The sequence below is a fragment of the Micromys minutus genome (genome assembly GCF_963924665.1).
Source record: "Micromys minutus genome assembly, chromosome: 13".
Taxonomy (NCBI): Eukaryota; Metazoa; Chordata; class Mammalia; order Rodentia; family Muridae; genus Micromys; species Micromys minutus.
Genome location: NC_137982.1, coordinates 5,704,512 through 5,952,694, shown reverse-complemented (window position 1 = coordinate 5,952,694; position 248,183 = coordinate 5,704,512). Strand labels below are relative to the sequence as shown.

The 248,183-nt window shown below is 48.9% G+C and overlaps 6 protein-coding genes across 27 annotated transcripts; 2 read left to right on the top strand and 4 right to left on the bottom strand.

Annotated features, from left to right (window-relative positions):
* Positions 1–21,013: 21,013 nt before the first annotated feature.
* Positions 21,014–36,467, bottom strand: URM1 (ubiquitin related modifier 1). Its single transcript, XM_080927830.1, has 6 exons — positions 36,390–36,467; positions 31,421–31,491; positions 24,280–24,361; positions 22,336–22,384; positions 21,923–22,001; positions 21,014–21,605 (listed from the first exon to the last, which is right to left on the bottom strand). Exons 1-5 carry the CDS (start codon positions 36,422–36,424, stop codon positions 21,933–21,935), a joined length of 306 nt encoding a protein of 101 aa, XP_080783956.1. The 5' UTR covers positions 36,425–36,467; the 3' UTR covers positions 21,014–21,605; positions 21,923–21,932.
* Positions 36,468–47,352: 10,885 nt separating this feature from the next.
* SLC27A4 (solute carrier family 27 member 4) lies at positions 47,353–59,730 on the bottom strand. 3 transcript variants are annotated; one of them, XM_080928274.1, is made up of 13 exons: positions 59,491–59,730; positions 58,120–58,286; positions 56,425–56,819; positions 54,959–55,117; positions 53,420–53,531; positions 53,220–53,311; positions 52,307–52,416; positions 51,867–52,076; positions 51,572–51,698; positions 50,889–51,026; positions 50,549–50,713; positions 50,331–50,477; positions 47,353–48,152 (listed from the first exon to the last, which is right to left on the bottom strand). In XM_080928274.1, exons 2-13 carry the CDS (start codon positions 58,278–58,280, stop codon positions 47,995–47,997), a joined length of 1,974 nt encoding a protein of 657 aa, XP_080784400.1. In that variant the 5' UTR covers positions 58,281–58,286; positions 59,491–59,730; the 3' UTR covers positions 47,353–47,994. The 3 variants fall into 3 exon arrangements, with proteins under 3 accessions (XP_080784400.1, XP_080784402.1, XP_080784401.1); XM_080928276.1 differs by having other exon boundaries at positions 53,420–53,489; XM_080928275.1 differs by lacking the exon at positions 59,491–59,730 and adding an exon at positions 58,930–59,050.
* A 6,140-nt stretch (positions 59,731–65,870) lies between these two features.
* On the bottom strand, positions 65,871–74,355 carry COQ4 (coenzyme Q4). 2 transcript variants are annotated; one of them, XM_080927548.1, is made up of 7 exons: positions 73,773–74,355; positions 73,561–73,692; positions 72,467–72,563; positions 71,886–71,988; positions 67,333–67,462; positions 66,806–66,899; positions 65,871–66,446 (listed from the first exon to the last, which is right to left on the bottom strand). In XM_080927548.1, the coding sequence occupies exons 1-7, from the start codon at positions 73,840–73,842 to the stop codon at positions 66,275–66,277; spliced, it is 798 nt and encodes a 265-aa protein (XP_080783674.1). In that variant the 5' UTR covers positions 73,843–74,355; the 3' UTR covers positions 65,871–66,274. The 2 variants fall into 2 exon arrangements, with proteins under 2 accessions (XP_080783674.1, XP_080783675.1); XM_080927549.1 differs by having other exon boundaries at positions 67,333–67,458; positions 71,915–71,988.
* A 136-nt stretch (positions 74,356–74,491) lies between these two features.
* Positions 74,492–85,496, top strand: TRUB2 (TruB pseudouridine synthase family member 2). 3 transcript variants are annotated; one of them, XM_080927196.1, is made up of 8 exons: positions 74,492–74,652; positions 75,535–75,666; positions 76,905–76,979; positions 78,428–78,489; positions 79,640–79,721; positions 82,429–82,501; positions 83,475–83,611; positions 84,203–85,496. In XM_080927196.1, exons 1-8 carry the CDS (start codon positions 74,544–74,546, stop codon positions 84,544–84,546), a joined length of 1,014 nt encoding a protein of 337 aa, XP_080783322.1. In that variant the 5' UTR covers positions 74,492–74,543; the 3' UTR covers positions 84,547–85,496. The 3 variants fall into 3 exon arrangements, with proteins under 3 accessions (XP_080783322.1, XP_080783323.1, XP_080783324.1); XM_080927197.1 differs by lacking the exons at positions 78,428–78,489; positions 79,640–79,721; XM_080927198.1 differs by lacking the exons at positions 74,492–74,652; positions 75,535–75,666; positions 76,905–76,979 and adding an exon at positions 77,752–77,815.
* Positions 85,497–105,432: 19,936 nt separating this feature from the next.
* On the top strand, positions 105,433–111,488 carry PRRT1B (proline rich transmembrane protein 1B; the record flags this gene model as incomplete). Its single annotated transcript, XM_080927379.1, has 4 exons — positions 105,433–105,442; positions 109,037–109,479; positions 110,087–110,230; positions 111,339–111,488. The coding sequence occupies 4 exons, from the start codon at positions 105,433–105,435 to the stop codon at positions 111,486–111,488; spliced, it is 747 nt and encodes a 248-aa protein (XP_080783505.1).
* Positions 111,489–115,598: 4,110 nt separating this feature from the next.
* Positions 115,599–221,601, bottom strand: RAPGEF1 (Rap guanine nucleotide exchange factor 1). Of its 17 annotated transcripts, none has more exons than XM_080927107.1 (28): positions 221,287–221,601; positions 193,258–193,289; positions 169,327–169,463; positions 168,741–168,854; positions 164,534–164,712; positions 161,200–161,356; positions 153,468–153,556; positions 152,784–152,933; positions 152,259–152,379; positions 151,690–151,873; positions 150,312–150,788; positions 145,529–145,731; positions 143,490–143,645; positions 133,577–133,834; positions 132,754–132,849; positions 131,103–131,188; positions 129,165–129,276; positions 127,675–127,750; positions 124,310–124,394; positions 122,979–123,071; positions 122,109–122,294; positions 121,580–121,664; positions 121,348–121,442; positions 120,077–120,155; positions 119,878–119,979; positions 119,362–119,459; positions 118,589–118,717; positions 115,599–118,034 (listed from the first exon to the last, which is right to left on the bottom strand). In XM_080927107.1, exons 2-28 carry the CDS (start codon positions 193,283–193,285, stop codon positions 117,884–117,886), a joined length of 3,726 nt encoding a protein of 1,241 aa, XP_080783233.1. In that variant the 5' UTR covers positions 193,286–193,289; positions 221,287–221,601; the 3' UTR covers positions 115,599–117,883. The 17 variants fall into 17 exon arrangements, with proteins under 17 accessions (XP_080783233.1, XP_080783234.1, XP_080783230.1 ...); XM_080927108.1 differs by lacking the exon at positions 221,287–221,601 and adding an exon at positions 199,283–199,393; XM_080927104.1 differs by lacking the exon at positions 193,258–193,289.
* Between the last annotated feature and the right edge of the window lie 26,582 nt (positions 221,602–248,183).

Here is a 248,183-nt window from a genome sequence, read left to right as displayed (position 1 = left end):
AGACTGGAGAGACGGCTTAGGGGTTAAGAACACTAGCTGCTCCTACAAAGGACCAATTCCCAGAACCCATTTGTCAACTAACAACCATCTGTAATTCTAGTTCCAGGGGATCCAAAGGCTTCTGGCTTCCTCATGCACCAGGCATGCTCATAGTGCAGAACCACATGAAGGCAAAACAGTTATACACATAAAAAAAAGTATGAGAATTAAAATGTTTAAAGAAGAGGGAGACACTGAGCCTGGTGGATCACAACTGTAATTCCAGCACTCATACGGAGGCTCACAACCATATGTAACTTCATCTCCAGGGGTCCGACTGCATCTTCTGGTCCTGCAGGCACCAGACACTTGGACGGTGCATATACATACAAGCAGGCAAAATAGTCAGACACATAAAAGACATCTTTGCTTGTTTGAAGATATGGTTTCCCTGGCTGTCCTGCAACTACTATCCTCCCTCTCCCTCCCCCGCCCCAAGGTAAAAATATAAAAATAAAAGAGACCTGAGACAGGTCCTCAAAACACAAGATGCCATCTGTAAGGAACAGGTTTTCACCAGACAACAGATCTTCTGGATCCTGGGCTGGAGAGATGGCTCAGCAGTTAGAGCACTGGCTGCTCTTCCAGAGGTCCTGAGTTCAATTCCCACCAACCACATGGTGGCTCACAGCCATCTGTAATGAGATCTGATGCCCTTTTGTGGTGTGTCTGAAGACAGCGACAGTGTACTCATATACATAAAATAAATAAATCTTTAAAAAAAAAACCTCGGATCTCCCTGCCTCTGGCTACCCAGTGCACTGTGGCACAGATGTACACACATACTCATGAACCTGTGTGTGCACATGCACAAACCTTTGAACACACAAATATAAAACCTAAAAATAAAGTGAAGTGGGAGGTGATGGAGCGTACCTTTAATCCCAGCACTCAGGAAGTTGAGGTAAGTGGATCTCTGTGAGTTCGAGAACAGCATGGTCTACAAAGCAAGTTAAAAGTAGCCAGGGCTACACAGAGAAACCCTGTCTCAAAATAGCCACTACAATAATGTAGACAGAAACCAAGGAAGACACAAATATATACATTTCTCTCTCTGTCTCTCTCTCTCTCTCTCTCTCTCTCTCTCTCTCTCTCTCTCACACACACACACACACACACACACAAACACAAATACACACACACTCACACACACATTCTATATCTTTATCTATATAGACAGATACAAAAAAAAAAGAGAAGAAGACAGAGGAAGAAAGAAAAAAGGAAGACCCCCCCCCCCAAGAAAAGTAAAGAAATCGAAGTTTAAATTTTTGCTGCTCAGCAGCCGAAACAGACTAAGATAGCTCTTCTCTTGCCTTCAGTTTTCCCTGGCACACGGACAAGTCTGACAATTCCCTCTGCTTCCTCCCTCCCCAGGGCCACCCACCCTCCAGTCTGTCAGTGCTCCTGTTCCCCACAGTCCTGCCTAGAGAGCTTAAAAAAAAATTATTTATATGTGTGTACACTGTAGTTGTCTTCAGACACCAGAAGAGGGCATCGGATCCCATTACAGATGGTTGTGAGCCACCATGTGGTGGCTGGGAATTGAACTCAGGACCTCTGGAAGAGCAGTCGGTGCTCTAACTGCTGAGCCATCTCTCCAGCTCCCCTGCCTAGAGAACCCGTAGAGCCCAAAAAACATCCAGGCTGCACCCAACCCTGTAACCCTGTTTCCTGGCTCCTGCCCTCGGTATCATTTCAAATGTCCTCATCTCTGTCCCTGACCAAGGAGTTCCAAGGTGTGTTTTGGAGAAAAGAGATGGCTAGGGCCCAGCAGCCCCCTTTCTCCAAGCCAGCTTCTGTGGTCTTTTACAATGAAAGAGGTACCCTTCCTCCCAACTGCAGAGCCCCCATTGCATCCCTTTCCTGTACCCACAACCTCTTCTCCTTCCAAATCCCAAAGGACTTTCCTCTGCCCCAGCTTAAAATGAGAAAGCAGCGAGATGTCTGTGAGGTCTGTGCAGCAACTCTGCCTCTCTCCCTCTAAGCTTCTAGAATGGAAAAGCCGTTCATTTCTCTCCGCTGCTTGACCCATACAATAAGGCTGCCCCCGAGACCAGCGTTCTCCAGCTACTCCCCCAAATGGATTCCTCCTCTTCCAAAAGAGCTGACAGAGAGCCACACCCTCTTTCTGAACCCCCAGCTTGTACGACTCCCCACTAGTCTACAAACTCCACATTTCAAAATAGAACCCAGTCTTCTGCAAAATCTAATGTTCCCGCCCTTCTAGGGAAGGGCAGGGCTGTGCACCTAGTCCCTGGAAGAGGAGACCCGAGTGTTTGTCCCTGCACACAGCTACCCTCCTTCTACAGACACTGGGATCGCTGACATGGACACTGTGCCTCTCAATGCCACCATGACTGGGCTTTCTCTCTGGCACATACCCTGTTCACAGCCCTTTCTAAAATGCCAGTTGGTGTGACTGTGAACACCTGTAACTCAGCTCTTGGGAGGCAAGATCGGGCAGGAAGCAGGAGTTCAAAGCCAGCCTGAACCACAGTGGAGCAAGATCTTGTCTCAAAAAAAAAAAAAAAAAAAAAAAAAAAAAAAAAATCCCAAACCTAGGGCTCTGCCTTGTCTAGCTTCAGAATCTTATTTTGTTCGAAACTTTGGAAGCTAAAAGGTCTAATTTGGTGTCTGGCAAGGGCCTGTTCGTCAGGGATGGCTCTGGCTGTTGAGATGGCTGAATGGGTAAAGGTGTTTGTCACCAAGCGTGACAACCTGGGTTTGATCCCCAGGAGCCAAATGGTGAAAGGACAGAGTCAAAGATATGCATGTACCCACACAAAATCAATCAATAAAGGTAATAAAAAATACATTAAAACAAACAAACAGGGCTGGAGAGATGGCTCAGCAGTTAAGAAGACCGACTGTTCTTCCAGAGGTCCTGAGTTCAATTCCCAGCAACCACATGGTGGCTCACAACCATCTGTAATGAGACCTGATGCCCTCTTCTGGTGTGTCTGAAGACAGCGACAGTGTACCCATAAGCATGAAATAAATAAATAAATCTTTAAAAAACAAACAAACAAGCAAAAAGCCAGGCAGTGGTGACGCAGACCTTTGATCTCAGCACTCAGGAGGCAGAGGCTGGTGGATCTCCATGAGTTTGAGGCCAGCCTGGTCTACAGAGCAAGTTCTAGGACAGCCAGGGCTACACAGAGAAACCTTGTCTCAAAGAAACAAACAAGCAAACAAACAAACAAACACAATGGCTGGACAAAGAGTTTTTCTATCTTCTGAGGCTCTGGGTTTAAGGGCTTTGGAAAATCAAACAAATTCGCTGGCATTGCTCTCAGCAGAGGTGGCAGGCCCTGTGTTGTCTGCCTGTGACTTTAACACCTCTGCTTTCAACCTGCTCCCAAACTTCCTCCCCATCCAAACTGGACACTTTAGAGTTCCCACAAAGCTCCATGCTTTGGGACTTTTGCACTTGGGTTTCCTCCTTGCTTTTCTGGTCCCTCCACCTGGGTTCATCTCCTCTTCCTGAAGAGCTGATATCTTAGTTTGGGTTCCCTTCCTCTGAAAACTGTTTCTGATGTCCTTATCTGGGGGGCACAGCTCTGCTCAGTATCCTATGAGAGCCCGTCCAGTCAGCGGAGATTTAGCCAGCACAGGCTCTTGAGGCACTCTAGGGCTGGAGGATAAATGGAAGAAAGCAGGAACATCCATGAATGTGTGATTTCAAGGCATGGCGAATGCTTGAAACAAAGGATGCCAATTAAGGTCAACAAAGGATGCCAATTAAGGTCAGCAATGGGTGGGCAAAAGGTCCTGAAATAAGACATGCAAGAGGGCCAGTGTGGTCTAAGCAAAGGGAGGAAGCTTTGTGGAAAGATGGGGAGGTGAGACTCAGATAGTCTTCTCAGCCAGAGCAGGGACCTCTCACTATACCTGGAACTTACCCTGTGGACTAGCTGACCTTGAACTCAGAGATCTGCCTGCTCCTGTCTCCCCAGTGCTAGGACCAAAGATGTGTGATACTATGCCAGTTTTTCTTTTTAAACTTATTGTCACCGCTGCTGCAGTTGCGTGTGCACACAGGAGCACACACACCACAGTACCCATTTGCAGACCAAAGGGCAGCTTTCAGAGATAAGTCTCTCCCTCCACTATGGCTTCTGGGTTGGGACCCAGGTTCTCAGGCTTACAAGGAAAATGATTTTATCTACTATGAAACTGTTTTCAGTGGGTCCAGCCAGATTGATTGCTCTGGGTCTGGACAGACAATTCAATGGTCAGAGAACTTGCTGCTCTTGAAGAGAACCTGGGTTTGGTTTTACCATCCATGTGCCACTCACAATTGCCCTCAGTGCCAGGGCTACCTCTTGCCATCTTGTGGCTGCACACAGCACTCTACATACACTGTACACAACTATACAAGTAGGTAGAATACTTATATACATAAAATAAAAATAAACAATCTAAAAATGAAAATCACCGAGACAGACAACCTTACAACCCTAAAGTCTCAAGCCTACAACCCTAAAATCCGGAGGCTGAGACAAGAGGATTGTTTTGAGTGTGAAGCTAGTTTGGGATACTTAATAAGTTCCAGGAAGGCCTACGCTATAGTGCAGCCTGAGCTACAGTGAGACTGTATCAAAAGAAGGAAGGCGGGAAGGGACAGAGGGAGGAGGAGATGGAGACTGACCTGTCGGGACTCAGTGGTAGCATGATTGCACAAGACCCTGGGTTCAGTCTCCAGTCTAGGTGTGAGCAGACATGTCAAGAGACATTAGGATTAGTCAGGAGTTCAGGGCCATCCTCGATAACAGAAGGAGTTCCAAGTCAGCCTAAACTACATGAGACCTTGTCTTTAAAAAAAGAAAATAAACCATTTGTGGTACCATTTGTATTTTAGCAGCTGACTTGGGAGGCAGAGGCAGGATAACCCATCTCAGCAGGTAAAGACCTACATCGTCAATCCTGATGACCTAAATTGGATTCCCAGGATCCATGTGACAGAAATAAAGGAGTGACAGGCACAAACTGTCCTTTGATCACCACATCACTGTATACACACACACACACACACACACACACACACACACACACACAGAAATTTTAAAAAAATAACTGAAACAAATTGGGCAGTGGTGTGCATGCCTTTAATCCCAGTATTTGGGAGGCAAATCTCTCTGAGTATGAGGCCAGCCTGGTCTGCCTAGTGATTTCTAAGATAGCCAGGGCATGGTGAGATCCTGTCTCAAAACAAAACAAAACAAAACAAAAACTTATCCTGGCTAAGCATGGTAGTGCACTACTTTAATCCCAGCACTCAGAAGACAGAGGCAGGCAGATCTCTATGAGTTTGAGGCCAGCTTGGTCTATGTTGAGTCTCAGGACAGCCAGGGTCCATAATGAGACCCCATCTCAAAAAAAAAAAAAAAATGGTGTGTGTGTATGTTTGCATTCTGGTCAGGGGCTATACAGTGAGACCCTATCTCAAAAAAAAATAACAATAACACAATTTTGTTATTCTAACCATAACTTTGGGGTTCCCTGCACAGGGAGAAACAAATCTGCTGAGCAGTGGTAAGGTCAGGGAACCCCATGGGCCTTGTAGGTTAGATGTAGGCGACTGAGGACAAAGATGGCTTCGCAGTGGAATTAGAGAGGGCAGACTAAGTACTGAGTAGGGACGATAGAAGAAATATCAGGCCAAATAAAAAAACCTTATTCCTCTAACCATGTCTAGAGCTGCCTTTTAGACCTGCCAGTAAAAAAGCATGCAGGAGATACTTCTGCCCTGACTTCCACCACAGGGACCCATTTTCCCATCCACCTTTCTAGTCCCAGGTTAGGCAGAGTCTAAGGACTGTGTGGCCTCTCCACAGGTGCATGTGGTGTCTCTAATAAGGAGAGATCACCAAGTGGCAATTCACCTACTTGCAGTCTTTTGGCCCTTACAATGATCATGATCTTCTGGAGAAGGGGAAGTTAAGGCAGAGTCTTATGTAACTCTGGCTATTCTGAAATATATATATATATATGCAAACATCACCCCTAGTCTCCTGCCTAGGAAGTCTGAAACTCTGGGAGTGGGATAAAACAATTTTTTTTCCTTTCAGAAATCAGTCTTTTTTGGAAACAGTCTCACCATGTAGTATAAAATGAATAGGAACCCCGGACCCTTCTACCTCAGACTCAAGAGTTCTGGAGTTACAGGTTTTACCTCAGGTCAGAGATCCATGCTGGACCAGATCAAGGTTTTTGCCTCTCCGCATTTTTGTGCTCCTAGGCTACTGTAATTCTGCACAAAACCATGTGGTGGCGCTAGTACCCCAGGGCTTGCTTCAGTTGGATATCCTGAACTGGAGACCCTGGGAGAACTGTCCCCCTTCCCACTGGGAAGTGGAACTTTAAGCATTGGTGCCAATGGGCAGGTCCTTTGCCAGGAAGAAAAGCTGATACCAGAAAAGTGTACCAGCCAGAAGCTGATACACTCAAATTGGAAGGGGGTAACTCTGGAGCAGTAAGCAGGTGAACCGGAGGATACCCCCTTGGTCACAGAAGAGGTAGGGGTGCCAGGCATCTGGGACTTGGAGGTAAAAGCTCAGATGGGTAACTCTGGCCTAATGGAGCCTTGTCATATGCCACTTTAACCTTCTGCCTATCCTGTTCAGCCTGTCTATACTGGTTCTAAGTCCTGCTTCCCTGCCAAGGGTAGAGGCAGCTTGGTAGCCCAGGGCTTTAGAGGTTGAGGCTGGAAGTTCTCACAGCCTAACAGCCAGGTAGGCTGGAAATGGGGACTCAGAGCAGGAAGAATCCTTGGATGGAGCTCTTACCAGCTGTCAGCTTCCCGTCTCTTGGGTCGGAGGTTCTCTGGGCCCCTGTCCTGCTCTGTGGTCACGGAAGCCCACGATCCTGGCCAGAGGATGAGCCTTCACCCTGCTCTGAGTGCAGTTCAACAGAGACCAGGAGACCAGCCTGGACAACATCCTCATCTCTGGTTCCAAGCCCATTTCCAAGAACACCCGGGGGGAAAAGCAGAGACTTGTCCACCCTAGTCCCCCTTGTCCTACATCTGTCCTCTTTAGGGAAGACTGAGACCTCAGATCCCAACTGGAGATACTCTTGCCCGGTCTGTTTAAACTTAGCATACTCTGGCTTCTGTTCTAGAAATTAGCCCACACCCCTCCTGTCTCCTGGGTACCCACCCAACACCCACACACTCAGAAGAACCACCCTCTCCCTCTTGACTATGCCTTCCTCTTTGAGGACCCCAGATGTGGTGTTGTCCTCTGAGGTTCTGCCTCTGCTCTTGGGAGGCTGGGACTAGGCCAGCTGTTTTTCCTGAGTGGCCAGCTGTTTTGCCCATCGGAAAGTATCTCTGGCTCCTCTGCTAAAGTCGTTTCTAGGTTGCAGCGTGGCAGCCCTACTGGGCCAGGGCCTGGGAGTGGTTAACTCCTCTGGTCCAGGCAGCTGCTTTTGTCTTCCAGCTTCCAGTGCTCCCTAGACTCAGTAGGGACTGACTTCTAGAGACCTCCAAGAAGGCTAAGTATGGCTATCCTCAAACCCTCAACAACTGCCCTCCCCCTCCGTACAGAGCTTTGTCCCCATGTGAATCTAAGTGAGGTCCAAAGGGATAAATGTTACCAGCCCCTGTTGGGAATCATTATACCAATGGTAGCTGTCCTCAACTGTTAGCCTTAAAGCCACCAGGAATTTAACTAGATGCCCTGATAACTCATTTGACAACTTCATTTTGGTAACTCTGTAGCAGGGCAAGTATTATTTACTGACTAGAAAAACAGGAAGCCCAAAGTGTGAATGGTCTCAGCCCCAGCAGCTCTGGAATGGCCTCTGGGATACCATTTACATTTCCCCCCAGCCCTCTTTCCGAGGTCTGGGCTCAGGAGCCCCATCTGTAAAATGGAGAACCTGATAGAGTTAACACCACTAGCCCTGGACTGAGAATTGGGCCAAGACACCTTCCAAGGATTTATTAGTGATCACTCCTCCTGGTGGCTGCGGTTGGCCTGGGCGAAGATCCCAGCTTCACTGCCTCCTGGCTGCCAGCACTAGGGTTAGTGACTGCCTCCCAGCCTCTCTGTCTCCACAGCTGGAAAACGGAGACAAAAATAACTGCCCTTGCTTTTGATGACACAGGTATAATGCTCTGCCCACAACCCAACTAAGGATTGGTGTGAAATGTCCTATCTTGCCAGTCTGACTACTGACCACAATGAGCAAGGGACAGAGAAGGCCACTGTGGGTGCCTCCAGGCTCAAAGTGGAACTGGTTAGGTAGAAGAGCTACTGGCTCAGGAGTTCCTAGGCAAAGAAAGCAGGCTGGGTAGGGGGTGGAGGGGGGTCTGCTTGTCTCTGGATCCCCCAAGGCCTCCTGTTTTAACCCTGCATCCCTCTACCTTTTCTCCAGAGATGGGAACCTGGCCTGGGGAAGGAGCCAAGGAATAGAGACAATCCCAAGGCTAACATGGCTCAGAAGGTGACTTGGCTGAGGCTGGGTGGGATCTCAGGGTCTGGGAATGACCTCTCAGGATGCAGTGACCCGTGTTCTTCCCTATTGTCCCATCCTCCCTGCCCACCATGGGTCAGGTCCCTGGTCCCAGCCTAGACATCTGGAACTGGGGCAGACAAAGGGCTTCGGGAAGGGACAATAACCTTCTGTCCGTTTTCAGAGGCTGGGCCAGGCCTGGCCAGGGCTGGGGGCCGGAGCCCCGGCGAGGCGGTGCCAGGCCCCCCGCAGGCAGCGGACAATGTTGGCAGTGATGGAGAGGAGCATTTCAAAGCGTTTTGTTCCTCCTGACCCCCTCCCCTCCATACATCTCGCCCCAGCTCGGGGTGAGGCCTCAGCCCCACCCCCAGCCACCCAGGCCTTGCTCTGGGCTGCTGAGGGACTGGCCACATTCTTGACCTCAGGGGAAAAGTTTAGACTCTTTTCGCCCTGGGGGACAATAACAGTGTCACAGACCTGATTTAGGAGCAGCACTTACCATCACAAAGCCACAGACAAAGGGCCGAGGCTCAGAGCGCATGCTGGCCTCAGAGCCTACTCCACTAGCAGGCTCTGAACTTCTCTCCCAGGTTCTGCCGGGGCCCACTCAGGGCCAGGCCTGACACACCTGGAAGGGCATGAGGCAGAGGGAGGGAAGAGACAGCGTCCAACTAGGAATGAAGGAGTTTGGAGAGTCATTTCTTACTTAAGTGACCCTGGATAGGTCCTTCCCCTCTCCAGGCCTCAGTTTCCCTATCTGTAATAGATGCTATCTATATGAAGTAGAATATTGAGAGCAGGGGCTCTCTGTGCGTGTGGCAGGCGGGTTTCAGTAATGATGGTGGCCAGGTCGGGGATGTACACCAGGAGGAGGCCCAGCCACTGGAAAGGCTGAGGCTATGGAATCTCCCGGACAACCCAGAGAGATGCAGTCTGCAGAGATGTGCTGGAGAGGGGGAGCCTGCTCCTGCTGCACTCTGGCACTACCCAGGTGCTGGCTTCCGAAGCCCTGGCTGGATTTTACCCGCTTCGATCATGTAAATCCCTATCAACCTTACAAATTGGGGGTATCATTAATTCTCCTTTAGAGTTGATAAACTGAGGCTTAGTGAAATGGGGTGGCTGCCCAGGGCCAGGATGCTTTGCTCCTGACTGCCCCTGTGGGAAGGAGTAAGGAGGCAGCTGGCCCAGGCTGAGCTGGGGTGGAAGGGCCTTCCCTCCCAACAGAAGGCCATGAATAAATAAATATTTGATTATCCCCAGGGGGAATTCCATCCCCAGAGCAGGTGCCTTTAAAAATCTAGATTGATTCTTCTCTATGAGCAAGGTTAGCCTGGGTGGACACCCAGGTGCAGGAAACTGGACACAATGACACACACCCCCTCTACCCCCACCAGGAATCAGAGGCAAGACAAAAGGTCATTTAAAGGTTTGTGGCACCCTCTTTAGGTTATGTGTCTGTGCAGTGCCCATTCGGTGAACTTCATTGAAGGCCCAAGAACAGTGCCTGAATCCGTGAAGGGGGTCCTCCTGGCCAGGACCCATGGCCGGCTCATCGCACCTCACAGTGGGCACCACCCGGAAAGCATGACATTAGCTTTTCTTTCCATGAAGCAGTTGGGTTTATAATACAACCTGAGGGGTTATCTGTTCTCTAGGACCGGTTACAAAAGGCCAACTATGACACTTTGGGGAGAGTTGGGAGACTGTAGTGACCCCAATACCAGCAGGGGTTATCTTGAGCTCTGACATAAAGGGAAGAGGCCCAGGGTGTTGTTCAGACCCCTTACCTGACTCTTACATCCAAAGGAAGCAAGCTACATAGGTACACAGGCAAAGAGAGCAGTGACCTCAGCAGCACTGTCCCCTCAGGGCTGAACTCCAGTCCAACCAACTGCCATTCACTTGGGCTGAGCAGCTGAACTCACAGCACAAATCATTCATTCATTCATTCATTCATTCATTCAATCAGCAGGGTCTCAAGTAGTCAGTTTAGCATTAAGCATCTTATACAGCCCAGGCTGGCCTTGAACTTTGAACCTCTTCCTGTCTGGGATCACAGACATAGGCCACTTTATCCCAACTACTTTTCAAAGGTTAAATGTGATTCTGTTATGCTCGTCAAATAAAACACTGGGCTGGGTGTGGCACAGTATTCCTTAATCCTAACACGAGGAAGGCAAAGGATTTCTGCACGTTCCAGGCCTTCTGCAAGTTTGGACTACATGGCAAACTCTAGACAAGCCAGGCTCACATCGTGGAACTTTGTCTCAAAAAGTGGCTTTGGGAAGTTTGAAGGCTTGTACCTAAGACTGAGTTTGAGGCTAGCCTGGGCAACATGACAGTATTTGTCTCAAAAAAAAAAAAAAAAAAAAAAAAGATTGGCTTGGCATCTGAGCTCCACCAATCACCAACTTCCCCCTACCTTCCCCCCTTTAGTGCAGTCCCAGAACAGTTTCTCTAACTCCTGCAACTACTCTCCTGTCCTTTCAACATCTCTCCCCAGAGGAACGCTGACACACATCAGTCACAGACAGTGGGTGAGACCATCCAAATAGAAACTGCCACAACTCATGGGGGAGGCACAGTTCATGGAGCCCTAAGGAGCCTTCCCCTCCCTCCCTTGCCTGGCTTCAGAATACAGGAGCACTCACCCGGCAGAACATCTTGGGGTCCCCCGCAGCCCAGAGGTGGATGGCACTGCCAGGTGTTTAGGTATAAGGTGACTGCCTGTGCGGCTCTTATTTTGGATGGTTGATCAGACAGCCCAGCCCAGGCACAGACTTTCCTGGCATCTCTGGGCAGGAAGGGCATTGCTTGGGGGTTGGGAAGAGCAAAGAAAGACTTCATAAGCAAAGGTGTCTCCCAGCCAGCTCAACCCAACCCTCAGTTCGCTGTCCTCTGGACATTGTGGAATGAGGGTCCAGAAGAGCCAGCAAAGACTAATAGAGAAGTTGATCTGACCCAGACCCCTGCCCCACCCCACCCCCACCCCAAGGCCAGGGAGGCCCACATCGAGGTGTTTGCTTTTCCTGTCTCCACACTGGTTTCATTCAGAGTGGCCCATCCCATCCCAGGCCAGCAGCCAAGGACCAGGAGGTGAGATCACGGCCCAGCCTCCCTTCCATCCTTGTTGCGTGAACATGAACGTGGCATAGCAGCCACACCGGCCTCTCGGTTCCATGGGGCATTGGGAAGAAAGGCAAGGTAGAAGAGGGTTGAAGAGCATATGGAAGAGGTTGAAGAAGAGGAAATGCAGAGAGTGATGGGAAACAGAGTCTCTGAGGAGGCCCTGGCCATACAGAGATGAGATGAGGAGCCACTGGGCAGAGGGCTGGTCCAGAACCTCACTGCCTTGTTTTGTGCTTAGACACTGATGCTGGGATACCCACTTGAAAATGAGCTTCCTCCTCATCCCTGGACCAGGGGTCCAGGAGGGGTTGAGACCTGGTCTGGGGCTAGAAGAAAGAGGGTGAAAAGTTTCCCCAAGTCAGAAGGCTATGGGGGAGGCATCTCAAGGGGTCCTGCTCTTTGCTCTGTCTGACTGTCACATTGGTACATAAAGGGGGTAGAAAGGTCAAATGTGCCCTTTCAGGCCCGTGAGAAAAACTCTGCCTATTTCCCTAATCCATATTTATTGGTGTGAGACACTGGGGTGGGAGAAAGCCCCTGCCCCCACCCACTGCCCCGGCCAGGCCAGGTTAGTACTAAGAACGGGCTCCATGTCACCCACCCAAATCCTACTCTTTGTCTCTAGATTGGCTCCAGAGTGCCCCCCCTCCAATTCCCCGTTGGAGTTGCCAAGCAACCATAGAAGGGTAGCTGAGATATTTTCTTTATTACAAGCAAAGGAAAGACAGAACTGTGGTCCCAGAGAGGGGGCATTAGGGTGCTGAGGAAAGAGGGCACCCTGTGCTCTGGAAGGGTAGACTGTCCCCAGGTACCCTGAGCATTGGCAGTAGGAGGCAGGACCCCAGAGTCCATGTGAAGCAGGAAGACAGTCAGAGGGGTGGGAGGTGGAAGGGGCTGACAGACACCGTTTCCAGACTGCACAGTGCTACATGACAAGGCCTCCAAGAGACCCAGGCCTTCCTGTTACCACCAGCTGTGCTATCTGCATTAAGTCATTTTCTTTCCTTGGTCCTGTGTTTTCTCCTTGATAAAATGGGAGTGTATTATCTCATTTAACCCTCATGAAAATGCAATGGAACATCATCCCCCCACCCCCTTTTACTGGTTAGGGGACAGAGGCTTCAAGATATGATACCAGGCCTTAGCTAATAAGGCCAAGGTGCAATTCTTCAGCCCCAGCTAGTTTTAAATAACAGCTTTACTGAGATTTACACAGTAAACAATGTGCTTGCTCAAAGTGTACATTTCAACATTTATATCTTCAGTCCTGTTCCATAATACTATAACCTATTTTATTCTTGTTTTTGTTTTGAGGGTTTTGATTTTTATTTGTTTGTCTTTTGAGACAGGGTTTCATTGCGTAACCCTGGCTGTCCTGGATGGAATTTGGACCAGGCTGGCCTTGAACTTAGAGATCTGACTGCCTCTGCCTCCCAAGTGCTGGGACTGAAGATGTGTGCCTTCACTGCCTGGTTTATTTTATTTTTATATCATTCTAAAAAGATTTCCTTCCTCTCACCCTATTCTTAAGATGTGTGTATAACATCGTAGTACAATCAGCATTCTACCTATGTAAGCCTGTTGTAATCCCTAGTCACACATATGCATGTTTAGAAAGCGTAAAGGGCCAGGAAGTGGTGGCATATGGGTTTAATCCCAGCTCTGGGGAGGCAGAGGCAGGCAGATCTCTATGAGGCTAGCCTGGTCTACAGAGGGAGTTCCAGAACAGCCAGGGCTACACAGAACCGCCACCGCCACCCAACAAACAAATGTTAATAAAGCTGGGCACGGTGGCTCCTCTTTTTAATCCCAGCATTAGGGAGAATGAGGCAAGAGGCCTGCTATGAGTCTGGGGTGAGCTTGAGTGATACAGTGAGTTCTAGGCCAGCCTGGGCTACAAAGTGAGACCTTGCCCCATAAAGAAAAGGAAGGGAAGGGAAGGGGAGAAGGGAGGGAAGGAAGGTTCAGAGGCCAGTGTGTCCACAGCCATCACTGGCTAGAGTGTCTCCCCATTACCTTCCCCCTTCCCCAGCCTTCACCACCACATGTCTACTTTGTATCTATAGATTTTCCCATTGTGAATACTTCCTGTACATGTAATCAGACAGTATGTCCCAATCCTAGTACCTTGCAACAGCTCCAACCTCCAGAGGGGGTGGGGGTCACAGAAGTGTTGGGGCAGGTAGAACAGTTAAGGATATGATACCACCCAGATCTGAAGAGGTCCTGAGTTCAAATCCCAGCAACCACATGGTGGCTCACAACCATCTATAATGGGATCTGATGCCCTCTTCTGATGTGTCTGAAGACAGACAGCTACAGTGTGCTCATATAAATAAATAAATCTTAAAGGGGGGCTTACTCTCTGCCAGCCTTGTGATCTTGGTCTGTAAAATGGAGAGACAGCCTTTCTCTCCCAGGGAGAGAAGGGAGCTGCAGAGAGGAGCCCAGGGCTTTGCACATGATAAGCAAGTGCTCTATGACTTGGTTACCTCCCCAGACCTATCACTGATTTTTTTGAAACAGGCTTCTCTTAAGTGGCCTAGGCTGTGTTCAAACTTGGGATTTTTAAATTTTTCTTTTTCTTTTTTTTGTCTTGGCCACATGAGTAACTGAGATTGCAGGCGTGCAGCCCCATGTCTGGCTATCACAATGGCTATTTTGAACCGAAAGGCTTGCTTATACCTCCCCACAGAGGATGATATCTTCTGCAAACTGCAACAGGAAATACAGAGGGAAGGGCTCTCAGATCCCAAGTGGGGGCAGGGGACTTAGCATCTATGACTTCATGTGTTGGGTTATCGGTTTCTTTCTAAAGTTGGGCCACCTGGCCAGCCCCATCACTAGAGAGCACTCTGTGGAGTCCCTGAAGCTCAGAGCGAGCCAGCTTTGGCCTAAGAGGGTGCAGTGAGGAGCAAGAAGACTTTCTTGTGTTCCGAACTGGCTTCCAGCCAGGTCAGAATGAAACTTGGATTGACAGGAGACAAGACCACAGAGTTTAAATGCCCAACAGAGATGTGGGTTCTGATGAGCCTGGAGCCACAGCTGCTCTTGGGTGCATGCCATTCATGCTCTGAGCTCTGGGCCTGCCTGTGAAGCTCAGCATGGAGTCCTTCCAGCCTTCTTAGGCTCCCTACGGCTGCAACGCCTCCATTCCACCCTCAGCTGGTTTGCTGTGAACCTTCACATACTCACTCTCTACCGTTTCTACTTCGTTTATGCTTAACTTTTATGACATTTACTTATTCTCTGTGGATGGCTGGGGAGAAGAATGCCAAGGCAGATGCGTGTAGAAGACAGCATCTAAGAGTCAGCTCCCTCTTTCCACCATGCAACTCCTGGGAAACAAACTCAGGGGTCGGTCTTAGTAACAAACAGTTTTACAGACTGAGCCATCTCACCTGTTTCCTGGTTTTTAAAAAACTCAGCACGGAGTTAAGTTAGGCAAGTGCTAAACGTCCTACTATTGTGCTACATTCCCTCTCCACGCTGTTTTCTTTTCCTTTATTCGGTTTTCTAAGACCAGCTTTCTCTGTGTAGCCCTGGCTGTCCTGGTACTAGATCTGTAGCCCAGGCTGGCCTCAGACTCAGAGACTCACCAGCCTCTGCCTCCTGAGTGCTGACAACAAAGCTATGCACCACTGCCATCCAGCTGCAGTATGCGCTCTTCTTAACTGCTGAGCCATCTCTCCTGTTCAAGCTTTTTAATCCTCCTGCCTCAGTTTCCCAAGTGCTAGTATCTCAGGCATGTGCCACCACACCTGGCTTTTTGCCCATTCTTGATCTTTAGGACCCAACTGTCCTAAAGTTGGTTTCTTTTTCATCTACTCATTTATTTATTACATTAATAAAACATCATTTATGCACTTTATCTGTCATTCATTCAACAAATGTTTCCTGAGCATGTCCTTTGTACTGGGCAGTGCTTGGTCCAGTCCTTGGTAAAATGCCAGTCTCGTGGGAAGTGTGCAAGTGTGTATACTGCTGTTTTCTTTCTAAGAACTGATTTCTCTACTCTCTCCCCTCCCCTCCCCTCCCCTCTCCTCTTCTCCCCTCCCCTCCCCCTTCCTCTTCTTCTTCTTCTTCTTCTTCTCTCTCTCTCTCTCTCTCTCTCTCTCTCTCTCTCTCTCTCTCTCTCTCTCTCTCTCTCTCTCTCCTTTCTGGAACTTGCTCTGTAGAGCAGTCTGACCTCAAACTCAGAGATCTCCCTGCCTCTGCCTGGGATTAAAGGTGTGCTCTGTTGGGTCTGGATTGTGAATAGAAAACTGATTTCCATAAAGGCTGCGTGGGCTGAATGCACACTGAAGCCCAGACATGTATGAGTATAGCTGCATGCATACGTATGTTGGAAGTGTGATAAAGCCTTCCTCACTAAAAGCAAGTGCCATGGTTTGGGTTTTCCCAACACCGCAGAGGGCAGGTATAAGGAACCCTCACACAAGCTGTAACCAAGGTTCAGCCCCTATAAATTCTCTTGACCTAAAAGCCCATGGTAACACTGCTTCTTCAGGGAGCTTCCTTCTTTCTTCCTGTTGGAATGAATCTCTGCCTACTCTAATCCCAGAGAAAGTTGCCAACAGTTCAGAGCATCCCCTGGCTCTGCTCCTTCCAGTGGGGTTGGTTAGAAAGCTAGATGCCTGTCTACCTGTCCACTGGTTAGGCACTTCTGGGGAGATGACTGCACTGCTAATCCCTCTCCTCCCTTAGCTGTGGTGCTCATTAGATGATGCTAACTATGGTGCTCAGAGAAGACTGGAAAGGACACAATAGAACCTACCTGCTACCCAGCTCTCTCCAGCAAACCAGTAGTAGCTTACTCGGCCTGGTTTGGATCATTCAACTTCTCTGCTCCCTCCGCACTCCATCCCCAGCAGTCTTTAAACACATAAACACGCACTTGCCCAGGGCCTTTCAGATTCCTAAAGCATTTATGGTAAAACCCTCCCAAAGCCTTGCTAGGAACTCACCATGATCTTGCTTGCTTGCTGGTTTGGGAGCCACTGGAATCCCTGCCTGTTGCAGTGTCCAGTGTCCATTGATCTCTTTCTCTGGACTTTCACTCTCTATGATCTGCTTCAGATGTAGCTGGGGTTACTTCCTTTGGGGATGCTGTCCTGACTACCACAGGGTAGACACTCCATAAATGTGAGGATTCTCACTAGCTCCTCATTCTTGGAGGGTAACGGGCAAGGGTGAGGGCAGCTTTAGCTCAGACATCAGTCTGTGGATGATCACTTGCTTCAGGCTCTTGGTTAGCACAAACAAAACCAAGGCTGCAGTAGTGACTTGGGGGAAGATGGCAGGAGGGGAAAGCCTTTTTCATGCTCTTGGTTCCTGCAGTCTCATGCCCAACCCACCGAGGCTGTGTTCACACCAGACTGCAGTGGGATATGATTTATACAGTCTCCTAGTAGCCACTGCCTGGAGCACACTTAGGCCGGCTCCTCTGTAGTTGTTCATGAAAGACTAGAAAAATAGTTTGCGATAGGTTGGACAGTCTTAGGTCTTGACCCTGCTTCCATCACCTCCTAGCCCTGGGCTGTCTCTTTATCTGTAACATGGAACTGATACCATACCTACTCCGAAGGTTGTTGCCAGAATCCAGCAAGTTGCTGCCTTTCCTAATCACTTACTACGTGAGATGGGGTTTGCCATATTACCCAGGTTGGTCTGAAGCTCTTGGTTTCAAGTGATTCTCCTGCCTCAGTTGCCCGAGTAGCCAGAGACTACAGGTAACTTGATGCCTGGCACACAGCACCCTTACTGTCAGCATCAAGGAACTTGAGGTTTTAGCTATCAGGGATCCTGCTCTTATAAACCCAGAAACTTATGTTTTGTCAACGTTGGTTAAGAAAAACTCCAAAAAGTGTGTGTAGTTCATTTTTAAGTTGCAGGACTTGCAGATATCTCCACGAATTTACTGAACAACTGAGGGAATGAGGCAGGTTCCAGAGACACAAAGATCCACCCAGTCCGCCTCCTGTGCCAGTAAGGAGAAACATAACAGACAAATCTGCAACCACGGTGCAGCTAGGTGCACGCCAGGGTTGCCCATAGGGTGAGAACAGGGCGGGGCAGGAATACAGGGTGTACCATGAAGAGGCAGAATGCTTGAGGAAGCCTGGGTCCATGAAGACCACCACTCACTCCCCTCTGGGAGGTGACACTCTCTGGAGTGACAATCTCCAGGCTGATGTCTAGGGCAGACCAGATCTCTTCTGTATTAGACTTGTTCAGGGTACACATTAGACCTTCCACAGAGTTCCTGAACCTCTGGATGGGTGGGCCATCCAAGGAAGATACAGGAGACAAGCATTAACCGATTGCCCACCCTTTCACACACACCTGCTTCCCTCATCCATTGGTGTTGCAGCTAAAAGGGTCCAGGAGCCTGGGAACCGAGCCCTTGTCTTTGGGGAGGGGAGGGGTAGCCTCCAGATCCCTCTTGGGGGTGTGGTCTCTGGAGACTGCATCTTCAGCCTGTTGGTTAGGACCAAATGATTCCCCCTTATTCTTCGAATAAGCATTTTAAGGGAGGGTGACTCTCCGACCTCTAGACTGTTACCCCCTCACACTCCGGAGAAACCCTGGGAAGGAGCTTTAAGAAGCGAGGACTCAGAGATAAAGATGTAACTGGAAGGAAGTTTGGGCCTTAAAGATCCTGGGGTTCCCTGGTTACTCTTGGGGAACTCAGCCAACCTCAGAGGCCTCATTCAGGTCCAGAGTCCAGGACCGAGATGTGGGTGCCTGGCCCTGGAGGGAGGGGGCCACCGGCAAAGGGGTCAAGCTGAGGGAGCAGGCGGGGCATTGGGAGTGGAGGGTGCTGAGTAGGGTGGGAGGGCGCAGGGTCCTGCCGGAGCAGAGTGGGGGGAGCGGCCCCCAGGGAGGGGCATGCTATGTCTTTAAGAGCTGCCTGAGCGCAGGTTGCAGCTGCCCGGCCAGCCCGAGAGACAGCGGAGATTCATTACCCGTCGACACAATGACCATTGATGGCCCCGTGGCGTTATTCAAATCCAGTACCAATTGCAGCCGAGCCCCTTTCTCCGCGCCAGGCCCGTATTGTTGGAGCGGCCCACTAAAAGCCCGCCCCGGCCCCAAGCCGCCAGAGGCGCCCGCTCTGGTTCAGCCCTGCACCTCGCCAGCACGCCGGCTCCCAGTCCGGCTCCCTGGGCGCTGCAGGTGACCCGGCGGCACATTCCGGCGCTCCCCGCTGCCCGGGCTACCACCACTCGCGACCCAGCCACAAGGAAGCAGAGAGCGCCCGAGCCGGTGCGTGCGCGGGGCCAGGCTGGGGAGGGGTCCAGCATCCCAGACCAGGGGCTCAAGAGATCCACTGGCCTCGGGCCCCAGTTTTCTGGATTCCCAGAGCCCAGCCTGGGGGCGGGGAGAGGGGAGTGGGGTTCCCTGGGCCTGACAGGATATTCCTCCAAACTGGGGTACCCCAGAGACACAAGCGGGTTACTCTAGGGACCTTTTGCCACAGTGGAAGGAAACACGCCGGGGGGCGATGGGGATGCCCTAGCAGGGCCGGGATCTGGATACCGGCTTGTCCACCTTACCGCGGGACGGGCTGCGATTGCTGAGCTTCTGCGAGGTATTCAGATACGCAGCTCCTGAGATCTGGTGTGCGCTTTTAAGGAGCCAGGCAGAACCCCGAAGGGGACCGGGGCCCTGAACTCAGGGGCTTCGCCACTGATTGTCCAAACGCAATTCTTGTACGAGTCTGCGGCCAACCGAGAATTGTGGCTGGACATCTGTGGTTGAGCTCCGGTCTCAACAGAGACGGGGGCCGCAGAGGAGGTCCACTCTGGGAGACCCCCCACCCCGGCAGTCGGCAGGTCCCAGACCGAGCATAGTGGCCCCAGACTGGCACGCAAAGAGGGGACAAAAGTCCTTGCCACCGGCGCCGCCATCCTCATCCTCTCCTCTTTCCTTCTCCTCTGTGGGTGACCCGTGTCGGCTGGCAGGGTGCTCCAGTCGATCGCGCCTGGTTTCCCAGCTTTCCAATTTCGGCCGGAACGAAGCTGGCACACAGCAGCAGGACCCGAATGCGGTTCATGCGGCTGGTCCTTGGTCAGAACCGCAGTTAGTGGGGGGTGAAGGTAGACGCCAGCAAAATTCTTTTGCTAACTCGTTTTGAATTTGTTTCAACCTGTCCCCTGATCGGTAGCCCCAAACAACATACAAACAAACAAACAAACCCGAAACCAACCCGCATATCCCAAACCAGCCAACCAATCCCTCCCACAAGCTCCTCTGGACCGACTGGATGGGCTGTGCCTCCCGCTGCTGCCAGAAACTGAGAAGCTGGGGAATGATGCGCTCCAGCCGGGCAATCGCCACGCCACGGCTTTGGAAATAAGAACTTGGACAAATCAAACCTTTTCATTAAAAAACAAAATCGGAGGCAGTGGGACTTGTTTATTTCCTCAAAAGCAAGGGCCACGAGTTGCATGGGAGGGGGGCTGTTGGGCACTGATGGGACTTAGTGAGTCACCTGTCTCTGACCCCTTTCTGCTAGAAACTAAGACCTGAGCAAATTAGGGTGAATGGGCTCTGGCCAATTTGCACAACGCCATTGGCACCCCATAGAGGAAGCTGATTTGATTTCCTTAGCCCATCCTCCTAAATGCTAAGCATTAACTGGGGTACCATAAAAGCAAGAAAGTCCCTACCCCACAATCTTCCACCCAGCAGCTACAGAAGGCATCCCAGCACTTATGTCCAGTATCTGAATAGGAACCAGGACAGGCTGACCATCTAAAAATGTCATAGTGAGAAAACTATGACACGGCTTGACCTCAGCACACCCTCAACTGCACTTGGACTCAGCACTGGCTGGCTGTTCCTGCCCACATAAGCTCAAGGGTCTGCTGTGCCTGGGAACAGCTAACCAAGCAGGGGCCATTCTCCATGAGTCTGCTGTTCTCCACGCCTCAACACTGACCCACACTGTTAGACACTCTCACCTACATGCAAGGTGAAGGACTACCTTACTGACATTTAGTGAAAAGCAACATTTGGGTCAGATGAAGCTTTTTCTGTGTGTTGCGGAAGTCATGAGGCTCAGTAGTCTTACTTAGGCCACCCCTCTTCTGGGTTCTGGGACTGCTGACTGCAGTTGGCAGAACAAAGCCTAACTGAACTGGTTGATGAGAATATCTGGCTTAGGTTCTGGGCTGACCATTATGGGTTTACACTTCCTTCCCCACCCAGATGGTCCTACTGATCCACCCTCTCTTTGGAACAGTTCATGTTTTTACCTTTTAGGTGAAGGCCATCTCTGAGCCCTTGGCTCAGAACAGGGTGGGAATTTGTATTAGAGACGATAGATCTGAAGAATACAGGGTACCACCAGTTTCTAAGGATGAAGCAAGGCTAGTAAACAAACTAGTCTTTTATTTGCCCAAGGCCAGCTGTTGCAGGCACAAAGTCTACAGAGTTCCAGAAGGGATGGGGGGGGGGGGTGCACAGCCTTCCGTTTACTAGGTGTTGCACACCCAAATTCTGCTTGTTTCAGGAAGCCTGGAGTTATACATGCTGAGGCCCCGCCCCCTCTGCCTAAGGTTAGGCTACTTCCCTCCATTCTCCACCAGCAACAGAATGAGTTGTAGGCAGCCTGGAGAGTGTCTCAGGAGCCCATCTGGTGGCCTATGTGGTGGGGGGGAGGCCAGCCAGGGTCAAGGGCTGGGGATGGGGAACAGGAGGAGGGGTATGACTAGGAGAGCAGCTGCTGGGTGGAGGGGAGGGAGGGGGGCACTGAATAGGGGACCCCAGCTGGGGTTCTATAATGACATCAGTGGGGGACAAGCAGAGCTCTCTGTGTCCAGATGGGGAAACTGAGGCGGAGGCCCCTCTAATCTTTGGCAAGGGAGGAGCTTCTCATCAGTTACTCCAGTCCATCCATCTTCCCACGAAAATGTCTCAGGAACTGGAGTGCCTTCCAGGCAACCTCTCGGTGCTTAGATACACTAAGACACAGGAGTGACAAGCAGCTGTGTCACCTGGGTATAGAGCCCCATCCACTCCTGACACAGCACAGGAGCACCCTCCCCCAGCTCAGCTGCTGGGAGGAGTGCTGGCTCAGGCGGCTGCTCTCCCTCCCTGCTCACGTGCCTTGCCCAGAAAGGCTCATTTTTAGCACCTGGCCTCTTTTCCCTGCCTAGACGGAGGAAGCTCAGGGGTACAGCAGGGAAGGAGGCAGCCAAGGGGGACTGAGGACCTGGAAGCAGATCGAAGGGGTGCTCTGGTTGTCCTACGTCCCCCTTGCAAAGGTGCTTGGACTCACTGAGAAGGCCTCAGCCGCCGTGCAGTGTAGAGATGAAGAGGATGCTGTCCTGGTCCTGCAGCTGGTAGTCCAGCTCCCCCTGGGTCAGGAAGAAAGGGGCAGGGACCATCAGAACATGGTCCAGGTTATTGTTAGGTACTGGGACACAGAGGAGAAAGGTGGGTGCTCTAAGAAAGAAAGAAAACCCTCACCAGAAAAATGGAGAGCCTACACACCAACTTTCAAATTTCTAGGAGGGGTGAGCTCCCAGTTTTCCTCCCTCCTCATTTGAGACAGAATACAGGAACAGGCTCATTTGAGGGTGGGAGGGGGCATAAATGAGACAGAGATACCCAGCCCTGGCAGAAGCCCAGGGTTTCCCACTGGAGAAGGGAAGGCAAGGGCTGGGGCAGTGTGTCACTGGAAATACTGACCAGCAGTTCCCAGTCGGCATCATTAATCAGCACCAGGATTCCTGGCCGCCTGTGGGAAAGAGGGTAGTGAGGAGCAGGAAGTAGAAGGTAGGAGGCTCAGTCTGTGGGGTACTGGAATGTGGGGAAACCTTCCCTCCCGATTTCCCAAAAAGTAGAAGCCAGTCTACATAGTCAGGAAACCAGGTCAGATAATCACGATCTGAACTGTATCTTAAAGAAAATGAGCAAAGGTCAGTATCAGCTACCGCCCAGACTTCTGGGAAGGCATTGATTGTACCTCTCCGAGCACTGGCTTCCTTCATGTGAAGACAGGGCTAATGATAATAAAGTCTGCCCCACAATCTGTTGAGGGTACAACAAAATGGTTCCCAGGGCTTGCTTGCCACTGTCTTAAGTAACCTTCGAGGGGAACTACTTTTACTCAGTGTCTAATCTTAATCTCCTAGGCCCTGCCAGAAAGGGCTTCGATGTCCCTCCTGGAGAGAACTAAGCTTGAGTCAGTCCTGGTTCCTCCTGGCAGTGGTCCAGGGAGCACTGATGTCCTTGCAGGTGGCTTCCAGGACTGCTGTGCAAGAAACTGGAGACTGGAGCAGTCCTGGGCCATAGGAGGCCCATGCTTGAAGGCAGATGAGAGTCACAGTCTTGTGGCTCCCCTTTACACAGAAGACCATCCTTGTTTACAAGTGAAATGACTTGCCATGAGGAGCTTGGACCTTCATTAGCAGGTTGGGATGGGGAAGCTCTCTGTGTCTGAGTGGGTATGCAGTGACTGGGGACCTTGTCTTTGTGATGCCTCACACTGACCCTACTGACCACATGTACCTATTTCAATGACAAAGAACGAAACTGGAGTGTTCTGCATGGCATTTAACTTTTGATTCTCTATAGGTGAGTGCAGGCACAGCAGAAGCTGAGGAGTGGGAGCTAGAGGTGAAGTGATAGGATGCTGAGGCAGCTGAGAGCTACCTGATGTGGGTGCTGGGAATCGAACTCTGGTCCCTGGAGAACCAGCATAAGCTCTTAACCTCAGCCTCCTCTCCAGCCTGTGTGTTTGATTTGTAAGACAGGGTCTTGCTATGTCCCCAGATTGTCTTCAAACCCATAGCAATCCTTCCACCTGACCTTTTTGTTTTGTGTTATTGAGACAAGTTTTCTGTTTGTTTGTTTGATAGTTATTTTTCAAGACAGGATTTCTGTTAGCCCTGGCTGACCTGCAACTCACTCTGTAGACCAGACTGGCCTAAAATTCACAGAGATCCACCTGCCTCTACCTACCAAGAGTTGGGATTAAAGGTGTGTGCCACCACACTGTTAAAATGGAGCACTTAGTTTCTCAGTCACTCTGGCCAACTTTAGAGGGTTCAAGCAGCCACAAGTGGCAGCATCCAGCACCAGAGAGCACTATTGAAGAGCGTCTGTTGTTACCAGGATGAGGGGGAGCTCTCGGGCAGCATGGCTTAATATTTTTCTATACAGAGGGTAAGTGCGACCCAGAGATGCAAAGTAACTCCCCCAGACCTCTGTGTGTATCAAGTCTGTGGTAATAAGAAGCATAATTCATGTTTTGGGGAAATTTTACCAAGCTCCTTCATGTTTTTTGTTTGTTTGTTTGCTTTGTTTTATTTTTCAAGACTGTAGACATATTTCTTTATGTATAGTCCTGGCTGTCCTGAAACTCACTCTGTAGATCGGGCTCACCTCAACTCAAGAGACCTGCCTGCCTCTGCCTCCCAAATGCTGGGATTATGGGTGTTTAAGAGCCTCAATCAGCCTAATGTGGTAGTGAGACAAACAGAAACAGACCTGAGCACAGCTCTATCTTCAGAGTTCAAGAAAATATGGGCCAGAGGATTCAGGGGGATGAGACATTCAGAAGCCTGGGATGTGAACTTAGACAGCTTTCCCTCCCTCTGCCCTGCTCAAGGACGGGGGACGGGAACTCACACACTGTCTCCCTGGATGAACAGCTCTGGCCGCTCTTTTAGCAAGTTCTTCTTGATCCAGATAAGGAGGTTCCGTATATCCCCTAGAGAGAGGTACAGAACAAACTAATGTCAAACCCAACTCATTTCTAGGCCCCAAAGCAGTGCCTGGCAATAGAGTGAACATGGGGTTCCCAGGGCCCAGAAACCTTATTAGGAGAGGCTGGTGACCTGTCAGAGACTAAAGTTCAGTTCCCAGCCCCCACACTGGGTGGCCCACGACCACATATGCTTCCAATCTGGGATCAAATACCTTCTTCTAAACTAATCATGCACACACCCACATGTATATACACATAATTAAAAAGAAAAAAGAAAAAGAAACTTGGGGACAGAGCTGGGATGATGCTACCTCAACAAGGCTGCTTAGAGGGCATCAAAGACTGCCACCTTTATCTCTCTCGACAGTCCGGCTGGGGCGGCCTCAGCTTTGCTCACAAGCAGGGTCTGCATATATCTCCCTTTGTAAGGGAGAAAAACAATCGCGAAGCTGATATCATCAGTTAATTTCCTCTAGCAGAGGGAGAGAAGGCTCCTCACCAGGCAGACACTGACAAATCACTTTTGCAGAGCCCTGGGGGGGAGGGGGTAGCCACCTTGACAAGACTAGAGGTTCTGGGCTGCAAGGGCCTCTCTTGATCTGCTGCCACCCAGAGCTGCCTCCTATGAGATGGCCACCAGTCTCTGTGCAGCATGTGGAGGCAGTGGTCTCCTGGGTTATCTGTCCGTTCCTAGGAGCAGGGGGACCAGCCTATAACAAACTGGGGCTGGCCTGCATCCACAAGCGCCCCCCCCCCCCCCAGCACCTCTACCACCTTCTTTACTCAGGTTGTTCCTGAGGCTCTTGGGGTAATGTGACAAAGAAGATCCCAGAGAAACAAGTAGCATTTAGGAAGCCCTAGGGGGGCTCTCCTGAGTAAATGTCTTAAGGAGGGCTACTGCCTGAGACAAAGCCTTGAGGCTAAGCTGAAGCAAGGTGAGTATGGCCTAAGGAGTCCTGACTAGATCCCAAAGTCTTGGGATAAAAGACTGCTAGCACACAGGGAAAATGCATATGCAAGTCTAGTCTTGGGTAGGGCCAGGAGTGGAAAGGTGAAGTGGGGACTTTTTTGCTGGACACAAATATCCCACAGGGCAACAGATAGTGTTCATGAACTAAAACTGTCATCTCACAATTTAAAATTCCCTTTAAACAATGAAAATGTGTAGTTTTCTAGGCAAGGAGGGAAGGTGTTGCCTCCCTTAAGCTGTACTTGGACTCCTGGGCTCTTCCCCAAGGCCCAGGTTGCAGAGGCTTCCCCTTGGCCCTGAATCTCCTTGGCCTCCATCTTGGTACTGTCTGGTGAACCGCCAGCCCATACATCTTATGGCTGTTCGATAGAATCACTGGAGTCTGACACATCCATTAGCCAGCCTCAGCCAGCCTCAGCAGCCAGAGTTGTGCCTGCATGTTTAGACACAGGAAGAACTGGGAAGAGGTTTGCCCAATGACCACAGGTTATATCTGACAGTCCAGGATTCTTTTTGGGGACAAGCACTGGCTCCCTCCAAAGAGAGGGTGCTTCTGATCCAGTCTAGACAGCTCGGAAATGGGGGAAGGCTAGTGGTCACGTCAGGGTCATCCACTTGATGACACTGTCATGGACTCCCAGAGGGGTGGGCTGGGGGATGAGTCTGCTGCCCAGTGCTGGCTCATTTATCATGATGCTCCTATTTGCTGAGGTTACTCCCTCCCCTTTTGCCTGCTCCCCCTCCAAGCCCGCCCACATTTTTGATAGCTTGTTACCATGGTGAGGCTGCTGTATCACAGCTGTCTGTATTGTCCCTGTGCCTGGATTTGGGGGTGGGGAGGGGTGGAACTCATGGCTCCCTTCTCAGGCTGCAAGGGACACTCAGACTGGCCTAAAACATACCCCCAGGGACATCTTGCTTGGCTTGCTGAGGCCCAGACAATATGCAAATAGGCCCCAAGCCAGATGGTTGGCTTCCAAAGGTGCCCAAGGGAGGAGGAAGGGTTAAGCAGTCAGAGACGGTGGCTTGAGGTGCCTCTGGAATAGATAGGAGTAGAGAACCTTACTTTCACCTTCCGCCTGCCTTCCTTCCTATGGTCTCTCCCCTGGGGCTACCATTCACAAGAAAAACATTTATTGAGCAACTACCCTGTGTCAGGCAAGCACGATGGGGCCAGCAAGATGGATGTAGAGCTTTCCTCATGAACGAGGGCAGCAGAAATAGCAGACATCGCTTCATGGAAAGGCCTTTCCAACAGCACTAACCGTGAAGCTTGGGCTTGAAGGGTGGGGATGCTTTCTGGACAGAAAGCACATATGGAAAGATCTGAGGCACCTGCAACTGGCAGGTTCAAGACAGCAGAATGGAGAAGGCAGGAGGAGCAGCATTAGAGGTCCTGGGAAGAAGGCCTGCCCTGGATGAGGTTGCTCCCTCCTCCTGAGCCCCACAAGTTCTGGTGAGCTGTGCACTCCCTGGCCCACTGTCTCCATGCTTCTCTGTGAGAAGACATGGTACTCTCACCACTCTTCCCAGAGTGAAGGCTGAGGCTCCGGAGGCTGCTGCCCCAACTCTACTCCTTGATGCCAGCGGGAGGGGAGAAGGTGAAGAGCACAGAATTGGAACTGGACAGTCTTAACTGTCTACCTGAACTTACTATGTAGTCAGCAACTCCCAATCCTGGGCTTCCACCTAAGTCCGGGAATTACAGGTATGCATCACCATGCCTGCCACTTTTAGTTTGGAGTTGGCACTCCGTTCATTCCTAGTTAAACAACCCCAGAAAAGGAAGTCTCAAGAGCCTCACCTTTCCTTAAAAAGGGAAAAAGAAAGAAAAAGATGTAAGACTGAGCTGTTACTCAGCTGGAGATGGCTCGCAGTTCTGAGCTTGCTGTTCTTCCAAAGGACGAGTGCTCACCGTCACCTTCATACACAGCACAAGGATCTAATACTCATTTCTGGTCTTCTCAGGCAGGCACACACCCTCTCCTTTCATGAATACCCATAAATATACAAAAATAAAATTGTGAGCATTTTGGAAAAAAAAAAAGTGGATCTGGAAAGACAGGTCAGTGGTTAGGAGACAGCTGACTCCCAGCACTAACATGGAGTTCCCAATCACTTGCAACTGCAGTCCCTGGGGCTAGATAGTAGATAGTCTCAGGCAAGAAATCACTTTACTTCAACATATTGATATCTTTATCCTGACAAATGTGGATAATAATCAACATTCCAAAGCTGGCTGTGAGGATTAAGGCAAAATGCTAGCAGCAGGACATCAGCATCAAACACACAACATAGACACACTCCAGCTGTGTACTCAAGTGACTTGATTCCTCATCCTCTGCACGGCCAGAGCTCAGACCTAAAGGTGGCGGGGGTGTAGAAACCATAGTATGCCCATCTCAGAGAACAAGTATGAAACCTCTCACTAGGCTAGACTTGGTGGTGAAAGCCAGTAATCCCAGTACTTGTGAGCAGGAGGATCAGGTCATTCCGGGCTATACAGCAAGTACGGGCCAGCCTAGGTTCCAGGAAACCCTACCTCAAAAGACTTAGTGGGGGGTCACAAAAAAGAAGGAACATACTCAAAGTCTATTATATACTTGTATAAAACTGGTCTTGGGTAACCTTGTATGATAAAATAAGAAACCTCCTGCCAGAGTCTTTTGCTTCCATGAAGCTTCCTTGCTTAGGAGATACTGACAGCCCACACTGGCAGGGCCCCTTAGAGCAGTGGCTCTCAATCTGTAGGTCATGACGCCCTTGAGGCAGCATAGCGATATCCTGCATAGCAGACATCTAGATTACAATTCATAACAGCAACAGCAGCAAAATTACAGTTGGGAAATAGGGTTGGGAACACAACATAAGGAACTGTATTTAAATGTCCCAACACAAGAGTGTCAATTCCAGCCCCTCAGAGCTGAAGAGATTCAACCCTGACAGTGAACCATCCTAACCAGCCTCTGTGAACACAGGGACAGGGCTGCTCCATTTAAACTGCTCTCTCCCAAGTAGACATCTGTCTTCGGCCACTCCTGTCCACTGGGCCTGCTGGAGCACCGGACCCATGCCGACAAAAGTGTTTTCTCACTTCCACCTGGACCTCTAAATCTCATCCTAAGTCCCTTCCCTACCAAGTATAAGGAAGGTTGGGCTCCAAGGCAGAGAGAGCTCTTCTAAGGATTCCCACCCCAGGCCTGAGCTAAAGGAGAAGAAAGAGCTGGCATGGGAGGAATGAAAGAGAAGAGGGGTGGAGGGAACCTCAGAGGCTCCATTTACAAGTGAATGGGGGTAAGAATGGAGCAGTTTGTGGGCTAAACTGGCCTCAGAAGGAGGTTTACAGATGTGTGAGGGGACGCTCCTCATTGTTTAATTAAGCAGAAAGTGGATCTTTTCAAAAGCAATTTTGCACAGGGACTGGGAAGGGAGGGGAGAGGAGGGAGGTAGGAAAGGGATCAGCAAACAGGCCTGGAGAGCAGAGAAAGGAACAGCTGGCCCCAGAGAGGCTGTGAAATGCATGCTAAGCAGTTTAAAACGCCCAGGAACTGCTGCTCAGCTCCTGCCCTCCCTTGCTAGCTACCCTTAACATGGCTGGAGCAGGAGTGGAGTCGGCTGTGATGGTTCAGCAAAGGAAAAGGGTCAGCCTGGGCTACATAGAGAATGCTTCTGTGTCAATCAGTCAGTGAATCAAGTAATCAACCAGTAGAAAAGGCGGGTACCTCCTAGGTCAGCGAAGAGCAGGAACTAGAGCAAAGAAGGCTTCAGACACCTCCAGCATCGTGCAGGGGAACATGATCACTGCTCAAGCACCACTTGCTGAGTATTTAGTGAGAGACATGGTGAGGGAACTGTGAAAATGTGGGTAATTTTGCAAACGTAAAAGGAAATAAACCACAGCTTGTGGTATTTATTTTGGATATAATCTCTTATGTGGCCCAAGGCTGGCTTCCAGGTCACTCTAACTTTCAACTTCTGTTTGTACTGCTGCCCCCACCCCCATAGTTGTAGCCCTGATTTACTTAGTGCTCAGATGGGACAAAGGGCTTTGTGCATGCTAGGCAAACCTCAACTAACTTACATCTGCAGCCCAAACTGGTATTTTAATAAACTTCTCTTTTAGCTAGACATCGCACGCCTTTAACCCCAGCACTTGGAGGCAGAGGCAGGTAAGTCTCTGACTTTAGTGACTTCCAAGACAGCCAGGACTACACAGAGAAACCCACTGCTAACAAAACACTCCTTTTTGTTGTTGTTTTGTTTTTGAGACGGTCTCCCTATGCAGCTCTGGCCATCCTGGAACTATGTAGGTCGGGCTGGCCTTGAGTTCAGATCCAGCTGCCTCTGCTTCCTGAGTGCGGGGATTAAAGGTGACGCATGGCCTGGTATTAATAAACTTCTAACATGCTTTGGGGTAGAGTTTTCTGAGGCTTCCTCTGAGAATCTCTTGCTTCCTCTCAAGGCCACCAAGACTACGTGGCGATCAGACTGCAGTCACCTTTATTATGTGGGTCTTCTCTAACAGGGACACACAATCCTGATACCCTGACATTTAACTCTGGCAACTTTCTGTCCCAGCTCAACACCATCAGTGTGTTCTTCAGGTCATAGTAAGCCACACAGGCAGTCCCGCGAAGGTGAACTCTTTATTACCAACAACCACAGATTTGAAAACAAGGACTGAAAAACATAATGAAGATAGGGACAGGCTTTTCTTGTTCAAGCCGGTCTTACTGGATGTGGTTTTCCATCAAAGAGGTGCTCAGCATGCACCTATTCAGGAAAGGTTACCTACTGAGTCCTTTAAATAATCAACAGAAAACCTCCTCTCTTATTTTGGCACTCCCCCACCCCGTTCTTCCTGAGGTGTGCACTGTGCACGGTGGGCAATCCCTGCACCACTGAGCCACGTTCCAGCTCCAAAGCTTGTTTTTAACTTACCATATTTTCTTTCTTACTTTTCTTTTTTGGTTTTCCATGACAAGTTTTCTTTGTGTAGCCCTGACTGTCCTAGAATTCACTCTGTAGACCAGGCTAGTCTTGAACTCACAGATATCTGTCTGCTGCTGCCTCCAAGTGCTGGGATTAAAGGTGTGCACCACCACCATCCACGGCATCCTTTTTTAATCATGAATATGTGCATATGTGTGTGCCATGATTTACCAATGGAGGGCAAAGAATAACCCAAGGGAGGGAGTCTCTCTACCACACAGGTCCTGAGGGTCAAACCAGGTTATCAGGTTTGGTAGCAAGCACCTTTTTGCTGAGCCCTCTTTTTTTAAGCTATCCTTGAACTCACAGCGATCCTCCTGTCTCTGCTACTGACTGCTGAGATAAAAGGTATGTGTTACCATGTTTTTTTAAAGATTCTTTTATTTTAAATATACTAGTGGGCTTTTTGTTTGTTTTGCTGTTTTTTGAAGGCAATGTCTCAAGCTGGGAAGTGGTGGTGGCACATGCCTTTAATTTCAGTGATCTGATCGGGAGACAAAGGCTGGCAGATCTCTGTGAGTTCAAGACTAGTCTGGTCTACAGAGCGAGTTCCTGGACAGCCAGGGTAACACAGAGAAACCCTGTCTCAACAACCACGAGAAGAACAAGGTCTTACTATGTACCCTGGCTAGCCTGGAACTTTCTATGTGGACCAGGTTAGCTCCACACTAAGAGATCCACCTGCTTTCCTGCCTTTGCTTCCCCAGTGCTGGAACTTAGGTGTATATCACCACATTAGCTGTAGGAGTGTCTTGCCTGTGTGCCTGTCAGTACACCTTATGTATGCCCAGTGCCCTGGAGATCAGAAGAGTGTCTTGAACCCTGAAACCACAGTTACAGATGTGTGGGTGCTGGGAACTACATTGAGTTGTACAAGAGCAGCCAGTGCTCCTAACAGATGAGCCATCAGTTCAGCCGTTCTGTGAAGATCAGCCTCCCACCCCTTCTTACAGAGGTAGCCAGCCCCAGCAAGGAAGGTAAAGCATGCTTTCCAGTCTTTCTGCCTTGTTACCAGCTACGGCAACCCAAACTATTTCCACTTAGACCACAGACCACTCATCCCAGTGGCCCCAGAGAGCAGCAGGAAATACAATACTCACAGGGTCCCTCTTGCCCGGGCAAGGTGACTTGATGCTTCTTTACTCCATCAAACAGGAGCTCTGCACCACCTCTACAATGGAAGGACAAGAAAGCTACATTACTGCTAATAGGACGGAGATGAGTCTCATAACTGGGGACAGGACTGCTGGTAAAAGCTGAGGAGATGCAAAAACGAAGATTCAGAACAGCCTAGTAACTAGTGACTGCCTCTCAAGATGCCTTTTTACCGTGGTAAAGCGGATGGAAACCATTTAAACTAGTAGTAGAATCCCCAAGCTTACAGTCTCCTTTACTCCTCTGCTTTCTTGAGGCAGTTTAATACACAGCAGTAAAAAACAGGCTTTGGAACTGCCAGCCCAAGAAGGAAACTAGGCTCTACCTACCCCTGCCTGCCAGTCAGCCCCTGGCCATTACCCACCTTTAAAAGCTTTGATCTTATTTCAAATGTTGCTGAGGCACCTTCTGGGGTGCTCTGGAGACCTTGTGCATTTCTGGTCAGATAAGAGTGGAAATAGCCCTGTTCCTGCTTACTGCCATGGCACTACTGAGCACACAGCAATAGGGGCACAGAGAGCCCACTGGGGCTCACACTAAGAACAGCCATTCATATCACATTGTCAGTTACAGGGTGCTCCTCATCCCATTTCATTCTCTAGCCATCTCTGGGAGGGAGGGAGGAGACAGACATCGTTAATTCCATTTGACAGAGTGGAGAACCCCACTGAAGCCCAGTTCTCTGGGCTGGGAAAGGATGATAAGCTGAGGTAAAGTAACACCAGAGTTTTTTTCTAAAGGCCCCCAAGGGCAGAGTTTGTTTCCTTTCTGTGTCCCAGCACCTAGCCAAGGGACAGTCAAGATAGCAGAGATGCTCAAAGCCAAGTTCAGAAGCCAGGACTTCAACGTAGGCAGAAGGGCCTCAGTGCCCCATACTTCTTCTTGTAAGTACTGATTCCCATCTCAGACTTCATATGCTGTTGAACTGATAAGGTCTTAACAGATTTTTGATGGATGTGAAGTTTCCTACCCCACCACCCTTTTCCAGTCTCAGGGAACAGAGATATCCTGAGGCAGCCCACTAGGAGGCAAAGGCAAGGCAAACATTGTCATGGGGGAGACATGGGCGACTGTCATCTAAACAAGGTCATGCTTTGTTGATGCAGAAATGTGGAGGGGGAGCAGAGGCCCATCTGTGGCTGTGCACAGGGCCATTTCAGCTGCAAGGCCACACAGAACCTCCATTTATCCCCATCCAAGAGCTTCATTTTCTGCTGGGTAGGGCTTGGCACATGCAGCAGCTGGGCTGGGGGAGGGTGATAAGCAAGGGGTTCAGGACTTGAGGGTCAGAAAAGAGGGGTGGGAACTAGAGGCAAATAATCAAGAGTGGCTAAACCTGGCAGTGCCAGGCTCTGAGGCCAAGCCTGGTTTTCCTCTTACAAACAGATGAAGAGCAAAACAGTGAGGCTTTGAGTGACCCGTCACTGTTGCGGGCTAGGCCTTGAGGGCGAGGCTAGGACTTCCCTCAGCACAACTGCAGTGAGAGAAGAGGCACACCTAACCTTAGGGCTGATTTAGGGAGGCAGACATGAGGCTGTTTGCACCCCAGAGACCTAAGGCCAAAGTGTCTTCTGTTTTATAGGATTTGCCATTCAAACTTAATCAAGATGCTTCCATCTTCTTTCAATTTTCAATTCCTGGTGTGATGATCTGCTAATACCAGTGACAGGTCTATATATACCTTACTTACTATCTCTAGTAAGCTTTAAAAATGTATCTATCTAAAAGCTGGTCATGGCATCACATGCCTATAATTCTGCCTCTTGGGAAATAGAAGCAGGAGACACAAGAATTCAAGGACATTTTCAGCTTCACAGTAAGTTTATGGCTAGATTGTGGTGCATGAGACCCTGCTTCAATAACCAATCAACCAACCAACTAACTAACTAGCCACCACTACCAACAAATCAACCCATTTATGTTTATTTTCCAGCTACCTCATGGAACACAAATAGCCTCTAAATGAAATAAAGACCTGGCATACAGCAGGAATCTTAAAAAACATATTTGCCACATCGATGAATATGGCTACTTCTCCTAATTCTTGGCTCTCAATAGTGTGTCGAGCCTCCCCCTCCAAACTCCTGGGAAGGGAGCCTCACATCTAGGCCATTACAGCCTTGAGACAATAGACCCTAGAAACCCCTGCACTATACTTCCAATCCTGTGTGGCCTTAAAATATGCTCTATAGTGCTGGGAAATGTAGCTCAGTTAGTAGAGTGTTTGCTGTGCTGTCAGAAACTCTTGGATTTCATCACCAGCACTGCAGACTGGGCATGATGGTACATGCTTATAATCTCAGCACTTCGGAGATGGAGATATAAGGGCCATCCTCTGCTACCTACTGAATTTGAGATATTGGTCATCTTGAATACCGAGTGTTAAAAAAACCAAAAGAAACCTAGAGGTGGTGGTGCATACTTTTAATCCCAGTGCTTGGGAGGCTGAGACAGGTGGATCTCTGAGTTCCAAGACAGCCAGGGAAACCCTGTCTCGAAAAACACCCCCCCCCCCCATAACAGCAGTTTAGGAGGCATGCCCAAAGATGACAGAATTAGTCCTAACAAGACAAAGATGAGGGCTGGAAAGATGGCTCGGTGGTTAAGAGCACTGACTGTTCTCTCAGAGGTCCTGAGTTCAACTCCCAACAACCACATGGTGGCTCACAACCTGTAATGGGATCTGATGCCCTCTTCTGGTGTGTCTGAAGACAGCTACAGTGTACTCATATACATTAAATAAATCTTTAAAAAAAGACAAAAATGAGACTACTTCTAAAGGACCTAACAGAGCTGGTGGCACCAAGAGGATCCGCCTGCCCAGTGCTTAGAGACAACAGTTTCTAGATTTCCAGGACCAGTGAGGAGAGAATGATGAGCGTTATCGATCCTTTGAATCCTCTCAGCTTCACAGTAAAAGGTGAAGCCTATCTGTCAAATGACACAATCAATCAAAGATCAGAGGTAAAAACATGTAAGATGACTGGTAGGGTGACACATGCCTGTAATCTCAGTGTTCAAGAGGCAGGGGAACCAAGAGTTCAAGGCCAGCCTCAACAAACAGAAAGCTTGAGGCCAGCCTGAGCTATGGAGCTCTTGTCTCCAAACAATGCCAAAATAGGAGGACAGAAGGAAGGCTTCTGGGTTTGGCAAACATACTTATTTATGGAAAGATCTCTTACTATGTAGCTAGCCTAGCCTCAAAATTACAAAGATCCAACTGCTCCTGCATTCCAAATGTTGAGATAACAGACATGAGCCATGAAGTCCTGTGAAGCTATAATTCTGATGGGTCGCTTATCTGGGGAGGTATGGAAGGAGAAGCACAGGTGGGAAAAGTGTTGTTCTGTCTTGCTGAAGGTCAATATTGCTCTTAGAGGCAAAGACAGTGGAGACTAGAAAATAAGCAATTGTACAGGTCTATAAACTCTGAGGGCAAGGGCCTTGTTTAACTTTATGACTTCCTTACGGTTGCTAGCACAGTATCTGGCAAAGGAAAACATCTCTGCAGAGTAAACACCATGCCTCACTGAGTGAGAATGAAAGACATTGGCTACGAATAGACAGCGGCACCAAGAACCTGTAGCTTCTTCCTTTTCAGTTCCGTTGAGACTGGTCAAGGAATCTTATCCCCAGTCTGGGAAGTGGGAGGGTACCATGTAAGAGGGACTAAGGTTTGAAGAGGCAAAGCAGTCAGAAGGCCAAACAATGTAGTTCTAATTGGATCCAAGCAGCGAGACAATATTATCAATTAAACTGCATTTAATATTCATGAGACTACTCCCTCCCAAGGGACAGAAATGCTGAACACTGTAGGAAATAGACAGAGTGCTGTTTATCTCTGTATCCTTGGTGTCTGGTTCACTGGGAGGCACTTAATAAATGACTGGTGAATGAACTGCCCAGCGAGGAACATGAAAGAAATGGGGACATCCAAGGAGAAGAAAGGCATTTGGGAGGAATTTTACATTTCTACCATAGTGTTTTCCCTTCATTTCAACTTAGCTTATTCATCTACACACACACACACACACACACACACACACACACACACACAGAGAGAGAGACACACACTTCTACCATAGCATTTTCCCTTAATTTCAACTTAGCTTATTCATCTACACACACACACACACACACCTAGCTTTTCCATGATTCTAGAAACCAACCACCCATCTCTAGAAGCCTCAGTTCTGTCTGTTCTCAACTCCAAGAAGTCTGTCTTCTGCGGGTTTTAAAACCATAACAGGCATTCTGTGTGTTGGAAGAACGAAATGGTGATTTGAGACGACTTTCACTTTCCCCTGTGTTCCTTCAAGTAATGATGTGTACCCCAATTCTGGACCTTTTCATCGTGTGCATAATATACTGCCAAGGTTGGTCGCTCCCTCCGAGGCATCTCATTTATCCCTGTATCTCCTCTGGACTCGGCAGAAGTAATTCAACAAACAACTTTGCAAGAGATTAAAATCTAATTAAAACTCCAAGTTTGAGAAAGAGAAGGGTCCTGTCTTGGCCACATCTTCCTCTAGGAAGAAACTAGGCGGGAATTGCTGCCTGAGGACAGAACTGACGATTATTCAACAGAGAGACTAGTGCTCCCCTTAGAAGTTCAAAAGCCAGACAAGGTGGGTCGGGCTCGGAATAGCCCTGGTAAAACATGCTAGAAGACGGCATGCTCACCATCAATGCCTCCGAGTCCCACACAATACAGGCTAAGGCGAGGGACTACAAACACATTTCCCTACCCCTGTGTGCATCTCTATTCTTGGACTCACGGCCTCGTCGTCTACGGAGAACGGGGATTATCCCGGCTCTCGGAGAGCGACAGTAGCCTCGGCAGGCCGAGGGAGGTCCGGAGTTTCAGGTCTTACGGCTTCGCTCCATCCCCACGGTATCCTAGCTCTCACTCACCCGAACTCCACCTCCACACATAAGGGCGCCGCCATGTTGAGGAAGCCAAACTAGCAGGACACACCTTTTGATTTCCGGAGCGCCCATTTATTTCCGGTCGCCACCAGGTAGCGTAAACGGAAGAGGCGGTACCTGGGGGGGGGGGAATCCGTTACTCCTCAGCTATTGGCCAAAAAGCTTGGTCCCGGCTCCGTGGGCTGGGGAATTGATTGTCTAGGTTATTTTTGCAGACCTGGCAAAAAACCTGAGCAGGAAGGAAGCGACTTCCTGAAGAAAGAAGTCTAAGAGGAAGAAATTCATCAGCGTCCGATGACACGATTTTGAGCCACGTACTGTTGATTTTTCATTGTTTACAAATCTGTTTTCAAGCGAGGCGTGGTGGTGCCGGTCGTTAATCCTAGCCTTCAAAAAGGCAGAGAAGGTGGATTATGTGAGTGCAAGGGCATCCTAGTCTACATAGGGAATTCCGGACACCCGGGGCTCAAAAACAACAAAGAACCCATAGACAATCCTGTAAAACCTGCCTTAACCTAACACATCGCTTAAGGGAATAATACGTGGTGTCTCCAAATTCTTATTTCTGACCCAGTTGTCGCTCTCCAGAGCTGCCATCTTACTATCCAAACATCTGTGTCAGATGATGATTTGTATGCCTTCTGCTCTGCGGTTATTGAGTTAACAATGTGTCTGGCAGATTGTTTGGTCCTGTGAAGAGTCAGTAATAAAAGGTGTAACTGAAGTTCCTGTCTCTAGGTCTCTCAGTGTAGCAGAGACGAATGTAATCAAATAATGTACCAACCATTCACAACACGTGAAATCCTAAACTGAAATACATTTTTCTGAAGTTTCAGAGTCAGTATTATAGAGATTTGTGAAAGAAAACATTAGGGTGAGGAGATGGCTCATCTGGTAAAGTGCTTTCTGTCAAAGTAAGGATCCGAGATAAGATTCCTAACACCCTTGAAATGATGGAAGGACATGGTAGCCTACCTGCAGTACCAGTGCTGGGGAGGTGAAGATGGCCTCCTCCCGGCAAGCTGGCAAGCTACACTAGCCGATGAGCAAGCTCTGAGTTCAAGAAGGACCCTGCCTCAAAACATAAAATGGTGGACTAGAGACAGCCCAGAGGTTAAGAACTACTATTCTAGAGGAACCAGGGTTGGTTCCCAGCATCCATATGGCAGCTCACAACTGTCTGTAACTACAGTTACATATAAAAGGCAAAAATCAGTACACTGCAAAAATGAATCTTTTTTTTTTAAATATATGGTGGAGAATGATGGTTGAGGAAAACACCCACATCCCCCTCCCCCACAAAGATTTAAAAAAAAAGTCAGCTCGAGATGTAGCCCAATGGTGCAGTGCTTGCCCCTGCACAAGGGTATGAGTTTGGTCACACTACCGAGTGGTGTGTATATATGAGAAACACCAGGGTGAACTCTCTGGGCTCTAAACTTTATATTAGAGTTAGCCAAGTATAGATGAGAAGAGCATAGGTTGCAAACTAACTGAAATATCAAGGGAGCAAATTGGAAAGCAGGGAGCTTGGCCAAAAGTGAGGCTAAAAATGTAGGTAGGAGGCTGGGCTGTGGCGGTGGACAGCTTTAATCCCAGCAGTCAGGAGGCAGAGGCAGGCCGACCTCTGAATTTCCAGGCCAGCCTAGTCTACCGAGTTCCAGGACAGCCAGGGCTACACAGAGAAACCCTGTTTTGAAAAAAACCAAAAAGGCAGAGCCAATACGTGTCTTGTAGAGCCTAGGGGAGAAGGGAGGCTATTGAAAACATGTGGAGGAGTGATGAGACTGTTCTAAATCCTGTTTAAAGTGCATGGTTTTGGGAGCAGTTGGCAAATTCCCTGCCTAGAATACACAAAGCCCTGGTTTGAACTACAGCAATGAGAGCTCAATGGCTGTGCTGTTGTGTGCCTGTAATCCGAGCACTTGGTACAAGTGTTAGGTAACCCTAAATTAGGGAGGAGATATAATGTCTAGAAACGGGGGAGGAAAGGTAGAATGGCAAAAGCCTTCATGCCAGCACTCAGGAAGCAGAAGCAGACTTGTCTCATTTTAAAAATAACATGTCTAGAAGCAACCCCCACCCCCCAAAAAAGAGTTCAAGGCCAGTTTGTGGTACAATGAGACACTGTCTTAAAACAAACTAGAACAACAAAAAGTTTAGCAAAACACCTTTTGCTTTGTAGTTTTTGAGAGTAGCCCAAGCTCACCTTGAACCTTTGTCAATGTTGTTACTTTAGCCTTCTGAACGCTGGGGTGAAGGTGTGAGTCAGTACTCTGGGGTTTTACTTAATCTTTGCCATCTTTTGAACACTATAACTTGAAAGCCGCCAATGTAACACCATGGATCCTACTCTTGTTAAAAATGATGCTCAGGGGCTGGAGAGATGGCTCGGCGGTTAAGAGCACTGACTGCTCTTCCACAGGTCCTGAGTTCAATTCCCAGCAACCACATGATGGCTCACAACCATCTGTAATGAGATCCGATGTCCCCTTCTGATGTGTCTGACAGCTACAGTGTATTCACATACATGAAATAAATAAATCTTAAAAAAAAACAAACAAACAAACAAAAAATGATGCTCAGGCGGCAAAGGCAGGTAGATCTCAGTGAGTTCATGGCCAGCCTGGGTATCAAACAGAAAACCTGTCTCAAGAGCCAAATAAATAAGTGACGGAATGAATGAATGAATGAAAAATGTTGCCAGGAATGATGGTGGCTCGTGCCTATAACCTCAGCACTCAGAAGGAAGAAGCAGATACATGTCTGTGCATTCTGTGTTAGCTTGGTCTATGCAAATTTCAGGTCAACCAGGCCTACAGAGATCTTGTGCCAAAAGTGAAGACAAGGCTGGGCATGTTGACACTGACACACACTTCTAATGACAGCATTTGGGAGGCAGAAGCAGACAGATCTCAAGAGATTAGGGTTAGGGTTCGAGGCCAGCCTGGTCTCAGATGGAGTTCCAGGACAGCCAGGGCTACACTAAAAAATCCTGTGTTTGAAATTTTTTTTAAAAATTAAATGTAGGGTTTCCAGCAGGAACATGACTCACAACTGTCTAACTCTAGGGGATCTGATGCTCTCTTTTGACCTCCACAGGCACCATATACTCACATGTTATACATACATACATGTAAGCATACATTACATGCAGGAAAAACACTAGTACATGTGAAATAAAATATTAAATGTGGTTTTCATTCAGGAAGTTCCCACAAACACTATTTTTTTCTCTCTTTCGTTTTCTCTTTTACTTTTTGAGAAAAGGTCTTTCTATATAACCTGGTTATCTTTAAATTTACCATGTAGACCAGGCTGGCCTCCATTCCAGAGATCCACCTGTCTCTGTGTCCTGAGTGCTGGGGTTAAAGGTGTGTGCCACCACGGCCTGGCTAGGATTATACCTTTTTTTTTTTTTTTTAAGTGTCTTTCTCTGAAGACAAGTTATATTTGTTTCAAATTAAGTTAAAGTTTTTATGGATTTTTATATTATTCTACTTTTCATTATTATGTTTTTATACATGTATTTGTGTGTGTACATGTGTTCCTGTGCATGCCTTTGCCTGTTTGGAGGTCAGAGGACAACTAGTGGGGATGGTTTCTCTGCTCCTGCCTTGTGGCCCTAGAGTAAGGGCAGCAGCTACTAAAGGTACCTCACACTCCCAACAGGAAACTTTCTTCTTCTCTTTTTAATGATTTCTATTTATTTATTTATTTATTTATTTATTTATTTATCATTACACATTGGTGTTTTGCTTGAATGTATATCCATGTGAGGGTGTTGGATCCCTAGAACATAGGGTTTCAGACAGTTGTGAGCTACCTTGTGGGTGCTGGGAACCAGAGTCCTCTAGAAGAACAGCCAGTGCTAATCACCTCTGAGCATCTCCCCAGGTCCTATTTTTTGAATTCTTTTTTCTTCTGGGATTACAGGTGTTTGGACCATCATGCTAAGCCTAACCACTCTGGTTACTTTTTCACGTTGGTGTTTGGGATTAAGCAGTGTCTCCTGCACACTAGATAAGAGTTCTAATGCTGAGCGACATCCCTACTCTACTCCTTTCTAGTGTGTGTGTAGACAAGGTTAGCCTGTGCCATTCCCTAGGACTTATCCATTTGAATTGTTATTTTCGAGACAGGGTCTCACTTTATAGCACTGGTTGGCCTTGACTTAGATTTATATAGGCCAGGTTAGTTCAAACTCACAGAGATGTCTACCTGCCTGTGGCTTCCAAGTGCTGGGATTAAAGGCTTGCTCTAGCTACTAAGCTTGGCTTGCCCTCCTTCCTTCCTTCCTTTCATTCTTTTTTCTTTCTTTCTAAGACTTATTAAGGAGGGGCTAGAGAGACAGCTCAGTAGCTGCATTGGCTGCTCATCCAATGGACCGGGTTCAATTCCCAGCACCCATATGATGATTCACAACCATCCAAACTCCAGTTCTAGGAAGTCCTACTCTTCTGACCTCCATGGGCACCCGCTACATACATGGTACACACACATATATGCAGGCAAAATAAAATAAAACAAAAAAATATTAAGGAAAATAAGAAAAAACCGTCAGGAGTGGAAGGAGTTCCAAGGGAGGAGCCCCGAGGGAGGAGTGGGAGAAGTTCCGAGGAGGAATAACAAACCTTGTTCCCCCCCATCCCTTCCAAGGAGTTCTTTCACTGAGACTGGGGGCTTGAGGATTGGGTAGACTGAGTGGCCTGTCTCTACCTCCCTAGCAATGGCATACAGACTGAGTTACTTCCTTGGCCCTTCTTTATACTGTTTTTGTTTTTAGATTTATCTATGTAACAGAGTGTTCTTGAATAATCATGTGGCTACACAGAAGATGGTGGATTCTCTGGAGCTGGAGTTACATGCTATCGGGAGTCACCAGACATGGGTATTAGGGACCAAATGGTCCTCTGAAAAGGCAGCAAGCACTCTTGACCACTGGGCTATCTTTCCAGCCACTAAAAATCTTCCTTTAGTAAACTCCAGATTTCTCTCATATCGACCAGTCCCGAAACTACTTTCTATAGTATAAGTCAATAATTCAGGGCTAGGGCTGGGCTCAAAGGTTAAGAACCCTAGCTGGTCTTTTAGAAGAGCTGGGTTGATTCCCAGCCATCCACATGGTGGCTTTCAACCACCTGCAACTCCAGGTTCCGTGGATTTCATGCCCTTGCTTTTCTGGCTTCCAAAGGGACTGTGCACATACACGCAGACCAAACACCCATACACATAAAATAATAAAATAACTTTTAAAAAGAAACAGGGCCCAAGCGGCATATGTTTTTAATCCCAAAACTCAGGAAGCAGAGGTATGTGGAGCTCTGTTAGTTTTAGGTCAGCTTGGTCTACATAGCTAGTTCCAGGCTAGTCAGATAGTCAGGGCTATATAGTAGTGAGACTAACTAAAAAAAAAAAGGGGGGGGGGGACAAAACAACAATAACAACAAAACCCCAAGGCTAGAGAGCACTGGCTACTTTTCCAAAGGACCCCAGCACCCAACATGGCAGTGTTAGACCCAGGGGAAGGACCAATTCCAGGACTGTCTGATTAAAGCAAGCTGTATTTAGCAGTGTATGAGGGACTGGCCTAATGGCTGCTTTGCCCCAAGTGGTGATTTCAGAGAGCAGCCCTTCACTGGCTTTTTGCAGTCCCTTTCATGTGGAAGGGTTAGGGTTGATAGACAACAGCTGTAGGAACAGTTGGCTGTTAGGACCTGGTCAGCAGAGGGGCTCCAGTCAGCCTGAGGGGTAGGCGGGTGTAAGAATATATCTGTGGAAGAGAGTCACGGGGTATGGAGGCTTAATGTGGGTCCTGTTTCGGTTCCACCGCAGCTCATGACTGTCTGTAACTCCAGTCCTAGGGGATCCAACGTCCTCACACAAACACACATGCAGGCAAAACCCCAGTGCACATAATAAAATAAAATGAATGAATGAACAGATAGTACCGGCTGGTTGCTATTCTAGAGGCCTGGGTCAATTACCATCCCTCATATAGCGGCTCACAACCTCCTGGAAGTCCAGCTCCAGGAAACCCGATGCTCTCTTAAGTTCTCAAGATAAATAAAAATATTAGAAAATATTAAGAACAAACAAAGTATTTTGAGAATGCAACTCAGCGTGCTAGCCTAGCTCAAAGCTCTGGGGTTGGTCAATCCCTAGAACCTATAAACTGGGTGTGAAGATACTCATCTATCACCCCAGCGGTCCTGATGGGAGTCTCTTTCATGAGCAGGCAAAGCATGTATATACATAAAATAAAAAATTGTTTCAGAGGAAACAAATCTTTCAGGCTTCATCTGAAACAGAAGCTCAGGCTGGCAGCATTGAGCCTGCTGCTACTGCCACTTTGCGTCCAGAACCAAGCTTAACCCATCAGTTAGAAACAGTACAGGTTGGCATTGTGTTCCCTCAAAGAGTGTTTGTTTACTGAGCTTTGCGGTGCTTAGCCGTAAAGCCGCCGGACTACACTTTGTATCTTCCTCCCATTTTTCAGATGACAAAACTGAGTCTTGCCTTTGGGATCCTGCGCCTCCCCATTGCTTCTCACTTAAGGCCAGAGTCTCAACCAAATAACTTTCCCCTAGTATCCCTCGCAGTAGAGGGTCCGGGGGCCCCAGCCTGCGAGCCAGGGCATAGTCCTCCATCCTCTCTGAAGCTCCCAGAGAGACAATAGAGAGGTCGCCCGGCGGAGGCGAGGGCGCAAGTTCCCCCCTGCCCGCCGCCCTTTGTTTTCCCGCCAGCCCCCTCGCGCGCCCCGGGAGGCTGGGAGGCGCCTCTCGCAAGCTTCCTCCTCCCATTCTTGTGCTAATTGGGTGTCAAGCTGAGATCAGTGAGAAAGAAATCCGCCCGGGTTCGGGTTAAACTGCCGCCAAAGACGAGGGCTGAGCCCAGAATTTGATTAGACCAGGAGGAAGCCGTGGCCCGGGGGAGGGGTGGCTAAGCTTTCAGGCCCCCTTTGAAAGTCACTGTGTCGACCCCCCCCCCCCCCGCCCTAGTCCCAAAGGCCTCTTTGGGCCTGTGGAAGGTATTTAACCTTCTTCCTAGGAATTGAAAGCGATAGCCACACACTGGCCTGGGCAGCCACTTGCCAGTCCCGAGCACTCCAGGACCTCCAAGGATGCAAGAGGCTGGCCGGTTCCGCAGCGCCCAGCGCAGCATGGAGGCGGGGCGGGGAAGTTTACCTTCAGACTCGGAAGTTTGGAGAGGAACCTGGTCTCTGGTTCCTTATCATTGGGATGCGGATAAAATCCTGCCTGTTCTGTGCTTGGTGGCCATTTACAGTTTATGTGGGAGTGGTTGATTTCCAAGGGGGCTCCTTCCGGAAGCATTCACTGCTCACACCTTCCAGCAATGACGCCTTTCCCCAGACATACAACCCCACTGTCTTACCGGTTTTTAGCGGTAATTTATTATTTTAATTATGTATATGTCTGTATGTATGTTCACGTTAGTGCAGTGTGTCTGCACGGTCCAGAAGAAGGCATCAAATCCCCCAGAACTGGAGTCACTCGTTGCTGGTGCTGGAAACTCTTGTCCTCTACAAGAGCAATATGAATTCTTACTGAGCCGTCTCTCCAGCCCCTTATATTTCAGTTTTACATTCCAACCCCTCTGATAGCATCTTCCTCTGAAACAATTTTTTATTTTATGTATATACATGCTTTGCCTGCTTGTATGCATACTATATACGTGTGCTGAGAACCCAGCAGCAAGTTAGCCACTGAGCCATCCTTCCAGTCTGCCCCACCCCTCCCCTTTGTCAGTGTCTCACTACACTACCTGGCTGGCCTGAAACTACGTAGACTAGTTTGGCTGGAAAGCAGAGATCTACCTGCCTCTGCTTCCCAAGTGTTGGGCCCAAAGGTGTGAAGAACCATGCCCAGCTGGTCTACTGTTTCTTTTGCAAGCCTTGAACTAGTCTGCCTGGCACGGTTCCTTAAAAGGCCTGCTGTTGCTAGGCCCTGGAGCACAGAACTCATATTCACAGCATTTGGGGTGAGGCAGGATGATTCCTGCAAGCGTTAGGGCAGCTAAGGCCCCACAGGGAGAACATTTCAAAACTCCTGTGTCCTGGGGCATACCTCATTCAGTCCACCTCCTGCCACTGCTGTGCCCATGGCGGTGGATTTGGGGTCTAGATCTTCTCCCATGCCAGCCTTTTCTGTCTACTTAGGTGAACCAATAGGTGCCCTGCAACTGTCAAGTACTTGATAAATGTGAGGAGCTGCCCAGTAACAGTAGTTACATAAGTTAATTTAATAAGCATGTATTGATCAATACTGTGTGTCTGCTGATAGCTCAGTAAGGTCTGGGGACAATCAGATGCAGGTCCAAGAGCTGCCAGCCCCTCAAGGCGGGGTTAGAAGGAGTCTCAGTGTAAAAGTGGGAAACGGCCTTGTCTGAGATGTTTCGTTTGATTACATTATTAGCTACTGTGTGCGTGTGTGCACAGGATGGACAGCCTAGAGTCAGTTCTTTCCACCATGTAGGTTCTGCAGATCCACGAGGTAGTCAAGCTTGGCAGCAGACACTTTTACCTGCTGAAACATCTTACCATCCAGTTTGTTGAGATGGAGTCTCACTATGTAGCCCTGCTTGGTCTAGAACTCTCTTTATGAACCAGGCTGGCCTTGGAATAACAGAGATCTCACCTGAGAGCTAGGATTAAAGGTGTGCATCACTGTGCCCAGTTATTTTTATGTGTATCTTTAAAAAGACTTAAAATTTTTATTTTATTTATATAAGTACATGGTTGCTGTCTTCAGACACACCAGAAGAGGGCAGCAAATCTCATTACAGATGGTTGTGAGCCACCATGTATTTGCTGGGAACTGAACTCAGGACCTCTGGAAGAACAGTCAGTGCTTTTAACCGCTGAGCCATCTCTCCAGCCCTTGTTTTGTTTTTCAAGACAGGGTTTGTGTAACCTTCACTGTCCTGGAACTCACTCCGTAAACCAGGCTGGCCTTGAACCGTCGTTGGTCTCTTCCTCCCAAGTGCAAGGATTAAAGAGGTGCACCACCCCTGGTTCATTTTTTATGAGTACCTGTGTTTTGTCTGCAGGTATCTGTGTAGTGTGTATGCAGTACCAGTGGAAGCCAGAAGAGGGCATCAGCATCCCAGGAGTTACAGATGGAACTTTCTTCTGGAATAGGAGCCAGTGTTCTTTATCATATGCGATCTCTTCACACCCTAAGGGGTCTTAGCATCTAAAAAAACTTCCTTTATTTATCAAGCTTAAATCCTTGGAAGCCTAAGCAAAAGTCCTCAGAGATCAGCCTTGAGATTCAGAGTATCACATTAACTCAATGGTGACGCAAAAACCATAGCCTGCTTCCTTGGCTGGACATTGTAGGCCAGGAATGCAAATTTGAGCCCCTTGCTCCCTCTGCTGGCCATCTTTGACATAACACCCAGCCATGCTCCACACCTGCCTTGTATTTCTGGGCTCCTTCACTAGGTTTGCTCTCCATACCAAGTACCTCAAATCAAAAGCCTTTCCCCATCTGGAGAGATGGCTCTGCGGTTAAGAGCACTGACTGCTCTTCCAGAGGTCTTGAGTTCAATTCCCAGCAACCATGTGGAGCAACCATCTGATGCCCTCTTCTGGTGTGTCTGAAGACAGATACAGTGTGCTTATGTATAAATAAACCTTACCTTTCACCCCTAGGGTGTGGGCCTGGAGCTGGTTCCACAGGTTGTGTGGAATAGAAATTTCTGGCTTCCTGCTGCCTTCTGTACCATGTGGCAGGGTGATGCATTCCAGCCCCCATTACCTGTGTGACATTATCCACTGAGTAAGTCATAATCTCCATGTTCTGGGTTTATTCTTGAATGGTCCATTTATAAAATCTGCCTCAAGACAGACAGTGGTGGTGCACACAGTTAATCCCAGCACTCAGGAGGCAGAGGCAGGTGGATCTCTAAGTTGGAGGCCAGCCTGGTCTGCAGAGCTACAGACTTCCAGGACAGACAGAGCTGTTACATAGAGAAATCATGTCTTGAACCCCCACGTCCCCAAATAAAACCTGCTTCAAGACCCAGTTTGGCTCCTAGAACCCACCTCTTCTAATTCCATCTCTAGGAGACTGAGGCCTCTGGTCTCACATCTGCAAAAACCTAAGTCATGTGATAACCAGACATTACTAAATAAACACTCAAGTCAGACGTCTTTCATAACAGCACCTGGAAGGAAGCAGGAAGCAGGATTCTGAGTGCAAGGTCATTGCCAACTACATACCAATCATATAAAACCATCTCAGAACCTGAATCTTCGACCGCCGCACAGGCACAGAAGGTTCAACAGTGGAAACAGGGCCCTTGTGTGTATCTGTCACAGACACCCAGGCCCAGGAACTCTGGACCAAAGTGCTGCTGACTGCCCAGGGTTGCCAGGATCAGATACATCATCTTAAAGGTGCCTGTCAGTCTCAGCCCTGGAACAAGGACCTCCTGGCCAAGAAGACAGAGCTTAGACATGAAACTTTCACAGAGGGGTGGGAAGGCTCCATTAGGTCATTTGGGTCTAGGGACAGCTCTGTGCAGGGGAGGGCTTTTCCTCAAAGACCCCAAGTATCCTCCCACTCCTAATGGCTTCATGTAGTTTCTGAATCCCCCAATCACCCATATCATTCAGCAGACACTTGCCCAAAGCCACATGCTTCTTCTAAAGGTTAAGTTCACAAGCTTAGCATCCTGTCAGATCTGTTGGGAGCTGATCCTAATCCTAAGGAGTTATAGGAAGGCAGATCTTTGGAAAGGGGAGGGGTGTGGTAACTACTGGCCTTATCCCAAGAGTTAAGTAGAGGGGCTAGAGGGGAAGGAGGTAGGCAAGGAGCCAGACTGTCAGACTGAGAGGAGTCAAGGCAGAGTTTATTGGCCCCTGAGCCTCCCCTCATGCCTGCTCCACCCAGTCAGGCTAGGACAGATGGAGAAGGCAACACTTAGGGACAGACTCACAGACAGGCAGGAAGGCTGCATCTGAGAGACAGACGGGATACCCCCCTCCCTCCCCAAGACAATAACAAGGGAATCTGGAGAAACAAGGAGTGTGTGATCCTGACTTCTTGAGACAGGGGCCCAGTGGCCACATGCAGTCCTCCTTTCCCCAGAGGTGCAGACAGAGCTAGGTAACACTTTGGCAGCTCTGGATCAAGATCCTCTGTGAACACGGGGTGGCTGGCCACTACAGTCTCTGGCCACTTAGCTTCCTGAGTCTAGAGGCTTTTGCCTTGGTTCATTTGTAAGCTCCCTTCTTTTTGGAGGGATCTTAGTGACTCTTCTCCCACACCCTGGCCCGCTGGACCCAAGACATCATCCTAAAGAGGCCTGTCAGTAAGCCTAGGGCCCAGGGGCCATGCCTGAACCACAAGACACAGCTTGGATGAGACTTTCACAGAAAGCCTTTGGAGGGTGGGGGAAGCGGCAGTGAGTCACTTGGCAGTTTGGGGGGGGGGGATCAGCACCTAGGGGCGGAGGTGCGGGCCCTGCTAGCTTTGGTCTGGCATTACCCAGGACCCCTCTGGGGCGGAAGCTGGGGCTCTGAATTCAGCATCCTCTGGACCTCAGAGGGATGTAGGGGAAATCACAGCTTCTCCTCGCCTGCCTGGATGCGGGTATAGGCCTCTTGGTCCAGTGCAACATAGCAGCCCTTCTGGGCATCCAAATAGAAGAGTGGGTCTTTCACAACAGACGGGTCAAAGCCCTCCTTCCGCAACTCCGTCTTCTGGAACTTGAAGGTCCCTAGAGAGTGGGGAAGAAAATTCAGAAAGTGTAAGGCAGGGGTTGGAGTTCCTAGAAATCTGACAAATCTGACTACAAGGGCTGAGAAAGGGAGAGCTAGGGAGGGGAGAACGGACATGGGGAAACTGTGTATGTCCAACATCATTGCCGATGGGCAGCAGAGTAGAGGCCAGAATCTGGGTCCCTTTTATTTGAGCACTGACCGGATTGGATGCAGAGGCCTCAACGTCTTGAGGCAGCTGCTCAATCATATTCTAAGATGCATATGTTTTCTTTCTTCTCCATTTATTTCCCTTCTTTTGGACAGGGTCTCACTAGATAGGCTTGGCTGTCCTTCAAACTCACAGAGATCCACTGGTCTCTAGATCTACAATGCTGAGATTAAAATTAAAGGGGTGCATCACCATCATCATGCTTTTTCTTTTCTTTTTTTCTTTTCTTTTTTTTGGCCAAAGCCACACAGTGATAGTCAGGATTTGAACCTAGGAATGACAGACCCTTTTTCTGGATCTGCTAGCCTCTGAAATGCCAGCTATTGCTCCCAACAGAAACAGCAGTCTCCCAAACCAGACTGGCCTCCTAACTTGCTCTGAAGCAATGCTGTGAAATTCCTGTGAATCTAGGCCTCTAAGGATCCTGCCATTCCGCCCCTAGCTCTTGGCTGGGGGTGGCACGTGGCATGTGTTGGGGAGAGACACCTTGAGATCAGAATGGCCTTGGAAGAATGAGAAGCTTTATGAAAGAGAAAAACCAGCACTGCTCATGTGTATGTTCCTCAGCCACACCAACTCTATCTCAAATGCTCAATCCCTCCATGGTGCTAGCTGCCACCATAGTGAACAGCAGAGATGCCAACCACTCCTACCAGCACACAGCTCTGTTGGACGGGGCTACAGAAGAGAGGAGCTATTGCCTCTGCAGCTCCACTAACTTTCCAGTTGAATCCAAACCCCACATCACTAACCCACAGAACTGTGACCTTCAGAGACCCTTGCATGTAGTTCACTCTGTAGAAAGGCCATCTGGCAAGCCTCCCTGCTCGCCCTGGACAGAATCCCACATCCAGCCCTCAGGAAGTTCAGTCTTAGTTGTGAGATTGGCACCTGTGTCACATGGAGCCTAAGCCCCTCCCACTGTTTCATATGTTGCATGGGGTACAGATGCCCACAAGCTGATAGAGACCTCAGCAGCCAGAGAAGGCTTGGAACTAACAGTGCAAGGGTGGGGGTAAGGCACATGGACCCCAGGGGAGCAGCCAGGCAGGACACTGAGCAATGGGGAGAGCCAGGAAGGACTAGAAGAGCATGGTGGGCCTAGACAAGAGTTTCTACACTCCCTTCCCGACTCAGGAACTCCTGATAGCCATCAGAGACCAACACACAGAAGGCTGTCACTGTGTTACCATGTGACCACAGACCCACCCACAGCTCACTCTCAAGACAATGACAACTTCTCTGGAGACACCTACAGTTTTCTGCCACAGTCTCCACAGCTGGAGATCTCTGTGGGACACAGTCTTGCATTTAGACAGCTTCCTACTGTTTCTAGGCTACCCCACTCTCATAGATCCTATCAGCCCCTGGTCCTGTTGGCCTCTGCTGACAGCCCACAGCACACTACTCTGGAAGCATCCAAGTTTGGGGGTATCTTCTCTTCCTTTTAGTTTACTGGTCTACTATTTGCCTATGTGCCTTATTACTACTTTTCTGTGGTACTTGGAATCAAACCTAAGCACTCATGTATGCTAGACAAGCTCTTCCACTGAGTTCTGTCCCCAGTCTGTTGTGCTGTGATCTGAAGTCCATTTTTTTTTCTGCTTTGTTGTTGCTGAGACAGGGTCTTGAGTACTGTAAAGCCAAGGCTGGCCTTCTTCCTTCATTCTGAAGGATAAAGATTACAGGAGTGTTACTGCACCAAGTCTATTCCATACCTCTGGAATTCCTTTAGAATTTTTCTCCTCTGGGTCGTAGAGGGGGAAAGATTCTGAGAACCTAAAGCCTAGTCAGACTAGTGCTTCTGAACCATTGTACCAGAGGCATGGAACAGTTCTCATTCAAAGGGATGGTGAGCCTTCTCTGAAGGCTGGGTTTGCACGTTTCCACACAGGAGATTAGCCAGAGAGCTCATACTACAGATAGTCCCATTCCAGAAAGTCAGGAACTGGAAGCAGGGACAGACCTGTTTTGTGCAGCTCAGGCAGGAAGCGCAGGAAGATGGGGCGGGCGTACAGAGGCAGCTCCTTTTTCAAGGTCTGTGCAAAGCTCTCCAGGTCACAGCTGCTGATAGGGCTTGCCACAGCAGCCATTCCTGCTCGGCCCTCAGTTCCTGAGAGTAGGAGGGTACACAGTCAGTGTCGGGCAATGTTCTGACGTGCCCAGCGTCCTCTCCATACATACCTGGCACCTCGACACCATAAACTGCCACATCCGCCATATGAAGCAGGCGGCTGAGTGTGCCTTCCACTTCAGTGGTCGACACGTTCTCCCCTTTCCAGCGGAATGTGTCCCCTGTGCGATCTCGGAAGTACAGGTAGCCCAGGTCATCCATCACCAGCACATCACCTAGAGAGAGTACAGTTAGTCATGGTTGGGCCAGCCTAGCTCCCCATCCAGGTTGAGTCAGGCAGTCATCGCAGGGGCTGGCTTTTGGGGAGTCCAGGATGTGCTGAGACTGTGGAAGCTCTCCTCATCTCTCCCTGTCCCTTCTGGAAGGGGTGGCAAACGGCAGGGGACTCACCAGTGAGGTAGGCTTGGTCCCCTTTCTTGAAGACATCATTAGCAATCTTCTTGTTGTTGGCACCCTGGTTGAGGTACCCATCAAAACGGCGTAGGGGGTCGTGCTGGATGATTCGACCCACCAGCTGACCTGGCTGGCCTAGGAATGAGAAAGCCAGTCAGGAGTGGCCTCTTCTAGCTGTCTTTACCCACAAAGGCACCTTGCTTCTACATAGACGGTGGTGGCTGAGAACAGGGAGCACATCTGGGCAGTTGTGGAGCACTGCCTGGGCCATCAACAGTGAGGGTCCAATGAATCGATCCAGGAAAGGATAAACACTCAATGCATAAAGGCCTGACTAGAGAGCCGGACAACCTGGTTGGTACCTCCAAGCCCTATATGTGCCCAGGCGCTCTCTTCAATGAGTGTCACACACTTTACCACACACAACCTGAGCCATCAGCCCTGCATGAAGACGAGGGGCTCACGTATGAGGCTGGCTTTAGCTGGCTTTAATACAGTACAGGCTGTGATGGCAAGGATGGGGCCTTCTCAGGAAGTGTGCAGACAGCATGGTGAGCAAGGGTTAGTGACAACAGCGGGGTGAAGCAGAACCCACACTCAGAACAGCTTATCCACACTGACGACTGCCCTCCAAGACAAGACCTTCCCTCTCACATGTCCACTTCCCTCATGGGGCAGACCTGGTTGACAGGGAATGCAGACACCATCAGGTCCCCGGATCAGTTCCATGGTGTCCTCATTGACTCGTACCAAACGGATAGGGTACACAAAGGACAGGATCCGGCTATTGAAGCCACAGGCCCCCACCTGCAAAGGCTGAGACTTAGGCCAGGGTTCCACAGACTTCCGGGGCAGCGGGGCAGAGGGACTCTGGTATCCACTCTCATGCTGGAATTCTGGTCACCCCTCTGCAAGCCTAGGGCCTGTAGCGATCCATCCCGACCGCAGCCGTATTAGCCCCAATCTGGACCTTACCTGGCTGTCAAAGTTGCCCAGGCTACAGTTGCACTCAGTGGCCCCATAGAACTCGGCCACCTGGGGGATGTGGAAGCGGCTGGAGAAGTCGGTCCAGATGGACTGCCGAAGACCGTTGCCCAGTGCCATGCGCACCTTGTGCCGAGACTCAGCCTCACGGGGTGGCTGGTTCAGGAGGTAGCGGCAAAGCTCGCCAATGTACTGTACAATCTGGGGTGAGTGTGGTGTGAGTCCATACGCCAGGGGTGCCCCACTTTATCACCTCCCCACCAGACGCCCAACAGTTCCCTCTCTACACCTCAGATTTCCCATCTGAGCAATGAACACGCTCACTGCCCAAGAGACCATTGTAAAGTCTCAGCTGTTTAGATGTCCCCGTGTGTGGGAGGCAGGGGGAGACGTAGGAACGGGGCTGCTGATGTCTGTCCCTTCTCACTCACTGTACAGTTGTACTTGATACAGTCGTCCCAGAACCGTGAGGCTGAGAACTTCTTCCGGATCACTACGGTCATGCCGTGGAGTAGACACTGGCCAACCCCCACAATGTTTCCTGAAGTCAGAGGGGCCTGGAGATTAGGACCGAGACCCCACCCCAAAGCCTCCTCTCATTCAGGCCTGCCTCTTCTAAGACAGTGTTTCATATAGTCCAGGCTAGCCTCAAACTAGCTGTGTCATAGAAGATAGGCCTCCACTTCCCAAGTGCTAGATTATAGGGTTCACTACCACGACCGGCTTCCAGTCCTGTCTCTTCGGTCTCCTCCTGTTCTGTCCTAACCCTCTTCCCTACCTGCCATGTCTCTACAGTGCCTGTGGAATCAAGCACACACTTCTTGTCTATACAGCTAAACCAGACAAGCCTGCTCTCCTACCTGGTACATTTCCTTTAGGTCTTCTCAGTCCCCACCACTGGTCTTCCTGTGTGTGACACTTGTACTTCCTCACTGTGTCCCCTCCTACCTTCTCTAACTCTTCCTGGGTGTCAGGTAGGTTCGAAACATGGGCCAGCTCTGTGGTGTGGAGTGGCCAGAACCCTGCCCTGCTGCAAACAGAGCTTCTTCAAGTCTTGGGGGTCAGGGTGATACTCTTGTCAGCTTCCCTTATGCTCCCACAGCCAAGCAGTAATGCTACACATGTGCAGAAACCAACCTCACACAGCAGGCAAGATGCCCTCGGGACCCCGACCCACACCATGAACCTCATGTCCCCACCAGTGGACAAGATTATGGTGCAGTCAATGGCCCTGCTTGAATATAAACCTAGATTTGAGCTCCCACGTTTTTACTGGAAGTGGTTAGGGAAGTGGGGCTTCCAAAGGCACAGGATGCTGGCAGCTATGGGCAGGCCCAGGGTTACCTGCTGAGTGGTAGAGAGGGAGGCAATCATAGACGATGTCATCAGGCCGCATGCGGAACCCATAGTACACCAGGGCAGCCATACGGTAATACCTTTAAGGGTACAAGGCAAGGCAAAGAGGTCAGTGGGACCCTGGAATGGCAAGAGAAGTTTCCCACAACCACACAGGCCATATCCACCCGTGGGCACTTGTCCCTTACCTGCTGTTCACCACAATGGCAGCTTTGGGTAGCCCCGTGGTGCCCGAAGTGTAGACATAGAAGAGCTTATCTGAAGGAAACAGATGTGCAATGCTGGTCACTGGGAGAGCAGCTGCAGGACCGTGTGGGGAGATGGACAAGGCATGCCCATCAGCCTGTTTCTGCCCTTCTTCTGGGAGACCTACTGATGACCTCAACAGCACCTGCCCTCCCGGGCCTCACCCACAGCCAGGCGGAGTGAAAGAGCAGTGGCTGGGATGAATACAGAGCCAAAGGTCCCAGCTGAGTGGGACAGTCAGATGAAGACGAAACATTTCAACACCAAGCCTAACCGCAGGAACCAGGACTGGTGAAAGCTAAACAAGAGCTGGCTCAGCTTACAGGAGCAAAGGTGGTGTCAGCGGGGCTTCTAGAAGGAGCGGACGTCTGCTTCAAGGCTTAGGTATAAGGGGAGTATTAACGGAGTGAGGTGATATATAACTTTAATCTAGTGGTCGGGAAGCAGAAACGGGAGGATCTCTGTGAGTTTGAGACACAGCAAACTAAAGGACAGTGAGAACTACATAGACAAATACCATCTCAAAAGATAAAAAACAAAGGCTGAGCATGGTGGCCTTTAACCACAGCACTCAGGAGAATCCCAGCAGAGGTGTGGATCTCTGTGAGTTCAAGGCCAGCCTGGTCTACATAGTGAATTTCTGGACAGCCAGGGCTACACAGAGAAACCCTATCTCAAAAAAAAGGAACAAAGAGTAAAAGGAGCAGGCACTATGGCCACTGTATGTCCATTTACCAGCCCAAATGGGCACTGTCACCAAGAGCTCTGTCACACTCTGTCATGCATGAGGGTAAGAGGTGGAGCCAGCCCCACCCTCAAGCAGCTTCTGCAAGCATCTAAGAAATGAGGGAAAGGAGAGGCTCAATACTGGCAGTGACAAGTCACAGCCCTTCCTGCTGATATGCTAGCCTCCAGGTTGATCTTTACAATAAGCCCATAAAGTAGATTGTTACTATCCCCAACTTTATTGCAGCTGGACCTGAGGCTCAGAGGGCAGGTCTGAGGCCATGGTCACACAGGGAAGTAGCGGAGCAGGAACAGAAGTCAGATGGGGCTCAGCAGCCACCAGGCAATAGAGTAGGCTGTGAGACCAGGGAAGAGTAGAAAGAGCAGCAACTGAAGGGCTGTCAGGATCCAGTATAAAGGAAGACTCCAGGGAGCCTTCCTGGAGGAGAGGGCAAAGGCTGGCCTGTCAGAGCCTACACTCAACAAGCTGGAAGGATACACTGAGGATCTCACACTAACTCTCCTCTCCACCCGGCTAAGACGCAAAGCCAGCTGCAGGGTACAAACAGTCCTACACATATGGCATTACCGCGGGCTGCTCCACACATCGACAATTCCACCTTCCCTGCCCCATTTTCCAGATGGAAAAGGGGAAGTACCTCAACCTGTTTGAGGCACATGGCAAGTTTGCAGCCCTGAGGCCTGCACTGTGTTCCAGAACATTTCAGAACCCTCCAGTGTACAGTGAAGCCCACCTGTAAAACCCTTGTCTGGGTGGCTGGGCAGGTGCTTCGGGGCGTCTTCCAGTAGAGGGTCCAGATGCTCTGTGTGGGTGGGCACTGTGCTGGGCTCCCAGGGGCCGGAACAGAAAAGGGTGAGTGTGGGATCCAGGCTGGCATGGATCTCACAGACAGCTGAAGAGGAGACACTGCAGGTTAGCAAGCAGGCTAGGAAGCTGTGTCCCCAGGTCTGTACCCATGGCTGACAGTCAGAGAAGACTGGCTGGTGTGCGAAAATGGGTGAAACACATTTACTATTGTCAGGAGATTCATTTCTCACGAACTTCTAAGGAACCACGATGCCTCACTCACAGGCTCCTGCTCACAAAGCTGGGAAGTAGCTACCAACACCAATTCCCTACCTCCCTGCCCTCTGACCCTGCTAAAAAAAAAAGAGAGGAAGAGGAGGAAGAGGAAGAAAGTAACAGTAACTATATGTCTGGCCTGATGATGCTATGCAATCAAATCTTCCTGCCTTCAAGTACTGGGATTCTTGGTATGCTGACTACCATCAGCCCATTTTACAGATGGGGAGAATGATGCTACAGTGGAAGAGATGTAGCAATCTCACATTGAGCTTTTTTTTTTTTTTTTTTTAACCTGTTCCAGTAAGGCTTTCTGTCAGAGACATTAGAGGATAAGAGGAGGCTCCCATTCATAGGAAACCTTTTCCCAGGCATCTTGGAGCTGCAGAGACTCTATTCACCCTGGGCATGAGACAACCCTGGCCTGCTGGGTCTGCTTTCTCTGGCTTTAAATGCCTTCTTCAGTGCTATGAATGCAATTGAACAAGCTAAGAAAGAGCTATGTCCTCAGTCTTTCTGGCTTCCCTTTCACTCTAAAGGGACTCTCTCACTGCTGTGTTCTTTCTTCTCCACATGGAGCACCTTAATACCTCTCCTGTTACCTCATGGCCACAGCAGCATGAGGGAAAGGACTAGAAATACTGTGGTCCAGTCCAAGATCAACTCATAAGCCTGCTGTGTCTGTGTGACTCTGGGTAAGCACCTCACTTCCCTCCAAACCTGTCTCACCTTCCAAAAACCAAGATGACAGCCGCTCTCTCCTGTCTTAGTAAAGATCAGTTTCACGAAGTCCCATGCTCAGTCCCTGACTCGGCAATAAGTAAAACCCAGGTCTGAGAGGAAAGAAGGGACCTGAGTGCTGCTCCCCTTGTATAGACGAAGCAGATGAGGCCAATCTACCCAAGGATAGGACAGCATTGGCCACTCTGTGGGTGCTTAAGAGCAACACCTTCTTGAGATCTCTGGTGCTGCAGACAGGGAAACTGATGCTTAGGGGGCCTGTGATTCATAAAGGCTCTGCAGCATCCCTGGCAGGGTCTAGAAGCTCTGGTGTCAAGACTCATACAACCACCCTCAGGGATAAAATGGAGCTGTCTGTGCAAGGAAGGTCCCATGGGTCTCCTACGCAGAGCTCACCTGAGGCCATCTCGCTGCCAAAGATGAGGGCTCGTGCTTTTGAGGTGTCAAGACAGTGGCGCAGGGCATCCCGCCTAAGGTTGGTGTTGATGAGAGCTGCCTCCACGCCCAGCTTGGCCATGCCTAGCCACAGACCCACAAACTCATTACGGTTTTCCATAAAGAGGGCAACTACATTGCCTGAGACCAGGCCCCGGGCCTGAAGGAAGTTGGCCACACTACTGGAATAGTCATCCAGCTGGCGGAAGGTCCAGTGAGTGTCTGTGCCCTCGAAAATCAAGGCTGTCTTGTCGGGGTGGCGCCGTACCACTGAGGCAAACAGCAAGGGCACTGTCTTCCGCTCCTGAAGGTACCGTCGGACCTTGGTCTTCACCTTCAGGAGCACCATGCCACCGCTGTGTAGGAGCAAAGAGATCATGAGGGCTGGGCCAGCTCCTGACACCTCAGTCCAAGCTACTGTTCAAACAGCCTGAGGCTCAGGAACCAGGTAGCTAGCTTTCATTCTTCTCACAGGGTTTCTCTGTGTAAACCCGGCAGTCCTCAAACTCAAGAGACCTGCCCGCCTCTGCCTTCCAAGTGCTGGACTGCAAGGTGCGCGCCACCATGCCCGGCCCCAGAGTTCTACTCTTACTCTCTTCTCTTCTGCTAGAAGCCCTCTAGGGCCCCAAGCCTATAGTCTAGATTCACTATCTGGAGATCTGGAGCCTCCTTTAGCCTTTCCTGCCATAGTAAATCAGGATAAGTTTTTCTCTGCAGGTGGAGACAGGTACCTGTCACATTTACTACCTTGTCTCCTAGGCCTTCTCCATGCAGGACATAGGGAAAACATCCAGTGCTTGTGGAAACGCCCCCCAAACTACCACCCTGCCAACTGCTAGCTTCTTTGTCCTCCCTCGTCCACCTGCATAGCATCTTTCAAGCAGTCCTTTCCCTCTAGACCGCCTGGATTTCAGGCCTAAGTTCCTTGTCTGAGGCTCCCCTCTCTCTATCCTGTGTTTCCACAGCTCCTGTGGGCCACTAGATGCCTTTTATAGTCAGCTCAGACTGACAGACCCTGAGCCTGAGCTGCCCATCCATTCTAGGCAAAGCTCCCTGTTCTGGTTCCAGAACATAGCAATGAGCAAAACCACTAGGGTCTCTGCAGCAATGGCACACACAGTTTAGGGAGTTATTTCATCTCTTTCTTACCTCCTAAAAGTCTGAGCTTCACAGATGGAGTCTGCCTTCTTCCTCTCTGAGCCTCAGAACCAGACTAGCACCTAGCATACAGCAGCTAGGAGCAATTTCTCCCAGACATCTAACTCAGGGCTTGAGGTAGCATCAAGTGTCCCCCTGGGCTCCTCAGACTGTACCAATCTAAGGAAAGGTTCTTTTCCACTGGGGTCTTCTTCACCTTGCCATGAACAGTGTCCTCAGGACCTTTTCACAGACAGCTCTTCAGCAAATCTGCTTTGAAATGTGCCCCGGCTTCAAAAGCCTGCTCAGGTCAAGGAGTCTCAGATTTAGGAGACTCCTTGAGAGACTTTGACCTTGACAATGAAAGGTCTAGCTATGACTACCAGGAGAAGGCATAGAGAAGAAACTGTTCCTTTTCTTCTGGGAGATACCCAGATGTCTCCTGCTGGCAGGGACAATGGCTGGTAAAGCCAAGCACAGATGAGACCCCAAGTAGGGCCAGATATGGTTGGTACTCACAAGACATCTCTCCTGACCGTCTTGATGAAGACTCGGATGAAACGCCAGCCACCAGACCCCAAGTACAGGAGCAACAGGGAGAATCCCACCTGGGTCCAGGGCAGCTTCAGCACCAGCTTGGAGAACAGTAGAGCCCCCACCAGAGATGCTCCGAGCAGCATTGTGATCTGCAGGTACAAGGTTAGGAGACTCAAACAAATATTTCTCTAGGGGCCTGTACTTCTTCACCAGCAGCTACGCCAGTATGGTCTCAAAAGGGTGGCTTAGAAAAAGGTTCAAGGCTTTGGCTCCATGCCAAGCTGGAAGGGACTTGAGATATGAAGATCTGGGATTAAGAAACAAGAGGACAATCCAGCTTCTGGCTCTATCTTTGACCACCTCACCGAGTGACCTTGGGCTAGCCCCTTTCCTACTTCAGACCATAGCACCTTGCTCTATGCATTGGGTTAGTAAGATTTGTTCTTAGAACCTTTCTAGCTCAAATAGGACAACCCATTCACCTATATTTAAATACCCTAACCAAGATGGCCGGGAGAGAGGCACTGAAGTAAGGGCCTCTGGCTTGACTCCTCTCCTAGGAACTCCAGGACACTCTGGAGATGACAACACCCAAAAGGGCAGCTTCCTGGGAAGGGAGCCCTGCACAGTCTCTGCCCACAGACTCAAGGCAGCGTTGTGCCTCTATTGGTCCATAGAGGGCGAGCCAGTAAATGGGTTAGTGGCAGGAGGGGCCTGAGAGGTGACAGCTCAGGGATAGGGTGGAAAGAGACGATTGTCCGATAGGAAAAGGATTTTGAATACCGCACTCACCTATACCCATACATTCAGATGAATCTTTGGGGACTAGGGCTGAGGAGAAGAGGAAAGGTTCTGTTGAAGCAGGGCAGAGATTAAGGTCCAAGCTCTGTTTCTACTTCTTTGTGGATTTAGTCAAGAGGGCAGCTAATGGACTGCTTTTCTTCGGTAGATCGGAAGGTCAAAGATATGAAGTGGCCTGAATATTTCCAAGCTAGGCGGAGGACCACGCACGGCCTGGACCATAGGGAATCCCTTATAAGACTGCCTTCTGGAGAAAAGCATTAAGCTATGGGTGGGAGGACTATTGCAGCATCGCTAAGATGCTTAGCTCTCTGACTTGACAGAGACAGTCAGTAAAGAGGCTAGGAGCCAGTCCAAGACCGCTGAGAGAGAAGACAGGACAGGAGGGGTGCCGTGGACCGACTTGCCTCTAGACAGCCAGGACATCAGAGCGTTCGCAGGACCGGGAGAAGGAGGGCGCGCCCCTCGGCTCGAGCCGGCGCCGCCGACTCCCCCTGCTCGGCCTGGCACGTTTTCCCTGCTCAGAAAGCCACCGTCCCCGCCTTAGCTCACCCGGCTGCGGCTGCGCGGCGCTGAGCCCCGTCAGGATGCGGCCCGGTTGCGGTAGCGGAGTGCGGGGCGCTGAGGGCATCGGCCGCCCCGGGGCGCACACAGCCGAACCTCGGCGCGTCTAGCCCACTCCTCGCCCTTCTAGGGTCTGTACCTCTGCTGCGCTCCACCTCTACCCGCCACCCGCACCCGCACAAGCTGTGCCGGCCAGCAGCACCGCCTTCCGTGCGGTCCCCGCAGAGGGCGAGCTTCTGAGCCAGTGCGCCTCAGCGCAACCCAGCCCCAGCACGCCCGACACCGCCCAGCCCCTCCAGCCCTGCGCGCGCCACTGCCTCCGCAGCCGCCTGGCCCGTTGGGAGTGGTAGGCCCATGTGCACGGCATGCTGGGAGTTGTAGTCCTAGTAGCCTAACATGATCTGGCTGCTGAAGTTGCCCTAGTCAGACAGTGTATAGTTCTGCTCATTGGGTTATCCCTCTCTGCAATTCAGTTCCCTGGACTAGGGGACCCAGGTAAAATATGCCCGCCCACAGAACATTCGAGAATCCAGAGCCAGAACTGAGGCTCAAGTAGAATTTATTTAACTTATTATTATTTACAATTGTTTGCTTATTTGTTTATGTATAGATAGATACATATGCCAAAGCCACAGTCTGGCCAGAGGACAACTCGTGGGAAATGGTCCTATTCTTACACCATGGGCTCCAGGGATCAAGTTAAAGTTATTAGGCTTGGCCCTCAGGCATAGGGGCAAGCACCTTTCCCTAATCCACCTTGCCAGTCCTGTTTGGTTTTTGAAACAGGGTACTACCCTTGCCCTGGATCTTGCTGCAGTCGATCTACTTAAGCCCTGAGTGCTGGCATTATAGGCATGTATTGAAATAAAATTTAACAAATGTACACTATCACTCAATTAAAAAAAAAAAAGCTGGATCCTGGCCGAGGTGAGCCTTCACAAAGAGTTATTTATGGATTCTGGCCGAATACACAGGCATCGGGCTTCTAGACCATCCCGGAGTGCTCATCCACCACGGTTGAGTATGATTGCTCCCTCAGGACTTTTACAGTTTTTTGCACCTTTGCAAGAGCCGGGAGGGGTAATTTTAGGGCATCACCTCAAAGGCCAGGGTTTAAAGCTGGTATAACCAACTTTAACCCTGACTAGTAACACCCCAGAAAACTGGTTCCTTTGTCATGTCACCTGTCTAGCTGTGGGTGAGGATCCAGACTCACAGTCTGGGGTTGAGAGCCTCTGAAAAGTTTTGGGGTGACTAAGCAACTTGCTCATCTACTACTGACACTTGTCCTTAAATAGCTCCTTCAATGACTCAGCCTAGTTAGGTATTTAAGGGGGGAGGGGGAGTCTTCAATTACAGATGAAGTTTTGGTATGGTGATGGTCTGGGCCTGTCTAGGAGTGCATCCTTCAGAGGGTCTGAGTGAGTAGTAAGCTAAAAGGGTGTCCCCAGGGCTTTAACAGCAGGTGCCCAAGCAGGAGAATCAGGTTCTCAGCAGAAAGTTCCAAATCTTAGTCCCTTATGTATGAAAAGTGGGTTTTAGGAGGTCAAGTGTGGTGGTGGTGCACACCTTTAACCCCGGCACTTGGGAGGCAGAGGCAAATGGATCTGTGAGTTCATGGCTAGCCTGGTCTACATAGTGAGTTCCAGGATTTCTAGGGCTAAATAGTTAGACCCTGTCTCAAAAACAAAAAACAAACTAATTGACTAACAAAACAAACAATACCACACAAAAATGGGTTTGGGGGTCAGACAAGCATGGTAGTATCTAACTTTTATTCCAACACTTGGGAGGCAGAGGATCTCTGTGCTCAGCCAAGGCTATATACAGGGAGAATTTTGTCTCAAACATACAAAGGAGCGATATTTGAGTGTGGATATGATTCATGGGCTCAACTCACACAGCACTGGTGTACAGATTCATGCACACATTTGATATAGCACTGGCATATTATAGTTTATAGTCTCGCCACAGAGAGCACATAAATCAAACTCTAGGAGACATTATGGCTCCCTGTGTTTGAAGTTATCCTGAGTGCATAGAGCTAGACATAGAACTTAGTACAAGAGCCCTACTGAGCTTGCCCAAGGCCCTAGTTTGATCCCAGAATCAAAAACCCCAACCAATCAATCAAAAAAGCAAAGCAGGGTATTATGACACACACCTTCCCCGCCCACACATGCATGTGCCTCCTTTGGCACACACATACTTTTAGTCTCCACATGCAAGAGCCAGAGGCAAGCAGGTCTCTGTGAGTTGGAGATCAGCATGTTCTACATAATGAGTTCCAGGTGAGCCAGGGCTTCAGAGAGATCCTGTCTCAAAGTCAACCAAACAACCAAAAGCCAGGGGCCTAGGGAGTTGACACAGTAGTAGGGAGTGTTTGTTGCTTACTAGAGGACCTAAGTTTGCTTTCTAGCACCCACATCTAGAAGCCCATAATTGCCTATAACTCCAACTACAGAGATTCTGAAGCCCATGCATCTCTCTCTCTCTCTCTCTCTCTCTCTCTCTCTCTCTCTGTGTGTGTGTGTGTGTGTGTGTATGTATGTATGTAAATTTTTTCAAATAAGGAAAGAAGGAGCAGGCCAGTCTAGGCCATATAACACAGCAAGATTTTGTATCAGATAAAAACTCTAGGCAGAAAGATCCTGTCTGGTCACATGTACAGGGAATAGCGAGTAATAGAGCAAATGCTTGTTGAATGAAAGAAAGAAAGAGGGTTGGAGAGATGGCTCAATGGTTAAGAGCACTGACTGCTCTTCCAGGGGTCCTGAGTTCAAATCCCAGCAACCACATGGTGGCTCACAGCCATCTGTAATGAGATCTGATGCCCTCTTCTGGTGTGTCTGAAGACAGCTACAGCATAATTATATATAATAAATAAATAATAAATCCTGAGGGGGCGTCAGAAAATGGTGGCCAGTGAGTGTAAGCATATGTCATCTGCAAGGGAGCAAGTGCGTCTGGGAGAGGGGACTGCTGTCAAATTAAAGCAGTATCCCAAAGAACACTGCATTTGGCCTGAGGCCTAGACACTAAACACAGATAAGTGAGCCATCCAGCCTTCAAGCTGCTTTGGACACAGAGAGGGTCAGTAAAGACTGGACCACGCTGCTTCTCACCACATTCTGGCATTTCATCTGCCTAACACTCTCCTTGGGTTGTCTTCTTTCCCTGTTGGTCAGCCACAGTTAGGATGGAGTTCCTGGCCTTAATGGCCAGGCTTTGAGAAACCACTTTCCCAAGAGCCCAGAGCCTATCTATACTGGTTGAATAGAAATCCCTCCTGGGGCTGGCAAGATTTCAAGGAGACACACGTAAAGTTGGCCTCAATTCTAAGGCCAGAAGTGGCACTGTTTCCATTATTGCTGTGATGGTGCTGACAACTTGACAGTCTAGGGGACAGTCTAGGGTCACTTGGGAGGTGGGCCTCAGTCCATGTCTGTGGGGGAATTATCTTACATAAATAATGTGAGAATATCCATCTTAATTGTGGGTGAGATTATTACCTGGGCAGGGGGTTCTGGGCAGGATAGAGGGAAGAAAACTATCCAGGCATGATGGTACACGCCTTTACCCCCAGCACTCAGGATGCCGAGGCAGAAAGATTTCTAGGATTACAGTGATCTACATAGTGAATTTTAGGCTAGCCAAGAATACATAGTGAGACCCTATCTTAAAAATAAAACCACCACCACCAACAACAAAATAGAGCAAGCTGAGCACTCACAGGAGTTCTTTGTTCCTGTTTCCTAATTGTATGTATGGCCAGCTGACTTTTAAATTTGTTTAAACAAGCAAACAAAAAGTTGCAAGCCGGACAGAAGTAGAGCAGTGGAGAAAATGTTGCTCTGAGCTCTCGGTTTCAGTCCAAGGCAGAGGGAAGGTAGAAGCAGTGGGAACTAATGAAGCATGGAACACCTGGTTCCCAACTCAGGAGGCAGAGGCAGGCGGATCTCTGAGTTCAAAGCCAGCCTTGTCTACAGAGCAAGTTCCAGAATAGCCAGGGCTTCACAGAGAAACCTTCTCAAAAAAAAAAAAAAAAAAAAAAAAAAAAAAAAAAAAAAAAAAAAGAAAGAAAAGAAAAAGAAAAAGAAAAAAGAAAAAATTTTTGCTTATATGTATGAATATATGTATGTATGTATGTATATATGTTGCACTATTCCTAGAGGTCCTGAGTGGATTGGGTGGAACAAGCTCCCATTCCAACTCCTAGCTCACAAAATCCACTCAATATATGATCCTAGGATAGAGGACACATTGGACATTAAGTTGACAAGATACTAGACTTGATTGATAATAGTCAAAAGTTTCAGAAGAAATTAGATGTGTTTCATTTTATATGGATGAATGTTTTGCTTGTAGGTAGGTGCGGAGGTCAGAAGAGAGCATCAGATTGTAAGAGGACATTGGATTCCCTAGAACTAGAGTTAGGAATGGCTGTGAACCACCATGTGATTGCTGGGAATTGAACCAGAGACCTTTGCAAGAGCAACAAGTACTCTTAAGCACTAACTAAAACCCAGTTGGCTTTCTTTCTCCTCCCTCTCCCTCTTTTCTTTTTTTTAAAGGTTTATTTATTTTATGTATGTGAGTACACTGTCGCTGTCTTCAGATACATCAGAAGAGGGCATCAGATCCCATTACAGATGGTTGTGAGCCACCATGTGGTTGCTGGGAATTGAACTCAGGACCTCTGGAAGAACAGTCAGTGCTCTTAACCACTGAGCCATCTCTCCAGCCCTCTCCCTCTCTCTTTTTAAAGATTTATTTATTTTATGTATGTGAATACACTGTCACTGTCTTCAGTTAAACAAGAAGAGGACATCAGATCCCATTACAGATGGTTGTGAGCCTCCCTGTAGTTGCTGGGAATTGAACTCAGAACCTCAGGAAGAGAATTCAGCAATCTTAACCTCTGGACCATCTCTTCAGAAGCCCCCCTCCCCCCACCCACCTCCTTTTGAGACAAGGTTTCTCCTTGTAGCTCTGGTTGTCAGGGGAACTCACTGTAGACCAGGTTGGCCTCTAACCTGGAGAACCACCTTGTAAATGCTGAGATAAAAGATGTTGCCTTGATAGGTCTTTGCTGTCTGAATGTCCCCCAGCCACATCCAGATGTTTACTCCATACATATTGTTCCCTTGTTCAGAGGAGCTGTGGGCTATAACAATCTTACTACTTTGGCCCGACTTTACTGGTGGTGAGCTCTCCATAGCCCTTCCTGGCCAATGATAACGTCTATTTCCTGAGTGTTCATGATGTACCAACAAGTACCACCATGTGCCATCTTACTGAGCCTCCCTCTTATGAGCAGCAGTAGGCATTCTACATTCAATTTAAAGTTGGGAAACTCACTTTCAGGAAGTAAGACTGCTTCAAGGGCAGCAGAGCAGATCAGTGAAGGGCAAGGTTGGCCCAGGAGCCTGGGTGCTCAAGCACGGACAGGTGTGCTACGCATGTACCTGTGGTGCTGAAGATCAAACCCAGGACCTCATGCAGAATAGACAAGTGCTCTGCCACTGAGCTATATCCCCAACACTTCATTGTTCATTTTAGCTTTTAAAAGATGTATGTAGATGAACATTTTGTAGGCATGTATTTATATGTACCACCAGTGTGCCTGGGACCCAGAGGTCAGAAGACAGCTTTAGATCCCAGAGCTGGAGTTAAGGGTGGCTATGAATCATCATGTGGGTGCTGGGAACTAAACCCAAGTCCTGGTTAAGAGTTCTTAGCTGCTGAGACATCTTCCCAGCCCATCATTTTAGATGCAGTTTTCATATTTTATTTTGTACATGTATGAGGGCATGCATACCACGGCACATTTGTGCTGGTCAGGACAACTTGCAGAAGTTGTTTTTCACCTTCCACTCTGTGTGTCTTGAGGACGAAAGTCAGGTCTTCAAGCTTGGTGGTTTTTACATTTGTAATCCATCTAATAAGCCCTGTTTTATCTTGTTCCAGTTTTGAAGTTTCATTTTGTGTGAGTGTTTATGTGTGTAGATACATGTGTGGTACCTGCAGACGTTAGCAGACAACTTGTAAGAGACTACTATCTTTCTACCATGTGGGTCCTGGGGACTGGAATCATGTTGGCAGGCTTGATGGAAGTGCTTTACAGCTGACCCATAGGCACTGCCACTATTCCTTAGCTGATGTCAAAAGTCTGGCTTAGAAATAGAAGGGATTTGCTAGTTTTCTGTTGACTGGGAGCTTGATTCCTAGACTGCTTGCCTTCAGACCCAAAAGGCAGTGACAACCAACTAGAGTCCAGTTGAGATAGAATTCTCCTCACCAGTACCTCAGGCAAAGGGAGCTATGCCAAGGACGGCCAGCAGACTTTAGGCCGATGCGAGCTTTATTTAGACACCAGAGACACCTACTCTTTCCCACCACTTGGCTCAGGGCTTTGCAACACGATGTAGTAGTCACATTTTTGACAGAGCCTGACAGGATGCCCTGTCAGAATCACTGTCCAGAAGAGGGGCCTCAGACCTGAACAATCCAGATTGATCCAAGATGGCTGTTCCAGGCACACATACTGCTCTCTCTGGATAGCTCACAACACCCTGGGGCCCCACTGCCCCACCTCTCTCCAGGGCTGGCCCTCAAGGCACATGGCAGCAATGACTATAAAAATTATGATAAGTGACACTCTGAGTTCAAGGTTCAAAGGGAAGAAACAAAAGCAGCCGAGGGGCTCTTTTTCTCAAGGAAGGCAGTGGGTGGAGAGGAAGGTTTGGTCCTCCTTGTGTGGCAGCTCAGGCTAGGCCAGGCCCTGGATATGTTTCGGGGGAGGACTGATGCCCAGCTCCTCCCGCAGGGCTACTAGAGACTGCTCCCAACGCCGTTCATAGTAGATGTTGAGAACACATGGGGCCCTGCGCCCGTTCTGAATAGCCCAAGGGAGCAGCTCCGAGAACAGCACTTGGAGGTTCCTGGAGGGCAGTAGAGAGAAGGAAAGCCATAAGGTCCCCAAACAAACTCTGTTTTCAGCTGATCTTTCCTCAGATCTAAGCAGATTTCAGGGAGGAAAGCTCCCACATGTCACAGCACACACCCTGAACAACGAAGCTCAGATTTAAGCGTAGGGCTGTCTAATTCCAGAAACGGCATGCACCTTCATGAAGACCCTGTTCATTGTGACCCAGCCCTAGAGGCCTGGCCCCAGAGACCATGGGCTTCATTGACTCAGTTTCCTTGTCTGCCTCAGTCTTCCCATCCTTGTTTTCTGGAGAGGCATGAAGCACCTGTATGTCATCTCTCCTCCCTGGAGCCCCAGCCCCAGAAAACTTACTGAGCACGGAGTCGGATGGGTCCGAAGAGAGCTCCCAGGATGCACATGGGTAGGCCGGTCTGTACAGCTTCAAACCACTTTACCACAACCTCTCCTATAGGTGGACGGGTGAGAGGGTCAGTGAGGTCGAAATGGCCCTCGAGATGTTTGCTCCTCTTTCACACTGTAGGGTTTGGTGGGCTCAAGTCTTATCCTATGTGGCTATGCGCATTTGGCTAGAAGGAAGAGAAGGCTGAGGAGGGGGTCATAGGGACAGCATGCAGAGGATCTCAAAGGTCAGGCTGACAACAGTCTGTACAGGCCAGAGGGAGTTGCTCTGGGTTTCAGAAGCAGGATCCTTGGTGATTAGATGCTGAGACAAGAGGCAGCAAAGGATGAGGATGGATGGCAGGGATGCTGCCAGGGCACGTACAGAGCAGAAGGCAGGATGGATGGAGCTAGTTGATAAGGAGGAACACTTACCAGGACCCTGCCTGGAAGACAGACCTGGTGGGGTGCCCTGCCCTGGCTGTTCCACCAGCACTCACCGAGCATGTTGGTGGGCATCCCCAGCAGGGTGTGAAGCATGTCATGTACCTCACGGTATCTCTGGATCACATAGGCGAGTTCTTCATCGTCCACAAAGCGTGTAGGTGCTCGTGTATCTGGAGAGACTTTCTGGAGAACACAATCCCTCCTTGGACTCCTTCCCATCAGCCCCCAGGGCCTCCCTGGCCTGGCACTAGTTTATGTTCAGCTATATTCCCACCCTATCTGAGAATCCTGCTGCTGTTTCTACACCTGCTAACTGGGAGCCTCAGGCAGTGATTCTCCCCACCCCCACTCCAGCTCATACCCCACATAATGCTGGTAGCTTGGTGGGATCTACAGCTTCAGTGAGGAAAGACAAGAGTTGGTCTAAACTTTCCGTTTTGTACGTTGCCTTAAAAAAATGAACATACTAGGAGCTAAGGAGATGACTTGGTCAATAAAGTAACTGCTGTAAAAGCATGAGGGCCTGAGCCCCATCCCAACACCCACAGAAGAAAGGAAGGAAGGAAGGAAGGAAAAAGGAAGAAAAAGGAGGAAAGGAAGAAAAGAGGAAAGGAAGAAAAGAAGAAAGCAGATGCTTTCATATGCCTGTGATCCCAACACATGGAAGGCAGAAACAAGAGGCCAAGAGGTGCCCTAGAGTTGCAGACCATCCAGTTTAGCCAGATTGATGAGCTCTAAGTTCATGAAAGACTGATTCAAAACATAAAGTTGAGGAAGACACTTGATGACAATCTCTAAGATCTTCACACACACACACACACACACACACACACACACACACACACACACACACACACAAAGGAAACACAATGTTGCTGAGCTATAAACTTAAAAATGGTTGTAATGGGTCTGGGGTTCTAGCACCCTTAGTACTGCACAGCACCAGGCATAGTAGTGCACAGTTGCAATCCTGGCACTGGGAAGGTAAAAGAATCAATCACTTCAAGGTCATCTTCAGCTATATAGAGAATCCCAGGCTACCCTGGGCTATAAGCCTTTCCCCAAAATCAAAATAAGTAAGTCTCAAATGTTATTAAATGATTTATATTGATTTTATTTTGCCTTTAAGGGGCTAGTAGGAAGCTTTAAAGGCCCGGGGTGGCTGGAGTTGGTCTAAACTTTCCGTTTTGTACAGGCTGGCCATTTCGTTTACTGTCACGATGCTAGTGTCTGGCCCATGACCAGGCGAACAACGCCTTTCTGTTATAGTCTCTTGCCACACAGACCTGGCTGACCTTGAACTCCTGGCAGTTCTTCTGTCTCAGCCTCCTCAGTGCTGGGGATTAAGATGTGCACACCCCCAGCACAGGCTGGTTATCATCACTTACTCAACCCTGCTTCTCTGAGTCTGCATCAGTGCCTGGACACCCTGGGGTCAGCCTAGCTAGCCTGGTCCAACATGGGTTCAGCTTACACAGAAGCTGATGGATTTGAGATCTTTGTTGCCTCGGGGCAGATGGTACAGTGCTATGCTCGGTCTTAACCTCTGGCCTTGCTGGGTCCCAAGAACTCATTTCTTCTTGCTGTGCTAAGAGGAAGCAACCACAGCAACAGTGGCTGCTTTCACCAAGAACCTACTATGTGCCATCTCTATATGATGTATTTTACTTAGACTGCCATATTTTGTCCCTACAGTAATCTGGGAAGTAGACACTATTACTAATTTCAGAAATAGTTGAGAAAAATGTGGCTGGAAGGTAAAGATACCACAGCTTGAGGTATCTTTACCTGAACAAACGCTATTGGCCACCAACGCCAGTAGCCTTGACACCCATTATCAGTCATATTAATGCCCTAGAGATGAGATGAGGATCTGTCTGTCCTCTTTCTGGAGGAGGATTTTGCAGGGATGTGAGACTGGGAAGAGAGGTGGGACTTTGCCCACATTCCTTAAACTTGTCAGAAGATGACCACATCTTTCAGCACTGCCAGCCTCAAGTTCCGTGACTTTACCTTGAACTTTCACCTAAATCTCTGTGATGCTCAAGGTGCTCCTTCCCATTCTGTGATTTCCTTGTGCTCCAAGTGCCTCTTCTCCAGACTGCTGCCATAGTAGGGAATATGCTAGTTAAGGCGCCCAGGACAGCCCTAATAGACTTCCTCCCGATCCCAGCAACAGGGCCAAAGGCTGTGGGGAATGCAGAAGCTGTCCATCCCATGGTGGCACTTAGGGTAGGTTTCACACTGATGAAATAACCTGCACTCTGGTGAAACTAGGGCAGGTGACTGCCCTGCCAAGTCAAAGGTGCTAGGAGAGGATGAGAAACTGTCTAAGGGCACTTCCTTTACTGAGGGGTGGTTCTCAGCTGCTCATCAGGGGATCTTTACAGTGTCCAGACATTTAAGGTTGCAACCAATGGATGGATGAGGGAGTCAACTGGCATCTGGCAGAGAGATGTTGGGGATGCTGCTAAAGAGCCTATGAGGCACAGGACAGCTTCTCAACCAAGAGTCACCCAGCCCACAGCACCAGTAGGATAACTAACTCTAAGAACTTGTTCTACAGTGACCCTTGGTCAACCCCCTGCTCCTCCAGCCTGGCTGGCTTCTGGCTGGAGAGCCATTTAGCTTCAAGGATATGTATGCATGATAGAGGGAGGGGACAGGTGGAGTGAGAAACTGTATTATACTGTTCTTTCCTTTATTTCATTTTTAGAGAGGGTCTCTGGGTAGTCCTGGCTGTCCTGGAACTGTGCAGACCAGAGCTCCATCCTCCTCTGCCTGCTGAGAGCTGGGATTACTATTTTAAAACTTTCTGATCACCTTTAATGGCTCCTGTTTCAAAATGCAGTTTCTTTCCCAAGGCCCCAGCACAACTATCAATCTAATCTTTCCCTTTCCCCTATTCATGCCTGTATTTTGTCTATGTACTTATGCTGGGAACAGAGCCCAGGGCCTTAGGCATGATGAACTATCTACCACTGAGCTTTGCCCCCAGACCCTCTAATGTTTTGTCATTCTTCTTTTAATATACACATAGCTAATTCTCACATATTGGTCTATGTACCAAGTGTGTGCCTGCTACCTACAGAGGCCAGAAGAATGTGTTAGATCCCCTAGAGCAGCTGTGAGCTGCCATGCAGGTGCTGTTTGCCTGTCTTTTAAAGACAGGGTCAGGCTGGAGAGATGGCTCAGTGGTTAAGAGCCACTGACTGCTCTCCCAGAGTTCCTGAGTTCAAATCCCAGAAACCACATGGTGGACACAACCATCTGTAATGGATTCTGATGCCCTCTTCTAGTGTGTCTGAAAATAGCAACAGTGTACTCATATAAGTAAAATAAATAAATCTTAAATAAAAAAAAGACAGGGTCTTCTCCTGTAAGTATAGTTAGGCATGGTCACTCCCTACAGAGCCCAGGCAATCTTGAATTCAGTGGCACCCCTCCTGCTTCAACCACGCTTGTAGGAGTACATCATAACGACTAGCTTGATTTTCTTTTTCTCTCTTGATATATGTGTGGCCATGTGCTCGTATGCACATGGATGACGTGTGTGTGGCCAGAGGCTGGGGCTGAGTATCTTCCTTGTTTTCCATTTCAGTTTCTGAGAGAGATCTCTAATTGCACCAGGGGTCATGAATACAGGTCAGCTGGTTGGACTAGGGTTGCAGGTATGAACTGCTAGGTCTGCGTTTACACACTCAAGCCCCCATGTTTAAGCAGCAAGCACTGAACCAGTGGAGCTATCTTCTCAGCCCCTGCATCATCCTGCTTCTTTGGTTGATTCATCTGCTTAGAGTGCTCTTCCCTGGAACTCTACAAAGCTGACCATGCCCCATCTTCCAAGTCTCCCTGGAAAGGTCTCTCCTGACCAGCAGTGGCTACCCTTACTCCACCCACAGATATCCTCTGTTCCACTGTCCTGTTCCCTTCAGCTTGCCTGTCTGCTAGTCTGTAGACTCCCCAACGACAGATGTCTGCTTATTTAAGTTCATTGTGTTCCATGGCTGAGCATGATGTCTGGTATATTCTAAGTATTCAAGACACACTTTACCGCAAAGAGCAGGAGAGACTGGGTCTTGTGTAGCCCAGGATGGCCAAACACTCACTCTGTGGGTAAGGCCAGCCCTGAACTTTTGATCCCCTTTCCTCTGTTCTACAGTAGGTACATGCTGAGGACTGAACCCAGGGCTGCCCATGTGAACTTGACCAATTGAGCTATATCCTCAGATCACTATATTTTCATTTCAATTTTTAAACTACTTTATTAACTGCCTCTCTAATAAGAGCACAAGCTCCAGAGGTCAGAGACCTGGCTTGCTTCACCACAGCACATGGAATGATGGATGGTTAAGTGGCTGAGCAGTGAGTCTTTCCTAGTTGGGAATCCCCTAGGGGCTGGCACTCAGCAGGAGGTTAGTAACCTCCAGTATTTGGGATGACATTGCCAGGCCATTTCTCCATCCCACAGAAAAATGTCAAAGACTGAAAAGCACTCCTGCCTTAGTTGGCAGTTTAAGCATCCTCCTGTTCCAGGCTATATCCTCCCATGCCACCCCTCTACTCTTATTGGTAACTGTGGGATACACAGAGCCTGGAAACTCACATTCACATCCAGGAAGCGAAGATACTCACGGCCCAGAGAGCCTTCAGGCAGGCTCTGGAGCTTGCTCAAGTTGAGGGTAGACAGTGAGATCCGGGGACGCTCTCTGAAAGATTGAATGTAGGAGGTGGGACTGGGTGTGTGTCAGCCAAGGCAAGTGAAAGAGTCACATAAAGGAAGCTGAAGTGGGCATAGAGCTACAGGACATCTATGTAGCCACAATCCCAAATGGAGCACTGCAGTAGTAGGGACTGTGGAGTCGATCCCAACCCAGGGCTGAGTTGGTGCCTTCAAAGGCACAATAGTCAGAGAAAAAGGGCCATGGATGTCAGGGAGAGTGTAGAGGACATTTGGAGGAGTACAGCTAGCCATTGAGAGCTTAGTGCAAGCAGAGTTTTGTGGCTGACACTGGACTAAGGCGACATTGTACAATCCTGGGGATCCATCCCCCACACACATATGTGTGCTCCTGGCTCTGAGCAGTGTCCCCAGGCAATGTGTCCATTCATGGTCCTCTGAAGGGCTCCTTCCAGGATGAAAACTGACACACCCCTGTCAACTGCCAAGGCAAAGTTGGGACCTACTGTAGAATCTGGGCACCCTCTGGATCCTTCTTCATCTGGTCCCTGAGGAATTTCAGGGTGTGGCATCCTGTGGTCTCCCCTAGAACTGCAACCATGTCTAAAAGGACAGAGATGGGTAAAGACAAAGAATGAAATCTTTTTGTTTTTGTTTTTTGAGACAGTCTCTTTTTTGTAGTATAGGCTGTCCTGGAACTCACTATGTAGACCAGGCTTGCCTCAAACTCAGAGATCTTCCTGCCTCTGTTTCCCAAGTACTAGACCAAAGGTTTACACCACCAGGACAGCTAGTTATTATTTTTGACATTACAAATCTATTGGAATATGGTGGCTTTCATTAACAGTACAAATCACTTTTATAGCCCATTATCAAGACAGAGTGTTGTGTTTCCATGGATTAGTACAGGCCTGAAGAGTAAATGGTGATGAACGGCCGTGACTACGCTGACACAGCGCTCACTTAGCACACTCAAAGCCCTGAGTTTGGTTCCCAGCATCATATAAACTGCTATGGTGGCACACACCTATAGTACCAGCATTCAGAAGGTAGGGAGGCAGGGTGATCAGAAATTCAAAGTCATCCTTGGGTATCTATGGAGTTAGGTGCCAGCTCAGTCTACACGATGCTAGAGTTGAGTCTAGGTTCAGTCACCAGACCCTATATAAACCACACCATCTTTTCTTTCTTTGAACAAAGACTGGTTATGTATGGAATAAGAAGCTGGTCTTAAACTGTTTCACCAAAGAAAATTCTGAAGATCACGGTCCTTGAGCTTACCAAGTTTACTTACTACCCAGTGAGAATGTTGTAATGTGGTGTGTACTTGTAAGTCGTTCAGCCCAGAGATTAATATGCTTGGATGCCAGACTCTCTCAAGAGTTACAAAAAGGCAGACCTGTAGATCTCACGCTTGGTTCCTCTTCTCCTCCCTGTGCCCAGCAGAGCCATAACAGTTCTGGCTAAAATCAGGCACCTAGTTAAACATTCCTGGGAACTACGAGATAGGTACAGCCAGGTTTGGATGCCCACAAACCAAGGCTTTGACAGACGTCTGGACCGGCCCGAGCTTTCGAGACCGAGGAGTGACCAGCCTTACCATGGCGATAAGGGTTGTAGAGCGCCATTCCCGCCGCGCCCGCAGCCAGCAGCATCTTCTGCAGCGGGGTGGTGGGGATGTGGTCCGGGTACAGCGGGCGGGCGCCATGGCTCCCGGCCCTGAGGGGCACATCTGCGGGGCAGGAAAGAGGTAAAGGTGAGAGGAGCCCGGTTGATCCGGTCGCCGCGGACACGGGAGTCAGAGCTGCTCACCTACAGCTGGCCGCGTACGGTGCGGGAGGCTGCGGTGGAGGCGCAGGGAGCGAAGCAGTAGGGTCGCCATGGCAGCGGACGTCCGCGTTGGGTGGGCGGGGCTCCGCAGGTCGGACGGAGGCCGGAGAAGTCCAAAGACTTCTTGGGAACTTCACTCACTGTGTGGCTTTTTGATAGGAGAGGTTGTAATATGGACAGGTGCATGAGAAGAAAAGCAACAAGATCTGTTTGTCTCTGACGTAAGATAACTGCTGTGAGCCAGGAGTTATTTATAACGTATGTCTGTCAATCCAGCACTTGAAAACTGTAGGCCGAAGGATCAGTACAAGGTCCTTCTTGGCTACTTAAGTACGACGATAGCCTGGTCTACTTGAGACCGGGCTACTTGAAACCTTGTCTCAAAACCCAGGCCCGGTGTGAATTACCCGTCACTCCAGCACTTGGGAGTGGAGCCAGGAAAATCAGGAATTTTCGGCAGCGTAGCAAGTTTGAGAGCAGCCTGGGATATATGAAAAACAAACAGCTCCCGAAAGGGATTCCAAAAAGAACGTAACCAAGAACTAGGTTGTTCAATATCCGTCCCTATTTCCTTCTTCTTCTTCTTCTTCTTCTTATGTTTCCCCCCGGAAGACAATAAGAAACGAACCTCTTCCGGCCGAGGAACCGAAGTGGCTGCCTACAATAGGGACCACATTTCGGAAAGGACCACGCGGAACTTCCGTCTGCATCCCCGCTTCTGCATGATGTAGTTAATACTGCGGAGTTCCAGCCATGGGTTCTTCTGGCCTAGCTCGACTGCAGGGGCTCTTCGCTGTCTATAAACCCCCGGGGCTGAAATGGCTGCACCTACGTGAGACCGTGGAGCTGCAACTGCTTAAAGGTGAGTACTCCGATGCAGACCCACGGCTCTGCCTTAGTTCCTTCAGATGCAGAATTAGGTCACGTGTTTCGTTTGCCTAGTTGCAGCTCGTGTGTTTTTGTTTTTTTTTTCCCTTGTACACATTTCGTTACTCCCTACTCTCCGCTATTTTCCGTTAGAGAAATGCATTCTATAGTGTTGATTTCCTCACGATTTCTATTACTAGAGTTAGAACTCGAACTATTTTTTTTTTTTCTTGGCTTTTTGAGACAGGGTCTCTTGTGATTAATCCGACCTTGGAATCAGTGAGGCCTTGAGAATTCTGACTCTTAGGTCTCCACCTGCGAAATGCTGGGATCACAGTCATTAACGACCACACCGAACCTCAACAATCCCCCCAAAATAATCAAAAAACCTCCTGTAGCCTCAAATTTGCTATGTAAACTGAAGATAACCTTGAACTCCTGACTCTCCTGCCATCATTACCCAAGGGCTTAGTGTACCACCACCTCTGTTAGGGTACTGGGGATGGAACCCAGGGCATCTTTCATATTCAAACACCCCATGAACTACATTGTACATTGCACTTTTGTACATGCAAACACAACATTTCCAACTCAGAAATTTTGTTTTGTTTTGTTGTTTTGTTTTTCTAGAGTGGTTTCTCTAGATAGCTCTGGCTGTCCTGGAACTCACTCTGTAGACCAGTCAGGCCTTGAATTCAGAGATTTCCTGCCTTTGCCTCCCCAGTGCTGGGATTAATGATGTGTGCCACCATCCTGGCTTCTGAAGGACTCAAAGTCAGTTTTCTACAATGCACAACTCCATCTTCTATGCTATCATCTCTCTATTCCTTCTCCTGAGTGTTGGGAAAGTACTGATAATGTGTTCTTTGGTGTTTAGGTCTCAATGCACAACAGCCTCCTGCTCCTGAACAGCATGTTCGCTTCTTGCTGGGCCCTGTGGAAGGCAGCAAAGAGAAGAAGTTGACGCTCACAGCCACCAGTGTGCCCTCCCTCACCACCCACAGACTTGGTAAGGCAGAATCTGGCAGGATTCTTGCTGTGATGTCATAGGAAATCCCTGGCCTGAGTTTGATTTCTAGCCCAGGGATTGTCAAGCTTCCCCCTAGAGAGGGAAGATTTAAGCAGCTTAGGCCTGCAGGCCACGTGGTTTCCTTGGCCCTGCAGAGCTCTAAGGTTGTAGTGTAAAGCATCATTAGCATAAAAAGGACAGAGTCTCCTCATATTTCAGTTAAGACTGGAGTGCAAAACAACTGTTCAGAGCAGTTATAAACGCCGGTATAGGACAGCCTGTGACTTCTAGGGGAGTCTGAAAGGATCATTTAAACTTAGAAGTCTCTGGGCAACATAGTAAGACCCAGTCTCAGAACAAAGTAGACTTGATAATTTGATCTGGGATCTATACTTTGCCAAGTCTTAACTATTCTAGGGCTCTTGGGGGAAAACAGAACTTCCGGTAGACCTGTTTTATTAACTAATACCTGTTCTGTACTAGACATCATGTTAGCTTTCTCCTCACCACAGTTCTGGGAGGTAGATCTCTTTTTTTAAAAAAATGTATTATTTGTACATATGTGGCCCATGTAGGCACACCAAGGCATAGGTGGGGTAGTCAGAGGGCATCTTCTGAGAGTCACTTCTCTCAGTCATCAAACAGGTCATCAGGCTTAGTAGCAAGTACCTTTACCCACTGAGCCACCTCAGCAGCCCTTGCTTTTGTGTTTTGAGACACAGCCTCCTGTACTCCAGGCTGGTCTTGAACTCACTGTATCGTTGAATATGACCTTGAAGTTCAGATTCAGATCCTTTTGCATATGCCTCCCAAGTGCTGGGGCACGTTAGACTGTACTCACTCTTTTCATGGTCAAGAAGCTGAATCTGAGGCCATAGGTCCGTATTGTAGACAGACAGACCTAGGCCCAACTTAGGGAGCTCACAGACTCAGGGGTAGAATGGCCAGGTTTTCTATCAACAGATGCTGTGCAGAGAAGCCTATAATCTTAATCCCCAGTGTAGTCCCTGATCTCAAAGCCTCTCATGGGGAAAACAGTGATAGGCAGAGGAGGAAGAGTAATGCATTGCCCTTTCTCTGGACCAGGGAACTAGGGAAAGAGTGGTCCTGGCTTCCATGGAGGAGAAGGCTGGAAATCCAGCCTATTATATTTGAGATGTCCTAGGAATGAGGGCCTCATTGGAAAGCCATCCCCAAGGCTCATCAGTTGAAGGAATGAACTGGCTTTTTCTTTCCAGTACGTGGTCCAGCCTTCACCAGCCTGAAGATTGGTGTAGGACATCGCTTGGATGTCCAGGCTTCTGGTGTGCTTGGTGAGTTATGTGCTCAGTCTGGGGATGTGGTGCTGTGGACTTAGAGAAGGATCAGGAAGTGATCTGGAATCCAGCCCATAGCTTATCTGACCCATCTCTCTTACTATTCCCCTCTTCAGTGAGTCTCCGATTTTCATCAGCTGGGAAGGTCCCACCTCCGTATAGGGGTTCCTGCATGACACGTGATTCAAGGCCTTTATGAACATTTGTTCCCCATACCCATGATAGATGCTATGTAATGTTATCAGTGAAGAGAGTAAAACTGGAGCTAAGGTCTGGCAAGTAAATGTCCATGGTCCTAGTGGAGCTACCGTCAAGTTAGGGTGTAGCAAGTATGTGGCTCTGTCTCCTCTGGCTGTGGTCTGCTTATTATCAGAGCTGGATACAAAGCTCTAAGTCACAAACCTTCTGTGGTCTCCGGGTCAAACGGCAGCCCATTGTCCAGCCTCCACAGTCTTGGTTCCCTTGTCTTTTTTCTTGAGGTACAGGCATCAGACATGATCTCATGCCCCTCCCTGTTTCTCTCTCTAACAGTGAATGGAAAGCCATTCATTTCTTTAGACCAAGGGATAAACAGATCAGTGAATAGACAGGCCTCCATTTTTGGGTCCTTTCTTTGTACCTTTAGCTTTCTGTTCCTTGCCTCTCCAAGTCTGTGATATGCACAGGCCTAAGCATTTTTATCTGTTTTACTCTTTGAGAGCGTGAGGGCCAAAGTTGTTAAAAGTTAAGAGTCAGAAAACCTAGATTCTTGCTTTTGTTTCTGAGACAGGATCTGAACTGAGGCTGGCTTCCAACCTAAGTGACCTTGAGATCTTGACCTCCTCCATCTGACTGTATGTGCCACCTAGACTTGGACTTCTTGTTTTGTTTTGGTTTTGGTTTTTGGTGTTTTTTTTTTTTTTTTTGTGTGTGTGTGACAGGGTTTTTCTGTGCAGCTCTGGGTGTCCTGAAACTGAATCCATAGGCCAGGCTGGCTTCAAACTCAGAGATCCGCCTGCCTCTGCCTTCCAAGTGCTGGGATTAAAGGGGTGCACCACCACTGCCCAGCTGATTTGTTTTATTTTTTATATTTATGTGTTAATATGAGACAAAGTCTGACTACTTTCAAGGCTGACCTGAAACTCAAGGTTTTCAAACTTTAGCCTCCCCTCCAACCCCAATTGTAATTGCAGTTTGGTAGAGCTGGGACAATGGTCTCTTGCTTTTGGGCTGTTCCAGGACCCTCTGGGAGCTTCCTCAGGCTCATTTCCTATCATGAGTCAGATGCCATCCTTATGTGAGTCCTGGAGACCAGTGTTGACGATGGCTCCCTCCCTTGATGCTGGAGCTCTTCTTGTTCCTGTCTCCCTGCAAGGAGAGGGAAAGTGTTTTGGTGGCAGGGTGTGGCAAGAGTAGTTCCCAGGGTAAAGGACTCAGGTGTGAGAGAGCGTCTGGTTGCCTTTCAGTGCTTGCCGTGGGACACGGATGCAGTCTCCTCACTGACATGTATGATGCTCACCTCACCAAGGTATGGTGGTCTAAAGATACAGGTACAGCCTGATTATCCCTTGGTCCTTTCCCAGAAGTCATGGATAGGGAAGACCAAGGCCACTAGCAAGCATTTTTTTCTGCTTGCTGTAGGTAGCAAAGACTAGCGATATGGTATTACCCATCACACTATTCTATTCTGACCACCACCAAAAGCTGTGTGTAGATCCCCTTATGAAAGCCCCACTCCACTTAGCTGCTCTCCCATTTTACAGTTGAGTAGAGTGAGGCTTAAGACCATGCCTAGCCAGGGTCACAAATTCTTCAAAGCCTTAGGAGCTAAAATTTGGGCTTGGATCTGTCCCACACCACAATCCAAGCCCAGCAGTGTTCTGTTCTCACTGCAAGAAAGTTGTGGGTATTACTGTCCGGTCCCCAGGACTCCTCCAGACCAGGTGGGGCCTAGACTGTGGTATTGTGAAATCTGCTGAGGGGACACTTTAGGTAACTACATCTTCACTCTTGAACAGCACAGAATTCAGGACCAAAAGTTTCCAGTTTACAATCCCAGTCGGGTCTGTGGTGAGACACTTGCTCATTATACACAAGGCTCTCCATAGCCAGCATTGGGAAAAAAAACTATCTTCTACCAGTCTGCCAGCCACAGCTCACATGTTCTTGTCGAGTCGATGAACATCTTATCTTTGTGCCTCATTTTCCTTATGTCTATGATGGGAATGAAGAAATGAGGGTTAAAGTGACTTCATATGAAGCCTTGGCTCAGCCCCTGCCACATAGTACAGGCCAAATCAACGTCAGTGCCACTGCTATTTCTCTCCACCCCAGGGAAGAGGTGGCCATTTATACAGAGTTGGAGGAAGGGGGGTTCCTGAGGGCATCCAGCAATGCCTTGACTTGGGTACTAAAACAGCCCCAGGACATGTGTGGGGTAACATTGGTTGGTCTGGCTGGGTGGGTGGAGACTTGTGCTGGTGCCGAGCCTAGGTCATAGGAACAGAGCCCAGAGAGCTGCCCCAGGCTCCAGAGCAGAGCGCACTTCCTCCCTCTGGGCAGGGAGCAACAGGCATGCTGTGTGTGGAGCTCTGAGATCCCACCCAGAATCAAGCTGGCACTTCCTCAGCATCAGAGCTTAGAATGGGGGCTCCCCTGCCCTGTCCCTGTCCCTACAGGATTACACAGTACGTGGCCTCCTGGGCAAAGCTACGGACAACTTCTGTGAAGATGGGCGGTTGATAGAGAAGACAACATACGGTGAGAGCCAGAGGCGGTGCAGGAGAGGCGGCTGCCTCAGCCTCTCTTTATCTCCTGTCTCCTTGATTCTCTTCCTGACCTTTCCAGGTCTCAGCAGTGCCTATTTGGTTTCAGCTCAGGTTGGAGAGCTTTGCCCTTACTACCTGTCTCCCAGAATACCCCTTACCTGCTTCCTTTCCTGGTTCAAATGTTCCCACCCCTAGGAAAGCTTCTCCACCCCAGATGCACTCAGACCGGAAACCAGCTATGAATATTTGCTTAAGATCTATCTTTTCATTATCTCGGGAGAGAAAGACCGGAAGGTTCATCCTGTGGCCACACACTTGGTACAGACTCAAGGATCTGTCCAGGCTTATTAGTGTAGGTGTGAGCCAGGTGTAGTGGCGCATGCCTTTAATCCCAGCACTCAGAAGGTAGAAAGGCAAGAAGACCTCTGTGTTCCAGGCTAGCGTGGTCTACATAGTGAATTATAGGATAGCCAGGACTACATAGTGAGACTTTGTCTCAAAAAACCTAAAATAATAATAATAAATAACAACATTTCTTGCTTTTTTAGGACAGGGTTTCTCTGTGTAGCTCTGACTGTTCTGGAACTCATTCTGTAGACCAGGCTGGACTCAAACTAGAGATCCACCTGCCTCTGCTCCTGAGCTCTGGGATTAAAGATGTGTGCCACCACTGCCCAGTACAACAACTTATTTTTTATGGTAAAAAAAAAGGTGTATATTTAGAAGTAGCCATCTGGACTCAGTTTAGATGATCCCAATCCTTTTTCTTTTTTAAAAATTATTTACTTTATTTATAAGTGCACTGTAGCTATCTTCAGACACACTAGAAGAGGTATCAGATCCCATTACAGATGGTTGTGAGCCACCATGTGGTTGCTGTGAATTGAACTCAGGACCTCTGGAAGAGCAGTCAGTGCTCTAACCACTGAGCCATCTCTCCAGCCCAGATGATCCCAATCATGTTGGCAGCATCCAGAGCATCATAGTCAGGAGCCAAGCGAACACTCGCCTTCTCTCCGTCAGGCCTTATCAGGGTATTGACTTTGGCTGTATTAATGTCATAGTTTCTTCACGGCCTGTTTGATCTGGTACTTGTTGGCCTTGACATCCACAGTGAACACAAGCGTGTTGTCCTCTATTTTCGTCATGGCTGACTCAGTGGTCAGAGGGAATTTGATGGTAGTATAGTGGTCCAGCTTGTTTCTCCTGGTGCACTCTCTTGAGGATATTTTGGCTGCCTCTGGAGCTGCAGTGTCTTGGGCCTCGGGAAAGTGAGTGATGCTCAAATCTTTTTGTGGCTGTGGACACTTTTCAGCACTGCCTGCTTAGCTTTGGCTTCAGCTTTGGGAGGGGCAGGAGCCTCCTTCGCTTTCGGCGCCATCATGGCGAGAAGGGGTGTGACAGCTTGTTAAAGGAGAGTCATACTTTTCATTGTTGCTGCTGTTCTTGTCTTAGTCTGTGCTCAGAACCAAACTCAGGGCCTTCCGTTTATCCTACCACTAAAAATGCTCCGACTCTTGATATACCAGTTACATGACTAAAGAGCAGAGTAAAAGTCAAAGTATACCAGGTGGTGGGAAAGACCCCAATGCAAAGTGACCGAAAGAAGCTGGGAGAACTGGGGTTAGGGAGAGCTTCCTGGAAGAGGAGGAGGCTAGGAGATCTGGGAGGGCTTCCTAAAAGAGAAAGCACTGGGTTGGGCCTGTCAGAGGGTGGGAAGACAGTGGCAGGTGGATTCTAGGTAGCACGGTGGGTTCAGTGCAGTCAGAAAGCTGGAGACAGCAGCCGACTAGGCTTCAGCCCTGTGTTGTTCCCAAATGCTGGCACTGCTTACAAGTTATTGTGTGCCCCTCAAGGCCTCGGCTTCCTGAGAGTTTGTGAAAGTCCCAGGCTTAGGTGTGCAGTCCCTCAGTGGGGCCTGAAGCCAGAGCTGCTCCTCCTTTGGGCACCTGCTTCTGCAGGAGCTGCCTCCTGTGGTCACTAGTGTGGTGGAGGGAGCTCCTCAGACAGTGTGAATCAAGCCGAGGGAAAGAGTTCAGTTTTTATCAACTTAAAAATGTGTGTGTGTGTGTGTGTGTGTGTGTGTGTGTGTGTGTGCACCCTGTGCATGCAGGAGACTGGTCAGAGGCATTGGATGCCCTGGAACTGGAGGTGCAAATGGTTGTGAGCCACTATGTGGGTTCTGGGGACAGAATCCAGATACTCTGTAAGAGCAGCAGTGCTCTCAGCCACTGGGCCATCTCTCCAGCCCCTTCATCAAGTTTCCTTTTTACCTTTTGAGACAGCATTAGCTTTCTCTGTAGCTCTGGCTGGCCTAAATTCACTCTGAAGACCAGGCTACCCTCTGACTCATAGAGATCTGCCTGTGCTCCTGAGTGCTGGGATTAAAGGGGTACACCTCTACAATTGTCAACTTTTAATGTTTTTATTAATACATTTATTAATAAAATATATTAATATGTATTATTCATTGATTACTTATTTTTATTATTAAATTTTATAGTATAGCCGAGGCTGGCCTCCAACTCATTCTCCAGCTGCCTTCAGCTCTCGGGGTTACAGGCATGCACTACAAAGGACTATGAATAGCCCCCCCTCCTATAAATAAAAACCTCACACTGGATGCTCTGGCCAGTGTCTGTGGTCTGTCCTCTGGTTACCTGTAGACTGACACTCACCTTCCCCCATGCCTCTTCCAGACCATGTGACCAGAGAGCGGCTGGACCGGATCCTGGCTATGATCCAAGGCTCCCACCAAAAAGCTCTGGTGATGTAAGTAGATCCAACAGCTCCTCTTCCCTGCAGAACCCTGCAAGAGGCTTACGGGGGGGTGGGGGTGGGGGGGAGGTCCAAAACCCAGGGTATAGGACTAGGGGTGGGAGGGGCTGAGAGCTTGCCCCATAGCCCTCTGCCAGACTGCTCAGGACTCCTGACTCCCAGGCATCTGCCCTGTGTCTCCCAGGAAAATAACTAGCCATCTGTGAGACAGACATGTACCTGAGCAAAGTGTTCCAGGCAGAGACGGGGCAGAACAGGGGCAGAGCCTGCTGAGATCACGGGATTGGCCCAACTGACAGCTCAAAGGATTAGCAGGAGCCAGGCCCTGTGCAGTGGGCTTGCCAGGCCTGAAATGGCCAGTTGTGTTTAGAAGCCAAGGATCAGGGCTTGAGGTGGGGAGGGCTGGGACTGGAGCAGAGGGAAACAGCTAAGGTTGCCCAGGGCAGTGGGGATGAGGAGAGTTCTGAAGTAGCACTGTGGTCTCACTGGGGACCCTGTGAGGAAAGCCAGGCATGAAAGAGACAGGCTATGAGGACAGTGCCTCGTGCTTGTGGCTCCAAGCCTGAAGACAGCAGGGAAAGCAGCGGCAGAATAGAGGGAGACTTTAGAGAGGAGGGAGGGAGCACAGGAGAGAAGGGACCAGGATGACACTGGGCCCTGGAGCCTGGAGCATTTGTGTGGGTGGCCCTGGAATTGGGTGGCATTGAGGTCCCTAAGGGTTGTACTTCTTAGGTAAGGTGTCTGAGGGTGGAGCACAGTGCACAGGGTGTGGTGGGGATTGCTCAGCCCGTGACAGACGGGGCCAGGGATTGACAAAGGATGCCTTTGGCTGAGAGGAAGGCTACTCTGAAGGTGGATGGAGAGTGGGGGTGGCGGGTGGGAATGGGGAGAACAATAAAGACACCCCCTCTTTTGGTGGAGCAGGTGCCCCACACCGGTCTCCTCCTCTGGCCCTCTTGAATCCCAGGTACTCCAACCTGGACCTGAAGTCCCAGGAGGCCTATGAGAGGGCTGTGCAAGGTGTGATCCGGCCCATGAACAAGTCCCCAATGCTCATCTGTGGCATCCGCTGCCTGCACTTTGCACCTCCTGAGTTTCTTTTGGGTAAGTCACCCAGGAAGCTGGAGTGATGTGATGGAGTCACATGTGGCATGTCCAAACCAGCGTGCCCAGCCCTGAGTGGCTTCTTTCCACCAGGTCCAGGCTCAGCCTAAGCCATAGGAGCAGCACAAAGGCTGCCCTGTCTCCTGTCTCTTCCCAAAGCATGTGAAGTCAGCCCTTAAGCAGCAGAGGCTGGCTGGGTCTGGCAGCTCAGGTCCAGAGTAGTTCCACATAGTTGTAGGCCCCTCAGACATGACTCTCACTTCCTGAATCTCACCCAGCTCTGCCCCAGCCTCTTCCCTGGATGCGTTCACTCCCGCTGCTTCAGTAGACAGATGTGTAAGCAGTGTTGCCAGAAGGCCAGCCTGTTTACAGCCTGGGGTGGAGGGATGGGCAGAGCTGGGGCTGACCCAGCAGGTGCAGGGGGGCCTGCAGTCTGCACTACTGCCATGCTCTCAGCCCTACAGCTAGGCTAAAAAGCATCTCACGAAGAATGCTGCTTGTGGAGAAGAGTCCAAAGGACGTGAATCCAGATCAGCTTGGTCCCTGCAGTTGTTCTCGATGGTCATGTCTGTCCGTGTCTGTGTCCCACAGAGGTGCAGTGTGTGCACGAGACACAGCAGCAGCTGAGGAAGCTGGTGCATGAGATCGGCCTGGAGCTGAAGACCACCGCAGTCTGTGTGCAAGTGCGGCGTACTCGGGATGGCGTCTTCCGGCTGGATGACGCCCTCCTGAGAACCCAGTGGGACCCACACAACATCCAGGATGCTATCCAGGCGGCAGCTCCCCGGGTGGCAGCGGAACTGAAAAAGAACTGGAGCCTAAAGTTGGGCCACCAGCTACTCCCCAGTGCTGGGCAACCTTGGGGCTACAAGGGCCCAGGCTCTGCTGTGGAGTTGGAAAACTGCAGGGCAGTGAAAGGCCAGGCAGGCTCTTGACAAGTCAGAACTGGTCACTGCAGAGAGTGAGACAAAAAGTACAGGAGGAGGGAGCCTTCTTTATGACACACAGACTGACTGCGGAGGTGAGTGGGAGGTCCAGGTTAGAATCTTAACAGTTCAAGGCCAGCCTAGGGTTATTCGGTGAAACCTTGACTCAAAAAAAGAAAGAAAATCCATAGGCATGTCTCAGGCCTGTAATCTCGGCCCTTCGGAGAGAGGAAAATCAGGAGTTTAAGGCCAGCCTGGGCTACTTCCAGTGTTCAGCTTTTCACACTGAAAATGACGGGAAATGCCACCTCAGCACTCCTTGACCACCGGCGATTACTTAGATTCACATGACTGGTGATCTGAATCTGTTTTTACGCTGGAAAAAAGCATGTTCACTGTTCACGGTGGTGCCCCACATCTGTGATCTCTGCTACTCAGCTGAGGCAAGAGGATGGCTCTGAGTTAGCCTGAACTAGTCTCCCGGAGTACTTTGTAGAGTGTCTCTGCATTTAACTTTGCCAGTCATGGTGCAAACCTGTACTCATTGCCTGGGTGGTGGAAACTGGAGGCTCAGGAGTTCAAGGTCATCTTTGGCCACATTAGTTCGAGGCTACAGGAAATCTTGTCTCGGAGACAATATAAAAAGCCCAGAATTATTTTTAAAAGGTTTCATTCTTATGTGTGTGAGTATTTGGATGCATGTTGTGTGTATGCACCCAGTACATCATGGGGGCTAGAAAAGGATGTAAAAGCCCAGTGGCTGGGCTTAAGAGGCAGTTGTGAGCCACCGCTGGAGATGCTGGGAATGGACCACTGCTCCTCCTGAAGATCTTAACCTCTGACCCAGTTCTCCAGAATTTAATTGAATTGCTGCCCTGTGATGAGGCAGCGGTAACTATCCAGCCCCCTGGCTGTAAACAGTTGCAGGCTGGTAATTGTTTGTCTACAGAATAAAAACTATCCGGAAAGCAGAGGATTGTGTTCTTTATGTGGTGCTGGTGGACGGAGTGGTTTTGAGAAGACACAACAGGTTTATAAAACACAATGTTTTCATCCTTTGATAAAATCATACAGTGTTTTAATTACCCCTCCAACTCCTCTATCCCATCCCAATCATGTCCCCTCTCAGCCTCAAGTTTGCTCTCTGTATAAGTCCCTCAGGCCAATTAGTGTTGGGCATGTGCATGTATGTGGGGCCATCCACAGCTTACCCCTCCACCAGCAGCCTGTCAGTTACCAATAGGGCCTCAAGGTGGTGGGGTCCCATGAGCCCCTTTGTGTGGTAAATAATTATTAATTGGGAGTTTCCAACCTGCCTTAGATTATTTAGTTTCCAGATAAAAGACACAACTTTTACTGCTGCAAAAAGCCTCTGGTTATTTTGTCTACTGCCCCACCAATAACCCAGAGATATGACCTACCATGTTCTGCCTGGGCCACTCTTACTCCCAGCTGGTCACCCCTCTTGGCCAGTTTTTACTGTCTCTTATTGAGTAAGGGATATGTTGTCTTCCTCTCTGATCTCTCTTCATGGTCTATCCCTCAGACCCCAAGCCCCACCTTCCTCTTTTCTGCCCAGCTGCAGGTTATAGGCATCTTTATTGACCAGTCAGGGATAACTTGGGGGACAAGGTTACGTAGCATCACTTGTGCATGGGAGCATCTTCGCTTCCCTGAGGCGACCTTGGGGGCCAGTATTTAGCATTACAACGCATAACAGACCAACTCTCAACACCATCCATTGCTGGAAAGTTGACTGGCTTGGTTATAAGCTGCTATGAGACTGTCATGCCCAGAAGACATTCTTTCAGTAGTGTCCCCTGCCCCTGGTCTGTGACGTGCCCCAAGCCGTGACAGAGATGGTATGATGCAGTTGTCTCATTTAGGTGTGGTTACTCCAGTCACTTACTCTGCACCATGACCGTCCGTGACTCTCTTGTTAACTGCTTTCTGCCATGAATGGACAGCCATGAGGTTTTATGAGGCCTGAGAGCTGTCCTCACCTATTTGTGTAAAGATGGCTATTTACAGGGCCTGTGAGTAAGTAGTTGCTTCTCTCCTAGAACCCCCTCAGCTATAGGTTCTTGGCCAGGTATGCAGTACCAGGCATGAGTTCCTCCTGTGGAGTAAGCCCTAAATCTGAACAGGGAATGGTTACCTCCCTAATTAATATTGATGCCACTGTGGCACTAATAGACATGTATCTTGCCAGGGCAGACTTATGTTGTGGCTTGAGGGTTCACATGCTCTTAGTGGGCTTTTCTCCCTGAGTAACCTGCACAGCACCATCCAGTGCCAACATGGTCTGTCATCATGTTTTATCGGTTAACCAAGAGCAGTAGCATTAGCTTGTATTGTTTGAGGGATCTGGGGAACCATCCAGACAAAGGGAGGTATCCCTTTGTTGACAGGATCATTTTAGTAACCTATGGCTTCTGGGGCAGAGCTGCAGCCTCTGTAGTGTACCTCCATTCTAGCCCTCTTTAAAAAAAAAGATTATATACACAAATATATATATAATAAAATATATATTTAAGTATAAATATGTATATATGTTAAAATATATGTATTATATATACATATATATGTTGTGTAGTGTGCCTCCATTTAAGCCCTCTTTAAAAAGATTTATATATACATATATGTACATATGAATATACATTTATTTGTTTTCAAGACAATTTCTCTGTCTTGGACCCCACTTTGTAGATCATGCTGACCTTGAGCTCACAGCAATCTGACTGCCTGTCTCCAGAGTCCTAGGTTGAAGGTGTAGCTACTACATCGGCTTAATTATGTTTTAGTAAATGTATAAAATGAGTTTCTTATGTGGTTTTTCAAATATCCTTAATGTTAGTGACCCCTCTCCCTACCTCCTAGGGAATTTTTAAAAAGTTTCTTTCACCAATTTCATTTCTCTATGCAGTAGGTACTTTGTCCCCACATGTAGATACTTTCTGGCTTTCTCTGACTGGTGTTATATTTAGAAAAGTGGCTTGTATTTGGAGAAAGCCAGTCTTGATCATGCAAACCTGTGCACGCACTTAAAGCCAGCTGCTGGATGGTCAGGAGTTCAAGGTTATCTTCAGTTATACAGTGAGGTTAGAATACTCTTTATTTTGGGGGAAAACTACATGATTTTAAATGCCAGAGGTCACATTGTCTCCTTCTAATGCTCCCTACTTTGCCTTTTGAGACAGAAACTGTCACCAAACCTGGAATTACCAATTCAGCCCAACTGGGTAGCCACAAAGCCCCAGAAACCCTAGCGGGGCTTACAAGTGCAGCCTTTTCTGCTTCTTAAACATGGGACTGGGGTCTGACTAAGGTCATCATGCAACTTTCACCAGCTGTGTCTCCCTCTATTTCTTGAGGCAGTGTTACAATTGTAGCTCAGCTCAGTCTGGCTTCAAGCAGTCCTCCTGCCTCCCACTCCTGGGTGCTGGGTGATGTGAGCGACTGTGCTTAGCCATGAGCTCCTGTGTCTGAAAGGAGACCATCCCCACATCCCTTCACCCTCAAGAGAAGCACATTCACTGTGGAAACTGGCCCTGACTAGCATCCCATGTTGCCCTTCCACGGTGGCCTCCCGGGCAACTTGCAGCTCTAAGCAGTAGGTCCTTAGCAGGCCCCTGGCTAGGTGAACTCAGACACTCGATTTCTCTCTCCCTGGAATGGGAATAATGACTTTGACCATAGTGTGAGGTTGCTGAAGGCAGACAAAATCAGGTGTCAGGCGCTGTGGTCCAACAGATGTGAGTTGTATATACTGTCTTCTAAGTGATGACTTTAGAGCCAGAACAATGACAGAAATACAGAATTGGGGCTTCCCTCCACCTCTTGTTTCTGTGCTGTTAATGATCTGCCAGGTAGTCAGCCAGACAAGCTAATAATGTAAGTCAGGCTGATAACATGTGGCAACGCCAGCCCCTTCTGCAATCCTTCCAATGACCCACGACCTCTGTCTTATCATCAGATAAAGGAGAGGCTCCAGTGGATAGGTGGCAAGCAAGTTATTTGACCAATGTCTAATGCAGGCACAGATTAAGCAACTGTCCCAGCCGAGAGGATCCTAGAGACATGATGGCTTAGTGCAGTATTTCCTGGGTGAGGCTCAAGAGCAGAACAAAGATAGCAAGACACAGCTAAGGAAATGAAACAGGCTGTGAACTTTGACCGCAGTGCTCTGTAGATACGGATACACCATCAGTCACAGATGGAAGTCCACATCACAGGAAACTTCGGACCTACACACGGGAACTCTGTCCTCCCCATTGTATCTGGAAAGAATATAAGGAGTTAGTTGTGGGTTTCATAACATGCACCTGTAACCCTGCTGCTTCGATGAAGGCTGAATCAGAAGGACCATGAGTTCAAGGCCAGTCTGTGCCTGTGTCTCAAAGCCTGGTGCATGTCTAAAGTGATGGCTCAGCACTTAGGGCCACTGTCTGCTCTTCTGAGACCAGGGTTCAACTCCCAACACCCATGCTGGGTAGCTCACAGCTGCCCGTAACTCCAGCTCCAGGAGATCAGATGCTTTCTGGCCTCCATGGGTACCTGCACATGTGGCATAAATACGCATACCACACACATGAACGTAATCTTTTTTTTTTTTTTTTATTTTAAATGAGGGGTTAGAGGGATGGCTCAGTGGTCAAGAACATGTGCTGCTCTTGCAAAAACCTTGGGTTTGGTTCCAAGCACCCACATGGTAGCTTACAAACATCTGTAACTCCAGTGTCAGGAAATCCGGTGCCCTGTTCCAGCCACCTTGGACACCAGGCACACAAGGTGGACATTCACACAAACCTTTCCATGAGTTGGGAAGTCCAGGACAATGGCACATAGCACTCCAGGAAGCAGAGGCAGGACCATCTGAGTAAGTCCCTGTCTCTGCCCCCTCAGCCCTGGCTGTCCTGGAGCCCCTGGTCATGCATCAGCATGTGGCCAGTTTTGTTTTGTTTTTTATCAAAATGGAATCTTTAATTTGTGTAGCCGTATATCGCATCTTGCTTCTTTGGTTTAGCAACGATGTGTGGCAGTTTTCCATTATGCCTGGGTATTCATTTGCAGAGTCCTTCAGGGTTAGATGAGAGAGTTGGGCCATTTTGAGAAAGGGCCTATCTGTGCAGCTCTGACCTCTTCCTTCCTTGGGCAACTCCCTATTGAGAAACTATTGCCCTAGGATGAGTCACCTTCTCAAAGACATGCACTCTGCTAGTCCGTGCCTACTGTTGTGGGCTCTGGTAATACATAAGTCCCAGGACAGCCAAAATTGAGTGCAGAGAAGGTAGCAGTGTTCAGTAGGCACAAAACCCAATTCTTTGAGTAAAGGCCAGAAGACGAGGGACAGAGCCCAGAAATACAAAAGGTGATTCATCAGGGAAGTGCAGAGCTCTCTGCTGAGTGGCCCCATTGCCAGGAATCCAGTCTCACCACAGCCTTTAAAACCTGATAGGCAGGTGTTAGCTGTTCCCATAAATGATGGCCAGGCCAGCTCTTGGCTTGACTCAGAAGCCCTGATGACCTGCTTTGGGTTCTGTGCCTTTGACTGAATGTCAGCTCCGGATCAGAGCTAGCTAGCCTGACTGAGGTCTGCTCCTTCAGAGGGTCTGATGCACTGGACCGTCATCTCGTCATCAGCAGTCTGGGATAGCTTGTAGGCACTCGGGCAAGGAGACTGCTATTAGTAACTATCTGTCATTAACTAAGGGTTCGGGGGGCGGGTGCCGATTACTTCTTGTGTATCATGTTGGTTCTTCACCCCATCATCTGGAGTAGAAGATGTGATTAACCTCAGTTTAACCTATATACCTCCTACATATGTACCCCAAAGGAGAACACAGCTTCATCTCAGAGACCTCTGGATCTTGGCCAGAGAGATGAGCAAGTCCCCTGGGTGTGCAAACTCAGCCAGTTTGCTATCTACATATAGTGATAGACACCTGCACTGTGATCCTATAGACAAGGTACATAGAACAGGGTTTGTTTTGGCCTCGTTTTATATATATATATCCCAGGTCCCTTTATCCATGGAGGCAGGACTTCAACTGAACCCGACAGTCTGTCTAGCCAGCTTGTCCAGAGATCATTCTGTCTCTTGCCTTGTGAGCACCGGAATTGGAGGCAGGCTGCCACATCCATGTTTGGTTCTGGGGATCCTAACTCTGGTCTTCACACTTGCAACTTTAAAAACAAGCTCTTTAATTGCTGGTCCATTCCTCAGTCCCTAGACTTCTAGACGGGGTCTCACGAAGTCATCGAGACTTCCCGTGCAGACCAGGCTGGCCTCAGACTCAGATCTGCCTGCCTGTGCCTCTCTCATGTGCTGAAATGAAAGGTGAGCACGGTCACAGCCAGGGCCAGTGTGGTGGCTCTGCAGGTTAAGGGAAAACTCTGTGACTTGAGTTCAAATCTTGGAACCTATAGTAGGAGGGAGACAGGGCAGCAGTTCCCTGATGTTTATACATACACACATGTGTGGTGGCTTGCTCACTCACACAATAGCCATAGAAAAGTAAACTTTGGTTCTTTCTGTTACAAAGTCTGCCCTCAAGAACACAAGCAATGGGTTAGAGATGGCTCGGTGGTTAACAGCTCTGGCTGCTCTCCCCAGAGGGCCCAAGTTGGACTTTGTCAGATTGAGTGGTTCACAACCACCTGTACCTCCTGCTCAAGTTGATCTAGTGCCCTCTCTGGCCTCTGAGGGCACCTGCACATATATGTGTGTACACTCACACACTCTTTTTTTTTTTTTTTTTTTTTTTTTTAATCTTGGGGGGAAAAAAGAAACACCAGCAAACATGATAAACTGGTTTTAGGTCATTTCTCCTCTAGTGTGAGCACCTCCCCCAACATAGACATCCGTCCCAACTGTGGGCTTTCACGTATGTTCTTTGTTGTTTTTTTCAACACAGGTCTCCTGTAGCTCAGGCTAGCCTTGAACTCTCAGTCTTTCTGCCCAAGTGCTGGGGCGGAATGTGCCTCGGCCTGGATTAACGTCCATTTCCATCACCTGGAACTTAACTGTGCAAGCCCAGGTCCCCTTTCCCTGAAAACTGCTCTTCTGTGGACCAGGATTTGACAAAGGAGAGATGGCTTGGAGGTTAAGGGCACTTCTGCTCTTGTAGAAGACCCACATATGACAGCCCTGAACTGTAACACCAGCTCCGGGGGGGAATTGACACCTCTGGTTTCTGGGCATCAGGACCCATGTGCACATCACACACATATGTGCCCCCCTCCCCAGTATTAAAAATGTAAAGCCCTGCGAGTGAACGCACAGATGACTGTGTGAAGGAATAACTGGGTACCTGTAGCTTTACGTCTCAGCCTACTCATCTCCTCTCTTTGTAGCTGTGGGCAGTCGGCTCATTAAGATCCCACAGTCATGGCCCCAGGGCCTGAAATGAATGCTTAGAACGCACAGTGTAGCCATCTTAACCCTGAGCTGACAATTACTAACGTCTGTGCAGTCATTAAGGCAGCTTGATGTGGCCACCACAGGCATCTTTTACAGATGAAGAAATCAGCCTGCCTGGTGAGGTGAAGCTTTCAGCGATGTCTCTGTGACTACGCTGAGCGGAGCCGCATCTTCAGCCACAGGCAGACAAGCTAAAGGCTGTTTAGTTTCTTTTCTCACTTCGACAAAATGCCCCAGAGAAAAGCAACTTAAGAGGCAGCCACAGTGGCACACACTGTGACCTACCCAGAGGTAGCCACAATGGTGTACACCTTTGGCCCCACCCAGCACTTTGGACTGAGGTAGGACGAACTCTCAGTTTGAGGCCATCTACAGTAAGACCTTGCCTCAAACAAACAAACTTAATTGAAAGTTTGTTTTTGTTCACAACTCGAGGGTGCAAGCCGTCAAGGCATGGGAGGCGCAGTGGTGTGTGAGGTCGCTGGTCATACTGGCCCCTCGGTTTGTGCTCATCTTTCTCCTGTCCTGAATCACCCCCCCCCCCAGCAAATGGAATGGAGCTGCCTACATTTATGGTAGGTCTTTCCTTTCTCAGTTAAATCTTTCTGGCAAAACACCCTAGGCCACAGGACTGTTTCCAAAAGTTACTGAGATTAACCATCATTTCAGGAATCATGGCCCATGGCAGTAATTCCAGCATCTGAGTCTTACGAGTTTCGTCTGGGCTACGGATGAAAACATTCTCAGAAGACAGAAGAGCAAGCAAATCCATACCCACCTTGTGAGCATCCCACTCCCCTCCCCGCGCCCCTTTCCGAAGCCTCTGCTTAGTCTGACAGCCCCCACCCCTTCCACCATCTCAGCTGAAGTTCAGATCTCGAATGGGCTGGCTGACAGGAGTGCAGACATTAGCAATGCCTAAGGTCTGGTCTGGGAGAGATGGTGGCTGAGGATGCTGTGGGGTGGTGGAGGCTAAGGGACAAACATCTCAGGTGGGTGGCCACAGTGTGGTTAGTCAGGTCAGTGGTCCTGATCTGAAGCCTCCCAGCCCTGTGGAATCTACAGAGCAGTTTGTGATTCTTTTCCCTACATGGTCCCACTTCTGACCCCCTGCACGGACTTTCTCAAGTTCTGATAAATCAGAAGTCAGAAGTGCCCCAAGATGACAGCACAGGCCCAGATCCTCCCGGGCAAACCAGCCGGGCAGGTCCACTGGTGCCAGAGTTGGGTGGTGGTGGAGCAAGGACCACAGCCAAGGAACTCCAGGGCCTGTGAGGTGGCGTGGGAGCAGCGAGATCAGGTTTCTCCTGAGTGGCAGAGAGCTGATACCCTGCTGGCTCTCGGGATCCAGCAGGGTGGAGGTGGGTGTGTTCCCCGGAGTATTTATCCGGACTTTGTGGTGCGTGGCAGCCATTTCACCAGGCACCGGGGAACAGAAGGAAAAGAAGCCATTAACACTTAGGGAAACTGCCTGGTGCCACGGACATGTAATCTCAGAAGGCTGAGACAAGAGAATCATGAATTCAAGACCATCTTGATGGCAGTGACTCAAGGCTTGCCCAGTCTCAAAATTAAAATGAAAAGGAACTGAGGGCTTAGTCAGCAGTAGAGCGGGTGTGCCCAGCAGGCATAGCTAGGCACACAAATGAATACCCACAGAAGCTAGCCTGGTAGAATCGGCCTATAGGAGGCTGAGGCAGGAGGATCACACATTCAAGGCCAGCCTTGGCAACTTATCAAGATGCTATCTCAAAGTGAAAATTAAAAAAAAAAAAACCTGGGAATGTGCCTTAGTTGTAAATCATTCACTTGGCACATGTAAAACTCTGAAGCTAGGGAGATGGCCTGGTGGGTAAAGTACTTTCTATACACGATTCAGGGCCCGGGTCAGATCCCCAGTACCCGTATGTAGATGTGACAGCATGCACCTGTTATATGTAAAATCCAGATGTGGCAGTATGCACCTGTGATGTGTAAAAGCCAGATGTAGCAGCATGCACCTGTGACACCAGGTGCTAAAGGGTGGTGACAGGTGGCTCACTAGAGCTCATTGACCAGTATCTTAGATCTTAACTCAAAAAATAAAGTGGAAAACCCATTACAAAGACATTGATGTCAACTCTGGCCTTTATATATCACTGTGGATATACATGTGGCACACATTCACACCACACACATATGTACACACACACACTCACTCATCAAAATAAATCTTCAAAAAATTGTGGTGTGTGTGTGTGTGTGTGTGTGTGTGTGTGTGTGTGTGTGTAGGTTTGCCTGTATGGGAGTTTGTACAGATACTAAATGTTGACATCCTGAAGCTGGGGTTATAGGCAGTTGTGCGTTGTCACGTATATTCTGGGGATCAAACTCAGTACCTGTAAGAGCAATCAGTGCTCCTAACTGCTGAGCTGTCCCTCCAGCCGGCAGACAACTTCTGAGAAGCACAGCAAAGGTTTACAACTAAGACCTCACACCTAAGGACTCAGAAAACTGTATATCCTTCCTCCATGAATCCCTTTCCTTAGACAGGAACTAGGCATCTGAGCTTGTTTTTAGCACTTGGGAGATGGAGACAGGGCAGATGAGTTCAAGGCCATCCCAGGCTACATGAGAACCTAGTCTCTAGATATCCCATTCTAAATAAAGGGTCTTATTACATAGCCCTGGCTCTCATGGAATATGCTATGTAGACCAGGCTGGCCTTGAACTCACAAAGACCCACCTATCTCTGCCCCCAAGTGCTGCAGTTAAAAGTGTGCAGCACACCACACCATTTAAAAGGCTAGCCTCTGCTTGGGAGGCAGCTCTGGAGTCAGACAGCTATGTTTCAGATGTAAAGTGCCTCACGCTCTGTACCTCGGCTGGCTTAGTCTGGAATGAACTGCTCCACAAGACCTTGCTCCACTGTCAGGGTCAGTGAGTTGCTTCAGGTGAGGTGCATAGGCTTGGCTGAGCCACAGGCTTGTGTGAAATGTTGGTTATTGCAGTTTTCAACCCTTGTCTCCTGAAACCTTCAGCATGCAACTGGTTTGGGTGTGTGACTGTCACCCTCCTCTGCCTCTGCCTACCTGAAGGACCTTTCCTCACAGTGCCTCCAGGGACCAGGCTTGAGAGACTCCACCTCCTCCTCACTATGAGACACTGGGTGCTTTGCCTGGCTCCTGTCAGGCTGTCACTGAAGCGTGCCTGTCTCTTGAGAAAGGCTGGATGGGGTGCAATTTGATGGCCATTCAGAGATTTCTAACCTTCTGCTTGTCTGGGATGCGTGGAGATTATATTGCAAGTTTTTTCTTAAGCGTCAGAAGTTCAGGATGAGACATACACAATTTTCGTTTTTAAAGAACGTTTTAATAAAAATCATATGGATTTGTACACACAAATGCAGTGCCTATAGAGGGCAGAAGAGGGAAGAAGTTCCGAGGAGCTGGAGTTACCTACCACCGGCTGGTGGGTACTGGCTTTGGGAGCTGAACCATGTTTTCTTAAGCACTAAGTCCTCTTTCCAGTCCTGTTGAGGGATGCTGGAAATACAGGCTTTGAGCTGAACTCCAGGCCAACTATTAAATCTTGAGAGGTTCTCTATGAGCTTCCCCAGGCTCGCCTTGATCTATGGGCTGATCGCTGGGATGATTTATTTTTACTTTTGGACAGGGCCTGACTATGTAGGGAGGGCAGGACTGGCTCTGAACTTCAGTGCTTTCTTGCCTCAGCCTCTGGAGTTGGGATTACAGGTGTAATCATGCCTGGCTCTCAGACGTTTTCAAGTTGCGTTTACACCAGATATGAGGCAGTGTATCGTATACATGGCTTGTTTGTCAGGCTCATTTTCCAACCAGGTGGCTCCTTACTGCTCCCTTGAGACTCCTGGGAAGAAATCTGAAAGATCCAGCTTGAGGCCAGAAGCCTGGCTGGCCTGCACAGACGGGGACTTGAGGGGCCCCACAAAAGAGGCTACTCAGCTGATGGGCACATCACTGAGTGGACACTGCCCCCTGGAGGCTAGTACCTGCTATGGCACATGAGGAAGCCATTCTCACACAGAACTGGATCTAGGGGATGTTTTCCTTCCCAGTGCCCTGGGTGACTAGCCATGAAAAAGCAAAGCCTGGTTAAGAGGCGATGGGGTGAGGCTCTTGTCCTATACCAAGGGTCTGAATGGACCAGCCTGCCTGTCACTCTTCCTGCTCTCTTCTCAACTCAACTCTGGCTTCTGTTCATACTGTCTCCAGTTGGGACTGTCCACAGCATTGCTGTGTGTCTGTCTTTCTGTTGTACAGATGCCAGTGTTTCTCACCTGGATGTCCCCACGTGTCTCAGATTGGTCAAGTATTGCCCAGGCATACCCTCGTGATCCCATGACTTCCCTTTCTCTGTTCTGGTTCTGGGAATTGACCCCAGAGTCTTGTGCCCAGTAGATAAGAAGGAGACCACTGAGCTACATCTCATGTCCCCTACCCCCATGGCATTTTTGAGACAGAGTCTCCTATATTTTATGGTCCAGGCCTTCGGGGTTCTTCATGTTGGAAGATGTGAGGCCCTCCCCGTTGATGTAGGATGAAGACTAGGAGAGACAATACCTCACATGGAGATGCTCTGTGACCCTCACTGTCTAATCCCTGCAGCCTTACTCCCCCCATCCCCCACAACTAGCAGAATCTGCTTTCCTGCTCACTCACACCCCCTTTGTGCCACTCCTCATGGCTCTGATCCCACTGTGGGTCAACCCCGCCATTCAACAGCTGTCACCTGGGACTTTTCACACCAGGATAAAGTCACATTGCCCATTGAGGTCCAAATCCAAGTCTTCTCCAAGTATGACAAGAGCCTCTCATGAATTAGTCTCTTGAGAATTACTGCCTCATTTTTCTACCAAACTTTCCTTTTCTCTCTACCTTCTTCCTGGACCCCAATCCTGTGATACCTCAGACACAAGGCCATTGAGCTGTTGAGAAAGTTGTCGCAGACTCTCAGTTGATGAGAAAGTCCTAAGGGAGGAGACGTAAGATCAGGGGTGCAGGTAGTTAGATGGGAACAGGGCTCATGGGCAGAGGCCTGCCCTGACTCCCTCAGTAGGGAACACTTACTTGGTCTCCTCCATGAGGTTAGAGCAATTGCCAGCATCATGGCTCTGTATGGGTAGAAAGAAATAAGGTAAGATTATTCAGCTTCTGCTTACCATCACACAGGGACACAGTGGGCTAAAGTCATCTCAACACCCATCTTCCCCAGCGCTCCCCATCTTGGCCTCCCCACGCCAGGTTCCAGGAGCAGCCCCTGGACTAAGCTATCTGAAGAGAAAAGAGAGTTCAAAGAACTTTGGGAGGCCTTTGGGAAGCAGACAGGAGGGTGGCAGGCAAAGGGAGAGGCACAAACCTGAGATGATGCCCCGCTAGTGAGATCAGTATCCGGGCAAGGAACGACACCAAGAAACATAGTGTCATCAGCGGATGGCAGTACAGGAGCAGTGCCATCTGTGGACACCTGTCATCAAACAGAGCAAGGGTGGGGGGAGGTGAGAAGACCATGTGGGAGAGAGGCTCCTCGCCGCCATGGACATGTGTGGTCCAAAGTCTGCCCACTTCCCTCTGGTGTGCCAGACATGTCTGTATGCCAGGCCAAGGAGGGCAAAACATGGTATGGGACGATGCATAGGTTCCACAGGACTGCGGTCCAGACGGGAATGCCAAGAGCATTCCAGCTCTTAAAAAGAGGAATAAAGGGGGTCGGGCAACCTGTGCTGGGCAGGTAGCTGGGGTCCCGGGCCCCTCAACAGCTGCAGCAATGGGGGTGTGAGCTGCTGCCACTCTGATGTGAGCCTCTGCAGGTAGCAGGAACCTAGCCAGCCAGGCAGGTCCAAAATCGAATGATACATGCTTTGTGAGAGAGAACTTTCCCCAAGTGTTACAGCTCCATAAAGACAGCCACTGTCAGGTGATCCTTAGTGAAATCAGTTGTGCGTCTTATCCCATAAGAACCCTGGGAAGTCGGATGGGATTGGGGAGGTAAAGGTTTCCTATTGGTTCAGTTTGGGATGCTGGTGATGCTCTCTTTGCATGGAGGAAGAACTCCATATGCTGCCTTATATGACTGACTATTCACGGCCCTCTCGGTTGGTTGGTGTAGTTACATGTTCCAGAGCAGGTCTGAACATGTGAGGCTGTGAGGGGGCAGCTCCACTCCTACCGTCTCAGATCGCTGAGATTCCCAGGGTGAGCACACCCCACCACACCAGCTCTAGCAGCCTAGCCCACGTGCCCCACGGACATGAGGTGATGGGGCAGGCGGGACAGTACAGCAGCCGGGACAGGACAGTTGCATGCTGGGAGCTACTGGGGTACAGACATGACCTGCCCAGGCCTCAGGCCACTTAGTAGCATTCTGAAGGGCTCAAAGCAGGGACTGCAGATCTCCTTCCTGAACACCCAAGGAACTAGTTTCCTCTGGAGCTCTGACCTGTGGCAGCCACAGCAGGTAGAAGTGCCAAGTCCAAGAGGCAGAGAGCTAACTACCCCTGATTCTATATAGGCCTTGCTCCTGGGACAGACTCATCATGGTCCACATAACCATTCTCCCCTCTCCTTTTCCTTTCCTGCCTTCCCTCCTCCCAGACCCACGCACTGTCGATTCAGAAACAACTGGACAAAGCAGAGAACAATGGCTGCCCTTTGGTTTGCAGCATCCTGGAGGTTGAATCTAATAGATAAGAGCAGGGTGACAGTATCTGGCCACACACAGTGTCAGTTCTGTCTAGTGAATGGAGATTAGATTTGCAGGGTTGGCATCAAGCGCCTTTTCTACCAAGCAATCCCGCTGGCCCAGAAAATCATCCACTAACCTCAGAGACAGTTTAAAACCACAGAGTTCTTAGCTGCAGGGCAATGGCCTGGGCTGAATGGTCTCTGAGAATACTGGGACAGACTGGACTTTTTCCAATGAGGAGACCAAGGTCTCAGACCCCTCCATCCTTTCTTTAGGATAGCAAAAGACTCCTGTGTGACTTGTGGATTCTTTAAGTCTCTCCTGTCCTCCCATCCTCTGCCCCCACCTCACGTGCCACCTCTGAGATGACGGGTTGAGCCCCAGCACCTGAGCAGACCAGAACACCTGGCCGGGATCAGCTTTGACAACTGCAAAGCTGTTCATCTCTAACAGGTCCTCTTCGTTTGCCTCTCTCCGCTCCTTTCCCCAAACCCAGCTCCAGCAGGATGTGGCCCTCGCTTGGGCCTCCTTCAGCCGGGCAGAGGCCCGCTGTTTCCTCCGTCTGGTGGACGTCTCTTGGGGAATGAGAATCACGAAGGAAGTACTAACATCGTGCTCAGAGGAAGCCATCTCTGTCCTAGCTGAAGTCACTGTGTCTGAAGTGTGTCTGTGAGCTCAGTTGTGAGCTCACAATACTGCTGTGAGCTCACAGCTCCTTTGCCCCCCAGCTCTCCACAATGTTGAACGTGGCCCAGCTGTCACTTTAAAGGAAGCTGCAAACACTCATTCCTGTACTCTCAAGTCCACTGGAAACCAACTCCCCCAGTTCAGCTTGTGGGATGCCTCCACATTAGGCATCCTGGAGGGAACATGGTTTCCCTCTGTTTTCATTTTTTTAAAAAAAAAAAACATGGGCACATGTACAGGTATACGTGTGTGCACATGTGTATGTGTGTGTGTATGTGTGTGTGTGTGTGTGTGTGTGTGTGTGACTATGTAGCCCCAGCTGGCTGACCTGGAGTTTGCCTGCCATGTGGACTAGGCTGGTTTTAAACTCACAGAGATCCATCTGCCTCTGCCTCCTGAATGCAGGATTAAAGAAGTGTTCCACCACACGTGGGTTTCAGATTTGTGTGTGTGTGTGTGTGTGTGTGAGAGAGAGAGAGAGAGAGAGAGAGAGAGAGAGAGAGAGAGAGAGAGAGAGGGAGGGAGAGCATGGGCACTAGTGTGTTAGTTCCAGGTCAGCCTGCAAGAGTCTTTTCTCTCCTCCAGCTTGTGGATTTGGAGAGGAAGCTCACTCCGGTTGTCAGTCTTGGCAGCAAGCCTCCTTACCTGCAGAGCCATCTTGCTAGTCTTCCACAAAGTCTGTTTCTGGTTATAGAACCATAATATTCTGGGTCAGTAAGGGTTTGTACTTGTTTTTCATGTGGTGTGTGTGTGTGTGTGTGTGTGTGTGTGTGTGTGTGTGTGTGTGTGTGTGTGTGCGTGTGTATCATATGCACATATGTATTTTGGGATAATATTTATATTCACTGTGGGAGGATGTGTTTCTGTTCTTCATTGCCAGCCTAAGGCACCTTCTGATTTGTCAAAACCAAAATCTTATGTCCAGTGAGCGGAGCAGGGTTAGAAGGTAGGACATCAGCAGAGAGGGAGGAGCTCTGGGAAAGAGGCACGGGAAGATTCGCCATCCAGACTTGGAGGACATTGCTGCATGAAGCTAAGGAGCGGCGACTGGCCACTTGGCAGACATAGAATGAGCTAAATGGGGTAACTGAGTTATGAGCTAGTCGGCAAACAAGCCAAGCTTAGCCTAGGCATTTATTGATAAATTATAAGCCTCCTAATTGTTATTCATCAACTGGGGCATGATGAAAAAGCCTGAATTTACACACACATACACAAGCACACGCATACATGTATGTATGTCTCACTATGTAGGTCTTGTAGCCCTGGCTGTCCTGGAGCTTACTCTATAGACCAGGCTGACATCACATAGATCCACCTGCCTCTGCCTCCCAAGTGCTGCGATTAAAGGTGTGCACTAGTACATCTGTCTCTGGTATTCCTCCTCCTCTTCTTCCTCCTTTCCCACAGGGTCTCATAGCTGATGAACTTGCTATGTAGCCAAGAATGACCTTGAACTTGTTGATGCTTGTGCTTCTTCCAAGGGTGCTCAGGTAACAAATGTGCCAGGTGACAGGTGTGTGCTGGGGTGACAGGTATGTGCCAGGTGACAGGTGTTGGAGTGACAGGTGTGTGCCAGGTGACAGGTGTGTGCTGGGGTGACAGGTGTGTGTCAGGTGACAGGTGTGTACTGGGGTGACAGGTGTGTGCCAGGTGACAGGTATATGCTGGAGTGACAGGTGTGTGCCAGGTGACAGGTGTGTGCTGGGGTGACAGGTGTGTGTCAGGTGACAGGTGTGTGCTGGGGTGACAGGTGTGTGCCAGGTGACAGGTATATGCTGGGGTGACAGGTGTGTGTCAGGTGACAGGTATGTGCTGGGGTAATAGGCGTGTACCAGGGTGACAAGTATGTCACCCCATCTGTCTACTGCTATGTGTTTAATTACTAAACACTGGTCCCCAAGGTCTGGTTGCAGTCCCAGGAGCATATTCTTATATACATCAAATGATGTATAAACTTTGCTTGCCAATCTTCTCTTAGTGGTTAAATAAAAATGGCTATGGTCAATTACCAGGGAGACTAGAGGTATATGGGTTTTGGTTCCTGGGCTGGGGTGGGGGGTCAAAGGTAGGAACCAGGAGGAGAGAGAGAGGAGAGGAGAAGGAAGACAAAGCAAGGAGGAGGCTGTTATGAGAGGAGATGGACCATGAGGCCAGGAGTGTGTCCTGAGGACAGAGTGATGGAGCAGAAAGGCATCCTGGGTAATACTCAAACAGCAAGTAACTTGGGGAGCGCAGCTGGGAATTAGCTAGTCTAGCATATGGAAAACCAGATTAGGGACAGTCACCCAGTAACTGTGCTAAGCTGATGAAATAAATCCATAGGACTCAGTCTTGATTATTGGGGGACTGGGTGGGTCATATTAAAAACTAATAGAGTTAACTAATAGCATTTACAACAGCAACGGGTTGTTAAGAGGTTTTACTTTTGAATTAATTTTTAAATTCATTTTAATTTTATTTATATATATTGACAGTCTATCTACATAGCTCTGCCTGTCTTGGAACTCACAGAGGTCTACCTGCCTCTGTCCTTGGAGTGCAGGGATTAAAAGCGTGGGCCACCATGTTCAGCCTTCCTTTTGAGTTTTGGTGCACTACATTTTTAAACAACTGCATGACATTTTCCCTAAAGAAATAGTGCCTCCATCCCAAACTGGTTAAATGAAGCAAAGTACTGGCTGGCAATGGCACCAGCCCCACCTCTGTTTCTTGACACTGAGTTTCTTTGTGTAGTCCTGGCTGTCCTGGAACTCACTCAGTAGACCAGGCTCTGTGGATCACTCTGGGATCAAAGGTGTGCATCTCCTGGCAGGCACATCTACTTTAAGTCCTAGTATCCTATGGATGAGAGGCAGCAGACAGCCATGCTGACAGGCATTAGACACAGGAGTAGCTTTTTGTTTTTATGTTGCAGTTCATATTTGGGGATCTGCCACACCCACAGCAGAGAGAGGCCATGACACCCGTCCTCATGACTTCACCCATTTAAACATTTTCAAACTCCTTTAGAGATGGGAGCTGGAGAGAGATGGCTAATGGGTTAAGAACATTGGTTACTCTCACAGCAGGCTGACATCCAGGTCCCAGTACCCACAGTAGTGGTTCACAGCTGCCTGTAACTTGATCTACGGGGGAGTGCCCTCTTCTGGCCATTGAGGGCAATTGCACTCAAGTGCAAACACACATTCACATACATCTATACATTTAAAAAAAAATCTTTAAAAGCCATAACTAGTTGCCATTAAAAAGAGCAAGGTTAGAGCTGGAGAGATGGCTCAGCGGTTAAGAGCAGTGAATGCTCTTCTAGAAGTCTTGAGTTCAGTTCCCAGCAACCATTTGGTGGCTCACAGCTATCTATAATGTGATCTGATGCAATGCCCTCTTCTGGTGTGTCTGAAGACAGCTACAGGGTACTCACATACATAAAATAAATAAATAAATAGATCTTGGAAAAAAAAAGAGGTTAGCTGGGAGGTGGTGGTGCACGCCTTTAGTCCTAGCACTCAGGAGGCAGAGGCAGGTTGGATCTCTGAGTTGAGGCCAGCCTCGTCTACAGAGCTAGTTCCAGGACAGCCAGGGCTACAACAAGAAACTTTTGCCTTGAAAAGAACCAAAATCGTAATAATAATAATAATAATAATAATAATAAATAATAATAATAAATAATAATAATAATAAATGAGGCAAGTTTTGGCTTGCTTTCTTCTGTAACCCTGTGCTCTATATTCCTTCAGCTGCTAGTGAGCATGGTGCTGGGACCCCCTTCCTCCTCTCTGCTCCCGAATGACACGCTTGGGTCTTCTGGTCTGCATGCTTCCTGGGCTCTGTACTATGTGGCCATCGCTCATTCTGGCCCCTCCTCCGTGCCCATAGCACCGTGGTCCCTGGACTTCTCACCGTGACGTCCTCCCTCTTAGCTGCTTTCCTGTTTGGTTGGTGTTTCCTCAGGAAGGTGCAGAGGCATCTGTGTATGTGCTCACATATGCATGTGTGTTCAGGGGCATGCTGAGACCAGAAGAAGGTGACAGAGCCCTTGGAGCTGGAGATACAGGCAGTCAGTTAATGGCCGGATGTGGGTGCTGGGAACCTTATTCCAGTCCTATGTGAGCACATGCTCCTAAAGATTTATTTACTTTGTGTGAGTACACTATTGATATCTTCAAACACACCAGAAGAGGGCATCGGATTCCATTACAGATGGTTGTGAGCCACCATGTGTTTGCTGGAAATTGAACTCAGGACCTCTGGGAGAGCAGTCAGTGCTCTTGACCACTGAGCCATCTCTCCAGCCCCTGAGCCATCTCTTCAGCTTAACTTGCAACTTTTTTCAGTGTCTTTTGTATGCTTTTGCTCGGCTGCAGAACTCCAGATGTGGGATTTAGCTGTTTACTGTTAGAAACACATCACTCTGAAACTTAATGATATAGCTCAACAGCTTGTGGTTCTGGGTGCTGGCTGGTTCCCCTGCAATCTCCTGTGGGGTTGCTTAATCAGTGGCTTTCAGTGTCTGAGGTGAGAACTCATCACCTGGTAATATAGAAACCCACTTGCCTGTGCCTTTGAAGTGCTGGGGTTAAAGACACGAGCCACCACTGCCTAGAACACATAATGCTATGCTAAGGACCAGAGGTCCCCTGGTAAAATGGAATGTTTATGACAGTTTCTTTATTTGCTGTGGTCCCCTTTCCCCTTAATGATCTCCAGGTCAACCTAAATTATCCTATAAAAACCTGAACACCCTTTTGCCGGGGCTGCTCTCCCTCCTCTCAGAGACAGCTTTGCAGTTTGTCCGTCAGTAAAGCTCTATTCTTTGGTCTTCTTGCGGTTCTGGTGGTCACCCTTCCTGTAAACCTCAGACCAGCAGATTCTGCTATAAGTTGCTTCTGTCATGGTGTCTCTTCGTGGCAATAGAGAAGGAACTAAGACTTTGTAGCTGTGTGTGGGTGAGTGTAGTGTCTTCAGAGGACAAAGGGGCGACAGATCCCTGGAACCCAAGTGCTGGGAACCAAACTCCAGGTCCTCTGTAAGTGCAGCAAGCGCCCTTAACCTCAGAACCTTCTCACCAGCCCCTCCCTTTCATTTTTAACACATGCTTTTAGTTTAGGGGCTTCTGCATCACACGGATGAGCTAAACTTGAACTATATACTCAGCTTGTGGGAAGAATCCATCTCCCTAGGTAGACAGACGCTCTCTGCTGAGGCGAAGTAGTTTTCTTTGCAAACTCTGTCAGTCACCTCTCTTCAGCCCGCATCTCTGCCTCACGGACCCAAGCTTCAAGGCCTGGTGAGAGCTAGTCTGAAACTCAGACATGACCAAGGCTTATCGTTTGGTCTGTTCCTCTCAGTTACCCCATCCTCACCCTCCGTTCCGTTCCTAGGCAGTTCCTCCTTGTCCCGGAGCTCAGCTGTGAAATTTCTAAAGGTGGCCAAGCAGACCTGCCTTGTGAGTGTGGCATTTTTAGGTAGGTTCTTTGGTCTGGTGTATTTCAGGGGCGGGGCGGGGTGGGGGTAGCGGATGTTCTAAATCTCGGCTCTACCTACACGTGTGGCTTCTCTGGGGTGGTGGTGGGGAAGCTGATGAAAAACAAAACAACAGCAACAGCAACAAACAACCCACTTAGCTTCACTCTCCTGCCTTTGGGTCACAGGCACATCCTGCTTCTATTCTCAGGTAGGCCAGTCTCCACTTCTCTCTATGGTCTCTTTCCTGGCTCTACCCATCCCCATGGGAATTGCCCGAGCTTCCTGCCTGCTCCAGTCTCTTGATGGCTCCCCTCCTCAACACCCAGGCCCAGAAACTCCGCAAAGGGATCGATCAAGGCTCCACAGAGCGGACCCTGCCCTCGGGGTCCGCTTCAGCTCTAACTATCCCAAGCTAGTAGGATTCAGGGTGGGTGCGAGCGCCAGGGCGCGAGGGAGCGATGTGTTGACTCAGCCGTGGACAAACAAGGCGGCCAATTATTAACTTACGGCGCAGCGGGCACCAGGAAACCCGAGCCGGCGCCGTCCACCAGGTTGGGGCGGACCCAGGTTCCAGATCCTGAGCCGCACAGCCCGCGCGCACCCACGCTGGCCGGGCCATGGAGGCAGGTGAGGGGCGCAGGGAACAGGGAACACAGAACAGAGACTGAGGGTGATAGGTAATACTGGGGCTGGGGCACAATAGCACTCAGAGCCTGGGGGTTTCAAGAGGCTGCGGGGTGGGGGGGTAGCTCAGGATCTCCCGCTCTTTCTTGCATCGCTCCGGGACAGCTGGGGAAGGACGGGCCTCAGGTGGACAGCAGGTGTCCTGGCAGCAGCAGGTGGCTCTGCATTTCCCTCCCGGAATCTCCTTGCTGCGTCCAGTATTTGTTGGCTTTGTTAACCAACTCTTCAGCCACCACACCCACTACCCACTCACAAACAAGGACCAGGCCGAGGTCCCCCAAGCAGGGCAGGCAGGGGTTGGGAGAGACTTCGCAGCTTGGATCTGAGGGCTGGGTGGGTTGGCACGGATGCTCCATGGTAGGGCCCCATTAAAGCCACACATCAGAACAGCAGACCCTGGGGGTGGGGGAGGGGTGGGGGAGGGGCGGGGGGTTGGGAGTGGGGGTAAAACCGTGCCTCTAGAGACTCCCAGGATTAAGGGGCCAGGACCTGTGCAGAGTAGCGATCAGATGCCCTGGGTACCCCTCACATTCCCTGCACCCGCTGTAGAGGATTCTGGGTGACGAGTAGATTTCCCCTCTGCCCCACCTCCTTCACGAACACCCCATGCCATGGAGCAGCCCCCTCCTCTCCCCTGTCTCAGCTAGACTATCGCCTAAGGCTCGGGTGTCAAGAACTCAAGAACCCGGAGGCCACAGAGCCAGGCGCAGCCAGAGGATTTATTTACTCCCGGCCCCTATCTCGGTGCCATCAGGCTGGGTATTTGAGCAGGCAGGATCCAGGGAAACTGCGGTTTTTGTTATGATAACTGGGGCAGGGGCCTGGCATTTCGTGTTCTGGAAGGACTGGCTCCTTCCCTAGTGCTAAGTCGTGGACCTGCTGTTTGGACCCGGGTTCTTTGGTCTCAGTAAGGGGGGTTCCGTAATCCCCCAGTCCAGGGCTTGGGCACCTGCTTGTCATTTTTGTAACACTGTGAATGCATTATCTATACAGTGGTTTGCTTATATCTATAGGCAGTGATGGTAGTGGATTTCCCCGTAAGAGAGGAGAGGCGCTCCAACTTGCCAGTGATGTGCATGTTTGTGTGTCTGTCCATTTGTCTGTCTGTCTCTGTATTGTGTGAACTCGTGCTCCTCAGTGGCATAGAAGGCCAGAGGGGAACTCAGGTGTGATTAGCATTTTCTGCCTTGTTTCCTTGAGAGAGCATTTCTCACCCAGCCCAAGGCTCAAAGTATTAAAGCCGTCCTCCTCCTGTCCATCCCAGTAGAATTGAGTTGTCTGGTATACAGCCGTGGATCTGAACCCAGGTCCTCGTTCGTGTTTAGCAGGCGCTCTTACTCAGTCATTCCCACGCAGTCCTTTGTAGGTGATTAAAAAACAAACAAACAAACTTCCCACTCTCTTCTGTATTGGGGATTGAACCCAGAATCCCATGAATGCCAGGCAAACTCTGTATCCCTAAACTATATCCCAGTCTTTAATACATTTTCTTTAATGTTGTAACTCTGAGGTAATGCTTACCTTAGAGGAAACATAGTTAAAGTGTGTTGTGACCTCATTTTAAATATCAGACGCTCCTCCAGCCCTCCTCAAGTCAGGACACACACTGATTTCTATGAGTTTGAGGCTAGCCTGGTCTACATTGTGAATTCTAGGTCAGCCAGGGTTACATAGTAAAAACTTGTCTCAATAAATCAAGAAATAAACTCAGATACTTTAAATTTTAGTTTATAATTGTGATTTGATTCTTTTTAAAATCTGGCTTTCTATTGAATTTATTTCAAGTGTGTTTCTTTTTACCTTGTGGACCATGGTTATAACAGATGCTTTCTCTTCTAATCCCAGTGTCTGGTATCAACACTAGCAGGTGTTAGTTTTGTTTGTTTTGGTTTTTCAATACAGAGTTTCTCTATGTATCCCTGGCTGTCCTGGAGCTTGCTCTGTAGACCAGGCTGGCCTTGAACTCACAGAGATCTGCCTGCTCCTGCCTTCCGAGTGCTGGGATTAAAGGTGTGAGCCACCACTGTCACCACATGGCTTTATTTGTTTTGTTGGTTTTTTTCCTCCTCCTCTTCTCCAAGTTTGGCGTGTGTGTGTGTGTGTGTGTGTGTGTGTGTGTGTGTGTGTTTGCACATGCCAGGGGTGTTCTCCTGCAAACACTGGAATGCCGTGGTGCACAGTAGAGGTCAGAAAACAATTGCTGGCGTCTTTGTTCTTCTACTGTGTGGTTCCTGGGGACTGAACTCAGGTCACCAGGCCCAGCAGCAGCTCCTTTACTGTGCTGAGCCATCCAGCTGGCCTTTCTTCTTGCTTTTGAGATAAGGTCTCTAGCTGTAGCCTGGGCTGGTCTTGAACTTGCAGCAATCTTCCTGTCTCAGTTTCCCAAGTGCTTGTGGGTCTTTTCTCTTGAAGAGAATCCTCACACAGTCCTAATTCTTCACAATGCAGATTATTCGAGGTTGTGCCCTGGGTGCCAGGCTGTTAATGTTGTTTCTTGGCCCTGTTGTAATTCCCTGGCTGGGGTGATGTCCACCTTCCTCAGCCTGGTCGATTCTGGCCTGCATTGCTTCCCCATGGCTAGCACCTTTCTCAGCCTCCTGTGTTAGTGTGGGCCTGCCCCTGCACCTGGTGCTCAGAGCTGCATCCAGTGCTTGCAGGGATTAATTACAGAGCCTCAAAGCATCTCTGATTGTTCAGGGCTTGGGCTCCTCCAGGACCAGAGACAGTAAAGGGCAAAGGGATCAGACGATGGCCCAGTTCACATGCAGTGCACATGGAGTTCAGAATCTCCCTTCAGTTCTTCCTGCAAGACCTGTCCTTTATCCTGGGCTCAGCAGTACGGGCTGGACTGCATGCTCAGCAGCTTTACCCCAGTTCTGCCCCACATCCCTGCTGTGGCCAGGTCTGGGAACAGGGGGCGAGGAATCTACCTCCTGTTTTCATTTTTAGTGACTCAGGTGACTTGTATAATCAACTGGAGAGGCACGATTTTTAAAAAGGGTGACTAGGGGTTAAGTGTGCTTGCTGCTCTTGTAGAGGACCCGGGTTTATTTTTCAACACTAACCTGGCCGGCTCACAACCACCTGTAACTCTAGCTCCACGGAGGAATCTATCGCCCTCTTCTGACCTTCACAGGCACTGCATGCATATGATGCATAATTTAATACACTCATGCACATAAAATACATACATTAAAAAAAAAGTGTAGTTAAAGCACACAGCGTAAACGTTTCCATTTGTGAACTTTTGTTGTCCTTTATTTTCTTCCCGAGAGGTGAGGAGATAGGTCAGCCTCAGGAATTATTCTTCAGGAGCTGCTTAGTGTGATTTTTGAGTATCTCACTGGCTGTTAGCTCATTAGGCTGGCCAGTGAACCCCGGGGACCCACCTATCTTTAACCACTGGGATGGTAAATCTGTCACGTTTTTTGTGTAGGTTCTGGAGATTGAACTCAGGTTTTCATGGTTGCGCAGTAGGCACAGCACCAACAAATCCATCTCGCTGGCCCTGATTCCCAATCCTGCCTTTCTCCCCAGGTCCCGACGCCAAGGGGGGCGACAGCCCCGCAGGCCGGGAGGACCCCACAGCCGCCGAGGACCAGCGCAGCGCTGCGCAGCCATCGCTCCCGCAGCTGCCGCGCCGCCCGCAGCTGCTGGAAGAAGACGCCGGACCGGAGGAGGACCGGGCCGAGGCCGCAGAAGGCAGCGAGACGGCCCGGGGAGACCCAGAACCGGCGTCTGCTTCCGGTGAAACCGGTCCGGGGCCCAAGGCCACTGGCGGTACTGTGCCGCCCATCGGCTTCGTGGGCGAGCCTCCACCCTATGCGCCGCCGGACCCCAAGGCAGTGGCGCTGCTCTATCCGCCCTTCCCGCAGGTGCCAGTGCTGTTCCAGCCCGCTGCGGGGCCCGCCGCCCTCTACCCACCAGCCCCCGGCCCACTCTTCCCACCCGCCGGCGGAGCCTCCTTCCCTTTCCCCACGGTGAGCTCTAACCCCATGGCGGGTCTGCAGGAGGAGGAGATAAGGAACAGAGGGACCAATAGGACCTGAACAAGGAAGGATGCAGGGCACCGCATAGGCTGAGGGGCGGACAAGTCAAGTGTTCTGGGAAGGATGGGGTTTATTTGGAGTGATAAGAGTAAGAAAGGTGACATCAATGGGTGGACTTGGGGCGATAGCTTGGTCGAAAATAATAATTAAAAAACATTTTTTTCAAAAGATGAGGTCTCATGTAGCTCAGGCTGGCCTGAAGCTCACTATGTAGTTGAGAATGCCTGATCCTGTTCCCTCCGACTCTTAAGTGCTAGGATTAGGTGGTCCAAGCCTTTAACTCCAGCAGAGACCTCTCAGAGGCTGGCAAATCTCCAGTTTCCATCCAGCCAAGTCTACATAGACCCTGTTGGTGAAATGAAAGCGGGGAGCCATGAGTTGTCAGTGGAGACTCCGAGCCTTCATGCTCCCTGGCCGATAAGACATCTGGTAGCCAGCTTTGGGATAGATTGTGTGCTCGGCAGCGATGAGAAGACTCCTGCAGATGGGTGGGCGTGACTTTTCCTGGTTCTTCATGTTAAGCGGTTCTATCCCACAGTATGGCAGCCCCGTGGCTGGCGGGCCTGCTCCCATGCAAGTGGAGCACAGGCCTCTGCCCAAGGACTTCATGATGGAGTCGGTGCTGGTGACCCTGTTCTGTTGTCTGCTCACTGGGCTGATTGCCATTGTCTATTCCCACGAGGTAGGTGACCAGGAGGGACATAGTTCATTCATAAGACACGACCTCTGTCCCTGTGGGGACTTGTGGGGGCCCAGCCAACAGCCAGCAGCTGGGAGAGACCCAGGAATGAGCTTTGTCGGAGCCTGGCCTTTCTCGTGTTTTCTTCGCCTTCCTCATTTGTGACCTGATTACTAAGGATCTGTTATGGCTATTTCTAAAACAAACAAACAAACAAACAAACAAACGTGTGAGTGATGGATGAGGCCCACAGTGTTGCCCTTCACTATGGTGGGGCATTTCAGCATCCTTTAGTCTGCATATCCATCAGGTGCCTCAGCTGCCGGTCTAGCAGCCACTTGCCTGCTCATGACTCATGCCGTCTTGAATGTATCCATCTGTTAATCCATCGCTCCACCCTCCCTCCCACTAAAAAAATCACCCCTTCAGTTCAGCTACCCACCCTTCACTCATCTATTAATTCACACCATTCTATTAATCCATTTGCCTTTTCTCTTACCCACCTTCCGGTCTCTTCTCATCTGCCTTCTTCCTGTTCATTCATCCATCTCCATCTCTTCCTCCCATTTCCTCCCCGATTCCCTCGTTACTGTCTATACGATCGCCTGGCACTGGGTTAGGCCCATCAGATTCACTGTTGAAGGTACCATGACATTCTGACTGACAGAAGGCAAGCCTGTGTGCGTGCGTGTGTACGTGGATGTGTGTGTGCACCCTTACAAGTAACAACCTGGCCTTGCTGGGAAGTAGCGGGAGGTCTCAGGCCTTGGTCATCACTAGTCAAAGCCGAGGAAGCAAGCGGCTGAGTTACATGGTGGGGTTGGCCTTACCATCAGCTGTGTGCCCTCCGGCCCAGGGAGGTCGTTTAGGTATGCTGAGCTTTCAGCAGCAGCACAGTGGGGTGCTTGGAGGCGGCAGGAGAGGAGCTTGAGAATATTCCTCTGCCACTACTCCTGCACCTCTAGAGACTGCAGGCCTGGCTCCCAACATTCTCAGAATGTCAGTTTCTGGCTTGTGGCCTGGGCCTAACCTTTTAGGTGTCCTGGAGGGGTTTGGGGTGGGGAGAGAGGAGCATCACTGGCACGTCACACCCTGGCCTATCTCATTACAGACCCGAGCAGCCCTGGGCCGGGGTGACCTGGCCCAGGCAGAGGAGGCCTCAAGGAAAGCTCGCTCACTTGTGCTCTTCAGCCTGCTCTTCGGGGTCTTCGTGTCTACCAGCTGGGTCATCTATGTGGTGGTGGCCCTCTATCTTCCCTGAGGCCCAGGACTTACAGGCGAGGCTGTGCCCTTTCTGTGGACCCTGGCCCCCAATGCTCACACAGGGCAAAAGGGAGGTGGGCTCAGAAGCCCTGTCCATGAGACCTTGGATTGGATCCTAATCTGAGGGACACAGGCCCTCACAGCCTGAAAGTCTTCCTGGGATGTCTGCCTTCACCTTCACTCCCAGAGAACACAGAAGACTAAAGCCTTTACTGTCTTCAGAGCCTTCTGGAAGGACACGGCTACCTCCAGCCCAGCTCAGGGTATGCACTCTCCCTGGGAGTTCCTGTCTGGTCGTACACCCTCGCCTATGCTGAGAGGCCAGGACTTCTATGTCCATCAACAAAAAGTGGCCGAACTTCCTGTCAACTCCAGGACACAGCTTTTTGTCTTCCACCTGTGTGCAGCCAAGTCCCAGGTCTATTGCCTCCAAGCGGTCTGTGCTCACACTTGAGTATACATAGGACGCCACATTTCCAAAGAGCCTTCTTTTTTTTTTTTTTTTTTTTTTTTTAATAAGAAACAAACGTCTCTCTCCTCTTCACTGCTCTGTGGGCCCGTCTGAGGCTTTTGGCTCCTGTCTCTCCCTGCCCGAGCTTCCTGCTCATTCTGTCCTTCAGTCATGGCTGTAATAGGTGAGCTGAGGGTTGCGGATGCCTCTGTTGACTGAGTTCCATTCCTGGCACTACGCAGATGGGATGTGGTGGTGCATACCTCTCCCAAACCTTGAGCAGAAGGAACAGAAATTCAAGGTCTTTTTGGCTACAGAGAAGCTGAAGGCAAGTCTGGACTATATGAGACTGTCTCAAAAATAAACAAATGAGGGTTAGCTGGGCCCCCAGTTAGGGAAAACTTCTAAGGAGTGCTCTCAGGCCAGGCCTCCTCAGACAGTATGAGACACCTACAGAACAAATCACAGCTGTTCTCTATGCCCTGGGGTCAAGTCCAGTTGGCTATGAGGAAGATAGCTGAATGAGGAAGTCAGCAGTGAGCAGTATGGGGATGCAGGACACAAGGCTGTTCTGGACCTCGACCTTTAAATGCATGACAGCTATAAAGATCTGGGGGGGTTCTCATAGCACCCACCAGCCAACTACACCATTCTCACACACCTTTTAACTAAATCACTGTGAGCCGAGCAGGGGTGGTGCACACCTTTAATCCCACCCAGCACTTGGGAGGCAGAGGCAAGCAGATCTGTGAGTTCGAGGACAGCCTGGTTTACAGAGCCAGTTCCAGGACAGCCAGGCCTATACAAAGAAACCCTGTCACAAAGCCGCATCTTACCATGAAATCTGCAGTGCCTGCCACTTAATGCTGGTGTGAAGTTGTCTGGAGCGTGAGAAGCAGAGACAGAAGACAGTGTTGTCACCAGCCGAGGAGAAGGATAGCTCAGCACTGTATGACTATTCATCAGAGAAAGTGTGTGTGTGTGGCTCAGTACTGTGTATAAATATTCAGATAGGGCTGGAAAGATGGCTCAGTGGTTAAGAGCACTGACTGCTCTTCTAGAGTCCTGAGTTCAATTCCCAGCAACCACATGGTGGCTCACAACCATCTGTAATGGGATCTGATGCCCTCTTCTGGTGTGTCTGAAGATGGCTACAGTTTACCTATCCACATACGTGAAATAAATAAATCTAAAAAAAAAGGGGGGGGGGGTAAAAAAAAAGAGAGAGAAAAAAAAAGTCATCAGATAAAAGGGGGATGGCTCATCGGGTAAAGGCATTTGCCACCAAGTCTGATGAGCCCCCAGAACCTGCATGGTGGGGGACAGAGCCAACTCCAAGCTGTCCCTGGAGCGCCAAGTAACATGGAGGCATGTGCATACCTGTCCATCCATCCACATACACACACCCAAAATAAATAATAAAATGTGTTAAAGGAAAGGAAAACCGGGAGAGATGATCTGCAGCCAGAACACCATGAAAAACAAAAACAAGCTAAAAAATGAATTGTGATGGATATGCTTGGCCCAGGGAGTGGCACTATTAGAAGGTGTGGCCCTGTTGGAGCAGGTGTGTCACTTTGGTGTTTAGGGTGAGGCTTTAAGACCCTCACCTAGCTGCCTGGAAGTCAATCTTCCACTAGAAGCCTTCAGATGAAGATGTAGAACTCTCAGCTCCTCCTGCACCATGCCCGCCTGGATGCTGCCATGAGGATAATGGACTGAACCTCTGAACCTGTAAGCCAGCCCCAATTAACTGTTGTCCTTATAAGAGTTGCCTTGGTCATGGTGTCTGTTCATAGCAGTAAAACTCTAAGACATGAATTAAACACAAAAATTAGAAGGCAACTTAGTAAGTGACTGGATACAAAACACAAGTATGAAAAGGAGCTGTCACCACTTCTAAGCTGACAATGAGAATACTGCTCACGGAGCAGGCTGGAAGGGTTGATGTGATGTGCTCTAGCACTGCTGTTCTGTGCTGGGGGGAGCTCAGGCAATCTTTGAGACATGTTAGGAAAAATTAAGCATTAATGTTTCTAATTGAGCTTCCAGTTTGCATCTGAGCCCAGGAGCTGGTAGTGTTACAGACTTCCACATCCCAATCACACCCAAGAGACAGCTTGACCCCCAGGAGTTCTGACACACCTAGTCTCATAGGAAATGTAGGGACAAAGAGTGGAGCAGAGACTGAAGGAAAGGCCATCCAGAGACTGCCCCACCTGGGGATCCATCCCATCTGCAGACATCAAACCTAGACATTATTGCTGATGCCAAGAAGTACTTGCTGACAGGAGCCTGGTATGGCTGTTCCCTGAGAGGCTCTGCCAGCGCCTGACCAATACAGATGCAGATACTTGCAGCCAACCATTAGACTGAGCATGGGAACCCCAATGGAAGAGTTGGGAAGGAATAAAGGAGCTGAAGGGGTTTACAACCCTATAGGAAGACAACAGTATAAACTAATCAGATACTCCAGGGCTCCAAAAGACTAAACCACCAACCAAAGAGTATACATAGAACAACCCATGGCTCCAGCTGCATAGGTAGCAGAGGATGGCCTTATCTGGCATCAATGGGAGATAATGGTCCCATTGGTCCTGTGGAGGCTTGATGTCCCAGTGTAGGGGAATGCTAGGGTGAAGTGAGGAGTGGGTGGGTGAAGGAGTGCCTCATAGAGGCAGGGGGATGGGATAGGGGGTTTGCAGAGGTGAAACTGGGAAGGGGGGCATTTGAAATGTAAGTAAATAAAATAGTCAATAAAAATAGTGCTCATAATAATTAGGAAGTGATGGTGCTCACCTTTACTCCCAGGACTTGGGAAGCTGAGGCAGGTGAATCTCTATCTGTATGAGTTCAAGGCAACCCTGGTCTACTCCAGAGTGAGTTCTAGGACAGCCAGGGCTACACAGAGAAACCCTGTCTTAACTGCTTCCCTCCCAAAAGCAACAGAAGTAGCATTATAAATATATTTCAATAAAGATCTGTCTGGCTGTAGAGATGGCCCAGTGGTTAAGGACACCTGAAAAGACAAGTGCACAGAAATATAGGCAAGTACATCACCCACACTCAAAAATCACCTATCTGCAAAGATATAGACATCTACAGATCTGTTCTTTTTTTTTTTTTGTTTTTGTTTTTGTTTTTGTTTTGTCTTTCAAGACAGAGTTTCTGAGCATAGCCCCAACTGTTGTGGAACTCACTTGGTAGATCAGGGTTGCCTCGAACTCAGATACCTGCCTTCATCTCTCTAGTCAGGTGCTGGGTGTGATCTGTCCTTCTGGGTGCCCTTCATTCCCAGGGTCTGAGGACTTTCCATGGTTCTGAAAACAACTTGGTCTTCCTCAGTGTCTTGTATTTGGAAAGACACAGCACTGAACGACCCTCAGAAGCACGGTGAAGGCAGAAGTTTTAAAGCCTGGTGCTTTAATCCTACCTTGGAAGGCCCTTCTCACAGGGTAGGCTTGTGCATTCATCTCTATTTTTTCTTGTGTGAATGTGTGTGGCCGTCAGAGGACAACTTGCAGGAACCATGAGTACCCAATGTCTACCAGAGCCCTCAGGCCCCACCTTACCCACTTCCCTTTACCCAGGCCACAAACAGCAGGGACTGGCCCAACGTAGCCCTGGTACAGAAAGGCTGGACACAGATATGGCATCAGACTGGCTTTTGTCTGTTTATTTTTCTTTCATATAAAAGTTGCGCGCTTGTTCTGTCTGTAGGAAGATGCACTGTCTGACAGGTTAGTGGGGGTTTATATTACAATGGCACACTGGGAGGCTTAAGGGTCAGCCAGATGTGGTGTTTGCTTATCCTAGCCTTGGTCAGACCACACCCACAGGTAATGGCTGGCCTCTGCTGGGAACTGAATTGTCCATGCTGCTTAATATGTCTACAAAGACCGATCTTCACAGCTCTCCCAGCCCCCCACCCCTAAGAAACAGACATGTGGAAGCCAGGCTGCTAGAACACTGGGCTCAGCCGCAGCCAGAGGCAGGTGACTGGGGAAGCCTGCTGGCTAATAAGTTAAACCCACACATCGCACCTCAGTATCCCCACACGGGAACTCCAGAGCTGCCCTGGCCCTTGACTTAGTCTGCCTAAGGCTCACTCCCAGGATTATAGGAGGGCCTGGCTTTTCTGGGTTGGAAGGTGAGCCCTCCTTTCTGCCCAGCTCATTCTTGGAAACCAGTCGACACAGGCCACAGACCCTCTGTTGACTCCAGCACCAGTAGGCTGGGCCTCATGTCTGCCTGTGCTACAGAGGGAGGCTGCAGGAGCCTCTAAAACGCTTGGAGGAAGGACCCTGTGTGCAGCGTCCCCACTCCACACAGCAGCACTCAGAGCTGGTGAAGGACAGAAAGTAGGAGCAAAGACTGAAATGAAAGGACCTGAAAAAGAGGAACAAAACAAAGACCCACCCACACTCACAAGCCAGACTCCACACACACACACACACTCCTTAAACAATCCAGTACCGGCTATTGCCAGAGGGAGCCGGCCAAGGGGCTGTTTACAGATGTCCCCTCTCTATTTACAGCACAAATAAACAGAAGAGGGCCCCCCTTAGTTCTTATTTGATAAAAGCTGCTTAAAAACAAACAAACCAACTAACCAACCCAGGAGGGGTTCAGAGTGACAGTTGTTTCAAATCAGTATCCAGCCGTTCTGCTCTGAGCCTGGGTTGAGGAAGCACAGAGATCCTGGTATCCATATGACCAAGCCCCATGACCAGAAGAAAAGGGTGCTTGTCCATGCAAAACTGAACTGGAGGTATGGTGCAGGGCCAGCAGCACCTCTGGATTCTGACTTGCACCCATCCAATTAGCCTACAGTGATGGCCATGGAGTCCTGGCCAGGGAGATCCTAGCCCTGAACCCTGATCAGATTGTCAACCTCAGTAGCAGGGGGTGGCTCTGCCACCTGCCTGGAATCAGGAGGCCTCTGGAGGCCCTCACATCCTACGCCTGTTTAGCCTTCTTGGGAACAACAGACATTCGCGGGAACAAAAAGGGACTAGAAACCTGCTGACTGCCAGGGGTGGGGCACAGTAGGAGGGAAACTCATGGGCCTGGAAGGGACAGGAGATGGCATTTAAGGCACACAGCAAGCATGGAGGGGCTGCTTGCCTCTCCCTAGGTCACTAAAGATCCCCATTCTCTGAGCCACTCGGAAGCACAGCCTTGGCCCAAGCTCAGCATGAACTCTCTCTTCTGCCTCCTTTTCCTGATCCCCAGAGAACTGGTGATGTGAGCTGGGGCTGGGGCTGGACCAGTGGTGGGTCAACAGGCCAGAAGGTGCAACTGGTGCTGCTGTCAGCCCAGCAGGTGACCCTCAGTGGGCCATGAATGGCAGGACAGGCTGGGGCCAGTACTGTGGTAAGTGTCAGCTCTGTGGCTGCGGCCTATCACCATCAAACTTTCAGGGCCAGGTTGGCACACCTCATCCTCCATGTTTAAAAGGCAGGAAATGGACAGTAAAAGATGCCTGCCATGGCCCCTTTCTCCTTCTTCCATCTCCTGGCCATTATCTCCCCTGGCTCCAGGTACCCTGGAAGGCAGTCTACCCGAGGGTCCTGGGACCTCTACTTACTGCCACTTAAGAAGGCCAGGGCAGCCTTGGGAGGAGTGAAACCCATCATTCCCCTGGTCTGCTGCTCAGGTTTCTTCTGCCCCTGCAGTTGGAGGGGACAGTAGGGAACAGGAGGGAGCATCAACAGAAAACAGAAAACAAAACCAGACCAGGGGCCACCAGTACACAAGCCAGTCTTGAGGCCTGCCAGCCAGCTCACTGTGAACCCTGGGGCTTTAGCCATAGGGAAGGAGGCAGGAATCTGGCCGGCAGACTCGGCGCTGCCACACAGCCAAGCTGTGGACAGGCTCTGAGGCTGGGACGATCCAGGTCCTCTCCTGGCTGCTTGAGCATTATCACAGTCAGCCTGCTCCTAGGTCTTCTCTTCGCGGTCTGTTTTCCGCCTTGTTATGTTCCTAGGCTTGATCTTCAGAGAGAGTTCCCATAGGGCTTCCTCGGCCAGGTGGTCACTGAAGTCATTGAAGAAGTTTATGATGTCATCGTTTCTCCGGATTTCATAGTGCCTGGAGGGACAGTGGCAGTCAGCGGGTCCAGGGCTAGCTGAACAGCCAGGCCAGAACCTCTTACAGGGTGGGTCCTCACAGTCATCTGCCTGGTAGGGTCACTGCTACCTAACCCAACAGGGGACAACAGCTCTCAGTCAGAGTGAACAGCCCACTCTGAGCTCGGGCCTCCAACTAGCACTATTCTAGCCGCTCTTCATAGGAAGTCTGAGTGGATCCATCTGGGACATGGTGCACACACACAGTCCTGAATGGGGTGATGTTGAAGCCTGCCCCTTCTGCCAGGGAGACCGGATCGACAGCCTCTTCCTTATGGCCCAGGGAGTACCTGCTTCCTGCCTTGTAATTGGAGGACAAGCTGGCTGCCACCACAGGGCTAGGCCTAGGTCAGGGACCATTCCAGGAGTCGAGCCCTTTATATGAATCTCCTCATGTTGTCCTGGAAAAACTCTAGGGAGCAGGGACTAAACTCCATCCCATAGATGCAGGCTCCTAACTCTCTTGGCCATGCCCCTCCCTGCAGTAGAGCCAGGCTGGTACCAGACAGCACTTACGCCTGTTGGAAGCACCTCATGCTGTCCAAGATGTTGAACTGTTGCCACCGCTTGGAGAAGTTTACTTTCCCGTCAATATAGTCTGGGTTTCCCAGGTGAACGAAGGTCAGGTCTTGCAGGATCAGACCTCTGAGGGGACAAAGGCAAAAGGCAGTTGCTGTATTGGGGACAAAGTCAGGAGGTAGCTATGTGCTGGCTTTGCCATAGGACCTGATGCCAACTGTGGCCCATGACAGGCAGCTGCTGAACCCCAGAGCAAGCCAGGGCACACATTTAGGCAGTCTTCCAATTCACCTGAAACTTTACCCTCTACTGTGGATCAGAACCCCCTGTGGGTGCCATAAGAATCAGCTCAGTCCTGACAAGCCAGGAGGACTGTGAGGCTGACCTGGCTGCAGGGTCAGACGGGGTTGTGGTTGCTAATGTCAAACTGTTAACTGAGCAGTCAGTCTAAAGTCAAAGCTGGGACGGGAGTTGGCTCAGCGGCTAAGTGTGCTTACTGTCTTTGCAGAAGACTTGTTGGTTCCTAACACCCACATGGCCGCTCGTAACTACTGCGAACGTTAGTTCCAGGGAACCATGTTCTCTCTTTGGACCTCTGAGAGCTACTATACATACACAGTACACATACACACCTAGGCGCGCACACACACACACTTAAAATATATATTAAAAGATGAAACAACAAAACCCAGTAAACTGGACAGATGGAACCGAGATGTCTGTATGGTCAGGCGTGGTGACCGAATAACTGTGGGAGAGAGACAACTCACAGGTATGGGATACATGGGGGCTCCACCTCTGAGAGGGCGGCCCGGTAGGCTCGGAAGGAAGATGAGCTGTCAATCAACGTGCAGTACTCAGCCAGGCCCTGCAGGATAAGGATGGGTTAGTGACATGTGCTGATGCTCATAACATGCCAGACTCAGGCCCCGTGGACGCTGTGGAGAGGGTCTCGGACCCATGAGCACACTTCCTCAGGAGCTCACTCGTCCTTTCATCTTGCCTTCACCGTGTGGAAACCCATGCAGCAGGCCCAGTGCAGTGCTCAGTGCAGAGCAGCCATTTGGATGAATGGGCTAAAGACTGGATTGTACTGGTAAAGCTGAGACCCAGGCACAGGGACAGGTGACAACCCCACAACCAACCATGACAGCCCTTGGACCTGCTGCCTGCAGAGAGCAGGTAGTGGGATCTGAAGTGGGAGAGGCAGCAGTCTTGGTCACACAGAGATCCCTGCTTTGTCTTGCTCAGGTCCATCCCAGCTGCCCAGACTCCCCACCACCTACCTCTGAGGTCTGCCGCTGCCACTCCAGTCTGCGGATGGGGGCTGAGTCTAGTGCTGAGAGGATGGCCAGGTAGGAGTTGAAATTGTTGAGCTTGCGCAGGTGCTGTAGGAAGGGGGTGGTGAGGGAGGAGCCAAGGGCAGCATACCCGAGGCTCTGGCCTTCCCAGGTAGAGTAGGAGAGCTCTGGGCATTCCAGTTACCTTCATGATCTTGATGAACTTCAGCAGCAGTCTCTCCCGGTCCTGGGCCTTCTCCTGCAGCATGATGATGGAGCGCACCCTGCAGGGAGGGCAGAGAAGCAGCAGCTGAGCTGACTGCGCCCCACAGGCTCAGTGGCCCTGGTAGATGAAGTGTGTGTGAGCCCTGTGCCAGAGGAGCCCAAAGCCCATGCACAATCCTGGTCCCTGATTTCAGGGTGCGCACTACATTGCAGGGGTCCAGAGCAGGTCTCCTTCTGCAGAGGAGGCTTAGGGGTTGAAGTACCTTTTCAGCAGAGAAAGGAATCTTGGGGCCTTGCTGCTGACTCAGAAACCAGCTGACAGAGGAATAGGAAACCACTTAGACAGTCAACGGAGGATGGAAACTCGGAACCTTAGCAGTAACTGAGGCTGAAACCCAAGGCAAGCCTCATGTCTTCTGTTGACCTCAGGGTAGCCTCAGTCTCCTGTGGTTTACAAGGGCTGCTGCAGTGTTACTTGGGGTGAGGTGCTATTCTAATCGTCTCTCCTATCCTATAAAGAACACCTGTGTCAGGAACGTGTTAGAGACCGTGCCTCCAATAGGTAAGTAGCTCATATATGCCCTAGAAGCCAGAACATGCAGGTTGGAGAGAGGGCTACTGCCCATGCCAAGAGCACAGAGAAGCAATGAAACCTTTCTCTAGGGCCATGGCAGGCTTGTGAGGCAGGGGCATGTAGTAGGAGGTGTCAGCACCTGGTCTGATTTGAAATGGCAAAGTGAATTTGAATTCGGCTTTAAGAACTCAGACACAGGCTGGGTGGTGGTGAACACCTTTACTCCCAGCACTTGCAGGGCAGAAGCAGGTGGAGCTGACTTTAAGGACAGCTGGGGTTATGTAGAGAGACAACCCCTTCCCCTACCTGCCCCCAAAATATCCAGGGATAGATAGATCAAAGCCTTTGCTAAGCAGTTGATCTCTATCAAGCAATCATGTGATCTAATGCCTTATAGGAACCATGGAGAGAGGCAATGAGCAACAATGGTGAAAGGGTTCCTTCTCCATGCAGTCAGTAAGTCAGGACAGACATTACTAATCAATCCTGGCACTCTTCCCTGCACTGCAGAGCCTATGGTGCCACCTCAACGAGCTCTGCTTTCTCTTTGCTGCCCACAGTTCAAGGGTAGTGCTCAGACTCTGGAAAGATCCAAGGGACTGACCATTCAACCTCTCTGCCAAGGAAGCCTAGACTGTGCCACCCATATGACCTGAGCAAGTGCTGTGACTCCTCACCAGTAGGACATATTGTTGAAGTGTTCTGTGAACTGGGTCAGATTGGGGCTCTTCTCCTCATTCTGCTCTTTGGCCCAAAGCAACACTTCAGGAATCTGCATGGAAACAGAACAGACAGCACTGCAGTTTCTGGTGCTCCTGGGTCTGGGTGTAGGGCTCTCCATAGGGACAGCCAGCAGCAGCTTCCAGGCAGAGAGCTAGCTGCCTTCCTTGCAGGGCCACTCAGTCATACCTCTATCTTGTAGAAAAGCTCGGCATCCAGCAGTGTCAGCTGCTCCGCTATCTCATGGCTGTGGAAATCATGCAAGGTTCCTGGCCTGGAACACAGCATGAGAGGCAAGGTTGGAACAGGGCTGTAGGCTTTGGCTCCTATGGGCCCTTCTGGGCCACAGGGCTGCACTCAGGGTATCTGGCCTCCTTCTTGACTCTGCTCCTCACACCTACCACCTGACATACCCCCACCAACTGGGCAAAGAGCAGGAGAGACTTCCCAGGCTTATAGGAAGCCAGGATGGTACAGGAGGTAACATCAGTGTTGGGGAAGTCCAGAGCTGACCAAAGCCCAGGGCATAGTCGTTTGCCCAGCTCCATTTTTCTAGCAACATGGGATTCCTTGCTCTACATCAACCATGGGGAGAGGCCCAGCCAGGGTGCCTAGGGTCTGTCCCTGGGGTACCTAATCACAGGGCTGTGGGGAAAGGCAACTGCTGGGCTTAGCTCTGACCTACAGTGTGCGGCTGGCTGAGATATTGGCTCCTCACCTGGCTGCAACACCCCTGGCTGCCAGAGGCTGGTCGGAATGGGCACACCGGAGCAGCTTCTTCTGGTCCACCTTGTCCAGAATGTTCTTTCGGAGTACTCTGGCCAGGCTGAGTTCTCCGTTGCACACCAGGCGGAAGACTAGCTCCATCAGCAGCTTCAGGATCTCCTCTGTTAGTTCCACCAGGCTAAGGGCCAAGGGCACTTGGTAAAAGGCAGGCCAGGGCCCCAGCTGAGGATGCTACTCACAGGCTCCACATACTGGTCCCTTTCTGCAACAGGTCCCTGCCAACTCACTCAGTACACTTGCTTGTTTTGGGGAAGTTCCTGGTCCAACACAGGGAGATGTCAGACAGGTGTCTGCTGAAGACCGTCACCTCCACTGAGCTCCATTTCTTATAACATTATACAGCCACCATACAAGAGCAAGATGTCACTAGAGGGCAAGAACTCATGGGTGGCACACCCAGAACAGGCTTAAGTATGGAAATGGCAGGAGCCGTGGAGATGCATCCAGCCTCCACTTGGCCCCACTATGCTGCTATGTGTGTCTTACTGTGAACTAGTCATAGACAACACAGGAAGAGTCCCAGATAGGGCAGGGACTCATCCTACAAGGAACTCCAGACCTAACACCCACCCCACTTTGGTCTGCAGGGTCTGTTCCTATCAGAGCTGGGATGCAGCAATGGAACCAGTGGGCGGTAGTCTGTGCTGGGACACACACCACCCCAAGCCCACAGCAGCGGAATGTAGTGGTTGTCAGATCCAGGTGAGGAAGCCTGCACCCCTCTGGCTTGCTAGCGGCCTGCTGCAATGCACAGACTTGAACATTTGTAGTCATTCTTGGGACCCTGAGGCAAGGTACTCACCAGAGCTCATCCACCACTCGCACCAGCACAAAGAACGTGTTCTTGCTCACTCGCTTCTTAAACGTGTCAGCAAAGGGAGAAAACTTCTCATATGTGAAGTGTGGGTTAAGGTCCACAGCAGGATATGTATGGGATGCTAATTTTACCCCGCCCCACACAGGGTGCTGGGAACCCTGTGAGTGAGGGCTTAGTTATGGAAGTAAAGGGCTATCCTGTGTGCATCAAGAATGTGCAAAGCCACGATCCAGCCTGAGCTACTGGTTTCAGAAGCCGTTTCTGGCAGCATCCATGTGGTCTGTGTGTTGGAATTCAGGTGGAGGGAACATCACCCGAGGTCCCAGAGAATGAATAGGCCCGAAAGTCCTCCATCCACATTCGGTGGGCTTCCATCTGAAGACCACTTCTCTAGCCATGTGGCCACAATGGTGTGGCTATTCCTGAGAACTTGTGCCTTGGAAAGCCAGGCTGGTCCATCCTTCTGAGGGCAGTAGGCCTGCAGGTGTTGCCCTAAGTCCATGGCAGCCCTCACAGCTGACTCCTGACTGCTGAAGCTGGGGTCTACTTTGGAGATTACAGCTTCCTGTGGCTGTCCTGTCCACACCAACTCTCTACATCCTTCCTCATTCCCCAATGACCCCTGACCTGGGTTTTGCACTCAAGGGGAGCCACACTGAATGGATAGTCTGCCTGGGCCCCAGCAAAGTGCTGCCCCAGGACTTGAGGAGGAAATGTCTCCACAAACTTGCTGGCTGAGAAACTGACCTGGCAGCAGAGGGTGGAAGTGGGAACATGTAGGTTGGTTGCCTATTCTCCATTTCAAGAGTGCCATTATATAACAAATAAAAATGGTCCCACAGCCGAGTGGGATCCCAAATGTAAATGCATGTCAGGTTTGACATTTTTCTGGCAGATCTAAGTGATAATCTTTCAGTTAGGCCAGGCTCTAGCAGGTGCTCAGAGTCCATAAATAGGGAATGTCCACAACTGTGCTGACATGGTTAGTCAGAGGCAGAGAAGAGAAGGTGTGGAGGAGCCCCACAAGAATGTGGAGAGCTGCCCAGTGACAGCAGCTGTCCAGCAGATGGCAGTCACAGGCCTAGTAGCTAGTTTCCAGGTAGGCCAAGGACAGAGAAAGAGAAACAGGCAGCAAAAGTGACTTCTTTCAAGACCATAGGGTGCAGCTAACCTGGGAAGGGCTGAGAGCCCAAGGGCTGGTGATACTATGTAAGTCAGTTACTTCAACATGCTCAGCCTCAGTTTCCTCAATGACAGCTTCAGAAACGGTATAAAAGAAACAGTCACACAGGCCGGCTGCAGGTGGGAAAGGATATCGGTATTGCAGCTTCTTGATGAGCTCCTCGGGGCTGATGAAGGTCCTGTAGGTGGTCAGGAAGGCTTCACAGTACAGCACCAGGTCTGCAGGGTACAAAGAAACTAGGTAGGTAGGGTTCAGGGTGTGGACTGTGGCTTGCAGCATGAACATCATGTGGGGAATCCTTTCTGAGAGCCAGGCAGGGTCTTAGATCTTTCATCTTACAAGTGTGGGCTACTACTGACAGGGACCTAGCTATGGGAGGGCCTGAGGCACAGTGGCTCTGAACTATGCTACTCCCAGATTAGCACAGATGCTGTCCTAAGGCCCAATGGCTCCTCACTGCTATGGGGAGAAATAGTTCAAACTTGCCAGCAGGCTCTTGTAGTTAAACCAGAGGCAGTGTTTTTGGACAATAGGTCTAGTAATTAAACAGTTTGGGGAAATCCCATCCTAAGTTCCAAGGGGAGGCTGAAATGGCTGTGTGCTGCAAGCTCAGTAGTAGCTTGCTGCCCACAAGGGGCAAGGGCAGCTGTGACACCTACAACCCCAGTAGCTGGAGGCCTCAGACTGGCAGCACCCATCCTTCCAAAGGGAAAGAGGATTGCCAGCTAATGACCCCCAGCTCTCTAAAGTCCCAGAGCACTGTTTGCTGCTGTGACTTCTCTTCTCAGGCCTTTAGACACTAAGCATGGGATGCCATGGGAGGCAGAGTGGGCTAACTCAGGCATGGCTGTGCTATACCACACTGGGACTGGCAAAGCTCACCATATGGCTGGGTGCAGATCATGTTGGGACTTTCTAGAAAGAGCAGAGCTAGGGCATCTGTTTCTGGAAGCAAGGGTACAAATGCTGAGGTGTCTTGCAGAGTGTGTTCTAGTGTGCTGGTGAGCACTAGAGCCGTACTCCACAGGCCGGATGGTACAGAAACTCATGTGTGAGACAGCAGGTCACACGTGCCATGTAGCAGTGGCACACACTTTTAATTCCAGCACTTGGGAGGCGGAGGCAGAAAGATCTCTGAGTTTGAAGCCAGCCTCATCTACAGAGTGAGTTCCAGGACAGCCAGAGTTACAGAAAAAGCCTGTCTGGGTGTGTGTATGTTGGGGGTGGGGTGGGGTATGCCAGACTCAAGGATGGCTGTGCTATGCCTAGTCTTGCTGGCACTAGAGCTCTTTGCATAAGGTAGCCGTGGGCTCTGGTATTACCTGGCGTTTGGGTGGGAGCCTAAGGTAATCTCTACAGTGCTCACAGAGCTGTCTTGGTTAAAGCCCGTTTGTCTCCAGTGGCCTTCAGAGGAACGGACGCTTGGGAGCCAAGTGACAGGTCTAGCACACAGGTCCCAAGGAAGGGACAAGATCTGAGTTTGGGATCAACATCATCCCCAACCTGGCCCTGTCCACACTTGTCACAGTGCCACCTGAGAGAAGGCTGTGTTGACAAGTGCACCCTCCTTCCTGCTCACCTGTCTGGCTTAGCCCTGCTCATCACAGCTGAGCCATGGAACATCCCAGGGCCTTTGAGTCACTCATGGACCACTGGTGCAGGAGCCACCTGCCTGAAGAACTTTGCCATCTGACATGGGTACCATGTCCCCTCTGATGTGGCTTACGGCCTCTGTTTCAGGTAAGACTCCCAGGCAAAGCCAAATCTGGTTCTGTAGGGACCTCAAATCCTATTGAAACTTCAGTTCAAAAGTCTCCTTTCAGCAGACCCATGGGTAGACCAGAAGGCTTTTGGGCTTCCTGTCAGAGAGCCCTGTAGCCTGGCTACAGCTGGCTGCAGCTGGCAGGGCAGTAGAGTTAGCCTTACATGACTAGGCCAGAAGCCAGCTCACATCAAAGCCCTTCACTTCTAGATAAAAATGAGGCGAAAATGGCTACTTTGCCTGGATGTCCTGAGGTGCCACTGAACAAGCCCTGGACACTGCCTGTACTCCCAAACCCAACAGGCCAGGGAACCAAGGTCCTAGAGAAAAGCCTATCCCATAGCAGGGCTGTGGTTGGCTTCGAACTGAGTGGACTGTCTTCCTGTCATGGCTGGGAGAAGTGGGGGAAGAGTCTCTGAGGGCTCAGATGAAGGTAAGGTTGCATGAAGTCTTCCGGGTTCAGTTTCTGTCAGGTAAACAGTTTTTGTACTATTCTCTTAATTCAGAATTTCTAGGACTTTGTATTTACTTTGGGTCCTAGTCATCCAAACAAACAAACAAACAAACCTGACTGGGTTAGGGTTTTAAGTCTAGAGTGATTTTAGCTACAGTTTAATCAACTTTTCAGGATTTCTTTTTTTTCTTGTTTTTTAAAGTTTTTCTTGAGATAAGGTCTCCCTGTGTAGCCCTGGCTGTCCTGGAGCTCATTCTGTAGACCAGGCTGGTCTTGAACTCACAGGGATCTGCCTGCCTCTGCCTCCAAGTGCTGGGGATTGGTCCCAGGGCCTCACTCATGGCTAGGCAGGTGTTTTGTCATTGAGCTGTAAGCCTAGCTCTGTTTTTACAGCATGGTCTCTCCATACAGCCCTGGAACCTCACAGATCTGCCTACTTCCCAAATTCTGAGATTAAAGACATGTGTGAGTATGCTCTGCTCCTTTTAAATCCTTTAATAATGTGTAGGCAGAAGGCCTCTGGAACACACACCCTGTCTCAAAAAGGAAAAGAAAGACAAAGGAGAATAAGAAGAAGCTGGCTGTGGCACCTGGTGGGTGAGACCAGCTCACGGGATGCCCAGTTTCCTCCCATACAGAGCTTTATGAATGGCTCTTCTGCTGGCACAGCCTACTTAACAAGTGCTTCCCAGTCTAGGCATGGCCTCTGCTTTTCAGCCTGCTCAGATGATCAGGATGCAGAGGGGATGGCAAGGGTGGGGCCAGTCTTGGACAACAAATTTTGCTCCTAGGAAATTGTTAGTTAACTATGTGAACTAAATACGTTGAAGAAAAGAATGATTTCAATATAAGGAAAGGTAGAAGGGGCTGGCCATGTGCTGTTGTAAAAGGTTTTTTTTTTTTTTTTTTTTTTTTTTTTTTAAAGAAAGGGTCTGAATCCAGACTCATCTATATCAGCCTTCTAGTGCCAGGATCATAGGTGTATACCACTGTGGCTGCTTTAACTTTAATACCAAGGTTGAACATGTCATTATCCAGTGGGCTGCCCTTGGAGCACATAGTAGGTACCAATGACGGTGCTCACTCTCAGGATGCCCACAGGGCCAAGGGCATCACTGTCTTGCACCAAGAGAGGACAGGATCAGGGTCTCAGGAGCCAGCCTCCCTTATTCTTCCCAAGTACCATCAGGCCCCAAGTTTAACCCAGGAGAGATGATAGTGCAGTGTGGCCATGTGATGCCTTTGGTGGGACACAAATCCAACACAGTGAGAGCTGCCATACCTTTTCTGTCTGTCTCAGTAGCATGGACCAGTAAGATGTCTCCTGAACCCCCACGAACATCTGGCCCATCATCACCCTAGAGTAAAAGAGCATGAGGCAAGGCTGAGGCGATAAACTCATCATGCTTTAGGGTCCCCGAGTCCCTTCTGTTCTCAGGTCAGCAGCAGCAGGCAGCACTGTGTATAGCAGACAGCATCTGCAGCCCACCTACTCCCATGGACTTTGTAGATGGGTACTGGTCAGAACTCTTACAAAGAATTGGGCACTGAGGAAGCTGTCCAGATGCTGTGAGCACCAGGGTACATCATCTTCCAGAGGCCGCATGGGGTCAGGGCACTATGGTTTCAACCTATTTCCACCTCCTGGCTCACTGAAAGGTGAGATTCCAGAGGAAAAGGCAGCCCCTAAGCCTAGGAGACAGGAAGATGATATCCAGGCATGTTTTTCTCCATACATGCAGCAAGCTACCTTCAGGTTTAGTCCCCTTCCAAGGTGGAAGCAGGACTCCTCTTTGGGGACATACCCCACAGGCTGTTTTCAGAAGGACTTCACTAGTAGAGTGTAAAACATTCCAAGACTGCTCATGGCATAGGATATTTACATGGCAACCAAACCCAGCCTGCCAGTGGGAGACCAACTCTATTTCCACAGGCAAACAAGCTTTAATCTGGTCTAGTGACAGAGGTGTATAGGTGGGGCTGGGACTCTGAGGGAGACAGAGTCAATATCTTATCTGTGCAACCCATGGATTGCCATTTCTGTCTGAACTTCAGTGTTCTGAGAGTTCTTGATTTCCTACCTGGGAGAAGGTTGGCTATGTTCATGACCCGATTTTCCAGAAGGAATTTAGCTTTTCTTTCTACCGAGGCTCTGCCTAGATTCTGCATACCCTATCAGAACCTGATGGCCTAAAGTGCTGACATATGTCTTCCTGGGTTGCTAGGAAGCCACTCAGGGAGGTCCAGGAACATGCATAGGGCAGTGCCTTTCCTATGTCTGTATGTTACAACCATCAAACCAGTTTCCAGATGCAAAGCTACTCAGGGGTCAAGATATCCCATTAAACCCCAAGTTCCCAGAATGTACAGAGGAGAGAAGGCTCTTGGGGTTGGCTTTTTCCTCTCTCATGACACGTCTGGGTAATGCTCTTATCAATAGGGCTCCTCAAACAAGGCACAGATCAGTATCTAGACCCCATGTTCTTAATGGGCAGAGACAAGGACAGGGAGGGGCTATGTTACTAAACAGCACATACATGCCTCACACTGCTGAGGACTTCCTCCTGTGCAGGCTATACTGAACACTGCTGGGTGTTTCCTGAGTACTGGCATGAGGCTCAGAGAGGCTTTCTGAGGACCAAGTTCTCTTCTAGCAGGAAAAGGACGAGGGCTTTCTTAAGCTGAGGTTCTTTTCTGACTCGGGCAACATTTCTCTACTTTCCTTTCCCTCTTGGTTGGTGGTTATAAGATTCAGGTCTGGGGAATGCTCACCTCTTGCTTGAGTGTCAGCCTGGCCATAATTTCATTGTGGTCAATGAGGGACAGTTCATCCACTTCCTCTTCTGACTGGACTGACTCCAGAGCATCCAGTGACTTCAGGGACCTGGAAGAAATGGTTGGTGCTGAAAGAGTCAGACACGCCTCAGGTTTCCCTGTCCCTGGAGGCCTTTAGGTTGAGGCAACACAAGTGATGGTTAATCTTAATTGTCAACTTAATGAGACCTAAGAGGAGTCAGGCCTCTGTGCATGTCTGATTAGTTCTTCCTTGGTACCCCAAGCCCATGCTTAGCAGTAAGAAAAAGATGTGACCTAGCAAATGTGGTCCTATGCCATCAAGTGCTCAATCTCATAAGAGATGGTTTTTAACACAGGCAGCTATGCATTGGAGAAAGAGGGAGGGCCCTTGCTCTGGACAGACAGACTTAAAGCACTAAACAGCATCCGACCAAAAGAAGAAGATTCTCAGGCTACATCTACACACACACACACACACACACACACACACACACACACACACACACTCAGTGCACATATATATGCAGGTCAGAAGAAATGTGTGAGAGTCAGTTTTCTCTCTCCAGCACTGAGTCCTTGGGACCCACCTCAGCAGCCAGGCCTTTGTTCACTGTACCTCTTTCTGGCCCTCAGGGCACATTTTCTCTGTAACTGAGCTGGAGAAGCCCGCACCTCAGTGAGAACACCATGGGTTAGCACCAACATCCCCAGGCTTGGGAAGAGCCATGCACCTTAGGAGGCCAGTCAGTGGTCTCTTTCTGACCACTAGTGTGATATCTTTCTAACCATTTCACCATCAGAAGTTTGTTCAGCTCCAAGAGTAGCTCTTGGGAGAGTCCTTCCTCAGGAAGTGGGTAACTTGGACATCTGAACTCCGAACATGACACCTGATTCCAATGAAGCAGGTGAGAGAATCCACAGCCGGCTTTGGCCTGGCACACACAAGCCTTTCTGGCCAAGTGTTGTACTGATGCTTGAGGACAACCCAGCCTGAAGGAATCATCAGACAGACGTAAAGACTGAGAATTCGAGTGGAAAGATGCAAGCCTGTACAAACACCTTGCAGGCCTTTGCTTCTCTCGTCTTTTAAAGACAAAGCAAAGCAAAAAACAAAACCCTTAGTGCTTGCCCCAGGCCTGCCACTGATAAGCCAGAAGTTCCTTTGAGGACTCAATGAGGCCTCAGGGGAGAAGGAAAAGCCTGAGAGGCCAGCACATCTCATAGGAAGGCTGCATCAACATTAGGCAGCAGGGATGCTCACTGGCAGCTCCTTCAGACTGCATGAAGTAGTCCAAGGAATTAGCTACCCTTCTGCAAGCCTGAATACACTGAGAACAAGGTGTCTAACAGCCTGTGGGCCATAAAACCCAAAAGTTATGAGAGGTATTCCTAGGAGGGGCTGGGCTGTAAGCTCCTTTTTTTTTTTCTTTTTAAGATTTATTTATTTATTTTATGTGAGTACACTGTAGCTGTTTTCAGACACACTAGAAGAGGACATCTGATCTTATTTCAGATGGTTGTGAGCCACCATGTGGTTGCTGAGAATTGAGCTCAGGACCTTTGGAAGAACAGTCAGCTCTCAACCACTGAGCCATCTCTCCAGCCCCTATAAGCTCCTTTCAAAATGGCTTAGCAACATATGTCTTTATGACTAGAAATGCCCACAGTGACAGGTTTGTGGATGGGAAGGTCTTTTATACTTCCTAAGCATGGGAGAGTACACAGCACAGGTGTCAGCAGGAAGGCCCACTGCACATGACAAAGGCCTTAGAGGGCAGGTTATCAGTGATCATTCAGTTTCCTTATAGCTTCCACCCTGAACACTGACAATTTTGAGGATCAGAAAGATCAAAGATAGGCAGTCTCACTGAGCAGCCATGGCTCTTGGGGCCTGGATACTTCCTGCTCACTTACCTCTCCCCATTTTCTCTGCTGTCCTTTCCAGACGTGCTGCTGACCGAAGAATCTCTGGGGTGTCCATCCTTCCCAGATGGCGGTTCCTGCAAAGAGAAGTAATGGTGGCATTTGGACAGATGGCTGATGCTGGGGTTGGTTGGTCTTCTCAGCACTATGCAGCAGCTGGCGGTGGGAACAAGCTAACGATGAATGGGGTTAATTACTAAAGAAACAAGCCCTCTGGAGACCAACACCTGTCTTTGGAGAGAGGGGAGGTGCTGTTCCTTCTAACATCTATCATCTGTCAGCCTGGGCACAGATACTGTATCCACTCTCTGAAGGAGTTCAAGTGCTGTGCTGAGTACTCTGCATGCCTCTCCTCCACTGTCTTCAGTAAACTACCACCACCAGCCCTCCATTCCCTACAGAAATTGGCGGCCAGGACATCCAATGGCAGAGTAGACTTGAACTCTTAGGAGGCTATCTGCCTTCAAAACTTCTATCTTTAATCACTGTACCTAAATCCCTGACTTCTTACACAGTCTTCACTGGTATAACCCGTAACCAGTGACAGCTCAGTACAGAAGACCAGCTACCCAAACTCACAAATGGGACCTGTCTTGTGCAGACTTGCTGCCTCTGTTCCCACTGACAACACAACTCTGATGTTTCTGGGCTGTGCTGGAGGTGGTGGTGAAAAGGGCCTTTTGAATCCAGGGACTGTCACCAGGGACTGTCACACAGTGGGGCTGGCACTGCAGGACAGAGAGGGCCATGGGGCCTGGGCTTTGATTCCCTGAGTTCAGTGCTGCTGGTGACATAGGTCACCAGTGGTGATACTGGTTCAGCTCACAAACAAGACCAAATTCCACTGGAGGGAAGCTTATGTTGTGTTGACATCTAAGGGGGGGGGGGATGGCTGCCTGGACATTGCCCTAGGGAATAATGGCCATGATGTGCAGTCTGGGTTTGTCAAGGCAGTGACTCCTTGTCCTTGACAACCTGACCTCACCCTCTAGAACTTCTCAGTCTTCTGGGGACAGTGACCTCTGACTTCATCTTCTACGGGAACTTTTCATTTGGTCTCATGAGACAGTGACCTCTGAAGTCTCTCAATTTGCCCGTTGTGCTGAAGCCAAATTTGAAAAGCTGCCTGCTCAATAGAAGGTTTGTGTACTGTGAGGCTACAATCTGGGCAGTGGCATAATCTAGGCACGGACCTCCATAATCCAGTAAGGAGTCTGCTCTCAAGAGGGACAAGTGTGGATATCCAGCAGGGCTCCCATCACTTGCCTGATTCCCTAGGGATCGCTGAGGGCAGCAGGGCATGCTGGGAAGAACTGAAGGGCAAGAGCAAAAAGTATAAAGGAGTAAAATGAGAGGATCAGCACTGAGGGATGAATGGGAAGAAATCCCAGGGAGCAGCTGGGGCTGGGCCAGGGTCCAGTGGTTCCTGGGAGACTCATTCAGCTAGGTTCTGAAAAATGCCACACTCACTGAAGCAAAAGCAGGGCAGACCTTGAACTGGAAGCCATGTCCTCTACCATAGGATGGGTTGGCTTCCAGCAGGCCTATAGGGGCTCAGCCAATAGAAGCAGCTGCAAGGGAAGCGACCTTGAGGGGGACAGTGGCCAGCCCATGCACAAGGCCACCCACCGAGGTTACTTACTCCTCGAGAGGGAGCCAGCTCCTCGCTGGTCTGGCCAGAGGAGTACAGATTGACATATTCACCCCCACCAGCTTCCTCAGTGCTGGCATTTTCACTCTGGGGGAGACAGGGTAAGAGGAGAGACAATGGGCCAGGCCCGAGAGCTACCTCACTTTCCCTGGGCTAGCCAGGCCCCAGTCTCCTGCTGGGTCTTCTTCAAAGTGTTTAGAGACATTCTGGAAACTCCCAGAAAGCTGCTCCACTTGCAGCCGGGCTTGTGGGGGTCCCCAGTTTATAAAAGGGCCTGCAGAGGCTCCCAAACTGTAGCAAGGCCTGCTGGGGTCTCCAGGGCAGGGGACAAGAAGCAACGCACTTGATGGCTCAAAATGTAAAAAATGCCTCTAATTGTCAGAGCTTCTTTGTCCCTGTGTCTGTCCCCTCTGCTCTGTAATGCAGTTCCTCCCTATGTTCTGATGACGCACAGAGGCCCTTGCATGGGCCCTACAAGCAACCTTACCTTGGCTTCTTTCACTCCACAAGAGTCTATAGCTCTCCACAGACACACAACAGAAAGTTCATAGTGTTTCCTATCTTACCTTTGTGACAATTTACTGTTCTAAATAAATAGTCACTAGCCCAATTCCCAGTGTGATAGGAATTCTATACAAAAGATTTGGTTTCTGCTCTGGAAATAGGTGGATCAATTTCAACTACATTTGAGGTCCCCATAAGTACAATCTATTCATGCTTTGAGTGGCCTCAAACCAGCAGCAGACTGAGCTGCAGGAGGGAGGACAAGGCCAGTGTGCAGACACGCACAGATGTGTGTGTGCTGAGTTCTCACCGAGTCAGTGAAAGAGGTTTCGGAAGGAAGGCGGACAGGGTTCCCATGAAAGCTGCTGTCCTGAGAAGACGAGAGAGGCCCGTCCACGGTGCTGGGAGGCGGACCGCTTACGGTGGGCACCGCTAAGTCCGAGCTCTGGGACGCGTGGACAGGTGGGAAATGTGGAGAGGAAGAGGAGGTAGGCGGAAGGAAAGGTTGGACGGAGGCTTGGTGATGAGGCATGAAGTCCTGGGAGTAAGACCTAAACACAGATTTGTACTACAGAACCCAGGCAGAAAACACACAAACAAGAATGTGGGAAGAAGAAAACAGACAAGAGAAAAGGTGGTTAGGTTAACTGAGGCTCAGCATGGCTGGCGTGTCTTATCTTTCCTAACAGGGGCTGTTGGTCATACCAGACAATCCCTTTACAGACTTCCATGACTATACTGCTTCCGGAAAGGGACCTGCAGGCTGACAGCACTGTCTGAACAGCAGGATATGGCAGTGGATTCCTGGTGTCCGAGGACAGGACATCCCTCCCACTCTCCATGCTGAACACATGCCTTTGATGTGGAAAGGAACCTCTACCATCCCACCTCTCAGGAGCCTCAGGGCTGAAATCTAAGTCGCTGGCATTTACTCATTTGGACAACTCTGGTTTAGCCCTTAAAAGACAAACACTAGTCTTTTAATATCAAATGAAAAGGGCAGGAGCCTCAAAAATGATGAGGAGTTTCAGCATCTCCCTTCCCCTTCTGATCACCCCAGAACCACAGGCACGACTCCTCCTTCTACTCATTTGACAGAAAAGTCAGATGGCAGACTGAGAGGGGTCCCTAAGTCTTTATAGCTTTTGAGACCCAAGAAATACGCTCCAAGTCCCCAAACTGAGAGGTGTTTGATGTCATCATGCCTGCTAGAGGATTGCTAACATGCTGCTAACCACGACAGGGCCTGGGAGGACAGTTAGGAGGGAGGTACATTTAGTATTCCTGCCATCTTCATGTGCCTATCATGGGTGCCAACGATAACACATACAGCTCACTCAAGGGCTCTGTCTTCTGTGATGCAGGAGTTTCAGAACCCACAGAAATAAGAAAAAGAAAGGAGAAACACAATTTTAAACTGAATGGAGATGTTAGCGGTTGAATCAGAAATGTCCATCCACCTAGCACAGACTGATCGACACATGTGTCGCCCAGCTGCTGGCACTGTTGTAGGATGCCATGGAGTTTAGCTAGTAGAGGCGCCTCATCCTGGATCTGGGTCAGCTGTGACTCTCAACATAGGCTGCAGATCCCCCGACTTCCCTTTCCCTGTCTAAGGCATCTACACCTTGTTACTTTTCCATCTGTGTGACAAGTAAGTTCTTGTCTTTACTTTAAAATGGGGCAAGCCCGTTGTGATGTACACCAGTAAGATTTCCTAAAGGAGCTTGAGGCTAGCCTGGGTCACACATTTATTGTGCTGGGCATGGTGATACACATCTTTAATCCCAACACTCAGGAGGCAGAAGTAGCTGGATCTGTTTCAGGTCAGCTTGGTCTACACAGTGAGTTTCAGGTCAACCAGGGCTACACAGGAAACCTTGTCTCAAAAGACAGCCCACACCCACGGGGGTGAAAAGAACACTAATTTTCTCAAGAGAACAGTTGTAGCCAGTCAGTGTGACAGTGTCCTGCCAGTCCTCAGCATGGCTACTGCAAGAGGCCCATATCTAACATACCTAGCTGTCCTTCTCTACCCCATGAGAGCAGAGAGGTTCTTCACAGAAGGCAACACAATTGGCTGGATCAAGAGATGCTTAGAAAAAAATTTACTGTAATTCTCTGTGTGGATAAACATGAGCATGCCACTGTACATGACTGAAGGTCGGAACTGGTTCTTTCCTTCTATCATGTGGGTCCCAGGGATGCAACTCAGGTTGTAAGCCTTGCACCTCTATCTGCTGGGCCATCTTGTTTTCTGAGGTAGAAGTGCTGAGATTAAAGGTGTTTGCCACCATGGTTACTACTGAGCTATCCTGCCAGCCACCAGTGTGATTTTCTTTTTGAAACAGGGCCAGGCTATGTAGCCCAGGATGGCCTCAAATCTGTAATCTTGTCTCAGTCTCGTGAGGACAGCTGTGCGCTAGCCACTACGCCGGATATTGATTTTACTTACCTAAATATGTGTCTTAAATAGTTTCATGGTTTTTGTTTTTTGAGATTTTATTTTTTATGTATGAGTGTTTACCTGCAGAGGCCAGAAGAGGGTGTTGGATCCCCTATGATTGGAGTTATGGATAGTTGTGAGCTACCATGTGGGTTTTGGGATTCCAACTCAGGTCTTTTACAAGAGCAACAAGTGTTCTTAACTGCGGAGCTACCTCTCCAGCTGTTGCTTTTATTTTTTGAGAAAGGATTCTTGGAAATGTTGCTCAGGCTGGGCTGATAGGAATGTCACACGTTGCCTGATCCTATTATTAAGGTGTGCAGACCATGGCCACGCCTGTAACAGCAGCACCTCGGCTGTGAGTGGAGATGAGTCAATGGACAGGAAAAGGCTGGAGCAGTGAGCATGGGACAAAGGGCCTGGGTGTTACCCTCCCTTCCAGCCCCAGCTCAGAGCCTCCTCAGGCATTCCAGTTATGCAGTCATGCTGGGACAAAAGCCAAGCTTGAAAAGTACCTTTCTAAGGGCGGGAGGTGCCAGGGAAGGCTCTCTAATCACCATAAAGTACTGCTGGCCCTGAGCTGCTCTGATCTGGGGTTGGGGGCTGTCTCCATAGGTCCTGGCTTCTTCCGCCCTTCAGGAGCATGCTCACCCCCAGGGTTTGGAGACGGGCACAGATGGTCATCTCACAGCCACCAGCCCCACAGCAGCCTGGAGTCTATTTTTGGATCTGGGGAGTGTTTGGTTTTGTTTTTGAGATCCCTGTGCAGCAGGAATTTGTATTTATAGCCTGAGAGATGCTGTTTGGGTTGGGAATCCTGGGGGAAGGGGGTAAAGTGGTGCCAGAGTAAATGAGCACCAGGAGAGGGGCACCGGCTCCAGCAACAGAGTGTCTGCTAAGGATACTGGAAACCTGGGCAGTTATGCTCAGAGTGCTGCGGTGGGTCATCTCACTACACTGACTGAAGGAACAGAGACCCCCCTTAACATCCTGTGGTGCTGGGAGGTGGCACAGGGTAGCCTAATCACACTTGGATCTGAGCCCTGACTGTTAGGTGGAAAAGATGGAAACAGTTGGCTCTTCTGAAAAGATATGCCTGGAAGAACAACCAAGTTTTGGAGTAAAAAAAAAAGACAGTGAAGGCTGACAGGCAACCTCTGTTTGAATGCAGAGCTGCCTGATGTTGGCCAAGCTCCAGTGAGACTTACTCTCTGTTAGTCAGGGGAGGGGCCTGTGCTACCTACGCAGGGAGGCAGGGCAGCCTTTTCCCCAGCTACTCTGGTTAATTCCTCTGCTGCCCAGGCTGCTAGGGTGTGAGGGGTGGCTTGTGCATCAGTTCTGAGGGATCTGATCCAACCTGCAGCTCCTGGTTAGATGGCAGCGAAAGAGGACAGTGTATGCTGTCTGTAAAGGAAGCCTCCAGAGTCAGGGCATCCCTGCACTGAACAAGCTCAGGATGGCTAGGTTTTGGATGCTCTTAGGAATATGGATGTGAGCTGGGTAGTGTAGTAGCAGTGGCCCAGCACTTGGGAGGCAAGGGCAGGTGGCTCTCGAGTTTCAGTTCAGCCTGGTATACAGAATAAGTTGCTGGACAGCCAGGGCTACACAGAGAAACCACATCTCAAAAAACAAAACAAAAACAAACAAAAAAAGAAAGAAAAAATATGGATAAGCCACCACACCGCTGCTTTTTCAAAAGGCCAATAAACACGGTCACAGGAAGTCATTTTCATGACTTGAGAGTCTTCACTTGGACCCTCCCTAGTTGCTGTGCTCAGTACTTCCCCAGCACCGGAGCATCTGCCTTTAGCAAGGTGGCCAGAGCAGCAGGCTAGGTAGCAAGTGAAGCTTCAAAGCTCCCAACAGTCCCCTGAGGAGATTGCTATGGTCCTTTGGAGTTGGGATAAGACCATGTCGGGCAGGGAGGGTCCTGGGTAACACTGCTCCCCTCATCCCATTCACCAATGCCCACGTTGGGGCTGTCTTATATAGGGGCAGCTCTCTTGTTTGAGGTTCGTCTGCTAATTATGGGAACTACATTTTGCAAACGACAAATGCAGGGTTTCAAAGCCAATGGTAGATTCGGAGGCCGATGCTGTGAGCTTCCAGTCAGAAGATCTGTTACAGGCCACTGGTTTTTGTTCCAGGCTGGGAGAGGCACTTCGGCAGGTCACCTGAGAGTGACACATGTGACCTTACCAAGAAGGGTTACATTATCGTCACTCCATGCCCAATCACCCTCTCCCTGGTAAAACACACTCTTGGTGAATTTATTTTGAAAAACTGTTTGAAAAATCTGGAAACAAGGACATAAAAGAACAGAATTGTTTTGCCTGTGTAAGTTCTGGGTAAGTAGTCTGAGTGTAAAAACAGACAAAGCCACTCCTGTGCCATGCTCCTTGAAATCCCTTCTTCTGCCACATAGCTTCCTAAGTCCCAGTGCACCTCAGGTGGCTCGGTGTGTCATTAGAGGTCAACTCGAATGGCCGAGGCTCTAAGAAAGGCACAATACAGACTAGAAGAGAGCTGTGCTCAGCCTAGCAATTTGGTGAACTATTCTCATGTGCCTGAGGCTTTGGCAACCCGATGGCCTATAACATATAGATCTGGTAGCAATGCTTGACAATATGAAGGACACACACACACACACACACACACACACACACACACACACACACACACACACACACACACCTCTCTCCAAGGCCAAGAGGCAGCTCTGATCAGATACACTGCATCTCAGTATTTATTTGGCCACAGAATAGCTCATAAAGACCAACTTAATGAACGGTGTACATTTTATGATGGGTCTGGGTTCTAACCCTGGCTCTAGCTTGACACTAGGAGCAGATGATTTAGCTTCTTTGCCTTGGTGTCTTCATATCCTGGGTGGGAAAAATACTCCACCACAGACTTGTAAGAAAGGTCCTGGACAGGTGTAAGGCACAGTGACAAGGGTAGAAAGGCAAGAGCTACCCGTGGAGCAGTGTGCCCTTGGGGGTCACATTATTACATGGCCTTCCTAGAACCTGGACTCTGGTGTCAGATGGAGCAGAGTGCTAGAGAAATAGTCTTGTGTCTTGGGCTGGTCCCAGAGCTCTGATGTGCTAAAATGTTGGGGCACAGAGGACAAGCCTAGAATTCTAGTGAGGTGTGTGTGTGGCTATTTCAAAAGCACAGTTTGTGAAGGCCCAAAGGCAAGGAACACTGACTTCTGTCCCCAAGTGAAGCTCTAGACCATTCCCTTGTTGTCCCCAGCATGGTGAAGCAGCCTTGTCCTACCTTCCCTGAGCTGGGAATGTATACACTGGGGCTCTCCTCAGGGGAGAAGCTTGAGAGAAGTGCTGGTGCACAGGATCTATCCACCCTTCTAGGAGGCTTTACAGTGAAGTGCAGAGCAGGGTATAGTCTGTCCGTGCACTCGGGCTGCTCAGGCCTGCAGTAGCCCGGGCTTCCATGAGGACAGAAAAGCGTAAGGTGAGTTACTACAGGGCACATGGCTTATTTCAAGGGCTGGCTGGGGCCTCAGAAGACTATGTGGGTATTGTCCTGGTGCTGCAGGAATGGAACATTTTACCACAGAAGGCACTGGTGGAGCAAAGCAGGGCATGACTGAGGCAGCAGAGAGGAGAAATGTACCAGCTCCAAGTGAAAGGCTTTCTCATAGCACGAGGACCTGGGGCTCTGTGGGTGATGAATATGGGGCACACAGGGTGTTTGTAGAGCCAGTCACAGACCAGAAGAGAAAAAATGGTCAGGCAAATCAGGAGTGGATACTCACCACCTGCTACATGGTGGCTTGGAACTCAGAGCCTAGTGGTAGATAGAAGTCTGTGTAAAAGTAGTTAGGGACCCTGGGGTATATGCTGCCATACTCAAGGCAGTAGACAGACTGCTTTTAAAGTAGCTTTTCACAGAACAGGCACTCCCTCCCCTCTAAGGGAAACCCTCCTGATGCTAACTAACAATGCAAGAAACCTTTCATGGAAACTCAGGAAGCCAGGCAAGCCCAGGGAACAAGCCAGCAGGGAAGTGGCCCTGAGCAACACCTCTCTGGCTCTGGGCCAGTGGGTCCTACCCCTCACCCCCACCCCAAATCCCTTCCTCTCCTGTGTGTGATTTAGCTTTGCTTAGGCCAAGGAGTGAGTAAAGACAAGATGGTATGTACCAAGTGAGGGTGGCTGGAGTGACACCAAGCTGCCTGAGCCTGTCTTCAAGCCCCGTCATAAGCATAACTCTCTGGTCCACCCTACTCCCCCGTTCTCTCTCTTTCTGGTTCCTGTTTGGTTTTTAGAGGTGGTATGCCCATGGTGTCTGTGGCAGCTTTGGGTGAATTTTCAGGGATAGTTCATGGCCAGGAGAGACATGGGCATATTGGTGGGGTTAAGGAGCCAGCCGTACATGTCAGGAGAGGGCTCTGGCTGCATCTCTGGCCCGAGCACAGAAGCCAAATGTTTATAAGAGGCCTAGGTTTTCTGAAGGACACATGTGTGGTGCCTCAATGCCTGGATCTGGCAGCTCAGAGAAAGAAAGGACTGTCTAAGTCCACATTGAGAAAGCAGCTGCTGTACAGCCCTTTTCAAAACACTGGGGCCCATGGTGACACTTAGCTTTCTTTTCTGGGGGGCAGGGTGAGGGATTCAAGACAGGGTTTCTCTGTGTAGCCCTGGGTGTCCTAGAATTTGCTCTGTAGACCATGCTGGCTTGGACTCAGAGAGAGCCACCTGCCTCTGCCTCTGGAGTACTGGGATTAAAAGCATACGTACATCACCACAACTTGGCTACATTTAGCTTCTTTCATATTTCAAAGTTTTTTTGTTTTAAATCATAAGCATCATTGTGGGCATTTAAACGTAGCCTCTCAAAGTGAAACCAGCTAGTTATTTTACTTATCTAGAATCAGATGGGAAAGAACCCAGTCCATAGTCTAGCATCCTGACAGGTCTTGGTGGCAGCATTTGGAATGGCTGCTAGGAAAGAGAGGAGGCCCAAGACAGTCTGGGAGATGGGAGAGGCAATTCTCCACTGCCCACTCCACAGCATACACAGGGATTGACCACCCTTGTGGCCATCAAGTGTCTGAATGCTGTCAGTATTGCTTAAGGGCAATGTACATATGGACCCAACTCATACTGTTCAGGACAAAGAAGAGACACGCAACAGGATGGCTGGGACACAGGTATGGGGAGAGCTGGGAGCAAGGTGGGCAGTTCCAGAGCTGAGTGACAGTGAGGACACCCTAAGTAGCTCACAGGATGGCAGAGCCTGGAAAGCCACGGAGGGAGAGTCTAGGACAGGAAGAAGTGCCTGGTACAGCATTTGAAGGCTCAAGTAGCTTGGCAGCTTGGGGAAGGCTACATCTCAGGCTTGGACACAGCAGGTCTGTGGCAAGATGAGGCACGGTTAGGAGGGCCAGGCAGCAGCATCCTGGGCCTCAGCAAAGGCTACTCCTAACTTGTCATCTTTCTTTCTTTAGTCTCCCCCTCACTTTTTTCAGTACCAAACAAGTTTAAATGACCCCAAAGACACAATTTTCTTGGCTGCTGTTCAAAGTCTTCAGGAGCAAAATCCACATCAGGAAAACACGGGATGCTGTGGGCAGGCTAGGAACCAACTTCCAGGCTCAACCAACACCAAGGGCCCCCCACTGAATAAAGAAAGGCTAGGCCTGCTTTTCCTGGGTGTGGCCCTGTGGAAACCTGGGACAGCTGGAATCGCACTCTTGGGACCTGTGACTCAGTCCCAGTGCTCATGCTCTGAATGGCTCCTGGGCTCCTGGCTACCATCCCTGAAGCAAGGCCTTGGCTTTGAAATATTTGCCTGTCTTTGTCTTTTGTCCTTTAAGCTATTTGCTGAGCAGCTTCTCTCTCCCCATGTCTCTCTGCTGTGTATTCTAGTGTCACACCTTGCTTTAGCCCAGTCCCTCAGCATATCTGACTCCATACTGAACCAGGAGCCTCTCCCAGGTGTGTGGCTGCCCACTTTTATCCTTCCAGCTAACCCTGCTCTGATAAAACTGCTCTAAGCTCCTCTTAGAATCACCCAGAAACTGTGTAGAGTTGGGAAAACACTGAATCACTCCATGGGGGTTCGACCTCTAAGCTGACACACACTTCAAGCATTTAAACTGTTATCATGGTTCCCGAGACTCTTCCCTACAACACTTCCCTTTTATTGAAATAACATCCTTTTAGTGTGGGCCCTTGGGCTCTTTCCTGGAGCTAGAGCTAAGAATACAGAGTCACAAATGTAAGATGCCTTAACATTCCACAATAGTGACACACTCAGACACAAACCTAAGAAAATGTCCTTGTCTGCAATTCTGTAGCAAACAGCCCAGTTCACCCACAGTCCTCTGCTAACAGCTCAGAAGGAACAAGGAGAAATTCTTAGGTGTATATGTGTATGTTTGTGAATTAACAGTCAACAACCAGGATTGTCTTGGTTCTTAATAAAACCATGCTCTGCAAGGTCTATGGAAGGAGACTGCTAGAGGTGGCTTCTGGGGAAGCTATTTGTGTGTTAGGGCAGAGGTGACTCAGCCTGTCCCATATACCCAGCACTGCTAAGCACCATGAGAAGGGACTACAAGGTCCTCCTGGAGGCCATGGGCATTGAACTGCAAACCCCAGGCAAAGGTAGACAGCACATAAAACCAAACTGGGAGCCTGGGCAGGTCTTATGGTCACCTATCCAAGCTTTTCATGGGGGAGCTGAGGAGTGGTGGCAACAGCAATGTGCCCCACTCCTGAGCCCAGGGTGAGACCAAAGCCAGACCTCAAGGGCACTGACAGTTTCTCCACCTCCCATGCGTATGGTGCTTTATGTGGTGATATAGTTCTCTCAGTCACACTGTGAGGGCCACGGAGAAGCCAATAAATACTTAAGCTAAGCTGCTTTCAAAAGAGTGAACTTGGCTCCATTCTTTTCCCCTGAGCCTCAACTGAGATCACAGGAGTAAAGGTAGCTGCTTTGGCTCTGGGCAGATACAGACTTCAGAAAGCCCGGGGTCTCCTTGTGTGTCACCACTGAGCTGTCTACAGACTGGTCTAGCCCTCTCCACACTGTCCTGTGTCAGGGTGACAGGCAGCCCTCCCCTCAGGAGCAGGGTTCCCTTCCCCTTCCCCCACAAACAGTGATCCTTGTGATCCTACTGAGTAGCTGCCACGTGTTGACCCTGAGTCAGGGCACCTGACACTTTTCCATTTGTTGCCTTGAAACCCTGCCAGCTGCTACAAGAACAAGCCTAGACCAGCCTGACAGTGGTGACAAACTAGCCCAACTGTCCTAGCTCCCAAAGATGTCTGCCGGGACAGAGTCACAAGCCACCCCCTAACTTGAGTCCTGAGCAAAGACAAAGGGTTACTGCTTTAAGCCACAGGACTCTGGGGTAGTTGTTAACACAGCATGAGGTAAGCAAAGGCATTCAACCACTGCTCTTGCACCTGGTTACCTGCTTCTCTTTGCCTTGTTTCCTATATGAAGACTGTTCCCTCTTTAGTCCAGACACAGGCCCCTGGGAGAGCAGAACACAACAGCAGAAACAGCTGTGCTCTGTACCAGTGCCATGCTCCAGGCAGGTTGGCCCACACCCCCACTCCCGAACCCCTAACCACAGTTCCCAAGGCCCAGGGAAGCAAGTATTCAGATTCTTTCTGCAGACAGACAGGCAGGGATCTGCGGGCACAGACTGGTGACAGCAGCAGCGTCCAGGAGCACAGGCTTTAAGCACTGACTGTACGAGTTTCCAAGTGAGGAAGAGCAGGGGGTGACTCACCGAGGGCACAGGCAAGCTGCCGTGCCGGTTGAGAAAGGAGTTAGACACGGATACACTGAGGCCCTGAGCGGCACTGCCGTCCTCGGGAGTGAAGGCCACTTTAGTTTGCTGGACACAGTAGGAGACAGAGAAGGAAGAAGCAGCATAGGAGGCCTGCTGGGCAGAGGGCGAAATAGAAGGCAGGGAGGAGGAGAAAGCAGAGAATGGTCAGCACAGGCAGTATAGCTGTGGAGTCTAACAAATACCGCTCGGGGGTATCCCACAAGGGATGGCTGCCTAAGTGAGAGGCCCTGCTATACAGCCTTATGGCCGGGCTGACCTAGAACCCTGAACTCTTCAGAGCTGGTAGACCTGTGTGGTCATCCTGGATTCAGAGCTCAGACCCCAGGCAGTCTACCTGTGCTTGAATCTGGGCCCCATTAGAGCCCACCTACTGGCCTTGGGCATTTCTTAGAGAGCTTGGAGGTCAGGGTCCTTGAAACTGGGGTCTCTCGCACCTTGTGTGTACATAGTGCCATGCATAGAGCACTACAAGTCCTGCCTGTCACTGTATGTGCACAGCTCCTGAATTTGTGTGCTAGAGATAGGACACAACCAGCAACTGGCACAGCCTGTCCTGTGGTTGGTCAGGGCTCACCTGGAGCTGGTTTCTAGGTCTTTGGATAGCCATGGCCTGGGAATAAGTTCTTCTAGTTCCCAGTCTCTCTTTATAAACAGTGGGGATATCAGGAACTGTGGGGAGAACTGTGTGAACCTAACCTGTTTGGGGAGGTCCCTAACTGGCTGATCTCTCTTCATCCTGCTGTATGATGGGACAGAATGCCTCATGTTATGCACTTGGAATGGTTCTGTCCTACATTTGTGTAAGGAATCTGCCTCTAGCTGTTCAGAATCTATGGACTTCTCACTATAAAGATGCCCAGGGAAACTGTCAGGTCATGGAGGAGCAACCTCACTAAGGAGCTGTCAGCAGTGGTCCCTTGGGTCAGCATTTCTGTTCCCATAAAGATGACCTTTTGGGAAACAAACACAGTGGTTTAGACCCCATTTAGTATCACAGACAGGGCTGGGTCCCCAGGTTCTGGATCTCAGCTCAACCTTTCATCTCTAAAAGAGGCTGCCTCGGTCAGCTGAGAGCTTCTTTGCAGAAGCAAATGCCTACTGAGCTAGCTGGCTATGGCCTATGAAGGCTGAACAACTCAGAAACCTGAAGCTATGCTAAGTCCTAGGTAAACAGGGCTCACTTATTCACAATGCACAGAAAACAGTTTTTAGCTCAACACACACTTCTTTTTTCTTGCCAGAGACTGGACTGGCCAGCAAGGTAGCAAAGCAGCCCACACAGCTCTGCAAAGGTTAGGACCTCCCCTCTGCAGTCTGGCTAGCCCAGAGAATCTGACCTTGAACCCACCAATGTCTGCAGCAAGTTGGGAGCAGTGGCAGGTTCAGTGCTCTGCAGCCCTGCGGAGTGAGATAGCTTTGCAGGACCCATTGCAGAGGCATGCAAAGACCACTGCTGGGGTATAGCACAAAATGGCTCTGTCTAAAGTTGTCCTGCTTCAGGGGCCAGGGATGGCATGGAAGTCACTCCATACAGTTAGGCCCATTATGGAAGTCAAGCGCACAGATGGCTACACAGACAGTGCTCTGTGCTTTGATTGAGTCCCTCCTGTCTATGAGGTCTATGTTAGAGCCAAGAAGAAAGGGAAGGCACAGAGACTGTCAGCAGAAAATCAAACATTCTGAGTGAAATAAGTCTGGCCCAGTTACACAGGCTGTTCTGCAAGAGGCCCTTTGTACCCAGGGTGGGGAGATTGCAGTGTGGGTGATAGACTGCTGCTGAGTATCTGGGAAAGAAGTGGAGGCACCAAGTGGGATTCAGTGACTTGAATACACCTAAGTCTAGGGTTCCACCATGTTGATGAAAAGCAGGTTCAACCTGGTCCCAGAAGGACCGCTCTAGTTCTTGTAGGCCTGCTAGAACTGGAAGGTCTGGTCACCTGCAGCCATGCCAAAGACACAGATGGGGAACTGCTTACCAGCTGCCGCTGCTTGGGAGGCAAAGCGGGTGGAGGGGCCAGATCCTGCGTGGAGTCACTACCGCAGAAGGAGTCACTGAAGCCGTAGACCTCCATGAGCATTTTGTTCTTCTGCTGGTAGATGTGCTCACTCTGCGGTGTCTGGTAGAACATGGAGGGCTGTGGCTCTGAGTAGTCCTCCAGCAGCTGCATGTAGGCCAGCACTGTGGACAGAGGGGGCTGCTGTTCTCTCACCAGTGTAGAGCCCACGGAGCTGTCCCCACCAGCTCTCACGCTCTCAGGGCCCCGAGGAGCAGAAATGCTACTCTGGGTGTTACTATAAAGGTGGACACGTGCCATCACCCAGCTGGTCACACTTATAGAACCCTCCTGTGCATGGCAGGCTGTGGATGTGATGACTGTCACGTTTTCCCACTGTAACTGATATCTACCAGGGCTACTGACGCTGGGGGAGGTTGTAATATGGGAAATTTCTGTACTTTCCATTCAATGTTGTGAGCCTAAAACGGCTCTGCAAACATAAGGTTCTGTATAGAGAAAGCACAAAGGACACTTTGCTCCCTTCCTGCACAGGTATTGGGGGTTTCCACAGATGGGGAACAGTCCCAAGGCTCTTTGGGACTATTCAGCTTCAGCCTGTCCTTGGGCTTAGTCTTATCTGTATTATTTTGGACCAAATAATGAACACGCATAGGGCTCCCGATTTTTCCATCTTACCATTGACCTACTGTGCCTGGGGCTCCCCATCCACAGCCTTCTTACCGTTTTCCCTCTTGTCTCTCCCTACAGTTTATATCTAGCAGTCTATGGCCTTTACTCACTGTTTGTTGAGGATGCACTATATATGCAGGCATGGGCACAGATGCTGGGAGTACACAGGACCAGCAAGGTGAATCCTCTGCCTTATGGGGGGGTTCATACTCTCATTGGGTCAACAGAACACACAGACACACACAGACACAGACAGACAGACACATAGACACACAGACAGATACAGACACAGACACACACAGACACACACAGACACACAGACACACACACACACACACACACACACACACACACACACACACACACACACGGTGTAGTTGCCTCACAGAGAAAGAAAAAGTGTGATGGCTGTGGGGTGCTGCTTTAGAATATGGAAGGATGACCTGAGGATGGGACAAGAGCTTCTACCCTAGTCCACAGGTGATACAAAGGCCTAAGACTGGGGAAAGTAGAAAGGTTGGGCAGAGTACAGCTTGTACGCAATCAGGGAAGGAAGGCTGGGCTGCATTCCAGAGAGGCTGCCTGCAGCAGGCTTTATTCTGAGCACCAGGAACCACCCACAGCAGGGCTCCACTTGGAAGTTATGTGGGCCTGACTCACATCACAGAGTAACTGGAAATGACGCTAAGTCTGTTCAGTGACGGGAATCTAAGGGAGTTGTAGTGGGGGATAAGTGATGTGGACAGGGCCTTAAACACAGATGGAGCAGGATTCACTACGGCCTTCGCTGTAAGGCCTGAAGCTCTAGCAGGTCAGGACCTATGTCTGATTCCATCAATGTTTGTAGAATGGGTGAATGAAACATGTTTCCAGCAAGTACCTCTAGGGACTTGTCAGCTCACTGTTTCTATCTGAAGAGACAACAGGCCAGGCCAGCAAGAGGGACAGAGGGTGAGGGAGAAAGTACACAGACCCTAACTGAAACATCTGTTCTGCCCCTGCTACAGATGCCCCTTGCACAGGAGGCTAAGCTGATATCTCCCAGCTAAGCTGCCTGTCACAACCTGTCTGCCTGGCAGGCCAGCCTCTTTGCCTTAGCAGGGTGGCAGTCAACAACAGCAGGGTCCTCATGTGCCTGGGGAGTTGAGAAGCCAGAGGAACAAAGTCCAGCTGCCACATGTCATGACCTCATCCTCTCCACCTCTCCAAAGGCAGGTGCAGGACCAGCAACCTCCCAAGGTGGTCTGTTCCTGAGTAACCTGGGCCTCATTGCCCACAGAGCTAGAGTTCTAGAGCATTATGCTTAGAGGTGTGAATGCTGCCCTGAGAGCAGAGAGAAATCAACGATGGCCTTCCATCCATCTCTACCCTAGGGCACTAGAACCCTCCCTACATACATGGAAGGGCTGGTAGAGAGAAGGACATACTTAGTTAGGACTGAATATCAGTTCACTCAGCGAGAGGGCAAAATTGAGAACTGTGAAGAAAAGGAGCCTAGGCTTTGGTCCTAGGCTTAGGACAGAAGGACCTAGGTCAATGTGTGACAGAAACAGGGACAGCATCTTCCAGGCAAAAACTTTCTCCTTAGGTCACACCCCAAAAGACCACTAGTTAGAAGGCAGAGAGTGCACCTGTCCCTGGCACCCTGTGTGGGGCCTAAAGTGTTGGCAAAGGACTCTTGGCAGGTCCTCCTGGTGTTTTTGCTGAAAGGAAGGTGGCTGTGTTTATTTCACAGAATACAGAACTTGTTGGCTCTGCTGTGCACTGACAGATCATGGCTGTGTTCACCACGGCTGAACATGGAAGAGAAGTGCTCCCACTGCCCCTCAATCCCCACAGCAATGCTAGGTGACCCTAGCCCCACCATAGCTTTCTGGAAGGGCCAAGCAACTTCTCTACCTGTGCCATCAAGCTGGTCTCCCCAGGACTTTAAAACCTCTTGATGCTGAGGTCCCAGTAGAGACCTGCCAGCTACACACAGAAAAACAGCAGTGAAGTTCTCCCTCCCAGGACTTTTTTTCCATATTGGGCAGTGACTCAAATGCCTGAGGAGCCATCAAAGCTGGGAATGCTTAGCTGCACACACTTCTTCAGACATGGGCTCTGAGAATATCAGTACCCTACAGTGTTCAGGTACTCCCACAGCTACCCTTAACAAGAAGTGATGTTAGGGCACCCCTTAGTGAGAACGTGCCAAGTATAAGGGTTGATATTCATTCCTCCTTTTCTCCAAAGCACTTCTATGTAGTTTCCCATTGGCTCACACACGGAGCTCTCCCATTGACCTCTATGGGAGTGAAGGGCAGACTCTGGAGCAGGAGTCAGCTCAGGGTGCTTCAAGTTCGAGGCTCGTTCACTGAACAAAGATGACCCCTTCATGGGGGGTGGGGAGGAAGACCTTTGTTGAAAACACAGTAGGTCTTAAGGATGGAGAACAAAGCTTCCTCCTGGGCTTGGGTGTGCTCAGGCCTGGGCAGGCTCAAACTTACACTGCTTCTCACCTGCTGTTCTGAGGCCTGGCCTGGAAAACTAACTACATAAGCTTCCACTCAGAGTCATCACCTTGAACCCTTGGCTGCCCTCAGGACTCTGCAAGAGAAGGTGCTTTAGCCATAGCAGGACAGAGCTTCAGTGGCTTTTCCTGCCACACAAAAACCAAAAACTAAAAAAAACCCCAAACAAACAAAAAAAAAAAACAACCAACCAAACAAAAACCATTTTCAGCCACTTGAGATGAACAGAGCAATGGCCTTGCTCTCCCTGTCTGCCACCACCCTCTCTGCAGGCTCTGCTGGGGGCTTCGGACCACACTCGTCCTAAGAGGAGCAAGCAGGAGGCGTCACCACTCATCTGGCATAGAGCATCCTGTTCTACACCCTAGTCCGTAGGACTCCTTTGACAAGAAAGCAGGTACCCCCTCCCCAATGTTGATAGTGCTCTGATATCAACAGATATCAGAGGAGGAGGAGAGGAGAAGTCCGGAAAGATCTGTTCCCAACTGCTGAGTGTTCTTTCCACAGAGCTTGGTCTATAATAAGCTAGCTTACAGGATACATGGAATGACATCATTAGTTTGTAGACCAGTCCTCTCTGAGGCTGGGGACCACCCTAGTAAGGCCATCACAAAGCTATGAGACATCTTGGGTGTTGGGGGTGTGGTTACAAACTAGGCTGCTCTGGTCCTGAGATGGCTCTGCTGGGTATAATGAGGCAGGTCTTCTTTGGGGAGTAGAAAGCCCTTACTTATTAGGTTGTTGAAGTGCATATTTAGTTTCAGGTCCCCAAGGTTAGAAGACAGTTGGGCTGTTGGGCCACACACATCAAAATGGTGACATCTGTACTGCCAGGGGAAATCTGAGAACAGTGTTAGTGAAGTGAGGGAGAGGGTGGGGCAGTGTGGCCTGCGAGTTTTCCATGTGGAGCAATTGGAGAGGGAAGACAAAAGATAAAATGTCCAGAAGGTTACTTAGTAATGCTATGGCAAACTTACAGTTGGAAACTGTCCACAATACAAGCATTCCACCTTCAAGATCCACCCAGCCTAACAACATCTATCTATTAGAGCATCTAGTCCAAGAGCTGACCTCAGGCCTCCGGCCCGCAAGCTCTGATCTAGGTCACCGTGAGTACCATGTCCACATCGGGACATCCCTCCGAGGCTAGACAGGCTCTGGTTATACACAAAGGTCTATTTCATTGTGTATAGCAGTGCTGCTGTGTGCCATGACACTCTGGTGCCTTTGCCACCACTTGGGTCTGAATGCCATGATAGTCAGTTGCCTTTGTAACTAGTGTTCAGGTCAAAAGGGCCAGTGGGTTGCATTTGTAGAGGAGAGATACCTGGAAACATCAGGCCTGAGATTTCAAAGACCACAGAGGAGAGGTGAGCAAATTAGACTTTCGAGGACCATGAGTAATGATAACATTGGGCCCCTGGACACATCCACATGTACCTATGAGCCTGTCCTATATGAAAGACACGGGCTTGATTTTGGTCTCTGGTTTGGGCTAAGCAAAATATAGTACTGTTGAGGGTTACAAAATGTGCTTGCAGAGAGTGCAGAGAACTTACTGTGTTTGTTTTTCTTCTCTGGTAGAGGAGGTGGCTTCTCTGGGTCACCCGCTGACCCAGAAACACTGAAATCACCCACAAACTCAACAGGGGCGGAAGAAGCTCCCTGCTGAAAGGGCAGGATAGCAGCAAAGGGCGGGTAGGACACGGGCTGGACTGGGTTCTGCAGGTCATCTTCCGAGATGTTGTCATACTGTGAGGGGTGTCGCTCATAGGACACCCTGCAGCCAGAACTGTCCGTGGTCTGGGAGACTGCACTCCTACGCTTCTTCTCAGGAAGGGCAGGTGGAGTGTCTGTCTGCTGTCCCTCCTGGGGACAGCTGCCCAGAGGCAGCTGGAAAGGGTGGCCAAGAAATGGAGGCCCAGATTCCCCCATGGACTCTGGCAGTGGGCTGAGGCTACAGGCCGCCTGTGGAGGGGTCTGGTCTACATTGGAGAGGTCTTGCTGGAGGAATTCATAGTCAGGGTCATAGTGATCTGCAAAACCATACAGGAAACACCCATTAGGTGTAAGCCTCCAGAGCCATCACCCCACCTGCTCTGCTCCATCTGCCTCCTTTATGTTTGGCCTCTCCTAGGGGCTTCTCCTTAACCAGATAGTCTTTATCTGGCATAAAATGTAGAAGACTACATTTTTGTTTGTTTTTAAGACATGGTCTCACTATGTAGTCCTGTCTGGCTTGAAATTCTCTGTAGACCAGGCTGGCCTAAGACTCACAAATCCCCCTGCCTCTACTTCCTAAGTATAGGGCTTAAGAATATGTAATACCTATCTTCTCCCGTCCTTTTTACCATACCTAAGAAAGCAGCATGTCCTTGGCCTCAGAGTTCATCCACGCACCAGAATCCATTAATGAATGAGTTTCACTAGCTCTAGGCTACTCCATCAGAGCAATGTCTCCTCGTTCATCTGAGGCCCACTGGTGCTCCCAACTGTCCATATTATCTATTCTTCATAGGTCAGCCTCCTCGAACAGGAACCTTGCTGACCTTGGACAGTGGTGCCTGACAAGGACAGGAGGCTGTTCATGCTTTCAACCTCTGTCAGTACCTTCAGGAGCTCACTCCCTCAGATCTTTATATGTGTACATGATGAGTTAGCTGTACATGGCCAGGTTAACTGCCTGAACATCTGCTATGTGCTATGTGTATATGTGTGTGTGTGTGTGTGTATATATATCACTGTTATTTCATACATGTGCAAACTCTTCCTGAGCAGACACCATCTTCATTTTGAGACGAAGACCGAGGAGACTGAGGCTGGATTTTAAAGAATTTGACTAAGATCATCTAGCTAATGCTTGGGAATCAGCTGACTGGATCCCAGAATCAAAGGACCCCAGGGAGCTCTGGAGGGAGGAGGGTTGTAATGGCTTACCTAGTGTTTCACAGCTTGTATTCCGTGAGCACTGCCCACTATCCCTGTCTAGGGAGGACAGCTGCTCGTCTGACCGGCTGAGTTTGCCTGTACTGCTGCAGGGGGACAGGCGAGGAGATTCACCACCGCAGGAGCGGCTGCCTCCCGACAGGCGCCTCTGGGTATAACATTCAACATCAAAGTCCTTGGGAAGAATGGAAAAGAACTTAAGTCATCCTTGGGAAAGACAGCAGAGACCAGAGACAAGCAACTGCCATGCCCACTAGCCCAGAGAAAACCCTGCCCAGTTCAGAGGCCATCTTTGATCAGGATAAGACAGGAAAGGAACTAGGAGGAGTGAGTGTGGGAGTGTTTCGACAGGGACGTCCTTGGGAGATGACCAAGGTTTGTCTACTGCCCATGTCAATGGGGGACGGAGGGGGATGGCTATAGTTTGCCCTCCTACAAGTGTCTAGATGTGAATAATAGTGGTTCTAAAGACTGCCAGGTGACTTTCAGCATTAGGACACAATCCTCAAACTCCAATTTTAGTCCTCCTCCCCAACCAACAGAAAACAGGACTTCATTACCTGCCTATTGATTCCAACAGGCAAACTGGAGCCGCTGGTGGCCCGACTCATGGGGGCGACCACAGCCACCCGGGTAGGGGATGGAGCAGACTGCCTTTTCTTGGGTGGTAATGCTGGTGGACTAGAAGAGACAGAAAATTCAGGCACACTGTACATCATAATCAAGAGTGCTTTAGAATAGGTTTAGGGAACAGGACATGAATAAAGCTTTTTCATACTTTCACTGCCTCCTGTTCTCCTCTTGTAAATCACTCTATAAATGCCCAAAGACCAGAACCAAAAAAGATTCTTTCCCTTCCATAGTAATCATGACTGGTTTTTACTGGACAGAGACCTAAGGCAAGCTGAAAGAGCAGAGTCTGTGCGAGGGCCCAGGCCCAGCGCCCGGCCCCCAGAGGCGTTCTTTGTAACAGTGCCAGGCATTTACCCAGGTACAGCAGCATTCTGCTCAGTCTACCGTCGACGCCCACATAAACAGGGAGGTGCTAGAAAAAAAAAGCTAAATTCAAAAGAGTTTAGAATTACCTGTTATCAACCACCCGGATGCCAGGTAAAGGGGGTTTGGGAGGTGCGACCTCTTCACTGGTGGAGTCTGGGAGCAGTTCAGTGGATGGTGACACACTTGTTTTGTTCAGAATCTCCATTTCTCGGTCTGTCAGAGGGAGCTCAGGCTGGCTGGAGAAATGGCAAGAACTAGGGATCACACATAGTCAGAGCACATGTGGCTCCTGAGAGTGAGGGGGAGGGCTAAGGGAATGATGGGGTAGAGAAGGAGCCCCAGGCACAGTTTTGGAGTTCCCATGGAGTTTCATCACTGACCAGCTACTGGGCTGCTCTAAAATAATGTGTCACATATTTAACGTGGGCCAGTTCTCGAAACTAATGCAAAAATAGTAAAGCTGTCCACTAGCCCTCCTCAGCCTTTGAGAGCTTATGCTGCAGTGGCGTTGCCTGGGGCAGAACCAGAGGCTGAGAACCACTTTCTTCCATGCCTGCTGCCCAGGCGGTCTTGGGAAGTGCAAGGCACTCTGGGGCTTATGTGAAGTACATATTCTCAAGTACCAGGTACTCACCAGAACTAATCACCAGACAGGGGACTGGGCTGCCACAGCTTCTCCAATGCTCTACTGCTTGCCTGGCTCCCTTCTGTGTCAAGTGTGGGCTCAGTTCCAAAGTCCCACTGGGACCAAGGAGTCTGCTCAGACTTACCCATCAGACTTGTTGGCTGGGGAACTGGGCTTCACTGGGCTTGTTGGTGATGGTCGTCCCTGCTTCTCAATGGTTAGCCTCACCAGCTCCTGTGAGGGAGAAGAGAGGGGATGGCACCACTGTACCTTTAACAAGAGGAAGGGCTTCAAGTCCCACATTTGTGCCCCCACATTTCCCACGCAGGGTGGTCTGCACAGTACCTGACATGCCTCTTCTTTCCCTCTAAAAATACCATAGCAGCATGCTACAAAGTTTCAACAGCACGGTGTACTTCCTCTTGAAAAGGGAAATGGCAAGTCAGGTGTTTAGATGAACATTAGAAACTTGTATCCCTGTGCAGTCTGGGGAGGGCCGCAGACACTTTTGGTTCCCTAAGCTGTCATGTTATGCACAATGGCACACTTAGCCATCAGGCTTCTGGCTTTTAGTGTTTTCCCCAAGTGTACTGGCTTAGCTGAGGCAGGAACTGGAGCCCCAGTGGACTGGCTGAGAGCCTTGTCAATGGACTTAAGAGAGTGAAGGTCATGTGATCTTCTCAAAGCAGAGAAATGGCTTTGAAAAAAAATTTAAAAACTGGTACTTTGAAAACAGCAGAAAAGAGGGCAGATCAGGGGCACAGCTTCCCAGCTGGGACACCTTCATCTAATTCCATCACCTTTTTTCTGAGACAGAGTCTCTCAATGTAGAAGTGCTGAGATTAAAGGCAAGCACAACCACTCCAGATCACTGTAATGATTTTTCCCAGGTGCACACTATGCTCCACAGTGTAAACACCATCTCGGGTGTGAAGCCCACTCTCACCCCTTCCTCCCTCTGCTAGCTCAGCAAGCACTCTGTACTTTCTGTTCTGCGTTGCTGTGGGCTCCCAGGATGGGCGCACATGGGCCTCGTAGTGTGGACACTGTACATTACAGTGCTGTCCCATGGACTCCATAGAAACGGACCTGCTGTGTGTGTGTGTGTGTGTGTGTGTAACACACTCATGGCTGTATGCTCACATGTGCAGGTGGAGACCAGATATTGATCTTGGGCTTTGTTTCTCAGGAGCCCTCACTTTCTTTTTTGGGACAGGGTCTCTTACTAGCACCTGAAGATCACTGAGTAGCTGAGGCTGGCTGGCCAGGGTGCTCTAGAGATCCATCTGTCCCCTGATTCCCTAGTGCTGGGATTACAGTTAGAGCCGCACACCTGGCTTTTCTGTGCACTGTGGGGGGTTCAACTATGGACAGGACTGTGTGGGAAGTACTTTACAAAATGAACCATCACTATAGCTTCATTTTTCAAAATCAGGAGGTAGAATTCATATACCACAAAATTCACCTACTCTAAGTGCGTGAGTACATGTGTGGTCCTTAACACTGCGTTAGGACAGAAATTCTATACCTGCACAGTCCCTCACTTTCCAGCTGCCCCTGGCAACCACCATTCTATTCTTGCCTACCCCCACCTGCCTCAGTAATCTACCTTCTTGGGGAGTCCGGGTCTGCTCTTTTTGACTGCTGAGCAGTGTTCTGGTATTTTGCTGCTCTCTGCGCTGGTGATAGTCTGTGTGCTTGAGGGAAGAGCACACATCACCTATGAGGATGCAGAGGCTAAGAACCAGCATTTGTCAAAGCAGTTTCTTTGACAACATAAAAACTATGAAAAAAGATAAACATACAAAAAGAAATATTATTAAAGAAGAGTTTTGCAGAGGCGAGAGGTGTCATGACCACGAGAGCTATTCAAGTTTGATGGCAACAAAATAAAACTTGCAGACACAGGGTGGGGTGGGGCAGGATCATAGCAGTGAGAATGGGGTGTTGCTCTGGGCAGCAGGGAATGGTCCAGTGAATGACCTACTGCTATATATCAAAAGCCTCAAGTATCTGTTAGGAGGATTCTATCTGAGGAAAATGTCATGGTTGAATGCAAAAGCTCAGCTACAGAGGATGTCACCACAGGTAAGATGAGACTGTTCAACAGCCCACAGTTAAACACTCACTACAAGTACCAAGTATGCAGATGTGACAGACCCATCAAGGGTCTGAAGTCAGTAATAATAAAGTCACAGTAGGAACAAAGTCACAGAAAAGCCTTACCTGCTTTGTTGGGGTACACTGTAAATTTTGGAAACAAGATCAAAACCTCTGTTTTTTTTTTTTAATTTAATTTATTTTTTTAATTGTATCTTCTAATTTTTTGAAAATGGACATAGATTAAAGAAAACTACCTCCCCCAAACCATGAGAGGAATGTCCATAGAACCAGATCCAGGCTTGGCCTATTCTGTTCTTGGAGCTACGTGAGAGGTAAGATCCTTGAGAGGCTTAGGCTAGCCCAGGAAGGGGCTTTCTACCTGTTGCCACAATTCAGAACACAAGTGTTAGAGGGTTGCAAAGCGAAGGCGGCTGGAGGGAGGATGCTTCTGTACTCACTCACTAGAGGAGCGGGCAGGAGTGGTCAAGGCAGCTCCCTTGAAAACCCCAAGCTTTGGCTGGGATCAAAGTGTCAGACCCAAGTGACTCAGAAGCCTTGAGTTCTCAATCTTTCTGCAATGCAGATGTGTGCTGCATGGCGAGCCAAGCTAACTCCAGCAAGGAGGGCAAAGGAACGAGAGAAGCCTGTGCATTTGCACCTGCTGACACACAACACATTCCAGTTCCTCCTGACCTCAGCTGATGAACGATGGATAGCTACAGGGTCCTGGGATGACAAGCACACACTTGCAATTGTGCCCTGAAATTCCAAGACCACATTATGACACAGTGAAGGCTGGGAAAGGGGCGGGCAGCTTTTCTTTCTCTGCCAATCTTCCTGCCCAAACAGAAGGGCTTTGGTCTCAACTTGTCTTAATGATCACACACAGAAGGCTCTAGAAACCTCTTCCATCTAGGTACTTCCAATATCTTGGTCTCAATGAATGCTCACCACCTGTGAATAAGCCAGGGCCCAGTACCTTTCGAAAGTCAAATCTCTGAAAGGCAGGGTTTCTCAAAGACAGTGTTTTAAGTTAACTGTTAGAGCCCCAAGTTACAAGGTCAGTTAGAAAAGAGGGTTCTGGACTCTTCTGCCAATAGCAGTACATGAGGCCAATGTTCAGTTCATGAAAATCAGTTTTCAAAAGTCAAAAACTCATTTGGAGATGATTTTCCTAAGAACTCAAACCTCCGTTCAGATGCTCAATGTGTTCATACTGGCCACGACAAAAAACACACAGCTCTGAATGTGAATGTCTTGGTCCCCACTTACTCTCCATTTTCTCCCAGAATGATACAAAGACCTGCCTGGCAGAGGGGCCCACACTGCTGTGATAGTCCTGGCATCAAGAACCCCAAGGACAGCATGGTGAATAGTGTTCCCTGGGCTCCCACAGAGGGGGCCTTCTCCACTGGAAGTACCACAGCTGCAGCCCAGACCCTGTCTATCACCCCCCCAGTCTCTGACTCTATTCTCTGGGTGCAGTGCCAGGGCACACACAGGAAGTCTGCAGCTACACACCAAGCTCAGTGCCACCCTCTAGTTCTTCACATACCTTGGGAGAGGGTCGTCGGTTCTAGTCTGACATGTTAGGAACAACCTGGCCTATAGGGACTGGAGTGGATTCCTATGACAGGAGCTACAGGACTTGATCACAGGAGTATCCAGCCCCAGAGTGTCTTTGTTGTTTTGCTTTGTGTTTTTGAGACAAAGTCTCTATGTAGTCCTGGCTGTCCTAGAAAAGGGGAGTTAGAAGCATCCTTGAGAAAATCTCTCACTAGCCTTTGTCTATCTCTGAACTTTACATATGAAAATCATTTTAATTTTGTGTCATGTATGGAGGCCAAAGGTTGGGTCTTCTCTTGCACTGGGACTTTGCTAATGTGGCTAGACCATTTATCTCATCAACAAGAAACCAGAATTGCCTATGTCTGCCTCTCTCAGTACAAGGATCATGGGTACATGTTGCTATGCCTACTTATTTATTCATTTATTTTTTAACCATGGGTGCTTGAGATCCAAACTCAGGTCTACATGTTTACGTGACAAGTACTTTGCAATTGTGCCATCTCCCAATCTTTCCAAAAGTTTTATATCTAAACATTTTTGTGTTGATGGGTTGATTGTGTGTGCAAGCAGATGCATATGCCATAGTTCCCACATGGAGGTCAGAGGACAGTCTGAGGGAGCTGGATCTCTCTTTCCACCATATGTGTTCTAAGGGTCAGATCAGGTCAGGTTTGGAGGCAAAAACTCATTACTGCTGAGCCATCTCACCAGCTGTAAAAGTTCTATCTTTAAAAGCTTTTGCTTGTTTGAGTTTTCTGGCCTGGCTGCTATCCTTGGAAAACCTCTGAGCCTGCTATGCAAGGGCAGGCCTGAAGGTGCTGGTCAAGTGACAAAGCTGTGGGATTCCCTAAGGCTTTCAGTAGAAGAAAGCATTACAAGTTTTTTCTGTATGTATCTGTGTGAGTGTGCAGGTGCCCACGGAGATCAAGAGAATGGAGTGAGCCACCTAATACAAATGCTAGAGAACAGAATATGGACCCTCCAGAAGAGCAGGGTGTATTCTTAGGCCCTGAACTATTCTCTAGCCCATATTATTATTTTAAATTATAACATTTTAGTCTGTATGAGTGGCTGAAGGCTAGGGATACAAGGGCCCGTTCCTGACATTTCTGAAGACAAAAGGTGCCATGTTAGAGGAGAAGTTAAAGGGCATTTAACTGGCACAGTACAGAAGATGTGAGCTGCCCTAGAGGGAGATGTGAATGTGAACTACTCTAGAGAAAGTTGTCACACTGACCAGTGTTCACCTGCCTGCTGGCTACCCAATGCTTGCCAGTATTTCAGACCTGACCTCTCCTCACACTCAGGGCATTCAAGAATCTCAGGAGCCACTTGTCCAAGGTCACACAGCTCATCAGTGGCATTTATGTGAAGATTTACACTGCAGAGGACAGTGGTCACTTAGGAACAATACCAAAATTATCTGCCTTTCAGACAAGTTTTGAGTTTTAACTCCCAACCCCACCCCAAACAACTTCATTTAACAACTGAATGAGCTCCTAGAGGGGTGGTGAGTCACTCTGAAGGAATGCAGAGTTTCTCTTCCAAGTAGGATAAGGACAGCCAGCTAAAGAGGTTGTGCTTGCATACTCCTGGCACTCCCAGTTGAGGGGGGCTGGCTCACACACCAGGACACAGGCTTATGAGGTGTCCTTGTTAGGAAGTGTGACTGAGGAGGATCCTTTGGGTTAAATCTCCCAGGACAGGGCAGCTGAGGGTGACTAAGTGTGTAGGCCCAGCAGGCATGTGTGAGAATCATAAGCTTGCCACTGAACCTTGGCTGGCCCATCAGTGAAGGTGTCTGCCTCAGTCAGAAGGCTGTTACAAGCATAAAGTTGGGCAGTGTAAAATAGTGCCATTAACTTTACTGTAAGATACTAACCGTAAATGCCCATGCTGACCAATCTCACTCCTTGACTGATGCTCTCTAGAAGCTTCTAGTAACACATGCCAGCTGACTAGACTCCTCCTGGGATGTTTCTCTGACTTCCTTGTCCCTGCATTAGCATGAACACTCCTTGCCGTGGCATGCAGCTTGCTTTTATGTAACCTGAAGCTCTCCAAGGCCAGGCCTGTGCCCCTGTCATTCATCTCTGTGTGTAGTCCTGTCATAACACCTCATAGAATAGAGTTCCTTACCTACTGAAGTATCTGTCTGTGGGCTAGTGTGCTTGTGCATCTGTCTGCACCCGAGTGTACACATGCATGTGCATGCTCACCTGCAAGGTCATGTGTGTACAGGTCAGAGGACAACTTTTCAGAATCTGTTTTCTCTGAGGCAGAGTCTCTCTATTATTTCTGCCACCATACTGTATCTATATATACTCAAGGCTCACTGGCCTGAGAGTTTCTGGCAGATTCTCCTGGCTCTGCTTTCCACATTGCTGAGCCTTCTCCTTACCCTGTTTTGGCTAAACTACTTAAAAGAAAGAAAGAAAAAGAAACAAACAAACAACAACAACAACAACAACAACAAAAAAAAAAAAAAACCCCAAAAAACAAGAAAACAAATCTGTGAAGAAGTAATTTGCTCTCAGGCACTGGCATGTTCAAGTTCTACAGGCTGTACGTGTGCGCTCCCATCCCCCAGGGTCACATTGAGAAATGAGCAATTTTTCACTCAAACGTTCCTTCTGCCAACCAGCATAGCCCTGCTGTCATGAGTCCATAAAGAACATGGACTCTGGAGTGCCCTGAAGCTCCTGTGGAAACCTGGTCTCTTGCTTCAGCTGTCTTAACATTTCATCAAGTGATTCTGATAGAAGAAAACCTAAACCATGTCATCTAGAAAATATCTTTGATTCCAAAAGCCAGGACAAGAACAGCAAGAGTGGGAGAGTCAGAACTCAGAAAGCAAAAGAAGACGGTGCTTCACATTGCTGCAGGAAGAACTTAGGGAATGGACTGACTGCCCCTCAAATTCTACAGACTGCGGTCAACACCCACAGTCTCTTCAAGCTGATGGTATAAAGTTGATCAGCTCTGTGATAAGAGGGAAGCAGTCATCAGCGGAGAGCCTTAATGTTAGCTTGTCCTATCTCTTCCTCAAAGCGAACCCAAAGTTCCCTGTAGACACAGCAGCACATGTCTCTACTTTAAAGGTGCTGGGGCTCTAGCTAACAGTCCATTTAGGAATGATTTCTCTCACCAAGTAATGCCTCCTTGGTCTTCTCTTTGTAATTAAAACCCTTTGGAGTTTTAGCTCTGTTTTCCAGAGCTTCTAAAGAACACTACAGCAAGAGGCATGTTTCAGGAACCTCATAGCCCAGCTGAGTAGGGAACTTCTTCTCTCCTAGGCTAACTAATGTGATTATAATTTTGGATTGAGGGTCTATAAAAGGGACACAGCTTTTCCAAGCCACATTTTCAAGTGTGCATTTAGCACCACATAATTAATAATGAACAGTGTGAGTACCTATAGGCTTAGTGTATTCCAGCATTGCTCTAGAACATCCTGCATTGACTAATCTAATCCTGTAATGCTAACATTCAGGGCCCTACTATTACCCTTGCTTCTGGGTATGTTCATGGGCATCATCAAGATGAACTAAGGTAGTAAATTGTCCAGGCCCACAGAGGACTTGGTGATGAACTTGGGATTTAAAGCATTTCACTTGCCTAACAAGGCCTTAGAACACAGTGACTCCTGCTTGCTGTGAGGCTCTTGTCATTCTGTGCCCTCCACTCAGCTTTGCTTCTTACCTACTGGGATTGATATTCTTAATCTGGCATCTGGGCCCAATTTCAGGACCTCTATGTCTTTGCTTCACCCTCCAACTGTGACCCCCAGTCTTCTCTGAGGCTTTTTGCGATGGCCTGAATAGTAAACATATTGATGACATCATAGAGATCAAGCACTTTCAGCTTCACATCTTAGCCCTGCTTTCTACCAGGAATCCTACATATTCCTATGAGGTGAGAAGGCAACGGTGATATACTGGGGTTTGCTAAAAGCCAGTACAAACAATCTCCATGGCATCAAATTGGTGCACTTCTCTGCCACACCTGAGATATTCGGCCCACAGAGGACTTCATGCCAGATGGAGGAAGGGCTGATGGTCTCTGAGAATGAAGTAGTTACTGAACAGAGCTAGAACTGGCCCACACATAGCTTTTGGAAGACACTCACCCCATTCATGTATGGTCTAAAATCAAACTCTTATTTAGCTTTTTCCGGCTGGCTGCCCAGTCAAAAGTGCACTTACCTTCACTCCGTCCAGTACAGCTTTGATGACACCCTTCACAGTCGTCACCATTTCCTTATCTTCTGAGTTCACACCCTCTAGCATCACCTGGTCAGACCATCGGATAAGGTTGGCGAGGCTCTGATATACTCGGCTATAGCAGGAGGAGAGGGCTGAGCTATGGGGAGAAAGTTTTAACAGAACATTAGAGAGAACCCTGTACCATGACCCTCATATCCAGAGAACACTCAGGAAAGGCGAGCATCTCAGTGTCCAGGGAACATTTTCTTTTTAAATATAAAATCTGTTTTTTTTTTTTTTGAGACAGGGTCTTGTCAAGAATAGCCTCAACTTCCTAATTCTTCTGCCCCAACCCCGACTGTGAGAGAATAGGTAAGTGCCACATGTCTCAGCTCATCTGTATTTTTTTTTGTTGTTGTTTTTGTTTCTTAAAAAGATTTATGTATTTATCTTATGTATATGAGCACACTGTAGCTGTCTTCAGACACACCAGAGGGCACTGAATCTCATCACAGATGGTTGTGAGCCAACACATCCTTGCTGGGAATTGAACTCAGGACCTCTGGAAGAACAGTCAGTGTTCTTAATTGCTGGGCCATCTCTCTAGCCCCATCTGCATTAAAAAAAAAAACTTTTTAGTGTGTGTGTGTGTTCAGAAGACAACTTGAAGAAATTGGTTCTTTCTTTCTCCCATGTAAATCCTGAGAATCAAACTTAGGTTGTCAGTTTGGATAAGTGCCTTTACCCATGGAGCCATCTTCCTGGCCCTTCAAGATTCCTTTTGATGGACAAATCTTTTCTTCTCTTTCTTGTTATATTCAATAGATGTTCTATGGAGGTTTAATCTCACATGTCTGTGTGTATCAGAGGAAGGACTCTGGGTTATGTTCTATCACTCTCTTATTTTTGTGAGAGTTTCTCAGTGAAACTGCAGTAAGGCCAGCAGGCCCCAGTGATCCTCTCATCACTGCCCCCAGAACACTGGATTTTGTGTAGATGCTGGAATTTGAACTCAGATCCTCATGATTGCCTGGTGGGTACTATTACCCACAAAGGCATCCCACTAGCTTCCAACATATCCAACACACACACACACACACACACACACACACACACACACACACACACACACACACACATACACACACACGCACACGCACACACGCACATATATACACACACAAACTTTCCCTCCAATATATCATAAAAATTCTATCACCATAGTTTCTTCAACTGTCACATCCTGCTACAACATCCTGAGAGCATCTCTTTCCTCAGTTCAGTTACAAACCACTCAACTGGGTAGAGCTTTGTGTATTTCCTGTTTAGAATGAGTTTGACAGTCATTTTGATGGACCAGATTCAACAGGTTTGAGGGATTTTGGTGTCAGGCATTTTTGAGAGCTGTCTGTGGTTTAATAGACCCTTTCTCATTCTTGCTTATCTCCATCCTCAGTGAGGCAGCTGTGGCTGATCGTGTGGTGAGTGTGTGCTCATGTGCATGTGTGTACAGCAGCAGCCTCCATTCACACTGTGAGGACAACACACAAAGTACAAGCCCTTGGTATTTGGGAGAGCCTTAATGAAGTACAACAGCAGCCCAAACCCACAACTCTTAGATTCCACATCTTTTTTTTTTTTTTTCCTTTTAAACTAATTAAGGTTCTTAAGATAGGGTCTCAGTATGTAGCCCTGGTTAGCCTGGAAATGACTATGTAGACCAGAATGGCCTTATAGAAATCTGATTGCCTCTGCCCCCTGAGACCTGGAATCATATGTGCCACCATGCCAGACCCTAAACATGAGTCTTCTTAAGGAATCTAGAAAGGGTTACTGTTCTCATTTTAAACTTTGTACATTGTAACAGAAGAGCAAACACAATCACTCCATCATTACTAAAGCAGACACTTAGAAACCAAGGGTACAATTTGGAGAAAACAACACAAAGTTGTAAAACTTGACTAAAGTGGGTCCTACTACCAGTCTTTAGGTCTTTACCAAAGACACTTTATCAAATGGGACAGCATGGGGAGGGAGCTAAGCTTTCTGCCAGCCCTGGCTATACTCTGCAGGCACCAACAGAACAGTTGGTAGGAAGAAAAGCTAACCCCTCCGGTCCCTGAGAATGAATGGAGCTGCCCAAGAAGTTTGGGGGTGGTACCAAGGCCTCGCAAGAATCAGGCAGGGGGCCGTCCCCTCCGGAAGGGGTACACCCAGTCCTGCAGCCTGCGTGGCAGGTGAGGTGCTTCTGGGGGCATGCCTGATATCAGCCTTAGGTTCTTTGAGTTTTTTGTTCCCTACTCCTCTGCCAATCTAGCTGCCTTCCCCCCAGCATCTTCTATTTTTTCTCTAGGAATCGGAACAGGACTGCTGCAGCTCTCTCACTGCTTTCTTCAAGATGTATCACATAATCACCACATAATCATGTGTTAGGAAGCTCAACTTTAACTTCATTTTGACTCTTTCCTGGTGGGGGCCATCATATGAGGACACATCTGATGGCTAATATCAGGCTCTTTTTCTCAAAGGAGACCTGAGCTTGCCACAGGGTGAACTAAGGGAGAGTCACAGTACAGACAGCAGCACAGTGAGCCAAAAGCTATAATCCCCAAGGGTTAGCCAGCAGAAGCTGGAGTCGAAGTCCCAGGCAGAACATTGGGAATAAAGACACAGAGTTTGTTATATCTCTCAGAAGAAAATTGTGAACCTCACTGCCAAGTTCTGAAAACCATTCATAAAAGCTCAGTCTCATAGGGTTAAATGGACACTAAGCTGCCTTGAGAAATCCACAGAGACATATCAATAATGAATGGGTACCATGGACAAAACCCCACACCTGCCAGTCTCTTCAGAAAAGTTCCTACAAGCTTGAGACTGCATCTAGCATGGCTTTCCTTGTGATACTTAATAAACAAGGGTTAGCTAACCTGTAGGAAGAAAACACTCTAACAACCAAAGGCTGCCTGGGAGGTCTTGGCCTGGCATGGACAAAATGTCACTACACACCTTGTATCAGATGCTAATCCCAATAGCCGAAGACTTGAATGACAGGTCATGGTAAATGATGATGGAGGCTCTGAGAATACATCCAACCCAATGTGACCAGAGCTAGTGAGCTGATACAGAGGATAAAGCCACAGCTCAGAGGGTGGTGGCATCTACTAGGAGGGTGGAGTTGGCTAGCACACAGGCCTCTGGAGGAGCAACTGTCTCAAAGCTGGGAAGTGGGGGCAAGTGGAGGACTCCTTTCTCCCCACTGTTTCATATGCCCCAAACCAAGGTGCCTCTAAGCCTCCCACTGCTGCCACAGCTAAGGACCTTCTGGGGGACTCACCTGTGCTGGATCCGAGGATCAGTCTGCACCAGGGGTAAGATGGCCTCCAGCACCTTGCTGGCTGACCCCGGGAGCATCTCCAGAACCTTCTTATCAATGGCCATTTTGTCCACAATGGTCTTAAAGTAGCGCAAGGCACTGACAACCTCCTTCTCTTTCTCCTCCAGCCAGCACAGGTTCTGAAAGGGAACGTCATGTTTAAGGAATGAGAGATTAAAGGGAGCTATTCTGAAAACAGTGAAATCTATAACCTAAGCTCCACACTCCTGCAAATGAAAAATGCTTTGGCAACAGAGACCAAGCCAGATGGTTTCTCTAAGGATTGTTATCAGGAGACAGAGATTAACAGGAAAAAAAGATAGGCTTAGAACTAGAAGGGTCATTTGGAGACTTGAGGATTCCCTTCCCAAGAGATCCTAAAAATATTCTCCCCTGTTCTGACTGGCTACCTGAGATAGTACTTTCAGTCTCTCACTGTGCAGTAAGGTCTCAGTGAGGACATGAGGGAGCAATAGTCATGCCCCAGGGCACATACATTCATCAGAGGATTTGAGGAACTGGCAGCATTACAGCCCATCCTCTACCCAGATCCTCACAGTCCTATTCAAAGCTGTAGATCCCTTTCCATTAAATACACACGACTTCCAAGGACTCTAATGCCAGTGCTGGAAGGAGGAGCTAAGGAAGCCAGAGCTGACATTAGTAACTCAGTGACTACTGGTGCTGAGACTCTGATTCCAAGGAAAGCCACCTGGAAGAAAAAATCCAATGCCCAACTTTCCATAACTCCTCCTAATCCCACTCTTCCCTCCTTGACTGTGGATAGCCTAGATCCACACCTAGCAGAGTGCAGGGCATACAGCTCTAGTCTCCTTCTCCAGTAACCCAGATCCCAGACAGTGAGAGTCATCCCGAGTGGATAGTTCCACAAATAGACAGCCCACAGAAGGAGTGAGGAGGTATGTGGACAGGCCACCATCTGTGGGCTCCCTAAGGTCCAGAGAGTATGAATAACAGCAACTGAGGGCAAGTAGACAGAGCTTGAGGCAGATAACTTCCTAAGGCCCAGTGTGGCTTCCTGGAGTGCCCTGCAGACCACTCAGCCTTCCTTGCACTGATTTCCCATCTCTACCTGACACATTCATTTCTTGTCTGTCTCCAAGAAGCTGAGCACTGGTTTCTCTCCTGCCTGGATAAGAGTGCTCAGCTTCACCCATGGCCAGGCCAGCCTGAGTGATCAGGCCACATGGGTGGCACTGGTGATAGCATGCAAAGCAGTCAGGCTACAGGAGGAGAAAGAGGAGGAAGGATGGGGCTGTCTTGGCACATCACAACCTGCTGGAAGGCAAGAGTGATAAACTTGCTGGGGAGACAGGAAGTATTTTAAGAAAACATGTCAGACATATGGGCAAGAGTGAACAGGAGCTGGGAAAAGTTGAAAGTGCAGGGACTCTGGGGTGGAAAGGCTTTTCTGCCACTGAGGGAGATCAAATCAGGCACATAAGAGCCAGGCTAGCTAGATTCAATGAAAGGCTAAGTAAGGACTCAGCAAAGTCAGGTAGCATCTATTACCACCTCCCAAGTCAGGTCCCATGCTTTGGTTATGGTCTTCTTTTGCTCAGCACTCTCTGAGCCCTTCCGGTTGTAGACTGCAGTTAGCAGCCAGAACCAGTTATACACAATACTAACATACATAGCACCAGCTGTGGCTGGCCTAGAAAGTCACCCCAGAATGACTGTCAACATATACACCTCTCCCTCCCCAGTGAGTCGTTGCTACCACTTGTTCTCATAAGCTTGGTAACTCTATGAGGTTGTCAATCCTGGGAAGGGCCTAGATCCAAGGCTAAGCTGGACATGGGAACAGTAGATTCCAGCTCCCTGTCTGTGAGACAGGTGAATGTATCTACCCTATGTTATTAAGGATGTCAAAGTGGGTGGCTGAAGCTGGAGCTCAGCAGCCAAGCACCTGTCTAGTCAAGAAAGGCATGGGATCCATCCCTAGCAGCAGCAACCCCCCTCCAAACAAAACAAAACAAAACAGTCAAAGAAACATAGAAACAACAACCCAGGTGAAACTAACAACTGAAAAAACACTCCCTGGGATCAAAGTGAAAACTCAGAGGAGAGAGGCGCAGAAGTCTGAGTGCAGAGAGAAGGGCCAAGCCATAGCTGCTGCTCTGAGGGCTTCAAGCCACCCACAGCGCTTTGCAACCTCTCCACAGAACAGATGCTATTAATTCGTAAGTGGGGAAACAAAGGCTGTGTGGGGAGTGGGTAGAACAGATAACCTGCCCAAGACTCCACAGATAAGTAACAAAGTTAGAATACAAACCTGGTAGGCTTCATTCCACAGCCTGGAGGTACAAACAGCCATTACTATCTAATAGAAGTAGCAAAGCCTCTCCATATGGCTAGAAAAGTAAGTCACAGGGACAGGGGCTGGACAGAGAAGCTCAGGAAGGAGCAGTAGTCTAGATCTGCACTGAACGCCTGTGCTTCAAATCCTCAAATAGTTAACAATCACAAGTGGGATAACATGAAACACATATGCAAAAGCTGTGTAAGAGGTGACAGAGACAGTGAATGACAAACAATGACAGGGAGCAGCAACTTCAGCAGCAGCGACTTCCCCACACCACAAGGCTTCTGGACACTGTCCTCTCTCTCATCTATGGGCTATGGTGGGATCCGTCCTGGGGCCTGCACTAACCAGTAGTCCACACTCAAGGGCCTTGGGATGAGCAGGGTTGAGTTTTAAGTCCCAGGCTGTACCTGCAGCTCCTGCTATTGGGCAGTCTCACTGCTGCTACAGGACTTTCATCAGCACTGCTGGCTCCTACCCACTGGAGATCCAGCAATTCCTGCTTCATTCTCCCAACTGACGACTAAAAATGTCTCAGGTACTGCTGGGACTTTTAGATACCTTGCTAAGTGAAGGGTATGATTACACCAAATTTTCTTTCATGACCTTTCTTTGGATAATGCATAAAGAAGGGAAAGACTCCAGGCCTGGAGTGCTGACCATTTTCCCATCAGCATTCTCTTGTAGGCAAAGCTGTTTGTCAATAAGCCAGTTAGGAAGCATGGCCTAAAGGTGTGAGCTCCAAGAGCGTTGTGAATGTTGACTAAACCTCTCTGCTCAAAGTTCTTTTTCTACACCCAAGTAGCATAACTGAAAATACCAAGTAAAGTGTCTTGCTTACAGGCAGCAACTCATTCAACAGAAGTTTCTGGGCTTTCAAACCTTATTTTTTCTACCTTTAACTAGACTTTTAAGGTACTCTGCTTGTCCACATAGACAGGCAGTGCCTGAGCCACATCAAGCTGACAGATATGACAGGCAGGTCTGTGTTCATCACCCCTGGGGATCAGCTCATCTGCAAAACTTGCTCTCACTTTACATTGCTAAGTATATTTTTAAGTTGAGCATTCAGATCTGTAAGACATTAGTAAACACATTCAGGCTACGGTGGCACACATGGGATCCCAGTATTCAGGAGGCAGAGGCAGGAGCGTTGCACTTTAAGACCAGCTTGGACTAGAGAGCCATGCTTCATCTTAAACAAAACAAACAGACTCCAGGACTGCTGCAGCTCAGGAAGAAGCTTTTGCCCAGGATACTCAAGGCCCCGTCAGACCCTCAGCTCCACAAAGAAGCCCTAGTCAGGCTCTGCGTTTAAATCCTGACTTTACCACTGCTCTGTAGCTTTAGCCAAATTCCCCATCTTTGGAGACTTTTTTTTTAAAGCAGGGCAGGCTTCACTCACTGCCAGGGCTGTTGGGAGGAAAGGGTCCCCTCCCCAGAAGCACTCAGCAGGAGGCAGGAAGAGGCTGATATAGGCCCCCTTACTAAGAACCTTGAGCCTCCCAAGTTTTTAGAAGCCTTCTCAATACACAATGCATATCATCTCAGCAACTCAGAGAGCAAAACTTGGGAAAGGCGAGACTTGCCCATCTGCCTGAGCACCCTCTGAACCACTCCTGAAAGGACCCAAACTTTGGCTGCACAGTCTGAGCTCCCTCCCCCATCAAGACAATTCAGATGCTTCTATTCAAGCAGTATAGCAAAAACCCTGAGCCCATAGTTGCCACCCAGGGAAGACGCAATAACATCACCACAGGTGGTTTTCCATCCCCAGACCATGGACCAGAGTTCTGCAGTGGAAGGCAAGGCAACCCCAATTGTTCTTAATGTCACACTGACCTTCTGCCTCTGAGACCTGGAATCCACAGCACTGGTGGACATAAATTCTACTGCCTGCTGCTCCAGATCCAAGGGGATAGGGTAGCCCTCTGGTAGAAATCTGTCTCTTGCCTCCTGGAAGAGAGGAAACCTGGATTCCTACAGAGCTTGAAATGGACATTGTAGACTGGAGGGAGGGGTTGGTGAGAATCGACAGCTGTTCCATACACCTGGCTCAGCTGCCCCTGCTGAGGTCACTAATGCTGGGCAGAAGCCTTCAGATGGGAGTCAGGGGTTTGTGAGTTTTAGAGCCCAGGCTCTGAGGCTGAACGACTGGTTCAGGCCATCAGAGCCCTGTGTGAGAGTAACCGAGGGCTTGTAGGTGGGAGGCGGCACCAGGTGTGAGCACAGTGCTCTGTTTTACTTTAAATGCCCAGAGGATGACACGGAACTGTCCAAGCCACTGGCAGGACTGATTAGCAGGACAGCCACGTACCATCCTTGAGGACCCAGGTTCCAGGGACACAGATGACCCTAGTAAGCGCCCTTATACACAGTGCAGCCCACAAGGCTGGGCCCAGGAGGAACACCTAGAGATGCAGCTTACTTTGCTCACAGGCTTCTCAGGAGTCTTCGACACCTCGGCTGGCTTTCCCTTCTTGGACGGTGTTCTCTTGATTTTGGGAGAGTGGAATTTGTCCATCAACTTCATGGTGAAGGAGGAGAGGTGAGAGCGCTGAGAGTCTGAAAGCACAGAGGCCTGGCTGTTAGAGGAGGAGGCAGGAGAAGCTATGGCTTCTTGTGGGAATGCTGAGGGTCTTTAAGCTAAAACTTCCTTCTTGAAAGATTCAAAGGAAGGGACATATGGACCAGTTCTTTTCTCTTTTTGAGACAGTATTTCTTTGTGCAGCCCTGGCTGTCCTGGAACTCAGAAACCAGCCTGCCTCTGCCTCCTGAGTGCTGGGTTTAGAGGCATGCGAGCCATTCTAACACTCAGCTTCCAGGTAACCACTGCTGTACTTTCCCCTTTGTTTGGGTGATTAGAATGGTGAGTAACTAAGGGAGGCAGGAAGGGCATTTAAAAAAACTTGCATTAAAGTGTCTGAGTCTCCTTGCTAGTTCCATGAGCATCTAATCCATGTCCAGGAGAAACAGGAAGAATACCCATGGATTCATTCAGAGAGGTGTGGCTGTTAAAATTTTGAACCCCCCTCAGCCTTTGGTGGAGGAGAGTGCAAGGACACAGGCCAGGTCTCAGAGGTGGCAGCAAAGACAGACATGGAAGCAAGGTGTTCAAACTGTTTTGGTCTAAGATAAAGACTGACTGATGTCCTTAGAGCAAGACAAGTCACGGGTGTCTGTTCTCACTGGTCCTGAGTGGTGCCACACTGGAAGCGTCTTACAGGGTAATTAGTAAAGAGGAAAAAGGCACTCTGCTCAGAAGGAAACTGTGACACTTCCTCTGTGTCTGTGTCTATTTTAAACAGGGTCTCACCATGGCTCAAGATGGCCTCAGGGTAAGCTTGCCTTGGCCTTTGGAGTTCTGGGTCACTGGTGTGTAGATTTGCAGAGACTGTTTTGTGTGTGGAAACCCTCAAGCAATCCATTGAAGAACTTGGCTGGCACTGGGTAGGCAAACAGCTCAGTGGAGAGTCCAGTGGTTGCCTTGTGTGTGCAAGGCCTGGGATTTGCCCCCAGAAGCATAGTATGATTAAGTAAATAAAATATGATAGCTTCATGCAGTAATACATTTTTAATCCCAGCATCTGGTAGGCAGAGGCAGGATCTCTGTGAGATCCAGGCCACTATGGTCTAATAGGTGGGTTCTATCTAGCCCAGCCAGGTCTACATAATGAGATCCTGTCTCAAAACAGAATCTATCAGTACTAACAAATTCAGTAAGGCCACTAGGCACAACACCAACATATAAAAACTCATTTTTAATACAGCAGACACAGTAGCGATGAACACACAAAATGAAATAAAGAAAAAACTCTCAATCATATCAGAAAGAACAACATGCTTGGACATAAATTTGACAAGAGAGATTTCCCACTTATATTCTGCAAACTATAAAATAGTGCTGAACTCTGAGACAAGCAAACTATGAAGGCTCCCGTGTTCCTGGGTCAAAAGGTTTAATATTATTACAGCAGTAATATTTCCCAATAATAACTTGTTATCCCAGAGAATCCTGCTACTTTAATTCTTTTAGTTAAAGCTGACACACTAATCCTAAAATTAGTGAGGAAATATGAGTGACCTAGGACAGTCAGAACAAACAGCAAAGCTGAGGGGCATGGCGATGCATCTCAATATAGAAACTAGACACACTAATCATGACACTCTAGTACTAGCATAATAGAGACACATTGATCCACAAACAGAATTGAGACTCCACAATGAACCCACTTCTAAGCTGATTTTCAATGAGGATATGCAGACCACTGAATGGGGAAGTAACAATCCTTCCAACAAGCAGTATCAGGGCAAGTAGGCACTTGTTTGTAAAAGAATGAATGAAGGCCCCTATACCACATGCTAAAATGATCTTTAAATAAGTCAAAGATCTAAATATAACAGTTAAAGCCAAAGCTAAGAGTTAAAAGAAAGTACAGGTTTTGTGACCTTAGATTTGAGTCCACTCTTTGCTGTAACACCAAAGACAAAAGTAACAGAAATAAAAATAGATAAATTAAAACTCCTTCAACATTAACATCTGTGTTGTAATGACTGCATCAAGGGGAGGAAGACATACTGTTGGATGGAGAAAATATTTACGGATTATATATCTGATGAGGGACTGCATACAGAAAGGAACAGCATTCTGGGAAGCTGGTGTATGCCCCCAATTCCAGTACTCTGGAAGCTGAAGCACTGAGATTACAAAATAGAGGCCAGCCTGGGCTACGCAGCCAGACCCTGTCTCAAGAGAAAGGCAAACAATCAAGCACACAAGGAAGTCACTGGAGTGCAGCTAGGGAGGTGCTTCCCTGACTCAGCTCTGGCCTGAGCTCTACAGCACTGCAAACAGCAGTAGCAGTAACGCAGTGAAACGTTCCCACTTCAACAGCAGCAGGCAAATCCTAAAACCCAAGAAAGGCAGAAAGACCTTGTTTCAAAAACAAAAAAAACAAAACAAAACAAAAAAAAAAACAAAAAAACAAAAAAAAAACCCCAAATCAAACCAAAACCACCCCAAATTACATTAGTGAGTTAAGAATCTAAACGGGAATAGTGAGAACGATGTGGTTGTCACACAAGCCTGAATGAAGTGATTCCCAGAACTGGGGAAAGAAAAGCCTGCTTCTGAAAGCTGTTCTCAGGTCACACATGTGCTGATACTTCACACACACAATAAATAAATCAATAAAATAAAAAAATTGAAAAGACATTTCTCCAAAGACATATTGGTAATAAGTACATAAAAAGGTGAACAAGGTTTGGGCTCAAGTAGGAAGCCCTGGGTTTGATCCCTAGCATTGAAAAAGCCAAGCAAGCAATGAAAAGTCAAGCAAAAGGTAGTCAACATCACTAGGTAAATTTGTAAAAAGCCACTTGACCCCTAGGTATACTAAACACAGGTAGTACTGGCGAGGATTGGGTGAGCTGGAAGCTTATAGGCTGATGTTGGACATATAATAGCAGCATTGGCAAACTCCTGGCAGGTCCTCATAATACCAAACACACCATTCCAGCAATTATATTTGTAGTCATATGTCCAAGAGAAGTGAAGAAAATATCCATAAGGCACGCACAGGAAAGCTCAGAGCAGTAGCTTCATCATTACCAAGAGGTGAAAATACTTCAAATGCCCAAATGCCTGTGAATGAGAAAATAAAACGTGATGGATCCACCCATCTAGTGCAATAGTATTTGGTAATAGAAGAGAAATTAAGTCTTGACCTTGCAACAGGAGAGATAATCTTGAAAACAGTATGCTAAGTAACAATAGCCAGACAGAAAAGACCACTTGTGTGATTCTATTTGTCTGAGATGTCCAGAAAAGTTAAGTCCACAGAGACAGAAAACAGATCAGGGACTGCCTAAGACTGCAGAGGGAACAGAGAAGGATGGAGACTGACCACAGAAAAACATAAGGTCTTTGTGGAAGAGCACAGATAACATCAGAATCTGACTGAACAAGCCAGTATGTCACTAAAGAAAACTCCACTATACATTTTAAGTGAATAAATGGTAAGACACAGATGACATCTCAACAGAGTTGACAGAAACAACTAACCAATCCACTGGGCAACTTCACAGTCTGCAGCTACCTTCCTTATTTATCCTTATTAGGCCAGGCAGTGGGGGCAACACTTGGAAGACAGGGGCAGGCAGATCTCTAGGTTCAAGGCCAACCTGGTTTACAGAGTAAGTCCCAGCATATCCAGGGGTACACAAAAAAACACTGTCCCAAAACAAAACTAAACAAAAACAAACCAAACATCCTCATTAGGCTGTTTCCTGACAGGAATACCAGTTCCCTGAGGGCCATACCTGTGTGCTTTGGCAGCTGACAGCATCTGGCCCACAGAAGATGCTCAGCAACAGTTCAACAAATGAACACATCAGCCACTGGATACCCCACCCCCTCAAGAATGCAACACAGCACTGCAGCTTTCAGCAACAGCAGAGCCACAGGAAAAATACAACTATTTTTAATACTTAACACTGGAAAACTGAAGAACAAAACGTTCTGTACCCCATGGGGAAGTAAGTTATCTATAGTTCAGAAAAATAAAACGTACTCCCTCACTTAGCAATAAATCTCCAGCAATTTATTGCTAAAGTAAAAGCTGTCCACACACAAACAATGTAGTAGCTGCATTTCAGGGCTGTCACTGTCAGCACTACAGCACACAACTGAAGATCAAAGTTCAATTTCTTAGTCAAAACCATTCCAAGTGCTCAGGCAGGATCTCTGAAGATCACCAGAGAGCCCAGAAGCACTCAGCACCACACAGAAGAGTCTCTGGCCTTCACTCAAATGTAGGCAAACCAAACCCTGCCTCAGGCTGGGTACCACAGAGTAGCAAGAAGCCCTTGGTCTCCAGGGCGGAGGTGACACTAGCTTGAAGGAAGTCCTTCTGGCCCTTGGAGGTCTGAGCAGATGAAGTGGCCCTCATTTCTCCCCTCAAGCCCCAGCAGCACAGGGCAGGTCCATTTACACTTATACCTCCTGCGTGAAGGTGGTGAAGCGAGTCATCATAGAACAGTGTGGAGCTCAGGCTGGATGGAGTCAGAGGGCTTGGGCTGAGCACAGTCTGTGAGGAGGCAAATGTGGGACGGTACACTCTTGCAAGACTGGGCAGGGAAGGGAACAACTGATAGTCCACACCTGCATAGCTGCAGATCCTTAGATATACACATTTATTAAGTGATAGGAGACACTTGGCAGGTGAGGTGCCTTATCAGTAAATGGGTTTGTGTTATCTTGGAGGACTCTGCCTGTAGGCTGATATAAGTGAGCATGCTTGAGACAGAGTGGTCTGCTATACGATCTTCTATGAACTGGAGGATGAAATACACTTTAAAAAAGATTAATTCTCTCCCTCTCAACGCCCCCCACCCCGTGTGTGTGTGTGTGTGTGTGTGTGTGTGATGCTCAAGAGCCAGCACTCGATCCCTTGAAGTTGTAATTAGAAGGATTGTGCAGCAAGCACTCTCAACTACTAAGCCATTTCTCCACACATACATAAACACATAGATACAGCAATTAAGTTTTAAAGATATTTTTACCTATATGAGTGTTTGCCTGCATATGTGTATATGTTTTGCATATATGCCTGTGAGAATCAGAAGAGGGCATCAGATCCCTTGGAATTTTGGAATTTGAGTTACTGTAAATTACCACGTGGGTGTCAGAAATCAATCCCAGGTACTCTACAAGAGAAAAAAAAATGTTCTTAACTACTGAGCTACCTCTCCAGTCCCATAGGTAAATTAGTCTTTTTTCAAAGTGTGTTTTATGCACCTAGTTCACAGAACATCATAGCCCAGGCCAGGCAGGCTCAGAATACTTTTGTCAGCTGCCCTGCACATTCATTTCTGATCTGTATTTCTATCTGGAGACGGGTACACTGTGACTTCACTCAGAAGCAAGCCTACCTGTGTACAGTTTAGTGGGTGCAGGGCTAGTCATACTCTGAACTCATTTCCATATGGCCCACGGGTCTTTAAAAGGTTATCCTCCGGCATTGACATGTGACTCACTCTCCTGATTAGAAGGCCTCGCTAATACTCTCTTCTCTTCTAGGAAGAGGCACACCTGCCCTGTACCAGTCTCACTGCTAGTCCATCTATCTGTCCTTTCTGATGCTGGCTGGCCTTGGAACACACCTCCCAGACAGGCTTGGGGCTGGATGGGATATGAAAGTAATTGAATTGACTAATTTGTCCAAGACAGGCTGAGAGAAGACAGAAAAGCAGGCTTGAAGCAGGGGAAGTCTGGGTAGGTTATGTATTTCTTGGGTTTACTATAGTGATCAAGTTCCTCAGAAACTCTCTAGGGTCATTCTGTAAGCAGATGCAGGGTTAAGGAGCTGGCCAGACTAGCAGCCAACTCTCATAACCAAGGTGGAACCAGGAAAGGAAATGTAGATAGCACAGAAATCCCCCGAGGAGCATGAGAGCAAGGCTGGCTCTGACCACGAACCAGAGACACCTACTTCTGATAGCTGCCATCAAAGCCAGGAAACGGGGTGACAGAACTCACTCTCCCTTTGCCTGCCTGGTCCTGAAAACAGTTTGAGTAGGTATACAGTTGGGAAGCTGTGGTGACAGTTTGAGGCACCTGTCAATACATCACTCTTCTCAAGCCAGTTAGTGGGCACAAAACAACCAGCAAGTCATGTGGAGAACAGATGCTATGTAAGGACAACCAGCCTTCCGAGTCTGGAAATCAGAACTAGGCTGTGTGCTCAGCTTTCCCTGGAGAGATGGGTGAACTATCAGCTTTCAGGAGGCCATCAGGATCCCTAGCTCTAATGACCAGCAGTGGCACAGTGGCTGAGGCAGCAGGTGGCATCTGCTGCTGGGTTGGCTTATCCACGGAGAGCCTGGCTCTCCTCCCCTTCCACACATCTCACTAGAGTAGGGGCAGTGCCAAAGAGGTACTCCCACAGTACAGTAGCCTCAGGCGGCTCCTGCCCTCCTATTGGTCCCTGTGGCTCATGCTGGGAGATTACAATGAAGATTTGGTAAAATGCTTTTTTTTTTTTTTTTTAATTTTATATATGTGAGCACACTGTTACTGTCTTCAGACAGACCAGAAGAGGGCACCAGATTTTATGACAGATGGTTGTGAGCCATCACATGGCTACTGGGAATTGAACTCAGAACCTCTGGAAGAGCAGTCAGTACTCATAACCACTGAGCCATCTCTCCAGCCCCCCTGCAAATGCATCTTTATAAAGACTTTTTAAGACTAAAATGAAAACAAAAAAAATTAAGTATCGCACACATGTAGACAGGTCACTACCTTCATGCAATGATGGTGTGGTGCTTGCCATACTAATACTTGGGTGGTCATGGAATAAAAATGATGGTTTGAATGAAAATGGCTCCCATAGGCTCATATATTCAAATGCTGGATCTCCAGGTTGTGACCATCATACAAGGTAGTGTTCTGTATAGTCTCTATAGGCCTGACAGCAACCACTAAGAAGATGTATATATTCTTGCTTTTGTCCATAATACTTACTGTTTTGTCTGCTTGCCTACCATGGTCACTGGGTTGTTCTTGGGCTTTGGCTTTCATAAACAATGCTGCTGCTGACATATTCAGTGTGTCTTTTGGCTGTGCATGAGAAAGTCCTATGAGTAAAACTGGCGGGTTGAAGGGCATATCCCTTATTTAACTTTACAGACAATGTCAAACAATTCCAAGGGGCTGTGCGATTTTACAGTTATACCAGAAAGGTTAAGGGACCCAGGTGCTGTAAGCTAGGAGCTGCCACACTGCCTTTCTCACCACCACGTTTCTCACGTAGCTGTTCTGAACTATAGGTGAAAAAGCTGGAACACTATGACCTATATGCTTGCAAAGGCTTGAAAGCCACTAACAGAAGCTAAGGCTGAGCCCCTCACTGTGTGGCAGGACGTTTGCACCTGTAGTCAGAGGTTTCCCAGGACCAATGCTGGCCTTCTTATCCCTGGAAAAGCAGCTCTTTAATCTCTGAGTAAGTACAGCAGTGCCACTAACAACAGCCACTTTCTTGGACAATCCATGAGCTGCATGTCCCCTACTTAGGGAGAAGAAGGGTGAAGAACACCCAGCCTATTCACAGCAAAAACCCAAGCTGACTGAACCTCACAAAGCTGGCCAATTTCTTCCAAAGTGCCCTGCCCGCTGCCAGGATTTCATTCTTACATCTTCAGCTTACCCCTTGGTGGGTTTAGCAATGATGTCTGTCTGCTCCTGACAAATGTGCGATCAACTGGCCTTTCAAATGTCATTTGCACTGGCAGCTGGGATCCCAACTTAGCAGCAGTTTCTGTCAGGGCTTAATTCCATCCCTGGGAATTAAGAGATGGGAAGCTTCTAAGCAGCATCTACACCAGGGATCACAAAGTCAAGGTCACTGTGGATAGGGCTCATGTAGCAGCTCCACAGGCCTGTAGTCAGCCTAGAGATCCGACCTTTGATCCTTGATACCTGTCTTACACTGGGCTCAGCATGCATCCCCAGAAAAATTTAGAGATGACTTACTTCATCCAACAACCTTGCTCCCTGCCAGGGAAGTAAGGACAACTGGGTAGAGAAATGTCTGGGGGATACTGGGAAGAACTTTTTAAGTATGCAAGGATCTTGCACATTGTAATATAGAGATGAAGCTGAGCGGGCAGAAAGCATCATGGGTACTTCAGAACACACTGTGGAGTTGGGTGCTGTGTTTTTAACCCAAGCTTGACTACTAGTGTGGATACTCTCTGAGCCTCTTTCACCTCTTTCTTCTACCTCTTCTTGCCTAAAGAAAAGGGATAACTGCAGACCCACCTCTTTCTCTGCTGATTGTGAGGGTCAAATGTGACCTTGTAGGTGAAGGTGGAGCCAAGGGACCTGACCCAGACAGGTATTTACTAGACAGCAGCCATCACTGTCATCTGGTAACATCGCTAGACCTCTGCCAACACTCAATAATCAAAGGCTAAGAGCAGCCCAGCTGAGGGAGCTGACAGCAAGACTTTCCACATTAAACGACCCGTCTCACTCAGCACAGAGACATTTGTGTGGACAGAGGGAAGGAGGTGTTGGAAGTTTTGCAACTCCAAAGACCTGTCCAACATCCTCCACCCACACCTGTGGATGCTGAGCATGGAAATACTCATTATTCAAATCTAAGAACTGAAGAAACATGAAACATTGGGAACCCAACCTGGCTTCTTACTGCACTGTGTGTTTTTAAGATGTACTTTTTGGGCAGTAAGGTGGGAAGGGGGTAGATGGGGGAGCAGGGGGAGGGGGGATGGGAGAGGGGGTTTGCAGAGGGAAAACTAGGAAAGGGGATAACATTTGAAATGTAAATAAATAAAATATCCAATACAAAAACAATGTATTTTTAATTTTCGTGGTCCTGTACACCATGTGTATGCTGGTGTACACAGAGGCCAGAAGAGGGCACTGGATCACCTGCAGCTGGAGTTACAGATGTTGTTGTGCACTGTGGATGCTGGAAAGCAAACTTGATACCGTTAACAGCATGTGCTCTCCTTGAACGATTTGTTTTTACTTGTTGGGGGGGTATGCCATGTGTGTGTCTACTCACCCATCTCTCTAGTCAGACTGTGTGTGTGTTTAGTTTATTTCCCTGTTTTTTTTTTTTTTTTAAGAGACAGGGCTTCTCTGTGTAGCCCTGGCAGTCTTAGAACTCACTCTGTGGACCAGGCTGGCCTCAAACTCCCAGAGATCCACTTGCCTCTGCTCCCATGTGCTAGGATTAAAGGAAACAGTACTCAACTGCATTTGTAATCAAGAAACAACACATTAAAGCCATAAGGGCCCATCATTATATTCATACGATGTGGATCATAGGAAAGGCTAAGCCAGGTATGATGGTGCATGTTTGTAATCTCCGAACCAGGAAGACTGATGCAAAAGGACTAAGAGGTTGAGACCACCTGGGCTATATAATCAAAACAAAACAAGACAAATGAAAAGGAAAGGAAGGAGACAGGGAGCTGGGTATGTGTCTAAAGCTATGCCCCCAGCTCACCACAAAACACCCAGAAGATGTCTTGCAGGGTACCTGAGGACAGCAGAGGGGTCCATACAAGCACATCCAGGAAATGGAATCCCGGAATCCCGCCCCACATGAGAATGAACCATCTATTCCTACCTACCCAGCACAGATGACTCACCTCACACAAAGAGCAAGCCAAGCCAAATCAGCATCTACACAACTCCATCGCCAGGCAAGCCGCGGCTATTTGGGGAATCAAGAGAGTGGTTGTGCTTGAGGCAAGGCTGCTATCTGGCATACAGAGGAAGACACACACTTCTGGGGACACATTTCTCAAGTCTATATGTTCTTTACATGTCTGTCTTCAATGTGTTTTTCCACACTGGCAGGGACAAAGCATCTGGGCCCAAGGACCCATCAGGAGGCTCTCTCGGCTTCCAACACTGGCTGATCCTCAAGGCAGTGAAGGTCACACTCTGCTCTCCACCTCTTACTGTTTCCTTACCATGTCCAGGGTTAGGGGACAGGGACTTCTACTCATTGACCTCTGAGACCCCAAAAAGTACAAAGTCTCATTTACCTTGGACTCTGGCACTTAGCTCAGTAGCAGACGCAAGCACACATAAATCAATACATGCTCGTCAATAAGTACAGAGAACCAGTGAATGAATTCTGTAACCTGAACTACTGCATTCCCTGAGGTACCACCTGACTAGAGGTGACCAGCAGCAGCTGTGTTCAAGATAGTCTAAGCAACAGAGGACAAAAGCTGTCCCTTACACCTCCTCTAGGTCTCTAGAGAATGGTGGATGTTTTAGGTCCTTACTGTGGAGTCACGGTTAATACCACTTTTACCCCATTTTACCTAAAATATCAGCACCCAGCAGACAATTTCGTACAACTGCTTCTGAGTTACTTCCTATTTTTCTTACATTCTACTGTGGTGTAGAGTTTACACTTTCAGCATGTTCTATGCACACAAGCCATTTTCAGGATGCTTGAATTAGACAGGGTTACTCTGCCCCTCCCCCCTTCCATGCCAAAAAAGTTCCCAGGACTAGGTTGGCTATACCTGCTTCTAGGTTACACCCCTAGCAGCACACAGCTGTGGAATGCAATCCACTCACCTTTAGCTGGGCTCCAGGCTAGGAAGGACTCCCACACTTATGCTAGGAGCTGCAGGGCCAGAGTAAGTAGCATGGGATGGGCAGAGTACTGCAGGATCTGGGAGAACTCTGATAGAGATGTGACCGTCTGTTCTCTCATGAATCCTGCCCCCCCACCCCAGAAACAGAGGCCATGTATCAGGCCATGCAGAGCAGGCACTAAGTAACATAGGCTCCAGACTCAGCCTCCTGGCCAAAACCAGCACAATCCCTTCCCCAATCCTCGCTGAAAGAGCATCATAGCTACCTCTCCCTCCGTTTATGAGGTGTCTCCATTAATGCCAAGTGTGCAGAGTGCTAGACAGCACAACTGGCCAGGGGCTCATGCTTTTGAATTATAGATACAAGTCACACTGATTTGGGCAAAATCAGACGTCAGTGATTTAAGGTCACTTCATTCCCAGTCAATGTGACCTCTCCCCAACCCCAACATCACTAAGCACACAGCACTGTGTTAGGTGGCAGTCCAGGCTATTTCCCATCAGAGGCTTTCTGTGCCAGACCTCATTTGACCCCACAGTTACCCTTCAGGTGTGTTACTGCACACAAACCTTGAGGCTGAGGAAACAGACAGGGCAGTCTTGGTGCACTTGCCAACCGGCAGTGTCTGGTTTGGCAGCAGAGTGGTATGCACCCTGCAGATGACTCAAAGCAAAAGTCCAGTGGTGGGAGGGCTTGGGGTCCACTTTTGTCCCTGGAGGAATTTTATTTCCTCCAGGTAAACTCAAAAGTTTCCTTCTAACAAACCAGCACTTATTAGATGCAGAGTGTGCTTTGTAGTCAGGTTTCTCATTGTGCTCTCTGGAACTTATGCCCAGCATGGAAGTTGTCTGCTAGATGTGCTCACAGTCCTGAGCAGAGACCAAGTCTCTACTAGTTGAGAAGAAAGACTTTCTGGCCAGCAGCGCTTGTAAAAGTAAATTGGCTCCGGGGAAAAGCAGTCAAAGACTGTTCACAGTAGCAGCACATCAAAGGCAGAAGGCTTGAGAGGAGGAGCTGAGGCCACACCCTGCTCTCTGACCAGGAGAGGGTAATGGATAGGAGGTGGACTTTATTTTTAAACCTCAGTGGGGAGAACACACAGTTCAGGGATGCCTAGAATTGCCAGCATCTGGCTGTAGAGAGGGGAGGGGTTTTCTGATGTTGGCCAGGTTTCCAGTGCTACGTGTGGTCTGTGAGCACTGACAAAGCTTTGGGCCTGGCCATCTCTTCTTCCGCTAACTCTCCTCTTCAGCTCCTCCCAATCCACCTCAGTAAAGGCTAAGAAAAGGCTTCAGTAAAGCTATCCACTTTCACATACCTGTTGGGAGTATTGGGTGAGGGAGAACTGAGGCAGATGATGTCTGAAGTAGGTTCAAGGCTGATCCTGTCTGAAAACAAAGGCTACCAAAAAGCCCATGAACGCTTCACTGAAGGGTCTCCAGGACAGAGGACACTGTATCTTTTGGAGAGGACTTATCTCTGGTGACAGCACATTTTAGGCTTGTTTTGAACCAGGACGTCTCCTGAAGCAGATGGCTCCCTTACTAGTCTTAAGGTTCACATCTTGGCAGTCACAAGGCCAGGGGAAAGACAACAGAAACCTGTCTTGTCCACTTGAGAGTTTGTCTCTGATCCCTCTTGTTCATAAGCAGCGTTACAGATTCTGGGTTGGCCCATTCCACTGACTATATCTTGGCTGAAGAGACTCCAACCAATTCCACATTGTCCACTTCAGGATACAGAGGGCCCTGGGGTGAGCAGGGATGGAAATCCTGTCCACAGGGGCTCTGCCAGCTAGGGAAATGCCTCCTGTGAGCTAAATGCTGATGGGGTAAATAAAGGGCTTATTTTAGAGATCCAGAAAAAGTTCATGGGAGGAACATGTGAGTCCAACAGACAGTGGATCGGGGAGGGCAGGGTCTGATTGGGCGAGAACACGCATCCTGAGAGAGGCACACACCTGGACACCTGCATGTGTGGCCTATTCCCACAGCCAACATTCTTTACAGGTCACAGTGCACAAGCAGGTCCCAAAGTCAACTGCATAGGCTGAGCCATGAAGTAGAGCAGAAGGCTACAGGAGTATGGCTGTCTGATGAAACTAGTAGAGACCAGCCAGAGACAGCACCTCCTGCTGTTGGCACAGCAAGGTGCTGCAGTACGTTAACGGTGACAGATGTCACTAACCATGTAATGACACAAGCTGTGCTTCCTGCTCAGGTCCCAGAACCTGAGAACCATGATGAGCATGCAGGTGACAGGGAAGGGTGAGCCATTTCTGAGGGAAGACAAGAGATGGAGGCTTTGGACTACAGTGAGAAATTATTACAGTTCATGCACAACTGTGAGACCCCCAGGAAGATGTGATTCTGTACTCTGTACTGTTCACCAATTCTATGGTAAGTTCTTTCAACCAAGCTGGGAAGAGGCTTGGTCTCTTGGAACAAAGTGACTCACTGGTGATCCTAGAGTTCCATAAGCGCTCCTTTAAAATCAGATCTAAGGGAAAGAGGCAAGGTTGCAGGAAGAGGAGGGAGGGCTCTGAGCAGGATCCATGTTCTCAGGGATGAGACCTCCTTGTTGGGAAACAAACCTATACCCAGAGAACATTAGCACTGTCCCAGCCATCAAAGTCTAGTTTACAACAGTCACTCTAGCAAGGAAGTAAGGCCGCGAAGGACTCTCCTATCACAAGTCAGAGAATCGGGGCAGCCCACAGCATTTCCTGCAGGTCTGCTTCATGTGACAGTGGGTGACCAACATGTTTTGGAGCAAAGAGGTCATGGAACTCCTCTTGCCAATGATTTGCTTGTATAGCCTCGGTTTTTGCTTCGTACCACTTTGGGCTGGGAAAGCACGCATATTGTCCTTGGGTCCTATTCTAGGGCAGTAATTCTCTAGAGAGATGAAGGTGGTCATAATGGCAGGGTTTCTGGGCTGCAAGAATATACCCCAAACCTAAGCATCTATCTACATATACGCAATCAAGAAAGCAGACACAGCAAACTGTTTCCTCTTGGAAGTCCTAGAGATAGTCAACACAGAAGCGAGTGTAGTGTGTGTGTGTTGGGGTGGTGGTGTTAACTTGTCCAAAATTGGCCAGGGAAGAGCCAAGAAGCCCAGGCAGCTTGCTCTGCACGGCACACTCCATCGGCTTGCTCAGTACCCTCTGCTGGCCCAAACTGTGGGCTAGTTGCATACTTGGTGGAAAACAAAGTAATCTAAAGCCTCACTAACACATTCTAGGAGGAAACTGATTTTACATGTGATATGAAAAACCTTGGGATTTCTTAACAGGGGAAAAAAATCATTTGGGAAGGAAGGACTCTGCCAAGGGCCCAACAGCCCAAAGTATAGTCCCTCCAGATCTTAAGGAAGCAGGACTCCTACAATGCAAGGCCTTGCCCCAGCATGGGAGACCCTAACAGACCTTCCTCAGGGGAGGAGGGTAGGGATAGAGAGAACCCACTGTGTTTGATGGAAATTTCCAGGAGCCAGGAAGCGGCCATTGAAAGAAGCATAGAACTTCCTCTTCTTTCAGGAAACCTGGGTTTGTTGTGATTCACTACTGTGTCTGAGAACCTGAGTGCTGTCTGTCAAACACTGAGATCTCAGATCCAAGGATATTTTAATCAAAGCGCTACCGTTCATGTTTGAGAAGTCACCCAAAATTCTTGCTCTGAATCTGTAAGTGGGTTTATGCCCCACAAGAGAATTATCAGTCAGTAAGCTCTGCATGAGTTTTTGAGACTGCCTGATGAATAATGTTTAGTTCCAACATCCTTTACAAGCTGAAGCACTACCACAGAGCAGGGGTTGAAATATCTAGTTTTTATGTCCTCTATAGGAAGGGGTTGAGAGCAGTGTTTTGGGTTAAGTCTGGGTTGGAAACACCGTAACAGAGTGCTGTCTGGCTTTGGTCTCTAAACACCTCTTACCCAAAGATAACTTGGATTCAGCTCAGATCCACGCCATAAATTAGCCCTGGGCCAGTTCCTCAGAGCACCAGAGGTCACAGAGGTGAAGGGCTGCAGTATGGGAGAGCCTACCACTGTGGGTCTTCCTCCCTAGGGCTTTCCAGAAAGGGATACTTAGACCTTGTGATAGCTGCTCTAGACTGCAGGCTCCTGTGAAGGCTTTCCTGCGAGGGGAGTGAGGAGCAAAGGAGGGAAGGAGGACTAAGCAGAGGTACCCTCCTCCATCTTCCACACAAGTCTCTAAGGTGGGCCAGAGGTCTACTATGGTGGGGTGGGAAACTAGCAGAGCATGTGCTGAAGACGAGCATGCTAGGTCAAGGGGAATGGGCAGAGAGCAGCTGGGAGGAGTTTATCTTAGGCTGTAGGATGGGCTTTCTTGGTTTCCATCAGAGAGCTAATTCTGAGTCTAAACACTAGACCAGAGTCTGCTAGACATCTGTCTCTCATCTGCCACTCATGCGCTCTGGTTCTCATGCACAGACAGATCCCAACTCCCATAAGGGAGGTAAGGGCCATGTACAGGCAAATGATGCCTAAAATGGCACTCTTGGGCCTGTGTGTCCCCAAGGTTGTCAGACAGAAGTGGACCGCAGAAAAACAACTGGGCACCCAGTCAACACCACTGCAACCTGCACATAGCACAGTTTTCCCTTCTCTGAGTGTTGCTTCAGTCACCAGCTCTGTCAGCAAGCAGACACAATCTGCCCTAGCCTCTTCTCATATGGGAAGCATCAGGCCTACACACCAGAGGTTTTCAAAGTGTGCCTGCTTCCCCAAGGGACTTCTTACAAGTCATACACTGATCACAAACAGGCCAACTCCAGCAATCTCAATCTCTAAACTTCTAATAATCTATTATTTTTTATTTTATATGCATTGGTGTTTTGCCTGCCTGGATTTCTGTGTGAGAGTGTCAGATCCTCTGGAACTGTTGTTACCAACAGGTGTGAGCCACCACGTGGTGCTGGGAATAGAACCTGGAGCCTCTATTGGAGCAGCCAGTGCTCTTAATGGCTGAGCCATTCCTCTAGCCCCTCCTAAAATCTCTTAACAGTCCCTCAGGAGAGTCAGAGCCACTGTTAGAAGGCATTACCCATGAGTTCTCTTTCTACTGTTTTTCAAAGCCTTCCTTCCCTGCCCCTTTCTATCTGTGTCATTACTGACTTCATTACTACCTAACAAATGCAAAGTGTCTACTGTAAGCTAGGTGGCTGACCCAAGCGCCACTGCATAGATAGCACATGGGCTGTTTACTGGTTGGTTCCTGGTATATAGCCCAATTGTCTTTCCAGCCACTTTTCCTGACCCATGGTCTTCCTAAACACACTATACCTTAAGCAAGGTGCGGCGTACATGCTGGAGTGCAAGGTGGAACCCATACAGTGTTGGTGTCTCTGCACTGCTACATGATGGAGTAGACTGTGTATATCTGACTGGGATTTGTTTGATTGCTTACTTTATATGCTAGGGGTGAAGTGCAGACAGGAATGGAGCATGTGGCAGACAAGGACTCTGCCGATAAGCAACACCCCAGTGCTATGCATGTCCAAAGAAACATGGAAAACAGACTGCAAACATTCTAGAAAAATATGGACAGCAATAGCAAGATGACATTTCTTCTGTCTCAAACTATTTTAATGACTCATTGCTTCACAGGTCTTAAATGTTACTCTAGGTGCAAAATGACAAATACTAGGTGACATTTTCGGCAAGCCACTTTGCTTTAGGAGTTATACACAGGAAGTGCAAAAGCAAACTCTAAAATGCTCTCTACCCTGGGAGGAGGCGAAGCCAGCTACCACAGCCACAATCAGAAGGTCACTTCCTCTCTTCTTGGCGCCTGAGCAGAGGCAGAAGGCACTGACTCCCCCAGGGAGGGGGAAGCAGGCCCAGCTGCTAGACAGCTTCTTGGGGAGTCTTGCTCTGCACCAATCCCACTTTCCCTCTGGGTCAGAGTAAACTCTCCTAAATCAGAACAGCAGTAGGATTTCGCCCCTGGGGAGACGCAGAAGTCAGAGTTCACTAGCCAGCCAGCAAGCTCTCGTTAAACAACTCACCTAATAATTAACACACATACATGGCTACCTCTGCTCTGAAGCCGGGTCAAGGCAAACCGCAGTGCTAACATTCAGTTAAGAACAGTTCTTCCCCTAATGGTGGTGTTTGTTTAGGTAACAGACAGCTTAAAAGCATGCAATAGCAGAAGCATAAAGACAGATGTACTGCACCAGCTGTGGTTGTTTGGCTCTGGGTTTCCTGTTAGCCAAGATAAAAAGGTGAACAAGATGGGTTAATTTTACCCATTAAAAGAAAGCTCTTAGCTCAGAAGAGGGTAACTTCTTTGTACAACACTGCAGAAGGAATTGCAAGGAAAATGTAAAAAAGCTATGAACTTGGGTCTTCAACTGAAGACTTACTCTTTATAGAGTGAATAGTCTGACAATGTCATATATCAGACATTTCTTAGGAAATCTATGCTTTTTCCAGGAGCTGTATTTAACACAGAAATAACTCAGAGTGAACTTACTGGAAAGCTTGGTAGGGGTGGGGGCTCACATTTGTAGGTCCAGCACTTGAAAGGCTGCAGAAAGACTGATACGAGTTTGAAACTAGCCTGGACTACACAGTGAGCTTCAGAGAACTTTGGCTATAGATGGAGGCTTGTCTCAAAACAACCAAACCAAACCAAACCAGAAATCACCTTAGAGAGACTGCCTTACCCCATCTGTCTTTGGCAGAAGTGATTAAAGTCACTATTAAGCTCCACTTTTAAGGAAGGACCTAGAACATTAAGAACAGTTGGTGATACCTCTCACACACTTGGTTCCCACTACTGCAGAACAGTGTCCTAGAACTTTCACAGCTCAAAGCCACACCCATTAGCTCTGGGTGGTTTGAGGGTCAGGGATGGAGCACAGGCTAGCAGGAGCCGCACAGGCTGTGTTAATGGTGCTTGGGGCTTGCTTGTTGCTCATCTGGAGCCATCACTGAGCAAAGGCGCAAAGGTGCTGCCACCAGCAGCATTCAGTGCCACTCAATACCATGAGTGGTTTCTACAAAGTTGTTCTGGTGGGACACATCTACATGCACTGTAAAGGGTCTGTGACACTGAAGGTCTACAATAAGCTCAATATTTCAACACTGAGATTCAAAACCATGCAAAACTATAAAACAACCAATTGTACACGTTTTATTAAATTAACTATGTTAATTTAAAATCACTGGGAGATTTGAGAAGGTAGACCTGGACAAGGGGTCTGATGACCTACCTGTCAGTCACTGCTGAATGTCATTTACTCTTCCTCTGCACATGGCTGTTCAAAATTAACCATGTCTCAAAAGAGACACCCTCAGCTTCTCTTAACTGGAAGAAGCATGTAGCCACTGCCAGCTACCCCAGGGGACCCATTATTTAGCATGGACCCAGCTTAGGTTCTGACATAGCTGACTAGTTCACATATCACTGGCAAACAGTGCGAGGTCAGACACACACACACACACACACACACACACACACACACCCCAGGATGTTCCACCATCACATCTGGCAATTAATTTTCACATAAGTAGGAAATTAACTTCTCAGCCTTGACAGTGCACATACATTCGTCCCAAGAGCTTGATGACTGCACCCTGTGGGCTGCTTGGAGCAAGTGTTAGTTAAACCAAATGAGGACACCTGGCAGAGCAGTTTGGTAAATCACACAAGTCACTCATGAATGGAGGCTTCCTGGGACCTCCTAATGAGAACATTCTCATTAGGAGCCCAATTGCCCATGAAAAGAAAGAAAAATGAGCCATGAGGAAGCCCTTACTCCTTAGTTGGTCTATGTGTTCTCTTGTGGGGCAGAGCTGCCTGGAGAGGATGTGCAGAGACACAGTGTCAGCAAGAGGGACAACTTTCTAAGTGGACCTCTTTGGTCAAGTTATTCCTAGTAAAAACCCAAACCCCACAAGGTAAGAACTCTGGGGAAGAACTGTTATTTCATGCATATGAATACCTACAAACAACAGTTGAAAGCCCATGGTAATAAAAACTGATAAAGTCCTCAAACAACCCTGTTCAGTGTTTATAGATAAACCAGACAACAACAGGTCTCTAAGATTCCACATCTCACTAGCTGGTGACCACTGTCTATAAGGTCAAAAATCTTGGGCCAAATTCAACCCTCCCCCCAAAACCTTGTTCAAGCACCAGCTCTATCTACTTTCGTCTGGCTTCTATCTTACCCTCTAAGCACCCAGGGACTCTGTCTCACTACTCCATTACAAACTGTCTGCAATAGAACTCAACCTGTGAGTTTCTGAGTCTCTCCAGTGCTGTCTCCCATGCCAGGGTCTTCCTGTCATTTCAAGTCAACAATCTGATCTCTCAAAAAAATCCCTTAGGCACACATGCCACTGAAAACACTTCAAGACTACTCAGCTTGATGCTACCCTTAAGCTCTTGTCCGACAGGATGACAAGCCACCACTCAGCCACTGCACCTCTACCTCACAGGGCCTTTGCCCACGATTTCCTCCCTCCCCAGGGGCCCCCTGACCCCTCACCTAGTTAACTCTGACCTGGCCTTCTGAGCTCAGCTCTGATCTTTCATGGTGTTGTCTGGTCTGTAATTATGTCCCTACCCACTATTTTCACTTCTCAACCTAGGTTCCCTAAGACCCTAGAGCACTGCTTCTCAACCTTCCTAATGCTATGACAGTTTAATATAGCAAGTACCCCATGCTGTGGTGACTCCAAACCATAAAATTATTATTTTTTTGGTACTTCATAGCTGCAATTTTACTACTGCTACAAATTGTAATATAAATATCTGTGTTTTTTGATAGGCTTAGGCAACTCCTGTGAAAGAGTGTTTGATCCCCAAAAGGTCAGGACCCACAGGCTGAGAACCACTACCCTACAGCATCTACTGAAATAGTGAACCATTATGATTTCTCTGTGTATCAGGACCAGCCATGTGCCGTGCCCAGAAGGTTTGATAAGATAGGAACACAGTTGATTCTGTATTCCGTGGTTTAGGCATGGTGCTCTGGTTACCCCTTAGGTGTTCAAACGCTTGCTGAGAGAAAATGAAACAAGGAATTAAATTAACTCAGTGTCTTGCTTCCTGTCATTGCATGCACCTCATTATGAAGCCTTCTCCAATCTCCCCACAACTGGGACCATCTAAAACACACAGGCCACTATACAGGTTAATGGCTAGCTGCCCAGAATGCCCAGCAATGTCAGAGGGTACTCTGGATAAAACTAGAGAAAGCAAGCCAACTACAGCTGAACAGCATTAGTCCATGACTCACAGAGGACAGCACCTTTCCTTCTGTATCACAACTCAGAAGGGGTAGGGAGCAAGTTCCATCAAGCTAGGCCTTGGACTCCAGATCTGACCTTGATGGCATTTACTGAGGAGATGAAGTACAGGGACTTGTCGACCCTCACCACTGCCCCACCTCTAACCGACATTTGCACAGACATTTCACACTAAAACAATCATGGCAAAAATTGTTTTTGCTCCCAGACAGCCACCACTGTCTAGAGCTCACTGCTCCCACCACTGGTAAGGAGGCTATAATTGACTCCCAGGCAGGAATATTTTCTTTGGGTTAGTTCGTGACTCTGCCTCTGACTCAGGCTTTCAGGAGGCTGTGGGGGAGGGGCAGGGGCAACTCAGCTCACTTGCTTGTGCTGGGCAGGAAGCCTCAGATGTCTCCAGTATGGTGAATCTCTTCCTCAGCTCATGCAGCCAATGCTCTTTCTTTAAGAATTCCAGTTTAATAAAAAGGTTTTTATATAGCTAGACAAGCTTCCAACCCACAACCCAGGGGCATCGGCATGGCTACTGAGGTATTTATTTACATTTCAAGGAATAGAAGAAGACAGTGTATTTGACAGAGACCCATGGCTCATGGTTCTGATGTGAATTCTATGTTGCAGATGGCTCCAGACACTTTTCCAAGGGGACTATGACTCCATGATGCTCCCCCCATGTTCCAACGGAGAGCCGGATTCTAAGCAAGCAACTTGGCAAAATACAAACTATAGCTTGGGAACTAAAGGCAGACACCAAGCAAGGCACAGCTTTTCATAGCCTGGGCAGAAAGGAAATAGACAGCTGTCTGGAGCTGACCCAGCGAGTAGTTTCCCCAAGGTTCCACAACATCACTAAGGAGCAAGAGACTACCTACTGTGACTGCAAGTGACATAGGGAAGAAAGATCCTCACTCAGCCCAGCATCAGCTGGCTCCTTTAAGACCCAGACCCCACTCTCCTCCAGGGAAGGCTCAGTCTCCCTCCAAGGAGGGCAAAGCTTGTAGCTCCCATGCAGGCTAGAGTAAAGGGTCCTGCATCCTGACCAACCTTACCAGTCTCTCTGTCCAAAGAGAGTATTCAACGTGTTTGCACCAAGATTTCTACTATCCAATCAAATGCCATCTCTTTAGAGACTGAGACTGCAGAGCCGGCCCTTCCTAGCCATCTCCCAGCTGCTTTCCTAATGGGATGAGCTGGTGCTCTAAATGGTGGGGCACCCAGCTGGACACGGAGGAAACTGAACGGCTATGAGATGCAGAGGTCAGGATGCAGGCATAGCGTAGCCACTGCAAGAGAACAGCCCTAGGCTGAGGTGTGCACACTGTAGCCTCATACTGAGTGGACTATGACCCAGCTCTAACAGCACATCCTTCTTGCATTCAGGAAGCTGAGGGGAAAGGACTTGCCCAAGGATATACCTGTAGGAACGGAACCAAAGTTCCTGTGTGCCACTGCACACATCCCCACCTTCTGGATTCCAGCCCTGAGGAAGCCTGAAGTCCAGTGTGCCAAGCAAAGGGTGGTCAGTTACATGAGCTTTAGATTGAGGAGGCCTAAGCAGATAAGGCTATTCCCAGACTACATGCAAGGAAGCCCAGTGGCAGAGGTAGAGAGAAAGGATGCAAGGATGAGGCAGAACAGGGGAAGTCAGGAGGTCTGTAGTAGAGGAAGCTGGAGGAGGCCTGTGTGGCCACCTAGGAGGGTCAGCTGACAGAAAAAGTGAAGGAATAGCTGAGAATGGAAATGGGAATAAAAGTCCCAATCAAACACCACATGGTGATCGTGATGGGATTCCAGTAAGTACAGCTGCCCAATCATATGTAGTCTAACAGGCAGGCCAAGGCAAGATAATCACTGCTCCAGATCAATTCCTGTGATGAGACAATTACCAAAATTGTATTCATCTGCTCCAAAGGGGAGAGACATATACCAGGGGAAGGCAAGATAGAGAAGAAAAGGTACCCAGATGCTAGAGACCACACATGGGGTCCTGACTCTGCCAACCTTCTAGCCTGTAATCTTGAGCTTGGAGACCATGTTTTATCTGTGACCAGGGAGTTCTAGTCAGCCTCAAATGCAGCAGCACGGTCCCCAGGGGACAGTGACATACTGTGTGCAAAAGTGACCCAAAGCCTTCCTACCTATTCTGCACCCACACAAGTTGGCAAGGCAACTTTGCAATCTCCTCTCGGGAGCCAGAAGCTGTTCCCCTCTCTCTGCCCCGGCCAGGTAAGCGGCTGGAGCAGAGGGAGTCCTGGCAGCTGTCTGCAGGTACCTGAGGGACAGGAGCCCACAGTACAGCCTAAGCTGCCAGCTGCAGGAGTAAGACCGGATGCTAGCCACTTCAGCTCAGTATGGGAAAGGCAACTGCCAACAGGAGCTGTCTTAGGGAAGGGTCAGTGTGGCGAAGGGACAGTTAGCATCTCCTACAGCCAGCAGCAACCCTCTTAACCATGCACCTTTCCTTTTCTACTGTAGAGCTCAGTCACACCATCACCTCATTTTGTAGGAGAATTTCCCTTGGACTACCCTCCCCTCAACAACTGCCATCTTTGCTCTGTGCAGCAAAGCTCCTGGAAAGTCTGTATGCATCCTAGCTGTGACTCCCTTCATCCTCCTATCTTCAGATTCCGTGGCAGCCATGTGACAGGGCCCCAGGACCTGAGGTCAAGTCTCAGTCCTTAGGCACTAGAACACCAGTCAGCATCACCTGGCACCTCAGCGCCCTCCCTCCACAGCTGTTCATTCCATACTAGGCTCCAAGCTCCTGAGGCACCTACTTGCCTCCTACATTACCCCTTAGCTTCCACGAAGCCTTTCGAGGTGCTACCTGGTTTCTCCTTTCCAATGCTGGAGGCTCTGGAGCTCTCACCTCAGCCTCCACCTTCTCCAGCTAAATTCCCAGGGGAGCTTCCCTACCTTTATGACAACTTTCAAAGCCAACTCTTCTGAATCCCAGATTCCTTATTTTGTGTTCTCTCTCTCTCTCTCTCTCTCTCTCTCTCTCTCTGTCTCTCTCTCTCTCTGTGTGTGTGTGTGTGTGTGTGTGTGTGTGTGTGTGTGTGTGTGTGTGTGTGTATGAAGCATATATATACATATGGGAATGCAGAGGCCAGGTGTCCTGCTCTATTACTCTCTGCTTTATTCATGAGACAGGGCTCTTACTGAACCTGGAGCTACTGTGGCAGCTGGCAAGCCCCAATCATCCTGCCGCTGGCCCCTACAAGGCTAGAGTGAATGGTATGAGCGCAGCCCCACCTGGCCTTTTATATGGGTGCTTGAGATTTGAATTTAGGTCCTTATGTTTACATAGCAAGCATTCCTAGTTACTTCTTAGGTGTGAACCCCTATTCTTATACTCAACAGCCCAATGGCTACCTCCTAGATTTCTCACAAACATCTCAAACTCAGCTGAACTTCTGCCAGTCCCCTTATCTGTTCCTCTTGTAGTAGTATCCCTGCTGATGCACCGGGCAGAAACTTTGAGTTATCCTCGCCACCTTTCTCTTCCAGGTCCTTGCCCACATTCTCCCTATGCCAAAGCTCCCCCAACATTTCTGCAACTGTCTCCATAGCCTCATATGCTGTCACTCTCCAGTCTAGCTTGTCCCAGGGTGCTCCTGGGCTCCCACTGCAAGGTTCTCAGGCTGTTTCTTCTAGAGCATTCTAGCACAGATATCTACAAGACTTGGGCTCCTTTTGTACAAAGAATCTTTTAAAAACATCACCTATCAATAAAAAGCAGACGGCCAGTGAGCTGAGGCAGGAAATAGGAGGTGGGACGCCGGTAAGAAGAAGAGAGGATTCTGGGAAAAAGAAGAAGAGACCCAAGGGAGAGCTGAGGGAGTCCTGAGCAGCAGGAAGAGATGGTTGTTAAGCCAGCAGGTAGCAGAATGAGAACAGAATGAAGACTCACCTGGGAACACAGAGGAGGTCAGCAGCATGAAGCTGAGGAGAGACACAGAATAATTTGAATGATTAAATAAGTTGCGAGCTAGTCAGGGAATGAGCCAAAGCTTATGGCCTAGGTATTATTAATAAATAATTAGTCTCAGAATCATCATTCTGGAAGCAGTGGCTGGAAGGAAAAAAAAAAAACCAGACTTTTTTTTTTTTTTTTTTTTAAACAACCTTCTTCCTCCTACATAAAACTAAGAATCCCCAAGCACTGACCACCCTCAGCCTTCCTCTGCCAGTACAGGACATCTATCTCCCGAGACAACCTAGCACTAGTATGTGTAGACTCCAGGGGGCAGCAGTGATTTGTTTTCATAATCCATCCCCTGAGCCTAGAACAGTGCCTGTGTCACACATTCACTGGCTATCCATCAGAAATAGATTTTTCTGCCACTGAAATCACTTTATTTTGCAGAACACTTGCAGGGAGGATGGTTCCACTAAACTTAGTGCCTCAGCCCATTCAATGGCAAAGAAAACACCAAAGCCTGTAGTGTGGATAAGGTTCCAGAACCTCCCCATCTCTATCTCCCCCCCTCCAGACAAAGAAAGCTTGGACATGTGGGGTCACGTGGACCCCATTTAATCACAATAGTGGGCACTGTAGGTAGACACCAAGTTTCCCCTCTAGCCTAGAAATGACAAGATTCTTCTATCTCCTGTGTGAGTGAGATACATATTGCTGACTCCCAGAGGAGCAATGACCACAGAAAACATCCAAACCAAGAGCCTCTGGAGGTCAGGGGTTGGTAAACAGCTCACCATCCAGAATTCCAACAGCAGCCTGCAACCAGGGAGTGGTTTTCATACTTGTAAATGTTTATGTAAACACCTACATAATGGTCTTGATCTTGTTTCTTCTAAAATCCCACCTGGTCCTTTGTTCCCAGACCCTCAACATGATGCCCACAGGACAGACTGCTCAGCTGTCTTCAAGGTCCTAAGTCTTCTGAGCAGACCCTGGACAGCAACTGTGGGTCTTGGGTAGCTGTGGGCCACTGCGACCACAGATGGCAGCAAGGCCTCAGCACAGCTGGAAACGAAATCTCGAAGCCCGGAAATGTATTTTACGCACGTTCCCAGGGTGAAACGCACAGCCAGGGCTCAGGACAGACATTGTTCTAAATTTGGAGCTATCTGATGACAGAGCCAAGTTTCCTTCCCCTTTCTTACCCACACCCAAAGCAACACCCAGACTTCTCATGAGAAAACCCTTCACACTTACAGTTCCATTCCCCATAACTATCCCTGCTTAATAAAAAATCCAATTTATAGAAGGCTAGAGTTAGATGCCAACTGTGTACGAACAGAAGCCATCGTGAATGTCAATCTTTTGGTACCACACCTGGCACACAGGAAGCCACTGGCATTGCCTAATGCCACACCCCAGCTGCTACTGGTCACTGCTACACATGCTGCGGTGTTGTACTGCATATGGTGCACACATATGCATAAAACACATACTGTGTTTTATAGACATTTACACTCTGCAGTCAACTGTTTACATGTTACAGAATATTTATACATGCATGTTAAATATGAAACATGATGTACAATGTGCTATCTCCTATTAGTTGGGAAAAGGACCAGTTGGGTTGTTTGCAACCCCGCTACCAGCCTAGCAGTTGGCCCAACACTAACAATGTCAGGACTCCTTGGCTCATTCTACATCTTCAACAGGAGAATAATTTTTAATATTCAATACTCTCTGGGAGACAGAAGACAAAAAGTAATGGCAGTAAATGTGCATCCTTAAACAAAGCCTTGCTCCTCTTTCACTGAAACTTGGCATTTAAAAGCAACCAAGGAAAGCCCAAAGCAAATTAGAATGTTGTAAGCAACAGCTTCGTCACACTGCTGCTGATGGCCCTGGACATCCTTTCCTCAGATGACCCGTCACTGTGGCACTACAAGTACAGCTGGCAGTTTCTAGATGTCTCTAAACAGATGGGACATGGGTGCCGAAGATGTCTCACGTGGGAGAACACTAGCAGATGCCTCTCCTTTGAGAAAACAGCATGGCCAGATCCCCAAAGCTATTCCTATGTTCCTGGCTTGGGAATATGATGGTGGGAACTTATCCTAAGGAAACCACTCAGCAACACCACCCAGCTCTGGTCTTGGAGCTCCTCAGTGCTGCCCCATCTGCAGCTGAAATGGCAAAACAGGCAGTTTCAGCATTCAACAGCAGATGGCTAATTTAAAACAGTGTACAATATTAACATGATGGCACGCCACCATCACTACAGCAGCTACGGGTCACACAGAAGCCTGACACACATGCTTGTGACTATAGAAAACCGTGGGTATGTACATGTGCAGGGCTGTGGAAAGCAGCAGCAGCAGCAGCAGCAAAGGCTTCTGCCCTCTTGCAAGGTTTTAGGTCCTGTAGGAACATGTGTTTCTTCCTTGTTTTACCACGGTTCCCACTGTTTTCCTTAGTAATGTGGTATCATGGATGAGGGAGTAGATCAGGGCAGGTGCTTGGATACCACACACAGGGTCCAGGGTTCCCACCAGCACCAGGAGATGTGCAGAATAACAAATAATGTAAGATTATTTCATCTAAAGTAAAAGGCATACTCTCTGTATTTGACCCTCAAATAACCTGAAAATGAGAATTCAACCCTGGCATCCTGTTTCAAAGTCATGCTCTTAGCCACTGTACAACTGGAAAACAAAACAGTGCCCAGTAAGGGAAATCTGAGCTTCCTGGGTAGTATGACGGGCACTGCAAGTTCTGTGAGTCTGCACCATAAACAGTGAGAGCAGGGCATATGGACACCAGGGTTAATGCAAGGGGTCCTTTAAGAGTGTCATCATATCTTCCCTTTGAGAGGACACTGGTAGAGAATTATTCAGACTCACATGGCTCTGCGAGAGTCCACCTAAGGTCTATGCCGTTGACTCTTTCTATCGAGCAGTATATGACAGCAAGCATTTCCGACAAGCAGTAAGCATTTATTAAAGCTACTGCATACTAAGGGCCTCATTGCTCATTTTCCTTAGACACCAGGAAGCAGGCCTGCAAATGTGAAGCTGGGTCAGTGGTCAGAGTGAGGCCCTTGTGTGTTCTGGATGAACATTTATGACTTGGGACGTGGATATCCAGCTTCACCAGATACTTCTCCACTGTTTGTGCAGGTCTAAACACCTCTGCTGGCTGCAATCCAAACCTCTAAACCACTCCTGCTGTGCTGATACCAAGCCTCCCCACTAGCCTAAGAGTCTACCTTCTGACTGCCCAGTTCATTCCCAGCACAGCAAGCCCCACTTAGCCAGCCTATGAGCTTAAGCTTTTCAGTCAGCCCTTGCTCAGAGGGTGTTAATTTTCCTGGCTACCACCCACACTGTGTGCAAACATGCACATCACTAGCATCAGCCTGGTGCCACGGGCTGCTGGGATTTTAGGAAGGGGGTGGAGTAGAGCGATTGCTCAGTAGTTAGGAGCACTGGCTGTTTTTCCAGAGGACCTGGTTTAATTCTTAGCACCCATGTGGTGACTCACAATCTACTTTAAAGCAATAACAACTCAATTTGCAATTGCTGCTGTATCTGTCCACATGAGACTTCCTAGAACCGATGAGAAAGGAAGAGTCTGAAGGGCAACAGAAAGTCAGGACACTCAAATATCATCACACCACTTTAATTTTCCAAATTCCCAGCCCACAAACTGATCAGAAGGGCAGATAGGATTTCTTTTCAAATAGACTTCAGAATGCAGCACAGCTTGACCCTCACATATCATTCTTGGCTCTAGGCAAAGGGTCTGCTCAGAGTATCAGCCATCATAAGATACTAAGAGAGGGAGAGTGTCAGAAGTTCCTTGGGCTATCCCAATTGTAGCAAAAGTGGGTACACTAGATTTCCATCTATTCACCCATTCCCTGGTGTGTCAGAGACCCCAACTGGCTTCCCTGAAGCCACCACACATCCACCAGGAAGGATCTCATTACCTCACGGAGACTGGAAATGGCCCTGAGATCAGGTCCAGATAGGCTTTAGATCGAGGGGACAAACTTGGTTCTGGGGTGTACCCTAGATAAACCACCCAAGCCTGTGGGGAAAGGTGAGTTGGAAAGCATAGGTCACAGGGGCTCTGCTTACTATCCACACTCAATGGACTATCAGCTGCAGCCCTACAACTGCTCCCATTTCAGTTACTAACCATAACCAACCAACCCTCAAAACTTTCTGTAATTACTTCCAATGAAAACTTAAAAAGTTACATGAACCTAGCTGCTGCTTGCTTTTATTTTAAATATGCAAAAGCACACTGAAGAGGGCTGGGGTGTAGCTTAGTGGTAAAGTGCTTGCCTACTATAGGCCGAGCCCCTGGTGAAACCCTGGCTGCATTGCCAGTACTGTTAAGCATAACAGGCGCACCTCGGCCCCCATCACCTGGCCTTGCTGTGTTAAGATTTCCCCTATTTTGCTCATCTGCAAGTCCTCACTTTTAAATGCATCATTCCGCTGAATCGTGTCAGGGTAATTACAGTCAGCACATCTCTTCAAACACTCCAGCTATGCAAAACCAAGACTGTTCTCCCACACTGTTAATGCCAAGAGAAGTAGGGGCAGGGCTGAGGGTGAAGCAGAGGCAGGAAGGTGGATAGCACGATCCAAGTGCTGGATTCAGTACCCAGCACCAAAGAAAGAGTTCCAGAACAAGTCCCCACCCACTTCCTATTCCATGTTGTTAAGCTGGAGTCCAGTGGAACAGCACGCAGGAACAATTCTTCACAGAAGCAACAGACGCTAGACTGATGAGGGAGGAGGCAAAGGCTGAACTGACATACTAATATCCTACCTGGTTTCCCTTTTAAGCTGAAAAACTTTCTGTAATTTGGCTCTAACAGTTGTTGTTAAACTCCCACAGGCATTTCTTTCCAGTTGCCTCTCCATTTACAAACACACACTCAGACATACATTACAGTAGAATGCCAAACATACATCAAGTCTGACTGCAGGGTTAGGCAGGACCTGGTCCGATGGCTGGGTGGGATGCACACCTGTAAGCCCAGCACTGGGGAGGCTGAAACAGGACTCCAAATCTGAGGCCAACCTGATGAGACAGAAAACTCAGGACCAGTACAGACAGGCTGAACAGTGAGATCCTGTCCCCAAGTCCTGCAGGTGCCACATCTGGCACACCTACCAGCTGTGGGTCTAATGGGGCAACACTACTAACACAGGTGTCTGAGACAAAGCTGCCCTGTGTGGCTGTGGTGGTGCAATGGACCCCAGACGCCTCTCCTCAGAGTTGAGAGTTAGGGTAGGTGGTAAGAGGTTGCTGCCCCCATCATGGTGTTGAAAATAGGTAATCAGGGGACGGACACACACACACACACACACACACACACACACACACACACACACACACACACCCTTCGGGAGATGATACATGTTTAAAAGCTTTTAATAACATTCTTTACACCAAAAATAATCACAAAATACTTCAACTCCTTTATATCTAAACTCTGACTTGGATTAGGTCTTAAAAAACTGAATAATGTTGCCAGGTGGTGATGACACACACCTTTTTTTTTCTTTTTTTTAAACGACTTTATTTTACAAAACAAAGATAAATGTACAGATTTTAAACATTTTTTGCTTAAAATTATACATTTTTGTCAGTAGACACACACCTTTAATCCCAGCTCTTGGAAGGCAGAGGCAGGCGAATCTCTGTAAATGCAAATTCCAGGGCAGTCAGGGCGATACAAAGAAACCCTGTCTCAAACATCCTCTCCCCCAAACCAAACCAAAACAAAAAGAAAACAAAGAAAGAAAGAATGGTATCAACACACAAACAGAAGCTCCTGAGAGAATGACCATGAGGTGATGTGTGTTTCAGTCTTACTAAAGGCTGAGTGCTGAGCTTGGATCTGGAAGGTAACAACTCAGGCTTATTCTGCTGGGCCAGGATCCCCCACACAAGAGGGATCTAGCTGCCTATAAAATGGGGGGCAGAGCTTTCTTACCTTGTTTCCAGGGACACAGATGGCTTTGTTTCAGGGGCTTCTGTTTTTCAATGGCATTGCCCATCCTAAAGCCAGCAGATCACAGCACCTTTCCCAGCCCACGCATCTTCACTGAGTGACAATAAGAACCAAGACACTGGCTGAAAGGGGACTCGTCTCTGGGAAAACTCAATGACCCAGCAGCCTCAGGCAGAGCTCCAGGAGGGATGACACACCCTCTGGAAAGCAGGAACTCTGTCACTCTAAAACATTTCAGCCTCCTGCCTTTCAAATTCTTTGGAGGTACTGGGAGGAAACTAGAAGAAAGGGCTATTCCGGCCCTGCCCTACCGCCCTACTGGTGGGTTGCTGTAATCCACTATATTAAGCAGCCCTGTGCTCCCCTCCTTTGACAGCACTATTCACTAGCTCAGCAGGGACTGGGGAATGGGCTGCACTCCCGTTCTTGCTGCTTTCCAGAGGGGAAGAGGTAGGCAATGGTGATCCAAGAGCTGAAAGTCAAGATGGGCAGTGAAGAAACCTGTATAGACCCATATGTCACATCTTCTATTGAAAGTCTTGTTTTCAGCCCATTGACATGGTCAGGGGAAACAGACTGATCCCATTAATACTATGGCTCCAGGGGGTGAAAAGACAAAATGCCAGCCAATTCAGTCTGTGTGGTGTGCACAGTAGACCTATCACCCACTCCATTTGGGTAACAATTCCCCTGGAGAAAGTGGCACTTGGTTATCGGGAAGAAAACAAGGGCACAAAGCCAGAAAGAAAAGAAAGGAAAACCCAAGGTGGTGTTAAGTCTTTATTTCAATCCCCACAGCAGGAGTTAGAAATGCTGCTAAGCGAATCAGGGAAAGATCAGACCTGGGCCCAGCCAGAGAGCTTCATTCAACCCCAGCTCTGCCACAGTTGTTGCCTATGAACCCAGCAACCTTAGTTTCCCCAGCTGTTAAGTGGGCGCACCACCACTCCACCGCCTCTGCTGTCTGTTTGGATCAGACCCATTTAGGAAGGCTTGGTACACATTCTTCATCCTAACTTCAGCTATAGCAGGTCAAATGGAAAAGCCCTGGCTCCAGGTTAGGCAATGGCACACAGCAGACAAGTTCTATGATGCTGGGTGACACGGCCAGGAAGCAAATTGAAGCAACCTTAAGATACCACCCACAGAGAGGCTGAGCATTCTTTACAGCTCTGGAGTGGCTTCAGCTAGCCCAGGAGAATGGTCTCGATAAATGAGGCAGACAGGACGGGAAAGCACCTTCCTAAATCTCTCTGAGATCAGGTACTGGGTTTTCCTCCATTAATATAGGAAAGCATTTCTTATATCACAGTCTGAGCTTCCAAATTTGGCAAAACTAACTGTACCCAGTTCATCGTTCCACGGTTATTGCAAGAATGAGAAACAAAAGAATCCTGTTTCCCACACTGCAGGGCCCCTACCAAAGTCACAGTGCAAGCACACAGTGGCAAAGCTGAGGGCAGAACCACACACCGGTGCAGCTCAGCAAACTGTTAGTTACCTGCTAACCCATCGATCCTCGGATGAGCAGGAGGAACTTCATCTGTCTCCTGCCCATTCAACACCTAAACACCTTTCTTTTCTCGGGGAAGTGTCAGTTACAGACACAGGACAGCTTGCTTCTTCCAGGCTATGCGCAGTTTAATGTATGTTCAAAACTAACACATCTAATAGGACCTGGGTAGAATCTGCATTTTAACAACTTTTACTTAGAGAAATTTTATTTTATCACCATTTGGCAAATAGTTTGTGCAGCTGCCCAGCAGGAAGGCCTCTATTATAGAGTGGGCTGGGCAACACTGACCACAGATGCGGATGGATGGCGAAGGAACGGCCAGTGGAGAGTCCCACCTGTTCTCCACGTTAGAACAGTTAGCCACACAGAAACACCCTGAGCCCACGCTGGACCTCTGCCCTGGTAGTGATACATCATTACTGCTCCTCCTGGTCTAGAAAGTCACTGATACAGACACCTGATGTAACAGGTTCACCTGGTGCACGGTCCGACAGAACATGTCAGGTACAGCACTGGGCTCAGGATCTGGTGAGGTGCTTCAGGAGGTCAAAGTACTTGACACAAAAGCCTGACCCCCAGAAATCCATGGTGGAAGGAGAGTACTCATCAAAGTTGCCCTTTGGCTGTCACACCTGCCCCATGGTGTGATCTCTTCTGTCACATATAGATACACAACAACAGCAGCAGCAGCAGCAGCAAAATGTATACAGAGCTGGGCTCAGGCTCCGACCTGCTGTTTCTGAGCTGTCTGGTGGCAGGGTTTCTATGAACAAATGAACCCAAATTCCAAACAACACACCCTCTGATGGCGCTAGCAGACAGACGTTACTTGAGGACTTGGTGGCTTCTTCTAGCCCTAGTTTCAAATGAATCAAACCTGTGCTCTCCAATGGGGTAGGGAGGCAAGCTTAAGAGTCTGTTTTTAAGGGTTCGTCCTAGATTGCTAAGTCTGAGAAAGTGTACCCAGGAACATCACAGACTGGCCGCCAATTCCCATGCAGGGATATGACAGGAAATGCTCACAGGACGAACCAAGAGCTGAACGACACCTGGACAAGGTGGCTCCAGTCCATGATTTCAGCACTTGACAGATTGAAGGAGGGTGATCCCTTAAGTCCCAGGCCAGCTGTGGCTAGTTCAAGAGAAACCCTGTCTCGAATACCAAAGCAAACTAAACTCAGTGCACCAGAGTGGAAGGCTCTCTTCCCGTGCCCCACAAACACTAGAAGGCACTGGGAGCACATACTGACCCCAACCAGACAGCCTGGCCTTGGGTCATCATCACACTTACTTACTGAATGACGACACCACTGCAAACCCCAAACCACAGAAGAGCAGAGGCCAAGCAAACTCAGGTAAGCTTCTTTTCCAACTGCAGGTGTGGCAGGCAGAGCAGGGGCGGCAGCTACATAGCTACCAGGAAGGCCTTAAACATACGCCGATCAACCTTCATCTTTGCCTAGTAAAAAGGCTCACTTCTTCCTGACCAGTGAGGAAGGACAATGACAGAAACTGGGCAGCTGGTCTGGTCTAAAGGTCTGAGTGTGCATCTGGCTAGTGGACTGTGAGACAGAAAGGGAGCCTTTCTAAATCTTATTTTCTCAAGTGTGTACACAATCAAGCATCCAGCTACCCTAGGGAAGACTGCTCTAAAGGCTAAGTAAGAAGTTACAAAGTGTTGGTACACAGCAGATTCTCAATAAGAAACAACTACTGTTGTGGGTTTCACTGGGATTATCTACAAACTACAAGCCTCAGCGACAACTGGAAGAAAATGATTTACTTTCTCAAGGATAAATCTCAAGGGATCTGTGACCTAGGAGCACAGACCTGCTGCTACACTGCTAAGTAACTGACTTCCACCACACAGTTAAACTAAAACTGCACTTGAAGATATCTGAGCATGGGATGATAGTTTGATTGTGGGAGGCAACATAAATCAGAAATATGACACTGTAGCCTACAGTTTGAAACATTTTAGGGAGAGCCCTCCCCTCCACTCCCCTCAGAAATTGCTGGATGCAGAAGAAATCTAAGTGTAGGTTGTACAGGGCACTGCTCACTGCAAAGATGCTAAGTTGGAAATGGCTCAGAAAGGTTGGTCCTGAGAAGGTACCAGTGTGGGGTACCCACAAAGGGCCAAAGAAACAACTCAGGGCTCTTGGGTGTTGTCCAGGGACTGACACCCAGCTTTGTGCATGTAGGTCTGGGGGAGGAAAGTCTGATGTTGGTCATTTCCCTCCTGGAGAGAATGACAACAATACAAGGAAGCATGGAGCCTGGTGGGAATGTTCCATGGGGGCAGGGGAGCCTGGTCCTGCGCACACTCAAAGGGCTGAGCGGAGTAGAGGTCAGGTGTCAAGGACATGAGGCAGAGCTCATAGGTTAAAATTTTGGGTCAACCTCTGACACCCTGGCATAGCAGGAGAGTATCTTAGGGGGCAAAGGTACTACAGTAGAGTGTGTCACAGGAAGCACCAGGATTCTCTTCTGAGACACTGCATACTCACTGGCCAGCTTCAGAATGAAGTGTAAGCATCAGATGACATACACTGCAGTCACTTGGTTACCATACTGAGGCATGCTGGGGAAGCACACTGCCTGATCCAGTTGGAAGGAAGCAGGATGAGAATTGAAGGATGGACAGAAGGGATAATGGTGTGTCACTGAAAGTACAGGAGGGAGTGGTGACAGGCTAGAGAACTGGACAGGCTAGAACACTGGACAGCCTAGAACACTGGACAGGTTAGAACACTTGCCTTGTCATTCCCCTACACTGGGAAAACATGCCCTATCTGGAACCTAGTGTCTTAGTTATGTTTCTATTGCTGTAACAAAACACCATGACCAAGTGACTTATAAAAGAAAGCATTTAACTCAGATGTTCACAGTTTCAGAAAGCCATGGCCATCATAGTGGAGAGCAGGGCAGCAAGCAGGCTGGCGTCGTGGCATTGGAGCAATTAAAAGCTGATGTCCTGACTCACGGGTGGGGGTGGGGAAGCATGGAGGAAGTGAGAGAGATCACTAACTGGGAATGGTGTAGACTTTGAAACCTCAAGATGGGCCCCCACCCACTTCAGTGACACACGTCTTCAAACAATTCCCAGGATGACAGAGAACCTGTGGCTGAGTCTCAGAGAGTGTGACCCTACAGCTGGCCCAGGCTTTGTTTCTGCAGAGCATGTGTCCACCACTGTGAGCTCAGTCCTGATAGCAGGAGGCCTCCAATGAGGCAGTTGTGCTGTCCCTTGGTAGACCCAGAGGGAGCCACACACCACCATGGCTTGTAAGTTATAGCTCACCTGCTATACAGGTCTCAAAGATCTTCAGTCCCTTGCTTCCCAGACCCCTTGAGGTGGCTGGTCTTCAGGGACCCCTTGACAATGTAGACTACTAATGGGGAGCATGCAGGAACTACTGTGGCTATGACAGACATCCTGCCTCTCTGAAGCTGCTTCTGCTCCCCAGGGTCCAGTAGCCAAGACCTGAGTATAGATGTGAGGTCAGGAAAGAGAGTAATGCCTGCCTGGATTCCTTAGTTTTGCCCAGAATTGGAAGGAAGGTTGTTTGTTTTTAGACAGGATCTCATGTAGCCCAAGCTAGCCCCCACATCCCAAGTTCTAGGATTACAGATATGCTTGCTCCTCGACACCTAGTCTTAGAAGCAAGTTTTTAACAGGGGGAGTAGGGGACTGGGACTAAGCACATACAGAATCCTTCTCACATCCTTACTGCTTTCTGGAATACCTGGGAGAAAGTCTCTAATGTTAATATTCAGAAGTCTTTAAAGCTTGGCTCCCATACCACCTCCTGCCTTCCCCTCACACCCAATGCTAATGCAGACTCACTTCTCACCTAGGGAGCTGACTCTCAACTGCATGCTTAAGGAGTCCCATAATCTGTCCCACTGAGGGGCAATGCTGCTCCCGGGAGGCTTGATACCATTTCTATCATCTCCTCTTCTATCACCTCTAAAGCTTAGCCTCTGGCTCCTGCCCTGAGCCTCTCAACTTCAAGAGTCAGAGGAGCCACATGGGCAAAGGCTGAGTAGCAGAAAAGAGTAAGTCATTGACTCTGGCATGAGCTAAGGGCAGAAGACAGGGTTAGATGGTTAGGTGGCTGCAGACATACAGAAGGATCCACTCTGCCCTCTAAAAGCTGAATGATAAATGGACATTTCTGAAGCAAGAATGGAAACCAAGTCACCAGTTACAAGGAAGCTGTGCAGAGACTGGAGCTTCATGAGTTATCCAGGATAGTTAGAGGAAGCAAGGATGACTCTGAGCCTTCTGAGCCCTTGAGCCATGAAGTCCAAGATGCAATAAGCCCTGGACTGGCAGTACCTAAGGCGGGAGAATCCCAAGTTTAGGACCAGCCTAGACTATGACGAGAACCTTGAGAGAAGGCACAAAGTCTGGGCACATTTACTGTGTAAGGGTGTATGGTCTATACCCAAACTCACACTCAAGCTGCATTCCCAATAAGTGGTTCACAAGGAAATGACCGATTGGTGAGGATGGAGCCCACATGTGTGGTCACATAGAGACTCTGGGCATATGATAAACATAGTAAAAAAAAAAAAAAAAAAAAAAGCCCCTTAGACATGTGAAAACAGCTTCGTCAGGATCCCCACTACTGCTGAGAACCTGAGAACCATCACTCACTCAGGACAACCAGACATAGTCCCTAGATGTGCTCTACACATCTGGAGAGACACCACCTTCATCTGCCCTGCGGATGGTGAGCCTCTCCCAGGATCCTGACCCTTGGATAAGAGATGTCTGTTAGACACTAGAGCTGACCTTCAGCTAAGACATGTCACATAGATAAGCAGCCTTGGGGAGATAGGCTTAAGACTATAGTTAGAAATTTGGACTGTGAATCTTGTGTGGTGATCCTCAGCATAATAAACTAAACTTTTGTTATACTAAGAATGAGTATCTACCTTCTTGCTCCCGACATGGCCCCTTCCATGTGAGGACATAGCCAAGAAAGCGCCATCCTTGGATACTTTATCTGCCAGGCTTTGGTCTTGAACTCCCCCCAAGCTCTGAGCCTGTGAGAGGGGGTGCTTATAAGACATATCCAGTTTAAGTTATTTCATCATAGCAGCCAAACAGGTTAAGACCACACTCATGGAGATGCTCAACAGGCAGCTGCTACATGGCTGTGGAGCAGGGAAAAAGAGGGTCTGGAAACAAACATTTGGGGATAGGCTCTGCTTAGAGCAGTGTTCTCAACCTTCCTGGTGCTGTACCTCATGTTGTGGTGACCCAACCATAAAATTATTTTGTTGCCACTTTATAACTGTATCTTTTCTACTGTTATGAATCATACTGTAAATTTTTTAGAGGGAAGTTTGCTGAGGAGGCTATAACCCACAGGTTGAGAACCACTGCCCTAGGACTAGATTGCCCAGGAAGTGATCAGAGGTCTCATCCCAGGACATTCCACACTGGAGAGATCAAGAGGTTGAAGACCCTGCAGCAGAGGGCTGGGAGGAAGTGGGATTCTGGGAGCATCTGGACAGGAAGAAGCCTGTCAGCGTTTACCACCACACTGTGAGAGGGCTGATGTGCTGTGTGGCTTCAAATGCAATTTAAACTTTGAGTTTGAACTACATGCTTAGTTTTTAAATGTCTTGTTTATCATGATGACTAATACATCATCCTAATTAATTAACTAGTATCCCAAGGCACACTATGCATTAAGTGGGAGATCCATCAGTTTGTTCACAGCAGTTAAACTCCCGGCCACCTTCTTGTCAGAGCTAATTAGACAGCTGCCGCATTCTCCCCATGGTCTACTAAGGAAAGCCAGCCTTGCTCACCCTGCTTACTCTCTCAGAGTCATCTTTAGGCTGCAATTGCTTTGGGGAATGTTTCAAGCTACTCCTCCACATTACCAGGGTGTGTTTCAGTGACAGGCAGGGCTTCCACTTAGCTCTCCCATGTGCCAACAGGACGAGTTGTCCGAACCATCAGGGCTGCATTCTGTCCCCATTTCTATGTGTTCCCAAGTATGCTGCTGGGGAAGGGCACACTCTAGCCCTGTGGAGAGGAATGGGGAGAGGCACTAGGTGTCTGGCCTCAGCAGTGGGAAGCCGCCCTTGACAGCACAATGGCAACAGTCACGTACTTGTGTCCTCCCAACACTGCTGCCAGGAGGGATAGCAGTATTGCTATTGGGTGACAAACTGAAGCCCTGATGATCCAGCCAGCCTGATTTCAAGCTCCAGGACCCACACAATGGAAGGAGAGAACTGACCCCTTCACCTTCATGTTGTTCTCTGACCTCTACACGCATAGATGTATCCATATGCACACGCACACATACACATGCACACTCAAAGTATTGTGTTATTAAGAATGTTACAGATATTTTTAAAAAGAGACGTAATTTGACACAAATTCTATCTTGTCTCCATCCACTCCAAGAACACAAAGTTAAGCTTAACCTCTCTCATAAGGAATATGCACTCTAGTTGTCTGTACACAAGTCAATGTTCTCAAATTCAACCGTTCCATATTTTGATGCTTACCAGCGTGGAGTAAAACAATTTGGGAATAGCAAATGTCTGTGGGAAAAACTGAGTCTGATTTCGCAGACTCTCATGAGACCCCTCCAGAACTAAGCCTATGTTTCTGAGCTGGTTATCTCAAAGGAACCTGGTCCCTCTGCAATACAAGTTGTGTGTACATGTTTGTGACAGTATTTTCTATCTGCCCCAGGATGCTGAGAGGGTGGAGTTCTGGAACAGTCACCCTGAGGAAATGAGGAGCAGTCAACACTCCATTTGTGAAGGTCTGCATGAGCAAGGGGCCTCACTGGTTTTCTTATTAAGAAGCCATTGGGCTGGAGAGACGGCTCAGGGGTTAAGAGCACTGACTGTCCTTCCAGAGGTCCCGAGTTCAACTCCCAGCAACCACATAATGGCTCACAACCATCTGCAATGAGATCTGATGCCCTCTTCTGGTGTGTCTGAAAACAGCTACAGTGTACTCATATATAATAAATAAATAAATCTTTAAAAAAAAAAAAAAAAAGAAGCCATAACGGGAGCATTTACAAGCAAAGGTCAGAACCCAGCTCTTGAACCACTGCTATGACAATAAGGCATGGTGGTGCCTGCTCGTGATCCCAGCACCAAGAAATTGAAGCAGGACCGTGAGTTACAAAGCCAGCCTGGGCTCCAGCAGCAGGGAGCCCAGGGTAGGTATCCAAGTTCCTCCTGACATGGCTCCTACAGAACAGGCACCTGGGAACTCAGCAGAAGACATCATCATGCTCTAGTGTGTCCCTGGACACATACTTTCGACAATTCACTCTGCTAAAGTATTTGTTTCCTGAGAACTGTTATGAAATAATTTTACATTTTCTGCTCTGCTAATGTCTACACACAGCCCCGCCTATCACCTAGGACCAGGTCCACGGAGACCTGTAATGATACTCATTGGCCAGAGACTTTATTTTGGTAATTTCAGATTTGAGTTCTGCGAGGTGCTGTCCATCTAACAGGCCCTGGAGGGCTGGAATCTCTGAGGAAGCCTTGGCCTTGCTTCTGTCTAGATTCCCCTCCTTCTGCCCCTCCCATGAGCCAGTCATATTTTCTTAGGAATGTGGCCAATAGCTTGGAACCCTGCCAGAGGTTCACAGTGCCTGTCGCCTGCCCAGTAGCTGCTGTCAGCACCCAGCACTTGTGCCAGACTACAGCAAGCACAGAGTGAAGTCCAGCTACATATTCAGAACCTGAGACTTCCATTGGCCATTCTTAGCTCTTATGGCCTCAGAGTATAGACACAGGACAGGAACACAGCTTGCCTCGCAGCCTGACACTGAGGACGGGCTGGGACGGGGCCTACCAGAGCTGGAAAGCCCAGATACGTGGTGAGAACCTTACCCAGTACTCTAGTATCTCCTCTGGCTTAAAGCTTCCTGAACACACACACGGGTTCCTCAAGGGCTAGACCCAGCACAGAAGCCGTGGTACCCAAGGGTCCTATTCCTAGTTCCCCTCTCAGCCCAGATACAGCCCAGCAACAGTCAGTACATATGGCACCAACGTGGCCATCACATCCTTCTGTTTTAAAACTGCTTTGACATAATTTATTGTGTACGGATATGTCTAAGACTAAATGTATGGTAAATAAATGCTAACACTTTTGTGTTCATAGCAAGGTCTGAAACCAGTGAGTGTGAGAGTAGAGCACTGTGGTAGACTGTCACTAAAACAAGTGTGGTAAATGTGTTTAAAGGGGCTACCTGAGCCATGCAATGTTTAAGTCAGCCACAAACCCATGCTGCATCACCACCAGCCACACCAGATCTTCATCTTGAAAACAAACTCGTCAACCACCAACTCCACCTCTTCCTCACTTAAGGCCCTGTACCACTGCTTCATCAATCTGATTTTTACCGAGTTAAGATCCTGTGAGAGTGAAGCCACTGGTGCTTGCTTGTCTGACTTCTTACTGCACTTGGCACAATGCCCTCAGGTTTATCCACAGTGTAGCACATCAGACAACACTTTTCTTTTTTAAGGCTAAATAATACTCCACAACAGAGGGAAAGCATCTGAGTTGCCTCTACCTCTAGGTGATCATGTAGTTCTGCTGTAGAGGGAGGGGGGAGAGGCAGGGAGGGGACAGGGAAGGGCTGCGGAGGGGACTGGGAAGGTGCTCTTCAAGACCCTGCTTTCTGTATAGTGTGGTGAGTCTGCTTGTGGTCTTAGTCTTCAAGTCCTGCCAAATTCAGATTTTACTTTTTACAAGATGTTCTCCCCAGGATTTTGAAAGGATCCATCCTTGGGTGGGGTGTGTGAATGTTTTCACTGTCCTTTTGAATTAGGTTTCCCTGGTGATTAATAGTTCTGTGCATATTCATGAGATCATTAGCTGTTTTCAAAGTTTCTTTGAAAAGATGTTACTTTGAGAGTGGACAGCACTTTTAAAGATGAAGTTGCTTTTGTTGGTCCCAAGCCATCCTTTATCTGTTCCCCAGAAACCTGGAGATGGCTGCCAAGGTCAAATTCTCAACAGATAAACAACTCAATACTACAATGGAATAGAACACAGCAATAAAAAAGGCACAATAAACACAGCAAGCTGAGAGTGCAGAGTGAAGAGATCTGATCACAGATCTGGTCACAAGGTCACATTCCACAGGGACAGATGACAGAGAGCTTTGTGGTCACCAAGGCTGTAAAAGAGTGACACACAGGGAGTTTCTCCTTGATGACTGGGCATCCTGACTGTGGTAGGCTTAAAAAGATCTACTCATGTTAAACACAGGACTCTGCAATGTGAGGTTTAGAGCATTCTCACTCAGGAGAAGAAAGCTCCCTTCACCCACACAGACCTGGCTATGCTGAAGCACCAGTCCCAGGATGCTAACAATCCTCAGAGCTTCATGAAGACTGCCACTTGAACCCAGTCTGAACTAGGGGGCCTGAAGTCCTAAAGAGCCAAAGTGCTCACAAATGCTCTACCACATAGGAAGGGGGGATTCACAGCAGGAGACAGCATGTGAGTATCAAGTTTCCTTGGGGGATGACCATCCACACAGGCTCCAGCAGAGCAGACCCTACACAAACCCACAGCCTCCCTTCACAGAGAAGACACTGAGGATCCACAGCTCCAGGCCCATTCTCAGGCACGGACATTCCCAGACTAGTAGTAACAGTGACCCTCACACTCTGTGATGACCTCAGCCTATGTGACTTACTCACAGAAAGTCTTCATCCCATCAAACTGGGAGCTGAGAAGGTTGGCCCCTGCAGTCCAGAGTGGGAGTACAGTACAGGTTCCTACTCCAGTTCTTATGCCTCAAACACAGCAGCTCCTACAAGCTTATGTTTAGGGTGATGAAGAGAGGCAAGGCCAGACCATGCAGAACAGCATGCTTTTGATATAGGCCTTTGGTTCTGCAATGACCTCAGAGAACTAGCATGTTTAAGCTTCTGGACAAGTCCAGGCAGAAGCACAGACGACTGAGGTGATGCTAATGAGGAGAGAGGTCCTGCAGCTTCAAGACCCAATGATGAGAGCCAGGGCTGAGCAATTTCATCTCCTGCAGACAGCACAGTGCTGTGTGCCTGAGGCATTCGGACTACACACCCTCCTGCACATGGCAAGGAGGCCCAGAAAGATGCAGAGCAGAGCAGGACACAGGATTCCTAAGTCTGTGTAGCTGTGACAGGTAACCTTAGGAGGAAAATACAAGGCAGGGATCACCACTCGAAGTCATTTGTAAATTACCTATTCCAGAGACCTGAATGATAGACAGCATTTTACCAATCACAAAACAAAAGCAGCACACTGTGATGAGGCTGCCTATGGTTCCTGAGTTGGGGGGTAGAGGGGTGTCCTGGATGGGAAGTCAGGTGTTAGGTCTGAGCCCTGCCACACACAAGCTCATTCTAGACTAGAATAGCAGTCAGGAGTCCTCACCCTGCCTGCAGCATGGCCAGCATGTGTGACTGAATTCAGTGAGATCCAGCTACTCTTTGCCTGTGGCCTAACTATATCCATTCCTAACCAACCTTGGGAGTCAGCCTTCCCAAGAGAAGCTGGGGGAAGAGGGGCTGGGTGTGGCCCAGTGGTAGAATGCTCAGCTTCTGTGAGGTCCAGGGTTTCATCCCCAGCAGAGACTCCAAAGCACCTCAAGAACCTGAGACCTGCCTTTTCTCTGAGGCCTGAAGTGTGAAATATCAATATTTTTAAAGACATGTTATTTTAGGGCAGAAGGGCCTCAAATAAGAATAAGGCTCACATCCATTCAGCACCTCTCAAGTGTTCAGACTCAGCGAGAACCCTGAAGTATCAGAAGGCTCACAGACTACTTTCTTCACACTATATGGCTGGCCCACTGAAATGAGAGAGACCCCACAGCCACTGCTTGGAAGAGCTGGCAAAGAAGAGCTCTGGGCCCTCGGGCCACACTCAGCCACTTCTAAGTACTTGCTCTGACTGTCAGTGTCTAGGTGAAGAAGCCTAATAGCTCACATGTTGTTTCTGCTCAGGTTCCCCCCACCTTTACCACAGAGGAACACACGAAAGGCCCAGCCTCCTGCACACAGGCTAATGGACTCCTGGACATCTGAAGGGTACTGCTGGCACTCAGTGACACCCACTTCTCACACTCCAGCACCGCTCAGCTCCCAAGCTGTTTTTCTACAGTTCCAGCCACCTCTGAGCTGAGGACCCACAGGCTGATTTGCAAGTCTGTAAGCAGATGTGTAGTCAGAGTTAGTGTCCTGTGGAGATGCAGGAAAGCCCCAGGGAAGTCCCATGCTGAGCTGTTTCCAAGCAAGGGTCAGAGTTGTGCCTCTGAGCTACCCCGTGACTCAGCAGACCAGTCCTGAACCAGGGTCTAGATACAAGGGGGCAGGGAAGGAAAAGCACTTACCTCCTCTAACAATACCTTCCATTCCGCAGCTGTCAAGTGGTCCCAACACCTGCCTAGTCTCCAGTAAGAAGAAAAATCAACCAAGCACCCATCTGAAGATCCAACTCCTAAGCAGGGTCTGGCACATAAGAGAAAGTGAACACTACTCACCACCTCCCTTGCCTAAAACAATGTGGTGCAGTCCCAACAACCTTAGGTAAGACAGGGTCAACAGATCCTAAGTGACAAAGCAGCCTGTACCTACGAAACACTTGGGAAGCTACAGAGGACTCCACATGTGCCTGTGAGCTGAGGAGGTAGGTAAGAACATTTGCTGCTCAAGCATGAGGACCTGAGATCTCCGGCACCCATATAAAAGGCCAGTTGTGGCCACAGGGGCAAGCCTATGACCTGGTGCTTGGGGTTAGGGGAGTAGAGAGGAAAGAGTGGGGCTTGCTGGCTGTCAGCCTCACCGGGACACCATCAGCAAGCCCAGTACTTGGAACTGAAGGCAGAATGACTCGGTGTGTTTGAGGTGAGTCTCGGTTGTATAGTAAATCCAAGACCAGCGTAGGCTACATGGTCACCATCTCAACAAGGCACAGAAGTAAAGCAAGCCCCAGTGATTCCAGTACTCTAAAGTCTGAGGCAGGAGGACTGCAATAAGTTTGAGGTCAACCAGTATTACACAGTGGGTTCAAGGCCAGTGTAGGATTCACAGCAAACCCCTATCTCAAAAACAAAACAGGAAGGGAGAAAGAGGGAGTGCAGCCTGGGGCTGTGGGTTGGGGAGTAACTTCTCCCAGGCTCCAGGCCCTTCCTGTTTAAGACAGTTTCTTCTCAAGCTGTCTGCTGCCCTTCAATCCATAATCCTGTAGCAGCCACCTCTTGAACAGAGGGGCACCGGCAACATATAAGTCAATCTTTGCCTTCGTCACAGAGCTAGAGACAGGTACGCTCAGAACCAGTGAGACCTGGGAGAATAGTGCGCGCGCCTGTGGGCTTCTACCTCTGCCCCACTCCCGTATGAGTGTGCGCATTTTAACTGCTCCAGGTGTCCAAGAACGGCCTGTAGCTTGGAGGACTCTGCAGAACAGTACTGAACCTTTCCTTCACTGTGGAGACGAAGTCACGTGTGTGAGATGCTTTCACTAGAGCCTGGTACTGGCACGTCGTGAGGGCCTAACGACTGTTAGCTGCTACTATTATTTTTACTTACTGAAAGGAGGGGTGACAGACATCAATTCATCCATCTATCTGTTCACAACCAGCCACTTGAAGAAGGATAGCCACATGGGACTATATCTATAACCAGCAAATAAATACTGCTATTGATTCCACTCAGGTCAGTGAGATGGTGATGTGGAGCCAGCGGCCCATAGTGCTTCAGCTGTCCTGCCTTCTCATGCCACACACACACCTCCACAACTCTGGGACATCACCATCCTGCTCTGCCTCATTTAAAATCCTATGACACTGATGTATGTCTAGGACACCCAGAACACGTGTGTAGGTGTGAAACTTGTAGGAGTGGGTCTCTCCTTCCACACTGGAGACCAGGGATTGAGCTCATGATGTCAGACTTGGAGACAAGGGCCTTTGTGCCTGCTGAGCCATCCTGCTGGGAGCCTGGGAGCCACCCGTGCCATACCTCATCAATGGTAAACATTTCTAAAACTTATAAAGTGGGCGCTGGAGGGACGTTCAGTGGTTAAGAGCACTGGCTGCTCTTACAGAGAACCTGGTTTCAGTTCCCAGCACCTACGTGGCAGTTCACAACCAGTTCCAGGGGACCCGCCACCCTCTTCTAATTTCCATGGGCTCATGCATGCATGTGGTGCACACACGAGTTCAGGGACACACACATACAAATAAAATATTTTTGAAGCTATACAGTAAACTTCTGAAATGGGCTTTAGTTCTGGGCCAGCAGCCTCCACTTGCATGCTTTCAAAGTAGGGTGGAGCTCTGACCCAGAACTTAATTTGTAGTGAAATGACTGTGGCTCCAGCAGGCAGGGGCAAGCAGAGAGTCATTCAGGACCAATGGGTGCAGTGGGCTAGCTAGAAGGGCAGGGAGCAAGGGAGACTTGAGGTTGAAGGAGGAAATACCACCACAGACCCAGGATGTCTAGGCCACCAGGCCAGCCCTCCACTGCATCTCACACAAGATACTGAGGCCCCATGACAGAAACAAAAGGGGGGCAAAGTCTACCTTCTCCGGCCCTCAGGACAGCAGGCACTTCTAGCCACCTATAAATACAGCTGAGAAATGCTCCTAAAGAACGAGCTAAGGGCAACTGAAGAAGCTTAGCAAGTAGCCAGCAGGGCACCTACTAGGGACTTGCTAGGGGTATCAGCCTGCACAGTGTTGGTGGGCCCCACTGCTGGTAAACGCCAGCCTGGTGATTGCTCTGCAAAAGGTGATCACTACCCCAGAGTCCTTTGCTCCTGTGCAAAGCAAGCAGTAACTAAAATGAGGGCCTGGGGTGCACGTTGCCAAGCTAAGTGGGGCTCTGTCTCACCCTGGCCTAACACTGACAATCTGCTCTTCATCTTGCAATGGGAGGCTTGAACTTAGCGTTTTATTTTTGTTTTTTAAAGATGTATTTGTTTTTATCTATGGATATGAGTGTTTTGTCTGTGCACTGTGTGCATGCTGTGCCCAAGGAGACGGGAAGGTGGTTAGATCCTTTGGAACTGGAGTTTCAGATGTGAGCCCTCATGTGAGTGCTAGGAACTGAACCCAGGACCTCTGCAAAAGCAGCCAGAACTCTCTATGGAGCCATCTCTGCAGCCCCAAACCTAGGGTCTTGTGTATGGCAAGCCTCTTTTCTCCCTTTTCCTTTCCGAGATGGTCTCACTGTGCTGCCCAGACCAGATTCAAACAGCTAGGCACAATAGAGCCTCCTACTCAAGACTCCCAAGAGCCAGGGATACCGGCATGCCACCACACGAGACTCAGGAATTTGTGGGGTGTTTTGTCTTTGTGTTTAGGGCTCTTTGAGGCAGGGTGTCCCTCAGTAGTCCAGGTTGGCCGGGGAACTCTCCATCCTCTAGCCTCTGCCTTCCCTGCTCCAGCAACTTGGGAAATCTAATTGCAGGGCTATCAACTTTCAAGTGCAAAAACTGACCACTGGACACAGTTAACACAGCCCCATCCACTGGACACCCCCATCAGACAAGTCCTACCAACTTGCCAAGAAGCAACCTACCTAGGTAACTATCTAAAGCCAAGGAAACTGTATGTAAGGTCAGTCAGGGCTGGGGTGTGGCTCAATGGTTCAACATTTGCCTAGCATGTGGAAGGCTCTGGTTTGATCCCTAGCAAGGATTAAAGACAGTCAATGCTTTGAAAGCAGATCCCAAATTCATTCAGTGATGACACTGGTATGTTTCCATCTTCTCTCTGTGTCCCTCACTTGGATCAGCAGTGCTAGGGGACTCATGGTCCTGTGCCAGCACTTGCACCACCTCGCCACGCCCAACCATCACTCACTCTGTAAGTACGGACTGGGTACCTACTGTGTACTAAGCTGGCTAGTAGCCAGCCAGTGGTTGACAGGCATACCCCTACCAGAAGCTAAAGATCTATTTAAGACTTTGTTTATTGCTAACCTGCCGACAGGAAACTGGGCTCTGGGTTCTGAAACAGTCAACAGTACAACTGCTCGCTCAAGTGTTTGTGTGGTGTCTTTCCCCGGAATTTACTATCTGCTAGGGAAGAGAAGCACTAGGCATCATGAGGTCAACTTTGGTGGAGGAAGCTTATGAGACCATCCGGGAAGTGGTGGCCACTGTTGGTGGAGGGACCTCTGAGGAGCCTCAAGGGCCACAACAGGGCAAGAGGAGTTGAACTCAAGGCAGCCTCCCCACTATTTGTTACTCTAGTGCTGAGATCAAAATCTTGTGCAGGCTAGACAGATGTTCTGCCACTGAGCTACATGCCCAGCCACCTGCAGTAAGGGAAACACTAACTTCAGAGTCCTGATCCCTCCAGGAGCTAATGGATGAGAGCCCTGAGAAGGGAAAGAATCACCCAAGGACACAAGTTTCAGATGATCTCAAATGACCAAGCAAATGACAGGCCCAGTAGATGACAGCACTTTTCCAACTCACAGGCTGTGGGTGTGTTTACTCATAATACAGCCTTTGGGGTGCAGTGGGGACTGTCAGTAGAACACCTGTCCCAGAAACAAGGCAGGGGGTGGGGGTCACATGGGTGCGGCACACACTGTGGCCAGGCCTCTCCTCTTTCCACTGTTTTATCTTACTATGGCAACAGGCAACACACTGGCTGGACTGAGGTAAGACCCAGCCTGCACAAAGAGCAAGCTGCAATCTGGGCTAATTTGGGAAATGGTTTTTCTGCAAGCTCATACATGAGTCATCTTTCCAAGCTATGTCTCCTGGCTACAAGGAATCCCATTCAAACTGCCTGCCAACAGCAGCACAGGAGATCAGGAGACACTGGGGTTTGCTGTGGCTGCTTTAAAAACATGTTACTTACCTCCCTATAGTGCTGCAAATGTGGTCAGTATTACAAAAATCATAAGCAGCCCCAGGGTCAGCTTCAGTCTACATTAACTAATTTGGTGGTTTGGGGCCATTTCTTTTCCCTAAGATCAGAAAAGAAATGTAGAAACATAAACTAAAATTGAGGCAGACGCTGCCGTGACCCTCATGACACTGGAATTCTATAGTGTCTCTTATAGACAGAAAGGGGTCAGTTCCCCATTTTACTTCCCTAAGACTTCGATCTTGGGCAGTTACCCAAAACCCCAGGCCTCTGCTATCCACAGGTGCAACAAGAGGATTGGCTACCCTCACCTCCAGCTGTGACAAACAGCCCTGTTTTGCTGTTACCTCTGGCCTACCACCTAGGGAAGACCATGTTCCGCAGGGCACCCAGATACCATCCCGCATGACAGGGTGTCTGCCTGTGAGGTTCACAGATATGTTGAATAGACAGGTCAATGAAAAAACATGGAGCTTCAACATTTGTGTCAATAACCAGAAAACACTGAAACCACAAAGATTCCTAACTTATGGGAAAGGGAAGTAGAAGCTGATTGGTTAACAAAGGTCAATACTCCGTGACTGCCCATTAAGAAAGTACACAGGCCTGACTTTCAGTATCTGTTCTGAGAAGATACACAGAAACAAGTTCCACTGAAAATCCCCTTTCTATTTGTAACAAAAGTACCATAAGCATTTGAAAAGCACAGCACATGGACTTTGAGACCCATGTTTCTTCTGTCAGTGGCTGTGTTGAGGGAGCCTGTGGCCATCACTAGTCCCAGCACTGGCCAGACAGTTTGGTAAATGGTGAAGCTTATGGCAGACTGTGGTTAAGCTGGGTCAGAGAGGGAGAACAGGGATTACAACACCACAGAACCTCCCAATTCCCAGAGGCCCCAGTGTCCCAGGAACGAGGTGGCTGGTTACTGAAGGAATGGAGCAGAGTGGAGTGAGGCAAGCAGGGGTAGGGCTGAGTGGAGCTACAGGGATTCCCTCCACTAGTGCAGAGATCGTGATGGTCATTCCCCACAAGGCAACTCCCTGCCCAGCAGTAAGATCCTTGAAATCTCCATTTGCTGAAGTGGGAGTTTACAGTCGCCACTAACACCCAGACTCCAACCCCCAGCCTGACACACAGGACACAGGACAGTGCAGCCCTCATGGCACGTCCCAATCCCCAGAGCACACGGCAGAGCAGGTGCTCCATCAGTACCAATCAATGAAGGAATGGGGCAAGAGTCAAAGTCCAGATCAGATGCAAACAGCTGTGAATCATCTCTGAGCGGCAGGCTCTGAAACGTCAACAGTCCAAGTGGGAAGGGACCTCAGTGTGTGACCAACAGGGAAAGGGGCAGGGACACCAGGCAGACACCTCCCACCCAGCTCCCACACGTGGGCACAAACATGAGAGAGGGAGCTCTGCATTGCCAGAGGTTCTCAGCCTTTGGATGAACCAGATATCTGAGATTTTTGAGCAATTTCCTGTTTTTAAGTACTGACCACCAGCTCTTTTCTTTCTTGGAAACATACATGGCCAAGTGGGCTAAAGTCAGCTGATTGTTGCCAGTCTGGCATTAAACTCCAGAGAGCTGGGGGCATTGACTCTCTTCACTGTGTCTTTGCTGGAAGAGACGAGGGCAAGCAGAGCCACCATACTGCTTAAACAAGAACCACAGTTACTCGCCCCAATGTGCCTCTACCCAATCTTCTACCCTCCCCTGGCAACTCCAAAACTCCAAAGCTGCACACACCTCCCAGGGTTCCTAGAGAACTCCCTCAGCCCTGAGCACAGTAACCCTCATTCCAACTTTCTCCTGACCCTCCTAAATGACAGCCTATCGAGATCCCTCTCAACTCAGCCAGACTGTCCTGATCCTCCCTGGGCACCTGGAGAAGAACATTAATGCTGCCTTCCTATGCCTCCATGAAGTGGTGTGACTTCTGATGACCGCCACAGATGGGCCATAGGCTCCTCCCAGAGGTAAGAGAAAGCGAACAGGGAAGGCAAACTGACTAGAAGGGTCAGGGTATGGGTGTAAGATTTCTGCTCACTCAAAATCCGTAGACCCCACCCAAGCCCCAAACCTCAGAAGCAAACCCAGCAGCCTGTTTTCAGAGGGCGAGAGAGCACAGGCACACTTTGGAAACAGTCTTGCTACTTTGAAGCACAGAAAACAGCAGCAACTGTTACTGGGTGTGGGCTCCTCCACAGTCACCAGGCCTAGTTACCTGGCTGGATAAAGGTGTCTCCCCAGTCACGCTCATGCTTACTTGCAGGCCCAGTTCCCAACCAAACAAGATATCTGGTGGAACGCACATCAAGTTCACCTAGGAGGACCCACAGAAACTCCAAGAAGGTAAGCCCTCATTCCAAGCACACCCTAATCTTCCTGGGCAGGAGTGTGAACCACAGCACAGTGTTGTACGAGGGCCCCTTCCTGTCATCTCATCTGTGATCCCCAACTGTGGCCACCGGAGAACGCTCACCTCTAGCTGCTTCTCCCCAAACGCACCTTCCTCCCATTTCCTCCGTAAGAAAGCCTAAGAGACTTGACAGGTAGGGTGATACCCAGGGGGCCCCACCTGCTCAGAGGGGGTGGAGGAAGGATTGTGGGAAGGGGTGACCAGAAGGAAGGGATGTAAAAAATATTAAATTTAATTTAAAAAAAAAAAGGAAAATCCTTTTCTTTCCTGGCCTAGTAAACAGTGCCCTCCAGGACCTTCCACAACGGGTTCAGAATGTCCACGGGGCCTGGCAGTATAGAAACCACAACCAGCCCCCAGAGGACAGGGGCCTGGGAGGCCCAGGCATGAGCTCTGTCGAGAGGGCCTGGTGTGGAGACAGGGTGGGAGATGACAGACAGCACATGCAGCCCCTCACTTCCAGGGGTTCCAAATTCTTCAGAGTGAACACGTGCTCTTCTGATGAAGAAAATTCAATTAATGCTATTTAAGATGTACTGATTTCATTTTACATACAAGAATGCTTTGCCTGTCTGTATGTCTGTCTGTGCACCACCACATGTGTGTCTGGTGCCCATGGAAGTCAGAAGACAGCATCAGATGCCCTGAAACTGTAAAGATGGTTGTGAGCTTCCACATGGGTGCGGGGGAGGGGAAGAGGGGGCAGGGGGGAGGAGACCTGGGTGCTCAAGAGCAACAAGTGCTCTTGTCTGCTGAGCCATCTCTCCAGTGCATTAACGCTATTTTAAAATAAATTATCCAACTTTCCCAACAGTGCCTTTCGGATGAGACACTATAAGGAGTTCCTAAGCAGTGCTGCACAGATGGGCCAAAGATATTTCCAGAGCATCACGTATTCAGGAAAGCGACTCATAGTCACTAGACAAGGCCCCGGGGCAACAGGACAAGGAGACAAACAGCCTCTGAAAACTGAACAGTCCAGCCATGAGAGTTGTATCCTGCTTCTGGTCAGAGGCAGATGTCGAAACCCTACCTATGCTCCTTGCTGGGTGGGCTACACAAATTCACTGAGCCTCTCTGGGTCCTTAAAACCGAGACCACACTCTGGCAGGCAATCCTAAAGTATTTCTAATAAACAACACAACCAAGAGACCAAACACAGAGTGAAGACACATAGCAGATGTTCAGTAAAGAGTACCAAAACGTTCTTCCCTAAGTTTAAACCAGGGCTGCAAAAGTTACATTCATTGCTTGTTGGCTAATACACATCCAAATATCCCCAAGTCCACCTATGAAATGGCAACTTCCAAAAATTAGTGCTGCCAATCACCTTTCCAGGTTCTTACAAATCCGCCTTCTTTACAGAGTTTCCAGGCTAACTGGGTATCCCCACTGTGACAACCCCCAACACAGGCACTGGACCACTGCCTACCTCACCTAGCAGCCAAGAATCCGCCCTCCCGTATAAGGAGTCCCTGCTTGACGGCTAATTAAGCTCTGGGCCTCATATGCACATCAGTAATTGACTCTCGGGAGTATCTAACTCCCAGAATATGCAAGCTGGGGGAGCGTGTAGGGGGGAGGAGAGTTGGGAGGCGACTCCCCAAGATTTCCAGGAACACACAAAGAGATGAGGTTTGCATCAAGATCACATCCACCTTCTCTCCCAACCCCAATGGCTCTCTACTTGCCCTGCTTGCAGAGCAAGGCAGAAATATCGGAGAACAACTTGGCTGTTCCCTGAAACATCGCTCCAACACGCCCTAGCCTGATGTCCTTTGAAGCCACCGAAGTGGACACTTGTGGTTAAACTCGAGGCTCATTAGGAGTGACACATTTTATAACTGGGCTGCCGATCACCTCTGAAGCGCGCCTGCTCTTCTGCATGCGGTCGGGGCCGGGCCTTCTAAGGGTCCGGGGCTCCAGCCATTGTGGAAGGTTCCAGGGAACAAGGCTGTGGGGACCTCCACTCGCTCCCCCAGAATCCCGCTAGCATCACTAGCACCCCCGGCGCCGGGCAGGCCCGGCTCAAACATGGCCCTCGCGGCGTCACTGCCAGGCTGGGGCCCGGACTGGGGGGTCGAGCACATGAGGCCAGGAGGCGCGCCGCCCGCCCGCCCGCCCGCCCGCCCGCCTCACCTGCTTTCTCAATCTTGCCGGACATTTCCGGGCTGCGCCGAAGGCCGAGGCCGCTGCTCATCGGGCCCGGGCCCGGCCGCTGTGGGGTAAGAGGCCGGCGCGCCCGCCGCTCTCCAGGACCAGTGCTCGCCGCGACTCACACTCGCGCCGTCATGGCGGGCTCCGCGCGGCCGCGGCTCGTACGCTCGCCGCCCCGCGCTCCAGCCCGCACCGGGCCTGCCGCTCCGCCGCTCCACCTCCCGCGCAGCCGCCGCTCCGGGGCCGCGAGCCGCCGGCCGCAGCGAAGCGCCGCCGCCCGCCCGCCGGCCTGGGCCCCGCGGCCACGGCGCCACCTGCCGGAAGCCCGCCGCGCCGCCTGCGCCACAGCGCCCCCTGCCGACCCGGAGCCGTGCTAAGCCTGGCGCAAGGAGCAGCGCCCCCTGCGGGCCTGGAGTCCTCCGCGCCGCAGCTCGGCATGGACCCCACCCCTTTCTTCAGACACAGAGAGAGATCAAGCCTATGACAGACAGCCCCAACTCAGGACTCCCACATGCCCTCCCATCAAAGATCAAAACCCTCGGTGACCCAGACTTTTTCATCCCAAGTCGTGGGCTGACTCCCCAAGTTCAGCATCCTCCTCAGGCCCAAGACTCCTCTAATTGACCCTAAACTAGTTTCAACAACTTCCTTACTGAAAACATAAAAAGCCCACACAACAAGGCTTGGGACTGACACCCACCTTCACTCGACCCCATACACATATGTAAGACTCCGGCGACAGTGAAAGGCAGAACCTTTTGACCAGACGTGGGCCCTGATCCTCCAAGCCAAGGCTTAGGCCCAAACCTGGAGGGACACAGCAACTCTGACTTGTTTGCTCAAGCAGCCCTCCAATGGGCTAAGTCATATCCTACCAAGACTAACCCAATGGATTCTTCTCTTCAAACAAGCTCACTGCTGGGCTGGAGAATCAAATCATATCATTAAGTATCAGTGAGCAATACATTTTAGCAACAGGAGAGGGTGTTCAGATACAGGGAAGGTTGCTCCCTGCTCACTGTTTTTAGCTAAGATGGAATTCACACATCAACAGCACACACACACACACACACACACACAGAGAGAGAGAGAGAAAGAGAGAGGGGGGGGGAGGGAGAGAGAAAGAGCGCTAGGCCAGGGATCATCTGAGATAGCTCAGCAAATGAAGGCAGCTGCTGCCAAGCTTGACCAGACCTACACGGCTGAGGAAGAACCAATATCTGCAAATTGTACTCTGACTTACACACACACACACACACACACTATGTAACTAAAGATCATTTAAAAGTAACTAGACCACTTACCCCTCTACATATGTAAACTAGAGGTAGGGACGGGATTTGAGGGATGTGCAGGGAGAAGCAAAGGGTGACTGATACCACCAAAGGTTTCTATTTCCATCTCCCTACACTCTAACGTCTTCTGAGTCTGTGACTGAAGGCTGCCCACCACCAGCAGCCAAATTTCCAGAGCCATCAGTCCAAGCCCTCTAGGGGTCAAAGGCAAAGCCAAAGACTGACAAATTCATTTCCCTTTTCAAGTTGACAAATGGCTGCTCAGGGCCAGAATGGCTCTGCTCAGCTCCGGCGGAAGCTGCATCAGCAGGCAAAATTGGCACACAGCTCGAGACCCGCCTCCTCAGCCCTCCCAAGGTGCTTCGTCTTCTAGGTTTCTGAGCTCAGAACATCAATATTTCACGCCCCAAATTCTGAAGCAAGGAATCGAATAAGCACAATAGGGCACCGTCAGGTTTAAAGTTTCTGAGAATGAGCTCAGATCCATGTGATAAATTGCTGCACATCAGATAGAAAGGAATCTGCAGAGAGTAAAGTATCAATGCCAATCAGACTTGTGGAACTTGCTTCCTAGGGTTCAAGGTGTTCATAACCACAGTAGCGCACACAGGATTAAGACACAGCTAATCAATAGTTAAAGCCTCCCTTTTCCTTGCCTGCACTGAGCTTGTCCTCCTTCTTACCCCTCCTCTCCACAGACTCTCCACCATCTTTTGAGTTTCATTATTATTTGCCCTCAGAACCCTTTCCTGAGGCCCCACAGCACGGCTTCCTCCTCGCTGTCCACCAAGCGCTGGCTTTTGTGGTCAGAAACTCAGACAGGAGCTGGGTGTGGTGGTGCACACCTTTAATGCCAGCACTCAATCGGCAGAGAGAGGTGGATGTCTATGAGTTCAAGGCTAGTCTGGCCTATGTAGTGAGTCCCAGGCCAGCCAGGGCTACACAGTAAGAACCTGTCTCAAAAAAAAAAAAAAAAAAAAAAAAAAAAACACCTCAGGACCAGTCAGATCCAAAGGCGATGAGGTAGGACACTTAGAGAGGATCAGGAGAACTAGGGGGGAAGGAAGAGGTAATAGCAGCAGGAAATGAAAGCCAACCAGCCATGTGTGTATTCAGTTGGAGTGGCCAATGATTATATGATTATGCCTGAGGAGATTAAGAGTGCCCAACCATTGAGTTAACAATGGTATTTTAAGATTAACTGGTGTGTTGTTGTTGTTGTTTATCTGTGGATCCAAGGGAATCTGGCAGGGGGCTGGTAGCAGGGTTTGCCCAGAGCTTAAGGAAGGGTAGAAAAACTACACACTACACACTCCTGAAAAGGTATAGCTGGAGGACTTGCATTTACCAAGTTCAAACTGTAGTACAGCCGGATGACAGGGTGCTTGCTTTCATTTCTGCTGCTGTGATAGAATCTGGAAAGCAACCTAGAGGAGAAGGGTTTGTTTGGCTTGTAGTCCATCATTCTTTGGAAGTCAAGATGGCAAGAATGTGACGCAGCTGGTTGCATAATGGCCACCGTCAAGAGTAGAGCAAGGAATGTATGCTGGCATGGTTACTGTTCTGTTCATGACATTTTTGTCCAGTCCGGGGCCAAGAGAACTGTCCAGAGGGGCTGGGATTTCCCACAGAATCTCCAGAATCGAAATAGTGTGCTATATAGATGAGCTCAAAGGTTGGCTTGATCTAGGCAGCCCCTCGTTGAGACCATTTTTTAGTTGATTCTGAGTTAACAGTTAAAACTAACCACACACCCAGTATGTGTGTGCCTTGGGTTTAATTCCCAGCACAAATGAAGGGCAAGAGGAGGAGGAGCAGGAGGATGAGGAAGAAGAGGAAGAGGAAGAGGAAAAGGAGGAGCAGGAAGAGGAGGAAAATAAAGCGATCAAGGCATGTAGATCATGGTATTGAATGAAAGGCATAGCAAAGAAACTCTCACTATTTAAAATATTGTTGACAAGAAGACCAAGGCAATTCAACTCATAAAAACTTTATGCAAACCATGCGGTGTTGTGGAAACTGGGTGTCCACATACAGAAGCATGTAACTGGGCTTTTACCTGACACCATATGCAAATTCTAACTCAGAACAGAGCCACGGCTTAAATGCAAGGCATAGAACTCTCAGGAGAAAACACAGGCATATGCTGTATGTCGTTGAATCAGGCAACTGTTTCTTTGACACGATACCAAAGACACAAAGTGTATGTACATCATCAGACACATCTGAAGCCTTAGGTATAGAAAGATACTCTTTGGGGGTATTTAGGTTGCTTCCTGCTACTGTGCTAAAGATCATGACAAAAGCAATTTGCTTCATTGACTAAGACTTGCACGCCACAGTTTATCACTGAAGAAGGCAGGTGGGAACCTGGAGCTGAAGTAGAGTCCGACAGGGAATGCTGCTTACAGGCTATTTTCCCACAGCTTGCTCAGCCTGACTTCTTATACAACCCAGGACCACAGTGGGCTGGGACCGCCCAGTCATCAGGTATGAAAATACTCCCACAGGCTAATCTGAGAGAGGCCTTTCTTAGTAGAGGTTCCCACGTATCTCTAGTTGACAGACTAACCAGCACAGGGGGCTGGCTCAGTTGGTAAAGTGTCTGATGTGCAAGTATGGGGGTCTGAATTCGGATCTCTGGTAACCTCATAAAAAGCTGGGTACGGTAATGCCTATGTAACCCCATACCGGGGAGGTAGGAACTGGAGGATCCCTAAAGCTTGCTGCTCTCAGACTAGCTGAATCCATGAGCTCCAGGTTCAGTGAGACCCTGTCTCAAACATTAAGGTGGATGGGGCTGGAGAGATGGCTCCGTGGTTAAGATTACTATCCTCTTGCTGTGACTCTGGGTTTGGTTCCCAGCACCTATTACATGGCTCATAACTATTTGCAATTCCAATTCCAGGGAATCCAACATGATCTTCTGACCTCCGGAGGCTCCGGCATGCACATGGCACACACGCATACACTCCGGCACACAACTACAAGCCAAATAAAATAAAATAAACAAATAAACATTTAAAAATAAGGTGGAAAGCAATTGAGAAGATAGTTTTCAGCAGCCTTTGACCTCCATACGTGTGCCTGCATACTCACACATGCATACGCATGTCTCTTAACACACACTGTTATTGTTAGCAGAATAAATACTATTATCAAGCACAGGATGGGGGAGAGATGTGTAGGCATATATTTTTCACAACCTACTTTAATAAGGTTCAACCTCCCCTCTAGCCCACCACCCACCAGAAGTAGTGGAAAAGAAAGGTTATTAGGATACAGGGAGGTGGACTTGCTTAGAAATCATTCTTTGGGGGAGATTCCAATCTTCATTGTTCTCAGTCCAGTCCACTCAGCTGACACCAAACATAAACCAGCAGCTGCATCCAGTCCACTCGGCAGACAGCACACACGAATCAGCAAGGGCAGTTCAATCCAGAAAAAAAGAGTTAGGCTCGCCAACCAGCCTGAGTCAGCAGAAGTGGCAAGAAACCCTAGGAACCTCATGAGAAGTTCTTTGGTGAGTTTCTCTCTATGAAGTCTCCACAAGTGGAGCTCAGCAATGAGATGTAAGAAGAGCTAATACATAGGTGTCGTCAGCAGAGCTCAGCAAATGAGATGTAAGGAGAGCTAATACATATATGTCGTCATCAGAGCTCAGCAATGAGATGTAAGGAGAGCTAATACATATATGTCGTCATCAGAGCTCAGCAATGAGATGTAAGGAGAGCCAATACATAGGTGTCGTCAGCAGAGCTTAGCAATGAGATGTAAGGAGAGCTAATACATATATGTCGTCATCAGAGCTCAGCAATGAGATGTAAGGAGAGCCAATACATAGGTGTCATCAGCAGAGACTAGTGAAGCAGAGAAAAGCAAACCAGTGCTCTAGCCCCCATTGTCTGTGGGATCATATTTATATTCTTTCTAAACATCACACATTTTTTCACATGTCTTCTGTAGCAAAACATCCATTCACCCAGCCAAACATCATTTGACATAACTGACTTTCCAAAGAAACCGCAAATTTCCACTTAAGAGATGTCACATGTTTTGTTGTCAAGGAATTATCTTGAACACATAGTCCTGAAACTCTACCACTACTCTCTCCCCACAGTAAAATAGACAAAGGAACCTGGAGATATATCTATCTCAGTGGTGAGCTATATGCTTAGGCAAAGCTTTGGGTTTAATCCACCAGAGATAAGTTAGATATATAAATAAATGGCTTTCATGGGCAAAGGTTAGATAAATATCTTTTTTTTTTTTAAAGGTCTATAAGTGACAAAAAGGGCCCCAGTAAGCTGGACAACATCATGAATCATTAGGAAACAATGAGTCAAAGCAGAAGCACATTCCAGTTCATCTTCATTAGGATGTGGCTATTAGCAAACTCCCCAGAAAATAGCAAGTACTATCAAGAATTCAGAGTAAACAGAATCCAGTTGCTATGGGAAACAGTAGGATGTGTCCTCAAAAAAACTTGAAAGTAGCCAGGGGTGGTGCTGCATTCATATAATCTCAACACCCAGGAAGCAGAGGCAGGGGGATTGCTGCAAGTTCAATACCAGCTCAGTCCACATAATGAGTTTCAGGCCAGGCAAGGCTCTAAAGCAAGACCTAGCTTAAACAAAACAATAGACAAGGATGAGGTGAGTCTGGGCAAAAACAGTTCCCAGGTAATCCTAAAGACCCAAGTCTGAGGCTCAGATCCCATGATGAAAGCAGAGACTGACTTGAAAGTTGTACCATGACTTCTAGGGACACACAGTAAGAATAATAAGATTTCAGTTAAATATAAATAAGTTACACGGAACTACCATATGACCCAGCGGTCCCCTTCTGGATATTTACTCCAAAACATTAAAAGCACAACTCTGCAAAGGTGTTTAGAGCAGTGCTGTTCACAAGAGCTGGAAGATAGGGCCAGTAGAACACACATGTATACAATAAAATGTCCAGCCTGAGGGAAACTGACACATTGTGACTTAGATAAACCTCCAGAATGTTAAACCATAGAGTCACAGCTGTAGATGGAGTAACCTTTGTACAGCAGGAGTGTTGTAAATCCTAATGAACTGTGTGCTTTCAAATGGTCAGGGGGTCCTTTTAAACTATAAAGAGATTGGATAAAATTTGGGGAGCCACAACTGAAACATACCAGCTTGAGAGGCCCAGGGACTGTTGGCTTCCTCAAATGAGCCTCTGTACACTGAGGATGACCCGAGGAACAGTCGGAACTGTGCAGTTAACAAACCGTGTGGTCACAAGTCACACTGAGAACTGTCTCTTCTGCCCTCTAGTGAGTAGCTAGAATTGTAAACTAACATTTACAAATCTATCCACTCCCCCCTCCACCCCCTCCGCCCTTGCTGCTCATTGCCCATGTTGGCCTCAACTACCCCCCCCACCCCACCAATTAAGCAATCTTCTTGCCTCACTCGCTGGGACCACAGGTGTATGCCACCACACTGGGCTGCAGATCTTTAAGTTGCTAGACCTCACGGAAAATACGTGCTCATCACTTGTAAAGACATAAAATCATACAAGTATATGGATCGAAAAGTAGAAACTCCCACCTGAGCATACCTCCAGATTTTTCCCTATTAAAAATCCAAGCACACGCTTCTGCCATTTTATACAGACGGCTTCAGCAATCCATAGCAGATTATACACCCGGTTCGATGCTCATCAAATCCACTCTGTGAGTTGACCACATGGTCTTGTTTCTCCTAGTGCTTGGGTGTAGCCAAGTGTTCAAATTCTGGGTAACAACAGGAAATGGGTAAAATTGTGGCTGTCCCTTTCTTGCCAGGCCCATCGTCCACTCTTCTCTCTCGGCTTCCGGAATGTGTTGGAGGTAGGAGGAAACTGGGTTTCTGAGGAACTGCCTGCATCAGAGTACAAACTCTTCTGAGGATTTGCCTGATGCAGGGCTGTGAGCCAGGGCTGCATCCTGCCCCATGCAGTGTGTGACAGTGGCTGCATCCCGTCCAGTGCAGTCTCGACCTGCATTTTTCTTCAAACTTATCTGTGGGATGTCTTTCATGCAATACATATTCAATGTTTTAATCACTTGCTGATGCGTATTTACACTGTCTAGTTTTGTGGTGATACAAAGGGACCTCAGGAAGCCCAGTGCTGGGCGTTCATTGTGGGGAGCACCTAGTCCTCCATCAGTCAGACCAGAAGACAGAAGAAACACACCTAGCCGGACAGTGCAGAACAATCTGGAACGATTCTGCTTGGTTACAGTGTCTGTTTGGGGATGAAAACAGAAGCGGGATGTTTCAGAGTCTTCAGAGAAATAGCCACGTTTGAGTTCTGAGCCCCTTGTGTTCCTTTTCTGGGAACTGGCCATAACACGGTGCTGTCCTTTGTGGAGGCTCCACCTGTGAAGTGGGGACAGTGGACAGGGCCTGAGGTCAGAATGCAAGAGATATGCCATGCCTCAGGAGTGAGACAGGTGGACTCTTTCCTAGGAGAGAAGGCTGCACTTCTCGGACCTGCTTTCTTGTCCATAACTGTCCCTTCTGCATAAGGATGTCCCCTTTCAATTTCTCTGCCATGTTGTGATGAGGCCGGTTTCTCTGCCTTAAAGACGGAAACCATAGGACTCATGGGCAGAAATAAATGTCACTATTTCTCGCCCTGTCTCCTCCTATTTTTGCTTTTGACCTCCTCCACACAGAGTCTCACTCGATAGCCCAGGCTACCCTTTAACTCAGGCAAATCCTCATGCCACAGCCTCCAAAGTGCTAGGATTACAGTGTGTGTCTCGATGCCTGGCACAAATACAGTTCCTGAAAAGATAAAATTATAAACTGGGCATAGTGGTGTAATCCAGGCACTAAGGGGCAGGAAGAGGATAAAGAGTTCTAGGCCAGCCTGGAACTTGTCTAAGAGAGAGAAAGAAATAAAGAAAGAAAGAAAGAATGAATGAATGAATGAAAGAAACCTTTAATTCCAGTACTTGGGAGGCAGAGGCAGGCAGATCTCTGAGTTTGAGGCCAACAATCTGGTCTACAGAGCGAGTTCCAGGACAGCCAGAGCTAGAGGGACCCTGTCTTTAAAAACTATGAAAGGAAGAAAGGAAGGAAGGAAGGAAAAAAGGAAGGAAGGAGGGGGGAGGAAAGGAAGAAGGATAACAAACATTATTGGAATAGGAGACAGATAGGAGAGATGGATCAGCGGTTACAAGCACTTGCCTGGGGTTTACCATGGACTACACTGTCTGTGACTTTGTCTCTGGTGGATCTGATGTCCTTGTCTGACCTCTGAAGGCACTCACACTCATGTGAAAATGCCACCCCACGCACACATAAATATAAATTTTCTTTTAAATGTAAGGGCTCAGTAATTAAGAGCAGTTGTTGCTTATATGGAGGACTCAGGTTTGATTCCTAGCAACCCCACAGTGGCTCCCAGTCATCTGAAACTCTAGCTCCAACCTATCTAAGCTTTCATTTGACACCCACACCCCAATGTCAATAGGCACCCACACATGGTTTACATATACACAGGTAGGCAAAACCATCATAAAAAATAAAGCAAAAATAAATATCTTTAAGATGTTTAAACAAGAAGATTCACAGCCAGCTATCTAAAAACAGGGTGAGAGGAGGAAGTGGGCGGGGTATCAGGAAGCCAACAGGAAAGGCAGGGTGAGAGGAGGAAGTGGGCAGGGCAGTAAGTAGCCAACAGGAAAGGAAGGCAGTGTCATAGAGTGTTCTACATCTCATCTGTGATGGCGTGAACATCTGGCTGAGAGATGCGGTTCAAGTGGCAGTGAAACTCAGAGGTAACCAGCTCTTACAGCCTGCTCAAGGAAGCCCCAGGGTCTGCATCAGGAAGCAAACAGACACGAGCTACACATTGGTCCTGCACAGGCGGTACACTGGCCTCAGAGATTTCTCTGTGTTGTTGCTGTTGTCATTATTATACAGCTACATGCAAGTCTCTAATACCTTAAAAATAAAACGTCTTTTAATGGCTGCCAAGGCAGGAACACTGAGTTGTAGGCTATCATGGTTTACACAGTGATACCTTATCTAAAAGACCCGGATGAAATCACAAAAGGCCATAGAAAGTACATTTCATGCTCTTGGGAGCAGCTACTGTTACTAATTTCTGCATTGTTGACTCTTTTTCCGGCTGTGGTTTTTGTTTGTGTTTTTGAGACAGGGTGTGGCTCAGACACTCCAGATTGGTCTGGGACTTCCCCACGCCCTGCTGAGACCACACAGACCTTACAGAAGTAAAGCTCATGGGGTGGAAAAGTTACAGCTTGAATGGAGTTAGGAGTTACCATATTGTCTTTAGAAAGGTCGTCTCTGGAGTTAGGAGTTACTGTATTGTCTTTAGAAAGGTCGTCTCTGGAGTTAGGAGTTACCATATTGTCTTTAGAAGGGTCGTTTCTGATGCTCTTGGCTTTGGCTTTGTCTTCCATTACTCCACACATTGCACTAGGAAAGGCACACAGCCCTGCCAGGAATGAGGGAGTGCAGACCTGGGGTTTCAGGTGGTGCCAGTAAAAGTCTTGCACAAATTTTATATTGTTTATGAACCAGGTAGTATAGACAAGAAACACAGCTGTCCCTTCTTCATTAACTTAATTAAAAAAAAATTCCCGAGGATGGCCTTTGGCATGTCTGTCTGTCCCTCCTTCATTCCACTCCTGCCTGTGGCCATCGAAGTTACTGTCACCAGTGCCACTGAACCAGGCTCTGGCCACATGGCCTGGAGTCGCCCTCCCCCACCGGGCATTCAAGCAGTTGCCTGGCTCTCTACATGAGACTGACCAGAGCCCCTGCTTGCTTTCTAGCATAGTGGAAAGCTGTGAGAGGGAGGGTCTGTGAACCTTTCAGCTAGACATTCAGTACCACCACCTATTCAAGAAGCTGTGTCAGGATTTTGCTTTTATGTTACAAAAAAGCCTACTGCCTCCCAGACAGGCCAGGCAGACACAGGCAACTTTGGCCTAGAACCTTACAATCCCTGCCCTTAACAGATAGCCTTAACTCTCTTGGAGGTCTACCTTTGCTACCAAATTGCTTTTTGCCTGTAAAGCACACACCAGAACCAGCATCCATAAGTTCCCCCACTCCTGAATGAACATAGCTTTTGCTGCTTTCCTCATTGCAAAAGAGAAGATGGTGGGAGAACGCAATCATCCTACTCTGAAGCGCTGAGCCCCAAAATCAGCCGAGCGTGGGTCATAGCAGGGAGGAGCCTGAGAGGCCACTTCTGGGTCTGGGAAGCAATGAACGAAGCCTGGTGTACCTAGCCTTTCTGTGGCCCCTCAGTGCTCCCCATTCTGCCCTGGCTCATTGGGGAGCACTGGCACCATCCCTTCTCCCTTCCTCTCATCTCTTGCTTCCCATTTTAATTCTATAGTTTGTTTGTGTTTAACAGATGCAAAAAATTGCGTCATTTCAGGTTTACACCTTGTTCATTTTTTACAACTAAATAGTCACCTTTAAGAACAAAAGCCAGAACAGCACCTGCGTCCCAAACCCACATCAAGACTTCCGCAGACCCCTCCCAGTCAGAAGGTGCCATGCCTCAACCGGAGGCAGCTTCTGTTCTCATCTCTAGACATGGGTTGGTTTGCTTGGTTTTAAACATCATACAATAAAAAGTTTCTGTCTGACATTTTTGGCCGGACACTGTCATGTCCTTACTTTGTTGTAACCGTGTCTTGCCTTTATAATACCCCACCACGTGAAATACAGGATTGCCACAATCCCTTCCTCTTTTCTTCTCTTGATGGCCAGTTAGCTTATTGTCAGGTTTGGATGGAGACAGAAGAGCAGCCTGCCTTCCCAGCCGCGGTTTCTGTCTTCCCGAAACAGGCAGATCCTGCCTAGTTTTCATGCCTCCTTGCTCAAAGCATATGAAGGGCGGTTCTAGCAATTCCACCAGTGTGGAGGGCCCAGGTCTAGATGTCCCAGAACCACGGAAACTTTCCTCTTCTCTTCCTGGGAGAGCCAGACCAGGGATGTGTTTACCACTTTCCCTGTCCTCTTCCATTTTCCCCAGTAAGGCCATTCTTAACTTGGAGGAAAGACCTGCAGGCTGAGCTGGTAACACTGTCGCAGAGTTGGCATTGCTGCCCTCTTGCACTGATCTAATTTATGCATTCATTTTTCTTCTTTGAGACTATGTATCTCAGGCTAACTCTGAACTCACTAAACAGCTCAGAATGGCCTTGGGAGTCTCATCTTTCTGCCTCCACCTCCAAGTGCTGACATTGTGGAAGCGCATCACCACACCTGGCTTGCACGGAGCTGGGGCTTTAGAAACTCATGCACCTTAGGCACGCCCTCTACTGACTAATCTACATCCCCAGCCTCTTGCCATTCTTCCAAATATAAGTGGGCTAGGCAGTGGTGGCACTTGCCTTTAATCCTAGCATTTGGGAGGCAGAGGCAGGTGAATCTCTGTGAGACTTTGGGTTGGGGCCCCACAGAGATCTCTGGTCAGGGACCGGAGTGGTTCCTGTCACTTCTGCTGCTGGTGGGTCCGGCTAGGCATGTGGGTTCAGGTGAAGGGGAGAGCTCAGGGCAGGGAGAGGGAAACCAGTTCCAACAGCCTCAGCTGCTGGTGCTACCCTGCCTTTGTCATTGCAGTTGCCATGAGGAGACTGGCCAGGCTGAGCTGCTGAGAGACTCCAGCGAGGGGTGCAGGAAGTTTCGGGAGAGGGAATCTCTTCCTAAATGGCCATGTTACAGCTCTTATGACAGAAGCTCTCAGACAATGGAATAATTCCTGTACACCTTTACTTTCGGACAGTCCCCATATATACAGTTTTTGGGATGGTTCAGAGTCTGACAACAGATGCTTCCTATTGGCTTGGCCTGAGGACTTGGGAATACCTTGTCTACATATTTAGGGGCAGTTCTGCTTTGGTCCTGAGTTTTGTTCTGTCCTCACCTGTGGAGGAGGGTCTTGGAGTGTGACTTACACCGCTTTATGGGGTGGGGTGGGCTGTGGGATGCATGACGGGACCTGATTTCTCAGGAGACTAGGAAGTGCCTGCTATTTCACCTTAACTTTCTGGGGCTTCATTTATCTTAACCGAGAACCAGGGTATCCTTCCCAGCCTAATTGTCCCACAGATCTCTGAGTTTGAGGCCAGGGTGGTCTACAAAATTAGCTCCAGGATGCCAGAGATACACAGTGAAACCCTGTCTCAAAAAACAAACAAACAAACAAAAAAATCCCACCAAAATCCACTAACTGTAGGCTTTCTTCCTCACCTCCTCCCAGTTCCTCGGTGTGTCTGACCCACTGTCTGCTTTGTGCATTTGCTTACAGTAGATGTGCTAGACCCTGGGAATGGAGAGGAGGCAGAGGATGGGTCAGTGCTGCCGTGAGAGAGGCTGCTCAGATTCAGGAGACGGAGTGAAGAGGGCTCACTCTTACAGATGCCACTCGCCATTTTCTGAGAAGTCATATCAGGTTATATGCCTGCCTGCCTTTGGTTTTCAGTGTGCAAAGATGTGTAAAGCAGCGTTGCTTTTGGTCTTCTGATAAAAAGGTGTACAGTGCATTCTAGGACACCATCTTCTGCTTCTTTCACATGTATTTAGGCTGTCTCTTAGAGGTCCTGACACACAGTAGCATCCATGTGCAAACACATACACATCAGTCAAGGCATCTGAATAAAGATTCTAGGCTATTCCTTGACGGCATTGCTGCCCAAATCTCATTTCTAGTGCTAGGACAGCCCTATGGCTGCTCCAGTTTGTGGCTGACATCTGTTCTGGGCTAAAGGTCCTTGTGTGGTCCTCATTTTGGATGATCCGAAGATCAAACTGGATGATGATGGGCAGTCCCTGTCCAGATGGGCCTGGCAGCTGGCCGAGTAATGTGGGTGCAACCACTAGAGGGCAGCAGAGTCCACAGAAGCAATGTCCCATTAGGCTCCAATGCCAGGACCCTTGGGAACATGCGCCTCTCATGTTTCTTGCTGGGTGGCCTGGAGCCCACCTGGACCCCAACCTGGTGCCTGGGTCGGTTGGTTGAGCCTAGGGAGAAGGATCCAGAGAACCAATCAGTGCCAGTTAATGGCTTGAAACTGGAAAAACCATACAAACCTGTTTTGGTAAAAATTGAAAAGATAACCAGAGTTATCTTTATCCCCCGATAGTGCCGACACCCTTAGGGTCACATGGCACATGCAGACCCAGCTGCTACTCTGTCACGCAATCTGCAAGCCACCTTCTCCACTCGGTTCCCTCCCAGGTGGTCCACTCTGTCCGCCCTGGCTGCTTCTGTCCCAGGTGGCCCAGGAACACCCGAGCATGTTGTAGTCACTCACTTTCCCCTGGTATGTTGTTGCCCACACATATCCCAACTCTGCGGCAGGCTTTGTGCGTCCCACCACTACACCCTCTTTGAACTCAACTAAGTTGACACATCAAAGAACACACCAAAATACTCTGATCCAATTGGTATGATATGATTTGCCCTCCTAGATAAGTCAGATCATCCTGTACAGTTCCATCCCTTATAAAATATTCATAGCGACCTTTATCCATATAGAGATGCGCCAAGAGAAACAACTATGTCTGCCTCCATGTTGCCCCTTCTTGAATTTCTTGATTTTTTTCTCTTCCACCTCACCAAAACGTTGTCCCCGCCCCACTCTCTACTGTCCAATCACGTATCACCTTGACATCAGCCTACAACCTCTGTGGATGGTTTTGCACTTTTAACATCACAATAATGGGTGGTTAAGAATGTCGTCTGCCCTTCCAGAGGTCCCAGGTTCAATTTCCACGTAGCAGCACACACCAGTAACTCCAGTTCCAGGGGATCTGACACCCTCACACAGACATACATGTAGGCAAAATACCAACGCACATAAAATAAAAATAAGCACTAAAAAAAATCATTAGAATAGCAATAATGCCCCTTCTCTAGTTCTAGTTATTATTCTAGTTAAGTTAGTTAACATGCCTAACACTTATTTCAGGCTGAACATTAGTGACTTCCAGCACCTTCCTCCCTTTAGTTCTGAGAAAACAAAGGTGGGGCCGGAAGCAGGGTCGACACCTAGCAGATGCCCAGCTCCTTGCTCAGTGCTCTTATCTCTTAGCTTGTTTTATTTCCAGCCGTACAGACTTCTTGGCTATTCGGGTTAGACAGAGAGGTAAGCTGGTCAGACAACAAGGGATGGAGGCGGTGGGGCCAGCCGACCTGCAGGAGTCACAATGAGGACCTCCAGTGCGTCTCATTCAGTATGGCCTCAGAGCTCTCGGGAAGGGGCCCTGCGCAGCACTGGTCTGCCATCAGGAAAGCCGGAGGCTTGCAAACACATGGCTTGGCTGTAGTTCTCAGGACTAGTGAACTCCTGGTTAGCTTGGTCTCCTAGGCTCCCTCCAGCTCCCTGTACCTCGGTGGTGGACTGTGAGGAGGACAGCGTGTTCAAACTTCTTCGTAGAGGCCTCAGTGAGCTGGAATGGAAGAGGTGGGAGAGGAAGAGGAGTCTGTGGATGCCCAGTGCCCCTCCCCATTCCTGCTGTGCAACCTTCCTACACTGTAATTTTATTCTTAAAGAAGAAAAAAAAAACGTTCTGATGCTAAAATTAACACAACAACAACAAAAAATTTCTAAACCACCAGACTAGATAATTCCTAAGGCCCCTCCTTGTCCTAAATATTTTATGAAAACCGTTCTGGAACCATTTATATTTTTAGATAGTGCATTCAATGTGTCTTTCCCTTATTGGGCAATGACTTTTTTTTTCCGACCTTAAAATGATTTTTCTCCAGCTTCAAGTGCTCCCCACATTATCTGTTATTTTTTGGGGGGGCTGTTATTGTTGTTGTTGTTTCCTTCCTTTAGATTTTCCATTAAATTTTTATTCTGCCCAGCTTTGGGCTGAGTCCAACTTCAGCAGCTGCAATTGTCCCTCAGTTTCCTCTCCTAATCAGCACGGAACCTTCTCTCTGGGGCTTCTCGGTCCAGCCACCATCTCCCCAGGCCTTGTCTGCATCCACTCTGTGATGTTTCTCAAAAGAGTCAGTTCCAGGAAGATCATGGGCATCCCAGAGACAGGTCACTGGAGCCTGAGGGAAGCGAGTTTGTTATTAACAGGTAAGAGAACAGAGCTGATCCCAAGGCAAGAAAAGAAAGAGCAGGCTGCGTATATGCACGCCCTTTCATCCGACGTGGGTCTACTCGCTCCGCGTCTTCTTTTGAATGCAAAGATAAATTCATCTTATTTTCATAAATTCCACATTTGGAACAGTTTCCAAAGTGTGTTAGGAAGGGTGAATTTTTGACTCCAGTGTGTGGTCAGGCATACTAAGCAGCGACCATTCTGCTGGGGCTGAAGCAGTGTGAGGAGACACGTTACTTTCCTGGTAAATACACCCCTCCATTCAGCATGCACGGAAGCTCTGAAAGAGAGCTCGCTGCTTTCTGCAGATACCGACTCCAGCCTGCTCCCCCTTTCTCTGCTGACTCTATGCCCACCAGAAAGAAGGGACCCATTTCCCTGCACGAGATCAAGTTAATCAACTAGCATCAATCAACTAACAATTAGTCGATCAATAAACCAATTCAGGAACACCCTTTCTCCTTAAGTGTGTGTGAGGGTTATCACCCCCACCAAGTATCACCCCACAAACTCTAGTGTGAAAGAAATTCCAATTACAACCCTCTTGTGATGGAGGCAGACACCTGTAACGGCATTTGGGAAGTATCGGCAAGAGTGTCAGGAGTTCAAAGCTAGGCTCAGTTACATAGCAGGTTTGAGGCTAGCCCGGAGTACATGAGACAAGGAACTAGGGAGATGGCTCAGTTGGTAAAGTTTCTGCTGCGTAGGCACAAAGACCTGAGTCTGGATCTCTGTCATGCCTACACAAAAAGCCAGATGTGGTGATGAATGTATGAGACCTCGGTACTAAGACAGCAGAGACAGGCTCTCCCTGGAGCTCACTGGCCAGCTGAGGTGGGGGACTCCAGAGTCTCTGAGAGACCCTCTCTAGGCAAATGAGTCAGAGAGTGGTGGAGGAAGATTCAGGAAGTCAGTCTCTGGGCTCACCATACACACACACACACACACACACACACACACACATACATACACACATACACACACATACACACACATACACATACACATACATACACACATACACATACACACACATACACACACATACACACATACACACACATACACACACATACACATACACATACACACATACACACACATACACACACATACACACATACACACACATACACATATACACACATACACACACATACACACACATACACACACACACACACATTTCTGCATGTACATTAACACACACCTACCACGACAGACACTAACACACAAGCACAAAGACTCACACTAAAGACAACCTCTGGTCAATAGCTTTAGCTTTGGTTGCTCCATGAATCCCACCCTGAACAATGAGAAAAGAATTTGTTTTGCTTTATTTTCTTTTAGATACTGGGTTTCTCTACATAGCCCTGGATGTTCTGGATCTCGCTATGTACACCAGACAGGCCTTGAACTCACAGAGCTCTGCCAGCATCTGCCTTCTGAATGCTGGGATTAAAGATGTGTGCTAGCTAACTAACTAACTAACTAACTAACTAAATAAATAAATAAATAAACCCTCACAAATAAGAAACCATTTATGGTCTGGGAAAGATGGCTCAGTGGCTAAAGTATGAAGACCATACTCCCAAGAATCCACAGTACTGGACACAGGAGCACACATCTGTAATCCAGGCCCTTCCACAGCAAGACAGGAGGCAGAGACAGAACCTTCAGAAGGTCTCCATCCAGTGTGGGTGTAGGCAATAGCAGACTTCAGGAATTGATGCTTCACACAAGGTGGAAGCTAAGGTTGACTCCCGGAGGCTGTCCTCTACCCGCAAGTGAGTTTGGTGGCACATGGGCATCTGCCCCTCCACACACATCATATTCACAAAGTCTAAAAACTAAGGAAGACGAAGCCTTTCTGAAGATGTTGGATAGAAATGGGTGCTCTAGGACTTAAGTGAGCTGTTCAGATACAACTAACTCACAGTTTCTTGTGTTCCTACACAGAGTCAGTCCATTTATTAAACAGGCACTAACTGAGCACCTACTGTTCTGTGTTGGCAGCACAGTGTCAGGGCCACTGACTGTATCCGGCTGGTTAGAAGGATTAAGCTTTACTGTGGGGCTGTGGGTAGTGGGGTGGGGTGGGTCTGGCAGGAGACTGGGGTTCTTTAGCGATGGTGGACATTGCAAGGGGGTGCAGTCACGGTCTGTGAGGTCACCCAAGAGATTGCTACTGATCATTTTCCTCCTGGGTTCTAGCTGTGGAGGGTAGGGGTGATACAGGATTTTTTCTGTTCCTCCAGCCCTGCAGTGAGTTACAAAGCTGCCCCATCTGGAGTGTGGAGGCCTCAACATTGTCCTGCCAAGGCAATTCCTAGAGATTACACTTCAAATTTAGATCATTCTAGACTTAAATATTAATTCTGTTGATTGTATTCTTGAGATCAAGACTGGGAGATGTCTATCTCAAGGGGTAAACCCCAATAAATTATAAATTGGAAATGTTATTTTGAAGGTATTGTCACGGGGAAGGAATTATGAACTCTGGCAGACAGGGAATTGCTTACAAAAAAGTCAGAGAGATGTAAAACATGTTTTAGATTTAGAATAGCTTTTTAAAAATTAACATTTGTTGCTCTTAAAAAATTGATCAACTGGCCTGGGCTTGGGATTGGAATATCATGGTTAATTTTTTCCCCCTAAGTCCTGTGATATGTATTTTTTATCATAGGAGAGCCAGTTAGGGAGGAGGAAGTGGCTGAATTGGGGTTTGACTCCTCTTTTAAAAGACCACATTTCACAGGGAGTGCCATTTCTCCCTGGAAACCCTAGGCAGGCTAGTCTGGAATGGAGCACTCCAATTTGTCAAGTGTACTCATGTGCAGCACAACTTCATTCATTCATTCATTCATCCATCCATTCATTCATTCAGGTATCAGATGCTGGAGACGCTGAGGTGGGTGGGAATACTGCCTGGGAATATCATGTTACTTTGGAGAAAGGAGCACTGGAGTTCAGTGAAGGAGACCAGGGCCACAAAGCACCCATGAACAGCCTGGTCTAGGGCTTCCTGACAGAGATCTAGGCCTAAAGCCTGGGTGAGACTTAGCCAGGCAGAGAGGGCTGTAGAATTAGACCCGGTTCTTCCTCCCAGCCCCGTGCTCCTAGGAGTAAGACTCAGACTCAAAATATATTTACAAATACCTTGGGCACATAACTAGGCTCATCTCTGACTAGTTCTAACTTAAGATAGCCAGCCATTTTTTTCAGTCTACATTCTGCCGCGTGGCTCAGGCACCACGAGTTTATCTCGTCACATCCCCAGGTGAATTCCCGACCTGGCTCTATCCCAAAATTCCCTCCTCCTGGAGAGGTCTCACCTCCCATTCCCTGCCTGAGCCACAGGCCTTTTAACTGACAGGTGATGTCTCCATACAACACACAAGACATTCTCTCCATGGAGGGGTAAAGGAGAATCTGCCAGAGCGTGGACGCAGCTTGGAAGCTCAAGGGTCCTCGAGGGCTCCAGAAACAGAGGAAAGTGGCGTCTTTGCAGAGCACAGAACGTAAGAGCTTGGCTTCTTAGTCAGAGCGGTGGGGATGTAGCTCAGTGTTGGGGTGCCGATTTCCAGACAGCACAGATGAGAGCTGCTACAAAGAACCTTTCAAACAGGTCCACTTCCCCGTATCTTTTTTTCCCCATTACCTCTGGTGGGCAGTGGACTACAAGGGAGGTTAAAGCATTTAAGAACCATCGTTAAAAATAAGGCTTGAAAAAAATTAAACAGAAACAAACAGTCCGTAGGCCTTCTCCATGAGTTGTCACATTGGTTGTCACATCTCTTCCTCCTGCGGCTAATTTCAAAAATGGGTAGTGGAGGTGACCCAGAGGGGACATGTGGCCCATAGCTACAGTGGCATGCCCAAGGTAACCTGACTCCAGAGCACAGCGGCCTATTCGGGTTACAACTTGAAGGAGAAGAGGTGGCTTTGCTGGAAGGGCTCTCTGGGCAGTGGTGTCTACCCTGGGAGGCTGCCATACTCTGTTGTTGGCCTGTTCTGCCCCTTGTGCACTGACACTGAAGTCTCCATGGCCCTTTTAAGCTCTACCCAGACTGTGGCTCTGCTTTCTCAAAGTGGCATCTGTTCCTGTGTGATATCCAATGTTCCCTTCCCTGTTTGCAGAGCCACAGCTACGAAAAGGTAACCGGAGCCCCCCTCCTCTGCCTGATCAGGGCCTTAATACTGCGCTAGAAGAAAGACCTCATCAATTGGGGTCCCTTCCAGGTCTTGCCTTTCTTCCCTGCCTTTCTCTGTGGTCAGGAGACCCTCTGGCAGGGCTGGTCCAATGCCAAGTTGACCCCTGGCTGTCTCTGAGAGGATGTGTCTAAGCAGAAACCTGACCAACAAATAAGCAAAAAGAACTGCATGCCAAAGTCCAGGCGCCAAAGCTGCTCAGGGGCCCAAGGAGGCCAGTGTGAGGGGCCGAGGAAGGCTTGGCTCCTTTTGCTCTGGTGCTGCAGTGAGGGAGATCTTGTTTCTGGCCTTTAGTAGATGGAGCTAATGTGGGTCCTCAGAATCATAATCCTGTTCTCTGCTATATGAAGCACTAATTAGCTCTGGAGCCCGAGCATGATGCTACCTCTCTGGATATCGGAAGAGGAAAATGGAAGCGATCAGATGAAAAACCTGTCTGAAGTTGTCTGTCATTTACCTTAGGCCTCCCACCGGGCAGCAGAGGTGCCCAGCTTCTGAGCCCAAGTAGGGCGTCTTTCAGTAGGCCATGTAAATTCTTTTCCTGGCCCTGCTCAGCACTGGCCAGGGCTCTGCAGACCCAACCTTCAGCGGGGGGTGGGAGAAGGCCAGGACTGGAAGCAGTCTGTTGGTAGAGCCAGATGAAAGTGTACCAGGGTCCATGGGGCTGGGAATGGCAGCTGGGCTGATCATCACGCTAGCTGGCACCCTGCCTCAGGAGACTACCACTCTTCAGCTGTGCAAATGCCCCCTCTGAGAGACTAACCAGTTGCTGCCCAGAAGTTTGGAGCCTGTGTTTCTTTTAGAATCCACCCTCCCTATTAATCATTTTTATTTTCTGAACTGTGGGTGTTTTGATGTCTTGGGGTTTTGCTGACCCTAGAGGGACTGCTCTTCCCAGACAGTAAAGACTTGTCAGTGGGCTAAGCAAGCAGACCCTCAGTCCAGAGACACAGCCTAGTCACTTCCTTTGTGTATGTGTGTAGATAAGTATGCACATGCATGTGTGTGTGTGTCTGTCTGTTTGTGTGTATATGTGTATGTATGCATGCGTGTGTATATGTGTCTCAGTGTGTGAGTGTGTATGTGTGTGTGTGTGTGTGTGTGTGTGTGTGTGTGTGTGTGTGTATTCTGTTCTATAGTAACTTCCCATCTTGTTTGTTTGTTTGAGGCTGGTCTTGACCTCACAGAGATCTACTTGCCTTTGCCTTCTAAGTGCTGAGATTTAAAGGCTGCCAACACCATGTCTGCTCACCTTGTTTTTTTTGAGAAAGTCTCTCAGTGGGCAGAGATGCAAAAATGAAGCTAGGCAGCCTGGCTGCTGAACCCTGGGGACCTTCCTGTCTCTTGTCACCATTGCAAATGTGCACCACCATGGCATTTGTGTGGGTTCAGGGGGTTGAACCCGGGTTTTTACACTAGTGTGGTGTACTGGCTGGTTTTGTGTCAATTTGACACAAGCTGGAGTTATTACAGAGAAAGGAGCCTCAGGTGAGGAAATGCCTCCATGAGATCCAGCTGTAAGGCATTTTCTCAACTAGTGATCAAGGGGGGAGGGCCCAGCTCATTGTGGGTGGTGCCATTCCTGGGCTGGTAGACCTGGGTTCTGTAAGAAAGCAGGCAGAGCAAACCAGGGGAAGCAAGCCAGTAAGTGACATCCCTCCATGGCCTCTGCATCAGCTCCTGCTTCCTGACCTGCTTGGGTTCCAGTCCTGAATTCCTTTGGTGATGAACAGCAATGTGGAAGTATAAACTGAATTAACCCTTTCCTTCCCAACTTGCTTCTTGGTCGTGATGTTTGTTCAGGGATAGAAACCCTGACTAAGACATGTGGCAAGCACTTTGCCCATTGAGTCATGTCAGTCAGCCCCCAGGCTTTTCCTGCCTCACACCCTCAGCTTCTACTGACCGGCCTCCATCCTTTTAGCACCAGGTACAAGACAGCCAAGACAGATAGTTCAAGATTGTAACAAGGGGACTAAAGGTGAACAAAATATATTCAAGTCGCCAGAACCCACCCAGATGCTGGGCACCTGTCAGGGAAAACCCACCTCATTTGCTCTTACTTGATGTAAAATCACTAATTTTGGCCTCACACAGCTGGAGCACACACCCTTAGTTCCTACTAACTCACTGTGGATAACATGTCCAATGTGTGGATTATAGTTAACAGCTGCCTAAGCTATTCTGAAGGAATACGAAGCCCATCCCCCTCCCCGAAAACACTGATTCTTTACTTGGACTAGATGGGGCTGGAAATGGCCTTGGCATTGCTGCCTCCAGGTTGTGTTTGTCTTCGTTTCTGTCTTAACCCTGGGTACAAAATTGGTCCTGCTCTGCATATACAGGTTGGTTTGGGCATGGGCTGGGGGGATGATGGCTCAATAGTTAAGGATGTTACTGCTCTTGCAAAGGCTCTGAGGTTGGGTTTCCTGTACCTACGTAGTGATTCACAACTGCTTGTAACTCCAGTTCTAGGGAATCTGATGCCCTCTTGGCTTCTGAAGGCTTCTGCAGGCTTCTGCGCATACATGGTGTATGTAAACTCACACAGGTACATATATGTACATATAAATAAAATAGTTTAAAACGTTTGGGGGGTTGGAGAGATTCCTTAGCTGGTAAGAGAGAACACTTGCTATGTAAATGTGAGGACGTGGATGCAAATCCACAACACCCACGTGAAAGAACCAGCTGCAGCTGTGTGCGCCTGTGCTCTCAGCACCATTCGGGCAGAGACTGGGGATTACTGGGGCTTACAGCTGCCAGCCTGGCTCCAGGGTCACCGAGAGACCCTGCATTGAGGGGACAATCTGGAGAGTGGTGCATACCTGAAGTTCTCTGGCCTCTGAGTGCACCTCCTTATGTGTGTAAACCACACACACACACATGCGCACACACATGTGCACACACATACACATGCACACATACACACATACATATACAAAGCAAAGTAAGGCATAAAATATTTAGTCCAAGACGGTAATGCAGGATGGATTTGGCCTATTGCCCATTGCAGCTGATGTGTGTTTCTTCTGAGCAAAGCCCTGCTTCTCAGGAGCTCGGCATCTTCAGCCTTGTCACAAGCCCCATAAAAAAAATGGTGAGGCCATCAACACATTTAGACAAGCAGACAATGGTAGTGACAGGAGAGACCTGGCAGTTCTTGGGTTAAGCCACTGCCCATTAGCCTGCTACCCCCAAGGCCAAGACGTTTATGCGCAAGAAGGAAAATATCTTTTGAGTCTGTGCCTATAACCAGCAAAAGTGACCAGATCGCCCACCCTAGCAGATCAATAAAAGCTTGCTCATAGGGCAGCCTGGTGACCTCTTTGGTCAGCCCTGGCTCCTTTGCTCTCTGGATGAAGTCTCAACACAGCCCTGCTTGTCTTGTTTTCAACATTTGGCTCCGGCTCATAACCATTGTTCCCATGAGAGAAGACACACTGAGGTCATCTGAGTGAGCCCAGCACAACAATCTACCTTCTCCTCTCTCCCTTTCTCTCCTTCCTCTCTCCCCTCTCCTGTTCCTCTGTCCCTCCTCTCTTCCTTTCTCCCTCCCTTCTTCTGCCTTTAGTGACGAGGATGGAACCCAGGGCCTTGTACATGCTAGGCAAGCTTCACCACTGAGCTTCACTTGCAGGGCAACAAAGCCATATCTCCATATTAATCTTGATAGGTTGCCCCCACCGCCAACAATCACACAGCCTACATTTAAATCATGGATGACTGGGTCATCCCCTGGACATATGGGCTGGGAGAAGGGCTCACACTTATCATAGAAGGGGAGGGGTGAGGTAACCCAAGGCAAGGGCTGGGTGACTGAGATGTGAGCCCCACTTCTAGCTCTGGTGACTTCCACAGCTCGACTTTGAGTGCTCTGTCCAAGGTGCTAAACAGGGCTGGACCACTCACCTAGCCACTCAGCTCTATCATGGCCACAGGCCTATTTGTTGGGATCCCAGGAGAAGTGACTTCCAGGTTCAGGATGAGGATTGGGGTTGAAGTCTCAGCCCTAAGAATTCTTGCTGTGGTCCTAGTTGACTGGACAAGATGGCTACATGTCCTATCTGACTCATCCTGGTACCGGAAGGCAACAGAAAGAAGTGGTGATCTTCCTGCTTGGGGATGGTGAGCAGCGGCTGGAGTTTGGGAGCCTCAGGACAGCTTGGTGGTATGGAGGACAAAATGCCAAGGGAGCAGCCAGGGAGACCGAGAGCAAGTGCCTACACCCCATCTGCAAAACTCAGGAGCAAACACAGCTTTGCTGAGGCAGCATTTCAGCGGCCGAGTGCAGAACGCTGGGGCCATTTGTGAAATCTCAGGAGATTTCCCGAGGGACAGAGCTGTCTACCCTGGAAGCTCCTTGCCCGGGGCCCAGCTTCTGCTGTCACTCCAGCCACAGCTACTTCTGCTGGGGAGAGAGCACTGACAGAACAGTAGCCAGGACATATGGGCAGCCAACCAGCCTGGCCGGGGCACTCTCTGGCTATGTGTGGACATACGGTGTCATCTTTTAGGAGGCAAATGACCCCCAGTGGCAGATCTGGATGACCCCGACCACAGACACAAGGAGTCAAGCCTCTATGTATTGCGTGCGGCACGTGGCAGCATGCTTGTGACTAACTGTTCCACGCCTGACTCTTGCATCTTCTTCTGTCTTGTTTCTCTTCCCCTTTCATGGCCTCCCCAACCTTCCCCCAATGCTCCATCAGAGCAAACACCTTCCAAAGCAGGCCCAATATAGGGAGAGGGAAACTTTTCAAAAATAACAAGGCTTTTAAATTAAATTCTTCATAAGCTCTTAAATCCAGGAGCTTTGCTGGAGAATCAAAAGCAGAGCCCTGTCCAGTCCTGACTTTGAGATGGGATGACCTCTGACCTGAGGGGGAGGGAGATCGTGACCTCTGTTCTTTAAGTCACTGCACTGTTACATAATTCCCTCCTGTGTGTGGCCCCAGCCCCGCACAGGGTACTGCTTGGAGGAAAAAGCTCTGTCCAAGTTCTGTGGCCCATACCTCACAGGGTCAGCATGGCCCTGGCCTTCCGAAGGCCATAGTTCCCCTAATGCTAGAAGGAGAGATGGGAAGGTGACATCCCATGCCAATCACCAAGTATGAGCACTGGGGTCAGGAGTACCAGCAATTCGGCTTCCTGGACTCTCAGTGGGAGGGACTTCTCAAGGTCACTGGGTGAGTTGGTGGAAGGCTCAAAACCAGTAGATACATGAATCATTTCAATCACTTAGTCTCACAATAACTGTGACTTGTGTACCCTCTTTTTGGAGATGGGAAGGTAGAGGAAACCCACCTACTTGCCCAAGGTCACTGGCTAGCAAGAGCAGGAGGGAACTTATCATGCATGCTGAGCTGTCAGTTCCCCCAGCGCCCCGTCTCTCTCTTGAGAGAATGGACATCTGGCTTGGGAGCATTTTGGGAATGGATGGTGCCAGACATAGAAGTCCTAAGGCAGCCTCAGCTCCCTCTGTGCCATGGACAAGGACAGAAAGCCTGCAGGCCCCCATGGAGTGGCAGGATGGCACACCCCTGTGAGGTGCCTGCAGCCTTGGGCCTCAGCCATGGGGTCAGTGCCAGGCCTACCACAGGCATCCTTTGAAAGCACCAGCAAGGCCCTGGCACATCCACAGACACTCAGACCCGTATTCTTGTGGGATATCAACTCAGTGCCCACACCTGCACTTGGTGATGACCCTGTCCCTAAAATGCCCACAGTCCAGTCCAGGAAAAGAGCTCGAGACACACAGGAGCCTCTTCAGAGTACAAGAATGCTAACAAGGTAGAGGGGCTGGGATTTGGAGACTGGTCGAGTCCAGTTTCCAGGAGGCTGGGCTTAGAGATGAAAGAGACCTGCCTAGAATAACATCATGCTGTCTTGCACGCTGGAAAGCCCCTGGACCCCTTTGGCTGTGGCTCAAGGTCCCACTCAACTTTGGGGATCAGTGAATAATGGAGGTGATACCCTAAGACCAGGCCTTCTTCCCTGGAGAAGAGGTATCCATGCCAGACTAAAGGAAGAAAAGGTGGTCTAAGAAATGGGGAATTCAAACAGGAATGGGGCAGGCCTTGGCTCAGCAGGAGTGAATGGATGGTTAAGGCTGGACTACAGAGATGTGACTTTAGAAGAGATGTCAGTAGTGTGCTTCCGAGGGATTCCTACCCCTCTCCCTCCTCTATCCACTGGCTCTGCTTCCTGCTCCTGCTCCATCCCCCATCTCTGCCATCTCCTCTTCTTTTTCTGTTCATTCTCTTCCAACATCTTTATTTTATCCCTTCGAGAACGTATCTTTGGTTCTTAATAAGAGCACTCCAGGAGGCCTCTCATTCCTCAACATGCCACATCCTCAGCAAACTCTCCATAGGATGAAATGACTGCGTATTCAGTTCCTGTGTCTTGTGCCAAGACGAAGGTTCTCCAAGGGCACAGGTCCCGTCTGCCTGCTTTCCAGCTGCTGCTGAGAGCTGGGCTGAGGCTGGGTCCAGAGGAGAGAAGTGATCGACATATCCAGAAGGAAAGAGAGGATGGGAAAAAGAATGTGGGGCCCTGCTGATGGGCTCTTCATTTCCCCCTCACGGATCTCTGCCCTTCAGGACCATGAAGCCAGCCTAGATTAGGAAACCAGCTGAATTAGCCAGCCAGGAGGTGTTGAGACAATGCCCAGGAGGTCTTGCTACTTGCCTGGACTTCTGGGAGCCTTCTGTCCTTCATCTCTTCACCATTTCCCTGCAATAAGCAATAGCAAATGTGGTCTTTACAGGGGAGTGCTTTGGGGATGCAGAAGCCACCTGTATCCATGGATACATGTGCTTCCTAATGCCACAGAAGGCATTTTGTAGACAGAACTAAATCAAGGAAGTCAAGTTGCAGAGTGTGGTCTGAAGGTGAAATTTCTCCCACAGGTTCATACATTTGAATATTCGGTCTTCAGCTGGGAGGTTATGAAACTTTGGGGCTTGGACCAAGCTTGTGGACATAGGCCACCTGGGGTAGGCTTTGAAGGTGGGTTTCCACTCTTGGTGAGCCACCACGAGGTCACCAGCTGCTGATGACAAGGATGTGGCCACCTCTGTTGTGTGTCTTTTCCTGAAACCTGAGCTAAAGGGAATCTCTTCTGTCTCTGTTCACTGACTCGCTTCTCTCTGGCTTGCCCCAGTAACGAGAACTGCAACTAGTTCAGACTTTCCGGGGCTCTGAGCGGAGCAATGGAAACAGAGGACAGAAA

What these genes read in the sequence shown, in the direction of transcription:
- URM1 (XM_080927830.1), bottom strand. Translation starts at nt 36,424, where the DNA reads ATGGCGGCGCCCTTATGTGTGGAGGTGGAGTTCGG. An exon ending in TGTGTGGAGGTGGAGTTCGG is followed by an intron (nt 31,492 to 36,389) that starts GTGAGTGAGAGC and finishes CTTCCATTGTAG; the next exon opens with AGGTGGTGCAGAGCTCCTGT. An exon ending in TTCATCCAGGGAGACAGTGT is followed by an intron (nt 22,385 to 24,279) that starts GTGAGTTCCCGT and finishes TCTTTCCCACAG; the next exon opens with GCGGCCAGGAATCCTGGTGC.
- SLC27A4 (XM_080928274.1), bottom strand. Translation starts at nt 58,280, where the DNA reads ATGCTGCTCGGAGCATCTCTGGTGGGGGCTCTACTGTTCTCCAAGCTG. An exon ending in TGGCAGCGAGATGGCCTCAG is followed by an intron (nt 55,118 to 56,424) that starts GTGAGCTCTGCG and finishes TCTCCTCTTCAG; the next exon opens with CTGTCTGTGAGATCCATGCC. An exon ending in GCCTGAGCTGCACAAAACAG is followed by an intron (nt 48,153 to 50,330) that starts GTCTGTCCCTGC and finishes CCCACTCTCTAG; the next exon opens with GGACCTTCAAGTTCCAGAAG.
- TRUB2 (XM_080927196.1), top strand. Translation starts at nt 74,544, where the DNA reads ATGGGTTCTTCTGGCCTAGCTCGACTGCAGGGGCTCTTCGCTGTCTAT. An exon ending in ATGATGCTCACCTCACCAAG is followed by an intron (nt 78,490 to 79,639) that starts GTATGGTGGTCT and finishes CTGTCCCTACAG; the next exon opens with GATTACACAGTACGTGGCCT. An exon ending in CACCAAAAAGCTCTGGTGAT is followed by an intron (nt 82,502 to 83,474) that starts GTAAGTAGATCC and finishes CTTGAATCCCAG; the next exon opens with GTACTCCAACCTGGACCTGA.
- RAPGEF1 (XM_080927095.1), bottom strand. Translation starts at nt 199,346, where the DNA reads ATGGGCAATGCCATTGAAAAACAGAAGCCCCTGAAACAAAGCCATCTG. An exon ending in CTGAGAAGCCTGTGAGCAAA is followed by an intron (nt 168,855 to 169,326) that starts GTAAGCTGCATC and finishes CCTCTCTTCCAG; the next exon opens with GAGGCAAGAGACAGATTTCT. An exon ending in CTGTACTGGACGGAGTGAAG is followed by an intron (nt 153,557 to 161,199) that starts GTAAGTGCACTT and finishes TCTCCCTCACAG; the next exon opens with GAGCTGGTGAGGCTAACCAT.
- COQ4 (XM_080927548.1), bottom strand. Translation starts at nt 73,842, where the DNA reads ATGGCGACCCTACTGCTTCGCTCCCTGCGCCTCCACCGCAGCCTCCCG. An exon ending in CTACAACCCTTATCGCCATG is followed by an intron (nt 72,564 to 73,560) that starts GTAAGGCTGGTC and finishes CTGTCCTTTTAG; the next exon opens with ACATGGTTGCAGTTCTAGGG. An exon ending in GAGGGTGCCCAGATTCTACA is followed by an intron (nt 71,989 to 72,466) that starts GTAGGTCCCAAC and finishes TCAATCTTTCAG; the next exon opens with AGAGCGTCCCCGGATCTCAC.